Source organism: Malaclemys terrapin, chromosome 14, assembly GCF_027887155.1.
Source record: "Malaclemys terrapin pileata isolate rMalTer1 chromosome 14, rMalTer1.hap1, whole genome shotgun sequence".
In the NCBI taxonomy this organism is placed as follows: domain Eukaryota; kingdom Metazoa; phylum Chordata; order Testudines; family Emydidae; genus Malaclemys; species Malaclemys terrapin.
In genome coordinates this window covers 27,296,141-27,525,363 of record NC_071518.1, presented here as the reverse complement: position 1 = coordinate 27,525,363, position 229,223 = coordinate 27,296,141, and the positions used below count along the sequence as shown (strand labels likewise).

Below are 229,223 nucleotides of genomic sequence, written 5' to 3'. Positions count from 1 at the left end.
TAATTTGGCAGCACAACACTACTCTCTTCTAGATGAAGTTTCCATGCAGAGACAGCTGCTTTGGTTTGGGATCCCAAACGTAGTGCACAGTCCATTGGGATGCTCTTAAGTAGCAGGACTTTATGGATGGTGCTTAGGCGTCATTGCACAACACAGCAGCCATAGAAGAGGACTGAGGGAACTTTCCCAATTGTCCTCAAATAATTAATTAATTTTGAAGGATTAAAGTGCCCACTGGCAATGGAACAATTTTTATATTGGAGTGCTGAAGGCAGAAACCATCTACCGTGTATTTGGGTTGTTATTACTATTTCAAGCCGTGGGTCCCACAGCACCCTAGTTCCAGCACCTTTGAAAGTGCCCAACCTAAAATTCTGATGTTGAGCTACTACAGGAAGCCATGTATATTTGTAACAGCCTCTGCTACAATAAAATACACTTACACAGCATCTTTCAGCAAGTGATTTACAAACATTGGTGAATTAAGGCTCACAATCCTGGCCCCTGTGATTATACCCATTTTACAGACTGGGTAAACAGAGGTACAAAAGAAATTTATAGGCTCAATCCTGCAGAGTGCTCAGCAGTCTGGTCCTGATCCAGCAAAGCACTCAAGTATGTGCTTAATTTTGGCATTATTCATGTGATTAAAATTAAGTATATTGTTAAGCACTTTAGCTGGACTGGGATCAGAATGCCCAGTACTTTGCCAGATTGTGCCTCAAGTGACTTTCCCATGATCACATACTAAGTCAGCACAGAGCAAGGAGTAGCACTCTCAAGACCTGGGATAAAATTTTCATAAGCACCTAGATAGACTTCTAAATTAAGTGCCACTAAATTTCAATGAGACTTAAGCTCCTAATTCATTTAAGCATTTTTGAAAATTGTACCCTCTGGCAGCTACTCCTCTTTCCCAATTACTAAACCTGTGCTTGTTTGTTTTTTTAAGCCAAGCAAACTTGAGTCAAGATGGGGGGAAAGTTTGGGGGATGGGGGAAAATCTCATTTCTCAAAGGAAAATATTAATTTAGGGAACAGTTCATTTTTTTTTTTTTTTTTTCAATCACTGGCATACAGAGATTTAGAAAGCACAAAGGCATTTCAGCATGCTCATACACTGGAAATTTGATATTTTCTCACTAATTATTTAATTCAAAATCCTTAAGCAATGCATGTTACTTTAAGCTGTAGTACAGACAGCACATAGCACAAACAAATGTAATTTAATCTCACATCTTTGTAGTGCTGCTTAGGGACTGTTCACACTGAATATGATTTTCTAATCACCCTTTCACTGAAAAGATTTAGGCACTGTTCTGACACAGTATAGGATACCACAATGTATCTTGATCCCCACTTACTGGATTTACTCAGCAATTTCTTGAGTAAGCAGTCATGACACAGAGACCTCAGTTCCCTTCTCCATTCAGAGAACTGTAGTGGGAAGTAATATTAGTGGGAGAGATTTAAGGAGCAGAGTGGAGTTAGGCACCCAACTCCCACTGAAAGTCAGGGCTAGTTGAGCACCTCCTAACTGCCCTTTGTGCCTTTGAAAATCCTCCCCTCATATATGTTATTATACAAATCAATGGTAGTCGGTCACCTGAGACCATGCTCAGTTCTGGTCTCAAAAAAGATATAGCAGAGGTAGAAGGGATGCAACGATGAAAGTGATGAGAGTCAAAGGCAGGCTTACTTAGGAGGATTAAGAAGATTGGGACTGATTAGTTTTGAGAGACAATAAATAGGGGGTAACAGGAGTGAGGTGTATAAAGTAGTGAATGATAAGGAAGAAGTAAATCAGGTATCCATTTACTTAATACAAGAACAACGGAACATTCAATGCATTGGAAAGGCATCATATTGAAACCTGTTAAAGGGTTATACTCTTTGTACATTTAGTGTTCCAAAATTCTGGATAATTTGTTAAAAAAAAAAAGAATGAAAGGATAGAATTTTAATTAATGCCATTCAACATGCTTTCATGGAAATTATAATAATGTGTATAACTGTAGCACCTAGGAATTTGAGGCATGCAACAGGACCCCCTTGAGCTAGGTACTGTACAAATACAGAACAAAGAGATGGTCCCTGCCTCAAAGAGCTTCCAATATACGTATCAGACAAGAGACAATAGATAGATACAGCTACACAGTGCAAGGAAACAATGAGTGATTATTGATCAGCATGATAGGGAGTTATCAGCTTACCAGCAGCCAAAGAGTGTTAAAGTTTTTGTAGACATGACAGCAAAAGGAAAGTTTCAAGTAGGGATTTGAAGGAAGATAATGAGGTAGCTTTTCATATGTTTAAGGGGAGCTCCTCCCAAGCATGAGGGACAGCATGGGAGAAAGCATTAAAGTCCTGCCAAATTAACTTGATACTGTTCTTTGGTGAAATTACGAGTTTGGTTGATTGACTGTTGATACAATACTCTCAGATTTCTTTAAGGTGTTTGATTCAGTACCGCAGAACATTGTGATTTTTAAAAGTAGCACTATACCAAAAAAAAAAAAAAAAAAAAAAAATCAGGATGCACATATTAAATGGATTAAAAACTAGATGACTGATAGAAAAAGAGATCAGTTCTCAGCCCAGTGCTATTCAATATTTTTATAAATGACAGAAAAAAAATATAAAACAATTGAAGGTAAATGTACATAACAGAGATTGGAGAAGAAATAAATCACGATCAGGTTAGGTCACTTGTACACAGCATTCTATACTAGTTTTGCTGGACACAATCAAACAATACACATTAAAACAGACAAATGCACAGTCTTAGGTCTAGGAACAGAGAATGTAGGTCAAACTTACAGGATGAAGACTGTATCCTGGAAAGCCGAGACTTTGGAAAGGGCTCAGAGGTCATGGTAAATAGCCAGTTGAACATGAGCTCCTAGTGTGAGGCTGTGGCTAAAAGGGCTAATGAGATCTTTAGAGGTACACACGGGACTATTGGGTAGGAACCGTAAGGTGATATTAACTCTTTTTATATTACTGGTGAGACCAATTTTGGTAACCACACTTTAAAAAGGATTCTGTAGTTGTGCTTGTTTTGTTTTTTAGCATCTTCAAAAGGCCAATTAATTTATAATTAGTCACCTGTGGTGAGTACAGGAAAATCTGCACAAGAATACCTAGAACAAAAGTAGTACAAGTAGCCATCCTCACCCCTCAAAAAGCCTGTAGTATTGCTATTAGCAGCTGTAGTATTTGAATAATTACTGTGGAATTCTGAAGGATTTTTAATAAATGGAAACATTATTTTGTTAGTGAAACTGACAAGGCAGAAATCAGGATTCACACCACAGCCTTGAAAACCTGCTATTTTTCATATCTACAATGCTTTTGCACGACAGAGAGGAAAGCAGTGCAAGCCAGCCAAAGTTTAACAATTTGTTGGCTGCTCCCTGAACAACTGATGCACATCTCTAAGGTACACATGTGTAATGATCTACTACCCTATGTGGCACTAGATCAGGGTATGCAGCGTGTTGTTGAGAACTTTGGAATGCATACAGAAGTTAATTAAAGGAGGCGGCACTGGGAGCATTTCAAGGCTATAAATTTCCCTTCGTACCTTATGGAACTCAGTGCTGAATCTTTCCATGTGTCAGCTTCTAACTGACAAACTCTTTTTGACCTTATCCAGCATTTTGGACTAACTGTCTGTGGTGGGAAAGAAGGGGTTCCTGCTATTAGTCACAGAGACTTGCTTTGAGACACGTCATAGGAAACTCAGGACTCTTCCTCTATCCATTGGTGTTTTAAAGGACTCAATGCAAAGACGACACATGGCGTTTTATAATCCAAGTGCTCTACAAGAACATAAATTAATATAATTTTGCAATCAAACCGGCAACCATTTAAATCAGATGTTTCGTTGTATCTATGGGTATCAGATATCAGAAAATATATGTATTAGTGAGTCTGTAGATTATTAAATGACAGTTGAGATGCCAACTTTCCTTTTTTATCTTGGAAGATATTCCCAGGATCTGTGACATCTGCGGTGGCTAATCCCCCATAAAGAAACTGACATTAAAAGGAATTCACACTGTGGTAAAGCCATACTCCCATTACAATGGCAGCTATAAGTTTCCAAAGCTCTCCTGGATTCTGGTCTGTAGAACATGAGTAAAGAATGATAAGGTCGGTTTCCAGATTAACAAAGCAGACAAATAGATTATAGATTGTGACTTTGGAACAGCTACTGACAGTGGATGAAATCTTTCCTGTAAAGTATTGATCGTTTCCACACACTATAGTCCTCACTGGTGACCCGTGTATATAATACAAGTAATAATTATTTTAAATTCCTGTCCATGACATTTTCAGCATGCAGCTTAAACACGTTATATTTGGAAAGCAAAATGTGTAGTGGCATTCCTTCCAAACATTCACTGTAATTTACACAAGAATGGGTAATTCATAATATTCTCAGTGAACAAAAACTAAATGAGAAAAGGGAATGTACACATTTTACTGTACTGCTTTACTGTGGGTGATTAATGATTTCAGTCTTGCCTCTGTCTTGTCCTCTCTTTATGTTCTTAGTACATTTTCTGAACTCTCACTCCAAAGTTCTAGATGAAAAGTCTGGGATCTTCTACTCTCTTTCTTCTGACCTTTATAACCACTCCTCCTCCATGGAAGGCCACAAGGCTTTATCTTTGATACAGTTTTCCTTTTTCTATCTTCTCCTTTTGACATGCAAGCTTTAATGTCAGACACCACCATTGTGCAGGTGAAACACTGGATTACATTGTTCACCTTTGTTTTGACTTTATCAGCTTCTTGCTGCACTGTAACTTCTTACTAAGGAATGGTTCAAAGACTGAAGTTCTCCTTCTGGATAGAAGGTCCATTTCACGCCACATCTCTGGTTCCACCATCATCCTACTGTCAGTATTGCCAGTGACTGATTTATTGAAATAGACATAAAATGCTGCTTTCCAGCATCACTGGATTGAGAGACTGGACCCAGAAATTGGAAGATCTCTAGATACAAGGCCATTGTGCTGGCCGGCAGTTTCTCTAGTGAGCTCATAGTTTCCCTAACACTGTGTGAAGATGTTCACTAGGAGGGTGGTGAAGCACTGGAATGGGTTACTTAGGGAGGTGGTGGAATCTCCTTCCTTAGAGGTTTTTAAGGTCAGGCAAAGCCCTGTCTGGGATGAATTAGTTGGGAATTGGTCCTGCTTTGAGCAGGGGGTTGGACTAGATGACCTCCTGAGGTCCCTTCCAACCCTGAGATTCTATGATTCTGTGTCAGATATTCTGATTGACTAATTCTCATATTAGATCATTTGATGTTACTATTCTAGCTGCTCATCTATAATTTACACTGTAAACAGCTGCAAATTTGTACATAGCTGTAAACAGAAGCTACGTATGGAGAAGAATACCTTAGAGAAAACTGCATCCGCAGCATGGAAACTAGCATGTGGAAGCCAACTACATTTGCTTTCAACATTTGGTCCTTCTGGAAAGATTTCAAACAGGGAGCAGCGTTGGATCCATTATTGTCAGAAATGGTCAGTTCCTCCCTTTGGGAGAGCAAGATTAAAATCTCTCAAATAAGGAACTGATAGGTCATTGTTCAAGCTCAATCACAACCAAAGATTGACTCTAGCTCTTTAGAGCTGTGCAGCATTTGGATCTAGCTTTACTTCTAGAACAATCATATTTTCCGCTAGGTTGAGACATATGACTTTTCTTACTCAAATTATCAAGTCATCTTCAGAGTACGTGCTGTATTTATTTGCATAGTTTCTATGTTGAAAACTGGGAATGGTTATTATTGTATATAGGTTCCATTTATTTTAATCAACACTACTAGATCTTTTAAAAATAAAGCCTTTTATGCATCCTTGCATGACAGTAATCAAGATATAAGTGAGTACTCTGCGTCAACATAACTATGTATCAATTTGCGCAGGGACATGTAACAAGATATGCTATTGCTATAATGCATTGATTTCATAGGTCAATTGCCTCTCTTTATTCTCTTCAGAACATTCTTCTACTAGTTACATATTCTTTGGGTTAGGGTCAGTGCTGCTTCTGCATTTAGAATACAGCAGATCAACCAACTAGTAGAGTGTGCTTTCCATGAGTTCTTAGCCAAAACATTACAATGACCATAATAGAATAAGTTAACAACTGCAGGTCAGCGTTAGTGAAAAGCCTGAAAGATGACGAGAACTGAATTACATCAGTGCAATGCCATTTAGAGAAGGGTTTGATCCACTGATGATTCAACACTCTAAAAGAATATGACCAGTGCATATATTTAAAAAAAATGTGTTTTCCCCCCAGAAAGTGGTTGTCCACATTTTCATTATTTATTGATTAATTATGTATGTGTCAAGAGCCATTTAAGTACAATAAGAAATTAAGAAAATGAAGCAATGAGAAATGTAGGCTGAACTGCAAGAAAATTCCTTAACCAAGGATTCTATTAGGATAAATCTCCCCAAGAGAAGATGTAAGTTGTTGTAGATCCAAACTGGCTTGTCTTAGAGGGTAAAGTCTTTGGAGCAGGAACCATCTGTTTATGTTTATACAGTAGCCAGCACAATGATATCATGACTTCTAGGCACTAAGCAACACAAACAAACAAGAAGGATATACACTAGATGAACACGCAGGTCTTTCTTGGTGACATTCTGCAATACCTATGAAAACAAACGGTGAGATATAATGAAAAAACAGCCATTCGCTGTAAGATTCTGGGAGTTGTGCAACTGCAGGTAAGCGTGGATCCCATGTGAATTAGATGTCTAAAAATAGATGTATTGGGATGTTAACATCATTGTGGAATCAGCATGTAAGTTTAGGAAACTCTTGTGTGATGGTTTCAGGGTTTGTTCCATAGGGCCAATGCATTCTGGCATGGTGCACAACTTGTAATATCTACACAGTAGTTTCTGCCGGGTGTCAAGCAAATACATAACAGATTGAAGGAACAAAAACAATGAAATGTTGGACTTAAACATGGAGTTTTTATATTATTGCGAAGTTGTGTCCAATATCTCTGCATTTATACCTAAATCTCAGACGTATTTAGTGTTTTTGGAAAAATGAATTTTATTTCAACGGTAACAGCTTTACATCATGAATGCAGAGGGATGTTGTATTCTACAAAAGTAAAAATGTTCAAATTGGCCCCAAGCAATGAAACTATAAACGATCTATCCTAAAGTTACTGTATACAAAAAACTCCCCTTGGTCTTTCAGTGGACATAATGTGCATGCAAGAGCTGTAGGTTTAGACCTTAACATGATTAATATTATGTGGAAGGCTGAGCAGTTCCTAAGGAGTAGGTCTTTGAGACTGGTGGGCATTATAGACATCTTTCTTTCAGGCTAAATGAGGAAGCAGTTAAATGCCCCTTTGTTTAGTAATGCCTGTAACAATAGAAGCCACCACCCAAATCACAGACCAGCATGACAAGGCTGTGCATGTTCCCCCACCCCTCAGAATACAGGCCCATGGGCAGGAGGAGTATGTTGGGGATGGATAGAGATTCTAGATAGCTCTGCCACCCACAGAAAAGGCTGGACTAGGAATTGAGTCATGCAGTCTGAGTTTTGTATGTAAATGCTCGAAGCTGGGGTTCATGGTGCAGCTGTATGTGTCTGGGAGCAAGAAGCAGGCAGCGGCACATAGGAGCAGAGAAGGCAGCAAGAAGCCAATGGAACATCAAGAAAAGTACTGGTAATGTGGTCCTCAGAGAAAGCCAAGAGAGCTTTTTGGGTAGTGTGGTGGCTGGAAAGAGGCTTGGAACTGCGAGCAAAGAAACTGCCTCCTGTAGTTGATTCATACTGCGTTCAGGGAAACAAGACTTTGTACTTTTTTTTTTGTAAGTGAACCAAATTGCACCAAAGAAATATCTGACTGCATCACCAATTTCTCCCCCTACCAGGAATAACCTACGAGACCCTGAATATTGGTAACCTGCCTGGACTATAGAGGGGTAACATGAACATCTTGCATTTACATAGTGCCTGTCATCCCAAAATACCACACCCCTCAGTGAAAGGCACCCAACTCTGAAGTGAAAAATTGCAGCAAGTGGCTAGCAGTTTGAAATGGAAAGTGAAGCAGAAAATTATATTTTATATTCAATTAAAAATAGAAAGGGAAATAAGCTAGAAAGACAGTAGTTAATAACACTGGAATTTGATAAGGACACCAGAACTAAAACTTCATGTTATCAAACTCTTCCTTTGGAGGATCCTTTTTCTACGTAGCCATGCAGAAGCTCAAGAGTCCATCTGATCATTTGGGTAGTTTACTAAACCACCTGGGATGAGATTTTTGTACTGTGCCTCCAAGTGGCACAGCATAGAACTCACAGCCAAAGGGGAAGCAATGGTAGTCACCTTTAAGTCACCTTTGCACACTGCTGATTCTGGGCTACTCTGGGGGCTGAAATGGCATTGTGTAATTTAGACATCCCCAGCAGCTTGTCTCTGGCTGCCTAAGGATGGCGCTACCCAGAATCCTATAGTACTGCACTATGTGTCCACCCCCAACACATCCCTCCTGCCCTGGGCCCCTTATTTGGAGGGATGGGGAACATGTGTCCCTAAGAGCACTTCTGTTTTTTGTCAGCTAACTTAATCTTGTTTTATTTCACAACTATCTCAAGGCAGCGTTTCAAATTCAGGAGTAAAATCCTCAGCCAAACTAACAAGCTGGTGCTGTGTACTGTCTCTTTAAAGGAGTAGCAAACTGGATAATGTTTTGCAAGTGCCACAGTGACAGGGTCTGAACACTGCAGAGGTGATAGTTTGCAGGAGACTTGGGCTTTTGGAGTCACCCCGCAATGAAGTGGTAGAAGCCAGGGTGAGGTCTTTGTGCTCTGAGCAGGCTGCTGGGGTCAGGGCTCTGAGCCACAGCTGCAAGCACAGGTGCTCCCAGGGTTACAGGGCAGGCAATGACACAACCCTTACTGGTCTAGGTGAACCTCCAAAGCATCACATATGTACACCAGTTTACAGTGGCTCTATGCTATCAGGTATGTGTCAGGTGAATTCTCCCCTGGCTGGCTGCAGGGCACTTGTAGCTCTTGTACTCCACCACCACAATATATAGGGGGCATAGCAGAGAATCGCTCTATGGTATCAGGATTTGTTTGTTTGGGTTTTTTAAGATTTATCATCATCAAGTGTATTTGGAATTTATTTAAATGTTGGGAATCTTTCTGAGAATAAAGGTACTTAGAGCTGGTGACATGAAATCAAAGTGGCAGATTCTTCCACCTTTAGTCCTGCTGTGCAGTACTTCACTTCTCAAGTAGTCCCAATGAAGTCAATTTGCTTCCCTCCCAAATTAATGGGACTTCTTGAGGAGGGAGTACTACCCACTGGAAGTTGGCACAATCTATCCCAAAATAAAAAATTCCAGAGGTCCAGGGCTGTTACCAATCTTCTTCCTTGCCAAAACCCCCAAACCCACGTGTTCAAGAAACCATGACATGAACTAAGGAGTCCTATTTGTCTAAAGTGATTCAAAATGCTGTCCTGAAAAGAACCCTCTATTCACCTCTGTTCCAGCCTGCTGCTAAATTTCTCAGTTTAAAATCCATGCAAATCTAATGCAATGAAGAAGTTTGATGAAAATGAAATTAATGTAATTTGGTACATTTGAGGATTTGGAAGAATCGCCCTTTCTTTTGAACATATAAAATGAAAAGATCCACCATCCCCAGAAGGCTGTGAATAATTATTTTTACTAACAGGACGGCCAGAAATTTTTAAACACTTACTTAGCACAGGATTTCAAGATCAAAAAAATTAACTTTTAAGTTTTTCCCCAGATTCCTTCCCCCAGCAGATTTCACAAAGAACTTTTTTTTAAATTTTTCCCCCCATTAAAAATAAATGAAATTAATAAAACCAGAGAGGCAGCATTTTTATTAATTTAAATTTTGTATGGGTACATGTTTATGAACACAGATGTGGGAGTTCAAAATACAAGTCATTAGGAAAACTGATTGCAGTTCTTTCACTTTGTTAACTTGTAGAGAATGGCACCAGGCTTGACTCTGCCAGGTTTACTCATTGACTCTTATTTCACCAGCTGAGCTGTAGCCATTTGAGAAACATCGTTGCAGTCAATCTCCTAACATCATATCCGTTTACACCAGGTGCAGAGCTGGCCTAATGCGACTAAGGTGTTGGAATGATAAAAGCCAAAATAGAGGCCAGATTTTCAGTGACACTGCTGTACGTCCAGAGCAACGCCATTGCAATCAATAGAGCTTCTCAGTGCTATTTCCATGAGGTTATTCAAGAATTACACTTATATAACTAAGAACAAATTTTGGCCCAGACTCACCAGGATTTATGCAAACAAATTGTAATAAACCTTTTTTCCTCTACAAGCTATTTAAAGAGAACATGAAGTAGTAGAACGTTTATATTGCCGCAAATTCACAAATCTCTTCTAAACATCTCTCTCTCTCTTCTGGGTTATATTCTACCTACTTGAATCCCACTGCAGTTGGATGAATGATTCTTCTTCACTTCCTGACCTACTGTGCCATGTGCTATCCTGTTCAACAGTTGGCATGTTTTACCCTAGAAGTGGCTACACTCCAGCAACGACTGAAGTGATTCTGGCCTAGATGGAGCCTTCAGGCTCAACCCACAACACGTAACTGCTCTGCCTCAGGAGCAAGAAGAAATGGTGACTCTGGGCAAAAAGTAAGTAACTGTAGCCCTTGAAAATGTTCAACTTAGTTCCCCTCTCATGCCTGATCAATTAATCTGGACAGAAACTGGGGAGAGCAGGGATGAGGCCAAGGTTCAAAGTCCAAAGGGCAGGAGCTGCACTACTTCAGCAGATCCAAAGACAAGGCCCAGGTAGGCTCCCCAATGGTGCTGGGGCTTATATGACCCCACTGGTCGGAGGTTTTACACACCCACTCAGCACCTGATCCACAGGGGATGAGAGTCCGTTACAGATTCTGATGTGTTGTGCATGCTTCAGCAATTCATGTTTTCAAGCTCTGGAGGTCTCCACTTCGAAGTTCAAACCTCAGTGCATTAGCCAAGATGGCAGCCATCACAAAAGCTTGGGGGCTGGTTCAGGATTCAAACTGCTTTGAGTTTCACACTTGAGGGCGAGCCTCCTTTGTCTAAAGGAAGTACATAACCCACTGTCCAATGTGTGTTACAAAAGCTTCGTCTCTGTGCCGGATCCTCAGGGGATGTGAGTCTGTCATAGTTGTCAGCTCCAAAGCCTGGCTCTTGAGCTCAAGCTGTAGAGAGCTTTTGGCTTTAGAGGTTTCTGGGCCAACACGCTGCCCATTGAACAAGATGATTGTTCTCACACTTAGACCCCCTTATTGTTCTGATCAGCAGAATATGATGAGCACATTCTACCCTTGTGTGCACTTGTTTCTCTTACTGATTATATATAAAGTGGGCCAGATTCCCAGCTGGTGCAAATCAGCAAAGCCAGTGGAGTGATGCCATTTTACATCAGCTGAGGATCCACAGTAAAATATTTTAAAGCACCTATGTGTTTTAGGAGTTTGTCCCATTGGCTTTCTATGAAATATAGGTGCCTCAGTCACTTAGGCACTTTTGAAAATCTTACCCCTAGACTAGCATGTTTATAAGTACTTTGGGATTCTTCAGGATAAAATTATATACCATTTGCATAGATTCTCTCAGTCTCCCTCCATTACCATCACTGCCACCTACTTTATATGTTATGCAAAGTCAAAACAGGAAATCCCACATTCAATTAAAGTTTCATGCTGCACTCAGTGGGCAGAAACAGACTGAACCAATCTGCAAAGAGCCACTGTGTGAAAATGCAACAGCATAGGACAACCCTCAGATCACATTACTGCAGCTAAGACTTACTCTTGAATCATCATGGACCATAGGAAAGAGCAGCCCCACCCCGTGCTACTCTCATTGTAGTATTAATGTCTGTTGGATACGGCTCAGGCCATCAGCTCGTCTGTGCAAATCAGCCATTACCAGGAAATGCCTGCACCGTGGCCATCTGGATTGTTTTTCTAAAATGACTAAAAAAACAATAAATGTGTTTTCTATACATTTGTGACTGAAGGCATGTAAATAAAGCAATTCTAGAGCCTGCCTCCCTTCTGTTCCCAGGGCCGGATTAACATTCCTGTGGGCCCGGGGCTATTAGATTTTGTGGGGGACCAGTATACAAGTCTCTTTCCTAATTTAAAACAAAATGATCACAATTATGGCATCAAGGCTATTAACGCTATAATAAACCTCCCTTTTAATTAATATAAAGCAGTTCTGTGGTTACAATTCAGTCTTCAAACATGCAAGCACCGCCCCTGCAGCTCCCACTGGCCAGTTCCTGGCCAACAGGAGCTACAGGGACGGTGCTGGGGATGGGGGCAGCGCGCAGAGCTGGAATACGTATTGTGCTAAAGGATCACTTTTTGATTGTGAGGCACTCAGATACTAGAGAGATGGTGGCACATAATAATTTAAGCTATAGGCTCCCTTTGGAGAGGGCTAACTCTGTTCACTTCCAGTGTTTTCTTTGTCCTTGGCAAGGAACTCTGATCCACTGCAAGTGTGGGAAGTCTGTCTCATTCAAAAATAAGGCTTATTCCATTCACTTTGGCAGAAGCGGTGTAGTGCCCACTGAAACCTCACAGACTTCTCCACACCTGCTGAGTCCTGCATCCCGGTTAGGTCAGGATCAGACATCAACAAGCAGCCTTGAGAACACTTCTGGTTGCGCTGGGACTACCACACCTATCTGGGGCTATCACAGTGAGAGAACATGTACAAATGAGGGCTGAGCAAAACTGCAGTTTTAAAGACCTGAGTCCAGATATGTACACTGTGCAGAGCTTTTAAAATGCTTTATTTCAAAGAATAGGAAAATCAAGCATTTGTGACCTGAGTATATCAATGTATTTTGCTAGTGATATTTCTGTATCACTCCCTGCCATAGTATCGTATCAAGCGTGACACAATAGTAATGAAAAAAAATGAATAAAGTAATTTAAAAAACATTGCTGATGTCTTCTAGTACTTAGTGAGAGTACACACTATTATCTCATTGAGCAGATTTTAATTGTTGTGTTGTATTATTGTTATAGGCATGTATGACTCCTTACAGACTAGGAGAGGACTCTGCCCCAAGGAGCTTGCCATCTAAATTAGACTTCTCAGGAAGGGATGAAAATTTAAAAAGGTAGTAGGTAGATGTTCTGGGGTGCGCTAGTCACTGTCGGATGGCGCCTTCTTCTGGTGATTTTGGGGATTAGCTCCACCCAGCTCAGCACCCCCTTTCTTACAGGGGAGAAAGTGAGCTCTACAAGCAACAGCCAGCGCTGCCTTCCTTCAGGCTTTCCATCCCCTAGGAGGCCATCCTTTCTTTCCATTTATCTATACCCAAATGATAGGGTTGCCTCTCCCTCTAATTAGCTCTTCAGCTGTGGCCCTACTTAACTAATCCTCTATTTAGGTCCCAGTGAAACTATATTGGTGGGGACTTGAGTGACAGAGTACGGAGTCAACTCCTGGCTCAGAACCCCTGTCACAGGAGGGGATTTGGGGCAATATCAGTTACAAAAGTGAAAGATTATGAGATCACAGGAATATCAATGAGAGACCACCAGTAAAGAAGGCTTGATGTGGATCAAGGATGCTGAGATTGTGGGGAAAAAGCCACCCTAATTTGAAACCTACGGCTGGAATACCATCTGTCCAGGCAGTCTGGGCCATTCAATCTATGTCATAGCAGATGCTGGCCCAGCGTTAATACTAGTCTATGCTGGGCCAGCACAGAGATTCCCTTACACCTCCACTTTGTCCACAGCTCCCCTCTTTAACCCCACTGTGGAACTTATTGGATATGGAGGATACTAATGGAACCTCTTCCCAAGGGCAAATTTCACCATTATTGTATATTCATATTAATCTAAAAATTAGAAACTGTGGAATAGATATTTTTGTGTAAGACAGCATTGAAGTTTCTACCATATAGAAGATATTTGAATCAGAATGAAATACTTCATGCAAAAAGCTCTTTTAGTATTGCACAATGAAGCACTGAAAAGTCAGAGAACACCATAGTTAAAACTACATGTGCAACTCTGCACCCTTGTACATATGCAATCTTTAGTTACATGATCACATACTGTTCCTCAAATAATAAAATAGATCATTTTGTCCCACAACTTTAGATTGCTTAAGCCTGTGCTTAAGACTCATTGAAGTTGGTGCATAAGTGTTCCTGAATTGGGGCCTAATTTAGATATTATGTGTCAGCACCTCTACAATTTTTTCTCCCCACCCAGCAGCAGATCAGTCTTTAGGTGCAGGTCCGGGGATAAGGCAGTTAACTATGTTAAGACAAAACTGTTACCTTAACTAGAACAGTCACTGCTGCTCCCACCAGGATATTGAAAAATAGACATAACTTGCTACGAACCAGATTAAAAAAAAAATATGTAACTTCTGCTTGCCTCTTTTCTGTGTTTGAGTAAGGAATTTACTGTGGAGAGTTTACTGCTAGCCATCCCTCTTCAGATATACTAGATTAGTAGGTCTGTTTCTTGGAAAATGTCATAATCTTTCATTTTTCTTCCAAGATTGTGCATTGCTGTATTACAATTATTTTCTTCTTTTGTGTTACATTCTTATCCTGACATCATTTGTTATATATCAAATCGAAACACAGTGATAGTCTGTTTACCAGATATCAAAATACTTCTTATGAGATTCTGTTTGGGCTTTTTTGCAAGTATGATTTCATGCATAATACATCATTCATTTATATGTGTGGTAGCCTTTCATGTATTATACTTGAAAAAGTGCAAGTACACATTATAATGCAGAGTATTTCAACACAGAATGAAACAATGTGGTACATGCTAGAAATTCAGATGATCAGACAAAAGTTTCCCCAAACCATTGATGTCTTATGCCATTAGTTAGAACTATAATGATTTCCCCTCCCCCTGCCAACATTGCCTGCTGATTCTCTCACACCTAACATAGATATTCATAATCCCTGATGTTTCCTCTTCTCTTCCCTACTTTTCAATCAGTTCCTTCCTGCCTAAAATAAAAATTTGCAGCCCCTCCTTATCCACGTACCTCCTCCCTAAGCAGTTCCTGTTTGATTCTCTCCTGTTTACTTCTGTTCCTCCCTAGCTAAAATAAATTACTAAAGACATTCTAAACACATGAAACTACTAGTTAAAAGAGCATGTTCAAGTTCTTACAACCGTTCAGATAAATTCTATTTGTGGCCTTAAGCAAGCCTGAAACATTTTCCAAAAAACAATGCAGATTGATAAGAATTGGATATAATCTTTCAGGTTACTGAGCAGTTCAAATTATGTGGCTAAATTCATGTTAATTATGATCTCATTGATTTGTTATTTTTTTTCACTGAAAAAATCAAGTATATTTGGTTGGGGGGAGAAAAAACAAGCCTCAAGCGTATAACCAAGAGGGTATAATAAATATTGTTTCCCCAATGTATATGCCTGCATTTTTAGTTGACTGTTTTCCCCCTTTGTGAATAACAATATATAATCATTTATTGTCTTGTTCAGCTTCACCTGTTGATGTGTAAAATCAAAATGTTAATCCTTTGTCTTCTTATACTTTTGTGTGTGGTCATAGAATAGACATAAGCAAATGAGCAGTACTCATTTAAAATAAGTATTGACAGACTTCGTTAATCATTACTTTTGCTTATCCTTCTGGCTTTCTGAAGGATTTAAGTGGTACTGTAATCAACACATTAAACAGAGTAATGAAGAACACAGCAAAAATCTCATCTCACTTTTTCCTCTGGTTCTTGAATATAATGTTTGTTTACAATAGAACTAGCTATCACCATGTGTCAAATAAACAGCAATTTTTGAGATTTACAAAATATCTTCAATTTTCTCTAAAGTGATCACGCTTATGGAAAAGATATTTGCTAATAATTTGAAAGCCATATTATACTACACTTACGAGTAGTACGGTAACAATTTACATTTATATATTACCTTGCATCACAAAGCAATTTACAGCTCACGCACAGATCATCATTACATCCCTAGTGAAACGCAGATACCTTTCAGATAAAATTTGGCAACTGAGAGTCTATGCTGCTCTGTGCTATTAAACAAGAATTCTGGGCAGGTAATAATAAAAGAAAATCTCCTTATGGCAGGGGTAGGCAACCTCTGGCATGCATGCCGAAGGCAGCACACGACCTGATTTTCAGTGGCACTCTCACTGCCTGGGTCCTGGCCACCAGTCCGGGGGGCTCTACATTTTAATTTAATTTTAAATTAAGCTTCTTAAACATTTTAAAAACCTTATTTACTTTACATACAACAATGGTTTAGTTATATATTATAGACTTATAGAAAGAGACCTTCTAAAAACATTAAAAATGTATTACGGGCACACGACACCCTAAATCAGAGTGAATAAATAAAGACTCGGCACACCACTTCTGAAAGGTTGCCGACCCCTGCCTTATGGTTTCATTTGAGTAAATATAATGAATGGCCCAATCCTGCTGCCAGTGAAATCAAGGGAGTTTAATCAATGTCTTCATTAGAAACAAGATTGTGCTCTTTAAGACTGTAACTACCTATTGGGCTAGGACCCATTCTTTTGGGAAATTACATATGGGTTTCAAATGAGCAAAAAAGTGTTTGAGATAGTGATTTACAATTAACCTGAAATACATACCTCTGACAATCATAGGACTCCAAGAGCTGGAGATTTGAGGAAAAAAGCACCAAATACTGCAGTATTCACTATAAAGTCATAAGCATTGGAAACACTGATTAAACTCCATTCTTTTAGAGTGAAAAGAGGTAGCTCACTGTTATACTAATGCTACATAAGTCTGACTGAAATTCACTTTCTTTCATAACACAAGACCAAGGAAACGTTCAATGAAACTGAAAGGGGGGTAAATTCAAAACAGATAAAAAGGAAATACATTATCACACATTACACAAACAGCCTATGGAACTCATCACTACAAGATAGCATCAAGGCCAAGAGCTTAGCAGGATTCAAATAAATATTGGCTGTTTATATAGATAATAAGTATGCCTTAGGTAATAATGGTAAATATTAAGACAGACAAAAAAAATTTAAGGAATGTAAATCTTCATGCATCTGGGCATAAACTAACCTCCAACTACTGGGGATTAGCAGGAAACTGTCCCTAGGAGCATGTTACCCCATAACTGTCTACTGCATGGTTTCTCGCACCTGCCTCTGATCTTTCACTGTCAGATACACTATGATCAACTAGATGAACTCCTGGATTGATCCAGTGGCAATTCCCATATTCATGAAATATAAACGTTAAATGCTGGAGAAGTTTGTACGCTTTAGTTTTCATGTTTTAGGGAAAGAAAGAAAGGAGGAAAGCCCTAATTGACCAACATTGAAAAATACTGAGTAATAGGAAGCAATGTGAGTATCCTGTCGGAGTCAATCAGAAAGCATGTACTTCCACACATATTTTAGACTGTATTCCTCATGCAGTCTGACAAGGCCCTTTTGAGTTGTTCAAATCTAGATCTTCTCAGACATTCAAGCATTAAATACTTTGGCACAACAACATTAACCAGCAATGACATAAGGAATTTAGGTCTAACCAAACAGATTTCATAAACCCATCTCAACAATGTTGTGTCTCCTAAAGAGACTCAATCTTTTTTGCGGGAGGAGGGGTGACTTTTCCCCCAAAATATTGCCGAATAAATCAATTATATGCTTGTTATTTAGTACAGTTCTTTTGACAGCCCTCATCACAACCAAGCGTGAGCAGAGCAAAAGTAGCTTTGCTTTCCTGGTCAGAACAAGGGTACCACGATGCCAAAGATCATGGACTGCACTGAACCTATCAATAGAAAAACCACAAAGCAGCACTGTAAGATCAATATAGCCCTATTACTCCCCTCATAGACTAAAAGTATCTCCCTACCAGCCCATACCAGATAAGTTATCCTTGGATAACTTGGGGAGCAGAAATCAAAGGGGTGTTCTGGAAGGCAAGTCTGCCAGATCATCTCTCATCGTTTCTTCTTATTTAGTGCCTGCAGCTACCTGCCAATTCCCAGTCCCACCCAATCTGTTTTGAAGTATTCACGATAATAAATGGGGTTGGTTCCAAATGATAAACATAGATCCAAGCCCAGACAAATTTGGAGAGTGTTCAGAATAGTATTTTACATTTCTGCTGCACCTCCCAGACAAGGATTTTGAAGTGCTGTACTATTATATATAAACACAAACAGCAAAGGCTTGAATATCGATAAGTCAAAATCATCCTTGATTTACAGATAAGGAAACTGAGGCACGGAGAAGCGATATGCCCAGGCTAACACTGAAATGTTGGCAAACATAGGCCAGAACCCATATATCTTGTATTTTAAACTAAAAGGCCATCCTGGCTCCCTTCCCTTAATCCTATTAGTTATATTCAGCATTACAAAAAGAGAGACATAGGTCCCAATTTCCAAATGTCGGTGCCTTAAAAGGACATCCTACTCCCATATTTGCAAGCTCACATCGGGTCTTGGACATATGAAATAGCTATTTGGGGCACAAATCCAGCCCTCCTCAACCCTCGCAACATCTCTGAGCTTGATGCAGGGGAACTCCATTGTCAAAGCTGCTTGACTACGGGACATGCCTTTATTTGTAATGAGAGTCTCAGGGGACAATATAAACCCTTTATGGAGAGGTGCTAAATAGATTAGTTCATGGCATCAGAACCCCAAGATATGATCAAAAAGCTTGAATAAATCTGTAATGTATATAGGGTTACAGAGAGCAAGCACGGGAGATAGAAAATTCCAAGGCACTCTATGGAGCCACAGCATTCCAATACATTTGGGTACAACACTAAATGAAAACCATATCTGTTCCAAGACTCATCTTCAGTCAAAATCCTGCAACAACACAGGACCCACAGTAAACGATGAAAGCCCCATCTACGCTACAATTACAAGTGGGGCACGGGACCCAATTACAATACCACTCCATTTTGTAGAATAGAAAGCAGCTTAACTCAAGCAACTAAAACACATAGGTAGAGGAGAACAAACACTTACTTCTCCAAACTAGGCCAAAGTCTCCCCTCAGATACATATGCACAATTCCTATTTTAGTCAAAGGATATATACACACACAGCTGTGTGAGGGCAGAATTTACCCCATTACAGTGAGTATTGCAAACAATATTATTCCTAGCCAGGCATACTCAGCAGCCCAAGTGAGCTTGGCACCCCTACAAAACATTGTATTACATGTTTCCTGTCTCAACTTGTTTACAAACACTCACAGTTTAGGGCTGTAGGGGTTTTTTCCTGGAATCTAGGGAAATGGGCTGCAAAATTGCTGCTCCTCCCTTCCACACACCCTTCTGGCTTCAACTCTACTTTGTTCTTCTCTGTAATCATTGCATGACACAGATGAGTGAGAGGATGGTCTTTATTTCCTGACCTTAATCACCTGACCTGAGCCAGCATTCCAAATGGGTAGTACTTACTATCATATGATAGTGGTCACTATCTAGTAATTTCAGTGACTATTGGTAGACCTGTTACTTCCATTGGTAAAGGGAAACAGAGAGACCAAAGTGGGTAAACTTTACTGTTTGTCATAAGGACTCAAGAACTAGCCACCAGTTGAAGATTCCAAGAACTCACAATGTACTAAATGACAGATCTTAATTGGATCTTTAATCTTACCTCAACTGTATGTTGCTTTTGAATAAACTCAAAGCTAATGATTTCTCCTGCCCAAATAATTATTTGTACAAGCACCATATCCTTTGTAAAATAAGGTAAAAATATTATTGTATGAGTTAAATGAAATAAAAAGCCAAGTTTCTCATCTACATTTCATTAACTTGGTTTATGCTGCACATGACAAATCCATTTTCCTTTGCATATTACACCACCAAGTGGCCTAATAGCTCTTCATGTTTCCTTCTGTTTACCATGTGTTTTCTTTGGCTACATGAGTACACTTTCCTCCTTTAATGACAGAATGAAAATAGAAATAAAGAAAAGAGCTGAACAGTTATCTTTCTAAGATAATAACATACATCCAAATGGTCCATGAGCCTGGAGGTCCATCTAGAGGTTCTTATCACAGCATAAAACGATAAGCTCACTGGAGAGGGGCATGATTTTTTAAAAAAATAATTAATCCTCTTTTCATATGGTTTTTCCTGGAAAATTTGAGTAACATACCTTGGACAATTTTAGAATTATTTGAGCATGAGGAAAAATATAATGAGCCCATTTCTCAGCTGGTATAAACTGACCCTGAGCAATGGAACTATGGCAATTTGCACTCTCTGAGGCTCTAGCTTGGTATTTCCATATGTCTGGATCAGAATTTTTGTCTTCTAAAAACAGCTAAAATGTCATGTTTGAAGATCTCACTGAAAGTTAAATATCAAGCCAAGTTTGAGGAATTTGTTATCATGATTATTACAGTAGTGACTAGGGGCCAACTGAGATTGGGAACCCATTGTGCTAGGCACTGCACAAACATAAAATAAGAGTTTTCAATCCAAGTCAAGATAGACAATGGTTAGGGGGAAAGGCTATCATAAAGCAGAGTGAACAATGCAATGGAGTTCCAATTTCCCCCCCTTTGTTATTCAAATCCTTTCACTGGGGCTATGTTAGAAGAGGATTAGCAAGATGGAGAGACAAAGGCAGGGATGGGTCAGAGGACAGACAGAGTGAGGGAGGGGTTGGAGCAAAGAGCCAATCAGCACAGGGGATAGAACATTCAGAGTACAAACTGCAGAAAGCAGTCTGATGACTGCATCGGGATCCCTTGGTCCCTATTTGAACTGCTGTCTGCAACTGCTCTACCAGCTTCAGTCTCTGGCTTACTCCTCACTGCAGTTTCTTTCCCAAGGCCACGTGGCTGGAGGGAGCTGGGATGCCACCAGAATCCTAGTACCCCAGAAAGAGATTCCCCTGAATACTTTTGGGTCTGGGGGAATGCTAAAAGAGAGGTGGGAACTCCATGGAATTCCCTTTCCTACCCAGTGCAGCAGTATCTGGTAGAGCTGGGCAAACAACTGATTTTTTGGTTTGAGGCCAATTCCAAAAAAGAAAAAAAAAGTCATTTACGGTTAAATTAAATCTGATGGAATTTTTCAGTGAATCAAATAAACCCATTTCAGGTCTGTTCCAGAGTAGGGATTCAACTTGCATCTCCCACATCACAGCTGAATGGCCTAATCACTCAGCTAAAGGTTATCAGGGGATGGGGCAGAGAACAGCCATCCCTAGTGTCCACATTTTGTTCCCCTGTGTAGTCCAAGGGGATTTTATTGGGTCTATTTGTGTAAGTAAGGCAAACTCATAAAATTACATCAGCTACCTTCCATACGCTGGCCAGTGACTCAAACTGCTGGACCACTGGGTTTGTTTCCTTCTTGATTGACCAATTTAAAGCATGTTTAATGATTAATTAACCCCATATAATATGCATTATCTGATGTCTAGCTAAATAAAATATATACTGAAATATATTAAACAGTTAAGGTCATCCATAGTTTTTAATACAAAATAATCTCACTTAATCCAAGGGGCAGAAGAGGCTGCCCAAGGATATACCTGGATTTTATTTAATATTTTCAAACATCAGTTCTATTTATAGAAGGATAATGACTCATTTATTATCTAGCACTCTTATACTAGTTGCTATGACACCGACTAAACTAAAGAACATAAAGCTCTATAAAATATGCAGCAGATTGAAATTATTGCCACATCATACTAAAACTAACAAGAATGAGAGCTCACATTAGTTACTAAGCTTATTAGTAGTAACCAGGTTAATATATATATATTCTCCGTTGGGCAGGTGGAAAAGACAAACTATATATTTCAAGGGCAGGAGGATGCAAAGGCTCACCTATACTCATGTAAAACGCAGTAGTTTGACCCCTTAGATCATTTCACTTTATTGGGTATTGTCTAAATAGAAAGTTGTATCACTTTGACTATACTGCTATAGTTTGGTACTAGTATGTTAACATGGTACAACTGCCCTAGTATACCAGTATAATAACATTTACACACTTATAACTGCTTCCACGCTAAGAGTTATACCATTATAACTATATTGGTTAACAAAAAACCCACTCTCAATTTACATAGTTAGACTGTGTGTAAATCAAGCCTTGAAGTAACAAAGAACAATGCTTAGGAGCCCTACTAAACCCCCTACCCCCAGACCCCTCAACCACCCTCTGAGGCATCAAGACCCTCAAAGATCTCTCTTTTTCCCTCTTAGTTGAATTTCACGTCCCCTGAAGAAGGCCAAAAACCTACATTTGTTAAATGCACTTTTACTTTTCCATAAAATCTGTCTCAGAAATCTGCAATCAAGTTCTTATACCCAGGTTATAGAAAATGCATAGTCATTCTTTCACCTGCTAGTTAACAGATGTCTGGCTTGTTATAAACAATTTAGTCAATAGTCTGTGTAAAGGTTCTTCTATAATCAAGGTTGTGACAGGTTACACCCCACTGAGCCTGTCCATTCCACCAGCCTGGGCTCCCTCACCCTGTCCTGCTGTGCCAGGCCCTCAAGCCTCCTCCAGCACACACACAGGTAGGGGGACACACAGCTGAAGAAAAACACAGACACTGAGATCAGCTCTGTGTGGGAAGACTCAGCTCAGGGATTGCCCAACACTCAAGTGCACACCCCCTCTGGAGTGTAAACCCAAATTTGTATTGTCTTGTGCGGCACAGAAATCTGTACAGCAAAAACTCATGAAAATTGCCCCCTCCCTCAATGTGGAGGAAGATATGCGCAGCTTTTTGCTTCCCCCCCCCCATTAAGAATTGCACAAACTGGGTTTTAGAAAACAAAACAAGTTTATTAACTACAAAGGATAGATTTTATGTGATTATAAGTAAGGCTGCGTGTCTGTCATGGAGGATCATGGAAGTCACTGATTCTGTGACTTTCCATGACCTCTATGACGTCTGGAGCGGCCGATGCTGGCTCAGGGGCTGGGGCTGCCTGAGCCAGGCAGCCCCTGGGCCAACAGCAGCAGTTTTTGTGGGGGAGGGGGCTCAGGGCTGGGGCAGGGGTTAGGGTGCGTGGTGGCGCTTACCTGGGAGCGGGGACTTCCCGGCTCCCACCGGCATGTCCCTGCAGCTCCTAGGCGGAGCAGCCAGGGTGGCTCCATGCGCTGCCTGCACCCGCAGGTGCCACCCCCGCAGTTTCCACTGGCTGTGGTTCCCGGCCAATAGGAGCTGCGGGGCTGGTGCTTGTGGCAGGAGCAGCCCACGGAGCCCCCCCTGGCCACCCCTTGATGCTTCAACCACCATTCCAGGGGACATGCATCCATGCTGATGACAGGTTCTGCTTGATAACAATCCAAAGCAGTGCGGACTGAAACACATTCATTTTCATTATCTGAGTCAGATGCCACAGAAGAAGGATAATTTTCTTTTCTGGTGGTTTGGGCTCTGTAGTTTCCGCATCAGAGTGTTGCTCTTTTAAAACTCCTGAAAGCATGCTCCACACCTCGTCACTCTCAGATTTTGGAAGGCACTTCAGATTCCTCTGGAATGGTGACCAAGGGGCATATGAATATTTAGCATATCTGGCACATAAATACCTTGCAATGCCAGCTACAAAAGTGCCATGCAAATGCCTATTCTCATTTTCTGGTGACATTGTAAATGAGAAGAGGGCAGCATTATCTCCTGCAAATGTAAACAAACGTGTTTGTCTTAACGATTGGCTGAACAAGAAGTAGGACTGAGTGGACTTGTAGGCGCTGAAGTTTTACATTGTTTTATTTTTGAGTGCAGTTATGAAATTAAAAAATCTACACTTCCAAGTTGCACTTCCATGACACAGAAATTGCACTACAGTATTTGTATGAGATTAATTGAAAAATACTATTTCTTTTGTTTATCATTTTTACAGTGCAAATATTTGTAATAAAAAATAATATACACTTTCATTTCAATGACAACACAGAATACAAGATACATGAAAATGTAGAAAAACATCCAAAATATTTAATAAATTTCAATTGGTATTCTATTGTTTAACACTGCAATTAAAACTGCGATTAATCACGATTAATTTTTTTGAGTTAATCGAGTGAGCTAACTGTGATTAATCGACAACCATACTTCTTAGTTATGCCATAGTCGTATCGTAACAATATCTCTATGAAGAGTATGGGGAATAGGGTCACAAGGGTCTTTGGAATAAGTTCCAATATGGCTCTTGGAGGATCTTGTATCTGGTTGTTTTGATGACTTTTGATACAAATTTGAAAATCTTTCCTAATAGTGTCTTCAATTTATGCAATTCAACATTACATACATCAGCACTCTGATCCCAAATATTATGTTTATTACACATCAGAAGAAAATATAGACATATGATTAATTTTTGGAGCATAAATATATTTGGCATAAAATTGTTCTAATTATACTGGAATAATATACCTGTCTTAGGCTAGGTCTATACTACCCGCCTGAATCGGCGGGTAGAAATCGACCTCTCGGGGATCGATTTATCGCGTCCCATCGGGACGCGACAATCGATCCCCGAATCGGCGCTCTTACTCCACCAGCGGAGGTGGTAGTAAGAGCCGCCAACGGGAAGCCGCAGAAGTCGATTTTGCCGCCGTCCTCACAACGGGGTAAGTCGGCTGCGATACGCCGAATTCAGCTACGCTATTCACGTAGCTGAATTTGCGTATCTTAAATCGACTCCCCCCTGTAGTGTAGATGTACCCTTAATTCTTTGTTTTTACTTCCCATTGTTCATCACTGGTTTTCAGCCAGATCTCACATTTGTTCACTCATTGTTGACAGCCATGTGCTCTTTTTACAGAACCTTTGAATGTTCAAGGAAACACTAGACTGTACATAATTTAGGGTAAAAGACACCATGGCTTATCTGGCGAGCCTTCTGTTTAAAATTAATGGGAGGTTTTCCTAAGAAAGAACTACACGGCCTAAGCCACACATTTTGTTCTTGGGAGTCCTTTGAAAAAAATAAATAACATATTGTAACAGGGTGGCACATACCTCTTGCAAGCGCCCTCTGGCCAGGTGAGTGTGCCTGCACTCTCAGTCTGCAGTGATCGCTGTTGGTGGTTTCTCAGGCAACTTTTCAATGACTTAGCTCTCCGACCAAGCCATGCACACAGTCTGTAAGTGAAACAAAACAGACCCCTTCTGGGATATATAATCCAACAGTGACCTATACGAGTATTCCTCCGCTGGTACCTCTGTAGCCCTCCTTGGGCTCAGTTTTTAAGTAGTCCTGCTCCTGGTATGGGGCCATACCATACCAGGCTTCATCCCTGGAAACACTGTCTTCACCTGCTCTGGGCCTTTCTGGTCCCAGCTCTCCAGCTGGGCCCTGAACTATCCGATCCCCTTCCAGGTTTGTTTCACAGTTCAATATTCAGCCCCTTGTCTGGGCCTTCTCAACTCCCTTCCTCAGAGCTTAAGCCACTTCCCTGGTGGCTGGTAGGGGGGACCCAGACCCGCCCACTACTCCAGGTCCCAGCAGAAAGGACCCTCTGAATAGCAGCCACATATTGCTTCCCCTTTAACTAGTCACTACCCTCCTACAATTGCCTGGGCCACTTCCCCATGGCCCCAGCACCTTCACAGACACTTCCCCCTTCCTGTAGGGCTGAAGGCTTGTCCTCAGTCTCAGCAGCCAGACAAGAGCTATCTCTTGCTCCCACAGTCCCTGCCAGCAACTGATCTGTCCATCATCCTGCCACTGCTTCAGCCAGGAACACAGTCCTTACTCCTCCAGTTCCTATGATACTGCCGCTCCTTTTAGATAGCCCTGATGGGCCCTGATTGGCTGCTCCCTACAGCCTCCCTCCAATTGGGTGCTTCCATCGCAGCCAGTATAGGCAGCCTGGAGGACTTCTCTACTGCTCCTTTCTGGGCGGGGGAGTGGTAGGACCCTGAGGCCTCCAGAAGGTGGCCTCTGGGCCTAGTACACCTGTCACACATATGTTGAAAATAGACACAATTGCTGTATAAATCACATCAGGGGGAGCCAGGACTTCTATAACTTGAACCAAAGGAAAGTTTCTGTAGCTGGTAGGAACAGCAGTAGGTCCCCTAGCCTCTTTATGAGGTAGTCACTAGAAGGCAATATTGTACAATAACTCATGCATACCAAACAAGTACACCCAAACATCCTTTACAGCCATTGAACCCGTTTTTAAAGTATTAATTATCCTGTATGTGGTTGCATGCCTTGGAACACAGCATTTCAGTAATTTCCTTTTGTAATGACCATTCTCAGACACGTTTGCATAAAAGTTCCACAGGACAAACGTGTCATAACTACTTGCCAAAATGGGAGTAGGGCAAGTTTGGTGTTTGCAAGTATACTGCACCAATAATATAAAAAAATCATAAAGTAATTAATAACTTATTGGTAAAAGGAGATTACTAGAAGAATCCATGACATCTGGCTAAGCAGAAAATAATGACGAAGCAAGTGGCAGAATGGCATTTCTATTAGTAGTAGAGAAGTGGCATGATAAAATATTACTATCCAGATTGCATTCAAGATTGATTAACGACAGTAGACTCAAAAACTTCTCAGCACTAGGTCTTAGTGAATTTGGAGTCAAAGCATGCTTCTCAAGAAACAAAGCTGTTTTTCACTGTTAAAAAACTGTACACTACAAATGCCCTCAACCTCTCTCAGGTTTGCCAGTTTCAGTGCAAGTATAGATCAATAAATGTTTCTTTTTGAAAAAAAAAATCAATGTGTGAACTCAAACACCTTGCCTGTAAAGCAAAGTTTGCTAGGAAAAATGAAAGTCCTTCAGCACTTGAACGTGGATCTGCATCTGATCAAAACCAAGATTTTGACTCAAACCTTTGCATGTTGACACAACTTAAATTGCAAAGCTAGGAGAACAAAGACTTGCGTTATATTTATCAGCAGAGATGTGCTGCAGAGATTAATACATTTTCCCTTTTGTGATTTTTTTTTTAACAAAAAAGATTCAGAGCAGTGTGCAGGAGAGGGAATATTTTTTTAAACTCAAAGTTCAGTTTGGACCAATACCCCAATATTCAAACATTTTCTAAAACTTTTAAACCTGCAAGGTTAGGATTCACTTCCTTTAGGGCACAGCCAGGTGAAAAAGGGAGTCCAGAGGAAGACCACCACAGAAGATGATGTCAGAGGTTTTGTGCCTATATATATTCTTAACCCATATATTCTTGGCATGTGGGGATCTACTCAGAGCCATCAAGCAAAGAATAAAAATGGCGTGCCCCATATTCTGAACTAATACAAACTTTAATTGATTTTACTAGCTATGAAGTATCAGGGGGTAGCCGTGTTAGTCTGTATCTACAAAAACAACAAGGAGTCTGGTGGACCTTAAAGACTAACAGATTTATTTGGGCATAAGCTTTCGTGGGTAGCTATGCATCTGAAGAAGTGAGGTTTTTACCCACGAAAGCTTATGCCCAAATAAATCTGTTAGTCTTTAAGGTGCCACCAGACTCCTTGTTGTTTTTACTAGCTATGGGAATTTGAAGAAGCAGGATCGCAGGACACTTCAAGGACTATTGCTACATAAAGGAACTTTTAACATATATTGTTTGTACAGGTGGCCCAAGTCAGATTTGAACAGTATTACCAACCCAAGTATTGAAAACTCTTGAGGCAGCCCCCTCCTCCCCCCACCAAATCATTAGATTTGCTTAAAAAGCATGAGATTTAATAAAATAAAAATTGGATTATTTTTATTTGGCATCTGAGCCTCTAGAGTGAAGTTGGCTCATGTTTTTAAGCTTTTACCCACAACTATAAGGACTATAAGCAATTTTTGTTTGTTTGTTTGTTTTTTAAATGAAACTGAAATTCCTATGCAATCACATGAATGCAGCTGGGGCTTTAAGAAAAAATACCAGATAATGTGTTGGCATCCTTTCGTCTGCGAGAGATGGTGGGAATTGCAGCCTATGATGTACATGGTTTGCAATGTCTCATGTGACTGAATAGGCCAATCCGAGATTTATATGATCTTTGGCAGTTATTGCAAATGTCTGTATCTTGTTTGGGAGCTGCTTGCTTCCAACAGGCTCTTTTCTCCTCAAGCTGTAAGAGCCAGTTCCTGTCATGGACTTTGATACCTGATGGAGATGATAGCGCCACTTGTTATGATCACTTGCCAAGATTTCTCATTGGTCAGGATCAATTCTAAATTCCTTCATATCTTGCTTGCACGTGTCTTTATAGTGACGCTTGGGACGTCCTGTTGTTCTTGTTCCCTCTGATAGCTCCCCGTATAGCATGCATCCATCTTCCAACCTACTCAGATGGCCAAGCCAGCACAGTCATCTTTGCTTGAGCAGGGTTGTCATGGTTGATAAATTTGCCCTCTGAAGAACCTCTGCGTTGGTGACTTTGTCTTGCCATTTGGTGTTGAGTATGCAGCATAAACAATGTAGGTGAAAACTGTTCAACCTTTTCTCCTGATGAGCATAAGTTGTCCACCATATATGAGAGTGCTGAGGACACAAGCATGGTACCCTAGCATTTTGGTCTTGATGATAAGCTTTGAGTTGTTCCATGCTCTTTTAGCTAGTCTGCTAAAGGTGGTGGCAGCCTTTCCAATGTGAACATTTAGCTCTTCATCCAATGAGAGGTTGGTGGTCACTGTAGAACCTAAATAGCTGAACATTTGGTCTACTTCTAGCTTATTTGCATTTAAGGTAATTGAAGGATCCTGTGGAATCCCCTGTCCTAATACAACCATTTTCTTGATGCTGATGGTGAGAGCAAATGGCTGACAGGTACTTGACAGGCAGTCCATGAGTTCTTGTAATAGATCTTCATTGTGGACTATGAGGGCAGCAGCATCAGAAAATAGAAGTTTCCTGATTAGTACTTTTTGACTTTGATCTTTGACTTAAATCGGGACAGGTTGAAGAGTTTCCCATCTGTTCTTGTGTGGAGATACACTTCATCTTTCATGTCCTTAAACGCACAGTTCAAGAGTACCGAGAAGAAGATTCCAAAGAGTGCAGGGGCAAGAAGACATCCTTGCTTCACTCCGCTTTTCATTTCAAAGCTATCTGAAGTGGACCTGTCAAACTGGACAGTTGCTCTCATGTTGTTGTGAATGAACAAATAAGACTTAACAGGGCTGGTGGACATCCTATCTTTTCTAGTTTTGCAAATAGACCTGCTCTGCTGACTGTGTTGAAAGGCGACGTACAATGGTCAATTTTGCTCTCTGCACTTTTTTTGGAGTTGACGCAGAGAAAATATCATCTCTATAGTTGATCTTCTAGCCCTGAATCCGCACTGTGATTCAGGGTAGACATAATTCATCAGCTGGTACCTCACCCTCTTTCCAGCATTTAAGTAGCAGCTGATGAAGATATGGTAATAGGCTCTTTCCTGCACTTGAGGATTTCCACTGGGATGCCATCTTTCCAAGGAGCCTTGCCACTTGATAGCAAATCAATGGCCTTGCTTAGCTCTTCTACAGTGGGCTCCACATCTAGCTCTGGCATGACCTGTAGAGCTGGTATTTGGTCTAGTGATTCGCTGCTGATATAGCTTGTGCGTATAGCTCTGAATAGTGTTCAACCCAACAAGACAACAGCTTGCTTTTATCTGTAATGATTTCACTGCTGTGTGATTTGAGAGGGGCAACCTTGTTGACAGTGGGACCTAGAGCTTTCTTCAGGCCATCAGACATGACTTTGAGGTTTCCTGTGTCTGAGGCTGTCTGTATCTCTTCACAGAGCTTGATCCAGTAATGATTTGCACCGCTTCTGCTTGCTCGCTGTATCTCGGTTTTTGAATCTCAAAGTCTCACTTTGGTGCTCTCTGTTGGCTTCTTGTTGTGTTCCAGATAGGCTGTGTTTTTAAGGTTGATGAGAGGTAATAGTTCTGCTTCATTTTCTTCAAACCAGTCCTTTTTTGATGGTCTCTTTCCCCCAAATGTAGCTAAAGATGTTTCACTGATTGTTGTTCTTAAATCTTCCCAAAATTCCTCTACCTTCTCTGGTAATGACTTCCAATTTCTTGCTAAGTTCAAAAGCCTCCACGAACTCCTGGCATTTCCTCTGGGTTTTGGTGTTAATAGCACTGATTTTGGACTTGCCCCTAGATTTTGCACTATGTAGTTTCTTGGCTGGAATCTTCACTTTGCTAATAATCCAGGAGTGGTCAATGTCACAATCAGTGCTCTGGAACGTGCTAGTGTTCTGCACTAAGGGTAGGTCTTTCCTCCTGATGATAACAAGGTCTAATTGTTGCCAGTGGCCTGATCGTGGATGTCATCATGACACTTTGTGGTGATCTTTTCCTGTAAAGTATGAACTGGTAATGCACATTTGATTTTGGGCGCATGTAACCCTTCTGCCCGTCAGAGCTGGCAGCAACAAGGGCCAAGTTCAGTATCTAGGGGTTCCGTTTTAATAACACAATGCAAAACCGGCTCGAGCCCCCATCCAGTGACCTGGGACAATTACATACCACCCCGCTGGGTGCCTCTAAGAGGCAATACTTCCCCTCTTGCAAGCACGGAGTTTGAGTGTCGCAAAGGCCTTTTAATAAAGGAGGGAAACAATGCGGCATTATGTTGGGGAAACACCACAAACAGGATTCATAACACAAGCCATGAGCAAAAGACCCACCAAAAGGTCACACCCAAGTTAGTTGGGCAGTGTCCTTTTCCCCTCAAGGTCTTAAGTCTAGCAACCCAACAGTCAACCCACCCACAGTTTCTGACCTTGGTCAGTGCAGTCCCCAGAGTCCAGAAGATCATCTGCAGAGTTTATTTCCCAGCCTGGGTGGAAGTGGGAGGAGGTAGGGGGGGGCATCTCCACTGCTTGGGTTGACAGCCGAGTGCCACACCTCTCCATCGGGTTCTGCTGCAATCTTCACCACCAGCTGCGCCACTCCACCAGCCGTCCTGCTGGCCGCTTCTCTCTGCTCCGCTCCGCTCCCCGCCAGCCGCCTGGCTATCCGCTCTGCTCTGCTCTCCCCCAGCCACCCTGCTATCCGCTCCACTCCACTCACCATCCTGTTTGCCAAGTACAGTTCTACTGTCCTTGATTCACATAACCAGGATAACAACCCTTTATTACTCCTGCCCCAATAACAAAGAGACTGGGGATCCCACAGCAGCCAAAGTGACCATTTGGGCAAGCAGTCCATTGTGCTAGGCAGGGTGGGTGTGCCCATGCAAACGAGATCAACCCCTGAAGTCCTTTTCCACAGCTCACCACCAGATGTCAGGATAGCGCTCATTCTGACTCTGCTTACACGCAGAATTCAAGAAGTTGTTGGCCATTTTCATTCAACTTGCCAATGCCAAAATGTCCTAGGCAATCTGGCCATGAGTGTTGTCTGCACCAACTCTTGCATTAAAGTCACCAAGGAGGAAAAGTTGCTCAGTTGATGGTATTCTTTTGACGACTTGTTGCAAAGAGTTGTAAAATGTATCCTTTTCCTCAGGGCTAGAGTTGAGTGTTGGTGCATAGGCACTAATGATGTTTACAGAGCCAATAGTCGTCTGAAGTTTAAGTGAGATGATATGCTCTGACTTCCCAATGGGTGTTTCTAGGAGCTTTACTCACTTGCTTCTCACAGCAAAACCGACACCATGCAGACAATTTTCTTCACTGCTTTTACCTTGCCAAAAGAAGGTGTAATTGGCCTCTTGGACAGAACCAAAATCTGCAAATCTTGTTTCCTGTAGTGCTACAATGTCAATATTGAGTTTGTACACCTCACAATCTATCAAAGCTGACTTCAGTATGCTGCTTGTGGACTGTAGGTCGTCATCATCTGTCAATCCCGGACACATGATCTTGACATTCCAGCTGCCAAGCCGGAAAGTTCTTGATTTCTTATTTTTGCCAGGTGCAAAATTCAAAATTCAATCTGCCATTCAACTTTTGGTCTAGCCCCACGCACCCTATGAGGCGGGCAAACTGTGGTGAGTCAGCACCTACCTGTCCGGGGGCTGCCCGGCTTTGTGGCGGGTGGTAGCTGACCAATGGAACACAGTGATTCCTCCCACCGTTGAAGGTGACCCATGGTTCCCTCCTCTATGCCAATCAAGTGAGATCTTATAACCCATAACTTCGCATTTTGTACCCATTTTGCACTTGTGTGGTGGATAATAAGGAGCAGGTCAACAGAAAATCAGACTCCCAGAGTTTTGGATCTGTCTAGTATAAAGATAGAAATCCAGATCTGAATTTCCTATATGGACTCTTAACACATCCAAAGTTTGGGAGATTCAGATCCAGAGTTTTTATTTGGGGACCATTTCTAATCACCCTAGTTCAGTATGTTGTGCTGGGCTATTAAACCTTACAGTCAATTTCAAAAGATCCTTTCAGATTTGTAGAAATCATTCCTCAAGTTGCTGCTCCATTTGTCCTGCAAAACCACCACAAAGAGTATTTTAAGAAGCTATATCAGAACGCAGGCAGCTTTCCTGTAATGCCATGGCTTTTTGAAGGACGAGATGTTGAGGATGGAGTGGAAGAAAACATGTCTCTTGAGGCCCATTGACATAACAATGTGCTACTCTGAGGGACTTTCCAATGAAACCCAAGGCTACATTAACCCTTTCCTGTCCCCAAAACAAGAGGTAATATAGATCCCTTCATTCTTTTAAGTGTAAGAGATCTTTAGTCAGTCTCCTAACCATCTCCAATTGTCCAGCTGACCACCTGGCCTTCATTTCTCATTAGGGAACCCAAATGTACTTTTACAAATTATGTGATGGAATGGGAGGTGATCAGCAGCTCACAGCTTTGGACCTTTAATCTGACATGCCTTCAGTTGGTCAGATTCTATATTCAGTAGGATAGACGCCGATTCAATGAGAAAGGGCACATAACATGAATCTCTTGTGTGGAAGCTGGATTTGAAGTGTTCAGGTAGGGCCCTACTTCTCAAATACTATAACGCCACCCTGTTAGCATTTTGTTAAATGCTTTATTCCAGATTGTGCCCAGGCTCTGTGTTGGCATGCAGGGGTCATGGAGCCTCTCCCCTTTCTCTCTGCAACACAACACACCAGCCAAGCACAAGCATTTTCAGCAGAAGGCAAAGACTGCAAGGACTACTCCCTAGCTAGCAGTGCTAGCATTACTAGCCACCTGAAAAGGCATAGTGTATGGGAAGTATGCTGGACCATAACTCCTTTCTCTCGCTCCCCACTGCCTCCACACAACTAACAGGTAGTGAGTTATGAAGGAGAGCACATTCTGCTTCCTTTAAATAGTTGGCACAAGGGATCTCTGAGACACATGCTCCATCCTGGAGCTCTTCCACATCCCCCCCAAGCAGGACAGTGCTTTAAAGGTACCACTGAGTCCTCAGTGTTTTGGAAAGGAAAGGAATTGTTACGCTGAGAATGCAAAGGAGACCTGGAGATAAAGAGAAACAAAGTTGTATTCGGGCTGTGAGTGTCTGTGTCAACGGATAAAATTTCTACTTGTAAGATGCAGGATGTGTCAATAAAACTGAGAACTAAAAGGGCATATTGCACTCTCAAAGGCTGGCAACAAGTCAGACTTACTTGGCTATCCTATAATTCTCTCAAATTTCAGTAGATTCAGGACAGAGTTAGTCAGTGAAATTCAGAAGAACAATTGTACAAATGTTCTTGCCATGTAACATGAAAGAAACCTTAGAAAGTTTACCAGTCCCCTAGGGGGAATGGAGGATACAAACACATTTTTGTTTGCATTTTATGAAACATGTCCTTTAAACATTTACTAGACTTGTATTTTTACATATGGCCTTATACACAGACAAAAACTCTCTGCCTCCCACTGAAATATACTTAGGAACATATTGTTGTGTTTGTAATAAGAGTATTAAAAAGTCCAGATGTGAATTAGAAAAACAACTGCTTTTATTAGAGCTAAATTTCAAACTACTGGAATAAGATCAAGCAGGGAAGTTGTGGTTTATTCCAGGCCCCCACCCACACAATTCTCCTGGTAGAATATTGAATAACAACAAATCTAGCCAGTGAAACACAAAAGTATCACATCATCCAACCAAATTCTCATTGGCTCTGGCCAGGATTGTTACCTTATAACTCCTCAGAGCTGCAGGCTTTAAAAATTAACTATTTGCTGGCGCTTTGTCACGCACCCACAGATGTCTAATTAAAATCAAAATAAATCATCCTTTTGTCTATAAAAAGTTGCACATGCGCTAACAAATCTGACAAGAATTAATAGGACCAGTTTGTGATGTTCAGAATGAAAGTTTTTTTCCTGGTGGAACAGAATCCATTTCTTAGCAACACCTTTATGATCACCTCCCTGTATCTTGCATAACTCAAATTCCAGGTGGCACTGGAGAGTAGATCCAGCAACACAGATATGGTGGCAGCATGTGCGGGATCTATGACAGGGTGAAATGCCAACAGCAATAAAAGAAAGTACTGTAGAAGGGAAAAGCTCAGAGAAGAACCTTATAATCTTTTGGGGAGAGGAACAGCAAAAAGAGAGACAGGAGTAGGAATTAGGAATCACTGAAGAAACGGACACTGTAGAACTCGTATGAGCAGCTAGACCTGTCTGCTGATGGTCTGGAGTTCACTGGGAATACTCACCTGTGTAATTTCAGCACATAGATAAATGTTGACAGGAGCCAAGTCACACTTCGGGCTTGTTTACTACAGCGGCACAGCTGCAGTGTAGACGGTACCAGTGGCAACAGCAGGGGTTCTCTCCGCTTGGCATAGTTAATCCACCTCCCCGAGACAAGGGCTGTCCCTAGGGGGGGTGCACTGCCTGAGACATTAGAAATTCGTCACTAGGGTGGCCAGATGTCCTGATTTTATAGGGACAGTCCTGAGTTTTGGGTCTTTTTCTTATATAGCATCCTATTACTCACCACCCCCTGTCCCGATTTTTCACATTTGCTGTCTGGTCACCCTAATCGTCACCCATCTGCCTGAGACTGCTCCCCCTGCCTCTGCCCAGGCCCCACCCCCACTCCATCCCTTCCCACAGGGCTCCACCTCCAACCTGCTTCTTCCTGCCCCTTCCCCGCCCAGTTCCGTCCCCTCCCCAGAGCACGTTGTGCCCTCGCTCCTCCCCGTCCCCCGGCCCAGTGCCTCCTGGCGCTGCAAAACATCTGATCCGTGGCAGGCAGTAGGCGCTGGGAGGGAGGCAAAGGTGCTGCAGACAGGAGGCACTGAGGGGAGAGGGAGGTTCTGGTAGGGGACTCCTCCTTGCCTCCCCCCTGCCTGCTGCTTGCCCGCCTCTCCCCCCACCTCCAAAGCCCAGAGGCAGGGGAAGTCCCCCCGATTCCCTGTACCCCTGATTCGCCATACCCAAGGGACGGCTCTGCCCGAGGCGCAGCAGCTATGTTGACAGAAGAATTCTTCCATCGCCCTAGTGCTGTCTACATGGGGACTGAGGTCGGCTTAACTCGGTGGATTTTTCACACGTGGGAGCCACAGGGGTCGCTCTACTTTACTGGTGCACAGACCAGCCCTTTGTAAAGCAGCCAGCCAAAAGGCACTGGATGGGCGCTGATCGCTCACCCTGTCTGTGCCCTGGCAGAGACGTGCCCTACCCCTCCTACGCCAGGGCCCGCCTACTACCTCCCCCTTCAAACGGGAGTGCACCCCAGAGCCGGCGGGATCCGCTGCCTCCCACCCACCGCAGCAGCTGGGCCGAGCGCGCCGGGGCGGGCGGAGCGTACAGAGCACGGGGAGGGCGCTGCGCCCTGCGGCCGCCAGGGGGCGCCGCTCACGGTCGCTGGCAGGCTCTCCGCTGACGGCTACCCTCTTGCCGCGCGTGCGCGCGGGCGGGCTCGGCCGCGTCCCCGGGGTGACGGAAGGAGCTGGCTGGGGAGCGGGCGCTGGGTCGGCCGCGGGGCGCCATGGGCAAGAAGCACAAGAAGCACAAGTCCGACAAGCACCCGTATGAAGGTGACGCGCCGCCTGGCTCCGGGGGCCGGAGAGCGAGAGAGGCTGGGGGCGTCTAAGGGGTTCGTAGGGGGAGGGGAGATGGGGAGTGGGTTTGTGGGGAGTAGCTGGGGGAGGGGAGATGGGGGGGAGTAGCTGGGGGAGGGGAGATGGGGAGTGGGTTTGTGGGGAGTAGCTGGGGGAGGGGAGATGGGGGGGAGTAACTGGGGGAGGGGAGATGGGGAGTGGGTTTGTGGGGAGTAGCTGGGGGAGGGGAGATGGGGAGTGGGTTTGTGGGGAGTAGCTGGGGGAGGGGAGATGGGGGGGAGTAACTGGGGGAGGGGAGATGGGGAGTGGGTTTGTGGGGAGTAGCTGGGGGAGGGGAGATGGGGAGTGGGTTTGTGGGGAGTAGCTGGGGGAGGGGAGATGGTTTGTAGTGGGGAGATGGGGAGTGTGTGTCGGAGGGATAGTAAGTTGGGAAAGGAAATGGGGAGTTTGTTTGGGGGGGGGAGATGGAGGGGAGTAACTGGGGGAGGGGAGATGGGGAGTGGGTTTGTGGGGGGGATGGGGAGTGTGTGGCGGAGGGATAGTAAGTTGGGAAGGGAAATGGGGAGTTTGTTTGGGGGGGGGAGATGGGGGGGAGTAACTGGGGGAGGGGAGATGGGGAGTGGGTTTGTGGGGGGGATGGGGAGTGTGTGGCGGAGGGATAGTAAGTTGGGAAGGGAAATGGGGAGTTTGTTTGAGGGAGAAATGGGGAAATTGGTGGGGTAGTAAAAGGGGAGGTGGGGGAGTGTTTTTGAGAGGGGGGAGAGACTGCGGTGGCGGTTCTGTTCTTTATGGTCAGTGGATTCATTGAGGCTCCACATTGCAGATACATTTCATGTCCTGAGTTCAGTGCCTCTTCGCTCTGGGTGGCTGGGCTGGGCTGGGCTCAAAAGGTCTGGATTTGTGTTAAAGGGCTTTGAAGAAATATCGGGAAAAGACTATTCATGTGTTGTGTATTAGGTTAGACAGCTGAAAAGCGTAGATGGCCTGGTTTTGTTACGGAGCAGATTGTTTATGCCACCAAGTTGTTCTGCGACATAGGAAGTTAGTTACCTGCCCAGGTTGATAGCATGTACATCATAACCTTTTTGGAAGGTCATACAGTGGGCATTGAATTGGGACAATACAAAAACTTTCTTCCATTGACCTAGTTAGTGCTGCTTGGGGAGGTGGATTACCTACACCAGCGAGAGAACCCTCTTCCTCCCCCCCCTTTCCCCATTGGTGTAGGTTGTGTCTGTGCCTAAGCACTACAGTGGTAGGTAATGTCTCTGCTGAAGCAGCTGCATCACTGTAGCATTTTAAGGCTACGCCTACACCATACTTTCATCAGTAAAACTTCTGTCAGAGGTGTGAAAAAACACACCCCGACCAACAAAAGTTTTACCAAGGAAAAGACGCTCTCCCTCCAACAAAGCTACTAACCCTCCTTGCAGTTGGTTTTATTTTGTTGTCAGGAGAGCTCTCTCCTGCTGACAAAGAGCGGCTACGGTGCGTACCTTACAGTGGCACTGCTGTAGCCGCACTGTGCCACTGTAGGGTGCGCAGTGGAGACATAACCTAAATTAGACATACCCTTAGTTGTAGAGACTCACACTGAAGAGATAGGAAAGAAAACCACTTGGAAATAAGGTCTGAGAGGTGCCTGACTACTTTTGATCTGGGCCTAAGTGCCTTCACTCTAATTGAAATTGATGGGAGGTCTGCCCTTGGACTTCAGTGGACTTAGATTTAGACTCAGGACAATGATTCTATTTTAAAACACTGTAGTAAGTTTTATCTGGAACTATTTTTGATTTGGCCTAATTTGTATGAAATGTAATAATTTTAATAAAGACTGGTAGGAGTGCCAGATTTACCAAACCGATCTGACCATCTGTTCCCCGGGATCTAGTTTGCCTTTGTCAGTAACCACACCTAGTGAGTATGGGAAAGGGGAAAACATCCACAATGACTTAGACAGCTGTGCAATACTGGGTGGAGGGGAGGTCATTCCTGGTGTAAACTGATTCTCATAGAAGCCATTGGACATGAGCTTTGATTAGCCTTGGTCCATATACTGAATTTGACAGATTCTAATTGTAATTTCATGTTGATTAATTATAGACTTGTTCAGGAGTAGTTTTGTAATGTCAGAAATAAATATTGGAACACTATGCAAATTGACTAAGTATGTTCTCTGTTTTCTATGCTTTAATCATATTTCTCATTTCATTGATGCTTTAAGAATATGTAGAAAAACCCTTAAAGCTGGTACTAAAAGTCGGAGGAAATGAAGTCACTGAACTCTCTACTGGAAGCTCAGGACATGATTCAAGCCTCTACGAAGACAAAACTGAACATGAAAAACACAAAGACAGGAAAAGGAAAAAGAGAAAGAAAGGAGAAAAACAGATTCCTGGAGAGGAAAAAGAAAAAAGAAAGAGAAAAGTAAAGGTAGCTACTGTTACATTATGTACTTTAGTGCTAAAATCTTCACCTTGCCCAAATAACTAAGTCAGTAAGGTGTAAGAGAACAGTTAAATCATGAAATGACTTGCCAGTTTTGGGAGATTTTAGGATCAGGCCCTCTAGATTACTAGTAATTTGGACAAAAGTGAATGTATGCTTCAATCTGAGTAATTTATATTTCAAAACATTAATGTTTTGCTGATTTGCCCTCCCACCCCCAAACTAGTTAGATCAGAAAAATGTGAGTCTTGGATATAGTAAATTATTTTTCTCATAATCATTAAAATATTGTCTAGCATAATAACAATGAAACACAGAATGATTTTTTGTTCACTTCCATTTAATGAGTAAATCCAAAGCAATATAAAGACCTTATTAAACTATACATTTCGTAAACGAGGGAAAATACCATCTCTTCTAGGGGTACTCAGCCTGAAAGGTCAAGTCTTTATGCCTTTAAAAGTTTTTTAGCCCCTATAGTTGTAGACAATATAGAAAATATGAACAGTGTGTAAACTGATAAATGTATGCCTGTCTGAATCTGCCGACAGCCTGAAACAATCACTCTAAGGCCTGGTCTACAGGGTTAGGTCCAATTTAGCCGTGTTAGGTCAATTTAAAAATGACTGCGTCCACACAACCAACCCCGTTCCGTCGACCTAAAGAGCTCTTAAAATTGACTTCTGTACTCCTCCCTGACGAGGGGAGTAGCGCTAAAATCGACCTTGCTGGGTCAAATTTGGGCTAGTGCAGACGCAAATTGATGGTATTGGCCTCCAGGAGCTATCCCAGAGTGCTCCATTGTGACCACTCTGGACAGCACTTTGAACTTCGATGCACTAGCTAGAGACACAGGAAAAGCCCTGGGAACTTTTGAATTTAATTTCCTGTTTGGTCAGCATGGCGAACTCAGCAGCACAGGTGACCATGCAATCCCCCCAGGATCGTAGAGCATAGAATGTTTCTACACTTCCCCTATCATCTTCGTCCCTGAGATTATCACAGATTAGAAGGCGAAAAAAATACACTCGCAATGACATGTTTTTCAAGCTCATGCAGTCCTCCCGCACTGATAGGGCACAGCTTAATGCATGGAGGCATTCAGTGGCAGAGGCCAGGAAAGAATTAAGTGAGCGCGAAGAGCGGAGGCAGGACATGATGCTGAGGCTAATGGGGGAACAAATGGACACGATGAAGCGTCTGTTGGAGCTGCAGGAAAGCCAACGAGCACAGACCCCCGCTGCATCCACTGTATAACTGCCTACCCTCCTCCCCGTGTTCCATAGCCACCTCACCCAGACACCCAAGAACATGGGGAGGGGAGACTCTGGGCATGCAGCCACTCCACTCCAGAGGATGGCCCAAGCACCAGAAAGCTCTCATTCAAACAGTTTGATTGCTTATTGTAGCCACACTAAAAATGTGGCCTTGTCCTTCCCTCCTCCCCCACCCCACCTGGGCTACCTTGTCCATTATCTCATTTTTTTTTTTTAATTAATAAAGAAAGAATGCATGGTTTCAAAACAATAGTTACTTTATTTGGGAGGGTGGTTGGCTTACAGTGAATTAAAATCAACAAAGGGGGCGGGTTTGCATCAAGAAGAAACACACACAGCTGTCACACCGAAGCCTGGCCAGTCATGAAACTGGTTTTCAAAACCTCTCTGATGTACAGCATGCCTTACTGTGCTCTTCTAATTGCCCTGGTGTCTGGCTGCTCAAAATCGGATGCCAGGCAATTTGCCTCAACCTCCCACCCCGCCATAAACGTCTCCCCCTTACTCTCACAAATATTATGGAGCACACAGCAAGCAGCAATAACAATGGGAATGTTGGTTGCGCTGAGGTCTGATCAACAGCACCAGCGAGCTTTTAAAGTCCAAAGGCACAATCTACCACCATTCTGCACTTGCTCAGCCTATAGTTGAACTGCTCCTTACTAGTCCAGGCTTCATGAGCCATAGGAGCAAGGGGTAGACTGGCATAGGTGCGACTGCATGGTGCTGCCAGCTGGGAGAGCAGCCTGAGGCAGAAGCCTCCAGCTCGCATGATATTCCAGGTAGGACTGAATCTCCATGAGATGAAACTTAAAGAAGAGAAGAGAGCAGAGTTGCAGGGGAAGCGGTGGAGCCGTACACCATGCCCTGGTGGTTGCTAGGAGCCGGGCAGGGAAGACGTTTCCAGAACCCCCGGCCAAGCTACATGTCTGAGAAGGACGGGTACCAGTCCTACTGCACCGTCTGCTGCGAAGGCAAGGAGCTGCTGCTGTGTAGCAATGCCAGCTGCTGCAGGTGCTTCTGTGTGAAATGCTTGGAGGTCCTGGTAGGGCAAGGTACCTCAGCCCTGGAGCTGTTACATGTGTCAACCACAGAAATGCTATGGGGTGCTACAGCACCGACCGGACTGGAATGTACGGCTGAGAGACTTCTTCACCAACGACAAAGGACAGGAATATGATGCACCTAAAATCTAAAAAGGCCCGCACATTTCCCAGAGTCTCTACTCTTGATAACAGAATGTCAATGATTGCATTGGCTACTTGGATCACAGCAGCCCCCACAGTAGACTTGCCCACAACAGCAAAGGTGACGGTGAGCTGAGTGGGCTCCATGCTTGCCATGGTATAGCATCTTCACGGGGAAAAAAGGTGCGAAATGATTACCTGCCGTTGCTTTCACAGCGGGAGGGGCGACTGACGACATGTACCCAAAACCACCAGCGACAATGTTTTTGTCCCATCAGGCATTGGGAGCTTAACCCAGAATTCCAATGGGCGGCAGAGACTGTGGGATAGCTACCCACAGTGCACCGCTCCGTAAGTCGACACTAGCCACGGTAGTGAGGATGCACTCCGCCGACTTAATGCGCTTAGTGGGGGCATACGCAATCGACATTATAAAATCGATTTCTAAAAATCAACCTAATTTCATAGTGTAGATAGAGAAGTGAACTGCATCATTCATCTTAATCAAGACCCTGTCAACTGCAGTTCTGTAGCCACAGAATTTGCCATTTTGTTGCAGCCAGGGAACCAATATTTTGTTTTGTCTCTTTGCTCTGCTGGAATCTGCTTATACTTTCCTCTTGCTCTCTAGCTTTCCACTACAGGGGTCAGCTGCCCTATCTGTCATGGTATAGGGCAAGCTGCAATGCTATCCCCTCTCTAGGTCAGTGCTCCATCACCGGTGACAAGCCTCAAGTTTCCATCTCTCTTGGGGTGAAATCATGAGATTTCCCCCATTCTTAGATCAGGATTTGAATTCTAGACCCCTGCATATTAACCATGATTACCTCAGCAGGCCCCGCTTAGGTTCAGGACTGCAGTTCAGCCCTCCGGGGCCTGTGGTCAGTGGTTTATAGAGAGTGACCGTACGGTCTTTTCAAAACGCAGTATTGTTTAATCTTCCCAGTAAGATCATTTCACAGTATAAGAGAACGAGGATTTTAAAACAACAAAATGGTCTATCTACAAGTCTCTGTACCTAGAGTTTACCGTCCCCCGATGTTAGCCACATAGATCCAACTTCTTCATACTCCCTCTACATATTCTCTTTCTGTGTCCCTGTTGACATCCCCGGACAACTTACCCCCTCCCTGTCTAGAAAATGTTTTAACTGTTTGGTGTCCTTTTGATCTTAGTCACCCACCCCTGGCAAAATAAGCCTTTTAATCTTGTGGGAGCCAGCTAGGCAATTAATAGCCAATTTATAGTCCAGCCTTTGTTGCCTTGAGGACATTTAGGTAGTTTTCCTCTTAGGTTTCTTTTCTTTAGTCATTGTTTCATTTCCTGCTTGTTTTTCCTACTAACCTTTTTACTTAACTCCTTAGACAAAAAAAACAACTCCCTTACAGCAATCTGGCAGTCATGTAGCATAGCATATTTAGTGTTCATAAATTAATACAAAGCCCCGCATCCTCTTTGTTGTCAAGCATCCTGCCGTGCCGTTTTTGTTAAGTTGGTGGGAGGGATCCTGGCTATAAGGGCAAGGGGCAGTTCACATCTTAGCCCTATTCTTTTGGGTACCAGTAGAGAAACACTTGAGACCAACTGATCTACCTAAATTCTTGAATTATAGAATTTAAGATCAAAATAAAGTAATTTCAACAGAATGAGCTGCAGGTGCTGATGAACTAAATTGAAGATACTTTGCCGCATTGAAGTCCATTTCTTTGACATGATGCTTCTGTCCTACCCTGCAGTACCCACTCCCACATTGTTTCTTGCATTTTTATCCTGCTCCCAACCACAAAAATCTTAGATCTCACAAAAGAGAGCCATTTCCCCCATGCTGCTAAAAAAAACCAAAAAAACCAAAACCAAAACCCAAAAACCCTACAGTTTAATATAAACAGAATTCAGACACAATTTTTATGTGGTAAACCGATGAGAGATTTAGTGTTTTCTCGCAAATTACTGCAGTCGGTGGGGTTTTGTTTTGTGGGGGGTTTTTTTGTTTGTTTGTTTTTTTCCCCCACCCAATCCCGCCCGCAACAAATTACATTTTACCCACTCATGCTATTATGGCAGGAAGTCTTATGGAACCCACAGAATCCCAGTCCCGCTGAAGGGCTCTACCCCATATCCAAAAGTTACTCCAGTTTCACTTTACCCTTACCTTGCACAGGTGATCAGAGGACTGGATTCATAGTATTAGAAAATGTTAGTTGCCAAACTGTGGAATTCAAATAGACAAGTAACCAGATATGCGTGATTGCACAGGTGATACTGAAATGGAAGCAGATTTAAGGTTGCTGGGGGGTTGAGTGTAACTAATACTCAATTTTCTGGCTTTCTAATGGCTTTTAATGAACTAGTGTGTTGTTTTCCCAAAAGTTTACATGTATTCTTAACATTAATCTTAGCTTTAAAGGTTTGGTTGTTTTTTGTGGGGTTACCCTGGGGAGAATTCTCTGTGTATGAAGTTGCTCCTGTCACTCTAAAAATCTCAGTTCTATCACAAATACCATGTAAAAAGACTCTTTAAATGATAGAGTAATTCTGCTATCTGAATTACTGTCTTCCAGTAGGTGGAGACAGTGCCTTTAGAAATGTGAAATCTTGGCATTCCTGTGCTTTGTTTCCTGTCTAAAGTAATCTGAACCAAGCATTAGTTAGCCAACAATAATGCAGTTTCTACAGCATCACTGAAATTGCTTATCTTTCTCTTTCTAGGAAGATAAAAAGAAGCGAGATCGGGAACATGCTGAAAGCGAGGGAGAAAGAGAACTGAAATGTCAGACTCCTGTGAGACTGGAATTGCCACCAGAGAAACCACTGGCGAGTAGTTTAGCAAAACAAGAAGGTAGAAATCATTAAGAATTAATTGGTTTTGTTGAGATGCTCTAAAAGCTGAAATTGGTTCCTTAAAAATAATGTCCTGTAAAAGGTGGCCAGTATTTAGCATTAGTGAAGTCCAATTTTCTTGAATTGAGAATGTTTTACCTGCTCTTATCTTCATATCAAATGACTTGACCTTTGATACTATCCAAAAAATAGCTGAACTTTGAAATACTGTTACTATGGTGGCGTTTTCAAAATGAGGCTCGTTGCTTGTATACAGGCATCGCTATGATGTTTAATAAGGCAAATTAGAAGGGTTACCCCCTACTCTGTTTGCAGTGCATTTAGGGCAGTAAAATTAATATTTGACAGAATGCTCTAATGTACAGCAGTTTTGTAAAATCATGTGATAATCTTGGGATGGGGGGTTTCAATTTTTTTGTAGTTTCCTTTTTCCCCATTTTACTTTTTCTCCCCCAGAAGTGGAACAAACACCACTTCAAGAAGCTTTGAATCAACTCGTTAGACAGCTGCAGAGGTGAGTACTTGCTCTATCAGGACTATGAAATGGAAATTCAAAACATTAGTTGCTAAAGGGTATAGTAGCTTTGAAAATTTTTAAGCTATGTGGCCTATTAACAAGCTTGGTCAATTTTAAAGTGCTTGATAAATATTTTGCCTGGCAGCAGCAGCAGAACTACAAATTGTCAAGCATTCAAATGTCAGCATTTTATTTGCTTTCATTGGCAATTTGTAGGATATTCTATAAAGAAGACATAAATTGACAGTGCACCTCTTTTTGTTGGTAATATTACCTATGCAATCTAGGGTTACAGCTGCATACAAATCAGAAGTGAGGGGAACTTACAGGGCTATTTTATAAACTTAACTACCAATAGCACAATGTCATAGTGCTTAGTAATTTCTCCTCAGACTTGCATTTTCTTTTAATACCTCCAATTATTAAGTTTTAAAGACTATTAAAAGGAAACAGCATGGCAAATATGCTGAACTCAACACAAATGTGTCTCTTGTATGTCATAAAATATTTTATTTGCTTTCAGAGAACTGCAAGAATTTTTAATTAGCATTCTGTCAAAATTGCAACCTCATTTAACTGAATATGAATTTGTGTAGTCTCTTAATCTTTAAAGTAAAAAGGTAAATGCACATACAAATTAATAACTTTCTAAAGCATACAGTGAGCATCTTTTGAATAAAAGATTCAGATTCCCAGGTGGTGGGTTTTGTTTTTTGGGGGGGTTACAATTTTGCAGGAAGGACCAAATCAAGCATAAATCCTCTTAATTTAAGCCTTCTCCATCTAACTCTGAATTTGGGAGAGAGGTTCACTGTCTGTGCCTGGCATACAAATATGAAGATGACGGGGTATCAGGTTAAAGAACTAGCTTTGTTAATCACCCTACATTCTCAGGTTCTCTCCCACTCTTCCAAACTCAGAGTTAGATATACAGTATATCTAACTTAGTCTTCTCTTCTATTTAATTCCAGGCTCAATATGTTTTGTTTTAAAAATAAAATATAAAGAACACATCTTTTCATATCTTAACAGAAAGGATCCAAATGCTTTCTTTTCATTTCCTGTGACTGACTTTATTGCTCCGGGCTATTCCATGATCATTAAACACCCAATGGATTTTAGTACCATGAAAGAGAAGATCAAGAACAATGGCTACCAATCCATAGAAGAATTAAAGGTGCTTATAAGTTATATTTTTGCTACAGAGAGGGATTAAATGATGACACATGGAGATACGAGCAATTGCATTGTACGGATTATTCCGTTTTATTCACATTTCCTTAAATGTTCATATTCTATGAATATATGAAATTGGCAGAAATCAGCACGTGGCTTTAGCAATATTTTCTGTTGACCTCGTAAGCAAACAAGTTCTGAAAATAAAAAAGAAATTACACTTCCTGTTTTCAAAAAATAAACTGGATGGCAAAAACAAATATGTATAGTATTGGTTAGAATACGATGGATAAACAAGTTATATGTATTTTAATATGGTATAACTGGAATCCAATTTCATGAATGATTGCCTGTTGGTCTGAGTGGACTTTTTTTCCCTTCTGTGTCTACTGCTTGCTTGTAGGATGTAACCCAGTGAATTTTCAGAATTGTGCTAATTGGGTTAAATATTTATAGTTCCTCTAGAACCCAAAATATGTAATGTAGTTATAGCCATGTTGGTCCCAGGATATTAGAGAGAGGACGTGAGGTAATATCTTTTATTGGGGAAAGGTAATTAGAGTACCAAAACTGAAGAACTCGTGTGGCTCGAAAGTTTCTCTCTCTCTCCAACAGAAGTTGCTCCAATAAAAGATATTAAATCACCCACCTTGTCTCAGCCCAAAATATAGTCTTATACCAGGGCTTTGGAGCTGTGCTCCGGCTCCGCTCCAGCTCCAGGCAAAAACCTGCAGCTCCACTCTAAAGCCCTGTTATACTCTTAAACAACACAACATGCAAGTCAGTAGAAAACCATTCTATTTGATGTAAATTTTGCAGTTTTATTCTGAAATAAAGACAATGGACTGCATATAACCAGAAAATGTAAGGATTGAGATGAATGAACTTGTCATCCTTGCCTACCTGTTACCACTCCATCAGATTTCCCACTCTCCTCCCCACCCCACCCCCGAAATGGCAAGTCTTTAAAAGAAAAACATAATACACATATGGCCTTTTTACTGCAGTTTTCTGTCTGACAAGTACAACCGTATGATCTCCAGGGAAAGCTGTCTATGCCTGGCATTGCCTTTACCTTCCCATTAATAATAAAGAGGTAGTCAAATGTCTGTCAAATTGCTTTGGCCTCAAGAACAAACCTGTCATCTCAAGAAGAGATGAGCTCCAATCTGCAGGCCTTGGTGCCTTTGAAGATGTCTAGTGAGTTAGGGAAGAACCTGCCCTTTTGCTGCTATATATGGGGAGCTCGTGCTAAGTGGAATTCACTATTATCAAGAAATTGGTTAAATGCTATTTCTGACAGTTCATGTTAAACTCGGGGGTCACATTGACATACTGATATTTCATGGATTCTCAGAGTAAATTGGGCATTTGTAAATGTCCCAGAATAATCGCTTGTGGGACATAGGATCACCCCCAAAGAATATCAATGATCCAAAACACCTGGGACAGATAACAGCCATAACTCTGACATAATTGGGGTGAATAAAGTTGAACCCATCTCTAGGGAAGGGGTTGCAGTGCTATGATGTCTCTTCAGGGCTCTCGTTCATGCCAAAGAGGATTTCCTCTGAAGAAGCATAATTATTTTTCAGGAGCCAAAAGTCATAGAAGCTAAATTTGACAAAATTGAGCCCTCAGGGCATGATTGTGTATTCCATGCACACCAAAACTCCCAGCAGTTTAGGGTGAATGAGGAATGCGAGCTTGGGTTCCAAAACTCTGAGCTACGTGTCACCTTTAAGATCTGCTAACTTTCTAGTTTGTGGCCCTTTCCTGGAAAACTTTGAGGCTATAAAACATTTTTTATTCATCAGGATGTGGAAACAATATAGGCAGAATCAGTATCACTTTCAATGTAGCATAATGTGTTTTACTTTTGTAATGGCGTAGAATACCAAAGCAATCTCTTTAATAAACAAACAATTTGCTCGCTGGTAAGAAGAAATACTCTGTAGCCCTTCACCTGCCTGTCTGGGTTTAAATGGGGCCCTCAATTGCAATTTCTAACTATAACATGTTTGCAATTTGTGCAGCTAATATCTGGATTACTGTTAACTTTTAATTTTTTTTCCAAATATATGTTCTCACTCGGAGCTTTGAAGCTGAAGAAAACATTCCTTTGTTGTTTCAGCTGCTTCAGATTAGTCTGGCACACAGATCTACAGAATCTATTTCTCCCTGCCTTTCTGGGTTCTTCGCCTTTCACACATAACTGCACTGATTCATAGTGGAAGATATTTTGTGCCAAAACTTCAGTTTTCTTTTCAACTTTGACATTCTGTGTAGATGGTTGAATGGGAGGTCTAGCGCATCTATGTAGAGAAAGTCTAATATAGTTCATCCTTTCTGTTAGTCTTTTGGATATCCTTTGCTAAGCTTAGGATTCTGTATTTCTTTTTCGTATTAAAATACCAATGAGACACAACTGACACCTTAATGACTAAGTGCAGTTCAGTCAAGTATATTTATATATTTTAAAACTTTGTTTTAAGGATTTGAGCCAAGATTTTTTAAAATGGAGACCTACATCGATAAGTACTTAAATAAATGGCCTGATTTTTTTCGGAAGTCCCGAGCACCCAACAAATCTCATATCAGACTGCTTATGTAGGTGTCAACATATGGATCTAGACAATTTATCCATATGTTCTGAAAAGTTTGACCTTTACCCCGATGTAACGCGACCCAATATAACACGAATTCGAATATAACGCAGTAAAGCAGTGCTCGGGGGGGAAGGGGGGCGGCCAGGGCTGCACACTCCGGCAGATCAAAGTAAGTTCGATATAACGTGGTTTCACCTATAACACGATAAGATTTTTTTGGCTCCCGAGGGCAGCGTTATATCGCGGTAGAGGTATTTTTAATATTTAATTACTTAAACATCTTTGAAATTGCAACAGGCTTTTTTTGAAGCTGTTTGTTTGTTACCTTCAGCTCAAGACACCACTTGTATTGCAGCCAATTATTTTAGTATAGCATCCTGTATGATCTAACTTAACTCTCGTTCAAAATTCATTCATTTTTTTTGAACAGGACAACTTCAGATTGATGTGCACTAATGCCATGATCTACAACAAACCAGAGACTATTTATTATAAAGCTGCAAAGAAACTACTGCACTCAGGGATGAAAATACTTAGCCAGGTAATGAAAAATTTAAATAAAATTTTGTTTAGTTTGGGTTTTTTATTTATTTAATTGAGAAACAACAGGCTGCACTCAATCTGATTTATTTGGTTTTTCGTATAATAAATTAGTAACATTAAGGAGTAGTGGATAGGGCTCTGGACTCGTAGTTAAGACCTGGGTTCTATTTCTGGTTTATTACTGACCTATCTTCACATGTGTAAAGTGGTGAAACTATACTTACTATCTTTTATAAAGCACATTGAGATATATGGATGTTAAGTGTATTGAAAGAGTGAAGGTTTTTTTGTACTTTAACAGTTGCATGAACATCCTCACACTTTCTTTTCAAGATGGACTAGAATAATATTGTAAAGGGATGTAAGGTTTGTCATTTGGGGCCTGATACAGTGCGGAAGGAACCATAGTATTTCTTTGACATATTTTCTTCATTATAACTTTTTAGTGAAAACGGTTTACTATTCTCTTATAAGCCACTCCAATTGTAGGGAATTTGTCTATGGAACACAAAAACTAAATACTGGAAAAATGTTGATTTCATTGGTCAGAACTTAGTGAGAAGGCTTGCTTTTGCTGTGAAATATATGGGATCCATTTTCTTAGAGTTTAAGGCCAGAAAGGACTATAACATCATTTAATCTGATCTCCTGTGTATCACAGGCCATTAAGTTTCACCGGGTTATTCCTGTATTAAGCCCAATAACTTATGTTTGACTAAAGCATAACTTCCAGAAAGGCATCCAGTCTTGATTTGAAGACTCCAAGAAATGGAAAATCCAACATTCTCCTGGGTAGTTTGTTCCAGTAGTCAATCACCCCCACTGTTAAAAATTTGTGCCTTATTTCCAATTTAAATTTGTCTGGCTTCAGCTTCCTGCCACTAGTTTTTGTAGTGCTTTCTCCACGAGCCCTTAGTAATCAGTGTTTTCTCCCTGGGAAAGTACTTATACACTATAACCAAGTCACTTTTTTTTTTTTTTTTTAAGGTAAACAGATTTAGCTTTTCAAGTCTCACTATTAGGCATTTTCTCCAGCTCTCTAATCATTTTTGTGGCTCTCTTCTTTACCTTCTTTTTTTTCAACATCCTTTTTTTAAAACGGGGAAACCAGAAGTGTATAGTATTCTAGTATCAATCTCAGCAGTACCAATACAGAGGTAAAGTTATCTCCCTACTCCCCTGTTTATACTTCTGTATTACATATAATAAAGGACAAAGTGCATTGCATATCAAATAGTTAGGAAAAGCTATTTTGCTTTGTATCTAATTCACTTTTATATTTAGAAGAATACAGAGTTCCCAAAGCCACTGAAAGCTACTTACCACTGTAAAAGAGGAATGAAAAATTTTAAACACTCTGAAACCATTTGTGCTGAGATACTGATTGTCCCTTCTAATTTACAATGGGCATTAATTTGACAAGTGCACTATCTTTTTCATAAAAAAATAAATATCAACCCATTAACTTGAACTTGATACATATTAAAGGAGAGAATTCTTTATTTACAGCAGAGGGCGCTCTACATGTATTTGATTTTTAACTATTGATAATATTTCATACTTTGTTTTCTACAGTACATGGGATCTTGCAGTTACTCTAGCTACAGTGTTGCCCTTCCTCCCTCAGATCTCATGTCAGCAACCAAAATAGCACTTTGGTACATTTGCTGTTTACATATAAAGGTGACCACAAAAGGAAATCAGTTAGAATCACGCAGGTTCTCCTCTGTAGCCTTTCAATGTAAAATGCTATTTGCTTCTTTCAAAAAAAGGGGGAATAAAGAATAAAAGTGAGATAAGACAGGGAGACAACAAGCAGCATGACAGGAGAGAAATTCAGACACTACTGGTTAGGATATGGAAGGGGAGAAAGGCTGTCAAACAGCATCATTAGTGATGGTAACATATCCCTTTTAACCAATAATTTTGTGGGAGACAAGATGAGAGAGCTAGAAATAATGTTTTTCACAGGATCCAGTGAAACAATTTGAAATTTCTGCAGATTGCTCTAAACCAGGTCCTCAAACTTCATTGCACTGCGACCCCCTTCTGACAACAAAAATTACTACACGACCCCAGGAGAGGGGACCGAAGCCTGACCCTGCCTGAGCCCCACTGACCTGGGTGAGGAGGCCAAAGCCCAAGGGCTTCAGCCCCAGGCAGGGGGCCTATAACCTGAGCCTCGCTTCCCAGGGCTGAAGCACTCAGGCTTCGGCTCTGGTCCCGAGCCCCAGCAAGTCTAAGCCAGCCCTGGCGACCCTATTAAAATGGGATCACGACCCACTTTGGAGTTCCAACCCACAACTTGAGAACCACTGCTCTAAACAAAATTTTGAGATGTAAGAAGCAAAATAAACTTTAAAAAAAACTTTCCATTGTTCCTTCCCCAAAATGTGCCAACACCTCTACAATTGCTTTCCCTCTATCCCTACCCTGGTATTTCCTTGTACCATTTGCACTCAGACCACCTACCCTTTGCTAAAATCTTGGGGAGGGGAAGGGTTGACATTACAATATAAACACACCCTTTAACTTATAAATAGGAAGGAGGAGTTGCTTTTTTTGCACCCTTGTCACTAGGAGCTATGAAAAATTAAGACATTAAATCCAGTATCAGATACATTAGAGATGGATCAGATGGTATGTTCCTTAAATATAGGAGTACAGAAATCTGTACTGATATAAATTAAAATAGTCTACAAAGAACATTAATAATAGTATAACCTTTGTGCTTTCAGTTTAGTATTAGATCATTTTAGTGCTTTACAAATTGTAGGTATCTAAAGTAAGTTTTGTTTTACAGTGGTGCCTATCGGTTCCACACTAGACCAGAGAACCATTCTGCTGGATTCTTTACAAACACAAAATAACAGTCCTTGTCCTAAAGAGTCTACAGTCTAATAGACAAAATAAACCAAGGGTAGGATAGGAGACAGTGGCACAAAGCGGTGATGTTATTTGCCTGAGGTCACACCAGGTCAGTGGTAGGTTTCCTGAGTCTTAGTCTAGTGCCCTATCCACTGGATAACATTGCTTCTTAAAGGAATAGTGATAGAAAAATTCTACTTTGAGATTTTCTTAAATATAAACTGATTAAAACCTGTTTTATGGTACATCTGTTAAGTCACTACATTTGTTTTGCTCTGAACAAACTATGATTTTGGGGGGAGGGAAAGCTCTGTGGTTTGAGCATTGGCCTGCTAAACTCAGGGTTGTGAGTTCAATCCTTTGGCGGGGGGGGGGGGGGGGGCATTTAGGGATCTGGGGCAAAAATCTGTCTGGTGATTAGTCCTGCTTTGAGCAGGGGGTTGGACTAGAGGACCTCCTGAGGTCCCTTCCAACCTAGATAATCTATGATTTCCAGTATACAGCAACAAAAAGTTTAAAGATGAGAAACAAACAAAAGCCAGGAAATTCAACACCTTTATGCAATCTTTTTCTTTCTGTGGCTGATTCTACTCTCTTCGTTGTTTTCAATTTTTTAATTTAATAATGCTGTCAATTACTTTCTTGCTCAAGAGCCTGGCCCTTCCTGCATTACTTTGTTTTCTCCTTCTTGACCCTGCTCGGGAAGGATTCATCAGCTTACTTAAAATTTAAAAAGAAAAATTGCTCTGTTCTTGTTGCAGCTCTTAGCAATGAGAGGGAAATAGAAACATCAAAATGTGTCACTGCTAAAAATCCCCTTTCCCTTTGTCTACAAAACCCAGCTGTTACACTCAAGCTATAGTGACATAACTGCACAACATGTACATTTTATTGCTTTAATGTTCACCTTGGAGATTGGGAGAATGTTCCACATTCCCATAAATAGTTGGGTGGGGAGAGTGGAATCATTTTATTTTTCTGAAGGCTGTAACAATTCTTGGTTGGTTTCTTGGATGGAACTAATAAAAATATGCTACTTTATAACAAAACATAACATTACATATAAGAACATCCTCTACATGTTCAGGAGTTCATTAAACAGCAGCTTCTTCACTGTGTTTTCTTTCATAAATTCCTGCAAAATTAACTTGTTTAAAAAAAAATAAACACATCCTGCTTTTGATTCATATGCAAAAGGTTAAGCTATGTTTAAGATGGTTTCTCCATGCTGAACTAAGCTGACAGTTTATTTTAATGATGCACGGAATGTTTAATGTCTTAGGCCTTGTCTACACTTAAAAGGGTTTGTGAGTATAGATATATTAGAAGAGCTGTATAGTCATGCCTATCGTCCCAAAATGGAGACACAGAACTCTTACTTCAATAGCTTAAACCAGTTCCCCACTCAGAATAAGCTATATCAGCAAAATAACTTCTTTATAACTGCATTTACACTAGGGCTTTTGCCAGCATAGCACAGCTATGTTTGTTAGGGATGGTGGTGGTTTTTCCCCCCCCATATTCCTAACCAACACAACTATGCCAGTAAAACTTTCTAGTGTAGACCTGCTCTTGGCTAGTTGCTAACACTACATAATGATAATAGTCAATGTTAAGAGTGCTATTTTATTTATTTTAAAGAAACACCTTGACATAAAATGTAACTGGCCACAGGCGTTACTTTGTTATAGCTGATAACTTTTTGTGGCTACTAGAATTGCAGCCATCTGTAAACAGCGATATCACTTAAGTATACATTTCCTCTTGACCCCTTTTTCCATGTTTTTCATTATATGGATCCCATGTAAATTAGTGAAAATGTAATATTTCTCTACTGAATGCTATACTGGAATTGAGTCTCACTCCATTATTTTAAGTATCATGCTTCAGTACTGTTGCCAGATCACCTATTAAACATAGTGTCCATATTAATCTATTGACCATCTAATGACCCAAGTTGTCTTTTCTAGTTGATAGTGTTGAAAGAAAAGTATTTAACTTAAATCTTTGTGAACAAGTTATGAAAGAGTTAATTGTAGATGTGAAATGAAAACATCTCCTTATTTTTAGGAGAGAATACAGAGCCTAAAACAGAGTATAGATTTCATGGCAGACCTGCAGCAAAGCAGAAAGCAAAAAGATAAGATGGAATTACAGCCAAATGGTGAGGATGACAATCTTCTTGGGAAAGACAAAGAAGAATCTATGGAAGCTGACATCAAAGCATTCAAAACGCCCAACAAGGAGCATAAAAAGTAAAGTATTGTTTAAGTAATAATTTAAAGTTATCCTCTCTAATTCCATTGAAAGAAAGTGCTTTTAGACATCAGTGGACATGGACTGTTGCATTTCTGGCACTGTTTATGCACCAAGAAACTCTGATTCCTAGACTCCTGGAAATTGCTTTTGTTTTTTTCCTCCATTTCTTTTTCTTCTAGCCCTTTCCTTTGGCCAAAATAATAATGAATGTATTTTTTTCATTTTATAAAAGGTCTTCATTTTGCATTATCAGGGTAATTCTGCACCAAGACTAACTAATTTCAAGATTTTTTTGCAGGTTTTTTTGTGTGTCTGTGTAATTGTTCTCACTTAAGTAATGCCAGTTTGGTGCAAGCTGGCAAATATGACTTTTCAATGTTTTGATGAACTTTACAAAATGTAGTCTATTGAGAATTTCAGCTGGCAACTACTAGCTATTTTTGCTGTCAGATATGTCTTAAACGCTGAAGAGAGTGCGTGTAACAACAGCAGTTCTGCTATATTGAAATATCCTCAAATACTTCAAAATATTTGCCAAGCAGTGGCTTCGTTCTTCTGAATGTTGGTACTCAAGATATGACAACATAGCTCCAGCAAATCAGAGTTTAAACTGTTGTAATAAATGTACCAAAACTATTCTTTTTAGTTTATGGGAATGCAAGTGTAAAACACGGCAATGGCCCAAACTGACAAATCTCTAACTGGAGAAACCCATGTGTGAAGACAGCTGTAGAGAGACTAGCACACAGAGAACCAAATTATTTGTATAAGTTCACTCTCCGGCTTATAGATAGAGCTGGGCAGGAAAAAGTATTCCCATCCAGCAAGAATTTGAGATTTCGAAAATTTTCCATCCTGAATCACAACAAAGTCAATCTCAACATTTTTTACAGTCCAACAACCTGAAAAAAAAAAATCCATTTTGGATCAATCAAAACATTTTGTTTCAATTCTGACTCTTCTTAACTTTTTTAATATAAATTCAATTTCAGAACAAAGTAATTCAATCCAAACCAAACTCCTAACATTTCTCATTTTGAAAATGTCAAAATGGGCCACTTAGACAATTTTGAACCTTTTCAATTTTTTCAAGATGGAAAATGTGTCAAAACGGACCCTTTCCTGCAAACAGTTTCAGTTTTGATGTACTGGCGTTTTTAAGTGAAAAAAACATTTTGGCAAAAAATTACCAGCCATCTTTACTTATAGACACAGCTTTCCAATGCATATTTTCTCCTTCTTAAACCTGCTCATACTGAATTCGTTTGTACGTACCAGATACTTGACATTCTAAACCGATGGTGTAATAGTCTGACACATGAGACTCACTCCACTGAACCTTTGCCAATACTTGTGATTCAGTGACTTTGCTAGTTTAAGGCAGATAATGTGAGAAACTGTCTTTATTTGCAGGAAAGACAAAGATCTACTTGAAGAAAAATTAAGGAATAACAACTTAGAAAGGGAACAGGAGCAGATTGATCGTATCATTAGAGAATCTGGAGGAAAGTTAACAAGAAGACTTGTGAACAGTCAGGTGAACAGTTGGGTGGATTTGGAAACCAGTTTGTTTACTCTTTGGGAAATACCCATTTAACATCGTGTAGCATTTGAAATTCTGGGTGTAACAATGTTATAATTTGCATTGAGTTTTACTCGTGTTTAATCTTGATTCAGATCTAACATTTTAAACACAGGAAGTTGAAAAAAGTACTTTTTAGCTGAATATTTACTGAACTTGAACTAAATAAGATCTCTACTGTAGGCCTTTACACTTCTTGACTTCAGTTGAAATAAAATTTTGAATGAATTTTAGAGCTCAGTCATGCAATACTGGTAGAAACAGTTTTAATCAAAGTTTAAACTTTGAGTCACTTGAAGTTTATAGTAAATGGTACAGTGCAGAACCTCAAAACATTTTAACCATAGCATGCAAAAACTATTGTTTCAGAATAGTCCATTCTAAAGAAAGACTACTAACTGTATCCAATGATACAGGGATCTTGTGCTGCAGACAGGTGTTAAAAACACTAGACTAACACAAACAGGCCCATTTCATTTGAGACCAAATATTTGAATGCAGCCTCCTAGATATATTATTCCCTTGTACCTTGTTGATGAAGGAGAAAAACTTTTGAGCTCTACAGAGCTCTTTTTCAGGTGAATATTAAATCATATCTAACACAATAAATCTGTTCAATCTTTCACAATAATTTCTATTTGCCCTATTAATAATGAAATTAGAAATGTTCACAATTTGTTAACTGGAGGAATTACAAATTGTAGACTTTTTTTTTTTTAAAAAAAGCCTGATGAATTTTGACATTTACCATTTAAATGATTGAATATCCTGGGTTTAGGCCAGCTGTGAAGGTATCAACTGAAGAAAAAGCATAAGAATAGCAAAGCTACTGTAACATTTACATTTGTGGGTCAAATCTGATTTCTTAATACTCCTCCCTGCATCACTGAAATTTTTCCCTATAATATCATATAAAACTTTTAAAAACTAAGTTCCTACCAGTTCAGATATTATGAATCCAAAGTTGTTTGTAAAAATCAAATGTTTTTAAATAAATTAATTTGATTTCAGTGTGAGTTTGAAAGAAGAAAACCAGATGGTACAACAACACTGGGACTTCTTAATCCATTTGACCCTAATGCAGGAGGTATGTTTGTCTGTTGAGCATGTTAATTATCAATTGCTAGACCCACTCTTGGTGTGTGCTTCAGCTGCCACCAATTAATTATATATGCGTATATATATGTATGTATGTCTCCATTGGTGTAGAGGAGCTGCAAAGCTGCTGAAACAAGCCATTAGGGAATCCTTGGATGTCTACACTACCACAGTAAGTCTACCTATGCTACGCAACTCTAGCTACATGAATAATGTAGCTGGAGTCGACGTACCTTAGGTCAAGTTACCGCAGGGTCTACACCGCGGGGCGTCAACGGGAGAAAATCTCCCGTCTACTTACCTTACTCTTCTCGTCGGGGGTAGGTTACAGGGACTGACTGGAGAGCGATCTGCAGTTGATTTGGCGGGTGGATTGATCTCAGAGCGTCGATCCTCGCTATAGCGAAGACCTGCCGTTAGATGTGCCGTGCCATTCCCCTCCCTGCCAAGTGGTTTAGGGAGCATTTCCAGCTGAAAGGGGGCATGGATCGAGTTGTTGGCTATTCCCAACTTGTGCCAGTGCTGCACTAGTCCCTGACTAGCCCCAGAGCGGGAGGAAGTATAAAGATGACATAAAGCTGTCCCTTCCCCTCCCCTGGTTTCTGCACCAAGCAGAACTTGTCAAGAATGAAGAATTGGGGTCCAAGTTCTGTTACATTCCATGTGAATTCTTCTTTTACATGATCTCAGATAGTGTAGCATGGGGAGGAGGGAAAGAACTTTATATTAGCAATGAATTTTCCATGGAAGGTGGTGGTAATTGTTTACCCAGTAACTCTTTCTAGTATTACTGGTAAATATATTCATGTTTGTTTAAACATATTTGACATTAAATACATAATCCGAGACTGGTCATATTTGGGTCTGTCTTACTTAAATTTTTGCAGTGGTGTATCAAACAGGGAGCTAATGCAATTTTGAGACCCCCCCCCCAAAAAAAAAAACAAAAAAAAAAACTATCAGGTGATCTATATAGTTTGAACTTAAATCTTTGGAAATTGCAGACTGACAGAATTTGTGCACTGAACTCCCATATTAAGTTGGACATTTTGCATCTGTTTAATGTTGTTAACTATTCCTTGGTGACTTCTGTCTTGTGATGTGCTGTATTGTAGAACCAGGTTACAGCCCTGTGAAGTTAGGTATGACAGCTGGAAGACTACAGTCAGGAGTTAATACATTACAGGGGTTCAAGGAAGACAAAAGGAACAAAGTTACTCCAGGTGAATGCTACGTATTTTCTTTAAACCTTTATTCTCTTAAAAACAGCAGTAGCTCATCTAAGCTAGGTATTTAAACCTCATGACCGCCAACCAAACAGCTTGGAACTGGGTTTTATGCAGCTGTTAGAGCTAAATCATAGTATTCTCAATTATTCTTTGAAGCAGAATATTACATATCCCCTTCACATATTATCTATCAAATAACTACTTAAGCAGATCTAAAATATTTTCTAAACTGCACATGCAAAAATGTACATACTTACATGCACAGATGCAAATGGTCAGGTCGGCACAGTTGTTCATTTTCATGTGTACTGGGTGTATTGGTTGATCACGGGACTATGAGCCGCCAATGTGATGTGGCTGTGAAAAAGGCTAATGCAGTCCTAGCAGGCATCAGGCAAGGTATTTCCATTAGCGATAGGAAAGTGTTAGTACCATTATACAAGGCACCGGTGAGACCTCGTGTGGAATACTGTGTGCAGTTCTGGTCTCCCATTTTTAAGAAAGATGAATTTAAACTGGAACAGGTGCAGAGAAGGGCTACTAGAATGATCCAAGGAATGGAAAACCTACCTTACGAGGCGACTCAAAGAGCTTGGCTTGTTTAGCTTAACCAAACAGAGGCTGAGGTGAGATTTTTTTTTTTTTTTTTTATAGAGAACAATCATATCAGATGGATAAATGCCAGAGAGGGAGAGAAGTTATTTAAGTTAAGCACCAGTGTGGACACAAGAACAAATGGATATAAACTAGCCATCAACAAGTTTAGACTTGAAATTAGGCGAAGGTTTCTAACCATCAGAGGAGTGAAGTTCTGGAACAGCCTTCCAAGGGGAGCAAGGGGGCAAAAACCTAACTTGTTTCAAGACTGAGCTTGATAAGTTTATGGAGGGGATGGTATGATGGGACTGCCTACAGTGGCATGTAGCCGATCTGCAACTAATAGCAGCAAATATCTCCAGCGGTCAGTAATGGGACACTAGATGGGGAGGGCTCTGAGTTACTACAACAAATTCTTTCCCAGGTGTCTGGCTGGTGGGTTTTGCCCACGTGCTCAGAGTTTAACTGATCACCATATTTGAGGTTGGGAAGGAATTTTCCTCTGGATCAGATTGGAAGACACTGGGGGTTTTTCACCTTCCTCTACAGCATGGGCATGGGTCACTTGCAAGTGTCAGTGGTGGATTCTCTCTAACTTGAAGTCTTTAAACCATGATGTGAGGACTTCAGTAAGTCAGCCAGAGGTTATGGGTCTATTACAGGAGTGGGTGAGTAAGGTTCTGTGGCCTCCAGTGTATACAAGTTCAGACTAGATGATCATGATGGTCCCTTCTGGCCTTAAAATCTACGTGGAAATACAGATTTGTGCACACTCAGTGATGGCATGCATATTTACATCATGCTTTTTAGAAAATCATGCCCTTAATGTTTGGGGAATTCAGCTTTATGTAGGGACTATATCACATAGAAGCCAAATAACTTCTACAAAGCGAAGAAATGGGATGGAAAATCCCTTTTAAGTCATCTAGTCTGTATCCCTGCCAGTGCAGGACTGTACTTCTGTATATTTTCTAGTGCTTTAACCAGATATAGTTGATACAATGTTTGTATGTAAGAAACTCTTGGAATTAAATTGATACAACAAATTAGTAAAAACTTGTAAGAAATGCATTGCTTAAAGGTTCCCTGTTTGGGACAACTTTACAACACTGAATGTTACTCCTCATGTTAGAATCTGATATTGTGCACATGTAAGATAAGACTAATTAGTGATTTTGTATTATTCAACAGTGGTATACTTGAATTATGGTCCCTACAGTTCCTATGCTCCAGCCTATGACTCCACATTTGCAAACATCAGCAAGGATGATTCTGACTTAATCTATTCAACGTACGGGGAAGATTCTAATCCAGAGTGTTTCAGGTAAGTAACAAAGAGCTGTATTCCAGTTTGACAATTACTGAAGTTATCTTGAGAGTAAATAGAGTTTGTATAGACTTTGTTAAAGATTGTTTATCGTAATCTATGCATATCTAGGATAAAATAAATACACCTGTTTCCAGGAGCGAAAGTAATAATAAATTCTTACCAGTTCCAGGGGCTGGGCCTCAGGCGGAAGGGGTGAGCCTGGGGGGGTCAGCCTCCCCCAGCCAGCCCATCCACGCTGCTACCTTGCCCCCGGTGGCGATTTAAAAGGTCCGCTGACGGGAGGCGAAAAGCAGTGCTTTGACATGGGCTGCGTACAGGCTCGTACCGGCTTCTTACCAGTATGCCGTCCCGCCTCACTTTCACCCCTGCCTATTTCCCTACCAGTAGCAGTTGCAGCATCTAATCCTATTTGTCTTGTACTCATTAGATAATGTTCAGTTTTTCCTCAAAGCAGAATTTTTCTTTGTGATGAAGAAATCCCATTTCATCTAGTATGCTTACCTTTAGAAGTAAGGCAAACTAATCTTAAATTAAAGTTTCTGAAATAGTTTGAATAAAACAGCTGTGGTAGTCAAATCTTTATGGTTAAGGCTGTGTCTTGCATATTGAATACAACCAAACAAGATTCTGGTACTTCCTCATAGTCCACCTACTCTACCTTTTAAAATTGGTGCTATTTTAAGACATAGCTCCTTTAATAACAATGCATCTGTGCCATTAGCAAGAGAAGAGCAATCTTAAGGAGTTTGATACTCTTTATGCATGAAGTGCATGAAATCAAAAACTCCATTGCAAAGGTAACACTGACTGATGCTGGAAGACTGTATTTTTCAGGCTCTTCAGACTGCCATAAATTATGATAGTTTTTCACTTGTTTTAACCAGTTCGATTGCTCTGTGCAAATAAATGAGTCATCTTTGTACTGACTTGCTTAGTTGCCATAATCCAACAATGTGTAATTCCATAACTACTTTAAAATAAGACAAAACCTTTTCTAACAGCTAATCTTTAAAGCTATCTATCCAAAGTATATAAATATGCAGAAGGTCTGAGGGACATCTGCATGTTTAATTTTAAAATACTACTAAATTCTCCCTCTCTTCCCCCTCCCCCCCATTGTATAAATAAGATAGTTAATGAGTGACTTCAAAAATAATCTGGCTTTCACTTTCATACCTACCCTAGTAGCATCCGAACTTAACTTTCTTTCAGTTAACTATATTTCTGTATGCTTATATTGTTAAATACTTACTAAAGGTATTTTTGCACTTGGATGCAATGGTGATATGCTTGGTAGAAGTCCCTAGATAGTTGCTTAGTGTACAAAGATGTTCATAAAAAATGAAAATCCACTCACCCGCAGTTATTTCACTGGTAAAACCATTGTGTTTTTGAAATCTTAGAAAATGTGCCATCCTGCTTTAATACCGTTCAGAAACTGAAGAATAATGTTGATGGCTACATATGTTTAGACAGAATACTTTTTATTACTTCTAAGGAATCTGATTTTATTGTGTTAGACATGAGGCACCTTTACTACTGGTGTCAAATGTCAGTTCATGAACCATGGTGGTAACTATGGGACATCTCAGTGCTACACAAACTTCAGTTTCAAATATAATGTATATAGTGCTTGAAATGATAATGATCAGATTTGTTGTACTGAGCAAAATGGCTGTAACTGAATTGCATCTTTTATAGCCACCCTTGATTCTAATGGCTCAAATAAATGCTCATGGAGTAGTGATACAGTTATGAATACACCTTTGTCTTGATGTGCTTTAGAAGTATTTCCTGAAAGAAAATTAGAAAACTTTCTAATCTTGTTAATACTCCATGATATAGCTTACTTCAAATATCTGAATTGTTTAAAGAAGTGCAATAGCAATAATGATTATCAAAACTGATTGCAGTTTGAGATCTTTCTCCTTAAAGCACTATTCAGTTGCATTTTAGGCTAGTTGGGAATCTAAGTTAGTCCACAGGCTACAAAAGCCTTGGCTATTTTAACAAAAAGTAAACCGGTTAGACTGAATCCCTTGCCAGTCTTCTATCATCAGCATTTTCAAAGTTCAGTATGGTGGTTTGACATACTAACCATTTACAGGTTTTTTTTCTGTCCTCTATGCTTGATGTGAAATTGATTTCTTTGTAATTACCTTTCAGTATTCATGATTTTTTGGCAAAGTCTCAAGACTACCCATGTGTAATGGCTGATGGTTTGCTGGATGTTTTAACTAAAGGGGGACATTCTAGATCTCTGAGAGAACTAGAAACGGTAAGAATTGTAATTTGGAAACTTTCTGATGCTTGTTTTATCTCGAGAAAAGAACAAAAATCAAAAGTTCTGAAGCCAGTTGGGCTGATGTGGTTTAGAAACTGGCATTTCTCACTCTTAGCTAATGTGTTTTTGAACATGATCCATTTTCCTAGTCTAGACATGTCCTATCACGTTTTAATTAACATGCATCCACCCTCAAGTCGATGATTGACAAATTAATGGGTTTTGAAATGTGTTAAACCCTGTGTATCCTAACTGTTAAATTATTTCATATGCCCCTAGTTATGCCTATGCATTTTTAAACTCTTTGTTTTAGAGAATGCTGGGAGGGGGAAAACAGTCAACATGTAATAGTTGGAGGTATTTTCCAGCAAAGTAACTTAAGTAGGTTGAAGCAGGAAATTGACTGTGCAATTAGACTCACGTTCTGAAGCAAATCTCATCATAACAGTTTGACAACTGGTATGGTTTTCCAGAAGATGGTTGCAGCAAAAAAAAGCTGGAAAGAGAGAGAGTAGCAAACACTGACTGCTTTCCAAAGGCAAAAATGCAGTTATGCCATCTTGATTTGCAAAAATTGATTCAGCTTTATGTATTGTTGTACACAGTAACTTTTATAACCTTATAGCACGTAACTATTACACAACTTTATATAAAACCACAGGATGGACAGAGTGCACACTGATAAAACATGAGTATAAATTTACACAAGACTTGTCAATTACTTTTTTTTAACAAATAATTCCACAGCGAACAGTTGAAACTCTTCAGGTGAGCATTTTCAAACTTAATTTTTGTAAGTAGTAGTAACTTACCATAAGCAGAATAGTTCCTGAGTTTAGAAGATGGACAGCAAACACAGGTATAGTCTGTTCTGTATGCATAACAACTTTTGAAGAGCTGAGCCTGCTAGCTGATGATTAAATATACAATATGGTTCTTGTCTCTTCCCAGGATGTTTAGAACTTTAAAATTTGATCATTATGACACATAGAAAAGGCATTAGAGGAGTTCTAGATGCTTTCACAACTTACTGGTTCTAGTTTTACTCGTCCCTCTGTCTGTGTGGTTTGATTCATGATACTAAGGTGAACCTGGCTTTATAAAAAGGAAGTACAAAAAGCCAATGACAAACTAAAATTGCTCTTCTGTGAACTATAGCACAAGTAAAACACACTGTGTATTTTGCCACTTGTATGCAGTCATTCCAAGCACAGTTTTTATACTACAACATCCAATGCAGCATTACAGAAAGACAGTTATAATAAAAGCCGGGAAATGCAGAAGTGAAGGCTCCTGTAACAATGCTAACTTAGTACAGATGTGCAACTGTTGCTTTGCAAATGGGCAGTTGAATGTATTTAATGTATGTCATAAAACGTACAGGAAGTGCATTCTCTTTTTGTAATGTTGAGCCCTAATGTTGCATTGATGTAACTATTAATTAATTTAAATTCTACTTTTCTAAAGAAAAAAAGATTGTCCTTTCCTTATAATATTTAAATAGTCACAGTTAAGCACAAGCCTCTGAGATGAATGGGAGGGGAGGATTCTTGCCTCTGCTGTTGGTGAATGGCTGGAAACAGTTTTCTGCAGGGTTTAGCCAGCCATCATCACAGCTTTATATTATGATGACTGTGTCTTTACAATAGGAAAATATAGGACTAGATCACTGTCACTTCCATTTCCATAAGCAGGATAATGGATCTGATTGTGGTGCATCCCCAGATCTAATGAAGCTCTTCTGGGGATATTCAGTTCTGCAGTCAGGAAAGACTCAGATTGCTGTTCATTCTGGCATTGTGCCCTAGAACCAATGGTATTAGCAGAGTCAGGAATTGACCCCAGTGATGGGTTCACCTTCTCTTGATAAAAAGTTGAGGTGGAAATTGAGTGGCATGTCTTTTGTCCCTTATGCTTTTTTTTTCCTTTCCAGCATAGGAAACAATTTGGCTCTGTAACAAAGTGAAAACTTGCAAAATGAACCGAGTCCTTGCCCCTCCCTATTATAATGGTCTCTGTAGAATCTGCACACAATCTTCTTTTGTCTTTACTGGTAAGGGAGTATAGTATGTATCATTTGTTTTACATTTTTGGGAGCAGGAGGTTTTTGCTCTGTTTCCATTGAAAGTTTAGTGTACCCTTAGCAGCAGCCCATCTCGCTAGCCTACGAGAATGAGTCATTCTCCTACCCTTACTTGATCTGAATAAAGGGGCAGGGAATTAATATTCTGCTAATTAAATACTTAGTTATTTAGTACATGATAAGCATTAACCATCTGATCCTCCTTGATCCCTGTGAAGTTTTAGCAAGTGCTCATGCTGAATGTTATCACCAACCAGAAGGGCTGATTTGGCAGGAAGGAAGTGTGGAAACAAAATGCTCCCCACAGTCCCAGAGTTAGCTGAAACTCTTTCAAAAAAATCGGTGTAGTTAACTGTATTCCCCTTTTTAAAGTATTATTTTAGAGTTTCACACCATTGAAAGGAATGGGGAGTTCATAGCTCTGAGGTATTAACAAATTATATGATTAACATTTGAAAAATTGTTGGCTGCCCTTATGACTGAAGATAATTTTTGGCTGCAAATGAGTCAGTTTCATACCCGTGGACACTGGACAGTGAACCTCTGTCCAGAATTACTATTTATTTAGTTTTAATTTTTTCTTTAAGCCCAGAGACATTATCTCAGGACCACTTACAGGATTCAGTCACTTTTGCTTTAGACGAAAGAAAAATATGATTAGAATTTTTGGAATAGAACATGTGTTTCAGTCTCTAACTTAGAAAGGAATTTTCCTCAAATTTTCCACACAAAAAAACCCCCAAAACAAAAAAAACGTTTTGGTCTGAGATCATGCATGGAAAATTTTGGTCCAAAAAGGAATTTGCACAGTGGATAATAGAAGACATTTTGCAATATTTACTGAAGTGATTGTCATTGTGGTAATTACACTAGCCTGTTCCAAGGAACTTAATCGAAGGAAAACCCCTTACTGCTAATTTCTTGTACACGACAAATATAAGGAATGCTTTCTCCGAAAAGACTACTGTGTAGTTTTTGTTCCAATGAAAACCCATAACACTTGTTTCGTCTCCCTCCATTTATGAACATCCCATTGTAAGGTTCTGATTTTGCTTTTTACTTTAAAATAGGAACTCATTTTAAATGTCATACTAAATACTCTTTCTCCCAATTTCAGCCAATGATGGATGCAGAAGGTCAGCATGGAAGAAGTGATACAATAAAAGATGTGGAGGTGATATTTTCTATCTTTTTCCAAGCAGCTACTCCAAAAGGCATTTTTAACCCCTAACTGCAAAATAGCTTAAAGCTGGAGAAATATGTGCAGCTATATAAACAGATGTTATTTACCACCATGCAAAACTGCATGCTTTTTATTGTAACTCTTTTGGATTCCAGGTTGTGAGGATAAAGTCCAAAAGGTGTAAATCACATCAGAATGTAGGTCTGATTGGTTTTGATATCCATCTGTGTGACAGAAAAACCTGAAGCATTTATTCTTAAGTAAAATCTTCCACGTTTACAATGCACAGAATGAGACATGCACAAGTTTATATTTGTTATTGTGTGTCATTTAGAACTTCGATTACAGGAGTCAGTATTTTCCTGCAACATTCTACAGTAATTCGTAAACTTGTGCCATTTAAGATATGGATTTTAAACCTCCAGTGCCCCAAATTGCTTAGGGCCTGGTTACCTCAAACTGCCTGTCTCCTTGCATTACTGAACCAATTAGAATCAGCTGAGGAACTTAACTAAGCACTGGTTGTTCAATTGGGAGGGGGCTGGAGCCAGGATTTTCAGCAAATGGACCGTACTTTGGAATTTCTTCTTCTTCTGGTGCTCCAGAGCCCAAATTATTTGATCTTCAGCTTATTATGGTAAATGGCTTTTGGGGGTGGGTGGTGGAATGGGGGTTGTGGGATGGGTTCAAGAGGAGTTTATATTTGAAGGCTGGTCATAATTTGTATAAAGAACAGGAGTACTTGTGGCACCTTAGAGACTAACAAATTTATTAGAGCATAAGCTTTCGTGGACTACAGCCCATGAAAGCTTATGCTCTAATAAATTTGTTAGTCTCTAAAGTGCCACAAGTACTCCTGTTCTTTTTGCGGATACAGACTAACACGGCTGCTACTCTGAAACCTGTCATAATTTGTATGTTTGTTTCATACATTATGGTTTCATATGTGTGCCCAGCGCTCTGGATACTTGCAACTCTTAAAATACATAAATGGGATGGAATAGTTAACTATAGAACAGTAAAAGATTGTTGTTGCTTTGAAGTGAAGAATAAATGAGGTAAATCTAAATTAGTCAGTCCCCCAATCTGTGACAGTTTTCTAATTTACATACTGCAAAAGCGGTGGCATGCATCAACGTTTGCGTCGCACTCCCCGTCAGTTCCCAGCCCAAGCCAGGGAAGCTACTGATACAACCAGCACACCAAATTTGGTGATGAATCCTGGTCACATGCCAACTGAGGCACGTTGCGCATACACTAAGAAGACTGCAAAAGCATTCTGGATGGATTGTTTAAAAATTTCATTTAAACACGTATTTGCTGCTTTTTTGCAGATTATAGAAACAGATGCGGCCAACAAGTTGGACTCTAATAACGATAGGCTTACAGCACTGAAAGCAGTAACAAATTTTGGAATTCATGTAGAGGAATTTGACTCTGAAGGTAAGTACTCTACTGCAATTAGGAATGCAAGTGCTATTTTTGTGAAAGACATTTATCACAATCTCAATTCCATGGTATATTCAGGCATATTTTGTATTATCCTGTAATTGGTTTGTGAATGAATGAATGTGTGTGTGTGTGTGTGTGTGTGTGTATATCTCCTTCTCCTTTCACTGACACGGGCTTTTCTATCAATCAGAGGCTGAAATCTTCCAGAAGAAACTTGATGAAACCACGAAGTTACTCAGAGAGCTCCAAGATGCTCAAAATGAACGACTGAGTACAAAACCACCTCCCAATATGATTTGTCTTTTGGGTCCATCTTACAAAGAAATGCATCTGGGTGAGTATAACTTTTAATTGGTGTTTAGAAAACAATTAGGTCAGTTGGAATTTGTATAAAATTATTACAGGTAAAGAACTTCCTAGTAAATTTGTACATTAGGTGAAAGTCCTGAAGAGTGACTTTTTGGTTAAACTGTTATCTTTACAAACCTGTAATCTTTAGTGTGAAACTAGAGGTGAATTTGTTGAGTGTTGTTAAAATAGGACAGTCAGAACAACTGGGGCCCTACTTGTCAATTCTTGCCAAGGAGCACTTAATCAGGTGGTTCCTGTTTGATTTTCCTTCTGAATATTATTGTCTCAGATAGTGGCATTCCAGCTCCTTCAGTTGAGATTGCAATTGATATGCAGTGCACCACCTTGGATTGTTAGAGTTCAATCATAACTTTTTAACATCTAACATTTAGTTGCTTATGCTATTAAAACCTTGTACATATGAGGATTGTGTTATTTTAGTGTCAAATTCTCAGAAGTGTGGTATAAGCACAATACAGAGGGCCTGGGTACTAATCCAAACTCTGATATTGCCTTGAAGCAAGTCTCCTTTCTGCTTTATTTCCCTATTTAGAAATTACTAATCTGTAAAAGTAACTGCCTTCTTGGGTTATTGTGTGCGATGCATCTAAACAGTTGTACAAGTGTGAAGTGTTCTGTCGTTAGCTAAGGTCAAGTAACTATATGAGAATTATAGCTTAATTCTAAAATGTCATGTCAGTTTGAGAGGCTTTTAGCTCTTGTGCATTCTTGTAGTGCATTTCTTTTTCCATTAGCCACATATATCTTACCAATTCCATGCAAGTCTAAAGTAGACCAAATCTTCCCTTTCTTGAGGGAAAAAAATAGCTTATATGAAGTACTTTACATCTGTGGGATCTGAGAACTACAGCTTTGAAAGTGAAAAGGGGCAGTATACATGGCCTCTAGTTCACATGGAGGCTTGAGAGCCAAAGGCAAAATACCCAAACCCAAAGATCAGTGCCCTGAGCGCCCCAGGGTCATTTGTCATTGGTTTTCCCCCAGCAGCTTGCACTGTGACTCTTTTGATATGGGGCACACAGTTAATGATGCTTGAAGCAGCATTGCCTTGTGCTTTAAATCTGCCTAGCTTCTGTTGCTTCTCAAAGGAGGCTTAGTAAGGAGCTGTTTCATCTCCTCTTCCTTTCTCCCCCACCCCAAAAGAGAGTCTGCTGGTAAGTAACAGTTTTGGAATGTTCAAGGAAAATGCTACATTTTCTCTCCCTCTGGTTCCTAGTGCCTTTATATATGATTAATGCCCCTCTGCTCCCCTGTAACACCAAGAGCAACAAAGGAGGAGCAAAGAGCCACTAGATTTAACTGTCTGAGTGACATTAAGATGTCTCTGCTATATGCTGTTATAGGAGTTTATTTAGTTTTTATATAAATACAAATTCACCAAAGCTAAATACTATTTACAGCTGTGCGGTTGTAGCTGAAAGGCAGACTTCAACTCTTCTGGGCACTTTGTAAAAACACAAAATGAATTTACATTATTGTCACTTTCTAGCGGAGAGAGTGACCAATAATTTAAAAGAACTCGCGCAACAAGTGACTCCAGGCGACATTGTAAGCACGTATGGAATCCGAAAAGCAATGGGAATTTCAGTTCCTGTACCGGACACTGAAGCCAGCTTTGTGGATTTAACAGATGGTGAGTATAGAGTGAATTTAGACATGTGTTGCAGTAGAGCAAAACTACATCTGCAAGTCATTGTAGTATTGTTGGTAGCAACTGCAGAAGTTAAGGTGGAGTCCCAACTTCTGGTCTCTCTCTCTCTTTCTTCTTTAAATAATTTTTGGGTGGAAATTTGCCATGATAGTTCTCAGCCCAAAGGTAACTTTTTTGTTGAGAGAAAAGTGTACAATTGGTGCAACCACTTAAATTAGTAGAGTGAAAAAAAGTTTTCCTGTCCGTGCATGTTGCGATTTTTGCATTTGCACAGCTGACTGAAGATGAAAACAGCACCTGTAGAAAAAATTGGGTTGACTGCTCTTAACCATTTTTAATATTAATTAGGCATGTATGCATGAGAATTTTTCCTTTTTTAAGCTTTCCATTTAAGGGTGCTCAGTTATAAAGCTGCCACATACTGAAAAATAGTGAAAAGAACAGGAATTAAAGATTTAAGCTTCAGTAATGTCATGTTGTGGTTGGCAAGTCAGTCATGAAATCACTAAAGTTTTCTATTGCAACTTACTATATTTATACTATATTGCATTTGTTTGCCTCAAATACATACCTCCCTTTTTATGGCCTAGGCTATACAAGGTAACATGGATCTTGACACTGCAACAGAAACTCTGACTTTTTTTGAATGAGCAGATTTCTCAACCTGGACACCGCATTAAATGCTAGTTTTTCAATTTCATTTAGTATTTTTAGATCAGTCTTGTTTAAAAAATATTTAGTACACAAATAGCAGGAAAAAACAATGAATAGTGTAACGTGTTATAGCGTACAATGCTGTACACACCATCCCTCGTTTGTAATAGCTGTTAATTCAGCTATGCTACTGAGTGACAAAGTAAAACCATTTCTTGATAGTTTTTACTCTGAGGCAAACTTTTCTAGCAGTTTTGCATATTTCTTAAATGAAAAACAGACATCAATTACTCACACTTCTGAGATCAATACATTTATAATATATTTATGGTGATGTACACTGCAAGAGTAATGCCCCATCTATTAACAGGAATAGAGCTAGAAATAGGTCTTAATATCCTAGTATAATTATTAACTCTTTAATACTAGTGGATTCACTGCATAAATTGATTGATTCATGCTTGACACAGGAAATTGACTTCAGGAGTAGTAAGGGAATTAGTATACACATCTTTAAGGGATGTTGAATGGGATAATTGACCAGTCTGTGTGGAATAACTTTTTTTTTCAGATTGTCAAGAATCTAAAAAGGCTGCCACCTTCAGTGGAAATGAATCTGGTCCAATTGGAATTTGAAACGTCAGTTGTTTTATGTTATATATTTCTATTGGGTCCTATTAAACTACTAGATTTAAATTTTGTTCAGGATGTATTCACTGAACATTTGTACATTGTGAGTTAGAGGAAATATTTTGTCTATTAAATTTTGGAACTCAAACTAAATCAAAGGTCATGATGGTTTCATGTTAGACATCAGTTACTTCTAATGCATACACATCTGATCGTGAATTTGGATGGACTAACTCATCATTTTTAAGGAATACATCAGACTATCTACAGCCTCAGGTGTCTCTTGCTGCATGAATGTTAGTTTTATATTTTGAAAAAGTTCTCTTTGCAATAATAAAAGGGCTAGAGCCTGAAATGCTTGTAGAGGCTAGAGCCCAACGTAATTGTGGCTACATAATGATCTGCCTATACCACTACTTATCCAGCAATATTCCAGAGCCATTTACAAACTTTCAGATTGGGCCCACTTGAAAATTTCAGCACTTGAATGCATGCAAACTTCCTTTTGAATAAGTATACAGCCTTCATGGGCGCAAAGGAGATACAGCTTTCTAAATAGAAGCTGATGTAATTTAAATGATAATTAGCGGAAGATGCTATATTGAGGCTGTATAAATGTAGCCTAGGCTTCTTTCATGACCTTGCTCGGTTTATAAAAACTCTAGTTGGTTAAAAGTGATGATGTTTCTGCTACTTATTGCAGCTATCAGGATTATAGGTTAAGAATGACTAGCCAAGATGCGATTTATAGGGCAAGTGTCAGATAGGCAAAATGGATTACTCTTCTGAGTAAGGTCATTAAACAGTGACATTAACAAATCTCTTGCCAAAAGGTTCCATAAACTTTAAGAGGGCTTGACCACTTTAAGTTTCAAACTCCCAGACTGTGGACTCCGCTAAAATAGTCACCTGGGAAGTACCTGCTAATGAAGCTGGACATCCTTAAATCAGTTGGAATCGCTGAGCTGGTGTGGGAGAGAGACAAGAAAAGTATATACTGTACCAGTTAAATTTTAATGGCTGCCATTCTCCACTGATCCTTAGTCAGCAAAGTAGACTAAGTTGAGGATGAGTGAGACCTGCCAGCCCCCAGCATCACTCTGATTAATTATGTCCCGCTTCTTTTCCCAAGGTAGGTTTGCACTGTCATTGCATATCATGGGCCCACTCCTTCTCACAGCCACCAGATTTTCCCAAGTCCTGCAATAATACATTGTTTATTCCTCTTTACTTTGGGAATACAATTTCCCCTCTCACCTTTTGTCTCATACCTGTCTCAGGTTCCCAGCAGCCCTCAACCATCTTGACAAGGAAATACTTGAAGGGCACCTAATCAGCAATTACACAGTTAGTGGAGATGGGCTGCACATGATCTAAGTGAATTGGTAGATGGTTGAAGTTAAGTGGTTGTGTGAATTTACTTTGGAGTGTTCAAGTGCTCTACTCTGACAGCTCTACCAGAAATGCTGTATGGCTAGACATGCAGTTACTCCATACTCTAAATTAGAGTATTTGCTTAGATACATAGTGCAGTAGGAGATTAGAGGCCTCAGCCCACTCTGGATAAATTAGAGAAACTACTCTCCAGTTCTCAAAAGATCAACCATGAGTTCATGACTACATATTTTCAAGTGAAGATTTCTCTTACATGCACTGAGTTGTTCAAGATGCATTACAGGTTAATGAAATATGGAAGGAAAAAATATGAAGGCTCATGTAGGAATCTGCTTTAGATGTTACATTCCAACAAATAATTACAAAGCAAGCAAAGTTTCAGAAAGGTCTTTATTTTAAAGTAAAAAAAAGTTTGTTCTTTCTGTGCAGTAGATAACTTACTCCATCATTAAAAGTTACAGTATACCATCAGCTTTAAATTAGATAAAATGGCATTTTGTGTTTAAAGACTTTTCAGTTTTTAAATACAATAATTCCTCAATTTTCTAGACTTTTTTTTTTAAAGTCCTAATAGGCAAGTTTCACAGTTCTGGTAAAAGCATTCTATATTGTTAAGGCTCCATTTAAGACTTTAGCCAAAGAAATGACCCTTCTCACACCCAATCTAATCATTTTAAAAAATATTAAGTCACTCCAGGTGTCGTCCCCCCTACCATATTCATGGCCTTACACTCACTTTCCAATGTTTCTGTGGGTGAGTCTTTCATCTAACAAGGTGAATTGAGGATACAAAGTGCTGTTAAATACTCTACAAAATTTCAAAGAGCAGTATGACTTAAGTTGATAATGTCCCTTTCAGATCATACAGCAATACAACCGGCAACAGAAGGACAATCCTACTTCATCTAGTCCAAGAGCTACAAGCTACTGAAAAATACTTTACACCACTTCCGTAATTGAGACCAAGCTACACCCAAGCAGCATGTTATTAGCTTGAATAGCAATACAAAGCAGTTCAGAATGTTGTTAGATAGGGTTTAGTTCCACAATCCTAATTACATCTAAATCTCTAGCACTGTTGTGGACAGTGCCATCATTTCAGAACCGGCTCTATCCATAAGCGAACTTCATGATTCAAAATCTTGAGGCAGTATGGTCTGTCAAACTGAAGTACTGTATCAAAGGCTGCTGAATGAAGCCTTCTATTCAGAAGCATTCAAGCCTCTTATAAAAACAAAATAAATTAACATCTCAAAACACATGCTTGTTAAATGTCTACCATCACAAATACACAATGTAAAAGCAATAGGGAACTGAAAGCTATTTGACAGAAATATACAAAAGGATACTAAATTATACTGACCTTTTTTATTAGCACAAAGTTTAAGTATTAAACTAGTTAATATATTATGAATCTGCTGACAGAAAGGAAACAGCCAACCTCAAACTACAGTTGTCTAATATACTACTTCCTGTAGGAGACTGCAGCAAAAGTAGTTTTGACCCCCCCCCCCCCCACTAAGGCTTTAAAAACTAAGTTTTTACGCCACAGTAGGACATTACTCAGATTTGTTCCTGTCATGGAACATAGGCACTTTCCAAGAAATTACACAGTAATTAGAAAACAGCAGTGGTGCAGGCAACAACGCTTGTTAAAGAGACCATTTGGAGTCATATGCCCTCATACTAAAATTGAAATATTAGCAAATGCTGCTTTGGGTGGTGTAATAAATCATCATCTGAACATAGCACTTTATACTGAACAAAATAACACTTGGATTTATTTTAACCACTTTACTTTCTAGTCACAATATATACAGGGAATGGAGGGGGAAAAATCCTTTCCTGATAAATGTTTATAATTAAACACCGGCTGTTAGTGTCTCAGAAAGAAAGATCTCTTCCTCACAACCCAAGTTTTGTAGGAGTATGTCTTGACATGATTATGTATAGTAGAAAGTTGTTAGTTGAAAATTTAAAGCCATAGCTAAAACTAATTACACTCACCTGAATAAACTTTAAAGGAAAAATGTGAACATTAAACAAATAGAAGTGGACTTACTATAAATAACTAACACCCACCCTGGAATAAACTAAGTGGAGTAGCTCTCAGGAGTATGATTCTATTATGCAGGCCATGATGAAACATTTCCACTATAAAAGTGATTTTTTTCACACATCCTTCTGTAATATTAAATAATAAAATCCTTTAGTTTTATAACCTGTGTTGTCTTTTAAAAGGAGCAAGGCTTTAAACAAACCCAGCCAGCGACATGTGAATCGCATAGGACAATCAGATAAAATTCAGGGTTGTGCTATATATAAAACAGTTACCTAAATTGAGCATACAAAACGTATGCACAGATACAGAGTAATTAGAGGCACAAAATACAAGTTGAATGAACACCATATTGGCTATCCTGTTTTGAAAGTTTGTCCCTTGGCTCATTGCACTAACTCAGATTAAAGAAAAAACATTTTTATTTGACCTATCGTAAAATAGCTATAATAAAGTATATCAGATTGTACCTAGTTCAAAAAAAAATTTTTGCCAAGAATTTCAATAAAGATGTACTCCTTATTCATGTTGGTCCTACTACTAAAATGTTGTGTGCTCCGGTTCTAAAGCCTAAAGCTGAATACTTGTATTTTTCTTAAAAATTAATGTACATCTATATCTTTACTTTCCTTGTGAGATACACACCTCACGAGCGGTAAAATGCTGAAGATCAGCTGTATCCTTACTCTACAGAGAAATAGTGGCCCCAAGTCACATTTGCCTCAAGTTTTTTTGAACCTATGCAATATGGAGCTCAGTTTGATTAGCTATTATTTCCAGAGCTGTCCCAACCCTTTAAAGAATGCTAGTGCAAAATGGTCAAAAGAAAAACATGTTGAGGGCATTAATTCCACAGAGAACATAACAGGAAAAAATATGTATTGAGAACACTGACAAACTTCTGAAGATATCAGACATGTCAAATGTTTAGAAACATGCACAGCTCTGAGAACAGAGGCGTAGGTAATTAGTTTGGAAAGGTTGTCAAAGGGGTAAGTGCCACCTAGGTTCAAGTTTGCCTCAGGTCACAAATTGGAAAAATAAATAAATTTGGTCTTGTATTTGCCTTTATCACAAAAACACTACACATTGGGCCATCCTGATTATCACTACAAAAGTTTTTTTTTCCTCCTGCTGATAATAGCCCACCTTCATTGATTAGTCTCGTTAGAGTTGGTATAGTAATACCATTTTTTCATGTTCTCTGTGTATATATATCTTCCTACTGTATTTTCCATTGCATGCATCCGATGAAGTGGGTCTTAGCCCATGAAAGCTTATGCCCAAATAAATTTGTTAGTCTTTAAGGTGCCACAAGTACTCCTCGTTCTTTTTGCTGATATAGACTAACATTGCTACCACTCTGAAACCGACACAATTTGAGTGGCTGTTTTTTGTCAAGAGAAAGTCCGAGCAGGAGATAGCTGGCAGGTCAGAATTAAGGTGCATTGAAAGATCTGGTAAGGGAAGTTTGCACATCAGCTGCTGGTATCCTGCCTGACTGGCTAATGCAGTTTATACTTCACCTTCATAAGCACCAATCCTGACTAACATGTTAAATGCAAATTTTGTTAATGATGAGAAAAAAGTTGGGATAGCAATTCTGTATACCTCAGAAACAAGTCAGCAGTTTGAGGGACTGGCTGGTCTCATCCAGGCAATGGAAACTAAACAAGAGAACCTCACAAAACACAGTATAAATACATACAGTCAAAGGGCATGATTGCAGTGAATGCAATACTCACATTTCTGTGGTGCTAACATTTACTGTCTCACTACAACATGCACATCCCTAAATGGGCTTTCACTCTCTGGAAATAGTCTGGATTTCTTCAAAGTCAAAAGACTAATTCTGAAGGTCAAAGTGGCTTACTTCCAATACGTACTAAAACAGTTATTTTCATCTCATCTAAGAAATGAAATATGGTTTGTCCCTTGGTATAGGGTAAAGAGAGCAAGATGGGTTATATCCATAATAGAGGTATTTTGAACCAACTTCAGACAAAAATCATTTCCTGTACAACTGCTGATCAAGAAAGGCTTTACATAATGTAAGTTATAGGTATGGGGGAGGCATGAGTTTGTAGAAAAGTCATCAAGGGACAGGGGAACGTGAATTATTGCGCAATTACTCTTTCCAAAAGGAGCTAGAGTATAATCACCATATAATAAACTGTAGTTCGCCTGTGTATTCCCCGCCTCTCCGCATACAGCAGTCTTTTGTCTTGAAAACAGCTTGGCACTAAAGATCATGCATATATGCAGGGTCCAAATGTACTGTCACTTTTTCTTAAGGTCTCTGACAAGTGCCACACTGCTAGCAGATCTAACAAAGAATGAGGCAGTGGAATCATAAGTACAGGATTGGAAGGGATCTCAAGAGGTCATCAAGTCTAATCCCCTGCACTCAAGGCAGGACTAAGTAATAACTAGACCATTCCTGACAGGTGTTTGTCTAACCTGTTCTTAAAAACCTCCAATGACAGAGATTCCACAACCTCCCTAGGCAATTTATTCCAGTGCTTAGCCACCCGACAGTCAGGAAGTTTTTCCTAATATCTGTTTTAACTGGGAAATTAGTTCAATAGTGCATCTGCACGTGCTATTAAGGCCTTTAATCTCCCAGATTGCATGTAGGAAAGGAAATATTAGGAAATGCTGCAAGACAATTCCCAGAAAAATCCTCAAATTATTCCAGAAACAGGCAGTCCAACAATTGCTTCTAGGCACTTTCAGACTTCTTTTAAAGTCACTCTCCTACTTTGAGATGCAGAGGAACCATTAGTACACATACATTTGGAATAATCTCCTTCACATAAGGAGGGAAATTCTAAGACTTCACAGAAGGGAAGTGGTGGCTCAAAATACATTTTGACAAACTTCATTACAGACTCAGTTCAGTCCAATACCTTGGGATTTGGCTGTATCTGTGCACACAAAGTAAGTCCTTAGTTCTCCCTTTCCTTTGACATTAATGAGTCCCCTACATTCACATGAATATCCCAGTTCCTGTAATATTTTGCTTGTCTCTTCAGTAACCTGAGTGAAACAGAAATAGTGAAATTCTTGTAAAACACCATGGAAATTAACTTTGAGGATTAAGCAATAAAAATGCTAAAAGTAGTTTTCTAGAAACATCTGAATGCCCATCTTTGTACCTGGATTTTTCCAAGTTCACCAGTACTCTCCATCCTGCTGGCGACATTGACAGTGTTTCCCCAGATATCATACTGGGGTTTACGAGCACCAATCACACCTGCTATTACAGGCCCATGGTTTATCCCTACAGAAATAAAAGTACATGCCATTAGAGTTAATATAATTTTGCACTTCAGTAACTCCTTCCAGCAGAGGACCACTTTAGTGATTTATAACCAGCAATGAATAAAGCCTCACTGCACCCTTTGGGGATAAGGAAGTGACTTGCCCAGGGTAACGGGAAGTTTGTGGCAGAGCTGAGCATGTCATCCAGATCTCCTATCTCACCGACCTGTGCTTTAAGCAGAAGTCCACCCTTCCTGCACTTCATGTAGAACATTAACAGTCTAACAACAATCCTAGAATTGCCATGTAACGAGCCAACAGCAGCACACTACCCAGCGCTCTCATCACCCCCATATCCAACCAGCAAACACACCATGCTCTCCTTCTCCTCCCCGTTTGCAGCTGCAGCATTATTTTCCCTTTTCCCACACCCAGCACCAGAAACGTCCCTGAATATTGCAGGAATATCAGGATGATGAGACTACAGCCACACTCCAAGGTTAGAGATGGAAGCTTGGCGCATTTAAAAGCTAGACTAGACAATGTTCTCTCTCAGTATTTATATTATGCTTATTACCATAATATCAGTGTTCAGTGTCAAGAATAATTCAGCATTGACCAGTGGCTTGACCATCTAATAATCCTTTTCCAGCTCTAGTTTTTGCAAAGCTTGTAGCATTCACATCCTGTATGAAACTGAACTTACCAACACGTAGGCGGAAATTGTTAAAGGAGTGTCTGTTGATGCCATCCAGTTTACTCATCAAGGCAATTCCATACTCCACCATGATCCCAATTTGAGCATGCTGTCTCTCCTGGTCCTAGGTAATTTATAATGGATATTAATGCCTTAATATGCAAGATCATGTCAAGCTCTCAGTGTAATGAATGGCAACTGTCCATCTCAAAGAACAATGATGTAAACACCAAAGCAGTTCAGTTACTGTGTGTCATGCTACTGCATTGCGAGTGGTCACTGTAATGCTGGTTTCTGATGAAGTCCAGTACTATCAATTAATTATATATCAATTTATCCATGGCAAGCTCCAGATGAAATAACATACCATTACACAATCACAGCTCAGTTCAGATGAACATGCACAATAATTAAAATGAATATTAAAGTAAATTGGGTCTGGCTGGCAAACAGAGAGCCTGCTCTGCTTAGTATTCATAAACCTGGCTCTTTACATCTCCTTCCAGATGTTAGTGCAGATTTAAAATTAAGTGTCCTGTACGTACAGCACCTGTATTCTCACTCCTCACACGAAAACCACCTCCTGGTGATGGGCCTGAACCAAAAGCCTGGTTTTAATCACCTCTTAGCCACAGGGTGTTTGAAATTTAGATCTGATTTTTGCTACCTGAGTTTATTGTTCTACCATGTTCTCTGCATAGATAACAATTATATTAATCAATTTGCCATCAAATCCTGAATCCAAATCAGAGGTGGCTGAGGTTGTTCATTCTTTGGTATCAATAGCCACCTGGTACTCCCACCATTCAAGCTATTCTGTTGTGTATCCAGGAGCATTCAAGCTCCTGGAGTCAAAGATTTTTGAGAATTTAAAGAAAAACGTTGGTTTTGGATTTAATATCTGCTCTTGAGGAACAGAACTACAGATAAATGAAAGTTAGTCAAAATCACAGTTTCCCAGTGCTTTGACTCACAGAATAATGTAGGAACAGTTGTAAACAAGAAAACAGCAAGTTGATTTTAAAGGAAATAAGCTGACACCAGCTTCACTGGTCTGGTATTAAGGAGTGATGAATTCTCTGCTGTATGTAGGGCTGTAATTCCATTACATGCGACATCTTGGTGACAGTTTAAACCACAGTATTTGTTCTTGACACAAGAACCCAAATATTGCAATTATAGCCTTAATTTTGGAACATTTCAGAAATATATTATTTATAATGTGAAAATACAAAATACAGCCCCAGAATATATTTCCTATCCTCCTCTTCCATACCTGAGACACTGACTGCTGATAATTTCCATCTTCCTTTCCATCCCTCTACACTCTGTCACCTACACAGATCCGAACAAGTAGAATTCTAAATGTGTTTATACTTCCAAAGGGTATCATACCTGGTTGTTCTCTTGGCCTGGTGCGACACTAAGGCCTGCTGCTGCCATGTAAGTGCTTCCAATGGTTTTGATTTTTTCAACACCACTAAATTTAGGTTTTAACAACAGCTAATTGGAAGAAAGAAACTGAATTATAATTTGAGACCTTAATGGCTTATATCCCCATGTGTTCTCACCAATGATCTTGTAGTCCCTACCACATACATAAGATTTATCTCTAGATACATTATGTCACTTTATCGCAGAAAACATACATTTTAACAAAGTGTGGAAGATTTCTTTTGTTGCTGTTTCCCTCCACCCACCCCCTTTTTTGGACACACATTATAGAAATGTAGTAAATCCTGCAACCCAGTAATAAAATCTGTGACAGATGGGTATTTGCATCATGAGGAAAAACACTAGGTCTTGTTTATACTGTACTATTAAAGGGTTAGATGGTCTAACCGCATGAGCACATCAGATGGAAATGATTAGAATTTCACTTTTCAAGGCTGTAAGGCTGAACTAAGAATCCTGGTTCATCTTACTAAATTTTTTTCACTTTTCATGGTTCCTACATTGAAACACTGCTCTAGAAAGACATTTTATATTGTAATCATGTAAATCCAAGCTAGGTTTGCCTGAAACTTGAAATACCTCATCAAAATCAGCAATGATTTCATTCAGCAGCCGCAAGCACTCCAGTCCCTCTTTATTGACATCACATTCGGTATAAAACACCTTAAAATCAGGTACTGATGCAAACATGACACAGACACAGTCATAAGACTGATGGTACCAATCCTGTTGGAAAGCAATAGAAATTTCACAGTTACCCTGTAACCCCACAGTGTATAATCAAAATTGCGTTCAGCTTTTAGTACCTTTAAAAAATAACTACGACTAGAAATGAACCAAGCTAAGCCACTGGAATTCAGCAAAATTATCAGGACCACCATATTTTCGTATTTTTATTGAATCAGAATTCTAAGTGCTGAGAATGAAATCCGATCAGATACCTCCAACTGCATTCTACACAGTGACTGCTCGCTCTGCTCCAATAGCCCCCATCCTCCCAGCTCAGTCAATCCAGTGATTCACTATGGAGGTGTTGGCAGAGTGAGGTGCAGGGTCTAAGAAGCGCCGCTATCAGTGCCCTTTTATCATCTGCCATCAGGGTGCTGCCAAGTGGATGCTGTCTGCCCCTCAACTAGCTCCTTATAGGAATTAAGTGAATCAGCTCTGACAAAAGGGGTCTTCGGAGAGGTGAATACTAACGTCACTAAACCAATTATTAGTGCCAAAACCAATGATCATCTCTGATGTGGATTTCCATGCCCCACTCCTGCCATGGCTCTTAATGCCATGGGGGTAGCAGCTCCTTGGGCTTGGGAAGGCCATGGGATTCTCATATCATGGTCTAAGAAGAGGGAGGAACAGAGGAAGCAAGCAGTAGCTTGTAACCCATTCATGGGCGGTGACGTGGCATTCTCACAGGAGTCTGATTTACCATCCTTCCTATCAGTAGAGTAGATTAAATATACCTCATTTAATTTGTCACCGATGAAATGAGCAGCAACATGTGCCGGAAGGACATTTTCCAGCAAGAGCCTGTTTACGTTCTCCATGGTTTCAAATTGTTCATGTTCTTTTTTAAATTTATTCTTCCACAAGCAATCTAGTCGACAGTAATACTCAATCTGAAAACAAGAATTCATACAGCAAAATAAATCCCCATAGCTCTGAGATAAGAGTTTACAGGTTTCAAATCAAGTGAAAAGGGGGACAGTGACAGCCAAGTTTTGTCAGGACACTTCAGACCCAAATGGCCACTGAAATTGTGACTGAAAACCTGCACAAGCATCTGTTTTTGAAAACAGAAGTCACATCTACACAAGTCAACAGCCATTTGTGCATGCGACTGAACTGGCATCAGATGTACACTAGTCCAATTTGCACACAGAATCATAAGACTGGTAGGGACCTTGAGAGATCATCTAGTCCAGTCCCCTGCACTCATGGCAGCACTAAGTATTATCTAGACCAGTGGTTCTCATACTTGGGCTGCCGCTTGTTCAGGGAAAGCCCCTGGCAGGGCGGGCCGGTTTGTTTACCTGCCGCGTCCGCAGGTTCGACCATCGCGGCTCCCACTTGCCGCGGTTCGCCTCTCCAGGCCGATGGGGGCTGCAGAAAGTGGCACGGGCCCAGGGATGTGCTGGCTGCCCTTCCTGCAGCCCCCATTGGCCTGGAGCGGCAAACCGCGGCCAGTGGGGGCCGCAATCGGCCGAACCTGCAGAAGCAGCAGGTAAACAAACCAGCCCGCACTGCCAGGGGCTTTCCCTGCACAAGCGGCAGCCCAAGTATGAGAACCACTGATCTAGACCATCCCTGACAGGTGTTTGTCCAACCTGCTCTTAAAAATCCCCAACGATGGAGATTCCACAACCTCCCTAGGCAATTTATTCCGGTGCTTAACCACCCTGACATTTAGAAAGTTTTTCCCAGTGTCCAACCTAACCCTCCCTTGCTGCAATTTAACCCCATTGCTTCTTGTCCTTGTGACATTACACTCTATAGCCTTTATGGAAATATCCTTATGATATGGATATGACATAACAGATGTATTTTATGCAAGATGGCTCATGTAAGATATCATTGGAAAAGTTATGATTTACAGAATGTGATTATCCAATTTGTATGCACGTATCATTTCTGTATCTAAAGTTAGGAATATGGACTAGGTAACAATTACAACTGGGTGTATATTGGGAAGCCACCAGATGACAAGCCACCAGATTTGATGGGCCATTGGGAAAGGAACAACAAGACTGTGAAGATACTAATCTCTCTTCCTCCTAATAGGCATTCTGGGACGTAACTGTGACACTACTAGGTCAGGTGGTCTTGTCACCTGATACTAAACATTATTTTGGACTTCTTGTAACTTTCCATTAAAAAGGGGGTCAAGTTTGGGAAACAAAGGATTCCCGCCTTATGTAAACCTTATTTAAGGGTGGGGAGCAAGGCAAACGGGACTTCTCTCCATGACCTGTCTGCCCAAGAAGAAAGACTGCAAAAGACACCTGAAGGGAAGGCAAGGGTGGAGTCCAGTCTGGAAAGAAATATAACTAGAACATTAAGCTATGGAAACTTTGCAACCTGCCTAAAATAACATTTAGGGTAAGAAGTTACATTTTGTAACCTGTTCCTTAAGTATACTGAGCTTAGCTTGCATATTTTGTTTTGTTTGCTCAGTCATCTGCTTTGTTCTGTTATCTCTTATATTCACTTAACATTCACCTTTTGTAGTTAATAAAGTTATTTCTTGTTTATAATATAACCCAATTTGTGCAATTCATAATTGGGGGGGGGCGGGGGTGGAAGAGGCTGTGCCTACCTTCCTCCACATTGAGGGAGGAGGCGGATTTCATAATATACCTTTGGGTTTGCATTCCAAGGGAGGTGGAGTGCTGGGGCAAGTCCCTTAAACTGATCTCAGTGTCTGTGTTGTTCTGCAGTTAGGTGTGGCCCTGCCTGTGTGTGTGCTGGAGGCGGCTTAATAGCCTGCCTCAGCAAGACAGGTTAAAGGGGGCCCAGGCTGGCAGAGCAGGCAGACTCAGTGGTATCTCAGCACATCAGGTGGCAGCTTTACAGGGGGCAACCCGTTACAGTCCTATCCTCAGAGGTTAAGAAAAACAATGTTTCTCCCGCCTCCTTGTAACAACCTTTTACATACTTGAAAACTGTTATCATGTCCTCTCTCAGTCTGCTCTGTTCCAGACTGAACAAACCCAATTTGTTCAGTCTTCCCTCATAGGTCATGTTTTCTAGACCTTTAATCATTTTTGTTACTCCTCTCTGGACTCTCTCCAATTTGTTCACATCCTTCCTGAAACGTGGTGCCCAAAACTGGATACAATACTCCAGTTGAGGCCTAATCAGTGCAGAGTAGAGCGGAAGCATTACTTCTCGTGTCTTACAATGCTCCTGCTAATACATCCCAGAATGATGTTCGCTTTTTTTCCCAACAGCATTACACTGTTGACTCATATTTAGCTTGTGGTCCACTATGACCCCCAGATCCCTTTCTGCAGTACTCCTTCCTAAGCAGTCATTTCCCATTTTGTATGTGTGCAACTGATTGTTCCTTCCTAAGGGGAGTACTTTGCATTTGTCCTTATTGAATTTCATCCTAGTTACTTCAGAGCATTTCTCCAGTTTGTCCAGATCATTTTGAATTTTAATCCTATCCTCCAAAGCACTTGCAAACCCCCCGCCTCCCCAGCTTGGTATCGGCTGCAAACTTTATAAGCGTACTCTTTATGCCATTATCTAAATCATTGTAAAGCCATCTGTATTTTTATTTAATCATTATAATTCAATTTAATAATTATACTTTAATTAGTTTAATAAGTATATTTATTTTGAATATTGCACTGTCCCAAACCACCCTGCCAGAAGGGTGGAAGATGATTTATAAATACAATTGAAAGTGATTAGACAGTGTAGATTCTGGGTGCCCAATTTTGTGAGTGCAATATCGGAAGCCACTTTTAAAAGTTTGTGTCTTCAGAGTTAGAATCCAAAATACTATTGAAAAATGTGTAAAAATCTTTCCCTTCTTTCCCAAACACTATAAAAATGATTTTTCGGTGTCTAGGACAAACTACAGGGATAGAAAACAGGTGTCTTATATTTAACTCAACTATCACTGAATGAAAAGGACTGTGGGGTTTTTGTTTTGTTTTTTATCCATACCTCTCTTGAAAATAGGATCAGAGTTACATAAAACAGAGCCAGGTATAAGTTAGTCATCGATATTGGATCTTTCATGAAAAACCTGGAATACAGAAAAGCAACATACAATCGTCATTTTGAATCTTTTGGAATCTCTGGATGTTTATAAACAGAACCCCCTGGCGTTCCGAAGAACTCTAACAGAAACAACACAAGTGACAGTCCCGCAATTTTAACGTAGTCCCTCTGCTTATGGGTCCTGTCTTCATAGCTGTTCGCCTGCATCTTAATGGGGCTTTTCAGTCATACTGAGCTAACACATTTGAAAATCACACCCCTTTTTGCCCAGCAAGACATAACCACAGAGGCTTAAAGTAGGAAACAGTTTCCTTGCTTGTGATGGGCAAAGAGACTAAGCGCTTGTCTACAAGACAACTGGAGCTGAAATAAATAAATCTGCTGTAGTTCACACCTTTAGATATTTCGGTATAAGTCTGAGTGGATGCACTTATTCTGGAAGAAGAGTATTCCATGTCACACTTCCAATCCACTCACTGAAATAACTAAAAGTGGGAATTACAACCGATTTAGTTATTTTGGTTCAGTTCCTGTGTTAGACCAGCCTGAAGTCTCAGCACACTCTCGTTATCTTTTGGCTTGATCCCACAGCTCAGACAACTGCCACGCTATGAAACAACTGTGAGATTGTACCCAGAAGATTTGCAAATGAGCACATCAAGCTTCTCACATGGTACACGCGATTTATTTTATGGCTTCTTTGCCCCGTTCAATTAGACTGGAGGAGTTAAATGTTTGGTTTTTAAAAGTATTTGGAATCAGGAAAGTAATTTCACAGTTAACTGTTGTGCTGATAAAAGTGGTATGATTAGTGTTGCTTTGGCAAACACATGTTCTCCACAAATACTCATTCCTCATCAGCTCTGGACAAATATTGGATATACCATGAATATAAATGTCCTACCATTTTCTAAAGATTTAATGTACAATGTAGACAAAGTGCCCTAGACTTTGCCATGCCATTCTTCCCCTATGGAAAGTGGAGTACAAAATACCACACATCTTAGGGTTATTACATTGTGAAGTTTATTTTAAAAGACTATTTTAAAATGTGTGAAATGAGCAGCTAAAGTAAGCTCGCTTAAGAACCAGCTAAAGCACATCTATTGACCGAATTACTCAATATTATGGAGAATACTGGAATTTTATGGAGGAGAACAGCCTCCTTCATAGTTTATAGGTTGAGGCCAGCTTCACATTATAGGCTCAGTTTTCAAATTCCCCTCACTAAAATCCCCAAAATGAAACCAGTCTCCCTGAAATTTCACATCCCAAATCTCAACCCATGAATGGTACCATTTTTATGGGAAGTCTGGAAAAATATTTTTTTTTTCCTAAGATTATGATATATAAAAAAATGTCCTAATGGTTTCTGGCTCAAAGTGTTGCAGTACTTCAAAATTCCAATGAAAGTGAAGGACTCTACCAATCCTTTTCATGGAGAATTATTGTCCATTACTGGGGACTTCATAGCATACCTTAGAGTGGTATTGGTGGTGTTGTTGTAGCCTGCACTCAAGTTCTTTGAGGGATTAAAGATGAAGATGTATACAGTAAAAGCGATGGACAGAAGGAGAACTTTGAGTTCGAAGCTCATCCGAAGGAATACAGAGCAAGCAATAAACCCTAATATGCAGCAATAAGTATAATACTGTAACAGAAGAAGTTAATGAGATGCTGAATAATTCACACTCTTAGGACAAAGTATATTTTACTGCTTGTAAGGCTAGGAATTTCATGGCTATCATAATTTAGATCAAGTAAAGAATTAAAGCAGTTGTCAGATATAATCTGTTTTTTGGAAAATCTACTAACAGACAAAACTTAGGCTTTCATCAATTTATCCTTGGATTTATCCAACATAAAACATCATTATATAAAAAACAATTAAGCAACACCTTGTACAAATGAAAGTGAAGAGCTTTTGACAAGAGGCTTTTTTTTCTATAACTTATTAGTTTTAAAAATGGATTTCTATTAATGTTTTGAAGATCGAGACTAATTTAGAGAGACAACATAGTCTAGTGCAGGGGTAGGCAACCTGCGGCATGCAAGCTGATTTTCAGTGGCACTCACACTGCCCGGGTCCTGGCCACCGGTCCGGGGGGCTCTGCATTTTAATTTAATTTAAGTGAAGCTTCTTAAACATTTTTAAAACCTTATTTACTTTACATACAACAATAGTTTAGTTATATATTATAGACTTAGAGAAAGAGACCGTCTAAAAACGTTAAAATGTATTACTGGCACGCGAAACCTTAAATCAGAGTGACTAAATGAAGACTCAGCACACCACTTCTGAAAGGTTGCTGACCCCTGGTCTAGTGACTTAAGCAGAAGGCTGGGACCCAGGAACTTCAGGATACAACTACACTATAAAAAATACACCACACAGCAGTGACTTTCAGAGCCTGGGTCAACTGACTGTCTTGTGCTTTGGAGCTAAAAGTACCATTGTAGACATTGCCATTCGGGCAGGAGCCTGGGTCCGAAACTGAGCAAGGCGTTGGGCCTCAGAGCACAGGCTCCAGCCTGAGCAGGTACCTCTCCACTGCTATTTCTAGCCCCATAGCAGGAGCCTCACAAACCCGAGTCAGCTGACCCAGGTTCTGAGACTCATTGCGGTGGGGGTTTTTTACTCTGATTTTTGACCATGACTCCCTTTGCAATCTTGAGCAAGTCACAGCCTCTTTGTGTCTCAGTTTCCTCATCTGTGAAATAAAGATACTACCACTACTTATTTACCTACTAGTGGGGAAGGGGGGGGGGGATTCATTAATGTGGTAAAGAATTTTGATGACTTGATCCAAAACCCAGTGAAGTCAATGGAAGAACTCCCATTCACTTCAGTGGGCTTTAGATCAGACTTTAGGCAAATCCTAAGTATTGTTTCAAAATATTTACCAGTTTTACAATCACATTCTTTGTTTCTTTTGAGTATAAAAGAGAAAAATATATACAAGGCACTGAACAAATTACTAAGCTCTTTGTACCATAATAGTGATAACAGATATAGGGCAGATCAATAGAGCTAGCACAATTTACACCAACTGAGGATCTGCTCAATAGCACGTGATATACTGTATTGGGCCAAACTTGTCCTCTTAAAAGACCTTGGGCCTGATTTTCATAGATTCAAAGGCCAGAAGGGACCATTGTGATCATCTTTTCTGACCTTCTGTATACCACAGACCACCGAACTAACTCAAAATAATTCCTAAAGCAGATCCTTTAGATCAACATCCAATCCTGATTTAAAAACGGTCAGTGATGGAGAATCCACCACAATGCTTGATAAATTGTTACAATGGATAATTACCCTCACTGACAAAAATGTACACCTTATTTTCAGTCTGGATTTGTCCAGCTTCAATTTCCAGCCATTGGATTGTGTTACACCTCTCTCTCCTGGATTGAAGACCATTATTACATTATTTGTTCCCCGGGTAGATACTTACAGACTGTAATCAAATCACCATTCTTTTTGTTAAGCTAAATAGATTGAGCTCTTTGAGAACACAGTATTCCAACAGCAGTGTCAAATACAGAGGTAAAATAATCTTTCTACTCCTCCTTGAGATTCCCCTGTTTACCCATCCCAGGATCACATTTTCAAAGGTGCTGAGCACTCAAAGTGTCCATCAGGACTTTAAGAGTGAAATTCACTATAGGTAGGTCAACAATGCAGCAGGGAAGGTACTTCTCAGTGCAGGAAAACAGACCCATGCTAGCTCTGCTTGAGCCAGCATGCTAAGAGTAGCAGCGTAGCTGGGGGTAACATGGGTGGCAGCTTGAGCTAACTGCCCAGTACCAACTGGGGCTCTTGATGGGTTTGTACTCAGGCAGCACCTTTCCAGCTGCAGTGTAGACACACCATATATGCAAGAGGTCAGTGCATATCCATGTACCATTTAAAACCTTTCCCCCCATGCTACCAGTATACCCAAATACACTTTACAGTACAATAAATCATCAATATTTCAGTCATATCCACCATTTGTTTTCTTACTACTTTTCTCAAATTCCAGCTTTGCTTTTTTAAATCCAAAAATTCCAAAAAGAGAAGCTATAAAAGCATCTTCTTTAGAGTCCACCTAATGCAGAAAAATAGTATGAATGACCATAGACAGGACAGCTGGAATTGCAGAGGTGAAGCTTTGTGCGCTCAATAATTAAAAAGCTATATTTTTAAAGAGCAAGGGGAAGATACCAAGCGCCTGCCAGCTGTCAATATTAAACCCAGCATTTGAGAAGTGTGTGTTTTAATCTTGGAAGAAAACTGGTGTTCTACTCACAGGCAAGAAGACATCCTTAATACAGGATTCAGTATAGACCACAGCTGTACTTTTTTCAGTACCCTGATTCACAGGCTGGAAAGAATGGAAAAGTTGATTAGCAGCAGAATGGGATGTGCCTCATACGCAAACAGCACATCTTTACAGCGATGAGGGCGTGCACAAAAAGGTCATGTCAGAACTTGCAGCATATGTTTCAAAAACCGACCTAGCTCAGAGCTGGGCAATCAAGTGAGAAAACTTGTTCATGACCATTCTGGTGACTCTTCAACAGAATTTCATTTCTGAACATTAAGTGCCAAAATCTGAGTGCAATTCCCCTGAAATCAATGAACAGACTCCCTTTGGATGTCAATGGGAATTGGGTCAGTCCTTAAGTAAGTGCTAATTATTCTTTAATTTTAAAATATTTCCCACCTTTAAAGCACATTCTTGTCTGTCTGGGCTATAAATTGAAAAATCTACAAGACTGAACAAAAGACTAAATTGCCCAATAGGATTCTATATAAAGTTTAACAGATAGATAATAGTATACACTCTATTGTACTGTACCAAACTGGTCCCCTAAGTACACCTGAATTTCAAAAGGTGGTGAATGCCCACAACTAACGACTTCATCTGGCATCAGGAGTGCTTAACACTTCTGGAAAATCCAGAAAGATGAACTACAAAACCATCTCTTGGAGAACCCACATAATGCAGGGAATTACAGCTGGAAATGCTTACTGACAGGAGTTTTGGGTTATCAATTATTTAAAAGCTCTATTTTCATAAAGAGAAGGGAAGTTACAGAGAACCTGCCAGCTGTCAATATTACACAGAGCATTCCAGGTCTCTGTTTTCATCTAGGAAATGGAAGTGATGCTCTACTCACCACGCAGGTGACAGCCTCATCACTTGATCCAGTAGCGTTTGTGGATCTACTTTTTTCACCAGGCTGATTCATTGCCAAGAAAGAATATAAAAGCTGATTAGCAGGTGGGGAGAGGGGAGCGAGTGGGGAGACAGTCATTGGTTACATAAATAATAGCACCAGCACCCTGGGGCCCTGCTCTGATTGCCCTCTGGGCCCTACTGTACCATAAACGTTAAATATCAATGATGATGCCCTGTACGCATGCGGCACATCGGCAAAGTGATCTGGGGTTGCAAGAAAAGGTCATGTCAAAACCTGACACAAGTTTTTCAAAAGTGAACCTGTTTTCAGAGCTGGGTGACCAAGCGAGAAGAGTTATTAATGAATATTTTGGTGACTTCTAAACAGATTTTTGTTTTTCAGTTTTATGGGCCAAAAGTCCAATACAATATGTACATTGAAGTCAATAAAAAGACTCGCTTTGGATTTCAATGAGAATTGAATCAGACCCTAAATCCTGCAGTCCTTATTCAAGTGAACTCCCATAATGGGACTAACAACTGAGTAAACACTCCTGAATAGGACCATAAATATACCATCATGGCTCTGTTTTAAAACAGGGGTCCAATTCATACTTTCCTTGGTTTTCCCCCTCAGTGACCTTAGCTAGTGCAATGATGAAGTGCTGTTTTGCCTATACATCATAAAACCACTACCCACTCACGCCCCAAATAATTTCATGTTATAAAAAAGCTGCAGTTCTCTTATAGCAATAGTAATTATAACCAGCGGATACTATAAACGGACAGCCTGAAACAAAGAGAATGTGATATTATATATGGATTTCTGGTTCTACAAATTGGGTGTCTTTCCTCTGCATTCTACTTTGCCCAACATACATCATTATCTTTCCGTACATCAGCTCAATGTTAAAAGCAAGTAGTGAAGAGTTAAACATCAGAAAATAGGGCCAAGAACATGGTACTTGAGATAGGAGAGGAGTGGGGTGGTCAAGTCTGCAAAGGTTATAAAATGAAAGAAATGCACAGAATAAAGATAAATGCAAATACTTACCAAATTAAAAGTGGCAATAATCAGCAACGCACCTATAGTGATGACTGCTAAAGGGAGTCTCACTAGAGGCATGGTTTCTACCTTATCCGAAATAGCACAAAGGTGGCGCATAGAAGGCCATTGTTCTGAGCAGCATTTCTGTAAAGGAAACAAGTTTGTCTTAACAAGATGTATTACATGGAGGCTTTAGTGTGCCAAGAGTCATAATTCTAGATACAAGAAAAAACATTTTGTCCATTGCACACACAAAAGTCTCAATACAGTATTAAACAATCACCAGGGCACAAGAAAATGTTATCTCTGTTTTAAACAGAGAAGTGTTGTTCTCTAATGGTCAGAGCAAGAGACTGAGAGCCAAGACACTCGGGTTGTATTCCCACCTCCAGAACTGACTCACTGAAAGACACTGGACAAATCACAACTATGCCTCAGTTTCCCCATTAATAAAATGGAGATAAATGCTTCCTTATTCCACAGGGGATGTTTTCTGAGACTCAGTTAATTTATTTTTTCAAAATAGCTTCATGTCACCTAATGAAACATGCTAGAGAAATTATTATTAAATTGTTTACACTAAAATTTGCTATTTTTTCTTTTATGCTTCAAACAAACAACTTAAAGGAAGCCAAATAAAATAAACCAATCATACACCAAAAAACCCCCCAAACCGGCACTTCCTATAATGGAAAAAAAAAATCTCTTTGCTAACACATACATCTATGCAGAATGCAAACATTATGCCAATGGAACAAAAGCTTCTTATTCTGGGATACTGAATCCAAACTGTCCTTTTGTAGTACCCGGTTGGCAAAATCAAGCCTAATGCAATGTTGGTTATGGATTTCTTCCTTTTTCTTCTCTCCTGTGGCTCAGCAGAATATATAATACAACATGTGCAATTCAAGAAGGGTCTGCTACTTAATCCTGTAACAAAATTACCATTCTTATATCAGGGTGCAGTGAATGCAGTCTTTTGGCCTAAGGGTATGTCTACACTGCAATAAGACACTTGTGGCTGGCCTGTGCTAGCTGACTGGGCCTCCCAGGGCTCAGCTAAGGGGCTGATTAATTGTCATGTAGACGTTCAGGCTCGGGTAGCAGCCCAAGCTCGGGGACTCTCCCACCTCGCACGGTCCTAGATCTCGGACTCCAGCCCAAGTCCAAACGTCTATACACCATAACTAACGGCCTTGTAGCCCGAGACCTGCAAACCTGAGTCAGCTGGCACTGGCCAGCCAGAGGTTTTTAATTGCAGTGTAGACATACCCTAAATGGCTTAGGCCCTGGCTACCTAAAAGAACCATCTCTTTCCACATCTTTTTTCATGGTAGCTGAGATCTGCAATGCTGGGAGTGGCTGATGGCAGGAAATTTTCAACAAAGCTTTAAAATTCACTTCCCTCCTTGGTCCACCAGAGCCAAGTTTAGTGACCTTAAGAACACACAGTAACGCTCCCCTGTTCTCCCAGGCATTTTCAAAACAGAGGGCTGATTTGGGAGTGGGCAATGGGGAGGCTGGACAGGAGGATGTTGTCTCTTTTTGTAGAATTGCACTCTGTTTTTGTGCAGCCTGTTTTAATTTTATTTGCATACATTTGGTAACGTACCTGTGCACCACAGCATAGTCAATTCAAATGCAAGTCATTTTACTTTCTAGAATTCTAGGTTTACTTAGGTCCACCTTTAAGAGCGTTACCCTTCTGCCAGCTATGGAATCGCCACCATTACAACATTCATGGATTTGCATTTTTCTTATTGCTTATGAATTCTAATAGTCAGTCTAGTCCTAAAATCAATATGCACTCAAAACTCCCTTTCACTTGAATGCCAGTTTCAACATAGAAAACTACAGGATCCATAACCAGGATTACCACTATATAGGGTAAAAAAACCCAGAAAATACAACTGCAAGAACTAAAGGACTTTTTAAAAATCCAGTTAAAAGTGTGTTTACAGCTGTATAACAACATGTAAGAATTATGATCAGAATTTTCAAATGCGGGTGCTGGACAGTCAGTCCCATAATCTATATTTGAGGCACCTAAATACAAATGTCCTGACTGTGGGAAGTGCTGAGCATTAACAACTCTTATGAAAGCTCAGCACCTCTGAAAAGCAGGTCATTTCTATCTAGATGCCAAACTGTAGCCATCCACTTCTGAAAATATTGGCCTATGTTTTTACTTACCAGGCATTTATCAGCAAAACACACACACAAAATAAGCACAATTATGACTGCTACAATTCCAAATGAAAGTCCTAGTTTTGCGGTTCTAAAACAGAGAGAGGAGAACAAAGTTAAACAGGAGTATTATGCATATTGTCATAGTCAAATTGCAACTGACCAAGCAACACTCACTAATGCAGTTTCCCATAACTAAAATAAGTATCATTGCTGTTCTTTTGGCATTAGACGATCATGAGAAAGGGCCTTCCATGGATGTTTATTGCCCTCTTAGCAAAGATTCACTTTCAGGTATTCCACTCTCTCATTCAAATCATGTGTTATTACCCCATGTATAAACCACACAGCCATCATTAGTGTCACAGCAGAGAAAAACAGTTAAGGCAGAAAATTTAAAAGACCAGGGAAAGTCAGCTGTCTCCGAGCTGTGACAAAGAGCCATTTAACAAACCTTTTTTCAAGTTCCTCTATCATGTCTCCTTTTCCTCTCAAAGAAAAGGGAGCATGAGGCATATACGCCATGTGCTCTCAGTGAAGATATCATTATTTTATTAGTAATTGTCCACTTAGCAGTTTCTCATCTTTGTATTTTAGGCTCAAATATTCTTCAGTGATGCTTTTTTGTACTTGAGTACCAGCCTAGTCTCTGGCATTAGAGTCATATTAAGCAACTATATTAATAATGGTATCCATGATCGGATAGCAATACTAGAGCTAATATTACTAACCTAATTCATAATCCTGACATCATTACAAGAGATGTTTGTGGTAAGAGTTTCCTTAGTGCTCCACAGCCAATTACAGGTGTCTTGCCCTTCTCCCCCATCATCCAGACTCTCACCAAATCTGGTCTTCCTCCTCCAAGCATCTCTGAAGGTGTCTCCATCCTGACTGCTTAAATCTTTGTCAAAATTTGGGCCATCTCTACTGATCTACTGTGTCTTCTCTCGCCTCTGCAAATCTTATCACCAGTCTATACAAGATGCCACTGCTGCAACTAATTTCCTCTAATGAATACAACACTAAGAACTTCTAGTAGTTTCCCAATATGAATTTATAGTAGTCCCCTAAGATTACACTGTATCGTTGAGCTAGTCACTCACATATTCAAACCCCTTCATTGATTTTCTCTTTCCTTCCCCATCAAATTCAGGCTTCAAACCCTCCTGAACTGCCTAACCCTACTCTCCTTTGTTCATTTTGGTCATTAAGGTGATTGTTTTTCTGACCATCTAAAATGCACTTCCTTACTTAATAGATCTTCTCCCTGTGTGTAGTGAGCACAGCTAAAACACACTACTAAGGAAACACTGTCCACTTAGATTAATGAGCTGTCCTGGCTCAGGTGCAAAACTACCTATGAATGCACCATACTAACAAAAAGTATGTCACAATTAAGAATGAATATGTATGTGTGTATGTAACTTGTTAGGTCAACCCAGCCATGTCATGCAGGGATATGAGAAATCCACATCCTGAGCGACGTAGGTAAACCTATCAAACCCGTGGTGTAGACAGTTCTAGGTTTATGGTAGAACCCCTTCTGTCACAGTAGTGCATGTCTACATTGAAGCACTACTATAGCGGTTTAATTGTAGACAGCCTTAGCTACAGCCCTTCAGGATGATCTGGAAGACCTAAAGGTGTCGCTCACATGCAAGCAATGTTTTATCCAGAGAATCCATTTAAAATGTAAAGAACTGCAAAACACAACACACTTACTTTGGCATGACAAACATCTGTATCACAAATATACAGAGCAACACAATACTGGCACAGGCAAAGTAACTCCTCAGTCTGGGGATGGGGATGGTGCGATACTGAAACAAAGATTGTAATAATTTAATAAGGATAATTCTAGAGTTAGTTTTTGTAATCTACCACTTGTATTTTTAATTCTACCACAAAGTATCTTTGCACTATACTATTAAGCCAAGAATGTGAAGAGAAAGCCCACCAACCAGAGAAAATGTACATTTAGGCATCGTTGAAGAAAAATATTCCAGTCCAAAAGAATCAGTTTCTAACCAGCTGGGACACCTAACGAGGTGCAGTAACTGCACAACAGATTTAAAAATTTTATTAAGATGATGTTAAAGAAAAAATAGTGAACAGAGTTTGAGCATAGAAGTTTCTGGTTATCAGGGAATAACATACAGATTATCGAGGGTGCAAAGTTTGGTTTAAGATAAAGTGGCATGAGGAATACATAATCTGCAATATCCCCGATTGGGGGTAAAAGGTTGATGGGTCAAAGTACAGACATTGAGATATGAGGGTATGAAGTTCCTAAAGTAGCTATGTTTGGGTGTGGATAATAAGGAGTGGATATGATGATGAGGATGGATTGACCCTCATTTGGTGAGATTTAATGTTCAGGGAATTTATGGTTCCAGTTCATATGATCCAACGGAGAACGTCACTTGGTCTCTTTCTCGTAGTGGGAGAACGATGTCACTCTGGCTCACGCCTCCTGGTACTGTCGGTGGCCGGTGATGTGCTCGATGTAGATGTCCCTGGACCATCGGATGGCATCCATGAGGCGCCGCATGAGACGTGCGTAGCGTCGACCGATCCCGCAGGTCCGCAGCACACGCTCGTTGCAGGGGTCCCAGGCGCCCAGGGCTCCGACAATCAGAGCGTCCATCTGCACCTCATAGCCCTTCGCTCTCAGGGTGTCAGCCAGGGGGGGCGTACTTTTCCAGCTTACAAGCTCGGGCTTCGTGAAATGCCGGGATCCTGTTCTCAAAGGAGACCGTGACGTCGACGAGAATGATCTTTTTCTGGGCCTCGTCGGTGATGACCACGGCAGGTCGTAGCTGGCTGTCAGTACCGGCGATGGTGCCGTTCACGGAGATCTCCCCTAGGCGTGGCGCGATGGCTTTCACCAGGCGGTTCTGGATGGCATTGTGGCACAGCTGCCAGGCTCTGGAGTGGGGTTTGCAGCTGCACAGGACGTGGGGCAGGGTCTCGTTGGGGTAGCCGCACTTCCTGCAACGCTTGTCTCTGTTCCCGTGGCGGACGGCTCCGTTGAGCGGGACACAGTTGAACCAGGCACGGTGAATGAACCGACAGTCGGCGAAACGGGTGAAGCCACCCCCGGCGAGGAAGTGGTTGCTAGCATCCCACTTGCTGGTCAACTCAAAGGCTTTACCCTGGTCTGGTTTACGCTTCAGGGTTTCCACGTACAGCGAGCGGACGGCAGCCTTCAGAGTCCTCTCCAGCAAGCCCCTGGCCGTCGGGGTGACGGTGTTGTTGTCCGACCTGATCTGAGGCACCCGGACTCCCAGCTCCTGGCGCTCCTTGCACCACTGCCAGCGGCAGCCGATCCGCTTCCCCAGGCGACGCGTGGCATTGCAAGTGCGGGACCACAGTGAAGCGATGTCGCGCCCCTCCCGTCCAAATTCCCCATCCAGGGAGCCGCTCAGGAAGGTGGCGATGTCTTGGTTCGAGGGGGCTCTGCCGATCCGCTTCTCTGTCGCATCACGCAGGGCGTTCACCGCAATGTTCCTCACCGTGGCATCAGGACATGTCAGCAGGCGGAAGGCGTGGGTGATCACCGTGATGTCACACAGGTCACCCACGCAGGGGACGTTGGCGCCACCGTGCCTGTGGGCGATGTAGAACAGCTCGTTGCTGGCTCTCTGGGGAAGGAACAGCCACTTCTTCACCAGCTTCCGGATGATCTTGTCTGCCTTGTTGAGGGGCACCTTCACCATGGCGGATCCCCTTAGGGTGAACGAGATGCGTGGAATCAGGAAGGTGTTCAGGGCGTTTATCTTCTGCCATGGTGCCAGCAGGGAGGCATCAATCTTGGCGGCATCCTGCAAGATCTCCTGGATGGTGTCCTCGGGTGTCTGCCGGACACGGAACCCTGTTGGCGTGCCCAGGTGCTGGTATGCCTGCCCCTCTGCCAGGGGGATGACGGGCTCACCCTGGATCTGGAACCCCGTTGTCTGCACCGAGTCCCTTTTGCTGCCATCAGTGTGCAGAGTTGCGCACTTCTTCACATTGAAGTGGAGCCCCATCCAGTCAGTAGCTTGGCTGGTGGCATCTAGCATACCTTGGAGGCTCTCTGGGTCGTCCGCGGTCAGGACCAGATCGTCCGCGTAGGCCAGAATGCTGAGTTTCTTGCCGTGCAGGTAGAAGCCGGTCGGGCCGCTGGAGATGGCTCGGATGAGCGGTTCCATGGCCAGGTTGAAGATGATGGGGCTAAGGGGGCATCCTTGTTTCATGCCGCGGCGGATGGGGATGGCATCCGTCTCTCCGTCCGTGGCGCGGATGGTGGTGGTGCAGTCCTTGTAGAGGTCCCGGAGGATCTGGATGAAGGTTTCTGGCATCCCGAACTCTCCCAGGGTGGCAAAGATGTGATTGTGGGGTATGGACCCAAAGGCGTTGGTCAGGTCAAGCCATGCTACTGCGCACTGCCTCTTACACAACATGTAAGTCAGCACAGCTTCCAAACTAACTCTTACTATAAGGGTTTATTATACGACTATTTATATTATCATAGTGATTGGGGGCCCCATCCTGTGTGAGTAGATTAATACACACACAGTGAAATCTGTTTTAAACTACCACACGAGACACCAGAAGAAAAAGTTTTAGCAGAAGTTCATTTAACTGAACGCTACCCAAAACTGAACTGAAACCTTGACGACACTGATGCAGCCTCAAACTCTTTATGAAAGTTTTACTATATATACACACACATGTAATATATACATATTCCTCATTAATGTGTCCATATGCATAAATCACTCTGGGTTTAACGAGGGATCTCCTCAGACTGGAATGGTTCAGTGAAGGCTCTTCTTTTTGGGGAGTATGGGGATGGGTTGTGGGTCCTACTGAGTTTGGGAAAGGGCGAGCAATAGAATGGTGAAACACTGTATACATAAGGAGATTTGAAATTCAATCCTGCCTCCATTTAAGCCATGACTCAGGATGTTTTAGTATCAAGGATAACGTTACCATTCATATAGGGTATGTACTGTACCTACCAAATATCATACGGCTATATAAAGAAATGATCATGGAAAGCAGAGTCCTATTTGCTACAATGTATGTAAAGACACATTTTAAATACCTCTTACTGCTTTTTTATAATAAAGATGTTCAGAATAATGCTGGACCCACTGCCAAAACATCCATTGACTTTAAAGGGCCAAGGTTTGACCCTAGATTATTAACTGGTCCATATTATTAACATTACCAAGAAGCAGGGAATAAGCCAAGTGAACCAAGAGATCTGCATTACATCACATCACCTAAGGCGCATTTGGAGCTGCAGTCACCACAGGAATCCCAACATAGGAACAAACAAACTTTCAGTTTCAATTGTCCTTTCGTGTTTCTATGAAGGTACGTCTACACTGCAGCTGGGGGCGAGCCTCCCAGTCCCAGCAGCCAGAGACGAGTGTGATAAAAATAGCTATGTGGACATGGCAGCTCAGGCTAGCTACTCAAGTTCAGACCCAGAGCTTGGGCTTGGACATGGGCAGCTAGCCCAAGCCATCACCTGTGCTACAATGTCCATCCTGCTATTTTTAGCACGCTCAAGCAGAGCTAATGCATGTCTGTCTACCCCAACTGGAAAGCATGCTCCCAGCTCCCATGTAGACCTAGTCCTTTAACTGTAACTTAGGATAACAAAAAAGATTAATCTCTTACTAACCTCTTTTTCCAATCCTGATTCTACAAAAAACAGTGAGCATCCACAGAAGTCATCTGAGTTACTACACCCTGGTCTGCATTAAAATAGAAATCGGTTTTACAAAATGTATGCAATAAACTAATATAACAGAATGCAAAAATCATATGTTTCAGGTTGGATTCCATGGTTCACATAGCCAGTGGCTTGTTTATCACGGCATAATGTTTTTCTGAACAGCTGGCAAAGCACTCTAAGAGCCTTTACATTTCAGCTATTGGCGGTTTTGCACCAGTTTATTCATCCCTTTGGTAGTATAGTCATCAATACAAAAGGAATCCAGTCTGAAACCTTCTTGGCTGGGTTAGAGATGTTAGAGATGGATTAGAGATACTAGGTCACCCATGCCTTCACCCTGCAAATACCTGCCATCTACTGGGGATGGTTTGAGTACAATTATATCAGCCTTGCCATAACCCAGTAGAAGGGATGGATGGCTCCCTCCCAATTGAAATGATTCTATGTTTGTATAGATCATAGGAATTTCTATGCTAGAATTCATTTTAAAAGATATAAAATACAGCCTTCATCTGACAGATATACTGTGCCAACTGCTGTGCCTGCTATTAGCACTGATACTCCATGTACCCTCTGTGAACCAGCCATGGGAGTCATATCTGTAGTGCTCCCAGCAGTTACCCATGTGCTCCTGACCTCTGCCGAGATGTATGCCCCAGCTGCTTCACCCTTTGACCTTCCCACATTTCCTGTGACCTGGATTCAGCCCACTACTGTGTAATGTGCTGGGAGATGCCTAGAATATTGAATGTGCTGGGACAGTTGAACTGTAGCATTGAACATCTGTATTGGACATTATCTGTTTTCAGTTACAATTTCTTGTTTTCTCACAAATGAACATTTTTCTATAACCTGACTGAGAATTTCACAGTGGAACTACACCTCTACCCCGATATAACGCTGTCCTCGGGAGCCAAAAAAATCTTACGTGTTATAGGTGAAACCGCATTATATCGAACTTGCTTTGATCCGCCAGACCGCACAGCCCCGGCCCCCCAGAGCACTGCTTTACCGCGTTATATCCGAATTTGTGTTATATCGGGTCACATTATATCGCGGTAGAGGTGTATATTATTAAGCTGTACTTTAACGCAAAAGAATTCCCACTGTACTCAAGTTAAAAACAAGCAAAATGGCACACAAGCAAGCAAACAAATTTTTCAAAGGTGATGTTTACTTTAAAATTGAGAATGCAGGTTTGCTCTGGAGAAAAGCAGAGCTGCTTTTAAAATCTAGAAAAACAATTTAAAAAATTACATACTTAGTCGAACTGAGACCCTCAATGGTCGACATCATTTCATCATAAGTATCTTCTTCCATCCTTCCCTTCTGGGATGTATTTCTAAATATATAGAGAAAGACACAGAAGCTATTAAGCATCAAATCAATTTCTGGCTTATGAATGTGATGCATCTCTACTCAGACTTCCAAAATGTGCTGTAGAATATATGCACAGTGTAGATGTCACATACTGCTATGGTTATTCATCATTGTCACTTAATTACAAATATCCTCAAAAATATATCAAACCAACAACATGATCTCCAAAATAAATCCAAGAAACTATTGAAACAAATATAAATCATTCCAATACTTTATTACACACTGAAGCCAAACTCAGGTCTTATCAAAGCAAAAATACAATTACCTTATGTCCATTGTCTGAAAAATTTCAAACAAAACTTTAAAAAAAAAAAAACTATTGGGAACATTCTCAATTACTGCTAATATGAAAATCAAAAAAGGAATGGCACACAAAAGTATAAATTTCTCTAAAGTTACCCTCCCTCCATACACAAACAGCATCTCACTTACTTTCCTATAAAAAGAAGGATATGGAGTTAGTGAGGAAATATGGGGCGTCCAGAGTGACAGAACAAGTACAGAAGTATAAGGAGAAAGGAGGAACTCACTTATAGTTTACAAGTGAAGAGGGACATAACTGTTCTTGTCTAGATCCATGCAGACTAACACAGAGAGAGACACATTTAATGTAATACAACAGCTCCAGCAGATTAATTAACAACAATCAAATTAATCATTCAAGACAAATTATTTTGAAGGCAGTCTTTTGTCAAGATGAAAAATCTCTTCCTAGAGAAGTTTTCATGAGAAGTCTGAAAGACCAAATTTGGTGAGGCTGGTTATTCGTGAGAGACATTAGCTGCAATATCCATCATTCAGAAAGAGTCGGCTCTAACTTAATAAAGCATAAGTGCAGCTAAGAAGCATCTTGTGATTAAATGCAATATTTAAAAACTGGACTTTACAAATTGTTCTACTGAAGATGAATATGAGACCTTTATACGCAACCATGAGATATTTTAAATGTCTCAGACACCAGTTCATCTTGGAATGATGTACCCTGCAGGCTGGAGAACAATACAATAACCAAGGCCGGCTGGCTCCAGGCACCAGCTAAGGAAGCAGGTGCTTGGGGCGGCCAACGCATAGGGACGGCACTCCGTCCGGTATTGGAGTGGTCCGTCCGGGTCTTTGGCGGGAATTCGGCGACGGGTCCCTCATTCCCTCTCTTCCTCCTTGAGCTGCCACCGAAGTGCCGCCGAAGAGGAGGAGAAGGAGTTGCCGCCGAAGTGTCGCCGCTCATCTTTTTTTTGGCCGCTTTGGGGCGGCAGAAAGTTGGAACCGGCCCTTACAATAACTTAATCGAACAGAGTATGTATAAAGAAATGGCCAAAGCTTGCTATTGTGAATGAGAATGAAAAGGGGGTGTAGAATAACTACCAGGAAAAATTCTGTCACTGACAATTTGTGGGATGGCTATGTCACACCAGAACACAAGTAGGGCAACCAGTAGGGAACAAGTAAACCTTGCAGAGCTCAAAACTAGTTTTAAGATTTGCAGGCTCATAGAACCACTGTATTTGACTTCATTAAAAACGTCTAATTTACTACCGAAGTTATTCTTCAACCAAGATCCAATATTCTTCTTGCTAAACAGAAACAGGTGCAGTGTATCTGAAATTGATCTAGAGTGAAAGCTCTCTGGGGCAGGTACTGTTTTATTACTTCTTTGTACAGCGCCTACCACAATAGGTCTTCCTGCCAATCTAGGTTTTTTTGTTTTAATAAAGTTACATCATTACAGTATGTCAAATTGTAATGGGACCACACGGAAAAAAACAACGGTGCTGGACTTACCTATCTGAAGTCTTTTGACGACCTGTAGAATTCAAAGGTATCTCCTAAACAAAAGGATTTGTGAGTGAGTTATACATTTTATAAACTAGAAAAAATATTTTACATGGCTGGTAAGAGAAAGCTACTTAAGACACAGTGATACAGCACAAGTGGGAGGAACTCAACTGACAACTCATACTGCAGCTCTTTGTTCCCCAGTAGGCAAGCAGACACAGAGGAGCTGCAGAGGTGTTGTGTAGAGCATTACATGGTATTTGATTAGCATATAAGTTTGGGTTAGCTGAGAGAAAGATGCATCTCTTTCGTTTACTTTTCAGCACCATAAGATCTAAGATTCAAACACCATATCATAACTTGGTGTTATGTAAGCAGTGAGGGGAAACGGAAGATGCTGCAGGGTTAGAGATGCTATCCGTCAGAGGAGACATTACAGTGAGATCTCTTTTGGATCTAGTGGGTCCTGGGGTGAAAGTTAAGATCCAAAAAGGACAGAGAATAACTGTGATGCACTGGAGACAACATCACCTCTCTCAGTAAGATGAGCGTAATGGCTGATTTATTTACTTACAGTCACAGCACTACCCTGGCCCAGATTCAGCAAAGCACTTAACTAAACTAAAGCTGAATATCAATAGAATTTACATTTGTGCTAAAGTTAGGCATGGGCTTAATTACTTTGCAGAATCAGAGCCTAAACTGCTACCTTTAAAATCCTCTCTGGAATTCCAGGACTATGAAACGGAGAAGAATAAATCCTGTTTTGTTCTTCACGGTAGCACTGTCAAGCTAATTAAGGTTCCCATTGAGAAAAGCAGTTGTGGCCCCCTGCAGACTGGGGCTACGTTTTAAATTGATCCAGAAACTGAAGCTGGTGCAGGATGCAGCAATCCTCTTGTTATGTGATTAACCTTTCCATTCATCCTATGCTCTGTTATCTGCACTGGCCTGTTCATGTCTGGACTGATTCTATGGTCTGGTTATATGATCACTGGTGTGTGTGTGTTGCCTTCCTGCTTCCTACTCCCTATCCCTGTTTTGTTTTCTGGTGCTCTCTCCTTAAACTCGGTGTTTCTGTTCCTGCTTAAAGCTGTGTGTGTGTGCACAGCACTGGGTGTCACACTCTCTCTCTCTCTTTCACACACACACACACACACACACACACACACACACACACACACACACACACACACACACACACACACACACACACACACACACACACAGGAATAAAAAAAAAGTGCCAATCCAACCATCACCTTTCTTTGTCTCCCACTTGGAGCTGAAGATTCACTGCTGACACTTTCTCTGTGGTTCAGGTGGGCAAAGGGCCTGGCTGCTCCCCAGGACTCCAAATAACGTGTCATACGGACAGAGGCTCGCATCTTCAGCCCATCGTTCACTCGTGTTTTAGGGAGATGATTATTCAACGTACGCTGTTTAGACTAAAAGTAAGAGAGACGCATTTAAATATAAAAAAAAGTACACTGCACTCTGAAGCTCTGTTGGATTTGTACCTCAGAGCCACACAACTATCTGGCTCCAGGGATATGGTACTACATATATCAGCCAGAGTGCCATCCTTGATTCCCCATCCCCTGTCTTGTTCGACTCTAGTTTAAGCAAATCATAAACTGAATTGCCTGAGGTTCCCTGCTTGGAAAACTGCTCTGATTCAACCTTCTGGCTTTCTGGACCACGTGTAGCATCATCAGAGATCGCAGAGTCTTGCAGACAGATGAAGGGATTTCCTCACTCTCAGAGGAAAGTCAAGGCAGGACGAGAGCATAAGCATGAGGTCTTGAGTACATGACGCAGAGGGATCCACAGAATGGTTGGGAGGAAGCTTGACAGAGTTCAACAAAGCTCAGCTCTGGATTGCAACGGAGATTATGTCCTTCTGCCATGGATGAGTAGCAAAGGAACATATAAGCCTCGTAATGCCCCTTCATGTGACCAAAAGCAGCTGACACATTAGGGATAACTGGGGTAATAAAAGCATCAGATCTTAGATAGTGCATTGATGAATAATCATATCCTCACATTTTAGGCATCTCCAGGAGCGCCAGAGCCATTTTAATGGAGATATATCAAATCACGCTGATGAGTATACACACAGAATAGTGTAAAGCACTCAATCACCTGTATGTCTTCATAGTACCCAGTCTGTAATTTAAAACAGCTAAAGAAGATAATTTGATTTGTTTGCTGCGAATTCTTTTTCTTTCCAATCTTTGGATACTTGGATTTAAAGGGAATTACGTGGCCTCATAGTTCCTAATTACAGGGAGATAAAAATTTGCATACTGCTTCAAGCTATTATTAATCAATGAGATTGTACAGGAATCACTTGATGATTGCCCTGTTCTGTTCATTCGCTTTGAAGCATCTGGCATTGGCTGCTGTCAGAAGACAGAATACTAGACTAGATGGACCTTTGGTCTGACTCAATGTGGCCATTCTTATGTTCTTAGGGGTTCTTGTGATTATTTTGAAGTTGTAAAAATAAGTAACGCCCAAACAACTTCACCTCCCCATAAAACTGGGTGGGAGGGGAATATTACATTCCCTTAGAAATGTTATGTACCTTTTAAAAAAATAGCACATCCGACAACTGTGTTGTATTTGTATACAACGTGTGTAGGGAGGCGTATCTAGGTATGGTAAAAAGTACTAAACACCAAACATGCAAGAGAAAAAGTAGGTTGTTACTTAGAAATTCTATGAAATGTTGAATAACTCTCAGTTGTTCGCTGAACATACACTGATATTTTGTTCTCAGTAAAAAAGCATGATTGTGGTCAGAAACGTGATCCGTGAAAAAGGCACCTTTCTTACTCAATAGAGCAGTGATCCAGCTCTGTATAGTCACAGTCCTTCCTATCTGCTTGCCTTACTGACCAAGACAAAATTCTGCTCTCAGTTATACGTGTACCACCTTCATAGAAATCAAAGGCACTTACACAAGCAGAACTAAGGATATAATTTAGAGCTATGGAAGAGGGAATTCAATTCTATTCTGGCTGAGGTATTAACTGTAAATTAAATTTTAACTGCAGAATCTTTACTACTGATGACGCATAAGGGAGAAAGGACCCAGCTTGGTTTTAGATCTCAAGTGGAGTTTTCAGGACTAGCAGTTTAGGGAAAAAAACCCAAAAAATATACTTTCACTTGGGACTTGTCTACACTGCAAAGTGGTCAACAAAACTGTCACGGGTACTTAAAAAAGCCCCCCTGTGAAAGACAAAAGTTTTGCCAACGCAAGTGGCAGTGTGAACGCAGCTTTGTCGGCAGAAGCGCTCTCCTGCCGACAAAGCTAACGCCACTCACGGGGCTGGAAGTATTTTGTCGGCAAAAGTGCCGACAAAGTACCGAAAAAGAGCGTTTACACACTGCATGGTGTAGACAAGCCCTTGTGAACTGAGAAAATTTAACCTTGAACATTCTATGGTGCCATTTTTTTTTTCAAAACACTTTTCAGAATACCAGTTTAACTGCACCAGGGGTGGGAAAGATCATATTCTTTAAATTACAAACCGTTTGAATGGCGATATTGCTGAAGAGAAATTTGAAAAACTGCCTGTGACAGTCCATATCCCTATGTTCACCCTTTTTACAAAACTATTTTGTAAAACGATTTTGAACAAAGCATGCCTTATGAGGTATCATTTGAAAACTCAATCTGTTGATCATTCTTGTCCTGGTAAAATATGTGTGGCAACGTTGTATGTAAAGTTGCACGTCTACTGTATGACATTCCTGAGATGTGTTCCCATTTCAAAAGAGCAGGCACAAACCAGTTCCTCAGAGACAAAAGGCAAACTGAGGCCTCAGCCAGGTGTCAACAAAATCAAGTGGACTATCATCCAGCTAAGCGGCCATTCTTTGGCAGGAAAAAGGGTGTGAGCGAGAAATGTACAGCTTGGCAAAAGAACAGCTGGAAGTTCCCACGCAATCAGATTTTCTATCGCCTGAACCCCAGCAGGCGATGATTTTCAAAGAAGAGAACGGCTATAAGAAAGGGGCAGGGCCACGCAGAGGATTCAGGGGGCCTGGGGCAAAGCAATTTTTGGGGCCCCTTCCATAAAAAAAAGTTGCAATGTTATAGAATACTATATTCTTGTGGGGCTTGGAGCCTGAGGCAAATTGCCCCACTTGCCCCCCCGGGCAGCCCTGGAAAGGGGAGCAAACTTCCCAGATCTCTCCCTTCATCTCTACTCACAGCATCGACAACACTTGAAAGATAAAGGAAGCATCATCGGACTGGGGAGAGATCCTGGCTGAAAGATTCAGCCAGTAAGATTGCTAGAATATATGGTGAGAGAGCTCCACCAAATCCACCCTTCCCACACATTCTGCAAACACATTCTGCAGTGACAAGTAGCTCCTTGCAGCTGCCCACGTTCCCTCCCTGCTCCAGTAATAATGCCTAATGTAGCTAGCCACAGTAGTAGCTAATGGGACCTGGCTGGGGACTCGGGCAGCTGCTTCACTCAACAGCATAAATTTCTTGCTCCCAAGGTACTCAGTTCAACCATGAGATACACCATCTGGTAACTCCAGCCCAAGGTGCATATAGATTTCAGCTGAGTTGGAGGAATGATGGGAAGAAAAGAGGGGAAGTAACCAGAGCAGAGGAACCTAAAAACAAACAACAGCCGGGGGGGGGGGAGGGGGGAAGGTGGCTCCTAGCAGGTTTAGAAAGTTTCTGATGGATGCTCTAAGTGTCTGTCTGCTCTGGCTATTCATTTTTCTTACTTCTATCTGTTAAATGGGAATTTAATAGCAAACTGGAGCATCTCAGTATGATCAGTGTTTGAAGAATGGCTTCCAGGGCTATTGACCCAGAATACAGAAATGAGTGAGTTATAAATGGAGGTTACATAAAGCATCCTAGATAGGACTCCTAATCAAAACAACAAAGCAGATAACACAAGCTTTTTCAGAGTCTCTACTACCTGAGCCACAGAACTCCTATCGGGGAACATAAGAACAGCAAGAGTTGGGTTTCAACAGGAACAAACCTTTCATATTTCCGAGGGCATGACAAAGAAGGATCAGTGGTACCAGTCAACAAGGTCTGTGTACAAGAAAACACTACAGAAGCCGAGCTCTAGGCATATTCCTTCCATAAGCAAAATGGCAAATGTTCACTCACAGTCATCCAGTTAATTAACAGTTTTGCTATTAATTAACATTTTGCTACTCTAGATGGATGCCTGTTCTGTCTGCAGCACTGAGCCAGCCCTGACTGCACTAGCATACCCAGGGAAGCTCAGGAACATATAGGCACATAATCCATGCTCAGGGAAACCAATGAAATACAGGAACTGCTGGACTTCATTGCAATAAACTTCACAAGCCAAGCTCTGGATGTGACATAGCAGAGCCCAGCCTCAGATAGTATTTCAGGAGTGCCCCAGAGTCTCTCCTTTTGATTCTTTATTTGCTTTTCATTATAAAACTCTCAAAACTGTTAAACACCCAAGTGGCTTATTTTGCTTGTTTACAGGTAGCCTGAGAAGAGCGTGATCTATAGGGAGGAGAATTAGAGGCATCCCTTTGTCTCATTTGTAACGCTAGCACTTCATCCTGAAATAGAGTGTATTGGGGTAATAATGAAAGATAGTGAATAGCGTGAACAATTGAGGAAGGGCTGATGGTGATGAAGCCCCAGCTTGGCGCTAATTCAGAGACTAATCACACTAGAGAACCCTTATAGATGTGGATGTATTTTCCACTTCTGACACACAAGAGGAGGATTGAGGAAGGCTTTAAGGAATACAGAGGATCTCTGTTGGGCAGACAGTCTCAGTAGTTAACAAGTATTCATGTGCGACCGTCACCCTCGAACATCCATTTCTGGGGACAGCAGTAATAAATGAATGTTTAACATTTGGCTACTGAGGTATCAATGGTGAAGCTACTTGTATATCCTACACTGAACGCTATTTACAACAAGCTTTCCTTCAGAGAGAGTGGGCAGATCAATTTCATAATTATTGGCTTTAGGAGCTTTAGACATTTTTGAGATGGACTTTACCGCAGAGTTTTTCCTTTGAAATTCAGGATTATTATATAGTTCAGCTTTATGCAAAGCCTTTCTCCATAAACTGCTTTGCATGACACACACATCAAATAATAGATAAGTATGCATTTTTGTCCCTCTCTAGTGGCTGGACCATGTAAGACGTCTGTAAGTCTGCTATTGCCTTCAAGCTAATGGACCTTTAACTCAGATAGTACAGCCACATGCTTTCAGATCCAGAGATCCTGCATTCAAACCACACAGATAACCCATATACTCTCTCTCACACACACACAAATTATATTCCTGAACTAAAACACACACACACACACACATATATATATTTTAAATGTAGACACATACCCTTGGGTCAATCACCAAGTAGGTTTTGATGTTCATTGCTTCAAGGTATGGGTCTCTCAGGTGTCCATTCCCTTCTTCCACTTCGTAAGCTTTGCCTAGGTGATTTAGCGTTGCTTCTGTGATGTGTACACGACTAGAGTGGGGAAAAGGAACAAAAGGCCTAAACATTTACGGAAAGGTCAGTTTAAGCAACTCATTTACATTTCAATGGCCCCCGTTGACATTTCTGTGCTTTTCAACAGCTTTGGCAGACGACTCCAGGATCCTGCCAGCAGTTCAAACAGCATTGCTTATTTGTGATCCTTCATGGTACATTATACAATACAACTTTATTTGTGTTGCGTCTTTCATACCATGCGTATCCCAAAACACTTCCTAGTACTAAGTAATACATGAAAGTAAATAGCAGAGGGATAGAGAAATTAAGAGGTGCAGGCAAGGGTAGAAGAAATATCGTCAATGAAGATTTGGTGACTGACAAGGCAAAGAGACAGAGGAAGGTTGTTCCAGATGACAGGAGCTTCAGAGAATGCTCTCTCTCCCCTCCCCCCCCGCCCCTCCCCACACACAAGTTAAATTGTGTGGAGGGATGAGTCCTGTGCTAGACAGGCAGAGGGAATATCAGCAAAGTGGGCTGGAGCAAATCCATGGAAGGTTTAACAACAAGGAGGGCAAGTCTGAGCATGTATATTTTTCTGGAGAGAGCAATCAGAAGCCCAGCAGCAACAGTGCAGGTCTCTGAACAGGATCTGCTAATACTCCCATGCATTCATTCTGATCACATGAGCCTTGTCTTGAATATTTTGTTGCACTAGGTAATCACAAGGAATCAGGTGTTTGTGCAACCCCTTTCTATAGAATTGCTCAATAAAAGACATTCTGAATAATTAAATGTGTTAATATAATAAAATAACAATAATGATCCTTTCACTTACATGCGTCTCTGTAGCTATAGATTTACCTTATTTTATAGATGGAGTAATTTAGGCAGAGAGAGGTTAAATAATCTGCCCAAGGTCACACACTCAATCAACTACAGAGCTGGGAAGAGAACCCAGTCACTGACTTTAAAATGGAATTTGTGAGAGGGTTCGGATGGCTCACCTGATTACAGCAAGAAATAGGTTAATGGCAGGTCCCCACTCCCTTTCCCTGCACATGTGCTCAATGGAAGGGTCGGAGACTGCTGACCAATCAGATTTCCCAGGAGGAAAGGTAGCTCTTTGGGAGTCAATAGGTGAGGATGCCTTGGAGCAGGGAGGGCTGAGCCCCCGTCCTGGCTGCACTTAGCCCCACAGCAACTGGAGATGTTTCTGTTTTGTTTACTGGCAACTGGCCTATGAGTCTATTTTGTTGCAATTCTGACCTCAGCTTTAACCAGCCTAAGAGGACTTTCTAGAATGAAATTTTATAAGATGCCCTAAATCATTATTATTTGTGTCCAGTCGCAACTGTAAAATGCTAAGTGACACCCCAAAATTAACCAGGGCTTATTTAGAGACAGTCTCCCATTCAGCTAATTCTTTAGGGATTTCCAATATACTAGAACCATTCAAATGCAACCTCTGTTAGACAGTATCTTGATTCAAGAGTTTACTCAGCTGTATATTATGATTAACAGCAAAAGATGCTTTTTTTAAGCCTACACAATAAATGCAGCACACTTCGGACCTTGATGCAAGCATGTCTTCTCTCCTTCACTTAAACTCCCATTGTAGAGTAAAGGTCAGTACCATAAAGGATATATTGTTTATAAGATTACAATCAGCAGGTCACAACAAGAGCTGGTCATAAAAAAAGTTTTTCTAAATATTTAGAAACAAGAAAGGAAATATTTTGACAATTTCTGAAATGATTAAAGGAGCTTTATTTGCTCATGGACATTACTTGCACCTCACTGAAAAAAGGGACAGGTATAGAATGCCAACTGCTGCTTCAATGCCATTTTTGGTCATTTCTAGAAGAGGGTAAATATACTGTCCCCTCCTCACTCAGCCTTGAAGGCAGAGGCAACTCGCAGTAAGGTTTGCAGAGCTGGGCATAAACTAGTAAATGTTGCTTAAGTCAGCCTGTTCTTCAGATGAACAAAACAAGCTATTAGGTGAAATTACAAGAAGAGGGACATTTCAAAGGTCACATGCAGAAATGGCCATCAATAACCAGCTCAGCGACACCAAATGCTTTTAAAAAATTATTCAGCAGCACAGAAAAGAAGTGAGGTCACATTACTATGGTACAAATAACTCTGCTCTAGGTCAGAGGCTCAGCCATTTTTCTATGGAAAGATATTTGGGTGCACATAAATAAAATTTCACCAGTATACTAAAAACCAGTAAACTAAAAACTGAATACACCTGCAGATTATTTGCAATGTCTATTACACTGTAGTGAGAAAAAAATCAGATGGCAAAACAAAAAAGAAACACCACACCTTATAGTAAAATGAGCAAACATGGTCAGTTTTGCATATAATTCTGTTATAGTGTGGGGTTTTCCACCGTGCTCAGTGTCTGCCTAACTGCTCCCAATGAAATAAAACTTCCATTGACTGCAGTGACAGCAACCTTAGCCAACACTGTGTGCTTATGGGAATCTCACCCACGCTGTATTTTCTTCACAGGAGCTGTGTAACAAGCAGCCTCCCTGTGAGGCCAGACCATAACCCCTGTGACACAAAATGTCCCCTTCAGCCAAGCAGTGTAAATTTTGAACCCGATGACGACCCAGTGCTAGGCAGTGTAGAAAGTGCAGTATTACACGGTGCTATTTCAGCACAAGCAGGCCAACCTAAACCAGTCATAATATTAAACAGAGAGTTAAGCATAAGCATGTAGAAGGGAACAGAGCCATCAAAGCTTTATAATGTGGTTATGGTCCTAAAACTGACTGTAAAAATGCACCTTCTGATTCCCTCACTGTATTCAGAGTCATGCTAGCTTGCGTCACAGGCAAAAAAACAAAAACAAAAAAAACACTTTACAATTCTGTACTCCTGTTAGCATTGCAGAGTCAACCCAGCACACGAGCAGTGTGCTCAATTCTTCTGTGGCTGGCAAGTCACCACCACAACTGGTAACCGATCTGTAGTCACTCAGGCAGGTGGTAGCAAGGAACCACCCCTCAAGACCGAGCTGAGCTTTAAGGGTTTAAATGGCAATCGTAGATTTATATAATTGCCACTCCACAAAACATTGTTAGATTTGCACAGGCTATGAAAGCCCCCAGAAAATTACAGAATCATTTGGGGTGGAAGAGGGAACAGATAGAATCAACTTCCTTGGTCCTGTACAGGCTGGGGAAAAAAAACAAGTTTCTTCGCTAAATCCTGTCCACAGAGCTCTCTCTTCCTCTCTCTCTGAAAGCAGCATCTATAAAATATCATGGTGTGAGATAGCGCTGTAAATTACAAAACTAAAATCCCATGAGTGTATCTCTAGATTACACACAAGCATCTGACTCAAGGTAATAAAACTGCTGTTCTAATCCATTTTAGACAAAGTTCGCATCATTCATTGGCTAGGACACTGGCTGAGAGCCAGGAGACCAGGCTTTCATTTCTAGCCCTGCCACTCACCTGCTGTGTAGTTTGGACAGGTCACTGCACTTCCTCATGCCTTTGTTCCCTCCTCAGTATTGGTTTATCTGTTTAGACTTTAAACTCTTTTGCGCAGAGCATGTCTCTTACTACACGTACGTACAGAGCCCAGCACAAACGGGTCCCGCCCTCAGTTGGGGCATTTAGGTACTACTGTAATTCAAATAGTTAATAACACGAGTGTGTGCAAGCCCAGGACATCTTTATTCTTTTTTTTTTTTTTTTTTTTTTTTTTTTTAAAAACAGAATTTCGGGTATTTTATATTCACAATTTCAAATATTACATATACTGCAACACAGAAAAACACTAAGTTGCTATTCTTTCTCAGTTTTCCCACTATAAAAATATATAAACATGCTTACTACCTTCCTTTGTAAAGTGCTATTATTATTATTAATATAGACAAATTACACACAAACATATTGTTTATACATCATAAGGCTGCATTTTTATCTTGGTTTTCTGGATCTCTCTCTAAATAAATGTATCACTCACACTTGATTTAAATCATCAGTAGAAACACTAAGTAAGTATACAGCCTTGTATTGCCTACGGAAGCTGTGTATGTGTTTTCATCTAAATTTACAAATACAGATACAATATATCTTTATGTACAACTTGAATCAAGTCAGTCAGCATATAATAAAACAGTTTCAGAGATGCAAGGAAGGTCAAGAGCTATATAAGAAGCATTCACTCACATAAGATCAGAGTTCTATGGATCGGGTGAGAAATTATCAAGAGAGAAACATTTTTCACAGTAGAAGTGGACAGACATTTTTACCCATTTCAAACCTTCATTGATTAAAATAAGTGCAGCAGCACAGTTTTGGATTCCAGGCCCAACACAATATAAAGAAATATTGAAATAATATAAAAACTATCATTGTGGAACTGAAGAAGGAGCCAAAACAAATGTTCTTACCCAGGTATTCCTGAGGATTCCATACGATTAGCTAAGGAAACATCATGAGACCACACATCATACTGCCATTTCCGGAGTCCAATCACGCCACAAAGCACATTCCCAGAATGGATACCAACTCTCATACTGATGTCCACTCCAGTGGCTTCTTTTACTTGTCTTAGGGGGGGAAGGGGAAGAGGGGAGAAAAATCAGAAGATAAGCTATTTGCCCCACATATATACATTACTCACTAAGGTTCGATTTCCTCTACTCACTAAAAAGCAGATGTGAAACTTAGAATTGCTGAAGACAGGAGGGGAAAAAAATGTAGTGATTTATTAAAAGTATCCAAAGATTTTATGGAGACTTCCTCTGATTTGTGCATCTGAAGCTTTTCTAATTTTATTGCATCGAATAATACCGTTACTATGGTCTCCCAAATGAAAAAGTAGACAAACGGATTGATTCTCAGCTCACGGCACAGCGATTCAGAGCAGCAATTAAGATTAGAATACACACAAGGCTCAGTTCATAATGAAAAGAAATATGAATTTAGGATGGGACTGTCAAAGCCATAGGAAGTGGTCTAACTCTGCTCCTACTGAAGTCAATGGGTACAAAGTTAGGCCAACTTTTGGCTCTCTCTTGGCACTGTCTGAGCTAAAATATACAAGAAAGGAGAATTAAATCCTAGGAACTTAAATGTAATTTACATACAAACAAACCATTTTTGTGTTATTTGGATGCTAGGCTGCTGCTAGAGTTTAAATGTTGTGAAGTGTTCTTAAATACATGTCCTTTCCATTCGTGCTGGGGTTAATAGAGGTTGTAGGTGGTCTCATGGCAGTATTTGAAAGAGTTGGCAATAACTTCAGTTGTCCTAGCCAACTTTGTTCTCTTTAATATAAGCAACAACATAGCTTAATTACCTTCACCACTGAAATTTAAGCTTGAACATGAGATGATGCTGGAACGTAATAAGCAGTCAATTTATTCACACTGTGTAACCTTAGAATGAAACATTACAGAATCCCACATTATTGTGGGGATGGAACAATACCTTTGCATTATCACCTTGACACCTGACCTTGCACTCCTTGTGCTTCCAAATCTGCATTCCTTCTGCACACAAGGAATGCAAGACCAGGCCTGGTACACTACCCTCTTCTCCTCCTCAATACATTTTGTGTTCTAAGCCATAGAAATAATAAAAGGCGGGGGTGACTGCCCCTAGATATGTGGAAACAACCTTTTTTAAACAAAAAAAAGGGGGGGCTTGTCTACACAGCACTGTCAAAGTGCATTAGACGGGTGTGATTTGTAGAGCACAACACATCAGAGTGCTTTAACTGCCCTGTGTAGATTCTGCTGGCATGCTCTAAATGGTGTCTAGTTCATGTTAACGTAGACCCTCCAGCAGGGTCTACATGGGACGTGTTTAAGCACAACACGTCAGAATGCTTTATAAATTACACCCCTCTGATGCACTATACTGCACCAGGCAGGCGAGCCCAAAGGAATACTAACACCATCAATTAGACTTCGTGATTTTTGATTTTATGGATTTATGATAAAACATGTATAACTAAAAATAATAAATTGGCCTCAAAGTATTTCATTCAGCATTTTATTCTCTTCTGATTTCATCTCCTTCCTACATAAGCCATGGAGACCCATGATGTTCTGCTCTCATAATACATAGTTTATTCATAGACAAGAGGCTGGAGCCATTCTGACATGACACATGCAAAATGAAACAGCATAAGTGATACAATAGTTAATAAATGCCTTCTAGACTTTCCACACAAAAGACTAAGAATGATCTTATCCAATGGCTTCATGACCTTTTCAAAAAAAATTTAAAAAAATCCCAGACCTACATTTTTAAGGTGCTTGTTTATTTTCTGAGTGTTTATAGGTTAAAGAGCCCTTTTTACTCATTACATACTTTATAGCTTCACACATGTCGAGTCCCATTTTCACACAGTTCTGGGCATGAACCGGTAAAGACACAGGTAGGCCTGAGACACAGTAATAACAGTCTCCCAAAATTTTTATTCTCATGCATTCATTTTCCTGCAAAATAAGGAGAAAGAAACATAACAGGAAAAAAAGCACTGCTTATATTCATCAGTACGTATCCAGAGCACACACACAGGAGACATCACTTGTTAATGTCATTTTGAGAAAAGTTAGGCCCCATTTAATCCTGGTTGAAGCAACAAAACAATTTCCCTCCTTTTACATTCAAAACTCAAAGGGATTTGTTAGTGACGCTTCTTGTTACCTGCTTAATTCCTGAGTGTTACCGAAACCAAAAATAAAATTAAAACCAGAAAGAAGTCAGTGAGATGGCTTTATTACTTATGGGGCTACTCCAATTACGTAGTCCTGCATAATTGTCATGGAATTTACCACCAGAGGGACAAAATCTGCTTGTCTGCCATTTTACAATAGTTTTTCATAAATTGGAAGCCAACAATAAATTACTTGCCCTGACTGAAGCATTTTGCAAGGCTGCTCTAGTGGATAAAGCACTGTGTGTTGTCACCGGACCTGCCAAGGCTTGGGGAAGGAACCAGGGGTCTGGATATTCAGCCCAACAGTTTACTGAGGATGTTTTCAGTTGCCTGAAGAGAGAGGCCAGCATGAACCACAATTTTGATACTTCTAGCAATAGAGCAGCAATGCAATTTCACAAGAGAATGCCCGCCTGCCAACTGCAGGATGGAAACTACTCCCTATTATTGGGCCTGGAAGGGCAAAGGTGATTAAATGTGATGTCTTGCTCTAAGACATTTATTTAGGCTAAATACTTTCAATCAATGTCTTGGGAAAGCGAAGGCAAAGGCTGTCCTGTAAGATTAGAACACCCATCGTACTCAAACATTTTCTCACTATAGCCATGACAGCTGCTAAGCACCTATGTACCACTCTATTTTATAGGGGAAGTGTGGTCTTACAGTTAAGGTGCTGGACTGACACACAAAAGGCTTCGGTTCAATTCCCAGTTATCCCATTTACTTGCTTACTATAGGACTTTGAGCAAGTCACCTAATCCCTCTCTCTCTGTTTCACTTCTGTAAAATGAGTGTGTTATTACTTCCTTATCTTTGCCTGGTTTGATTCAACTCCCAGAGTCTTTTCAAACCCCACTTTCAGAGTAATTTCTTTACTCTACCCTATGGGAGCTATGCCTCTCTCAAATAAAATAAAATAATCTAAGTGTAACCCAAATCTATCACCGTTTTCTTTTGCTCTATCATTTTTCTCAAAGCATAACCTTTGCATAGAAGGGGTGAAACAGTCACAACAAAATTAAGGCAGCTCAAATTTTGTGCATTTTTGCATTTCTTTGTGAAATTAAAATCACTCCTATTTTGCTGACATTTCTGCACCATTTTGTAAGAAAATTGGTTTTGCTTCAAAAATATCAAAACTTGATTTGGGAATGTTTGTGCAGCCATATTACTGGTCTCACAAAATATCACAAAAACATCAGGGTGATTTACTGTGTTAAATGCAAACAGGCAAAACAACATTGGGGAAAGTTTAATTAAAACATTTCCACAATTTTGTGAAGTCCAAAATATGTATGTATTCAGCTGAGCCTTCATATTGACAAAAAGAACAGGAGTGCTTGTGTCACCTTAGAGACTAACAAATTTATTTCAGCATAAGCTTTCGTGGGCTACAGCTCACTTCTTCAGATGCAACACTGTAGCCCACGAAAGCTTATGCTGAAATAAATTTGTTAGTCTCTAAGGTGCCACAAGTACTCCTGTTCTTTTTGCGGATACAGACTAACACGGCTGCTACTTTGAAAGCTTTCATATTGACAGATGCTAATCACAGGACATAAGGTAACCTATAAAATATATTAATAAATCAGATGTAGAGTATTTTGAGATTATTTTTATGAAATATTATACAAAAATAAATAATACTGTTTTATAAAGGCAATTCAGATGTTACTTTTTCTCAGCCTAAAGAACTGTTACAAACAATGCCCGTAGTTATCCTTTCAATTCATTTTCATTAAAAAAATCTATTTTTATTGTACTTATTTTTATCCTGTGGCATAAAAAACCCATGCAACGGAAGTAACCGTTATATCAAGCCATGTGTTCATAAGCCATGTGTCATACAAAAATATAGCTCTAATAAGGAGATTAGTATGACTCTCTTATTCTCCAGAGCTTGCAAAGCCGTAATTACAACTCAACTCCTAGAAATACTATACGAACAATTAGAAGTGTGGGAAAAGATAATTTATTATTTACAAGGCTTTAATGTATGCTATTTTAGCACAAGGGATACAGTACATTCAACAATCTAATTTGCCCACATCCATCAAGATTTAGTTTAATAACTTTGTTAAGGATTCGTCTCTTTCAATTATTTAGAGCATAATTACACAATACTTTAACAGCAGCATAATCCCCTATTCTAGAATTTACAACTTCTCCTGCTTACTTCCCGAAAAGCTTTAGAACTTTACAAACTAAATGAGATTTTTCCAACCCCATTAAATTCTTCTAACTATGCTTCAGTTAGTTACCTGTACCCAAATATGCTCAGTTTATAAATCAAACCACAATCTCTAAAAAAAATCAAGGATTGGGAGTTCTGAAAGCCAGGCTTTGTTCTTTCCTTATTCTTCAGCAACAATAAATTTCTAGAACCAGAACTTGGCTGGCATTTACTTCTTGTACATTACAGGACAAAATAAAATGCAGCTTTACTCTTTTGAAGCTCTATAACACTGACAATAGGAAAATCATTAGATAGGACTCAACAGCTTTCCACCCAGTCCAGGACAAGGAGGTACAAGTGGCACAGCTTCAAAGGAGTTGCCAGAGTTACCTGAATAGTAGACCAGGGAGATGCCAGAGCTAGCCAGGAACACAGCAGTTCCTAGGCACGTCAAGCTCATTCTATGCTACAGTTTTAAGTTCTGGTCATCAGGACGTTCGATAAACACCTCTTTATTTACAGACGTGATTATCAACTACGCAAGTTGGGCAAGAAGTCATTTGCATACATTCTCCAGATTTCTGAGCCTTCTGTTTTAATAGGTGTGTTCTTGATGGACACTGCAATCCACATATTATAATTGTTCCATATCTATCATAGGTACAGACAGAAAGTAATTTTGAGAACACTGGCAGACAGCCCATACCATCCCAAGCAGTATTTTTACCAACATAGTTTCCCCTTTAGCTATATTAATTTGACGTTTTTGGCACAATATTCAAAGATAGATTGTTCTGAAATTCTTTACCCATTTGCTTCATAAAAGTGTATCAAAAGCAGATGTTACAATGATTCATTCTGCCAGCCTAAGGTCAAATTATATATACGCAAATGACTAATTACAGAGAAAACAGGACAAAATATTCTATAATGTAACTCAATCACTACATTATACTGCAAATATAATTCCACTCTAAAAAAAATTAATCAAATAGCGTAACCCCCTTTTTCATGATACATGGTCTCTGGCATAGTTTTATATTGTACAGTTCCCAGTGTTTACATTTTATTGCTGTATTACATAACTAAAATATCCCAATAGTTTGCACTTCATACAGTGCTCTTTAGAGGGCTTCAAAGCATTTTAAAAATGTTAAGGAATTCAGCATCGCAACACCCTGTGAGGTATTGCAGATAAGTATTACTGCTCCCATTTTCCCGGTAGGTAAACCGAAACACAAAGAGTTAGGGAACTCACCCAGAGACCCACAGTGATTTAATAGAAGAGCTGAAAGTAAAATCCCAGAGAACCAGCCTGGTTTTATACCACAAACCCTCCTCCTGCACTCAAATAGATTTCCTGGTTCTTTTAGAGATTTTTAAATCAATTTTGCCTTTTGCTGGGATTTTTACTAGCAGGTCAGGCAGAATCTCCAGTGGATACTTCCTACCCTGTGTTTTGCATCAGCCAGACTTCCCAAATGCAGGAGAACTGACTCCCAGGAGCTTGGAGCTAGTTGTTTTCTAACAGTGGCATTTACCCACCTTCACATAATGAAGAGCAACACTTACCTTTGCAATTTGATCAAACTTCCCAAAGAGCTCATTCAGCATCACTACCAGCTCCTTCGGAGAGCAGTCGCTAGCCAGACGAGTGAATCCTACAATGTCTGCATACAGGATGCTGGACAAGGACACACTATTTAGTCACATTTTAATTATCTTTGTTTTCTAATACAAATATGGACATTTAATTGTATAGTGGTTCAATACTGAAGATCTCTAACAGAGCACCTCTCTCTCTCTTTGGAAATCAACTACAGAAGTGACCTAATGGCAATGTGTTTGGGTTTGTTTTTATTTAATATTAAAATACAACATGTTAGTCTAGGGCCGACAGTCTTCAAACAAGCTCATTTTTGCATGAAAACACATTAAAAAAACCTGACTTTAAACAGCCCAGTATGTGGATTTGGACAAGTAAAGAGGGTAATTAATTGGGGGGGTTTACCATTGCAATGAAAAAAAGAAATCCCAAATCTGGCAAAATAACTTCAAACCAGTTCTCTTCTCTCCTCTCACCTTGGCAGATGTGCTCAGAGCATCTGAACAAACTCTTCATTCAGCCTGTCTGATCCCAACCATGACACTTCTTACCATCAGTAAATAGACCAAGTATTAAAAGACAGAAGCATGTCTTAATGTAATCATTTGTCAAGTTTCTTTACTTACCTAACATTCTGATGCCTTTTCACATACAGACTATGGAAGTTGTTATCATGCATTTGCCTATCGTCATTGGTTTCCTTCAGTCGCTCTATGATGGCTAGTTTCATTCCCATTGAGATATGAGCTGGCAGTATAGATAAAAGCAAGTTTTCCTAAGAAGAAAAAAAGATTTAATAATGTAAAGTTATTTGAAATGCCATGTTAGGAATCTCAGTGTTTTAGAAAATGATTGGGGGAAGATTAAAAAGAAGTCTCCTTATTCAGCAGTTTCTGATTGTTGCAGCTCCAGCTTTCAATAAAGGATTCTTTTTTCTGCTCTCACAATGAGAGTTATGAGTGTATGCATTATTTTTTAAAATATTACATGCACCTCAGTTTACCAGTTTGATATTATCCTGTCCGAAGGTAACAAAGGAGGCTGTTCAGGGGAAGCAAACAGAAACTAAAACAATGACAAAGGTAAAGCCTTAAGGGAAAAATGTGGGCAGCTATTAATTGGAGAATGCCCCTGCTTGGCTCCCTTCAGGTTAGCAAAGTTTACTCTTCCATCAACGGTTATTCTAAAATCTTAAAGATGCTGGCCTACACCGGAAGGAGGGTTAAGTGAGCCATCAACATGCTGACAGAGACACATACTGACAGAAAGAGACACAAACAGCAGCAAGCTGTCTGTTTTTCCTAACTCAGAGATGGAGGTAACTGGGCTAAATGGAGCTTACCAAAGCTAGCAAGGAAAAATTCAGGGTAAGTAAGGGGATATGCATGTATAGGTCTTTTTTGTTTTATACGTTTGTTCTGGATGCTTCGTACCTTTGGGTGAACAAATGCTTTGTTTTGAGGAAGCTGTTTCTGTGTCACTGCAAACTTATTCTGTCACAGGCTGTAGCGGGGTGGTCACCCGCTCCTGCCCTGAGGGGTTTAAAACAGCCCTGGAGGAGGGCTGTGGAAGGGCAAGACGCCTGGGCTGATTGGGAGGAAACCGGCTCAGCTGGGGCTATGCCCCAATCAGGGTCCAGCTGGCCCTATAAAGGCTTGAGCCAGGAACTCAAACAGACAGAGTCTCTCTCTAACTGGAGAGGGAGACACGCCTGGCTGCTGGGGAACTCACCTGGGACCTAGAGTGAGGCAGGGCTGGAAAAAGGCCTTAGGAGCTGGGAAGCCCTAGGCCATCAACTCCACAAGCTGCAAGGCCTAGTCTTAGGCCCACCTAGGTATTGGGCTTGCAGAGGGGCAGCCTGAGGGTGGGTAAAGGCAGCCAGTCCAAACCCCTTTGCCTATGATGAGTGGCTGAAACTGCAGTCTGCCCCAGTGAACGGGGGCTAGATGGAGACTGGGCAGTAGCCAAAACTGAGGCGAAGTGGGGATAGTGGGTGGGGAAACCCACAGAAAGTGGGGTACTGCCAGGGAGGCAGCCCCAAGACAAGGGCACCGTGGTCCTGGGAGGGACACGGGGGCCAACGGCAAGCGGATCACTGGCCTGCAGAGGGTGCTCCTGGGTCAAAGAGCTAATTCCTGAGGATGACCAATAGGAGGTGCCACAGGGGTGAGTCTGCGCTGTGCTACACAGGCTTCTGGAGGAAGATGTCTTACAGGTACCGCTCACAGTTGGGCTTGTTTGGTGGCTGGCCCAGTAGCGTCCACTGGGCCAAAGTTGAAGGCAAGAGTCGAGACTAGTTACCAAGCTGAGTCAGGAAATGGGTACCGACTTTCAAAGCAGTATGGGGTCCAAAGCAGGAGTCCGACTAGTTACCAAGCTGAGTCAGGAAATGGGTACTGACTTTCAAAGCAGTATGGGGTTCAAAGCAGGAGTCCGACTAGTTACCAAGCTGAGTCAGGAGTCAGGTGCTAAGGTCAAGCTGGGCCAGGGTAAAAGGCAGGAGTTGGGAGCACAATGGGGCAAAAGGAGAGGTCTTTAGCAGTAGGAAGCCGGAGTCTGCATTGTTGCTCAGATGGTTCCCTAGGGCAGATTTCTTGTTTAAATAGTTGGTGTTGACCAATCAGGCAGCTGCAGGGTTCTGTTGCTCTTGTCTCTTCAGGCAGTACTTCCTGCTGTGCCTACCCTTGCAGTAATTTTTGGATGCTGCTCTGCCTGGCTCTCCAGTGGAGTCATCAGTTTCCCAGGACCCCACAACCCTGGAGTCTAGACCTGCAAATCCTTACACTGTTGAGTTAATACAGTTGGGAAGTGGAGCATAGGGGCTGCAGCCCAGAGATCCAGCCCCAGAGTGGTGGAACCACATGGCTCCGCCCAGAGTGAGATGCAGGAAGTCAGGCCTATCACCTGTGGCATACACTCGAGACAGACTAAACAGGGTCTAAAGCAGAGCTTGCCCAGTCAGTGTGAAACAAACATTCTTCTCTCCATTTTTTGCAGTCTCCCTCTTCTCGGCAGGCTTCCAGCATCTTTTGATAGAAGGTCAGACTCAAAAGCTCACTCTGTAGAGGTAATAGACTTTAAAATATTCAAACCACCTGAATTCTGAGCGCATGATGTGAAGAATTTAATTGCCTTCCTTGCTAGAGGAAGCATTTGATTAATTCAAATCCTGGAAAGGAGACTTTAAATAGAAAACTCTATTGCCAAAATGCTAATGCAACTTTAAAAGAACCGAGTTACTCAAGGCTATTGAGGTAGAGCCTTTTAATTTTGGCAAGAATGGAATCCTTTCCTCAGAAATTACTAATGTTGCTCGGCTAATGGGAGATCAATAAAGCTTTGTCCCATGTGCCTCAACAAACACATGGTAATGAAATTACACCTCTGACCAGGGAAGAAGTGTCCATGGACAAGAATAAAAGAAAAGCAGGAGTATCAGTGCTTTCGAATCATCTGCTGCTTCCCTCAGAGGAATAAAACCAACAATACTCTGAAGAGCTTACCTGGAATAAAAAGGATCATAAGATCCTTCAAAGAATGAGCACACTCAGAATTGATCCAACATTCTTCTCCACAGACTGCAGAAATCCCTTTGCTGAAGCAATTAAAGGAGGGATTTAAGTTAGCCTCCTTCGCCTGGTAGACCACGGTCGATAGCCAGGAATTCTTACCACACCCCATCACTTTGAAAATATAGTCGAATTTCAATAAAATATTGATTTCCTTTTAAAAATGAGAAAATACAGCAGACGATGGAAAGCCACAGCAGCGTGAGTTTAGGAGGCTGACAAATGGTTCTAGGTACCAATCTGTAGCCTGTGCAGGGAGAAGGATTTTCTCTCTCTCACATACAACATTGCATAATTAGTTATGTGTATGTCGTGAGTATGGGTGGGGGGAAAAGGTCGCCTTATTTCTGAAGCATCAAGAACTCCTCTTCCTCCTGCTGTGCAGGAGGATTAGACAGAAATATGGTTTGATCTTGTTATGGAGAAACCTACATTCCACTGCCTCCCCAAGGAAAAAGAAGTCAAAGTCTCCCTCCCCTTCCATGGTATTTTAAGAGCCTTGAGGTTAATGAACAATTAGGGTGACAACAGAGCCCTGCTGAACATGACAGAATAGTTCTTTAGTGTGAGATAATGTGACTTTACTGGTTGGTGTTATTTGTTCAGAAATTAAATTGCCCTTCTCACATCTTCCTGGTTGGTGGGGAAAGGAAAATGGAAAGCTGGTAATCTGACAAACAATATAGGTGGCAAGGAAAACCATATGTAGGCTGCAAGACAACTGGCTTTCAAGTAGGGCGCCAGGACAAAAAAAAAAAAAAAAAAAAAAAAGGAAAAATGCAAGTTACCATAGCAGGATCAGTCAAGGGGGTTACGGAAAGCTTAATACTAGTGCAAGCTGATTAGATGCTTCCCTAGCTGCTATCTGTGGAAAAAATTACCATTTTTTTTAAGGGTTTTGTCATCTCATCTGGTAAGACAGGCAATAGAGGGCAGACTGGACACTAGTAATGTGGTGTCATCTTCTTTCCAACCTTCTCCTTTTAGCTCACAATTTATGAGCTGAGATACACATGCAGCATTCTAGATCAGTAGTTCTCAATCTTTTCCATACTGGGATATTCCCTTCCACTTAGCAATATGGGAAAGGCAGGATAGTTGTGACCTCACGATAACTGTCTGCAACTCCCAGGAGGAAAACCCATGTTTCTAGATCATTTGTTCCCACAAGCATTTAAAGAAATACCCCTACAATTCAACCATTGCTATAAAATTTCAAAAGGTTTTCTTCTTCTTCCCTCATCTGCAATTTCCAAACCCTCGTTTTATCATGAAACACTGTTTGCAAAAATACCACTCAGGTGTGTTTTGTTAAAAATGAGTCACCAGTGAGCCCTCTTTGGATCAATGTTTTCAGGATTGGCCTCACTGTATATGCAACAAACACAAAAACATTGTTTAGCAGCCTACAAGAGGGGAAAAGAAAGTGCACTATGTGTAAGACTAACAGTCTAGCAGTAATGGTCTTTGCTTGGTGAAGCAACCAGAGGAGACTGCAACAGCTGAATCTGGGTAAGTAAAATGGGCATGCAGAGGTAGGAACAAAAGAGCCTTTATAGCAGCTGATCAAGGTAGAAAAACACCAAACCCAGGTAGAAAAATTTTTCTCTGCCTACCATGAGGGGTTGCCCCTGCTATTAGATCTTTACAGTAACTAGCCATCAATACTAGCTTACGACTGAATTATACAAAATTACATCTTACGTCAGTACGAATGTCAAGGTTTCAGAGTGTTTAACGTTATTCACTTCTAACTATCAATGCCAAAGCAAGTAATTATTTGACACTTACAAAATGTTGTCAGTGTATTTATTTTACATAATACTGCAAAAAATTTATTTACTTGGTTGGCTACTTTAAAAATATATTTCTGTCTGTCTCCGCATTAGCAGAAGATAAACATCTTGCAAGTGCTCTTCCAGGAAAGAATAAGATTACAGAATTTCAAACATCCAACATGTGCATAAAGAAGGCAGGATTGTTGCTGAATTTAATTAAAAAGATTTCTCATCAATACACATCTGAAGACTAAGAATTACTTTTTTCCTGAAATTCCTGAGATTATTTTACATTTTACAATTTTAGGAAAATAGGTAAATGATTGATAATCAACTTCTGGTTTCCAATACTATGTCTAGTACTGTACAGATCTGTCATTTTTTCTAAGTTTTTTACTAAAACAAACCACACATAAAGGAGCTTTCTCCCTTTAATTTCTCTTCTCTATTGTCAATGGCACAGTTGTTTTTGACATTAGGTGGTTTTCATAGGAATTGGATCAAGCCTTTCAGTGTGCATTAGTCACAGACTTAGAAAAAAAGACACACATTACCCAAAAGAAAACACATAACTCATGTAATAGAGGCTTTTACTCACTTGTTGCCTCTTTTCAATCTTCAGTTTCATTCGGACTTGAATGCACTTTAAAGTGTATCTGTACAAATCCCATGAAGCATCTTGCATCCGATGCTTGTGAAATGCACCCATCAGGTTACCACAAAGAAAAATTACAGCATTGGCAAGTAACTGCAAGAGAAGAAAAATATTCAAGTGCTGCAGAAGAGTTTGATTCATATTCTATATTGAAGTCACTTAAAATGTTTTTTTGTCTGGAACATAAGAAAAAGCTCAAGTTTTCTCCATCCTTTCACACAAGCAAACCACCACCAAACTTTGGGTTAGTCAACTTGTGTGTGTGTTAAACAGACGCTAACTCAATAACATGTGTGCTTCTATTTAACTCACTCATGTTAGTCCATTAAAACGCAAGAGGGATTCAGTCACATAAGTTAAGGCCCATGTTTGCAGACATGTGCCTGCCATTGAGGCACGTGTTCCCAATATGATGAAACTGTGAAAAAAGCATATCTGATCCTAGGATGTGTCAGGTAAGGCATTTCCAGTAGAGAGAGAGGTATTTAATGCTGTTGTACAAGGCACTGATAAGACTTCATTTAGAATACTAGAATGTGTACAATTCTGATCACCCATGTTAAAGGCTTGACAAATGCAGAGAAGAAATCCTAGGATGGTCAGGGGAATGGAGGGCCCATTTTATCAGAGGAGACTGGAAAACTATAGCTTCTTTAACTTCACAAAAAAGATGGCTACAGGTGGATATGATTACTCTCTCTAAGTACATCACAGGGGTAACCACCAGGGAGGGCGAAGAGCTATTTAAACCAAAGGGCAAAGTTAGCAGAGAAGCAAAAAAGTATAAATTGACCAGGAACAAATTCAGGCTGGAAATAGAAGGTTTCTAATCATCAGAGGTTCTGGAACAGCTTGGGAGCTAACTTCATTAGTTGTGAGAGAGCTGGACAAATTTTTGAGTGCAACTGTAGGGCAGGGTTGCTCGGAATAGTAGGGGTCAGGCAGCCCTAGGGATCACTTCTACGTTACATCTTATATTCCTAAAAGCTCATGCTTCAAGTTTTCAGCTAACCACTGGAAGGATCAGGCACGGATTTCCCTATACCCACAATGCACTCTGGGGGGGGGAGGGTTTGTCTCTTTCCTCTAAAGCATCAACAATGGCCCTGACTGGGGATGGGATATCAGTCAGAGCGAGCCTGGGCTCCAAGGTGGCACTGGGCATTCTCTCTCTCAGCTGCATGGCTGGCTGGTTCCTGCTCACATGCTCACTGTTCACCACATGTGGGATTAGGAAGGAATTTCCACGAGGTCGGACGGGCAGTAGTAACCTTGCAGCATCTTGGTCTTCCCCTGTATTGTGGGGGTGCAGGTCACTTGCCAGCATGATCTGGGTGTATCTCAATCATTTCCCTGGCACTGCAGGGCTCTCAGTGCACCTCAGTCACTCCTATTCTCTCCCTGTGGCACATACTAGTTTAGGTCTCCTAAGGGCTGTAATACTTTGGTCTCATTTCAGTTGCTGGGTTTAGTGTGCAAGTGTTGGGTAGTGCTTGTGACCTGTGATATACAAGAGGTCAGACTAGATCGGGGTGGGCAAACTGTGGCCTGCGAGCCATTTTAAGCCGGCCTGTGAGCTCCTGCTGGGTCGGGGGCCGCACCACACGGCTCGGCCCCACTCCGGTGCTCCAGCCGGGGCGCAGAGTCGAGGCCGCACCACACGGCTCCTGGAAGTCGCAGCATGGCCCACTCCAGCTCCTACGCACTCTAATGGGAGCTTCAGGGCGGTGCCTGCAGATGGGTCTGCGTGCAGAGCTGCCTGGCCACGTAGGAGCCAGAGAAGGGACATGACACTGCTTCCGGGAGCCGCTTGAGGTAAGCGCCGCTCAGAGCCTGCACCCTTGAGCCTCTCCCCACGCCCAACCCCCTGCCCCAGCCCTGATCCCCCTCCTGCTCTCCAAACCCTTCAATCCCAGCCCAGAGCACCTTCCTGCACCCCAAACACTTCTCATCTCCAGCCCCACCCCAGAGCCTGCACCTCCAACCAGAGACCTCACCCCCTCCCACATCGCAGCCCCCAATTTTGTGAGCATTCATGGCCCACCATAAAATTTCTATTCCCCGATGTGGCCATCAGACCAAAAAGTTTGCCCACCCCTGGACTAGATGATCTGATGGTCCCTTCTGGCTGTCAACTATGACTCTATGATTTAGGCATAGAACTCCATGGGCACATACCTATGCCAGAAGTACATGCATGTATGTACATGCAAGTTACCACCGTACACATGTATGTATTCATCAGACATGGACACACCTGAAACTGTTCAGAGTAGCTGGGTTCTTCTGTGAATGCACCTGATAAGTGTTCAAACAAGGAGTGACTAATGCTGCTGACTCATTGTGACAGCCGTGGCTCATTAACTCCACCTTCGATTGACGAGAAGTGGAAGTCGCCCTTTTGAGAGATGACTCTAGGGTCTGGGTCTGAAAGGAACCCTTGGAAAAACAGCCAAGTCTCAGGGAGGGATTGGGCTGGAGTTTGTTTTTATATTTTGAGTTACCCCAGGGGTGGCGCCAGCCACTTCCTGGTGCGGGGCCTCAGGTAGACCAGACTGAAAATGGAGTGGGCTGCTCCCCTCCTTGCCATGAGGTCCCTCCCTTCTCCATGACCCTGCCCCCTGGCCTGGCTGGTTGGAAGCCAGAGCCGGGCAGTGTGGGGCACTGGCTGCTCGCAGCCAGCAAGAGCCGCCCAGGCTGGGGACCAAAGCCCTCAGGGAGTAGCAACCTCTGGGGGCAGGGCCCAGGAGTCTGGGCTGGAGCAGGTCAGTCTGGGCCATTATGGGGAACTCTAGACCCTCCACCTGCCCAGGGCAGAGACACGGGCCAGGGGTGCTTTCAGGTACCCCAGCCCCCTGCCCAGGCTTTCTTCTCCTCTGCTGCTGGAGCTGGGCGCCAGGCCAGCAGCCACCTCTCGCCGCTCTGCCTTCAAAGCTGGGCAGCGGGAGAGCGGGAGCTGCTACAGGGGATCTAAGCACATTTTGAGGTGGCTATAGCCCTCGCAGCTCCCCCATCCCCCCAAGTTACCTGGTTAATAAAGCCAAACCTCAGGAAGTAGGCAAGTTTTGATCCAACACAGAATGTTTGTTCACAGTGTTTAGGAGGGAGAGATATGGGGGGGGGGAGGGCAAGAAAGTGTTACGGGCTCTCTGTCAGTCATACACTTAGGTGTACAAGTCTGAAAATGTGTGCCTTGATCTCAAATGAATCAGTCTCACAATACCAGGATATGCCTTCACCTAGGTCTACACTACAACTTATGTCAGCATTACTTATGTCGCTTAGGGAGGAAAATAAATCACCCCCGAGCTACATAAGTTACGCCGACATCACCGCCGATGTGGACAGCACTATGCCAGTGGGAGAGCATCTCCCACCAACATAGCTACTGGCGCTTGCGGGGGCTGGAGTAGTTAAGCCGACGGGAAAGCTCTCTCCTGTCAGTTTAGAGCAGCTACATCAGACAGCTTACAACTCTCTAGTGTAGCTGTGCCCTAAATAACCACAGCTCATGTGACAGGTTATAGTGGGTTTAATCCTTTCAGTATATGTACTCATCTAATTTTGTATCCTACTCCAAACGATAAACGAAGAGCACTTCACAGTCTCCCAGCATGAACTTTATTTGCATGTCAATGAGCCCTTTCTAGGACAGGTGTTACCTGAACTCATTTAGCAATACCAGAGTGGTACTAATTTAAAATTATGTGTTTACCTGAATGGAGCTACCAGGAAAAAAATAAAGGAAATCATAGGTAAGTTTATTTTGGCAAAACATCTGAAGGTCAAGAGACCCTGTTTGAAAGGGGCAGGATTTAATAACTGATAAAAGAAAATTAACCATGTCAAGTGGATGCATTTTGAAGAAGAATTAATAGGTACCATGACTCAAGAAAACGGCAATTACACCTTTCAATTGTAACATCTAAAGACCAAAGAGGAACTGGCCTATCTAGGAGGATATTGAACTAACAGGAGCTAATAGACGAATCCATTTGATGGCAAGCTATAAGGTTGAAACTGGACCACATTTGCCTCTTGGACAGGTGCAATCCAACTGATCGGGCTTGAAAAAAATCCATTAACCAAGGACAAGTGGGAAATGTTCCCCCCAAACTCCATGCTTGCAACAGAAAGATAGGGCTACCGCAATCATTTTTGCAGAATGCAAGCATCTTTGTTTTTTTTTTTAAATTGTCTAGCCTTTAAGGTTGTGAAATTAACCAAATTTCCACTGCTGCTATTCAGAAAAGCGTGGGCAGCAGCCACACTATCAATCATGTCTATTTTATTTTGCTACAACATGGGAAAGCTACAGGCTGCAGCCGATGCTGGCCATGGAATTATTCAAGGGTCACCCAAAAAACCCAGAGAGGCCTTGTAAGGGCAGTGAAGCAGCAGTAACTTTTTCCCTCATGTCTCCTTGTAGGGAAGAGGTAGAGCAGCAGAGGCCTCCACTTCATAGAAAACAGGGCGCTGGGATAAGTAGCAAAGATCCCAAACATGAGACTCCTCAGGTCTATCCAGTGTCATCCACGCCAGCTAATATTTCTGGAAGAGTACCTTCCAACTTCTGCTTCTTTCTAGCAGGTCTGTTTTTAATATTGATATATCAAGTAGGGCAATACCCAAGGGTTATTATGGCAATATTTTTTTCTTTGGAGCTAATTTTAAAATCTGAACATCCATCTATAAAGCCAAAACCTGAATTAGGTGTTTTTTTGTTTTGGCTTCGGCAGTTGTATCAGGACCATATATATATATATGGAAACAGAATATATATACATATATTCTCCCTCTTTGCCCCTCCCGCAAATGTTGCAGCTCTTTAGTATTCTCTCTCTCTCTTTCTCTCAAATCATTTTAAAATCACAAAAAGGCCAAGTTTTATATGCTTTCCAAATAGGATTATACTATGGGGCCTGATCCTGCAAATCTCTGGGAGCAGCCCTTACTCATACAAGCAATCCCATGGAAGTCACTTACTTCGGAAGCTCTTTGGGGCAGGGATCGTATTTTTGTTCTTTGTTCATTGCCTAGCACAATTGGGTTCTGGTCCGTGACTGGGGCTTCCTAGGTGCTACCACAGTGCATATAACAAATAATAACTGTGTAAGAACATGCAGGATCTGGCCCATAGATAGGAACAAAGGAAGAGTAACTTTCAGAGACTATAAGAGAATTGTATTAATAAGGATCCTGTGTACTATGATAACCCAGTATTTCCAATTTATAACAACAATTTTACAAACATTTCAATACTAAAATAGGCCAAAAGCTACAGCCCCAGCCGCCTCCCCCTCCCCCCCCCACACATAAAGGAACAATGTTAAGAGAATTAAAGCTCCGGTTGCTGTGAAGTCACTTTGTGGTTACTTGCACTGAAAATGAAAATATTGTATTTGGTGTTTGTTTGCTTTCATCTTAAAACGATTAGAAATGTTGGGTTCAAAATGTTTTGATATATCAAGTATGGGTAGGGCATAATGTTAGAAATGTTTTAAACAAGTGCTTGGGTTTTATTACATCAGTCTCAAAATCTGAAATCTAGCCCAAAGTAAAACACCAATTAAGCTACATTATTTCACTCCCCAGCCCATTATAAGTGGGATTTTCAAAAGCACGCAGCATGACTTAACACTGTCCCATTAGGCCAACACTGAGCCCACCCTCCATGTATACAACCCTCCTCCCCCAAAGATATTCTTCCTACTTAAAGAAAAAACAAAACATGAACATGTAATTACAGTTCCACTTCAGTGTAAACCTCCTGACCTGCCTGAGAGATCCTCTCTCTCCCTATGAACATTGCCACAGTTGCAGTCTGTAGGGCCACTAAACTCCCCTTGAAATAATAGAGAAGAGGCTGCTGGAAGGCTGTTCTCCATAAGAGTTCTGGGACTCTCAAATGCCTTTCGATCCCTGCTCTGAAACAGCCTGGATTTACAGAGTTCCAGGCAGCACTGCAGTGCCGCTGTAGCATTTCAAGTGTAGACAAGGCCTGAGACACCTGAAATCACTAGCCACTTCTGAAAACATATGCCAAGTACAGTTAGTGAAGTCATTTAGATAAGACTCTGATTCCATTACTATGGGAGCTTTTAATACACAGGAGCTGCCCTGGACTGTGATTAGTGTATTGAAAACAGATCTGCTGCTAACAATGGAATGAGTATCAAATGTTAGAAAGAGCAGTGACCTCACTCTACCACAAGCATTTGTCTGGGAAGGAAAAAAGGTTGTCATGAGTTACCTCATTTACTGAGACATGACATGCATGTATAAAATATGCAGAGAGCCTCAATCACAGCGCTTGCCCTCCTTACTCTAGCTATTTATCTTTTTTTCAAAGTGGAAGGATAGACTGGTGGCGGCGCCTGCAAATGATTGTGGAAACTCACTGACAAGGTGGGGCTGGTACATATCATATGCTGTTAGGAACTGTCAGATTGCTACCTCTCCCCTCCACCCCCACCCCCACACCAACCCAGCAGTTTAGGGAACACACATCTTTTCCCTCACCTTCCAAGACAGACACATGCACACCCTCTCTCTTTTATTCTGACACTTAATCAAAAATACACTATAAAAGATTTCTCTTCCTCCTGGTAAGTGAAAGGAGTAGTGCTAAGCGCTTGCTTTCTCCTGAGTAAGTTGAAACAAATTCAGGTTTGTGTTTTGCATTCTCTTTAATTACAGTAGAGTGATCATGTGCAGCTGCAGGGCTACATTTCAGTACCTTTGTTCCAAAACTGTGACAGGACAGTAGATTCATGGCTTTGGAATGGAAAGAAAGCGGTCGGGAAGGAGTGTACTAATAGGTGTTTTCACTGTTTGATAAGGGTGCCCCCAAATTAGTTATATTCACTTCAAGTCCTTGAATGAAGGCCACTAGCATTACTGACATAGTGATTTAACCATACAAAGTACAAATGGAAAGAAATATATTTTTATCATCAATTCAGTTTCATAATGCGTGATGCATGTTCTTGTAAACAAGCTTGATATCTAAAGCACACATCATTCACAAGGCAAATAAATTGAAGGAAACTATAGTAAGTGTTTTCCCATATTGTTCCCTAAGACATGTAAAATGACTGTTAGCTCTAAGAGAAAAGGGCTCATCAATTTCCAAAATGCCTTTACCTGACCTACACTCCCCATCACTCATGCAAAATCCCCACCAGGCTCGCGTGTTTCAGGAGGGGGGGGAAATACAGTAAATACCAATCAAAAAGCTTTTCCTTTAGAAGTAACAGACCATCCCTTCCCTTAGTAACTGAAAATATCCTAAATGGCAGCGCCATAAAGACTTAATTTATCTTTCAATAGAGGATGGCTGTGCTGAACTTAAATGGTGATGTCCCTTTGATAATAAAATAGTCAAAAGGCTATAGCATTAGGTCATTCCACCAATAATTAATGTTTCCCCCGCTGTGAGAGGCAATAGAAAATCTAATTATTTTTAAATGCAATAATGAAACAAGGATGATGTGCTTAGAATCCTAACAAAGCTGCTAGTATTGAACTGTGCTAATCAAGTTTAAATTAAATTAAATTAAAAGGGGCAAAAAGAAAATTTGCTTAAAGTAGCAATGGAGGGGGGGGAGAGACTATAATCTAACAATGTTTGTTTGTGAAAATTAAAACATAATCAAAACACATGATACATGAAAACATATTGCAGCTGTAAGAGACAAGATCACAGGGAAAAACTGATAAGCATAGCCAAGGCAGACTGCAAACAAAAAGATTGTTCTTAAAAGAAGATCTCCAAAAGAACAGCTGCAAATCACAGATGTCCATGGTATAACTACGTTAGATTACCTGAGGATAATTTGATATCTTGTTTATATTTACTACTACACACTTATTTCATCTAGTAATTTACTGCTTCTCATATTAATTTGTTATATGGGTTAGCTCTCTCATGGAAAATATGTCAGGAAATTCTAGAATTTCACGAGTTATCTTTATAAAAAACACAAAAATGTTATTTGCAGGATGAAACTTACCATAATATTATCAGTTTTTGAAATCACGGTTCTACCTTTTGGCTACAGGTCTATTTTTTGTCTTATAGTCAAATGGGGCCACTTACTATACTATAGTATTCTATACTATACAGCCAATCACATGTAGTCTTGAGTGCTAATATTCTAGTCTACTGTTCTTATACTGCATTCATCACCAGGGTATCAGAGTGACTTCCAGTTGTTTAAGTTTATTAAGTAATGTGACTAATATATGTCACACGTTTATTCAACAAATTGCAATTTCTTTTTGAAGAAGCATGCAACATGAGGACACGAATACAGTGATTCATGAACTCCACATTTTTGCAGAGTGATCTAGGGGTTCTCAAACTTCATTGCTCCGTGACCCCTTTCTGACAACAAAAATTACTACACGACCTCAGGAGGGGGGACTGAAGCCAGAGCCCGCCCATGCCCTACAACCCGGGGGGCGGCGTCAAAGCCCAAGCCCCACCACCTCGGGTGGGGGGACAAAGCCAACACCCAAGAGCTTCAGCCCCAGGCAGGAGGGCCTGTAACCTGAGCCCCATCACCCAGGGCTGAAGTCCTTGGGCTTCGGCCCTAAGCAGTGGGGCTCAGGCTTCAGCTTCCACCCCACCAAGTCTAAAGCCACCCCTGGCGACCCCACTAAAACAGGGTCGTGACCGACTTTAGGGTCTCGACCCACAGTTTGAGAACCACTGACCTAGATACAATTTTATCACAAAAAGGTATAGCGTTCAGTTTTAGGGGACGCCAGTGCATTTGTTCCAGTCACTAATAAAAACATTTCATTCATTCAAAAAGGGAATTTAATTTGATAGACTTATTCTGCTACTAAATACGCTCCAGTAACTAGGAGTTTTTTTAATGTAAAATCCTCCATGAAGGCTGCAGCATAGTTTCTAAAACCATGGATTGAATGCAACTAAACTGCACATAAAGTTACACTTTTCCTATCTCCGAGGGTCTATGATCAAAGACACCTTAAACATTAAGCTTTTTCTTAATAGTCTGGAAAGCATAATGCTAACAGAAATACCTTTCATTATTTTTTAAAATTCTATTCTTAATGTTGTCCCAAGATTTTTTTTTTTAATTTGTTGTCCCTTTCGTTTTCTGTCTCCTCATCTGTGTTGAAAACAGATATGTATCATACATAAAAAGTAAGTAGTTACCAATGGGTGTCATTTGCATGCAAAGGAAGCCATGTCTACATTTAAAATGATACAGCACCACTGCTGTAGCCCTACAGTATAGGCACTACCTGCCCCATGAGGCGGGCTTCTCCCAGTGCTGAAGTAATCCATTGCCCTGAGAGGCGACAGCTAGGTAATGGAAGAATTCTTCTGTCAACCTAGCGCTGTCTACACCAGGGGTTACATCAGTATAGCTCTGTCTCTGAGGGGTGTGGATTTTTTCACGTAGCTATACCGAAGTTAATTCCTTGTGTATGAGGTGGACCCAAACCCTTGAACTATGTGGAAGCTTGCAATCATATCTGAACTTTGCAGTTTGTTCCCATCTCGAATGGAAATGCTGCCTAAGACATTTGAATATTCTAACAAATAGCATTTCCTTACCTGAAACGTAGTGAGTTTAGTGAGTTCTTGGCCTGGTTCAGAATATAATGTCACTGCAATGCTTAGGGCTACAATATGGGACACTGCAGAAAGGATGCTGATGATAACAGCATCTCTCATCCCAAAGGGTAACATGGTATAAACTGTGAAGATTATGAACAGGAAGAATGGCACCTTCAAAAAGAAAAAGGGAAAAATCTGTTATTAGGTGCCAGCCAAAAATCACTGCAGAGCAAGGGGGAAAACAAGCATTCTGACTTTTCTTCAGGCTGCATCCTCTAACATTGACATTTCAATGGAACAATTAAAATCACAAGGAGTGTAGCGTTCATAAAAGCTTTGAGGAAACTGGATAAAATTATAATACGAATGTAGGCAAACCAGTAGCTTAATGAGGACATTTGACCCTTAATGTGTCTCATTCTCCTTTGGTAAAGTAGCAGATATACTGCAGACATTATAACCACAGACATGACATGACACAACTTGCATCTGAATTATGTACCAAGAACAGTCCAAAGCAAGGATGGAGCTATCTCCTTTAATTTCAAATTTTGCAAGTGCTTTAAGTTCTTATTATAATGTTAATATCAACAGTTTGCATGTGTTTATTTGCTTGATATTTTATTGACCCTAAAACCAAATAATCCTTCATGGAGTTGATACAACAGAGTAATCACTACTGCATATAAACATACATTTGAAGGCACAGTTAAAGAGTTTACAAATGTCCATTGGCCTGCTAAAGCATAATGGTTCAGAAAGCACTATTAAAGTCTACCATTAAATCCATATTTATGGTCTTCTGTTGTAGCCTATGGTACCTATATATGGGGCCTGATAATACTTGAGTCAAGTACTGTGACAGACACACTGCAAGACTGTCCACTCAGCTCTCCCGCTTCATTTCCTGCTCTTTCCAGACATCAGCCTCCTTTGGGGAGATTCTCACTCATGGCAAATTCTAAATACCATATGACGGTTTTGTAACATGCACAAACGGAGACCCGGTAAGGAAACACACAAGCTTCACTTGTGACCAAAGTCACATCGGAAGGTTAAAGGCAGAAAAATCCTGTTCCAGCTGACCTCCTATAATATGGTCTTCACATTTAAAAAAAAAAAAAGTCAAAGGTATCAGCCCACATAATGACTTGCAACATTTAAAGAAGCAAAGCCAGGGAAAAAACAACCACCCTGAACAACTAACATCATGTTCCCTATGTCTAAGGGGAGATTTCCCCCCCCCCCCCATAAATTTTGTATTAAGATTTCACTACTACGTAGAATGATTTTGAAGGCAAAGTCTCACCAGAGGAAATTGAAGCAATAAACCTGGGGATCTATGGCTTTATAGTATACATGCTGCTACCTTTAACTGTTGTATAGCTGCAATAGCTGAAGTCTGCAGTCAACATATCACTGTGCTGGACAGCATTCATAGTGGAAATCCATTCTGATTGCCTAGTAGATAATTTCTAATTTTCATTATTCAGAAAAGGATGGACAGAATGGGAAGGGTCAGTATAATTAGATTAAAAGTAATTTTTCTTTTCTTAAAAACTGTTCCGCTTATGTTATCAGAGCTTAGGAGGAGTTTCCTACAGGCTTCATAATGACTTTTTGGCTTCATAAAACTGTCAGTTTTCTGGTCAGAGATACCAAGTAATCAACTCCAGCCGTACCCAGCAATGCCAGGATGTGTCATTAGTTCTTATTGTTCACTTCACCCTCTCTACTTGATTTGAAAACACTTTCACTAGGCACACCCAGCTATAGAGTTCTTTAAAAAATTACTTGACCACCACTTTGTAATCAGGATCCTAATCAGCACCTATCAAAACACTGAGAATTATTAAAGAAATAATTTACTTTTAAGGTACATTCATGACAAGTAATACATTTTCATTTGTGTAATTTAAATTAAAAGCATAAGGCCAAGATCTTACAAAGACTTCGGCACATGTTTAATTTTACACACTGTGTGAAGTAGTCCCAGTGAAGTCAATGTGACTATGCTGAACTTTAAGCAGTGTATGCACATAAGTCTTTGCAGGATCAGGGACAGACAGAGTTAACAAAAAGTGTTATCCTATAATCCAATATAACTGGTTTGGGGAAGAAGTAACCTAAAACTAATGGAAAAAATTGTAATGATATAATATTTAAAGAACAAATATATACTGATTACCACTTCTAAATGTAAGTACATCAAACAGGAAATACATACCTGTTCCCATGCATAGAATGAAGGGGTATCTGCCATTCCAAAAACTGACACATATCCTATGGTCAGGAAGCAGATCCAAATCAAAATCCCAAATAATTTCAGCCATCTCCGAAATAAGGATTCAATGCACACAAGCAAGTACATGACTGCAAATATTACAAGAGCAGTACATACTGTAATAATGAAAGCAAGATGAGGACGTGTTTCCGTCTAAAAGCAGAACAAAAGTGTTACATAAGTACTGAACTTTCCTTTTAATAAGCGCAAAACCTAATGGTGTGTCTAATGTCACCCATGCAGCTATGATGTCACCATATTACATTAGAGATAAAAAGCTATTCCTACTGCAATGTCTATGCAGATGTACTTTCTGTCATGCTATATGTGGGACCATGCATGTTTTCAGAATCCCAGGTACAGGAAATTCCCTATTAAAACTAAAAGAAAAAACACCCCAACTTATTTCTGCAATTTCACCTACTAATATTGGGGAATGCCATCCATTACACTAACATTTTTTATTAATATCTAATACTTGCAGAGCATAGTTTTTCTATTAAATTATGTTAAAAGTAAAGAAAATAGTTAAGTCATTATTACTGTTCTTTGTAAGAACAACAAGGGAGGGAGAGTGTGATTAGCAAAATTCAGGATCAACTTCCTTCTAGAAGTACTACAAATCATGGGTACACGGTCTAGGTCCTCGGTTCTGAAAACCTGATTCAACCTGCACTTGAAGAGAGTAAAAAAGTGACAGGGAGGATTTACCAGCCCTTTCATCACCATCTTTACAACCAGCTCCTTTTCCCTTTTACCACCTGTGAATTTGACTCTTTGGTTCTATTTAAGAAAAGCAGACACTCCTTCCAAACCCTATGTCTATTTCCTTAATTAGCCAACAAATGATTCTGGTAGCCTGTTCACATATAGATTTTGGCACAATATATTTTTCCTAACCCCCACAAGCAGTAATTCCCTAAACCTGGATCTGTCACAGCAAAGTGATCCCATTCCCGGCTAACTTAACAATTTTACTGTTTCCATCCCAAAGGAGTTTCCATAATAGTTTTTTCCAAACTATTAAACTCTAAAAACTGCCGCCTACAAAATCAATCACAAGAATTCATAACCAAGGAACCCATATGTTATTTCACCTTTTAGTTTGCTGTACTTTTAAAAACATTCATATTCTTGAATCTGATGTTAGAATTTACACACACACAAAATGCTGGTAACTCCCATGGACACAACTACCACTAACCTGAAGTAAGGGTTACACTATTCTAGCCCAATGAAACTTTTGCCCAGTGAGTTTCGTGAGCTTTGATACAAGTTCTTTCTTTCCTCACACAATGTACAGTACAAACGGAGAACCCTGGTTATACTCACATGCATGACAAAGAATAGTATAATTAGCGTAATACAGAAAGTAATTGCAATGAAGAGCAGCAGGAGAAGAAGCGGGTGCTGCTGGCTCGTGTAGCGATACTTCTCATAAAGTGGATCTGTTATCTTGCAGTCTTCATTTTCATTAAAGAAGTATTTTCCCTTAGCTGGCATTTTATTCCAGTTTGGCTTTGACTTCTCTCTCAGTTCCCAGTGATGACAACAAAGCAAAGATAGATCTATCCTTCTTTGAAGAGCACTTCTGTCTTCTAAGGTAGCCCTTGGTTCTGACTTGCTTGACCACACTGAGTGACTCACATTCTGCACTTGCGCTTCTCCTCATGAGCATAAAGTTCAGATCTCAGTATAAATGAAAGGGAAGAGCCCTCCTCTGCAAAGCCACATCCTACTCTTCAACAGCTCCATGCAAGTTTTTTCTAGATTGATTGATACTTGTGCTGCTGCTGTCGAGGTTTTATTTTGCTACAATCACTTTAACTCCGTTCCACAAGCTGTCAGCAATTCCCTTCGAGTGCTGTTTCAAGGGATAAACTCTGTGGAGAGAAAGCATGATTAAAAACAAGGCTTCAGTTAAGTGGATGCATTTTTGTCTGAGAAAAGTATATTCTTTAACCTCACTGTAAATAACCTTTAACAAGGGGACAAAGAAATATTCCTTGGCCCTGAGAATTAGGCCTAACAGTACTTTCTGTTTAACATAACATATAAACTCTAAAGCAGTGGTTCTCAAACGGTGATCCATGGAGCACTTGCTAAAGCTGGACATATTATGCTGGCTCACCTTTTTCTAGCCATTGAAATACTTAAAAGAGCTAAAAAATATATTAAATACTTTTCTAATGTTACATTCCCACATGAGCAATTGCTGCAGTTGCCACAGGCACATTATGCAGTTGCGAATGGTAGGGGGAGATGGTCCAAGCAATCAAAAATGGCAAGAGGGGTGACCAACGCTATGTAAAAGTTTGCTACCACCCTCCCCCACCTCTAATAAAAGCTTAATTCCAGCCTAATCTTGAAACTGACTGTACATATAGACATGCAGAATCCTTCTGAGATTGAAACAGGCAGAATAAATTGAGCAGTGCAGTGGAATACTACTCATGCATATTTAATATTTTGATAGGCTAACGGATTTGACTTTGATATTCAGTTACAGAAGGATTTTAACTATATAACAGATTCATGTATTGGTCATACTAAAAATGAGAAACATCATATATTCATGTTTAAAAACTGGCTGTTTAAAGCCAAAACAATGTCTGAATACTCCTCTGTACCCCAAATTATTATTCCCCACCCAAAACTAACAAAACAGGTCCTTCCAAGGATCAGATTACTAATTTTCCAAAAACACTTTCATGATTTCTTTGCAGAGAGTTGCCCTATTTTACAAGTCTGCATAACATGTACTTAAAGATGTGGGCATAAATCACGGTACCGTCACTTAAATAGCAGAAAGAGCACAAATAAGTAAAACACACAATCTCTTTGGGCTGGATTTTGCCACCTTTACAATAAGTGATATCTTACTCCTCTAGCAGTCCCAGTGAAATAGATTTAACAGCTCATGGAGGAAGCAACTGTGGTGGTTATTTGAAATCAGTACTTTAAAATATTCCTAATCAGTGCTAAGAACTGATTTCAGTTCTTGCTAATTAAAGGATCCAATCCTGCATTCCTACTCAGGCAAAATTCCCTGGAACCTTAAATATGTAATAGTTTGCTCAGACTGAAGAAGCTTTGTTTCTTCTTGTTAAAAGCAACAGACCATACTAGATTATCAGTTTTTAAGAAGAACTCCCCTGAATCAATTGAAATTTCTGCCTAAAACTGACAGTACAATATGGCCCAACACATACAGACAATTTCATTTTTATTCACAATATCTTGTTGGCATTCCATTGATTTTGCAACATAATAAAAAAAAACCCTAATTTAAATTTTCTTTAAATTAAATTTACCTCCTTAAAAATATGAAACAAAAAATAAAATAGGAAAATAAAGTACAGACTGTCAAAACCAAAACCTACTACATTAATATTTAAAGCACTGATTTGTTTAAAAACAGAAACCAAAAAACTATAGCTCCTAGTTCTTTCAAATCTAATTTATACTATTTCTATAGCAACAGCCATGTTAAGGTAACAATGAACATTAAGGGATAAGTTACACTGTTAACTAGTAATGACTGATGATTTTCAAATAGCAGCTTGAATATAGTTCATTCAATGACAGGGGAGACTTTTTTTAAAAGAGCCAGTGAAGTGTGAAAAACAGGATTTCAAAAAATGTTTTATTAGGACTTAATAAAATAATTACAGCTTCCTTACTGTTAGATTACCATCACCATGGAGTTCTAATCTTGGCTTTTCTCCCAAAAGGTATAGCCTGATACAAGAAAACTTGCCGAAAAGCCAATTTAAATCAGTTACTCTCAAGTGACAAACTGTTTAACCACATGCAGACACAGTGGACACATGGCAACTGGAGATGGTGCTGGGGCTTTTTTTTTTTTTTTTTTTAAACCATACCAAATGATTTAGACGACACCAATATAAGCAAATTCTAGAACATTACCCATTGGAAAATTAACAAGTGAATTTTCCAGACATTAGCCTCGGGTGAAAGCAGAAGGCCCAATCCTGCAATTGTAGCAAGTATGAAACTCCCATTGACAAACACGTTGAGCGCTTGCCCACAAAGTTCTGTAAAACTGCATTACTTACAAAACAAGAGGACAAGGTAGAAGAACAGAATATATTGGATTGTGAATTGTTGCTGAATAATAAAATAAATGATTCCTATCAAACGCCATAAAACAACAACAACGTTTATACACACACTTTGCAAACGAAAGGAAGTCATTTTTAGGAAAAAACAAATTACATTTATTAACTGTAATTGTCAAAACCTGGTTTACCATAAGGGACAAGTTTTAAAAAGCCTCCTACACTTTACCTGTGAAATTAGTAACCTCACAGATATCCATTTGCATATACACGTTGGTCCTTTGCAAGTTCTGTGGATGTAGTTTAGAAGGCATCTTTCAAAATCAAACTGAAGGGGGGCAGGGAAGAGATATTTTATATATGCCCATGATGCCACATTTCAATTTCTCATAGTAGTAATATAAATCTGTAAATGCATGTCTACTTTTTGTTGAGCTACCAAATAAATGATAGCACAACTACTTTTGAGACTAAAACGATATGGGTAATTCAGCACTGAGTCTTGTGCCTTGCCCCTTCCCTCCTTTGGTATTGTCAAAGAATGACAATTTATCAGGCCAAATATTTGAAATATGGTAACAGATTTTTCTCAACACAAGAGAGTAGATACAAGTACATTTGTGATTCACACAATTGTTAGAAGAGATGCAATATACATTTACTCCAATATGCCTTCTCCAACAATAGCTTATACCAGGGGTCGGCAACATTCGGCACGCAGCTCGCCAGGGTAAGCACCCTAGTGGGCCGGGCCAGTTTATTTACCTGCTGACGTGGCAGGTTTGGCCGATCGCTGCCCCCACTCGCCACAGTTTGCCGTCCCGGGCCAATGGGGGCGGCGGGAAGCGGCGCGGGCCGAGAGATGTGCTGGCCGCGGCTTCCCGCCGCCATCATTGGCCCGGGACGGCGAACCGCGGCAAGTGGGGGCCGCGATCAGCCGAATCTGCCATGTCAGCAGGTAAATAAACTGGCCCTACCTGCTAGGGTGCTTACCCTGCCGAGCCGCGTGCCAAACGTTGCCGACCCCTGGTTATACTGTATTTCTCAGTGGAAAGTGACAATTCCTATAATGGAGCTGACAGAAATTTCCCACACAATGTGTTCTGAACTGCTAGTGATCAGTTTATGATCTGAAGCTTGAGTACAGATAGCCCTGGTTGTTTTTAATGCCTGCTAGCATACTGCAGATACTATTTAAATTCATGTGCATCTAAACCCCACCCCACCCCCCCTTTTTAAAAAAAAAATCTGCTAGGTTTCATGCTTTGATAAAATGCGCTCTGAACAGTGAATGTGACAGAGATTGTACACACTGTGAAAAAGTTCTATCACTTTTACATTTTTTTCTCTCTTCTAATGTTAAGCAGCTAATGTCAACTTTTCTACAAACAGAGATCTGTTAAAATTTCCAGTATAAGTCTGATAATTCAGGACACTACAGTTGGCGTGGAATGAACAATATTATTAATACACACTCAGTACAAGTACATGCGATAAATGAGTTTTACTGAACAGCCAAATTGTGGAATTGGGGCTGTAAAGTACTATCAAAATAAGCAGTTTTACCGTACAATAATTACAGTAATTACTGCAGTGTCTGAGGAAATACAACACAAACACTGCTGTAATGACCCATACATAATCCTTTATAGGTACCACTCTAGTCAGAGTGGTTTGTATTTCACACTAAATTATGAGGGAGGTTTCTCCCATTCACAGATGTGGAATTTGTGCAGATAATTACAGTGAACACTAAGATTCTACTCAACAAAAATAAAAGTCATGAGTTGTTGATCTAGCATTATTCATCCCAATTTCAGCCCTGACACTAGGAAATTACCTACATATCATGTCATGGCTACTTACAATAATCCCTCTTAAAGCCCATAAAAAAATCCACCTGGATGCTCTACATTTTCAAAGTTCTGGTTATGTTTCTTTGCTGTGCAATTCATCAGTCTTCCTATATTTTCAGTTTATGATTCTTTTCTCGAACTTACTGAGCCAGGAAATAACATGGACAACAGCTTTTCCCACTCAATGGGACTTCAGCATAAGCTTGAAGTTAAGCACATGCTTAAGTGCTTTGCTGATCAAAGGCCTAATTGCCACCTTTGCGCATCCTCCTGTCACATACGCGCACACACACACACAATTATCTAGTAAATTATACTTATAGATTCATAGACTTTAAAGGCCAGAAGGGACCATCAGATCATCTAGTCTGACCTCCTGTATATCACAGGGCTTTAAATTTCACCCCGTTACCACTCTATTGAGCCCAATAACTAGTGTTTGGCTAAAGTATAACTTCTAGAAAGGCATCCAGTCTTTATTTGAAGGCACCCAGGTCAACTATCCAACACTTCCCTGAGTAGTTTGTTCCAATGGTTCATCACCCTTCACTGGTAAAAATCTGCCTTATGAATTTCCCTGGCTTCAGCTTCCAGCTATGTTTCAGAGTAGCAGCCGTGTTAGTCTGTATCCGCAAAAAAGAACAGGAGTACTTGTGGCACCTTAGAGACTAACAGATTTATTAGAGCATAAGCTTTTGTGGACTACAGCCCACTTCTTCGGATGCATAGTCATTCTTGTTCTGTCTTTCTCCACTAGATTAAAGAGCCATTTAGTACCGGGAATTTTCTCCCTGTGAAAGTACTTATACACACTGTTATCGAGTCAACTAAACTGCTTGAACTCTTTAAACCCCTCACTGTAAGGCATTTTCTCCAGTTCTTGAATCATTTTGTGGCTCTTTTCTTTATCCTCTCCAATTTTTCAATCCCCTTTTTAAGAACACGCAGTATTCCTTTATTGGTCTCACCAATGGCACTACACCCTGGTTTATACATCCAAATGTTTGTGTATTAGCCCTTTTGCCACAGCATCAATTTGAGAGCTCGTGTTACAAACTTTCATTTTTCCAGCCGTGGTTCCTGCAGGACTTGAACCTAGGACCTGTGTCACAGTAAAATATTCACATATAACCAATCTCTCAACAGCACCCCTGGCTGTTTGACTGGTAATCAAACCCAAGCTCCACTGCAGTTGAAGTGCCAAATCCTGACCACCAGACCATCGAGGAGAAGCCATGTTGCAGTGGGTGTCCCATAACTCCATTACAAGAGCAGCAGCGGATAGAAAAGCTGTATTTAAATGGGTTAGACAGGAGCAGGAATAAATTTGTTACTAACCTCTAGGTTAATACATATCTATAAAAAGCAGAGTAGGGAGGGTTAGGAGAGTGCAAGAGAGTCTTTACAGTACCAGTGACAGCAACTTGGCCAAGACCTGTATGTGCTCTGTAGTCAACTGTACACACCAGTTAGTGTACTGACTATTTGGCCAAGTAAAGAAACTAGACCACTGAGATTATAGCACATAACGGTTGCCCAGATAGTGAAAGGAAAAGAAAGACTCCCTTTACAAAAAGACAAGATGCTTTCCAGTCCAGAAAAGAAGAGTAAAGCTTCTACATCCATAGAACCTGCTCCCATTTAAGTTAGTGGGGGAAGGATTGGGCCCAGAGTCTACAATGGGAACGAATACGAGTAGCATCAGACTAAATCTTTAATGGAAAACAGTTGGCTTCAACTAGCGCCATACTAGAGAGACAATGTAGATGAGGTTATATCTTTTATTGGACCAACTTCTGATGGTGCGAGAGACAAGTTTTCGAGTCACACAGAGCTCTTCCTCAAGTCTGGGAAAGGTACTCTGGGCATCACAGTTAACATGCAAAATAGCACAGATTGTTTAGCATAAGTAGGCAGCACATAGTTTAAGGGCTCTGTGCGGCTCAAAAGCTTCTCTCTCTCACCAACAGAAGTTTGTCCAATAAAAGATATCACCCACCTTGTCTCTCTAATATCCTGGGATTGACACAGCAACAAGTACACTGAATAGAGCCACAGTAAACATATACAGGAGGAACCTTGTGTGTGTAGTTCCCCTGATTTTTTTAAGGTTCCATTTGTAGGATGCTCACCTAAATTCTTAAAAGGAAACTCTCTTCCTCTCTTTTCATATTTTAAAACATCAGTCTTTATAATCTGTAAATCTCACTCAGTATGAAGGTTTGATTATTCCTGACCGGCATACATTTTCACTCACAGGGCAGGTCTACACTACCACTTACGTCAATGTAAATTATGTCGCTCAGGGTGTGAAAAGCCACCCCTTCTCTTCTTCTCCCGCCCCCCAAGCAAGGCAAGTTGCAGTGACCTAAGCACTGTTGACACCAGCGCTATGTCAGTGGGAGACGCTTTCCCGCCAACATCACTTCCACCTCTTGTGGAGGTGGAGTAATTATGCTGCTCTCCCATCAGCATAGAGGGTCTTCACCAGACACACAATAGCTGCGCCACTGTAACACTTCTAGCGTAGACTGCCCATACAGTCAGAATAACCAACACAAACTCTGTAGTGTTTCCATGTTACAAAGACAGAGGGGTGTGTTGCAACAAATGGAAAGGTAAAACTATAATCAGGCTGCTGGGTACAGATTGAATCCCACTTGTTCTCAGATTTATTAAAACCATCTATAGTGCTTCATGTCACCACACAATTTTTCTAAGACTGGGCCTGGACTCACCAATCACAGAATGGACTGCCTACACTGCAGAATGCCTCGTAGAGCATGAATAGAAAAAGTTATGGACAGAGCAACAGAAATGTGAAATTGAGGACAATACTCAGCAAGTCATTTTCTGAAATGAAGACAGGCCTCTTTACTCATCTTAAATGAGCTGCAAGAAATATATGAAAATGTGAGCCACTTCACAGGGAAAATTGACATGGGACACATACCACGCAGATCAATTCGTTTATCAATGCAAAAGCAGAAAGTTTGGCTGAGACAAGAGGAGAGTCAATTTATGGTGTGATAATATGATTCAGGAGCTTGACTGAGGTGCTTCCAAAGCAGCAAGAACTCTTACTCCTTGTCTCTCTTCAGCCTGGCGAAAATCAGAGGTGAACAAAATGCTCAGTATATAACCAATTAACAGCTAACAATTTATTACTGAACGATATTGTACTGCACGTAGCAGCCACCTCTCATAATACTGCTGAGCTACTGAACAAAGTGCTTTTTCCCTCCTGAAGCCTTATTTTCCAAGACAATCTAATATTTCATTAAGTGGATCAGTACAGTGTTTCAGATAGATTCAGATGTGTACTGAGCTGATCATCAATTTGTGCACCAAATTTCGCACACCAAACATTCTTCCCAGCTAGCGGTGACTAACCTCGAAAGGACTCATGTGGTTCTTGACCCTCTCTGCCCCCTTATTCATTCTAGCAAGAAAACATTTAGGGTGGGTTTCAGCCACCTCCAACAGTGAACTGCCCTGTTTTGCGTGTATATAATATGGTCGGCATAAATGAAGCAGACTATACAAAGTGGATGAAACCCTGGCCTTACTGAAATCAAAGAAATTAGGATTCCATTTGTAGGATGCTCACCTAAGTTCTTAAAAGGAAACTCTTTTCATATTTTAAAACATCAGTCTTTGTAATCTGTAATCCAGGGGTAGGCAACCTATGGCACGTGTGCCAAAGGCGGCATGTGAGCTGATTTTCAGTGGCACTCACACTGCCTGGGTCCTGGCCACCAGTCCAGGGGGGCTCTGCATTTTAATTTAATTTTCAATGAAGCTTCTTAAACATTTTAAAAACCTTATTTACTTTACATACAACAATAGTTTAGTTATATATTATAGACTTATAGAAAGAGACCTTCTAAAAACGTTAAAATGTATTACTGGCACGCGAAACCTTAAATCAGAGTGAATAAACGAAGACTCGGCACACCACTTCTGAAAGGTTGCCGACCCCTGCTGTAATCTTTGTATCTCACTCAGTATGGAGGTTGGATTATTCCTGACTGGCATACAGCCATCCTGAGCTCTCTCTAGTTTCCTCTGACCCCCGAATTATTTCTTCCCTCACACAACATCAAGGGTGAACTCCCTGGGATTTGAGGTTTTTCAAGGAGCCTCTCAAGCTATTGTTTTGAGACTAACAAAGATGAGTTCACATTTTGTGCAAGCCAATATTCTAAAACAATAACTGAATAGGCTCAATCCATGTCCATCCACCAATTTCCCCTTTGTCCTTTTCTACTCCCTAGATGCCTGCCTGACCTCAAAAGGGCTTGGGCTCCCCACCTTATCAGACATATCTGAGGTTAGGAGCAGTGGCTGGTGGTCTACTCTCACCATCCTCCCATTATCTTCTTGGGGCAGGCAAGCTACCCACTTCTCGTTTGGGAGTGAGTGGGAGGCCCACCAACCCCCCCCCCCCACACACACACACACACACAAATCCAGCAGCAGAAGGCCCATTGAAAACCTTCTTCCCAGTCTCCCTGCACTGTCACTTTAAGCACTATATACATACATACTCCACAGGGCACTGAGCTAAGGGAAAACTCCAGAATCTCTGCCTTCACATAGTGTCCAGAAAAGGGATAGCAGGAATGGAAGGAGTAGTTAAGGTGCTGTCACATCAGGAGATGGGCGGCTCCCTACCCCAGAAGAGCCTACCCTTGGATTGTGGCAGCAATAAGGATCCTCACAAACAACTCCCAAAACAAAACATGCAAGACAGACAACGCGGTTTGGTGGGGTGGAAAATCAGAGTAAGAAGAGGCAAGAGCAGAATGCTCTTAGGGACAGGGACCCTGACTTCCTTCCTTGTGTCTGTAGAGCACGTGGCATTTTCCAAGTGCTACCTCCAACTCCATAATAAACGATAGTGAAGAGACCTGGTGGTCAGGGGCACCATCATATTACCTCTCCTCTCTTGGCGATGAAGCACAGTGTGCAGGTGGGTCAAGAATCCCATCCACCCCTTCTCAGAGGAGCTGGGCATGAGGGAGTATTTCTTCTCTCCCTCCATGAGGCAGTTCTCTCCACAGACAAGGGGAGGGTTAAGAGCTCCCTACCTGAGCTATACACACAGGACAGGTACTGGCCAAACTAACTCCCTTCAGAGTGGCAGACTGAAAAAGCTTCCGTTTTGTTCTTTGTTTTGAAGTCATTGAACGGTTTGTGTGCATACTCACAGTAACTGCCTGGGTAATCACACATGTACTTCTGTGCACACATTGTTTCATCTTGGCCTGGGCCTTTACCTGCTGAGAATTTGTTCTCACTCACCCAAAGCCATTCTATTTGTGTTCTAAAAGCTAATCTGTGAAATCTCATCTTTGAAAGATGAAAACAAATCCAGATAACAAGAACCAAAGTAAAGCAGGATTCACTGCCCTATCTTTTTGAATAGCTACAAGACAAAAGAAAGCAGAACCAGTTTGTCCATTTTTAGCTGCCATAGTTTCAAAAGGGAGACAGTATGGTTTTAAATTTCCATTCCTCCTTTCTTTTGTTTTGTCCAAATGTAATGACTACAATGTTTCTGAAAAGTCTTTAGTAATTTCTATTTATTTCCTTAATAAAGGTTATCATCTACTATAATTACTCACAAGCAGATGTTAAAGCAAAAGAAATTCAGGAACCCATACAGGCAGTAATAAAACTACTTGAAAAGGAACAGCAATACACCTCTACCCCGATATAACGCGACCCGATAACACAAATTCTGATATAACGCGGTAAAGCAGTGCTCGGGGGGGGGGGGAGGGCTGCGCACTCCAGCGGATCAAAGCAAGTTTGATATAACGCGGTTTCACCTATAACGCGGTAAGATTTTTTGGCTCCCAAGGACAGCGTTATATCGAGGTAGAGGTGTACATGAACTGTGAACCTCAGGAAAAAGTAACCATCTACAAGCTATTAAAACCCACAACTGAATCAGTTTATGAAAATTTATTTTTGCAATACAGAATTTGTTTTAGTAGCAGCTCACCACAGAATGCGACAATTGTGTTAAAAAGACTTCACATCAGGATGTGCTCCTTCTTTTAGAGTTAGCATTTGCACCCCGTCCTGCAGTTACCTCAACCCTTAGTAATCCTATCCAAAATTGCATAGTGAGGAATACCTATTTTGTATTTAGTGGCTTACCTGCTATCAGGAGTGCAGACAAGAAGCTTTGTTAAAAAAAAGTTAACCTGCTTCATACACTGCTTCAGAATGGTTAGCTACATGACACTTCACGATCACATATGAAACAAACCTAATTACTCATTAGAGAAGGCAATCCTAGGGAACTCAGTATTTATTTCTATTTACCTTCCATTTTCCTACACATTAAGAGCATATTCATCTCCTCATACCACCTTTTAAAATAAATACCTTACAAAAGTCCAAGTACTAAAAAAATATTTGTGTGTCTTATAATTAAACTTAATATTTCACAAGTAGGCAGAAGTGTAGACAAAAACACGTGTAGTTGAGACCACCATTGCCTGTGAGCTAAAGGACAGGATGAAACATCATGTGACACTTTCCAGATTCTTAGGAAATGTGTTTAAATTTTAAGAACCATGACTGTGAGACTACTAAATGCTTTACAAGTAAACATTCAAACTTAATATAACTTGGTTTTGTAGATATTCACAGCTGTAATTCTAACAAATTGTTTAGCTCAAGACCCTTTTCACCATATACCTCTTAAAACTGGAAGTATTCAAATTATATATAGTGTTAATTGAAAATTGCTCCTTTAGCAACTAGCAGAAACAGATGACTACAAGCTGTAGAAATAAAATTAAAAATAGCTAAGAAAAAAAAATACTGTACTCTGTCCTATGAAGTTTTTGTAAGCATTTACACGGCAAATCTAAAGCATTCATGAGTTTGTAGTACTCAAATAGATAAAAGATATTGGTTTTTATTCACTTCCTTACCCTGTTAGGTGCTATTAACATCTACTGCTTTACATACCAGAGGTTCAATGAGGAGTGAAATGATTTTTTTGTATATATATATATATATATACACACAGCAGTTTATACAAAATGTTGTGATCATTCCAGATGACAGCAGCTATATAAATATATATTATGGTCATTAACCCAAAAATGGTCCGTTTCTCTATTGCATACAATCTTTACTTAAAAACCACTTCCTATTTTTTGTATTTACCATCATGGGCTTTAAATAAACTGATAATTATGAATAAGGGACAAAAATATAATATGGAGGTTCCTCGGTGGAAGTCGATATAAATTATTTTCAGACAGGCTAAAGGAAAGTGATTTCTAAAAAGCAACCACAATATGGGCTTTTCACCTCTGAGCAATGTAGTTATACCAACTTAAGTTGCTAGTGTAGACCAAGCTAATAAGGCCCACTGGTCTGACTCAATTTTTACACAGTGATCTTGGGAAATGTTACATCCAATGCCCCACAAGGATTTTCCAGGACATCACAAATCCAAGTTTGTGTGTTCTAGTGTTCCCCTCCCCACACCCACACAGGGGAAGGGGAGAAGGGACTATGCGTCTGTACTGGACCTAAACTTGATAGTCTTCTTAGGGTGAGCAGTGGGGGCGGTAAGGGGGCAAAAACAGAGCCTTTATGTGGCCAATATTTTCCAATGAGAGAAGAAAAATTGGGGGATTTGCAGCTCCCTTTAGGGACATTTTAGTTAAGGAAGGCAGAATTCAATTTCAACAGGAATCTGCCGCCAAGGGCCTCAGTGGCAATTCCCTTATTACTACCATGTTGGAAAGCTTCTTAAGTAATATAGAGGGGAACCATGGCATGGCTGCATTACAGACAAAGCTGGTGATGTGCTTGGGGTAGGAGGTGAGCCAAACAGTCATGGCAAAATTTCTAAAGTACAAGCAGGATAGAATAGTAGTTAGAGGGTGGGTCAGGAAACTGCCAAGAAAACCTGTAATCTACAACTAGTTCATAAACCGAACTGGAATGGATTACTGTAATAACCCATGTAATCCAAAGCAAACTGTTGGGCATAAACTTCACAATTCAAATGATAAGTCTGTTCAGCCTTATAATTAATTTCAGTTTTTATCCCAGCAGAAAAATACCCCTTTCATAATACTGATTTTGATAAGAAGCAAACTCTAGGGTGCCATGAAACTTCACACCAAAGGGGAAATTCAGCTATGCTTTTTGTCTTTCAAAGCCCATGGGTGAGATTATTTCATGATTATCAGACTTCCCATCACGCCTTATGGATAGATTTTTCTGTCCACAGCTAGTTTGAAACTGATCTTACCACTGTACAAATCAATATCCCATTTATTCTTTTAAGCTTTCAGTGACCTATTTAAAATTTTCTTCAAACACAGTGTCCTGAATAGTTAGCCAACTTTTCATTGTATAGATTTTTCCAAATCTAGTCATAATTTAATTTATCCAAAGCAGAATGCCTGAGAGAGAATTGCTGGATGTGTTTGATTAGCTGGGAGTAAAGAGAGCAACTAAGGAAGATAAGGATATGGCAGAGAAGGCAAATGAGTTGTTGCATCAGTTCATACAACAGAGGATGTTGGGTTCCATTCTTTTCAAGTAATGAAGATCAGATGCTGTCAGAAACTGCGATCAACTCACAAAGTTGAAATATACTGTTGCCCCTTCCTGCTTACTCTCCCATTGGTCCAATATTCCAGAACGCTTGGGCCCAAAGACGCAAGTCTTCCACGGCTGAACACTGTGCCCTCAATCATTGCCTATATAAGTCAATAGTTAGTGCTGTCAAAGAGACTCTCTTCACATGTTTGCTTGCTGGTTTTAATGCCACTTTGGTCAATTATAGTAAATCAGTCTTATATTGGTGACCAACCAATATAATAAAAGACATAATTACTCCCTTCATTAAACTCTGAAATACAGAACTCACTGAAGTGGAATGATATGAAAAAAGTCTCTTACTTCCACAGGGTGTGGGGGAGGGGAGAGAAACATGTGCTGTGGCACCAAGATTCAATTAGAAAATTCTTGGTTTAAAAAAAAAAAAAAAAAAAAAAAACCAACTGATAATCCCTGACTTTTTCCAGGAGGTTGACAGAGAAGTGTTTCATTTTCTCTAGGAAAAACTGGATTCGTTAGGAGAAAACTGCCAACATTTCCTCCTAAATTAGAAACGTTAAATTAGTAAAAATTACTTTGGGACAGGAATATTCAACAAGACAAAAAAATGGTGGTTTTGCAAATTGCACACTTAGGGTTTGTCTGTATTTAAAAGGCTGCAGCAGCACAGCTGCATTGGTGCAGCCCTGACACTAACGCTTCAGAGAAGATGCTACCTATACTGACAGAAGGGCTTCTGCCATCCGCACAGCCCTCCACCTCCCCGAGAGGCGGTAGCTAGGTTGGGGGAGAAGCCCTCCTGTCAACGTAGCACTGTCTACACCAGGAGTTAGGTCCAACTAACTGCATTGCTCAGGGTGATGTAGTTATACTGACATAAGTTGCTGGCATAGACCAAGCCTTAGGCTATGTCTACATTGCACTTTCGTCAGTAACACTTTTGGCACTCAAGGGTGTGAAAAAAACACCCCCCTGACCGACAAAAGTTTTACTAATGAAAAGCACTGATGTGGACAGTGCCTTGTCGGCGGGAGACCACACCCTCGTCGGGGGTGGTTTTATTTCGTCAGTGGGAGAACTCTCTCCTGCCGATAAAGAGCAGCTACACTGCATGCCTTACAGTGGCAAGGCTTTAGCAGCATAGCTGTGTACACATAGCCTTAGGGATAAAGCAAACCAGAAAATTATTAAGACTAACATAATACAATACCCCCAAATGCATCTGGAATAAATCTCTCTCTCTCGTGTGATACTGCTCCAGTAAATCCCAACCCCATTCTGATTTCTAAGCAGGCTTTAGGATTCCCTCTCTCAGCAATGAAAACAGGAAGCACAACCTTCTACCACAGAGGTCCCCAATCTGTGGGGCGCACCCCCCTAGGGGGTCACAGAGGAAGGTTTGGGGAGGGCAGGGAGGGAACGGCACCCAGCTCTGCTCCTGGCTGCCAGGTCCACACCTGGGCCCCAGCCCCACTCCCGCCCCCAGCTACGGCCCCAGCCTCAGCCCCCTTACTCCTGTCCGCTTCTCCCCCTCCTGGAGCCGTGGCCCCTGCTCCTGGCTAGGGTTGCCAATTTGGCTTGGATGTATTCCTGGAGGTTTCATCACATTACATAATCTTTAATGAAAGATTACTCTAATTCCTGGAGACTCCCAGACAATCCTGGAGGGTTGGCAACCCTACTCCTGGCCCTGCCTTCTGGGGGCGGGGAGGGGGCGCGGGCAGGAGTCGGGGAGGCATGAGATAAAAAGTTTGGGGAACACTGTTCTACCATAAGAGACCTGGACAAACTGGAAGTAACCTGACTCTTCCTCCTGTGGCCAGAGGATGAGAGCATGGCTGAGAAGTTAAAAGTCTCCATGAGCAAGAGTGCAGCACATCCCACACACCAATCTCTCATTACATTTCAGCTATTTTTGGAGAACCATTGCAGCTTCAGGTGGGACTGAATACTCATTTACTTAGTGAAGTGCGGTTGTGATGTGGGAGAGGAATAGGAGTACATATGAGGGATTGAGAAGATAAATCTTATCCTGAGGCAAATTAGAAATCATTTGGTGTTTGTTGTTGGTCTGGCTGAAAAGAGCAAGAGATCAGGGAAGTGCTCAAATGCAAAACCTCCTCTCACTATCTACAATACCTCCAGACTATCAAAATAAATAAATAGCAATATATTCCACAACTGAGCACCCACAACTCAATGACTTCAGAGGGCAGTTGCTTGGCACTTCTCAAGATCTGTCTCCAAATTTCCACAGGGTGGACTTTTATTATTATTAACAACCAAGTTTATTAGAGGAGTAATACTGTAGTATTGGCCTAAGGACCAACCAAAAATGGGGCCCCATTGTGCTAGACACGATAAAAACACAGAGTAGTTGATAGTCCCTGCCCTGACTAGCTTACGAGCGAAAACAGACAAGACAGACAGAGAGCAGGGGTAGAACACACAAGCCCAGCGAACAATGTGATGGAAACAAACGTCATGTTAGTGCCAAGATTCTTTTTTAAAAGGTGTCTTTAGTTAGGAGGGGAGAAGATAATTTGAAAGAAAAATGAAGGGAGAAGGCACATTGAAAGGAAAGGGACTCAGAGGAAGGGGAGGTGATATGGACATTGAAAAGCAGGCATTTTGACCACTGAAGCTGTAATACAAAGGGCATGTTTTCATGGGGATACTCAGGGAAGTTAAGGTGAATCAACTAAAGATGTGAAGTCAGTGCACCACTTCCCTGCCCACATGGACCCTCTCATTCAGGAGTAAAGTGGCCTAATCTGGCCACTGCTCCAGGGTGTAAACCAGCACCGGATCTTATCTCTGCAGCTGCACCAACTGCTAACGCAGAACCAAGCATTTTTACAAGTCATTTTTCAGGCACAATAAATTAATTTAAAGTAGCAAAACAAAAAGGAACAAAGCTGAACAATACGCCAAGTCTACTGCCAAAGGCAAAAAATTTTCTTTCCATTTAAATTTCTCTTTAGGCTACACTATCACAGTATCTGTAGTACAGCAAAGCATCCTCTTTCACCAGTGGCTGAGCTAGAGGAACCTGGTGAGACAAGTTATGCTGGGAGTTTCACGAATGGAAATCAGCCATAGCCAAGGGTCAATACGGTAGACAACAGAAAGGGGACAGTCCCACAGCTGCTGCAATGTCTACATTAGCTATTCTTTATCCAACAGAGCCAATTTCTGGGTTGTCCAGACCCTGGTCTCTTGTACTTAAAAACTGTTGCCAATTCTCACTTTTTAATCACAAGTATCAGGATATTTGGTGTTTTTCATAAAGCCTCAGCTCCCAGACTCGTGTGAATGCATGAAAATCTTTTTTCAAATGAAAAGTAAGGTGAATTTCATGGTTGCAAAGAAAATCATGACGATGCACACCCTAAAGTTTCAAAAACCAGTAGGTAAATAAAAAGAATCCAACATGTATTTATTTTTTAATAAAATTGACTGATTTTTTTTAGTCAATCTCATAATTTGTGGAGGCCTGACCCCACAATTTGATTTTTGAATGGTTGGTGTTGGCAATAATGTGTTTATGCAGCACAAAACATGAGTCAGCTGCAAGATGAATCAACAACTCCCATAAATCATAAAGGGTATGTCCTGCACTGATGCAGAGAGCAAGTCTCCCTGCGCATGTAGACAGATTCGCACTAGCAGGAGTCAAGTTAGTGCGCTAAAAATAACAATGTGGACATTCAGGCTCGGGTGGAAGATCAGGCTGTCAAGTCCATCCGACCCCGTAGCTTGAGCCCTCAAGTTCCAGCCCAAACTGGAACCGCTACATTGCTATTTTTAACATGCTAGCTCCAGCCCTGCTGGTGCTAGTCTGTCTACTTGGGCTGGGAGACTTGCTCCCTGCTGCGGTGAAGACATCCCCAAAAGAGACATCATGGTAAATCAATATAACATGATTTTATTGTGTCTGCAAGGAAGTGCCACTTTGCTGAGAAAGGAGACTGATGGGGATAACTTTTCGCCTTTAAAAGTAGTTTTGAATTATCTGAAGCCATCACATTGAGTGGTGAATACCCTATGAAGTCCCGTAAGCACATCATTGTTATCTGTGCCCTCCATTGCTTGTTCACTCCTACTGCCAGACACACTCACTTGTTGCATCTTATCTCAAATCAGATTGTAAGCTTTTTGGAGCAGGGACCAAAAAGCTTCCTAGCATAAGGAGGCCCTCAGATACATATTTTGTATCATCAAGATATTATATACCTTCCAATTCCAGATAGAAAAAAGCCTGATCGCTATTTATACGGTCCTAAAACAAGAAAGAAAAAGATACTCTAATATACGAAAAGAATCCCTCAATCACCATGGAACGCAATCACCTCTGAGGTAAACGGTTACAAACACCAAAAAATGAAGTAAATGTCTTTGAAGTGTGGTTTTAATATGCTTTGTAAAGGAGTAGCATTTATTTAGAGGGACATTTTAATTTTTTCCCCCCTCAAGCTCCTTTATCAAAGCACAACCATGTAATATATGTTACACCACAACATCTGTACTCTACAGTCAAAACTAAAAAGTGAAACTAAAACTATAACCTCCGCTTAAGTAAGTATGTCTCTTTTCTTAGGTGAAGAAAAAAAAAAAATCAAGTGGCCCAAGAGCACGCTTTCCTGAGTGAGCCATTCTGCTAAGGAGCAGAAGTTTTGCAGTTCGACATAATTTCACAGCATAACATAACAGCCAAACCAGCATGATCTATTTTAAAATTTTACATAACGTGTTTTTGGAAGGCTACTTTCCCCCCAGTAGGTGCAAACAAACCCAGTGGCCACATGACGCAAAGCTCTGTGCACTTCCCACTTTCTCAGTCAAACTTAATAGCTGTGAAGATTGACAGTAAAACATTAAATTTAGTGTTATTTCAAAATACTTCCTAATTTTACATACTAATATTAATTTGGGAACTGGAAGAACTTGGTATTGACAACACTTAGTCTTTCTGGCAACAAAAATATTCTTGCTGAAGGATTAGATTCCCAAACTTAGTTACTCGGAAGGTAGCATAAATATAGCATGTAAGTAAGTATTCAAAAGTATTTACCAACAGTTACCAGGAGGGGTATCTGAGACACTACATTTCCTATACTTAAAGAAAGAACAAACCGTGGTATCTCACTGTAGCCAAAGATTGGCTTTGTATATGACTTATTCACTGGTCATATCACAATTCTTACATGGCAGCACATCACTAGTGTTAGTTTAACACAGAGATGTACATAAGTGCCAGTTAAAGTGAGAAATGCTAGAATTAGCACCAAAGAAACGTTAAAAGTACATATAATTGCTAAGGGTGGGTATTCACACATCCACCACAATGTAACTCATGCGCCCACTCTCTTCTTCTCTAACTCTAGCTTTTCTTCATTTTAAATGACATTGTTTTATCTAGACACCGAGTGTTAAAAATTGCCCTGCGCCCATCCCGATTCCACAAAAACTGAATACACTCTCTCTTTGGCACCATTCTTTTAATGCACTGTTATTTTAGGCTCAGTGGCCATAACAAAACTACCTTCTGCCTCTCCTCGTTCCTTCTTCTTGTAACTGTATAGTAAACCCAGTATATGGCCGCTGTGACGTTGTGCAGTCTATATGGTTTTATAAAAATGTGATAAGTGAATATAATGTAACTGGGATATGCTTCATGCAAAAGGTCTCTTGTTAGGTATCATTACAAAGCTTATAATCTACTGAGTGTGGTCATGCTATTTGTATAAACGTACCACTCTTGTATCTAAAACTAGAAATATTAAATATAACTCTGAGGGCCTATTGTCATTATGTAAAGTGTGGGCCATAAGGATGGTTTGGAATCTTGATGACTCCCATTGTCTGCAGATGGCTGGGTTTACCTGTGAGTCTTCCTGTATATGTGTGTGCTGGCAAGTAAGTAATGAAGTCTTGCAGTGACATGTGATCATGTCACCTGAACTGGAATCCATCTTTAACCTGGTGCTTTTCCAGTGAGGGGGGGTGGAAACCCAGAGGGACAAAGGGTTCCCGCCTTATGCAAAAGATATATAAAGGGGTGGAAGAGAATAAAGGGGAGAGAGGAGCCATCATGAAGAATCCCCTAGCTATCACCTGAGCTGTAACAAGAGCTGTACCAGGGGAAAGAATTATGCCCAGGCCTGGAAGGTGTCCAGTCTGAGAAAAACTTAACTGAAGCATCTCTGAGGGTGAGATTATCTGTATTTAGTTTGATTAGACATAAATTTGTGCATTTTATTTTATTTTTCTAGGTGACTTACTTTGATCTATCTGTTACTACTTTGAACCACTTAAATCCTACTGTCTGTATTTAATAAAATCACTTTTTATTTAGTAATTTACTCAGAGTATGTATTAATACCTGAGGGAGCAAACATCTGTGCATATCTCTCTATCAGTGTTATAGAGGGCGAACAATTTATGAGTTTGCCCTGCATAAGCTTTATGCAGGGTAAAACAAATTTATCTGGGTTTAGACCCCATTGGGAGTTGGACATCTGAGTGCTAAAGACAAGCACACTACTGTGAGCTGTTTTCAGGTAAACTTGCAGCTTTGGGACAAGCGATTCAGACCCTGGGTCTGTGTTGGAGCCAGACAGGAGTGTCTGGCTCAACAAGACAGGGTGCTGGAGTCCTGAGCTGGCAGGGAAAACAGGAACAGAGGTAGTCTTTGCACATTAGGTGGCAGCTCCCAAGGGGGTTTCTGTGATCCAACCCGTCACAGCCGCCTCTCCTGCATAGATACTGTATGCAAGATGATGAGGTGACCTTACATCTTTGAGATTTATTTAAACACCCAGGCAGTTCAAGAATCTCTGGAGCTCTCACTGAATCCATTTGCTTGGGCCACCCACTACAAAACCCAGATATAATGTACAATTTGCTTTGCCCCACTGCCAGCTACAAACTCCTATGCCAGCTGGGGAAGCATGACTGAAGCCCACAAGAGGCAACAAAGAACGTGCCTAAAACCGGCAGGTATATTTACAAAGAGAGCTAGTGAAACAGAAGATGGAGCCCCGGTTTCTTCTTCAATAGGAGAGAACCAGCAACATGCTCAGGCAAGGCCAAGATTAAGGTGGAGAGAACCTCACCAAGAAGTTGTCAGTTCCCAGTTCCAGAGCAGCGTCTCACGCTAAACTCCGTGGAGCGCTGGAACACATGCAGTACGTAGCACACCAACATTTCCATTTCCCCTTTGGGGTTGTGGTCTCTGTGGCTCCTCCAGCTACAGTTTAGTAGGATCGGTCAAGGCAATGCTGCCAAATATTATCCTCCCTGCAATTTTACACTTAACACTGAACAAGTTAGACAGACCCTTCTACCAAAGACTAGCTCTCACCATTCCCCACGTTTGGCTTTTTCCCATAGGGATTTATTCTAAATCTCAAAATACTGCACTGCTAAGCTACTTGATAGTGTGTAAAAGCCAATTCCACCTATGCAGCCAAAGAACTCATATGCTAATTATACCCATAGACTAGATGCTTGGCTCTCAGACTTTGGTTAGCTATTCAGACACTTTGAATATGCATCTGAATGGTAACTATTGTTATATGCAGTGTTGTTGCAGCTGTTTGGTTTCCAAGATATTAGAGAGACAAGGCGGATGAGGTAAATCTTTTACTGGACCAACTTCTGTGGGTGGGAGAGAAGCTTTCAAATTTACACCTGTGTAAGCTCGAAAGCGTGTCTCTCCCACCCACAGAAGTTGGCCCAATAAAAGATATTACTTCAAACCTCCCCTTGTCTCTCTACTTAACTATTGTGGCATTCCCCCGTGTTTCCAGTAACTCATAATATCAAGTCCCATGATACCCAAGGTCTGCTTGAAATGTTTTATTCAGATTTACCTTCTCAGGTTGCTCTCCACAGCAGAGCCACTCTGCTTCGTGTGGTGGCAGCGAAGTTATATTTACTAAAACCCCATGTTCTACATTCCTAGGTTCTGCCTCTTCAGGCAGGAGGATTTCAGTAAAAGTAAATTCCCTGCCAGCACATATAGCATGGCTTACACACTGCAAAAGAGGGTGACTATCACATGAACAGGAGGAGTAGGGAAAACACAAAACAGTAGTGAGATGAGCATGGTAATGGATGAAGAAATCTAAAGCCTACCTAAGTGCATTGTCCTGTAGACTCAATGTAAAATCAGACAGAATGTCAGCAGTATACACAACAGACTAAATCTTGATCTCACTAAATTCAACAGGAAAACTCAGACTAACATCAATGGAACGAAGATTTGGTGAAAAGGCTGTAGATTCTCCACTGCTAAAATCTGCCAAGGTATAACAGACACTGTGGCATCCTAAGCAGAGTATACAAGATGTACCGACATTCAAGATATAAGAATCCGGATGAATAGAATAGGAGTTAACCCCTGTAGCAGCCAGGTATCTATAAGGAACCTGATTTTTTTTTTTTTTTAATGGGACTTCTGAAATTAGACTTTATGGGACTAACCTTTTTCCCTAGTGGAAAATTATTTCTGCGTTCTGTTAAACCAAAAGGATTCACAGAGCCGTGCTAAGAATGTTTATTTGGCTAACTGCTTGCAGTGTTGTTGTAGCCGAGTCGGTCCCAGGATATTAGAGAGACAAGGTTGGTGAGGTAATATCTTTTATTGGCCCAACTTCTGCTGGTGAGAGACACAAGCGTTTGAGCTTACACAGAGCTCTTCTTCAGGTCTGGGGAACTTACACAGAGTGTCACAGTGAAATACAAGATAGAACAGATTGTTTAGCATAAGTAGTTAACACATATTTCAACTGACCATTCAAGGTGAAGTGGCCCATTAGTTGGCTAACCACATTTCAGGCATTTTGTTAAAGCTTCAGTGATAGATTTCTCTGTCACTCCAGGAACAAGAAATCTTTCCAAATCAATGTAACACTTCAGTGTGGGCTCTCCAAAACATCCTAAAAGAGCTGGGTGTCCAAGGATTTGTCTATGCTTACAGCGCCCCAGCTTGGTGCTGCTGTACCACTTAGTGTGCAAGAAGTGGGCTGTAGTCCACGAAAGCTTATGCTCTAATAAATTTGTTAGTCTCTAAGGTGCCACAAGTACTCCTGTTCTTTTTGCGGATACAGACTAACACGGCTGCTACTCTGAAACCTGTCACTTAGTGAAGACACTATCTGCACCAACGGGAGAGCTTCTCCCATCAGCACTCCCGTTGACGTAGCACCGTCTACACCAGGGGTTAGGTCGGTACAATTAAGTCGATCGGGATGGGGATTTTCCACACCTCTGAGCTACGTAATTATACCAATGTAATGTACGTTGGTAGTGTATACCAAGCCCGAGGTTGAGAAATTCAAAGTTTCCTAAGGGAGCTAATGCAGCAACCTCTACTTGTAACATTAAATTACCTCTAGGAAAAGGATATTATTGGGTGAAATCCTGGCCCCATTAAAATAAATGGCAAAACTCTCAACGATATTAGTAGGGCCAAGATTCCATCCAGTTTCATTACAGTACATTGAATTTTTATGATGAACTGAAAATACAATATTCACTGGCTCCTCTGATCTAGCAAACACTTATGCATGTGAACAACTTTATGTTCAAATGGGGAAGTTGCTCACGTGCGTAAAAGCGTTTGCAGGATCAGACCCAACAAGTATTTAACAGCATATAAAGACACTGAAAAGAAAAAGGTAGCAAGTGTGAGCAGTATACACAAAGTATTTTAGTTTACAGGACAGAATAGAAAAAAAGGTTTTATGTATGTTTGTGAAGAACAGCTTCAAGACTCAAAGAAACGTTAGCATTTTGTCTCTTGCTGCTCATCAAGAGAGGTGAGTTTCAGGAAATAAAGTGACATGCAGCCTGTGTACTTTAAACCACTTTCTGATCTTCAAGTCACACAAACCCCTCTGCATTCAGCACTAACCACAGGCACCTATTTCCCTAGCAACAGTTTGCAGGCCAATTTCATTTTGACTGAAGAACATTTAACAAGTTACATAAGGAGCACTGCATGTTGGTGCTGTAACAGCAGCTGCTTTTCACACTTCCCCAAATGTTATTTACATAGTATTGAATAGGCCAATACAGAACCTAAGACAAAAAATTACAAATAAAAGTGACTAATCCATATTAAACAATAACACTAAAAGACAAACTTTGTTTAGCCAAGTTTTAATATAAAGCAGATTTCTCTTTATTCTTCAACAGCACATTTAGTCTGTTACTTATTAGAGCAACTTATTATTAGAGAAACTTATTACTTTCTTTTGTCCATCGAGATTTGAGACTTTGAGAATCAGACTGGATAGCAAAAGAACAAGACAACACAGCAATTATATGTTAACTTTAGGGATATTTTACTAGCTACAAAAATTAACAATTTTTACATAACTATTAATATTCAAAATCTGTAGAAATCCCAAACTGTGCAGTTGATCTGAAGAAGAGCTCTGTTTAAACTCAAAAGCTCATCTCTTTCACCAACAGCAGTTGGTCCAATAAAAGATATTACCTCACCTATCTTGTCTCTCTAATATCCTGGGACCAATACAGCTACAATACTGAATACAGGATTGATATTGTCTGTATTAAGAAACCCTAGGCTTATACTGGACCAATTATAACATCTGTCCGGTTCACAATACACATTTCCAAACTTATTTGATCCTTACCAGACCTAATCAAGACATCAGGTCATTGACTGAACTTTCACTGGCATGGTATTAACTAAATTTTGGAAACACAAATTTCATTATATGGTCTTTATGTCAATAGTATTAACAATACATTGGAGGGGAAGAAAAAGGGAATAGGAAATGGTAAAAAAGGAAAGAGTAAAGTTAAACAAAACCAGTTATGAGATGTATTTGCTATCCTGACCTGTAAGTTCATTTTTTATTCAAAATACGAATGATACTTTAAAGATACTTGCTGTAATAACTGTTTGAAAATATAAAAAAAATACAAATAGGATTACTCAAGCACTGCATGGTTACTAGCTGTGGAATCTTCCCATTAGTTCAAAGCATGCTCCTCACAAGCCTACTTCAGAACTGATCTCAGTTCTACAAGTGTTTTGGGTTTTTTTTAAAACCAGTATATACAAAAGTTGGGATGGACTCACGAAGAAAGTATGTATGGGAGGTTTACATAGCACTGGCATCAGGGCCGGCTTTAGGAAGTGCGGGGCCCGATTCGAACAGTTTCGACGGGGCCCCGGCAGGGATGACTCAAAAAAAACAACACGTAAAAAAACACCTGGGGCTTGTACTCACCGGGCGGCGCTCCTAGTCTTCGGGTCCTTCACTTGCTCCGGGTCTTCGGCGGCACTGAAGGACCTGCTGCCGAAGTGCCGCCGAAGACCCGGAGCGCCACCGGGTGAGTAAAAATTAAAAAGGAGCCTCTAGCCAGGGAAGGGATTCTCGGCCACTTCTTTCTCCTCTCCCCTCCCCTCCGGCGGCCCTGCCACTGGGCGCGGGGCCCTCTTAGGCGCGGGGCCCGATTCGGGGGAATTGGTGGAATTGGCCTAAAGCCGGCCCTGACTGGCATAATACAATAACAGGACTCCCATTCCAAACACTATCTTCAGTATTCCTGAGAGGCAGCTGCTCCTGTACAGTTGTGGTTTCAGCCAACTTCTGTGATAAATCCCTATTTTAGCACCCCCATAATTTTGGCTTGAGACTTGTTACGTTTACACTGAGTTCAAAGAAGGATGATTTTCTTTAGTCTTTGCAGAAACAGTCGCTTTTGAACTAGAGCTCATTAAAAAATTACTCTGAGTAGAAATGTTGATATTTACCTTATGTCTGTCTCTATCATAATAAAACATTGTTTTTCATTTGGTTTATCAGGAACAGCACTGGGCATATTGTTCTTATCAAGTGTAAATGTGTGTGCATGCACGTGTGTATATGTAGTATATTTTACCATAACAAGCTTAACGCTGAACAAAAATAAATGCTATTCTTTCAGCAGTATTTTCAAAATATATACATCACAAAACATTTTGGAAAACAAAAAAAAATTAAATATGCACATTAATGACACACATTGGTCAGCATCCAAAGCAGGCTCTCAAACACATACTTTTCCCATATCCTGATAAAGTTATACACTTTCCCATTCAACTATCTATACAAAATTATTCTCAGCAACAGTAATTGTAAATACTTTACAAAAGAATTCTCCATGAAACAAAATGAATCAATTTCAGATTGCCATGCTGAAGCATAGCTTCGCAGGAATATGATATGAAGATTAATCCTACTGAGGGTAGGAGAACAAGGTACCCGACACCCTGTCCAGAAAAGAGGGGACGGAGGTGAAGCTTACGCAACAAACTCACAAGAGGGGGTATGACAGTCAAGGTTCAGTCACCCCAATGGGAGAACAGGGTGGTCTGAATCCCAAAAATAAAAAATTGAATCAACCAATTGTAGACAATGTTATGGTGTATAAAAATATGCCAAATAAGATCTTTTATGAAAGCTTGTAATGCCCTGAACTTGATGGTCATTAAGAGAGATGTATATAGGTTATGGTTATGAATGAACGCATATATATAGGTGTAGAAAACTGTAACTGTAGTGCAACTGCAGCATCACCTCACAGCAGCATGATGAGTCAATTAGGCAGGGAAGGCACCTCCCAGGCCAGGTGTTTACACAAAACTAGCTCCAAGAACTTACCATTGTCCAGCCAGGTAGAGACAATGGTTGACCATTAAAGGTAATGAGAAAACATTGAAACAACTTGAAACTGAAAAGAAAAACCAGGGCTTGTCTACACTGGCATTTTACAGCAAGGCAACTTTCTCGCTCTGGAACAGAGGGCTCTAGGGTGGGGCCAGGGGTGAGGGGTTTGGGGTGTAGGCAGCTCCAGGACTGGGGCCTGGGGAGAGGTGCCTCTCCCCACCGCAGCCCTGCACACCCCAACTTGCGCCCCACCCACCCCACTACCTCTCTCCTCTCCAGGCCCGTGGTAGCATGTCTGCGCAGCCCTTGACAGCCTGCTGCGTGGCTGCGCAGCTTAGAGGGAACTTAGTGCGGTGCCCCATATATGGATTCAGAGCTGAAATGGACGATATCCACAACGTCACAGAGGTGGCCTTGAAATGGCTTTTGGACCTACAACTGCATCTATAGAATGTTGCTCTGTACACGCCACACGCACACAATAGAAAACAAGAGAAGTCAAATGACCATCACATTCTACAATTTAAGCGATTTTTAAAAGGATCAAAGCACAGTATTATGGAGCAACCCTATTCCCGCTTCTTGTAACTCATTGAGCCCTCAATATCTCCCTTTCTTCATTTGAATTTTTTGTTCCATTTGAACTCCTTGAGCTATTTATTTTCTTGCCCACAAATGTAATATATTATACGCTCATCTCCTAGATACATCTGCATCACCTGACTCCCTGAACAGAGTACAGGTAACTTGGGAGCAATATTTTGTTGATCCATTCCCTTAAACACAGGAAGTTTAAATTTGAATGTGTTTTTTTCCTTTACAGTCAACCTCAGAGTGACACCAGGAACAGTCTGTGATTTTCTCATATTATCTCCAGTGCACTGGTAGGTTTCAGTTTATCCAGCACTGCTGACATGCTTTTAAATCTCAATGATTACTGCTTTTCCACATGGCACAAGAACTGCAATCAGAGCTTTGTTTACACTCAACCTACTGTTTGCAATTTCATGTCTAAGGTTAGATACTGGAGAGTTCATTTTTAATCCTTAAGTGAGCAAAACGTAGCTCACATTCCAAAGGTTATGAACTGCTAGGCTTTTATTTAAGAAACACCAACAATTAACCACTCTAGGCTATTTTAAGAAATAAACACATGATTTACCCTCACAGATTTCATGGCAGCATTTTGTATAAACTTAGTGTGAGAATTACTGAAGCCCAACCCTTCCTCACCTAACCTAGTGTTGTTGTTAATTATTTGTATTACTGTAGGGCACAGAGACTGCACAAGTGAGATCTGGCACACATTGTGCGAGACGCTGTATAGATACATACCAAAAAACATTAAGTGGAGAGGACCACACAATTGAATCTGTACAGATTGTAACAGGGTGCTTGGAGGGCCTAGTGGTTGGTTCGCCTGACTTATGGCCCCTTGTTTTCCTGGTCAAGGTGCCTCAGTCTTTCAGGCAGTGGGGGTATATATTCAAGAATTCTGAAAGACTTCAGATATAAAGTATTTGAGCTGCTAACAATATAGCCTCATTAAAATCAGCTGCTGTTCTACAGGATTGGAAGGTTGCAAATGTTATCCCTGTATTTAAAAGAAGACACAAGGGGTGACCCGGGGAATTACAGACTAGCCAGTCTTACATCTGTACCTGACAAACTGGTTGAAATAATAATTAAAAATAGAATAATGAAGCACCTGGAAGATTATGATAAGATCTAACCAGCATGGCTTCTGCAAATAAAAAAAAAAAAAATCTCACTAATCTATTAGAGCTGTTTTGAATACATCAATAGAGTAATAGATAAAATAACTTGTTGACATAATTTATTTAGACTTTCAAAAGGCCTTTGATAAGGTCTCTCACATGATGCTAAGAAACTAAGCAGTCATGGGGTGAGAGGCAAAGAATTATCATGGATCAAAAATCAGCTCAGAGATAAAATAAAGAGTAGGATTAAATGGTCAATTTTTACCATGGCAAAAGGTTACCAGTAGGGTACCTCAAAGTTCCATACCAACTCTAATGTTGTTTAATACATTTATTAGTAATTTAGAAATGGGAGTGAGTAATGAGTTAGCAAAATTTGGAGATGATACAGACTTATTTATGTTGTCCAAAACCAGAGAGGACTGTGAAGAACTTCAGAGAGACCTAACCAAGATAGGTCACTGGGAATATGGTGGCAAATGAAGTTAAATGTTGATATATGAACATATATATATATATATGATATGGAAGGAAAAATTAAAGTAGTCATACTCCTTACAAAACTCTAGATTAACTGTATTATAATACCATAATATAAATCAATGCTCTGCCCTCATTTTGAATACTGTGTTATGTACTCCCCACCCCCACCATCTCAAAAAGGATACCGCAGAATCAGATGAAGAAGGGCAACAAGAATTATTAGAACTAAGGGGAAAAAATCTATCATCTGAAAATTAAAAAGATCAGGATTGTTTACCAAACAACAGTGATTAGGATGTGGCCTAATGATTATGGCAGATTATTCCACATCTGACTACTGCAAGATTCTTATTGCTTTTTCTGAAATATCTGTCAGAAACAGGATAATGAACTACATGGACCTCAGATCTGAACCAGTGTGGTAATTCCTATGTTCCTAAAAGACAAGCTATGACCCAAATATTTTACAATCTAAAACAGACAACACAAAGAGTGGGATAACAGAGGCACAAAGAGGTGAAGTGACTTGACAAAGGTCATACTTAAGATCAGTTGCAGAGCTAGGAACAGAACCCACTCTCATAACTCTTAATCCATTGCCTTATCCACTACACCATACACCCTCTCATGGAAGGGGACTCTGTTTAAGTACACAATTTAATGTCCAACTTGAAACTGTTCAGCACCATGTAGGACCAAACCCCAAACCACCACCCTTCCCAAAAACAAGCACACAAACACACACACCCCTCAAGAAATTATTAAAGCACTACATCCTGTGGTTAGAGTGTAACTGATTCCCAAATGAACTTCTTGGTAATCCAATCTTTCCATTCTGGGCACACATATGAGGTCTAACAACCTCAGAAGCCACCACACCAGATGGAGCAGGAATGGTCCATGTGGTTAAAGCAAAGGACTCAAGAGAGCTATGTTCTAATTCCTGCCAGTGCCACAGACTTCAAGTGTGGCCTTGGGCATGTCCCAGCTTCATTGTCCCTTTCCCCCAGCTGTAAAATGGAGATAACACCACTTTTTCCATAATGGTGTTGATAAGCGAGCTTAATATTCATAAGATACTTCTGAGGGGTATAGAAGTTCAAATAATTATCTGTTATGCACAGATAATTTAGATTGTTCTTAACACAACAGTAAACATCATTTTTGGCATTTCCATAATTCCATTGGACTGTATTTCAATTTCTCTTACCTTGGCTCATGCAAATTATCCCTTGGGAAAATTCATGAAAAAACAATTCTGGCCTTTAAAATACCATGTGAAATAACAATTAAAACATTCTACACATAGGCTGTTGACTGATATTCTGCTATCCCTACTGTGCATGCAGCTCTCCTGTTGACATCAAGAGCTGAGGAGTTTACGTATGGAACAGCAGTATGTCAGAGCCTACATCAAAAATGCTATTACAGGACATCCAAGTTCTTTCACTTGGGGTTTGTTACGTAGTGCTTCGGAAAATTAAGTTTGGTTTTGCAACAGCAAAGCAAATCAGTACAACTTAATAGGACATGTAGGTAGCTTGAGGTGAGGGATACAATTAGGACTTTCCTTCCAACCTTATGATAAGGGAGCCACAACTTCTCTAGATACCAGGCCCACCAATGGGGGCGGGCAGGCGGGAGCGTATAGGGGGCAATTGCCCAGAGGCCCAAGTGATTTAAAAGGGCGCAGGGGCATCCAGCCGCCACCAGCAGTGCAGCAGGACTAAGGCAGGCTTCCTTTCCGCCCTCGCTCCATACCGCTCCCAAAAGTGGCCGGCACGTCCCTGCGGCCCCAGGGAGGAGGTCTCCGCGCGCTGCCCCCAACCCAAGCGCCGACTTTACTGCTCTCATTGGTCGCTTTCAGGAGCCACCAGAGGTAAGCGCTGACCCCCTGGCTCCCTCCTGCACCCCAACCCCCTGCCCCAGCCTAGAGCCCACACCTTAACTCCCTCCCAGTGCCCACACGCCTCACCCCCTCTCGCACCCCTCACCCTCTCCCAGCGCCCACATCCCCTCCCACACCCGCAACCCGCATCCCTCCCACACCCCAACCCCTGCCCCAGCCTGATGAAAGTGTGTGAGGGTGCAGAAGAGCGAGTGATGGAGAGGGGGGTGGAGTGAGCAGGGGCGGGGCCTCAGAGAAGGGGCGGGACAGGGCATGGTCTCAGGGATAGGGCAGGAGGTGGGGCAAGGTTTTGTCTTTGGGTTTGTGCGATTAGACAGTTGGCAACCCCACTGGGCAGGCAAATGGAAGCCCTGGCCGTGGAGGAAGAGCGCACCCAGCAACGCAGCCAGTGCAGGCGCAGCACCGCCCAAATGTCAGGCAGACAACATCCGTGCGGGCATGGCTTGTGCGTGTGGGGGGGCCCATTGACTGTTCTGCCCTGGGGCCTGGAATTGCTGTCAGCGGGCCTGCTAGGTACAATTCTGGCCACCACATGAATCATCATCAATAATTCATCCCTTTATATTGCTCAAATTTACACTAAAAGCAGCCTTCTAATGAAGTGAGAGACAGTTTCATTTGTATGGACATTCAATTAAAGAAGTATTCAAACAGTGGTGAATGCATGTTGACTCAGTGATAAGGTGGGAAATGAAGCTTGTGTGATGTGAACTTTTTAATTTAACAGAAATATAAAGAGGAAACCCTTGTCACCTCCCCATCAGTTGCTTTTCTCCAGAGAATCTGTCTACCAGTTCCTCAGGCCTCGTTTGTCCTGTGAGACCAGATACTGTTCAAAAAGCTGCTGAACAAAGACCAGCAACAAGGACCAACCTCCCTCCCACCTCCCTGAGAAAACTCCAGTATTATGGATTTGCCAAGCATGCAGTCAGGGTAGTTCTGCAATTCCCTATTTTAATTCAGAACAAAAATAGTTACTCAATGGCTCAGACAGAGGCGACCGCTCTGCCAAAGAAAGGAAAAGAAAAAGTAATTTAAATGAGGAGAGATGATGGGAAAGGGATGGGGGGAAAAAAACAGTCAGAGATCAGCAGAGTCAAATGAATAGGCTCTGCATACAGCCTTGAAAACAAGCTAGAGTCTAATGGATATACGCAGCGCAGAAAGGGGAGTGAACAGAGGGAACTCCTGAATGGGGAATAACTTGTCCTCAGTTTGTGAAAGCTGGGGCAGTGAATGAGGATAATCCACAGTCTGGGATGCAGAATCAGAATTAGGTCACCTTTCTACACTGAGTGGTCTCCGTGATTCTGGGAGTAGCTCTCTTCCCTTTGAATGGGAACTAAATCAGTGCCTTAGAGCAGAGGCACTGTGCTGCTGTAGGTGGTGACTTTCACATGGCACAAAAAGCTGAGACTTCACCTGACCACTTGTGCTTATTAAAAAACCCACATTACTTTTCACAAAGAATAAGGACACGATGCCAGAATCCTGGACAAATTCCACCCCCAGAAAATTATAATATTTTCATTTCTATAACACCGGTCTCCATCCAGGGATCCCAAAGGTCAGTGAATAAAGACTCATAAGACTCCTTTGACACAAGGAGAATTACTGTCCCCGTTTTTTAGATAAGGAAACATGAGCACAAAGAGGCTGATTTGCCTTAAGTCACACCAGGAACCGAATTTAAATCTCCTGACTGCCAGGTTTACGCTTTAACCTCTACACAATGCTTCCTCTCTTTTGCCTACCAGAGGTGAAAGTAAGCCGGTACGATCCTTTACGGTGTACCAGCAAGAGCCAAAAAAAGAACAGGAGTACTTGTGGCACCTTAGAGACTAACAAATTTATTAGAGCATAAGCTTTCGTGGACTACAGCCCACTTCTTCGGATGCATACAGAGCCAGTATGCCATGCCGGACCGGCTTCCCCAGGCTGGCGATTTAAAGGGCCCGGAGCTCCCTGCAGCAGTCGGAGCCCCAGGCCTTTTAAATTGCCACCGAAGCCTGGCTGCCAAAGCCCCGGGGTAGCGGCGGCAGGGCTCCGGTAGTGATTTAAAGGGCCTGGGGCTCCGTTGTGATAGCAGCAGCTGGAGGCCTGGGCCCTTTAAATCGCCCCTGAGCCCCGGGGCTCCCAGACGCCTCTGCAGCTGGTAGCTCCTGGGGTGATTTAAAGGCCCCGGGGCTCCCACCCGCAGCCGGAGCCCCTGGGTCTTTAAATCTTGATTTAAAGGACCCGGGTATTTAAAGCCCCCCCTCCTCTTCCAGTTGAGCCCCCGCCTCTTCTGGTTGAGGCCCCGCCCCCTACTCAGGACTCCGGCGTACCTATAAATTCACCCCTGCTGCCTACCTGAAATTATACTTGCAATTCCAAGTAGATCGTGTTTTTCACTTCCAGCCCTAAACTGCAGTATGATGGTATGACCTGTTAAATTGTCCATGTGTTGCATCCTAGAAGTATCTGCATTTCAGTGGGGGGGGGGGGGGAGGGAGATAGAGATCCCTGTTTAGTTTGTAAAATTTCTTTGGGATCCTTTGAGCTAAACAGTGCGATTCATCTCAGGGATTCTCAGGACAAATCTTTTGGTGGCCTCAGAGTGTGGCCATCAACTCTTGTTGGTGGACGCTCTTACAGTACTTAATAAACTTTAGGAAAAACAAATAAATGTGCACATAAACACGTCCAAATCATCCTAATTTATTTATTGCTAGCTAGTAAGTCAGTTATTAAAAGTGATATTACCAAACATACAAGTATCACTTTTCACAGCAGACTTACTCACCCCTGGCAAGCCTGGAGACAAATTAAACCCTGGATTGGGGGAGGGGGGGGGAGAAGAGGGGGAAGGCAGCGGGGGCCGGGACGGAGGCAAAGGGAGGCAGCAGGGGGCCGGAGCCCGAAGCCCTGCAGCTGGGGAACAGGGCCTGGACCATGAAGCTGCATGGCCAGGGCCTGGAGCCTGCCACCGCTGAAGCTGGAGCCCAACCCCCAACCGCCCCAGGGCTGGAGCCCAAGCCTGGGTCTCAACACTCCTGGGAAGGTGGGGAACTCACCAACTGCCCGCTCCTCAAGCGTTGTGCCTCAGGTGTCTCCAGAGGGGGGGCAGGGCCCTCCCTGCTGGTGGCCCCAGCAACCAACACCAAGGCAGTGCATCCAGAAGCAACAGGGAAGGGGGGGGGGCACACTTTGCCCCTCACCCTCCACCACAGCCCATGAGGTTGTGGCTACAAGAAAAGCCCCTGGTGGTTGCATGCAGCCACGGTGGCCGCATTTGAGAAATGCTGGTCTACCTCATGCTCTCATTTAAGTTAATGGAAGTTTTCCCCACAAACAAAGTGGAAGTTATCAACAGTTTTTAACATGATTTCAAAACTTACAGCATTTATTTTGCATATAGCTTCCCTAGGTAAGCATCAAGTTACAAGAATTTTACATTTACTTCACAGCCTAGCATGAGATGTCATGGATAGTTCCATCAAATTGAAATTTCATTTGTTTTGAAGTCTGTCTCTTCTCTCTCTCTCTCTCTCACACACACACAAATGTAAAATAGGAAAATGCAATATTCAAATTGATGGTGTCTCTTCAATGTTTTCCTCGTCTTAAGTTAGACAATTTAACCATAACCTATGACAAAGTTAAATTAGGAAATTCAGCAGTACCCATAAGAAAAGTGATGACTCAAAGGCAAACATTTACAATTCAAGCAGAAACCACTGTATTCAATATGACAAATCCTATGCTCATAGGTGTATCAGACAATCCTGCTTCCACCAGAAGCCAAATACCCAGTGCTCTAGAGGAAGGACAAAAGTATCCATAAGCAATCCTCAATTACCTAACTCATTACACCAAACAGGTAAAAACTACCTTCTTAACTATACATACTAAAGAAAACTGAAAACACTTAAAAGAACTTAATGTCTCAGGAGTTTGGTAATGGGACACTCAGCCTTTTATTTCTTGAACACCATTTTAAAACCAGCCTAGCATAAAGTAGATCAGAAAATGGGGGGGGGGGGAGAACCCATAAACAACTAGGGACACTTTCATTTCCATTGTTTGTTTATTTTGTCACCAATTTCTGACCAGCTCTTCACTGACTGAAAGTGGGTTACCATTTGCTATACGTACATAGACACAAATGCTGCTATTACCTCATGAAGGTTTGTTTAAGAATCCACTTAAGCATATTGAGGCACAAGAACCATTTGAAAAAATAAATGGAAATTAAATCCAACTAGACTTTCAAAACCTGCTTTATTAGACATAAAAATTACAAAGAACTCAATGCTTTTAAAAGTAGGTGTTAATTTTAAAGCAAAACACTAAAATGTCTGAATGTGCTCAATGACAACCAAAGATTGATATTTTCTTTCACACAAGACTGTCAGATGGAGATGGAAGCCAAAAACAAGTTGCAGGAGATCTGAAAGAATTACTCTACTAAAAACAATGCAATATTACAGAAACCAGTAGAGTAAAATTGGTGTGTTGAAAAGAGAAAAACTCCCTGTATTACATCAGCACAAGATAGTAAATGCAAAGGAAGCTATTTGAAGTAAAAACTTAATTTTTATACAACCAATAATGGTACCATGTTATTTATTTATATATATATATATATATATTTTTTTTTTTTTAAAAACTAGAATCAAACTGGGATCTCCACTCTAAAAATAGATATATGCAACCCTACTTACTAGAGAGCATGATAGTAAAAGCTGTGTTGCAACCTTCTAATCTCCAAGCACAAAAGATAAAGATAGATTTCCACACAGATATTTGCATGTATTGTGGACACTAGATAGTGATGACACACTACAGTTGTCATGGTTAAAAGTTAATCATGATGTATCATGATGAATACAAATCAACATGTTTAATGATCCAGACCAAATACAGAATTACTAAAGATTTAGAGATATAACCTTTATAGTAGCAAATATTATAGTTAAGGGAGCAAATCAACTTTCATCTTAATTTTTGTTTGCTCATGTGTTTGGGGGTGGGGGGGTGTTGTGTTTTTTGTTTAAGAAAACCCCCTCTCCTTGTGTGTTGGTGTTTCCATGCTTAATCTCAGCCCAGATGGAAATATTTTTGAAAATATGAGAAATCTGTTCTCTTTCAGTGAGGTGAGCAGAAAACAATAATACAAATTATATATCATTTATTATTAAATAAAATATATACACAAACTTTTTTAAAAAAAGGCATTTTCGCTCACAGCTATAAACACCTGTAGATAACTTTATAACTCCAGTCTCTGCATGTGGTTTGTGCCATGAGGAATGGACATTTAGGCTCTGATCTAGCAACTGTTACTACTGAACCCCTCCAGAGTCCCACTGACTTCAACAGGGCTCCTCGTAGTATGGGTAACATCTAACCTCACACTATCCAATCCAAGTTCCAGGTCTTAGGTTCTGATCCTCCTAGCTTTATGCAGAACCTTGCTCCACGACCAGGAGCGGCGCCAGGGTTTTTGGCGCCCTAGGCGGGGGTCCTTCTGTGCTGCCAGTCATTGTCATCAATTCTGTGGCGGGGGGGGGTCCTTCTGCGATCCCGTTCTTTGGGGCAGTTCGGCAGCGGGTCCCGGAGTGAGTGAAGGACCCGCCACAGAATTGCCACCAAAGACCCGGAGCGCGGAAGGACCCCCTGCCGCCGAATTGCTGCCAAGGGCGGCAAAATGCTGTCCCCCCAAATCCTGGTGCCCTAGGCGACCGCTAGGTTGCCTAAATGCAAGCACCGGCCCTGTCTGTGACCAGCCCCACTGCAAACAATGGAACTATTTCCCATTTTACCTTTTCATTATCACTCTGTGTGGGCTTCTGGGTCTTGAAGTAGGCCTGATCTACCATAGTACAAACTGAAAGAACTTCTGCAATTATCTTTGATACAAGTACAATGAGGCTGGAGAGGATTCAGTAGAAGCCACATTAAAGAAAACAGAGTGCATGGAAATCTTTTTGAGTCCAGAATAACTTCACTGTTTCAGGCTGGTAAATCCAGAATAAAAGAACAGCACTACTCTGGGAGGAACTACTGCAAAATGCTAGGTATGAAATTCGCTGATACAAACGGATGTTTGTTTCTGCACCACAACCCATGACAAGCCACAGCCCCAGTTCCTGTTCAGAGCTCAGATACACTCATAAACGACTCCCACTATGAGCTACGTTACAAGTACAAAAGAGTAGCAGTATCAATACCACGACATCTCACATGCTACAGAAAATAGAGTAATGGCCCTTCCCAGATATTTCTATTTCATGCACCACTCAAGTTGTATACATTTGCATAGATATTTTCATATGCTAAAAGATGTAGCAGTGTTGTGTCACACCAACATGTCTTGCAAATCAGTTGACTTCTCTGTGATGAAAGGAAAGAGCCTACACAAATACATTAACATTGTTCACAAGGTCAGTGCTGGAGACTCAAATGATTTTTATAGTGCGTCTTGCAATATGTGGCAGTTTTCTTACAGGACAAGCTCCTGGAGTGATTATTTAAAGATGAAATTTTTACTTTAAAAAAAAGGTAAGTTTCTAGTTCTCAGAGCAGTGGAGAAAACCTTGAATGGGGTCAAGTGTTCCCTAAAGGCTCAAAAAATCAGAAGGTAAATAAGTACCAACATTATTTTTTTCTAAAATCTCATGGATTTTAAGACAATCTCATGATTTTGGGGTCTTGGCTCATGATTTTTTCAACACAGTAATTCAACTCTCTCTTCTCCCAGGTCACTGCTTTGTAAAAAGTTTCCCCCATTATAAAAAAAACATATACATAACCAATACTAAATTACTCTTGCCTAATTTTCTGCCCTGAAATCTGCAAGGCTATATTTTCACAGTGCAGGGACTCTGCAGTAGCTACTCATCTATACAAAACTATGGGAGCACAATGAAATACCCCTGGCACCTTGGAAAAACATGACCTCAAAAATGTAACCTGGTTCCAAAAATTTAGTTTTACATACAGGGGACTGGCATGATCTCAAGCTAGAAGGACATACAAGAGCAATATGTTAGATGCACAAAGAAACTGGTCCAAGATATCCAGATGTTAGAGTTATTTTTTAAGAATGTCACTGGAAAGAGAACATAGAAACTCATTCAGGCGTTAACCTATCCAATTATTGTGTCAATATTACTATTTCCGTAATTGTCTAATTGTTCTGCTGTTCTAAGCTCATTTGGTTGGGGTTAGATATTAGTTAATAACCAGTTTATAAAATGGTTTGGCCAGCCTGTGTGGATGGAGACCAAACTAGGTTAATCCCATACTCAAAAACAGTATTTAGGGCTAGTCTGAGAAACCAGTTTGGCTGCAACCACATTTGAACTCTGTCTGAACATAGTTTGTAAACGCTCCTCGCAAGTGAAAACAAGGCCAGTGTAAATCAATCCACAAATGTGTTTTAAATCTACCAAGAGCTTTGCAACACTAGCATGAAGAAACACAGGATTTCCCCAACCATCCTTTTTAGTACAGTAGAACCTCAGAGTTACTATCACCAGAGTTACAAATTGACCAGTCAACCACACACCTCATTTGGAAACGGAAGTACACAATCAAGCAGCAGCAGGGACACGCACACACACACACAAAAAAGGCAAATACAGTACAGTACTGTGTTAAATATAAACGACTAAAAAATAAAGGGAAAACAGCATTTTACTTCTACATACTAAAGTTTCAAATCTATATTAAGTCAATGTTCAGTTGTAAACTTTTGAAAGAACAACCATAATATTTTGTTCAGAGTTATGAACAATTCCCATTCCTGAGGTGTTCGTAACTCTGAGGTTCTACTGTACATTATCTGTGAATTCCAGTGTAAGTCAATTTACATACCACCACAGAAACTGTCTCACTGGTCATCGTCATACCAGAATCATCCAGCTAATCCCCTCAGTCAGTTCTGTTGGAGGTATCTACCCATACTACCATGGGGTGTTCTAAAAACCTGAGTGAGTTCTGAATACATAAATAATTTAACAGTGTGTAAGCTCTCTGGGGAATGGACCTTTTGTCTGTCCAGCACTATGCACATCTGTGGGACTATAAATAAAAATATTCCATTGAATCTCATTTTGATTTTTCAGATAATTGCATTGTTTTCCACTTCCCTTAGAAGTTTACTTTGGTGCAAACACCACTTCGAGTTAAATATATATATATATTAAATCACAATCTCAGAGTAACTCCTAAATTTAATTATTTTCCAAAATGTAGAAATCTCAACTGCATGCAGGCAAAGAACATTGAAAAAGTGAATGTTACATCCAAACAATGCATTTCATTAACCTGCATCACAATATGAATCAACACATTTGTCACTGCAGTGGGACAAAGATGGAGTTTTTTTTGTTTGTATTATCCTTAGGGGTTGGTTTGGGGTTTTTTTTTTGTTTGTTTTGTTTTGTTTTTTTGCAGCTGTTACTGTGAAAATGCTAAGCAGAGCGCAGTCTAAAAATAAAAAATAAAAATGACTAAATCTGAAACAGGATGCTCATCAGGAACTTGTAAAAAAAGTACAGATCATTTTAAAAAGGCTACACTGAAATATGTTTTACATTTAGTTTCCTGCTGCACAGGCAGAGTTAAACACACAAATCCTTTTATCTGTGAAAAGAACTGGAATTTTGCTGACAATTCTGTTGATGATACTTGAGCCAGAATACAATCCAATTCACTTTCACTTGCTCAGAGTAAACCAAACTTTGCACCCTCGATAATCTGTATGTTATTCCCTGATAACCAGAAACTTCTATGCTCAAACTCTGTTCACTATTTTTTTCTTTATCATCATCTTAATAAAATTTTTAAATCTGTTCTTATCAGTTTAATTTCTGCAGTGCCAGCAGACATAAAACCTTACTTTCGTCACTAAAACATGCAGGTGTGGCTCTGCATACAAAACCGGAGTAAAAAAGGTGTCATTTTACATAGTCACTTCTCACAACAAAGCCACATTTATGCTTCTAGGCTATTCCAAAGACAACCAGTTCTGCCCTTTCATACATCTGCACGACTCCTGTTGACTTCAGTGAGACTGAGGCCATGTCGACAACTAGCGAGCTTACAGCAGCACAGCTGTGCCGATGCGCCGCTGTAAGATAGAGGGGCTACACAAGCAATGTCAGAAGGAGAGAGCTCTCCCGTCGACATAATAAAGCCACTGCCATGAGCGGCAGTAGCTATTTCACAGTGGCGCTTCTATCTGTGTAACTTATGTCACTCAGGGGGGTGGTTTTTTCACACTCCTGAGAGACACAATTTATACGGACAAAAGTGGTAGTGTAGACATGGCCTGACATCAGATGTATAAAAGAGCAGACTTGGGCCCCAAGAGGCCAAACTTAAACAAGTTCGTGAACATCTGAAATTACTTTTAGATCTTGCTGATTTCTGGGGAAAAACTGAATTTCTTCACATCTAGGTTCCACTTTCAGAGAGGAAGAGACACTGTGCTCAGAAATAGCCTCAATTCAGCCATCAGTGGGGGTAGCTGTACCAGTGCTGATCCCAAGATATAGAGCTAAGCATTTACATAGATTCAAGTAAAAAGTACCTGAATCAATCCATGTGATTTTCCTCTTTTAAAGCTGTTTTAAAGAAGAGCTTTCACACTGGAACAAAATTTTCAAATCTATCAAAATTAAACAAATATATGCACCTGTCACATGTTTTTCAACATTTCTCTTTGCATATTTGCTAAATATTAAAGCTGTTGGTATAAACAAACCTTTATTGCTAAGAGATCATTGCTCCTATCTGACCATGCAGTGAAATTTCACTCACTTTCATGGCAATAGACTGAAGCCATTATAAAATAAGGCTAAAGTGCAAAACCAGGCAGGCATTTTATTAGGCTAGAAACAATCTTGTAAACCAAATCCCAGATCCAAACTCTCCCTCAACCTGAGGAAATTCAGGCTGGATCCGTGTTTTGCTGTTAGGACACATTTCTTATTAAACCCCATCTAACTTCAACTGCAGCAATGGATGGTGGGAGAGAGAGACAGAGACACACACACACACAACCCGCCAACTATTCTCTCTGTATAAATGTTTTTCTCTTCTCACTGCCTCTAACTCAAGTTTGCTTCAGCATGAAAGTCCTCCTTTAGGGCCTGATCCTGTGAGCTGTTAGCTCACTCTGTACAAGGTGCTTAGTGCCCTCCACTCCAATTGACTGCAGAAGGAGTTAACTATGTTTGGCGCCTTGCATGAAGCATTCAACATCTTGAAGAATCAGGACCATAAGGCCTCACCAGAGCCAACTGAAGTCAATGGAAAGGCTCTCATTGTCTTCAGTGGGCTTTGGATCCAGCCCTCCGACTTCTGCATACCTGTATCCACTATCCAGTCTTTTGTGGTTTACTTTGCCATTGTATTGGAATTATTTTTTTCTTCATCATGTAGGTTATATGGATGGAAAACTGTATGTCTGAGTTAAAATGAGTCATCAGTAGGTGGGGTCTGATCATTCACCAAAGTTCTTTGAAAATAAGCCTCCAGCATCACTAAAATGAATTCCATATAAAAGCAAAACTAACGATAATTTGGACATGATAAACTCCCAGCATCCAGCAAATACAGTGCAAAGGAAGACCATGAGTTGCTAAATACCATTACAATAAACCCTTGAACTGGTTTAAAAAAAAAAAAAACAGATTAAAATCACTACCAATATAGTCATCAGTCACACGTAGTCTCCTTCCAAGTTTATCTGCCTATCTTAGGCATTTATGATAAGGCTACTCCTGATACACGTCATATACTTTAAGACTTCCCAGCTTAATCAAAGTCGCTTTTACAAAACCCTCTTTACATTACTTCTATTGCTATTAGATGCAAAGCCCTTGGCTCTGAACACCAGCCTTTTATAAAGGGAGTATTATGAACAGGAATTTATTACTTTATTAATTAAGTGTCTCAGAGAAATAAAGAGTGTTTTATGGTGCATTGGATGATTCCTTCACTCTTGGTAAATTCTTGACTGTCCCGTGGTGACTCACACACCTGCAAAAGGCTGTTGATACATGTCTGTCTCATTAGCACTTTCTGCTATTCCAATGATGCCACAACATATTGCCAAGAGACATCTGGCAGGTTTCCTGACAATACAATGTCGCTGAGGAAACGCTAACAACATGCCTCGTTTAGTCAACCACGTTTCAGTTTATTTACACTTCCAATGAGTGGAAAAAAGTCTGACGTTTTGGTGTGCATGAAAGTGTTCTTGTTCTTATGTGGCTGCTGATTCAGTTTGCTATGCTGTTTGACCCTTTGTACTCTTTCACACACTTAAGCCCTGTTTCTGACCCCAACACACACACTTCTTTTGGCCTGTCATTTGTCCCGAGAGACTTTTTCTGTAAAGTCTTAAGAAACTTAGGCAAGCCAGTTTAGGGGATATTTTTTCAGTAAATTTGTAACAAGTACACTGTATGGTAGATATTTCAAGCCACATCCCAGAGGGACCAGGCTTTCCACTGGCCTTCTGCATAGTAGCATGAAAAAATCCTTCTTTCACCCACCACTTTGGCTGAGGAGCAGCAGTGGAGGTACTTTAAAGCCAATTCTTCAGTCCTAGGCATGCAACAGCCCCCTGCTGTTGGTATGCTCCCACTCCAAAGGAGTGAATCTCCAGTAGATTCATGACGGAATAGATCCATCAAGGCAGATGTCCCTACACACCACCACCAAATGCCCTTAATTTCCAGGCACACCCTCTGCCAGCTCCTGCCCACTCTTCCTGCAGTAGAACCACACGAGTTTGGCTGGGTTATACAGCAGGGTAACAAGACTTGATGCCTTGACGTGTTCAATGTATCTAGATGCATAGGAAAAGATTCAATGTTGTCCTATTCAATTATTGACAAAGCCATGATCTGATTCCCTAACAGAAAGTGTTATAATCTTGCAAATTAGAAAACTCTGGCTTGTACAATTCACATCCTAACCGGCAGTTAGCTACATTGCTCTTGTAACAGAAAATGATACAAGGCCCTGTATTACTTTTTAGCAAAAAGGAATACATAGATTAGTGAGAATGAATACATAGCAAGGTCAACTTCAGATGCAGCTTCAGCAACTCGTTAGTAGAAGGGTACAGAAAGCTGCTTAACTATGACCAGCAAATATACCCTATAAACCTCCAGCGTATGGAAACTTCAGTGCAATATTGATTCTTCATTGCCAGGAGTATGTTCAGTCAGGTTCACAGGAACAACTAGTTCCTATCTGTTATTTAACTGTTTCATTATAATTTTGGTGGCCTTTGTTATTTTTACCCAGAATCTGCCATTTACTCATGTAAGAAAAGAAAGTGGGCTAAATGCCACAAAGTGTGTTTGATCCTCATTTCTAGTTACAGAATAATAATTACATTTATCCTGAAATGCCTTACAGCTACTCATAGGTACACATAGTAGTAATGAAACAGTCATCTCTTGACTCGGGGGACAGCAACCAGTGCACGGTAGCATGAGAAGGGAAGAGTTTTTGCCATTGATCCTGAAGGAAACAGTATCTTGAATCAGGTTGCTTTTTGTTTGTTTGAAAGCACTGAAAAACCCACGCACAGAAAACTATTAGGATTCCAACATAATCCAGTGATACTGCAATCCAATTGTCATAGGCCAACTATTATGGAAGAGAATGTTTGGTTTATATTAAAACTATTGAAAACAAAGGAGGTTTCTGTTTGAAGGATACCCTGCAATATAAACACACATCTTAACTCCATTACCAAGCTATGAGACAGAGCAATCCCTGTGGACAGGGCACGAACTGAGGGTTGGGAGATCCAAGTTCTAATCCTGACTTTGCCATTCATCACTGCATGTGTGTGGGCAAGTTACTTAACTTTTTATGCCAGAAATGAGATGATACTTGCCTTGGTAATCATCTACACATGAAAAGTGTTAGAAATATTATTGAACAAAACAATTATACCAATCACACATCTGTGTGTTCATCAGGCATATTAGTATATATTCAATGTGCCTATATCATCGCCCAGAGGCCCCAATCGGTGCTCTTACAACCACATACTTAGAGCCCTACCAAATTCATGGACCATTTTGGACAATTTCATGATCATCGGATTTTGAAAATTGTAAATTTCATTATTTCAGCTATTTAAATCTGAAAATTCACAGTGTTTTAATTCTAGGGATCCTGACCCATAGAGGAATTGTGTGTGGGGGCAGGGGTTTGCAAAGTTATTGTGTGTGGGGGGGGGTTGCGGTACTGCTACCCTTACTTCTGCGCTGCTGCTGGTGGTGATGCAGCCTTCAGAGCTGGGCAGCCGGAGAGTGGTGGCTACTGACTGAGGGACCAACTCTGCAGACAGCAGCGCAGAAATAAGGGTGGCATGGTATGGTATTACCACCCTTACTTTTGCGCAGCTGCTGGCAGGGCACTGCCTTCAGAGTTGGGTGCCTGGACAACAGCTGCTGCTCTCCAGCCACCCAGATCTGAAGGTAGCACAGAAGTAAGGGTGGCAATACTGTGACCCCCCTAAATTAACCTTGTGACCCCCTGAAACTCCCTTTTGGGTCAGGACCCCCAATTTGAGAAACATTGGTCTCTCCTGTGAAATCTGTATAGTATAGGGTAAAATCTCACAGAAGACCAGATTTCATGGGGGAAGACCAGATTGCACGGTCTGTGACCTGTTTTTCATGGCCAAGAATTTGGTAGGGCCCTACACATAAGAGAGTCTATATTCTGAAGAGCTTTCTGTTCAATTTAAGGCAATGCAACAAGTGGGCTTAGTAAGGCCAGGTCTACACTACAAACATATCAGTATAACTACGTCGTTTAGGCACGTGAAAAATCCATGCCTCGGAGCGATGCAGTTATACCAACCTACCCCTGGTGCGGACACAAGCTCTCCCATTGGCATAGCAGAATCTTCACTAACGCACTACAGAGGTGCAGCTGCCGCTTTTTATGTGTAGACCTGCCCAAAAAGATAGGAGCTAGGAGAAAGGCCACAGCAATGTGTACATAGTCACAGGTTCCTAAGTTATCTACACGGTTTGTAGTTTTGAGTCCATTTTTTTAAAGGTGTAAACAAACAAAAATATTAATCATAACAGTAATGCCTACTTGCCACATGCATCCAACCAGTATCAGTTGGTTATTTTCTATAATTCTACTGTGATACATATGGTAACACTGCTATTATTTTCCATTTACGTTTCATATGTTCCAAAAACATAGGAAACATGCCCCTCTCCAAACGTTTTGGGAAGTACCTCTTTTGGAACTCTTCAATGACAGAAAAGTACAAGTTCCCACATGGAACTTTAACAATGAACTTCCAAACTGATCAAGAAATTAACCACAATGACCCAGTAAGCATGGGGGGGAAGCTCTTTTCTTTTAGCTAAAGCACCAAGAGACTGAAAATCAACTAAGAACTGCCACAAGCACCAAGCCTGATCACAAAGACTTTCACAGCATTTTATCAATCAGAAGAGAGTTTATTTTTGTACTTTATTTACCGATAAAGGCCCTGATCCTCCAATATACTCCCCAGTGATTTCAATGGGGCTCTGCATAGGCAGAGGTTTCTGTCTATACACAGGTCACTGCAGAATCAGGACTACAATTTCATATTTTCATTTATACCTCAGGTATGTTAAACCACGTACATTTTAAATTTCAATAAAGGAAATTTACTCCTCAAATTCAACAAAACAACTGATAACACTATAGTCAACCCTAATAAAATTTCAATCAAAAAGCCACTCACCTAAATTATACGGTTCAACAGCTCAACCTTTTATGTTACATAAGAGAAAATATGCACAATATTTAAAATATCAGTTTTAGTGTACACTGCACAGACAAGTTGAAGTTGTGCCACTTTAAAAAAAAATTGAATACTTAGGATAATACTAATAAATTGTGAAGCTCACCAAGAACTTTCACTGGATTGTGACTCAAAAATTGTTTTTTTAAACAATTTAACTTTGAAGTTAAATTCCATCTGAATACAGTCCATCAGCATAAGTCATAACTTGCACTGGCAGCTGCCTGGATCTGCAAAACATTGCATAAAGGATTCTGACATTCAATAGATGAGTGCTTGTAACGTCTTTACGTCAATTCCCCACATACTTCAGAGTCAGTGTACATCAAATTGTTCACCTGGCTACTTAAAGCTCCATTCTTCGCAAGCTGACAGTTGGAAAGAAGATAAACAATATATCTGAAGATGAAGTTCAAAATACAGATATATTCCTAATAAAGTCCCCAATCACACAGAGACTTGCATGCATGCTTAGTTTGGACACATCAAGTCAATGAGACTATTCACTGAGTGCAAAGTGAAGCAGTACATAAGTCTTCACAGTATTGGATCTAAAATCTACAAAAATATCCAAACTTAATACAGATTTTTAACGCTTTCCTGAAGAAGAAGAAAAAAAAGACTCCTACAATATGATTACTAAGCCATAAGATCAGTAACTTCAAGTATGATAAAGATTTAATATCTTCAGTATCACTTGTATGCACAGGAAAAGCTACAATGGTGCATTTTTAAAAGTATGTTGCTACATATCTTCCATTAAGATCCCTATTGAGTAGTTTTGAAATACTCAAAATGTTTCCTCTTTTTTCCTATTTCAAACAGTAAAATGTATGTATCAGTGAACACTAGATTTTGGGGTTTTGTGGAGGTATTACTTACAAATTACTCTGTTTCTGAAAATGTATTAAGCTGAGGATGAAAATGCACTTCCTGATTTTAATATTTTATGATCTGATTTGACTAACAGGCAAAAATATACAAGCTTATCAGCTGTAATATCCTGTCAACCTACCAAATAATCATCTTGAATCTTTGCAGCTTTTCTCTCTTTTAAAAAACAAAACCTTTGTTTCTTTTATTAATATTTACTGTCCACCACTTATAATCCCTGAAAGAAACACTCAGTTTTTTAAATGAAATATACTGTGGTTCAGACGTTTAAAGAGACTTTCCTGAAGAACTTTAGTAATGACTGGGCACCTTCTCCAGGAAGGATAGGAGGATAGTAAAGCTGGTTTAGATCAATGAGAGTCCAGTCCTCATGTGACTTCAAATGGGACTACTCATTAAGGGGCAGATTCTAATATCTTAACCCATGTTAAAAAGTGTACCACACTGAAGTCCATGGAACAATTCATGAAGTAAGGTGCAATGAGTGATAGTACAGGTATCAAAATCCTGTTCTAAATAATAGTAGCAGTATTAAGCATTATGTGTGGAAGTAAAGGTGTGCTGAATCAGAACCATAAACTGGGATTTTCAGAAGAAGCTTCAAGGAATTGTACCTCTGAAAATCCTACCCATTGCATCTCTACTCATGTTCTCTCCCTTGGATCCACATCCCCATGTGGATAGAAAAATAACCCACCTTTGGAAAACCTTGCTCCATGTCAACCCAGAATGAAGCATCAGGATTGTATCAAGTGTTATGTCTCCACAATAACCAAACTATTTTCAATGCTAGTTAAGGAGAGCCAGAAAATACCCATAGCTGGTATGCAGTGCTTCTCATATACACCTCTACCCCGATATAACGCGACCCGATATAGCACGAATTCGGATATAACGCGGTAAAGCAGTGCTCCGGGGGGGGGGACAGGGCTGCACACACTGGTGGATCAAAACAAGTTCGACATAACATGGTTTCATCTATAATGCGGTAAGATTTTTTGACTCCGGAGGACAGCATTTTATCAGGGTAGAGGTGTACAGGACCTTTCATTTTCAGTTTTAATTTTATTTATTTTTTCCCAGGGATTTATCAGTGTTTATTACCACCACAACAAACACAGGTAAAAATCAGTGCAAAAAACTATTAATAATTTTTCTGGATCAATATTAGGATTTATTTTGGTGGACGGAAAGATGGGGGGGGGGGGGAAGTATTCAGTAGATTAATGCGCTGAATTCTGTTAATCAATGTGGTTTGCAGCAGAACTAAAACAGAACTCAAAACACAATGCCACCTCTGAGTTTAAGAAAACGATATCTCTCTAATCCCCAAATAAAACTTTTCATTTGAATAAACAGTTTAGACACAGAACTATTAGCCTATAAATATTTACATGTAATAATTGGGTCACACCATTTGTAGTGCATACACTCAAATTCATCCTTCTCTCCTGTTTTTGTTTTTTTTAAACTTTTGAATACTTCCTTGAGTTCTGAAACATATTCTGATATATATTTTCATTTTCTTCCCATTTTAGTGTGTCAAATCTTTAAATCTTTATCTGCTAACAGCTTGAAATGTGCACGTGGTGGGTGTGAGATTCATCGGTACATTCAGATGCACACGCACTTCAGAGTTTGCGTGCCTGTTTGATCATTATGTGTATCTTCTAGACTAATACATAGCCTTACTTCAACAGGCAGCTTTGCATATACACACACAGCCTAATGTATTATCATAATACATAAATCTAGGGCCTTACCAAACGCAAAGTCCATTTGGGTCAATTTCACAGTCCTAGAATTTTAAAAATAGTAAATTTTAGCTCTTTAAATCTGAGGTTTCACGGTGTTGTAATTGTAGGGGTCCTGACCCATAAAGGAGTTGGGTGGGGGTGTTGCAAGGTTATTATAGGGGAGGTTGCGGTACTGATACCCTTACTTCTGAGCTGCTGCTGGTGGCGCTGCCTTCAGAGCTGGGCAACTGGAGAGTGGCAGCTGCTGGCCAGGATCCCAGCTCTGAAGGCATAGCCGCCACCAGCAGCAGCGCAGAAGTAAGGGTGGCATGGTATGGTATTGCCACCCATACTTTTGCGCTGCTGCCTGCAGAGCTGGGCCTTCAATCAGCAGCCACCGCTCTTTGGCCACCCAGCTCTGAAGGCAGTGCAGAAGTAAGGGCGGCAATACTGTAATCCCCCTAAAATAACCTTGTGACCCTCTGCAACTCCCTTTTGGGTCAGGACCCCCCAATTTGAGAAACTGGTATCCCCAGTGAAATCTATATAGCATAGGGTAAAAGCACACAAGAGACCAGATTTCACTGGGGCCGGGGGGAGGGAGGGTTAACAGGTTTCACGGTCTGTGACGCGTTTTCATGGTCATGAATTTGGTAGGGCCCTACATTATCTCATGCAATGTACTGTAATTTCCTAATAAAACAAGTTTTTTGTATATATTTGAATGATACAAAAGTGAAGTGAAAAACTAATAATACTTTTTGTAAAACCCAGGATTTTTTTTTTAAATTGTTTAATCTGCAAACGCAAAGGCTTACTTCTATACCCCCGTCACTCTTTAATCAGTCTACATGCTTGTGCAGCACAGACAGCCCTTGATATTCTGAAAAGCAAATGACAACAAAAGAAACCTGTGTCTCCATTATTGATTTATTTATAATTTCATATCCCTGCCCAGTGGCAGGTACCTGAGCACCTATAATCAATAAAACAATCTTTTTAAAAATAAAATCAGAGTAAAAATACAAGCATTTACATCTAAAAGCTCCACAATAGACTTTCAACATAAAAGTTCCCTAGGTGCTTAGTGAAGTCTGACATGCATTATATAGATATACATGTTATATACATATATGTTATATTATATAAATCCAAAACACCAAGCGAGCAAACAAACAAAAACACATTCCCAACTACAAAAGGGACTGACTGGCTTTCTAAAAGAAATGTTGCAGCTCAGCCAGAAGTATGCAACTGACAAAGGAATAACGGAGTGAAATGCCATGGCCTGTGTTATATAGGTCAGACCAGATGATCATAATAGTCCTATCTATTATATTATTCCTCAATCAAAGATGTAACTCAAGAAATAAATCTGTAGCCAGGCAGAGTGGGAGGCCCCAGGATTTTCTGTAATTCCCAAAGATATAGTATCTTTTTTGATGAACGTACGACTCCCAGTCACACAAACATATGTATTAAGTGGAGACACTGCTGTCTGTTTTCTATTTAGGCTAGTATTTAAACTAATTATCTCCAAATTATCACCTGCTCTTTCACTTAGCACAAGCCATGTGGGTGTCGATATGCCCATAATTCAGTCCCTAAGTATCTTTCTTGTTTTCTTTTAATCCCATTGTCGTTAGCTTCACTAGAAACTAGGGCTCTCAAGCGATTAAACAAATTAATCATGTGATTAATCTGCTATTAAACAATAATAGAATACCATTTATTTAAATATTTTTGGATGTTTTCCACATTTTTAAATATAATTGATTTCAATTATAACACAGAATACAAAGTGTATAATGCTCACTATTTTTTTTATTACAAATATTTGCATTGTAAAAAAGAAACAGTATTTCAATTCACTTAATACAAGTATTGTAGTGCAACTTCTTTATCATGAAAGTTGAACTTACAAATGTAGAATTATGTACAAATAACTGCGTTCAAAAATAAAACAATGTAAAACGTTAGAGCCTGCAAGTCCACTCAGTCCTACTTTCTGTGCAGCCAATCGCTCAGACAAACAAGTTTGTTTACATTTGCAGTAGACAATGCTGCCTGCCTCTTATTTACAATGTCACCTGAAAGTGAGAACAGGCGTTCACATGGCACTGTTTTAACTGGCGTTGGAAGATATTTATGTGCCATATGCGCTAAAGATTCACATGTCTCGTCATGCTTCAACCGCCATTCCAGAGGACATGCTGGTGATCGGTTTTGCTCGATGACGATCCAAAGCAGTGCAGACCAAGGCATGTTCATTTTCATCATCTGAGTCAGATGCCATCAGCAAAAGGTTGATTTTCTTTTTTGGTGGTTAGTTTTCATAGTTTCCACATTGGAGTGTTGCTCTTTTAAGACTTCTGAAAGGATGCTCGACAGGGAGAGTAGCAACATACGGACCCTGGACTTCAGAAAAGCAGACTTAGACTCCCTTATGGAGCTGATGGGCAGGATCCCCTGGGAGGCTAATATGAGGGGGCAAGGAGTCCAGGAGAGCTGGCTGTATTTTAAAGAAGCCTTATTGAGAGCGCAGGAACAAACCATCCTGATGTGCAGAAAGAATAGCAGATATGGGAGGCGACGAGCTTGGCTTAACAGTGAAATCTTCGGTGAGCTTAAACTCAAAAAGGAAGTTGACAAGAAGTGGAAATTTGGACAGATGACTAGGAAGGAGTATAAAAATATGGCTAGAGCAGACAGGGGTATAATCAGGAAGGCCAAAGCACAATTGGAGCTAGCAAGGGATGTAAAGGGTAACAAGAATGGTTTCTACAGGTATGTTAGCAATAAGGAGGAGGACAGGGAAAGTGTGGGCCCCTTACTGAATGCGGGAGGCAACATAGTGACAGAAGATGTGGAAAAAGCTGAAGTACTCAATGCTTTTTTTTGCCTCAGTCTTCACAGACTAGGTCAGCTCCCAGACTGCTGCATTGGGCAACACAGTCCATGAGTCCAGATCTAATGCATCCAAGGGTGCTGAGGGAGTTGGCTGGTGTGATTGCAGAGCCATTGGCCATTATCTCTGAAAATTCGTGGTGATCGGGGGGGAGGTCCAGGACAATTGGAAAAAGGCAAATATAGTCCCCATATTTTAAAAAGGGAAGAAAGAGAACCCAAGGAACTACAGACCAGTCAGCCTCACTTCGATCCCTGGCAAAATCATGGAGCAGGTGCTCAAGGAATCCATTTTGAAGCACTTGGAGAAGAGGAAGGTGATCAGGAACTGTCAACATGGATTCACCAAGGGCAAATCATGCCTGACCAACCTGATTGCCTTCTATGATGAGATAACGGGCTCTGTGGATATGGGGAAAGCAGTGGATAGGATATATCTTGACTTTAGCAAAGCTTTTGATACCGTCTTCCAAAGTATTCTTGCCAGCAAGTTAAAAAAGTATGGATTGGATGAATGGACTGTAAGGTGGATAAAAAGCTGGCTAGATTGTCGGGCTTAACAGATAGTGATCAATGGCTCGATGTCTAATTGGCAGCCGGTATCAAGCGGAGTGCCCCAGGGGTCAGTCCTGGGGCCGGTTTTGTTCAACATCTTTATTAATGATCTGGATGATGGGATTAATTGCACCCTCAGCAAGTTCGCAGATGACACTAAACTGGGGGGGAGAGGTAGATACGCTGAAAAGTAGGGATAGGATTCAGAGTGACCAAGACAAATTGGAGGATTGGGCCAAAAGAAATCTAACAAGGTTCAACAAGGACAAGTGCAGAGTCCTGCACTTAGGAAGGAAGAATCCCATGCACCGCTTCAGGCTGGGGACCGACTGGATAAGCAGCAATTGTGCAGAAAAGGACCTGGGGATTACAATGGATGAGAAGCTGGATATGAGTCAGCAGTATACCAAGAAGGCCAACGGCATATTGGTCTGCATTAGTAGCAGCATTGCCAGCAGATTGAGGGAAGTGATTATTCCCCTCTATTCGGCACTGGTGAGGTCACAACTGGAGTATTGCATCGTTTTGGTACCCCCATTACAGAAGGGATGTGGGGAAATGGGAGAGAGTCCAGCAGAGGGCAATGAAAATGATTAGGGTGCTAGGGCACATGACTTATGAGGAGAGGCTGAGGGAACTGGGGTTATTTAGTCTGAAGAAGAGAAGAGTGAGGGAGGAATTGATAGCAGCCTTTAACTACCTGAAAGGGGGTTCCAAAGAGGATGGAGCTAGGCTGTTCTCAGTGGTACCTGATGACAGAACAAGGAGCAATGGTCTCAAGTTGCAGTGTGGGAGGTCTAGGTTGGGTATTAGGAAACACTACTTCACTAGGAGGGTGGTGAAGCACTGGAATGGGTTACCTAGGGAGGTGGTGGAATCTCCATCCTTAGAGGTTTTTAAGGCCCAGCTTAACAAAGCCCTGGCTGGGATGATTTAGTTGGTGTTGGTCCTGCTTTGAGCAGGGGATTGGATAGATGACCTCCTGAGGTCTCTTCCAACCCTAATATTCTATGATTCTATGACACCTCATCCCTCTCAGATTTTGGAAGGCACTTCAGATTCTTAAACCTTGGGTCGAGTGCTGTAGCTATCTTTAGAAATCTCACATTGGTACCTTTTTCTGCATTTTGTCAAATCTGCAGTGAAAGTGTTCTTAAATCTCATCTGAGATTGCTATAACATGAAATATATGGCAGAATTGGGGTAAAACAGAGCAGGAGGCATACAATTCTCCCCCAAGGATTTCAAGCACAAATTTAATTAACTTTTTTTTTTTAAATGAGCGTCTCAGCATGGAAGCATGTCCTCTGGAATGGTGGCCGAAACCTGAAGGGGCATACGAATGTTTAGCATATCTGGCACATAAATACCTTGCAATGCTGGCTACAAAAGTGCCATGTGAATGTCTGTTCTCACTTTCAAGTGACATTGTAAATAAGATGAAGGCAGCATTATCTCCTGCAAATGTAAACAAACTTGTTTGTCTTAGCAATTGGCTGCACAGGAAGTAGGACTGAGTGGACTGGTAGTCTCTAAAGTTTTACATTGTTTTGTTTTTGAGTGCAGTTATGTAACAAAAAAATCCTACATTTGTAAACTGCACTTTCACGACAAAGAAATTGCACTACAGTACTTGTATGAGATGAATTGAAAAATACCATTTCTTTTATCATTTTTACAGTGCAAATATTTGTAATAAGAATAATATAAAGTGAGCACTGTGCACTTTGTATTTTGTATTGTAATTGAAATCAATATATTTGAAAATGTAGAAAAACATCCAAAATATTTAATAAATGTCAATTGGTATTCTATTGTTTAACAGTGCGATTAAAACTGCTAATAATCGCAATTATTTTTTTAAGTTAATCGAGTTGAGTTAACAGTGATTAATCAACGGCCCTACTAGGAACAATTTTAAAAATGCAATGACTGTTTTACAAGAATGCCCACGGGATCCTGATTTCTGTTATCAGTAGCCTCTGGCATCCTACATGACATACAGTGGTAACCATTAAAAGTCAACTTTAACTTACTATAACCAGACAGTCACATTCTGGACATCACTATTATTTGCTATACAATGAAATATTGCAGTATCACACATGGCGATTGTTGGCCCCTGTTGACTTGAATGGCAACCATTGCAAAGTAAATAACTTCAAAACCTAAGCACTTGTGTCACCACACACACAAAGTGTAATCCATCATGGGTTTTAACAGCAGACATAATACCAATCTAATCTTTTGATTAAAGGAGATGGAAAGTGCAAATAAAAAGTTCATAAGCCAATACTCTTAAATTAGGATGCCTTAATTAAAAGGCATTTTGATTTTGGACATAATTAAAACCTTTTAGAAAGTCTCTTTTCTCTTTCTCAGTACTTGCGTTATTAAAACATAAATAAGAATATTACAATATTGTCAGTGTCTACCTATCTTCAAAAGATATTTTATTAAATAGCTGTAGGTCTTTTAAATTTGTATTTTGGTGCTGGCCTCAAGTGCATGTACCCTCTTTAGAGTTGACTTCAGTATTTTGAAATACAGAACAGGGTATTAAGACTGCTAGTCTGTGTGTGTATACACAATAAGACTTTGGTTATTTCTCTTTCTAATCAATGATCTTCAAAATGCTTGCTTGTCTTCCAGCGTCCCTGTTACAAGACAGGACACTTTTTTCCTGTAACGAATCATAATCACAAAACACTGTCTAAATGTTTTTACTATTTACGTCTGACTTGAAAACAGCAGATTCTTCCTTACTGAGCCAAATTCAAATACTGTAGTTAGTATTTACTTTAAAACAGTTCAAAACTGCTTTCAAGTGTATTTTCCAATGGTCAGCACTCCTGTTGACCAAGTCCTGGTTTCTTCAGTAGATTCTAAATTACTTCCAAAGACCATAGAGTTGTAGAGAGACTTACTTATGAAATAAGCATTAGGCTTGATAGATTCTGGAGAGATCCCTGTCTTCAGTGTTAACGATATGACATTACAAAATGTAGTACTTGATTTATTTCAAACAAATAAAAAGTACCAATAATAGAGTTTGATTGCCATGGTAACCTTTTGGAATGTTTTTATCCTGTTATTAAGCTGAAGTTGTCATATAAGTCTCCATAGTGTAAAACTTTCCCACTGAAATTAGAAGTGAATCACAGATATATGATTCTTTTGGCCTACCAATCATTGACCAATCTCTTTAGAAATGTTTGCAAGTTTTCTCTGATTTCCTAATACCCCTTTCAGTGATGTGTCAAGCCACATTATGAAGAAATATTAGAAAAAGGCATCCAAAACACTCCAGTACTGTTAAGACAACTTCCTGACTTTATGTTGTTCTGCGGTGCAAAAGACAAGGCCAGTAAGTTATGTTTTCAATCATCTGGCCTGTGTAAACAAGGAACAATCATCAACCCCTGAGTTTACCAGATCTCCTCACATCTACAAAAGCAAGGCATTTTTATTATCAGAAGCATGTAGGCTTTTTGATTGCTATAGCTTGTAAAATGTAATTACATCCTTTCAAGAAGACTACTTTTAATGGAAAGTCATTTATGCCTTAAATGAGTCATCATTAACTAAGGCCCTGATCCTGCAAAGATTTACAAAGCTGTTTAGCTTCACACACTGCAAGCAGTTTCAATAGGACTACTCACAATACAATCAAGTTAAGCACATGTGTAAATCTTTGTAGAAAGTAGTTTGTAGAACTACCTGCCATAGATTTCAGTATCTCCATTCAGTTAACAAACACACATTGAGCAGGACCAAAAGGTTCTATATCTTCAGTGTTTTATTAGAACTTCCTGACCCAAGTAAGATTTACCAGCTAGGCCATAACTTCCACTCTCAGCTGCTAATATTGTTTGTCTGCTGCTGTCCTCTTCTACAGAGAAAGGCCCATCAATCACTTATTATGGATTGAGAATTTCTACCCTTAAGAAAATACTTAAACACACAGGACAACTTCTGCTCTCCAGTATACACATAAAACTCCCACTGACTTCAATGAAAGTTTTGCACGCATATTGGAACATATGATCTGGCTCACTCAATTTTTCTGTTCTCAATCATACTTTGCCACATATTTTTGTCACAATTGGTTTTACTATAATTTGCTACCATCAAGTGCATCAACTTCAGAAACAGGTTCTGGCAAGTCTTACATCATCTCTATTCAGCTTCCTTGGGTGCAGTTTGTCTGCTATTTGTCATACAGTGAGACATCTTGACTCACTAACTTCCATGTATGCCTGGGTTACTGTAAAGCTATAAGTTGTTTTAAAATATTTTACATGTTGGTCATTACCACTTTTAGATCTTTAAACTGTATGAAATTCAAAGGGATTCTGACATAGGTCAGCTAAAAATCTTATTTCTAGGGCCTTGATACTACAAACACTTACACACTTGCTTAACTTTACTCCCATTGAGGGAATACTCAGCATAGTAAAATTAGGCCTGGGTGTGTTTGAAGAACCAGGGCCTAGAACTGGAAGACTTGTATTTAACATTTGGGGAACAGGATAATGGAAGAAACTAGACAAATACACACACAGCTGTCTCAAATTGAACTTGCTTTAGAGAGAAGCTGACTTTCAGTCCAACTAGCAACTGGCCCTATGACCCAAAATTAACTTCTATTCCCCAGGATGAATAAATAGAAAATATGACAGGGGGAGGGGGCCGGTAAAGAGAGGAAACACACAGCTCCACACTGAACAGATCAGAGCACCGGTTAGCTCTGGGGGATATTAAAAAAAACCCTTTCGCCTTCCCTTTCAGCGGCTCCAGCCCGACGGTGCGACAACCCCCTTTCCATGAGCTGGCCCAACCTAGGGATCAGTGGCCAGGAGCCGGCTTGCCGGACCAGCAGCGGGGCGCTGTGAAAGGACGGGGTCCAGCCCGGTCCCGTCCCCTCCCCGGTGCAGCTCACGCCCCAAGGCGCGCCAGGGGAGCGGAGCAGGGGCCGGCTTGCGGGACCAGCAGCGGGGCGCTGTGAAAGGGCAGAGTCCCCCGGGGGAGTTCACGCGCCAGGGGAGCGGGGCAGGGGCCGGCTTGCGGGACCAGCAGCGGGGCGCTGTGAAAGGGCAGGGTCCCCCGGGGGTGCGGACCAGGGGCCGGCTTGCGGGACCAGCAGCGGGGCGCTGTGAAAGGGCAGGGTCCCCCGGGGGTGCGGACCAGGGGCCGGCTTGCGGGACCAGCAGCGGGGCGCTGTGAAAGGGCAGGGTCCCCCGGGGGAGCTCACTTGCCAGGGGAGCAGGGTAGGGGGCAGCTGCCCCGGGCTGAGCGGAGCCAGGCGCTTGAGGGAGGAAGCGAGTGTGGCGGGTTGCTCCGGAGCCTGCCCTTCGCTCTCCTGCCCACGAAAGCGGCAGGGCGCTGCCGCCCGGCGAGCCCGCGTCCGCCCAGCCGGCCCGCGCGGAGCGGAGCGGAGCCCCTGGGCCGGGCAGCAGCGCGGCTGGGGACCCGGGAGCCCCTTCCCGCCGGCCACTCACCTGCTGCGGCGGGTCGCGCCTCCCGTCTCGCTCCGGGGAGTCTCCTGGGTGAGCCGCGGCTCCCCGGGGCGGAAAAGCGCCGCGAGCTCCCTGCCCCCTAGCGGCGCCGCCTCCAGACAGGTGAGCGCGGCGCGGGGCGGCCCTGGGCCGGGCTGGGCAAGGGGGCTCGTTGCTCCCGGGGGCGGGCCGGAGCGGGGCACGGGGGAGGCGGGCGCCCGGTGCCGTGCGAAGAGCAGCAGGAGTCCCTGGGTGGGCGAGGGGGGCGCAGGACCCCGGGAACCTGCCCGGGGGGCTGGAGGAGAGAGAGGAGGTGGCGCCAGCAGGGGTGCGGGGAATGGCAAAAGCCCCAGGAGCTGGCTGGGAGCTGCTGAGGGGAGACTGAAGACCCTGGAGCGGCCTCTTTCGAGGCATTGCTCCTGGCAACCTGGACTCGGCAGTACCCTGGGTCAGATCCCAGAGCCAGCCTGTCCAGTGCCCCGGGCCAGCACCAGATGTTTCAGCAAGTGCAAGTCACAAGCGCGCCAGAAGCCCGACATTCACAAATGGCCTGCCCGCAAGGGACGTGCCGTCCCAACAGTCTGGGTTAGAAGTTGGTTTATGGGTAGAGATTTCTCTCTCTTCCAAAACAGGCACTCGCTCTGGCTGTGCCCTGCCTGTCTCTCCCCCGCCCCCCGGATTGCCTTGTTATCCCTGGCAGTGGCCTAGTGTTGAAGCCTGCTACATTCTTGGTCTCAGTGATGCCATGTTGCTAGGCATTCCGCGGGCTAGCTGTGCATTGTGTAAAAGAACTATTTCTTCTTCGGCTCCCTTTTAAATGTGCTGCTTTGCAGTTATACCAAATGACCTTATTCATGGGGTATGGAGCGAACAGGACACCCAATTCATCACCTCCCTCCCATTCCCTTTTCTGTATACCTTTATCCTAGCTTCCTTTTATTAGCTGCCTTCTAATGGCATTTGTGTAAGCTAGAAAACTGAACAGCAGTTCTACACTGATGCTTGTCTCCCTATCAGAGGGGTCGTTGTCTCTTTTTCTGTTTCCATGTTGGGAAAAATAAATATTTCCTGTCTTTAAAAGAGAAAAATAGCTGCCTTCGGAACTAAACAATCCAAGGCCTTTTCATATGTTGTTTTTCCAGGCTTCTAATCGCTTGTTGCTCCTATTTGAATCCCCCCTGGTTCTGCTAGGTCCTTTTTGACATAGGGTTACCAGAACTGAGCACAGTGTTCCCTGGATTTATATGGGGTATTATATTTCAGCATTATTTACTATCCCATTCCTTATGCATCCAAACGCTTTGTTTTCTGTTTTAATTTGCTGCACTTCTACAAACACACAAAACGAAGTGCCTGGATGCTGTTTTGTGCTGCCTCCCCTCCACTCTGTTCCCCTGCTGCCCCCCAGGGCTGGACTGTATTAAACACAGGCTCCTTTATCTACTGACCTTTGCAACCTGCTCTCCCTCTCCTGTTTCTGCAGACTCTTCTACTGGGGCTGATAAGATATATAATTTCATCAACTTGGGCTTCTCAAAAACTGCTTTGTTATTACCCAAGTCAGCTGGCTCAGGAAACATGCCCAGAGTCACAGAAATTAGAGATGGAAACAGTAAAACACAGCCCCTTTCTAGTGATATCCAGCTAAGGGTCTCAAGGCATTTTACCAATAAATTAGATGACACCCTTGTGAAAACATTGAATATTTTGTTCCCCCCTTTTACAGCTGTGAAAAAAAGGACTAATCCTGTCCAGGGCTGGGTCCATTCACTCCCACTGAATACAGGATCACACCCTGAAAGCACAGAGACTTTACAGACAATGTTTTCATAACTGGACACTGATTGTGCGTGCCCAGACTCCGTGGCTCTTACTTTTTCAGCAGTGCTAAACACCCACGGCTCCCATTGATTTCAGCTGGAGGAAGATACACAGCATCTCTGAAATAGGCTCAAGTAGAATAATTAACTTTAGAGAGGAGTGAAAATGCCGCCCTAAGAGATTTGCTCAAGTCCCGCACAGTGAGTCTGTGTGGGAGGAGGGAGCAGAACCCCCAAAAAGGACATATTAATTTGATCCCATACCAATTTAGTGTTGCTCCACTAACTGTAAATGTTTCTGGATTTCTTTTAAATTAACAAACGCCCTGCACCTAAACATCATAGCAGTCCAGGGAAGATTTTTTCAAAGGAAAGGTATGTATTTTACAGTGAAAATAAAAAAGGGGACTGGGCACCATGAAGTGCCATGAGGTCACAAAATAACAAATGTGACTCTTTATGTACCACTTTCCTCTGTATAGTCTGGGGGTATTGGGCTTGCAAAAGTGACAGGTAGATTACTGCTCATGTTAGCCTCTGGGGCCCTTGTGCAGGGTGACCAGATATCCAGATATTAGGGGCTTTGTCTTAGAGAGGCAACTATAACCCACCAAAAAAAAAAAAAAAAAAAAAAGTCCAGATTTTTCATACTTGCTATCTGGTCACCCTACCCTTGTACAATGCAATGCTTCCTTACTTTTGAAGGATCATAGAAATAAACCTTTCTAACTTGGGCTTTTTATTTCTTGTAATGAATTTTTTTTCCCATTTTTTTTTTTGAAACAATATTGATTTACAGGGATTCTTTTCATTTTGTCTTGCATAGGGCCAATCGTGTTGCCTGTGCTTTACTAATAATAAAATAATAGTTACACTGAGTTGTTAATCTCCAGTATAGGGCCTGATCCAAAGCCCGTTGAAATCAATGGGCCACCTCCCTGGAAACCGACAGGCAGCCAGTGCAGACAATTGATGTGCTGACATCATGTGCTCTGTAATATATACCTCCTATCAGTGACTGCCGCATTCTGCAACAGCTTTCAATTGATTTAAGGAGTAGCCCTCTGGACTACATTGTAGCAAGTTTAACTTGAAGTGACGGAGCATGAATGGCTGTAAGTGAGGTCAGCAGTGGAGAGAAAGGGTTGCAACTCCCTGACTAGATGCAGAAGGAAAAAAGCAGCTTTAGTAACTACGGCTGTGCTATAGCCTCCAATCCGCTGTTAGACAAACGAGGTGCCTAAACTGCAAACTCAACTGAGTAATTGTGGACAGACATTCTTGCTAAGAGGGAGTGATAATCTTTGCCATGTCCCCTATTTGCTTCTCTTAATCTACCATCACCTCAGTCTTTGGACTGAGCCTCAGCCAGTGTGCTCTTGCCCGTCCTCAGTTTCCTCCAGACACTTGAGAAAGGTGTTCAAATGCACTCTCTGAATCAGACAAAATGAAGAAATAGAGCAGAGTATCATCAGTCTACTGAAAGCACTTTAAACCAGGCCTCCTCCCACACCATTCTAGTAGCTCCATATATAAACTTGGAAAAGCACGGGTGAAAGGTAGAACCCTTTGTGAGACTCTCATGATGAGAGCCATCCATGTGGAACAGCAATTTACCTAAACCTATCCTCTGGGATCTCTCTGAGAGATAAGAATGATGTCATCGGGATAGGTTGTGATGTAATCAGAGCCTGCTTTTCTATTCTAGTAGCCAAAGGAGTACTTGTTCATTCACAAGGCTCTTTTGCAAGTGTCCAGTCAGTGGGCATTAGTTTGGTGCTCCAGTAGATTTTGCAGCTCTGGTAACTGACTCAGACCAAGGCTGGCTCTGCCATAAGGGGAGTCTTTCCACTGATTTCACTGGGCATTGGATCAGACCCTTGGGGGGCATACAGAGTAGCAAAATATTAGCTATCGCAAAATGTTTACTAGTCAGGAATGATTGCTCTCAGACTGTGAAAAGTGGATATTTGCGAGTTTGCCTACGGCAGCAGAAATGCTACAGACAACCCCCTCGGCCCTCCCACCAGGGAGAAGAAAACCACAAAAGACAGTGGGACTTGTTAAACCATGTTAGTAAGGTAAAATTGTACTTTTAGTGCATAATAAGGTATCTTTGCTGTTTATGCCTCCCAAGCTGCAGAAATTGGGCTACTCAATAGTGCATTCTTGAAGAGTACACTTGATGTTAGCCAGCAGATAAAAGTACTGTGGCCAGTATCATGTATCTGAGTTTATCATCAAAAGAATGAATCTGTTAATACAGAACTCACATACCACACACACAACATTTTGGCTGAATTCTCTGAGTCTCATTGAAGAGTTGGTGGGCAAATAAAGTCATGGATTTTCTGAGGCTGCCCAATGATTAAAATATTTCTGGAATTAAATTAGTCTTGGAAAGAAATTATGATCCACTTTTACCTATGTAGGGGAATATTAAAAAAGATAGAGAGGGAAAAGAGTGATCTTGTGGTATCAATAAGCTTGGTTATATTCCCAGCTCTGCTACAGTTTTCATTTGCAAGCTGGGGTAAGTCGCTTAACCTTGCTGTATCTTGCTTCCCCATTGTTAAAATGAGATTAATTATAATTTCCATACATCACATCTAAAAAGCATTAGAAAAAAGATTAAAACCATCAGACAGAAGGAGCTATATAAGTGCACAGTATTATTCAATAACAATGAAGAATATCCATTTTATAGTCTCCTGGTCACTGCAAGGGAAAAATAAAATCTCTCAGTGAAGAAGTTGTTAAAAAGAACTCCTTTCTTTTACTGAAACTTGGATTAGATTACAAGATTAAAGAAATGCAGGAAATGGAAAGTATACTGCTGTGCTGAGATCATAAGTGGCCTCATTTCAGAACAGATGGACTTCATTTACCACTTTAACAAAATTCTGAGGCACTTGAGAGTGGACAGACTATTCAGTGCCATATATACATATATATAAATACTGTCTTTATATGCCATCGTAAACTAAGATCTAAATGCCCTGTACTTGCCAATGCAATCAATATAGTGTTGTCTTTGGGTAGTTCTATCATTGGTACTAAACCATTCTATAAACAGAAACTATATATACATAACTGTTGAGTGTGGCTGCTACTAGTTTCCATAACAAAGTGTGCTAGCCAGACAGATCTGACAAATATAAAAGGGGAAATGCTAGACAGAGTCATGTTAATTAATATGCAAAAGCCATTTCATTGTAGATGTTACTCTGAGATTGTCCCCTCGTGCTTTTTTTCCTGCTTGTTTACTGTTGCCAACTTATCTTCCAGGCAAAGGTCACTATACTTGACGTACCTTTAGGGCTTGATTTTCAAACGGCAACATTCTGCCAATTTTAATGGTTGGCACCTCATAGAAGATTAGGGTTGGAAGAGACCTCAGGCGATCTTCTAGTCCAATCCCCTGCTCAAAGCAGGACCAACACCAACTAAATCACCCAGCCAGGGCTTTGTCAAGCCTGGCCTTAAAAGCCTTGAAGGATGGAGATTCCACCATCTCCCTAAATAACCCATTCCAGTGCTTCACCACCCTCCTAGTGAAATAGTGTTTCCTAATACCTAACCTAAACCTCCCCAACTGCAACTTGAGACCATTGCTTCTTGTTCTGTCATCTGCCATCGAGAACAGCCTAGCGCCATCCTCTTTGGAACCCCCCTTCAGGTAGTTGAAGGCTGCTATCAAATGCCCCCTCACTCTTCTCTTCTTCAGACTAAATAACCCCAGTTCCCTCAGCCTCTCCTTGTAAATCATGTGCCCTAGCCCCCTAATAATTTTCATTGCCCTCCACTGGACTCTCTCCCATTTCCCCACATTCCTTCTGTAATGGGGGGACCAAAACGATGCAATACTCCAGTTGTGGCCTCACCAGTGCCGAATAGAGGGGAATAATCACTTCCCTCAATCTGCTGGCAATGCTGCTACTAATGCAGACCAATATGCCGTTGGCCTTCTTGGTATACTGCTGACTCATATCCAGCTTCTCATCCATTGTAATCCCCAGGTCCTTTTCTGCACAATTGCTGCTTATCCAGTCGGTCCCCAGCCTGAAGCGGTGCATGGGATTCTTCCTTCCTAAGTGCAGGACTCTGCACTTGTCCTTGTTGAACCTTGTCAGATTTCTTTTGGCCCAATCCTCCAATTTGTCTAGGTCACTATGGACCCTATCCCTACCCTCCAGTGTAGCTACTTCTCCCCTCAGCTTAGTGTCATCTATGAACTTGCTGAGGGTGCAATTAATCCCATCATCCAGATCATTAATAAAGATGTTGAACAAAACTGGCCCCAGGATCAACCCCTGCGGCACTCCGCTTGATACCGGCTGCCAACTAGACATCGGTCATTGATCACTACCCGTTGAGCCCAACAATCTAGCCAGCTTTCTATCCCCCTTATAGTTAATTCATCCAATCCATACTACTTTAACTTGCTGGCAAGAGTGTTGTGGTAGACTGTATCAAAAGCTTTGCTAAAGTCAAGATATATCCTATCCACTGCTTTCTCCATATTCACAGAGCCAGTTATCTCATCATGCGATGGGTAGTATTACCAGATTTGCCCATTACTTTGGGGTACACTCATTTATTAGGGTTACTCTTCTGGGGGGGGGGGGAGGTCTGTAATTTTATCAATATACTGCTTTTGTCACTTGTGTTTTCATACAGAGCTCTACTTCTCTCTTGTGCAAGTTCCCTCCCAATGGAGCTATCTTGCAGGATTTAGGTTCCCCAGCGCTGGGTTCCTCCAAACCCAAAATCAGCTGAACACACACACACACACACACACACACATACACACACCTTGAAAGTAACTCCAAAGACTTACCGGTACAGGAGCCAGCTCTGGCCCCCAGAAGGGGGGGGGGGTCCTTGGGCAGAAGGGGTGGGGCTGGGGGTGAGCAATCCCCAGCCAGCCCTTCCACGCCCCCTGCTCTGCCCAGGGCTCCAGCAGCAATTTAAAGGGCCCAGGGCTCCAGCTGCTGCCTCGGTAGCAGCAGCCAGAGCTCCAGCCCCTTTTAAATCACTGGACCCCAGGGCATCTGCTCCTTTTGCCCCCCTCCCGTCGGTGGCCAGGGGGGCAAAAGTGGCAACAACGTTGAAGGACCCTACTTAAAGCGCTGCCGTGGCAGCATTTTAACTTCCCTGCCCCCTTTGCACCCCCTCATTACCCTCCGCTGGTCTCTCTGATGGGGAAGGGGAAGCGCTTTAACATTGCTGCCCCCCGCCCCTCCACTACCATCGGCAGCCCTGCCGGTATGTGAGTCAGACTTGCTGGATACTGTGGCCTGGTTCCCCAAGAACACAGAGCTGACAGGTAACAGTAGTCCCATTGAATTCAGCATAAGGGACTATCCCACATGAATCTGGGTGGCAGAATCTAGCCTTTAGTTTGCGTAGGAAAAGCATTCCACCCCCAAACAGTCATATAGATGCGTAACTGTGCATGTGAGTGTGCAAAGTGCAGTTGTTGGCCCTAGGTGTTTATTTTAAAAACCAGGCCCTTAGTCACCAGAACTCATCTGAAATTACATGGGCCATATTTTGGATATAATTTGCATCTGTGTTTTTAATTTGCATCTGTGAACAAAGTTATTATTGGCAAGGTTTGTTTCTCTAACCAAGTATCTTAAAAATTAAGAAAGTCCCACAACTTTACAATAATTAAATCAGGGTGCATATGGAAGAGATAAAGAAATTTAAAGTTCATGTTTCCAGAGTTCATTAAAAGCAACTGTAACTAATGATTTTTAAAATCAGAATTCCTTTAAAAATGCTTGTTGAAATTGATTAATATAATACACTAATAAAATAAATTTAAATATAGCAAACACCAGCAAGTTTTACTTTTTAAAATTCAGACTAGGTTTCTTGTGATGCTGTTTTATTCCAAATACAAATTATGTCATTCATAAAAAAACAGAATGGAAAAAAAAATACAAAAAGTCTCTCATTTTTACAGTCATTTCTGTTCAAATTTAAACTGGTGGAATGCCGAACACTGAAGATTAAAACATGAAAGAGACAAAGGTCCATAATTTAGAAAGCTGAAATGGCAAAATATATTAATCATCAAAACTGTGTGAGACAGATAAAAGGAAACCTCTCCTACTGCTAAATCACTGTGGGTTTAATTTGCCTTCAGAACAGGCACAGCTCAGGTACTGACTTCAGTAAAAGTAATCAGTGCTTATCTGAGAGGAGAACTTGGTCCCAGCAAGTCCACTTCCACATTATTTTATTTGCAGACTTTTTTGTATGCAGATTTTATTTAAAGCACTTCCCTAGATTATTCTGATTACTCTACAAACAGATCGATACCAGGATTTTGAAAAAAGTGCTGCTGTGCAAATAAACACGGGCAATGTTCCTAGATTGCAAACTGCTCTGCTGCAGCACTTTGTTGGCACAGCAGGAACGGGGGCTGCAACTTCTCAGAATATTTTTTCAAAGCCAAAGAGGTGATTTGAAAATGCATTGTGCCTTGAAATATTTTGCATGTGGGGTGGTTATTATTTAATAAGTACAATAATGTGCTCTTAAATGCACAATGCATTTTCAAGACATCCTGTTCATCTGAAGTCATGCAGCCTCACAGCAGAGCATGCTAGGAAAGATGTGCCCTACCCGACTCTTTGTTTGTAGTGCACCTAATATCATGAAGAGTGGCAGACGGGACACGTGCCCCTGCTGTCCCTTATTGGCATGATGGATCCATTCGAGGCTGCAAAGGTGCATTAATGATTATTACAGCAAGACAAAATGACACATTTATAGTGTTGATTAGAAATAATCAGTTTTCACACCATAAAGTGGATGAGACAGTGTTGAGCATGTGGGTCACCTTTGGATCTTAAAATTTTGTTCTCTAACCGTGGCCTTGACTGGGATGCTTTGTTTGACTTTCTTGGATTTAAGAACCAGAAACTCTCCCTATCTTCCCTCCTACTCATGCTTAACATTCTTTGTCATGGGCAGGCTAAAAGGTAAAACAAGAACTGGTTCTTTGCACTTTCCTGGGCTGTACCTTGAGAGAGGCTGCCTGTCTAATTGCATAATCCCTTCTATTTTTAAACATACATGTGATTTTTGCCTCAGTAAGGACTATATAATTTGATCCAAAGTGATCACGAATTAGTATTCTTCTGTAGAGAGAGTTTTAAATAGTAGGTCATCCCTTTCTTACAGTAATTGACTACGCTAAAGCTGTTTTGACCGTATTAAAATGTAACATTTTCTTCTGAAATCTGAACATTTGTCAGCAATTCTAAATGCTGAAGAACTAGTCCTTCCCTGTCTAAAAACTCTTATGAGGGCCTATGAAAGGATATTTTTTAGTTTCCTTAAAGCAAGCCCATGTTAAACAAGAGAATAATTGACAGAGACAGGAGGAAGAAATTAAAAGAGAAAAATTAACCTTCCATTTGGCTCCCTAACACTGAGGCTAAATTTATAATAAAATGAAAGAAGTTGTGGATTTAAGCAAGAGAGAGAACAAAACAGATTTCTTTATTTTCACACAGAATGACAAAATTATACTGCAAACAGTTTTTGATTTACACTTCTAAAATCTTTGTTGAGGTAGCAGCCGGAAACACATCATAGAAACTAAAACAAAACACTGGCTTTTTTGCAGCTATGTAGAATAATCAGAAAGAAACAAAGTGGTTGTCTACATTTTTTCCAGTGGAAAATACCTTTATTTAATCATGAGTCAGATGAGCTGCAGAAACCTAGATCTAATTAACATATTGCAGAAAACTCTTGGTGAAATCTCTCCTTACTAGATAATGTGAACTGACCAAGCTTTGATTAGTTTATTTTAAATCATTTTTTAAAAAGTGGACCAGATCTTCAGCTGTATGCCTCAACAAAGCTCCATTACAAAAATCAAATGAACAGAATGACACTGGTTTTATATCAGCTAGGAGTCCGGCCTTGAGCGTGAATTTATAGTGCTCATGAAAGGTTCTGGCTTCTTAGAGATTCATTTAGACTTTTTGGTTTTAAAAAAAAATCCCAAAAGATAATAGATACAACAAGATGTAGGCTTGCACCTATCCTCCAACCTCTGTTGAGGCAGGGACTCTATGCCATGTCCATCGTCAAACACACTGAAGTACCCCAAACCTGATATGAAAAGACCACTTCCAAAGATAAGAGGATTGTTCAGTCTCCATTCAGTCCTTGGTCTCTTTTTGATGCTGCCTGAAAGAGGCCAAATTAGGTGATTTTGTGATGTGGGCAAAAAGAGATGCTGGAGGCCCAAGTATATTTTAATTTTAAAGCCAGGGAAGAGATTCAGCTGTACATGGAAGAGGTGTGGCAAAATCTCCTGCACTGTTTTAAAAATCTCAACAACCAAGAATAAGAGGGAATGGGGTAGAGATATACAAAAAGATTAATACTATGAATGAGGTAGATCAGCCTCTTCTATTTACCCTCCTCTATAATAAAAGAGCAAGGGCACATTAAATTAAGGGCACAGAATTTAATGCTGATAAAAAATAATGTATACAATACATAATTAACCTGTGGAACGTAATATCACTAGATATTACTGAAGCACAATCTTTACCTCCTCTCTTCACATGGACATCTTTCTATGCTTCTGATTATTTCATTTCCTGACTCTGGTATTGCTTCTGACATTTTATTTGCTTTTAAACTGCTGCTGCTTACTGAATTTTCACTGAACAGTCCATAGGACACCTCAGTCTTCTTTCCTGAATGGTTATGGTTCATGTAGAACCCACCAATGTGTATGAGTACTTCAGATTATTCCTCCTACTGTCCATTAAGTTGTATTTATCAACAAATTACAAGTGTTCCAAGCACTGAAAAACAGAGATTGAAAAATTATAACGCCAGAGCCAGAGGAAAACAAAAACAAAAACCCAGATGAAATCATGGCTGCATAGACATCAATGGCAAAACTCCTATTGACTTCAACAGAGCCAGAATTTCACCCATAGTTCTCAGAGAAATAAAAAGGGCTAGGTGTCTCTGAAATTACAGTGACAGGCACTGAGCTGATAAGAAAGGTGTTGTTGGCTCCTCCGTGTATCTTGTGTGTGCAAAGCAGTTCCAGAGGAGGTGATTCACAGGCCCTATCTAGATAGGTTATATATAAACGCCTTTGCTAAGGTGTGAATTTAAAGTGATATAGTTTTACCAATATGATCACCACCCTTACCTATAGACACTCTTCTTCCAATATAAAAGTGTCTTTATTTGGTTTTATCTTATGTTGTGCAAGAAAGGGGCTGAGCAAAGCTGAAAAAAGTGATTCTTATATTGGAATAAGAGTATCTGTGAGGGGTTATGCTGATGTAACTATGCTGGTGTAACTGGTAGAACTTTCCTATTTAGACAAGGCATAAGGAGGAGAAACTGGGGGTGAAACGGTCTTGCTGGAAGTAAGACCAAGGCATAGATACTTCCAGTTTATTAATAGCTATTTAAAGATGTAGAGCTAGTCATGCACTTTGGCAAAATGATTTTGTTGGAAAATACCTATTAATTGAAACGAAAACTTCTCAGAAGCATTGATTTCAACTAAACTTTCTGAGGTGCAGAATGGAAATGTGTGTGGGCAGGTGTGTGTGTGGGGGGGTGTTTTCAAGTCCCTGCACTCTGCCTGATTTGGAGCAGGTACTGGAACAGCCCAGGTGAGTGCCCTAACTACTGAGCTATTGTTTATTCGGGGCTGGTAGTCTCTTTCAAGTCTAGGATGGAATTTCTGGTCAAAACCAGTGAGAACTTCCAGATGAAAGTTTAAACTGATGGAGAAGTTTTAGTCTAAAGGGGGGCCCTGCCTGATTCGGAGCAGGGATTTCAACCTGTCTCCCCCCAGCCCAGGTGAGTGCCCTCACCAATGTGCTACTGGTTATTGTGCGGTGGGGGTTTCTCTCCTCCATCTCACGCTCCCAAAATTGAAAAGGTCTTAGGTTTGTTCCACTTTGGATTGGAAACAATTATCAAAACCCCAAGATTTTTTGCAAAACTGAATTATTGTTTTCCAGCCAGCCCGTGATGAGGTCTAAACTGCATATTCTCTGGGAGTTGAAGCACAGCCCAATGGCCAGCTAGAACATGGGTGTGAACAATGTTATTTTCCATGAAGACTTGAAGTGGGGGGAGAGGGGAAGCAATCAATGAAAAAAATCAATCAATGGACAAAAAATGAAAGCTGACTCGCTTTCTAATAATGGGACCATACAATTAAACTGGAACACTATATCCTAATTAATAATCTTTCTAGTGACCACGACTGCTCTCCAAAATAGATGGTGATAATTTTTCTTCATTAAGTAACATTGCATAGAGTCTTTAAAGATACAAATATTCTAATTAGTGTGGAGAACATGGGTAACATTGTTTTTGCACAGAGAAATTTTACTTCTAAGTGCTGATAACAAGAGAAATTAATGATGCAGGAAAAGCTATGAGACTGGTGTTATTTCAAGAATCAATTATTTTCTATTGTTTTGTACTTCAAAAATAACCCTCAAATTGCCATTGTAATGTAAAACATTACGTCTTTTACTCAATACAATGATAGCATTTAAAAATTATTTCTGTTAAGTTTTTTTTTAAACAAACTATCAGTGCATAAGATAAGCAGATCATCACTTTTTCATTAGTAACTGGAAAAAAGACGGTTACTCACCGTTGTAACTGTTGTTCTTCGAGATGTGTTGCTCATATCCATTCCATTAGGTGTGTGCGCGCCGCGTGCACGATCGTCGGAAGATTTTCTACCCTAGCAACACCGGCGGGTCGGCTGTGGAGCCCCCTAGAGTGGCGCCTTCATGGCGCTGAATATATACCCCAGCCGACCCGGCGCCCCCTCAGTTCCTTCTTGCCGGCTACTCCGACAGTGGGGACGGGGGGCGGGTTTGGAATGGATATGAGCAACACATCTCGAAGAACAACAGTTACAACGGTGAGTAACCGTCTTTTCTTCTTCGAGTGCTTGCTCATATCCATTCCATTAGGTGACTCCCAAGCCCAACTTAGGTGGTGGGGTCGGAGTGAGACATTGCTGTGTGCAAAACCGCTGATCCGAAAGCAGCATCGTCTCTGGACTGCTGCACTAGTGCATAGTGAGCTGTAAATGTGTGGACTGATGACCAAACCGCTGCTCTACAAATGTCCTGGATCGGAACTTGTGCCAGGAAAGCCGTCGAGGAAGCCTGGGCCCTCGTGGAGTGAGCGGTGAGGTGCGGTGCTGAGACACCTGCCAGGTCATAGCAAGTCCGGATGCAAGACGTAATCCAGGAGGATAGGCGTTGTGAGGAGACCGGTGAGCCTTTCATTCGGTCGGCTACTGCAACGAAGAGTTGCGTCGTCTTTCTAAAGTGCTTTGTGCGGTCAGTATAGAAGGCCAGGGCCCTTCGTACGTCCAGGGAATGCAAACGTTGATCCTGGCGAGTGGCATGTGGTTTGGGATGAAAGACCGGGAGAAAGATGTCCTGGTTGATATGAAAAGGAGAAACCACCTTAGGGAGAAAGGCAGGATGTGGACGAAGCTGCACTTTATCCTTATGGAAAACTGTATAAGGGGGCTCGGATGTAAGCGCCCTGAGTTCAGAAACGCGCCTTGCTGAGGTGATGGCTACAAGGAAGGCTGTCTTCCAGGATAGGTACAAAAGTGAACAGGTGGCCAGTGGCTCGAATGGAGGACCTGTGAGCTTGGAGAGAACCAGGTTGAGGTCCCACGTCTGAACGGGCTGACATTGTTGTGGGTACATCCGGTCTAAGCCCTTGAGGAATCTAACGACCATCGGGTTAGAGAATACCGAGGACGCGAGTTCCCCTGGGTGAAAGGCCGATATAGCGGCCAGGTGAACTCTAATTGAAGATATCGCCAACCCCTGCTGTTTTAGGGAGAGGAGATATTCCAAAATGAGAGGAATGGGTGCCTGCAACGGGGACATGGCTCGTTGTTCGCACCAACAGGAGAACCGCTTCCACTTGGCCAGGTACGTGGTGCGTGTTGAGGGCTTCCTACTGCTCAGCAGAATCTGTTGGACAGAGTGCGAGCATTGCTGCTCTGCCTGGGTGAACCATGGAGCAGCCACGCCGTGAGGTGGAGTGATTGCAGGTCGGGGTGACGCAGACGGCCGTGGTCCTGAGAGATGAGATCCGGACACAACGGAAGCGGGATCGGTGTCTGAACCGAGAGTTCCAACAGTGTGGTGTACCAATGTTGTCTCGGCCACGCTGGAGCGACCAGAATTACCTGTGCCTGGTCTCTGCGCAATTTGAGCAGTACCTTGTGGACCAGAGGAAACGGAGGGAAGGCATAAAACAGGTGGTCTTTCCAAGGAAGGAGAAACGCATCCGAGAGGGAGCCCGGAGCTCGACCTTGTAGGGAGCAGAACACGTGGCACTTCCTGTTGTCTTGAGATGCAAACAGGTCTATCTGGGGAAACCCCAACTTTTGGAAGATGGAATGTATGATGTCCGGACGGATAGACCACTCGTGCGTCTGGAAGGACCTGCTGAGTCGGTCCGCTAGAGTGTTCTGGACTCCAGGGAGGAACGATGCCGTGAGATGGATTGAGTGGGCGATGCAGAAGTCCCACAGGCGAATGGCCTCTTGGCATAGAATTGACGAACGTGCTCCTCCTTGCTTGTTGATGTAAAACATGGCCGTGGTGTTGTCGATGAGAACTAACACACATCGGCCACGTAGGAGGTTGAGAAATGCCTGGCACGCCAGGCGCACCGCCATCAGTTCCCGAACATTGATGTGCAGGGCTAGCTGGGGTGCAGTCCACAGGCCCTGGGTATGGTGTTCGTTGAGATGGGCGCCCCAACCCAGAGATGAAGCGTCTGTGACCAGGTGCAGAGAGGGTTGTGGGGCGTGAAATGGCATCCCCTCGCAGACCACATTGTGATCTAGCCACCAGGTGAGGGAGGTCAGGACCGAGATCGGGACCGTGACCACCATGTTCAGGCTGTCCCGATGTGGTCGATATATTGACGACACCCAGGTCTGGAGTGGGCGAAGCCGAAGTCTGGCATGCCTTGTTACGTACGTGCAGGAAGCCATGTGACCCAGCAGGATAAGGCACGACCTCACCGTGGTAGTTGGGAACGCCTGGAGCCCTTGAATGAGGCTCGTGATGGTGCCAAATCGGTTGTCTGGCAGGATGGCTTGTGCACGTCTGGAGTCTAGAACTGCGCCTATGAATTCTATTCTCTGGGTAGGTTCTAGAGTGGATTTGTCCTTGTTGAGTAGGATGCCCAACTCGTTGAACGTGTGCACTACTATGTGGACGTGAGCTTGAACTTGCTCCTTGGTGCGACCGCGTACCAGCCAGTCGTCTAGGTACGGGAACACCTGTATCCCTTGCCGACGAAGGTACGCTGCCACGACAGCCATACATTTCGTGAACACTCTTGGGGCCGAGGATAGGCCGAAGGGAAGGACTGCAAATTGGTAGTGCACCGCGTTTACCACGAATCGCAGGAAGCGTCTGTGAGGTGGGTAAATTGAGATGTGAAAGTATGCGTCTTTCATGTCGAGGGCGGCGAAACAGTCTCCAGGATCGAGGGAAGGGATAATGGCGCCCAAAGAGACCATGCGGAACTTCAACTTTACTACGAATTTGTTGAGTCCGCGCAAGTCCAAGATGGGCCGCAGACCTCCTTTGGACTTGGGGATCAGGAAGTAACGGGAATAAAATCCCCTGCCCCTTAACTCTATCGGAACCTCCTCTATGGCCCCCATGGCCAGGAGCGTAGAAACCTCCTGTATAAGAAGTTGCTCGTGAGAAGGGTCCCTGAAGAGGGACGGGGAAGGGGGGTGGGAGGGGGGGATAGAAGAAAACTGGATAGCGTATCCCCTCTCCACCGTGCGGAGGACCCAACAGTCCGAAGTTATAAGGGACCAAGCGCGGTGGAAGTGGGAGAGACGATCCTGAAAGGAGGGGGCTGGATCCTGGGGGATGACTGGGGCGCCGTCCTCGACCGCACCTTCAAAAGTTCTGTCTAGGACCTGAAGGTGGTCTTGGTGGCCCCTGGTTCTGACCGGGTTGAGGGCCAGCCCATCTTCTCCTACCACCTCGCCCTCGCCTCCGGGCCGAGTCTTGTCTCTGACGAGGCGGGGGGGGGGGTAGAAGCGCTGAGGCTGCGGCCTAAATGGTCTGCGCTGAGGGCCCACAACATGCATCCCCAGGGAGCGCATGATTGTTCTCGAGTCCTTGAGGCTCTGCAGGCGAGAGTCCGTCTTGTCTGAGAACAATCCATGTCCCTCAAAGGGCAGATCCTGTAGGGTTTGCTGCAGCTCCGGAGGCAAACCCGAAACCTGAAGCCAGGAGATCCTGCGCATAGCGATACCCGAAGCCAGGGTCCTCGCAGCTGAGTCTGCTATGTCCAAGGAGGCCTGCAAGGAGGTCCGAGCCACCTTCTTGCCCTCCTCTACCATGGCTCCAAACTCTTCCCTGGACTCCTGGGGAATCAACTCCTTAAACTTCCCCATAGAGTTCCAGGAGTTAAAATTGTAGCGGCTCAGTAGCGCCTGTTGGTTCGCCGCTCTAAGTTGCAGCCCTCCGGCTGAGTAAACCTTACGGCCAAACAAATCGAGCCGCTTAGCCTCTTTTGATTTAGGCGCTGCAGCCTGCTGGCCGTGGCGCTCTCGTGCGTTCACTGATTCCACCACCAGTGAACACGGTTGGGGGTGGGTATACAAGTACCCGTAGTCCTTAGACGGGACAAAGTATTTCCTTTCCACCCCTCTCGCTGTGGGTGGGATAGAGGCAGGAGTTTGCCATATCGTATCCGCATTCGTTTGAATCGTGCGGATCAGGGGTAACGCCACCCTCGATGGGGCATCCGCTCCAAGGATATTCACGATCGGGTCGTGCACCTCTGCTATCTCCTCCGCCTGCAGGTCCATGTTACGGGCCATCCTGCGCAGAAGATCCTGGTGAGCCCGAAGATCTATTGGAGGTGGGCCTGTGCACGATGTGCCCGCCACTGCCTCATCCGGAGAAGAAGAGGAAGATGCCTCCGGTGGAACAGGATCCAAGGGCTGGTCCTGGTCTCCCTGTTCCTGGGCTGGAGCATCACCTGTGCCTGGGTCCAGGGCGTCAGGTGGTCCGGACCCAGAAGCCTCCATGCCCCCTGGCGGAGGCCGAGAAATGGTGGACTCCGGGGCCCCTCTGATGGAGTGACCGGAGCGAGAGGTCGAAGCAATTGGAGCCCCTTGCGCCTGATGGTACGCCCACGGGGTCCAAAACGACCAGTGAGATGGGCCATGAGAATGGTCCTCTGCCATCTCCTGCCAATGGCCCAAGTCCTGTTCCTCGGCTTGCCCCTGAGGGGGGTATGCCGATTTCGAGAGGTCCTCCGAGGAGTGGGACACCGATCTCGATGGCCACGGCGGTGCCGAGAGCGTCGAGACGATTCCCATTGGCTGCGGTGCCGCACGGTGCCGGTCCGGAGATGATCTATCTCTACGCGGTGCCGGCGATCGGTGCCGGGACCGCGACCGGTGCCGATGACCTCGTCGGTGCCGGGAGTCGGATCTGGACCTCGACGAGGACCTGGAGTATGCCCGGTGCCGGGAGCGGCCTCTCGACGTCGAGCGTCGACCGTAGCGGTGCCGAGAACTACGTCTCGACGTTGATCGGTGCCGACGATCATAGCGGTGCCGAGACGTAGAGCGGTGCCGCGAAGAAGATCTTGGCCGCGAGTACGACCGGTGCCGAGGCGATATTCGGTGCCGGGACTGCGAGCGGCGTGGGGACCTGCTTCGGGACCTGGATCGGTGCCGAGGTTCCAGCCCTTGCGATGGAGGGCGCATCAAGGCAGGTTTCCCCCTCGACTGGACCGGGCGAGTCAACGGTGCAGTCGGTGCCGGTGGTTGAGGCGGTGCCGGCTCCGTGAGAGCTATTAAGTCTCTCGCCGCCGCGAAGGTCTCTGGAGTCGATGGGAGGCACTGTATCACCGCCGGTCTCGGTGGAGACGCTATCTGCACCGGACTCAACGGCCTCGGCGCCGGAGTCGACGGTGCTGGAGGCACCTGTTTCCGGTGCTCCACCGGCGGACGCGGCTCTACCCCCGGCACTGGGGGAGCCGGCGTCTTCGGCACGGATGTCCCCGTCTTATGGGCTTTTTTATGCCCCGGGGATAATGACCGGCGCCGAGGCACTGCTTGCGGTGCCGACGAGGTCCGGTGCCGGGGAGGCTTGTCTGACGCCACTCGCGTGGTCGTCATAGCCGGTGCCGCCGGGGCACTGCGCACCGAGGTGCTAGGTGCCGGGGCCTGACTTGTAGATGGAGCGTCCGGACTAAGTGCCGCCTCCATCAGGAGTTGCCGGAGCCGAAAGTCCCGCTCCTTCTTGGTCCTTGGTCTGAAGGCCTTACAGATCTTGCACTTGTCTGTTTGATGGGACTCTCCCAGGCACTTCAGACAGGAGTCGTGCGGGTCGCTCGTGGGCATAGGCTTAGCGCAGGAGGCGCACTGCTTGAAGCCGGGAGCGTTGGGCATGAGCCCGGCCCCGCGGCCGGGGGAGAAAGGGGGAGACGACCCCCTTAATCCCCTGAACTACTTAGAACAACTAGAACAACTTTTAAACTATTTAACTATAAACACTAGAACTATAACTATAACTATAACTGTGATACAACAAACTAAGCTAGGGAGAGTGGAGAACAGCTAAGCAGCGCTCCACAGTTCCAACGACCGTCAGGGGCGGTAAGAAGGAACTGAGGGGGCGCCGGGTCGGCTGGGGTATATATTCAGCGCCATGAAGGCGCCACTCTAGGGGGCTCCACAGCCGACCCGCCGGTGTTGCTAGGGTAGAAAATCTTCCGACGATCGTGCACGCGGCGCGCACACACCTAATGGAATGGATATGAGCAAGCACTCGAAGAAGAAAACTTAGTTCCTTCCCTTTTCTCCTAACTCTTCAGCTTCCATGTTCTCAACCTCTATATTTCAATATACTGTCCAAGAAGTTTGCTCTGTGGTTGATGGATGATTCATCAGCATGGCTCAAAACTGAAGAGTTTCAGAGATTATTTATTATTTTTAAAAGAAGAACAGGAGTACTTGTGGCACCTTAGAGACTAACCAATTTATTAGAGCATAAGCTTTCGTGGACTACAGCCCACTTCTTCGGATGCATCCGAAGAAGTGGGCTGTAGTCCACGAAAGCTTATGCTCTAATAAATTTGTTAGTCTCTAAGGTGCCACAAGTACTCCTGTTCTTCTTTTTGCGGATACAGACTAACACGGCTGTTACTCTGAAACTTGTTATTATTTTTAAACAGGGGTATTTATCTCTCACTTACAGATAAACCTCAAAAGCTTTTTCTGCAAATTTAGAGACCAATCTGAACCAGTAACAGATATACAGCCCAGCTACAATTTCTTTGTCATCACTTAAGCCATCTTTTAGTTCAGAAGTTGCAGTTTTTTCAGGTACAGTCTACGGTAACAGTAAGGGGTGTTTGTCTTGACATTGTGTGTCAAGTTTAGAAGTATTTCAGGATTTTTATTGTCTGGTGGTTCTATGCCTTTTGCTTTCCACACTATTATTATACCTTCTCTATGGGCTTTTCATCATCCATGAAGCATGCATGTGTACAATTAACATACACGGTAGTGCCAAGCATCTGTGGGATTATCATGGGGTCTGCTCACCTCTAGTGTGCCTCTTCCTGGTTGCTCTGTGGATTAGCTGATCCAGGGCTGACACCACCTTTCCGCCTCTTGCTGCAGTTTACTTTTCTTCCTGGCTCTCAGCAAGGCAAGATGCTCTGTGTTCATGGTTTAGCCCTCCAGCTAAGTCACATATATACTCCCCTTCTGAGGTATCAAAGTCCCTTCTTACAAACAGGCTCAGGCAGTCTTCCCATTCACTGCCCAGCCGGGTACCAGTTCCCCAGTGGCTGGTAAGGGAACCCAGGCCTAACCTCTTCTCCAAGTTCCAGTTCAAGGACCCTCTTAGCAGCAGCCAATGTCTGTTCCATTCTGAACCTTACTGCCTTTTTCCTGAACCTTTCCTAGCCTTCTAGCTCCCCCCAACCCTCCTGGGTTTGCCAGCCCCAAAACTCCCTCCTCCCAGGGAGTAACTGTAGGCTACTTTGGCTCTGCCGCCCCCCAAACCCGCCTCCCTTCTCCCAGGGAATGACTGCAGACTAATTCACTGCAGTCTCTTCTCTGCTTCCAATTTCCTGTCTTCATAAACCCAGCCCAGCTCATTCCTCCTCAGCTAGGCTCCCTTCATTGTTCAGTCAGGGGATTACTTAAACCACCAGATTCCCCTCAGCTGTGGCCTGTCTCATTAATTGTCCCCTTTCTTAGCTTAATTAACCCCTTCAGGACAAATGTGGGGTGAACACATCACAGGGATGTTTGAACGTGCAAGGAATACAGGAGCAGGCTCCAATGCACACGGGTTCTCAAACTGGGGGTTGTGAGGTTAGTATGTGGGGTTTGCGAGCTGTCAGCCCAGGCGTGACAGGTCTTGAGCTGTCAGTTTGGGCAGTTGGGACTTGGGCTGTCAGCCCCGCAATGTACCCTACATGTCCCATGAAAAAAGACGGTTACTCACCGTTGTAACTGTTGTTCTTCGAGATGTGTTGCTCATATCCATTCCATTAGGGTGTGCGCGCGCCGCGTGCACGATCGTCGGAAGATTTTTACCCTAGCAACACCGGCGGGTCGGCTGTGGAGCCCCCTAGAGTGGCGCCTTCATGGCGCTGAATATATACCCCAGCCGACCCGGCGCCCCCTCAGTTCCTTCTTGCCGGCTACTCCGACAGTGGGGACGGGGGGCGGGTTTGGAATGGATATGAGCAACACATCTCGAAGAACAACAGTTACAACGGTGAGTAACCGTCTTTTCTTCTTCGAGTGCTTGCTCATATCCATTCCATTAGGTGACTCCCAAGCCCAACTTAGGTGGTGGGGTCGGAGTGAGACATTGCTGTGTGCAAAACCGCTGATCCGAAAGCAGCATCGTCTCTGGACTGCTGCACTAGTGCATAGTGAGCTGTAAATGTGTGGACTGATGACCAAACCGCTGCTCTACAAATGTCCTGAATCGGAACTTGTGCCAGGAAAGCCGTCGAGGAAGCCTGGGCCCTCGTGGAGTGCGCGGTGAGGTGCGGTGCTGAGACACCTGCCAGGTCATAGCAAGTCCGGATGCAAGACGTAATCCAGGAGGATAGGCGTTGTGAGGAGACCGGTGAGCCTTTCATTCGGTCGGCCACTGCAACGAAGAGTTGCGTCGTCTTTCTAAAGTGCTTTGTGCGGTCAATATAGAAGGCCAGGGCCCTTCGTACGTCCAGGGAATGCAAACGTTGATCCTGGCGAGTGGCATGTGGTTTGGGATGAAAGACCGGGAGAAAGATGTCCTGGTTGATATGAAAAGGAGAAACCACCTTAGGGAGAAAGGCAGGATGTGGACGAAGCTGCACTTTATCCTTATGGAAAACTGTATAAGGGGGCTCGGATGTAAGCGCCCTGAGTTCAGAAACGCGCCTTGCTGAGGTGATGGCTACAAGGAAGGCTGTCTTCCAGGATAGGTACAAAAGAGAACAGGTGGCCAGTGGCTCGAATGGAGGACCTGTGAGCTTGGAGAGAACCAGGTTGAGGTCCCACGTCTGAACGGGCTGACATTGTTGTGGGTACATCCGGTCTAAGCCCTTGAGGAATCTAACGACCATCGGGTTAGAGAATACCGAGGACGCGAGTTCCCCTGGGTGAAAGGCCGATATAGCGGCCAGGTGAACTCTAATTGAAGATATCGCCAACCCCTGCTGTTTTAGGGAGAGGAGATATTCCAAAGTAAGGGGAATGGGTGCCTGCAACGGGGATGTGGCTCGTTGTTCGCACCAACAGGAGAACCGCTTCCATTTGGCCAGGTACGTGGTCCGTGTTGAGGGCTTCCTACTGCTCAGTAGAATCTGTTGTACAGAGTGCGAGCATTGCTGCTCTGCCTGGGTGAACCATGGAGCAGCCACGCCGTGAGGTGGAGTGATTGGAGGTCGGGGTGACGCAACCGGCCGTGGTCCTGAGAGATGAGATCCGGATCCAACGGAAGCGGGATCGGTGTCTGAACCGAGAGCTCCAACAGTGTGGTGTACCAATGTTGTCTTGGCCACGCAGGAGCGATCAGAATTACCTGTGCCTGGTCTCTGCGCAGTTTGAGCAGTACCTTGTGGACCAGAGGAAACGGAGGGAAGGCATAAAACAGGTGGTCTTTCCAGGGAAGCAGAAAGGCGTCCGAGAGGGAGCCCGGAGCTCGACCTTGTAGGGAGCAGAACACGTGGCACTTCCTGTTGTCTCGAGATGCAAACAGGTCTATCTGGGGAAACCCCCACCTCTGGAAGATGGAATGTATAATGTCCGGACGGATGGACCACTCGTGCGTTTGGAAGGACCTGCTGAGTCGGTCCGCTAGAGTGTTCTGGACTCCAGGGAGGAACGATGCCGTGAGATGGATTGAGTGGGCGATGCAGAAGTCCCACAGGCGAATGGCCTCTTGGCATAGAATTGACGAACGTGCTCCTCCTTGCTTGTTGATGTAGAACATGGCCGTGGTGTTGTCGATGAGAACTAACACACAGCGGCCACGTAGGAGATTGAGGAATGCCTGGCACGCCAGGCGTACCGCCATCAGTTCCCGAACATTGATGTGTAGGGCTAACTGGGATGCAGTCCACAGGCCCTGGGTATGGTGTTCGTTGAGATGGGCGCCCCACCCCAGAGATGACGCGTCTGTGACCAGGTGCAGGGAGGGTTGTGGGGCGTGAAATGGCATCCCCTCGCAGACTACAGTGTGATCTAGCCACCAGGTGAGGGAGGCCAGGACCGAGTCCGGGACCGTGACCACCATGTTCAGGCTGTCCCGATGTGGACGGTATATTGATGACACCCAGGTTTGAAGCGGGCGAAGTCGAAGTCTGGCATGCCTGGTTACGTACGTGCAGGAAGCCATGTGACCCAGCAGGGTAAGGCACGACCTCACCGTGGTAGTTGGGAAGGCCTTGAGCCCTTGAATGAGGTTCGTGATGGTGCCAAATCAGTTGTCTGGCAGGATGGCTTGTGCACGTCTGGAGTCTAGAACTGCGCCGATGAATTCTATTCTCTGGGTAGGTTCTAGAGTGGATTTGTCCTTGTTGAGTAGGATGCCCAACTTGTTGAATGTGTGCACTATTCTGTGGACGTGAGCGTGAACTTGCTCCTTGGTGCGACCGCGCACCAGCCAGTCGTCTAGGTACGGGAACACCTGTATCCCTTGCCGACGAAGGTACGCTGCCACGACAGCCATACATTTCGTGAACACCCTTGGGGCCGAGGATAGGCCGAAGGGAAGGACTGTAAATTGGTAGTGCACCGTGTTTACCACGAATCGCAGGAAGCGTCTGTGAGGTGGGTAAATTGAGATGTGAAAGTATGCGTCTTTCATGTCGAGGGCGGCGAACCAGTCTCCAGGATCGAGGGAAGGGATAATGGCCCCCAAAGAGACCATGCGGAACTTCAACTTTACTACGAATTTGTTGAGTCCGCGCAAGTCCAAGATGGGCCGCAGACCTCCTTTGGACTTGGGGATCAGGAAGTAACGGGAATAAAATCCCCTGCCCCTTAAGTCTATCGGAACCTCCTCTATGGCCCCCATGGCCAGGAGCGTAGAAACCTCCTGTATAAGAAGTTGCTCGTGAGAAGGGTCCCTGAAGAGGGACGGGGAAAGGGGGTGGGAGGGGGGGATAGAAGAAAACTGGATAGCGTATCCCCTCTCCACCGTGCGGAGGACCCAACGGTCCGAAGTTATAAGGGACCAAGCACGGTGGAAGTGGGAGAGGCAATCCCGAAAGGAGGGAGCTGGATCCTGGGGGATGACTGGGGCGCCGTCCTCGACCGCACCTTCAAAAGTTCTGTCTAGGACCTGAAGGTGGTCTTGGTGGCCCTTGGTTCTGACCGGGTTGAGGGCCAGCCCATCTTCTCCTACCACCTCGCCCTCGCCTTCTGGCAGGGTCCTGTCTCTGACGAGGTGGAGGGGGGTAAAAACGTTGAGGCTGCGGCCTAAATGGTCTGCGCTGGGGACCCGCAACATGCATCCCCAAGGAGCGCATGATTGTCCTGGAGTCTTTGAGGCTCTGCAATCGAGAGTCCGTCTTCTCCGAGAACAGCCCCTGTCCTTCAAAGGGCAAATCCTGTAGGGTCTGCTGTAATTCAGGGGGCAAACCCGAAACTTGGAGCCAGGAGGTCCTGCGCATAGCGATACCTGCGGCCAGGGTCCTTGCGGCCGAGTCCGCTATGTCCAGGGAGGCCTGTAAGGAGGTCCGAGCCACCTTCTTACCCTCCTCAACCATGGCTCCAAACTCTTCCCTGGACTCTTGGGGAATCAACTCCTTAAACTTCCCCATAGAGTTCCAGGAGTTGAAATTGTAGCGGCTCAGTAGCGCCTGTTGATTCGCCGCTCTAAGTTGTAGCCCTCCGGCTGAGTAAACCTTACGGCCAAACAGATCAAGCCGCTTAGCCTCTTTTGATTTTGGCGCTGCAGCCTGCTGGCCGTGGCGCTCTCGTGCATTCACTGATTCCACCACCAGTGAACACGGTTGGGGGTGTGTGTACAAGTACCCATAGTCCTTAGATGGGACAAAGTATTTCCTTTCCACCCCTCTCGCTGTAGGTGGAATGGAGGCAGGAGTCTGCCATATCGTATCCGCGTTCGTTTGGATCGTGCGGATCAAGGGTAACGCCACCCTCGATGGGGCATCCGATCCAAGGATATTCACGATCGGGTCGTGCACCTCCACTATCTCCTCCGTCTGCAGGTCCATATTACGGGCCATCCTGCGCAGGAGATCCTGGTGAGCCCGAAGATCTATCGGAGGGGGACCCGTGCATGAAGTGCCCGCCACTGCCTCATCCGGAGAGGAGGAGGAGGACGCCTCCAGTGGTAGTGGATCCAAGGGGGGGTCCCGGTCCCCCTGGTCTTGGGTCGGAGCGTCACCTGCACTTGGGTCCACGGTGTCGGGTGGTGTGGACACAGAAGCCTCCATGCCTCCAGGCGGAGGCCGAGAGATGGTGGATTCTGGGGCCCTTCTGACCGAGTGACCCGAGCGAGAGGTCGATGGTAATGAAGCCCCTTGCTCCTGGTGATACGCCCACGGGGTCCAAAACGACCAGTGAGATGGTCCATGAGAGTGGTCCTCTGCCCTCTCCTGCCAATGGCCCAAGTCTCGTTCCTCGGCCTGCCCCTGAGGGGGGTATGCCGATCTCGACAGGTCCTCCGAGGAGCGAGACGCCGATCTTGACGGCCATGGCGGTGCCGCGAAAGATGAAACGATCCCCGTGGTCTGCGGTGCCGCACGGTGCCGGTCCGGAGATGATCTATCTCTGTGCGGTGCCGGCGATCGGTGCCGGGACCGCGACCGGTGCCGATGACCTCGTCGGTGCCGGGAGTCAGATCTGGACCTCGACGAGGACCTAGAGTATGCCCGGTGCCGGGAGCGGCCTCTCGACGTCGAGCGTCGAGCGTGGCGGTGCCGAGAACTACGTCTCGACGTTGATCGGTGCCGACGATCATAGCGGTGCCGAGACGTAGACCGGTGCCGCGACGAAGATCTTGGCCGCGAGTACGACCGGTGCCGAGACGATATTCGGTGCCGGGACTGCGAGCGGCGTGGGGACCTGCTTCGGGACCTGGATCGGCGCCGAGGTTCCAGCCCTTGTGATGGAGGGCGCATCAAGGCAGGTTTCCCTCTTGACTGTACCGGGCGAGTCAACGGTACAGTCGGTGCCGGTGGTTGAGGCGGTGCCGGCTCCGTGAGAGCTATCAAGTCTCTCGCCGCCGCGAAGGTCTCTGGAGTCGACGGGAGACACTGTATCACCGCCGGCCTCGGTGGAGACGCTATTTGTACCGGACTCGACGGCCTCGGCGCCGGAGTCGATGGTGCTGGAGGCGCCTGTTTCCGTTGCTCCACCGGCGGACGCGGCTCTACCCCCGGCACTGGGGGAGCCGGCGTCTTCGGCACGGACGTCCCCGTCTTATGGGCTTTTTTATGCCCTGGGGATAATGACCGGCGCCGCGGCACTTGCTGTGTTTGCGGTGCCGACGAGGTCCGGTGCCGGGGAGGCTTGTCTGACGCCACTCGCGTGGTCGTCATAGCCGGTGCCGCCGGGGCACTGCGCACCGAAGTGCTAGGCGTCGGAGTCTGGCCCGTGGAAGGAGTGTCCGGGCTAAGTGCCGCCTCCATTAGGAGTTGCCTGAGCCGAAAGTCCCGCTCCTTCTTGGTTCTTGGTTTGAAGGCCTTACAGATCTTGCATTTGTCTGTTTGGTGGGACTCTCCCAGGCACTTCAAACAGGAGTCGTGCGGGTCGCTCGTTGGCATAGGCTTAGCGCAGGAGGCGCACTGCTTGAAGCCGGGAGCGTTGGGCATGAGCCCGGGCCCGCGGCCGGGGGAGAAAGGGGGAGACGACCCCCTTAACCCCCTGAACTACAATAACAACTATAACAACTTTAAAACTATTTAACTATAAACACTAGAACTACAACTATAACTATAACTTTGAATGACTAAGTAAGCTAGGGAGAGTGGAGGACAGCTATGCCGCGCTCCACAGTTCCAACGACCGTCAGGGGCGGTAAGAAGGAACTGAGGGGGCGCCGGGTCGGCTGGGGTATATATTCAGCGCCATGAAGGCGCCACTCTAGGGGGCTCCACAGCCGACCCGCCGGTGTTGCTAGGGTAAAAATCTTCCGACGATCGTGCACGCGGCGCGCGCACACCCTAATGGAATGGATATGAGCAAGCACTCGAAGAAGAATCCCAGTTCCTCATGGTTAAGATTGGCCGAGTGTGACAGTATATATTCACACCCTACACACCATTGTAATAACGTTTTTACAAAGTATGCCTTGTAAGGTATCATGTGAACTGAGGGCAGTGGTAGTTGATGAGGGCTGGGCAACTGAACTGAGGGGGATCTGGGTGGGGACAGAACTGAGGGTTGGGGTACAGGATTAATTGCTTGGCAGGAGACGGGCGGGGGGGGGGGGAGGAGATGATTTTGGCTCCTGCTGCGGGAGCATTCATGTTATCCAGTAGATGTGGAAAAGTGGAAAACACTAATTGTTCAAAAATCAAGAGACTGGCCTAAAAAACCCACAATATACATATTTTTAATGTCATGATTTTTTGGGCCAATCTCAGGATTTTTGGGGGTCTGACTCACAATTTTTGATCCCTTAAAGCTGGCAATACTGATGTGTCCATGCTGTCACCAACTCCTGTGATTTTTATTAAGAGAGTCTCATAATATTTGAGATCAGAGGGGTAGCCATGTTAGTCTGGATCTGTAAGAAGCAACAGAGAGTCCTGTGGCACCTTTAAGACTAACAGATGTATTGCCTGTGTCTGATGAAGTGGGTATTCACCCACAAAAGCTTATGCTCCAATACATCTGTTAGTCTTAAAGGTGCCAAAGGACATAATATTTGATATTCTCCTCAAGGCTGTAACTCCTGGAAGCATTTGGTTTGAGGAGAGACTCTCCTTTCATTAAAAAAGTTCTAGCCATGATGGTTACACAGGATAGCTTGAGAACATGAATGAACATGCATCATAAAGCCTCAGAAACAAGCAGGAATGAAAAAAAATCCCTAAATCTTTCTTTTCTGGTTTGGTTTAAAAATCGTGAGATTTAAAAATCTCATGATTCTTTGGGGGCCTGACTCATTATGTTTGAATGCTTGCGGTTGGTAATACTGTATCTAAGATTACGCAGTAGGTTTTTTTCCTGTCTGTGTACATAGGTAGCTTTTTATTGATCTAGTTATAAATTCATTTAGAGGTGTCAGGATGCTCCAATGATGTGTATTTAGACTGATAAATAAGATTTCCAGGACTTTATTATGCAAAACAAGGTAACATAATAAAATGATCTTAGCATGAGTTGATAACATGTAACATAGGAAGAAAGGTCTAATGTCAATGGAAAAGTTATTTTATTATAACAGAACTAATGCTAATTTCTGATAATGTATTACCAAAGGGTTTGAAAAGAAAACACATATACAGTTCCTGGTGGAGGAAGGAAATATAGTAGAGTTTTCCAGCTGCTGCTGGAGTAGCCATCTATACATTTTCTGACATGCTGTGGTCTTTTCACAGTTACTGATTGCCAGGCAACCACAGTTGATTTTGATTCAAGGTCCATTCCAGTGAAGAGAAAAAAATCCTAACAGGCTCCTAGATATTGTGGGATTGAACAAATACTTTGTTTGAGAATAGGCTGTTAAAGGAGAATTGCGAAGAAATGGCAGATTTGGGAAGTTATAAATGGGGGAAAGGAAATATAAACAGCAATTATTAATTCAGATCTTTTACTTCACAATATACAATATCAAATGCAGCCATGTTCTAATCAAAAGCAGGAGAAAGTATTTGCACCAGAAATCTTACACAGCAATCTCCCTTATGCAGATATCAAAAGAAATTAAAGAAAGAGAGAAGGAGCTTTTGAGTCAGAGGTAATTCTGGTGCTAGATTACAAGTCTGCATAAACAATCAATCAATTTAGCAAGAATGTTTTGGTGATAGCGAGAGCTGAAAATAATCTGCTACAGTGAATAAACTCTGAACCAGAGAAGAAGAGTATTGCAGTAGAATGTTGATTACCTTAATGTAAGAATATATCAGAATGGTTGGTTAGTTAAGCACCCATAGGGTGAAGAGTCAAACCCTGCCCCATCCATACATTTGAACAAAAAGGACATTTTCCTATCTGTACATTCGTTTTTAACCAGTCTAGATCAATGGGTCTCCCTCTGCTGTTTGTACTTGCCACCCAGCTGTTCCCCCACCCCCACCCCCCACCCTGGTTTCTGCACATTCTTCAGTTGATTTCTTCTTCTGAGAAACCTCAATTAGATATAGAAACAGATCTATAGAATATAGACTGAGTTTTTCAATATTCCTCTAAATAATAAGTCTAACAGCTAATGAACTAACAGCATCCAGATATAAAGGCCTGTGGGGGTTCTAGATTAAATCTAGTTTCTGTAACAAATCATTCAATATAGATTGTAAAAATAAATAAATAAAATTTAAAAAAAGTCTTCCCTTTCCAATTCCTACTCCTTTAACACCCGCTACTTAGGTCCCAGGGAGGGACAGGTCTTACACTTGGAAGTATAATCTTTCTAGGCCCTTAAGGAAATGGATAGACAGTGAAAAAAAACAAACAAAAAAAACTTACTGCTTGTCCAGCTGAGGGTGGAAAGCCGATATTGCTGCAAGGCGAACCCTGATCGAGGAGACAGCTAAACCTTGCTGTTTCAATGTAGTAAGTACTCGAGGATGTCCTGCAGTGAGAAGACTCCGCATTGGGAAGCAGAGAGAGAGAACTGCTTCCACTTTGAGAGGGGTAAGTAGCCCTGATGAAGAGCTTCCTGCTACCTAACAGGACCTGATGAACCTGCTCTGAGCAAACCAGCTCTCTGGGATTTAGCCATAGAGCTTCCAGCTTGTCAGGTGAAGGGATCTGAGGTTCCGGTGGAGTAGCTGACCATGGTCCTGAGAGATATTACCTAAAGAGCAGAAGTTTGTCCCTTGAGCATGCCAGTTTACAACCCAAAATTCAAAATCTGCCTGAAAAATTCTAAGATGGAGGTGATTGGAGTTGTAGTGAGGGGAGATTTTCTATCAGAGCACAATCAAACTCTCCCTCACCCCATCCCAGGCTTTTGGGAAGTGACTAGATGCCTAGTAGATATGATGGTCCTGAAGTGTGGATTCTCAGTCTCCCAACCACTAGGGAATCTGGCCTAGGGCGAAGGCCTGGACCCTAAGTTAGAAGGGAGGGAGTAAGCCGGACAACCTGAGGCCTTGATGCACAGTGCTGGAGGCTGTAGTACCAAAGACCACAGAAGTCATGCTGGGGCAATGAGTACTTTGACTGCCTGAGTTTTAAAAGATTTTTCTTTATAAAGGACTCATGATTTCAGCTCTTTGCCAATCCTATAGAGAAGGTATTTATGACAGGAGCTTCCAGCTCCTTGAATCTGTTGCAGAATTTGGGAAACGAACAGATTCATTGCTCAGAGTCCCCCGGTATGTGGTTCTTTGGCAAGCCAATTTGCCTGGGTATAGAGTGCCTCTGCTTTGAACAGCTTTGATGGCAGTTGATAAAGAAAAGTTGCCAATGGTGAAGATGACTCGCTTCTAGGCTGAGGGTCTTTCTGCTGATCGTGCTCTACTAGTTAATGTACGCTACCACAGACATCAGTTCAAATTAAAACTGATTGGGTTTAAATCTAATGCTGGAATGCCAACCAGCACAGCTAGCAGCTCAAAGACTCTTTTTGCTGACGTCCCAGTTTTGAGCCTCTTGGATCCACAAACATTGGGCTGAACTGCTTAGGTACAATGGGATACAGAGTAAAGAAGGCTATTTGGATTTTAAATCCTAGCCAATTCACTCTCAATGTTTGCCTCGGTTCATATTTAAAAACCATCAAAGCACCAGAACTTTAAACTTATAGACTAAACTATGAATCAGAACCCTGGCAAAATGACTCACATAGAAAAAACAGTAAAAACCTCCAATGTTTATGCCATTGATAACTGGAAAATATTCTTGAGATCCACAGAATTGTAAATAGCGTAAGTACTATTTGGCTACAAAATGAAGCTTACAGACCAAACAAAAGGTCTGTGCACTATTAGGGCCCAGTGATGTGGCTTCAAGAAATTGTGTCTCCAATCTTTCAGAAATTATGTTGCTTTCTTAATTAAGAAGTCTGCTTTCCCTATTGCTCAATGCCTCTGTAATTACAACGAAATAGGAGTTTTTCAGGGTATTTCAGACCTTTCATATTTCAAAGGATTCTGCACTTGATAGACGCAGAGATTAAACACTAATAAAATAAAGGTAAGTACATGAAGATATGATAATCCTCAATTGGATCTAACAGATGAGGAAAGGGAGCTGCAGTATAACACTCACACCAGTATTAAAAAAATTGACATGCATTATATCCTTAAAGCAAAGATGAAGAGGGAAAATTTGGACAGCATACCATGGGCTTAGGAAAGGGGCTTCTATAAGAGCTCTTCATGTGCCATTCACCATTGTTTGAAGATCTCGGATCACTTGCCATGATCCTAAATAGCCTTGTAAAAGGAATTCACTCACTGCGGGAGCATCTCCTCATAGCCAGGTGTGGCATAGAAGCAGTCTTCCACTCAGATGCCCCCGGTGACAGTCACTCCTTCACTGCGATGGTCTCTCTTCAGTAATTTGGGCCACCAGCCAGGTCACAATTTAATCCACTTCTTCTGTGGTAACAAAACACCCACACAAAAACAGTCCAATGTCCTCACCAGAGGATCTTTGGCCCCAACTCTCGGCCTCTGTTCCTCAGACCCTTGCCTTGGGGCTTTCTAGTGTCCTTGTCCCTTTTTCCAGACTCATGCCACCTTGCCAGTGGCAAGTAGGAGAAGCCAGGCCTTCCAACTGCCGTGGGTTCCACCCCAAGGACCTTGTAACCAGCAACCAAGGTTGGTGCAGTCCCACTCCCCACTGCAGTCTCCCTGGGCTCCTTCCTACCCAGACTTTCTCAAGCTCTCTTCCCTGCAGATTCCCTAGGTTGACACTTCTTTCAGGGCTAGAATCCCTGAACTTATTTGTCCTCTCCTTCCCCTGGGCTTTCTCCTCCCCACCTCTCTGTTGGCAAAGAGGGACTGCAGACACTCTCCCTGCAGCTCCTTCTTGCTACAAACTTACTCTCTTTACAATAACTAGCCTGCTCCTACCCAGATGGGCTTCATGCCCCAGGTAAGCATAGCTCTCCCCTCAGGTGCAGCTAGGTAACACAACTGGCCCCTCAGGTCCACATTAACCCATTCAGGGCCTGAGTGGCGTGCATACCTCATCATTTGCCTGTATTCTAAATTTATGCTGGAAGTTGCCCAGAGTAATCTTTAATGAGCCAGTGCTACATAACGTACACATTCTCAGGCATCCTGTAATGTAAACCACATATGTAGCACTGGGAATAGCATTCATAACCTTTGGCTCCCAAAGCACAGGCCTATGCCCTGTAACGTAGCTTCTTTAGGTTGTGACACACAAGACTTCCCTTCCAATAAGCAGTGTTTAAAAGCTTTGACAGCAGGATTGAAAAACAAAACTTGTGTCTTACCTGATAATTGTCTCTAAGTCTCCAACTCTGCCCGAGATGCAATAGATGTATCCATTCTCCCCTCCACGTAGATTGGGAAGCACAACCAGACAAATTTGGGGCTCAGACATGCTTCTTTAGATCCTTTCTTGAATTCATCCAGAGCTATAACAACACTAAATAAATAAATGATGGTGTTTATGATTTCACAGAGCAGAGCATTTGAAGATCTATCCAGCTATTCCATCAGCAATGCAAGTTGAACAGAAAATATGCACGTGGGCCAAACCTGCACATTAGAAAAAAAAAATAATTAAATAATGCAAATCTCTCTCCAGCGTATGCCTGGCTGACATTCCTACTTTGTGATTTAAAGCAGTAGCTACACAGATGGAGGGGATTCTGCAGGCTGAACTCTTCCCGAGGTGCTGCTTAGGTCTCTTCACCTACTCATGTGTTTTAGCAGCCATTTGGGAGCCTGCCTAACATATCCATGGAGGTTTCTCAGAAATGTAACACCCACACCCCATACCAAAAGATCATTTAGAAACTTAATGCCATCCGCCCCTCTTAAGAATAAATTACAATAATTGGACTTTGAAATACAGAAGATTTAGATCTGAGGGAAATGGAGGATCTGTCAATGGTTTAAGGCCACCCAAGATTAAATGGTTGGTATGGTTCTGCCTCTCAATCCGACTAGATACAGAGTAACCACAGTGGGGCTGGTAGACATGAGTAAGCTGTAGGAGTGGCAAGTGATGCACTAATAAGAGATGATGTGACTAAAATGGAAAAGCAGAAAATATAGCAGTCTATGGAAAAACAAAGTATAGCACAGAATGTCAACCAAAGATTTCACATAATAGTGTACAGATAGCACAGAGCAGAGTGGAAGGGCAATGCAGAATTATCAGTTAAAGACCTTTGGCTCTAGAGTTAGTTATCCACTTTTATGCAGAAGAGTCAATCTATTGAGACTAAAGCTGGAGTCAAAACACTATTTATGTTATGTCAATCCTCATCTTAAATTACTGGGTGTTTTTTATTTTCAGTTTATCACTGGGATGGGCGGAGTAACTTCTGATCACATAGTTGTGTGATCTGTTTCAGGATCATAAGGAATGCCCCACATACACATGGGAAGAGTCCATTTTTAAAATATCAGATGTAGCAAAGAACTTGAAACATGGATATTTTCTAAAGTCATTTGTTTTTCTACAAATTACCTCCCACAAGGTTTAGCACAGGGGTAGGCAACTTATGGCACATGTGCCAAAGGCAGCACACAAACTGATTTTCAGTGGCACTCACTGCATGGGTCCTGGCCACTGGTCTGGGGGGGGGGGGGGGGCTCTGCATTTTAATTTAATTTTAAATCATAGAATATCAGGATTGGAAGGGACCTCAGGAGGTCATCTAGTCCATCCCCTTGCTCAAAGCAGGACCAATCCCCAGGCAGATTTTTGACCTTGGCCCCCTCTAGGATTGAACTCACAACCCTGGGTTTAGCAAGCCAATGCTCAAACCACTGAGCTATCCCTGCTCCACCCCTTCTTGAACTGCTTCTTAAACATTTAAAAACCTTATTTACTTTACATACAACAATAGTTTAGTTATATATTATAGACTTATAGAAAGACCTTCTAAAAACGTTAACATTATTACTGGCAAGCAAAACCTTAAAATTAGAGTGAATAAATGAAGACTCGGCACACCACTTCTGAAAGGTTGCCGACCCCTGGTTTAGCAAGAAGAGGTGTTAGAAAAAATATCATTAAAATAAGAAACAAGCCTTGTAAATCCTCAGGAGCCTGCATAGAATGTGAAGTTCAGGAAGACACAGATCTTGCACCACAGTTCCAGAGATGGAGAGCCTGGCCTTCTTGGGTACAGCTGGGGAATGACTGGCAGATACTGCACCTGGATGCAATGTGGGCTTCTCCCAAGCAGTACAGGCAGCTTTGATGTTCATCGCTGACAGAGAAGGAACATGAGCAAGAGGCACAGATTTTAAAGCCTGGGGTCTTCGGCATAGTCCGCATGGGTGTGGGGGGTAACACGGAAAACAAAAACAACCAACACAAACCACCTAAACTATTTACCTTACTCAGTAAAACAACTATAAAACAGCTAAAAACACTATAAATTGCAAAATTCTAAAACTAGGTACAATAATTTTTTTTTAAAAGGCGAGTCACAGATTAGGACACTGAAAGTTCTGATCCGAACCATGCGGTGGTGAGACGGAACTGGAGATGCAATCAGTCCACCCGATCCTTTATCGCCTCAGACGAAATCATGAGGCGATCCAGGGTGCATGCATAGACCAATGGATGCTACATTCAAATTCCCCAGCTGAGGATGTATTGTGCACATTCGTAAAACCCTCAGTGGAACACAACAGGGACCATCACTCAAAGAAATTTTGTTTACTGGCTGGTTAACTTGTTTCATTATAAAATAAGAACTCTGTATGGAAAAGAATCAGGCTTTTTTCTACACTACAAGAATGGTATGAGTACGAGAACAAACAGCTTACATAAGTTCTACCCTTCTAAAAAATATTCAAACTTTTTTTAAAACAATCAGTAAGGAAGGTAAACAAAGGAACAATAGTCTTCCTCTGAAGTAATATATTAAAAATATTTCTTATTTTTGCTTCTAAATACTTCAGATGTTTCTTGGTAACTGAAGCAGCAAGAAAACAGAAAGCTTTGTTATTCTGGATTTTGAAAGGTTCATAAAAGAACAGGCATTGAAGTATCTTCAAAAAGTATGTATCTACCTAGTGGCTGGCTTTCCCCTCTTTTTGCATTTAAAACTGTAGGATCATGCATTGGTACAGTACATTGATTTGTTTCAGGAAAAAAGTCTGAAGTTCTCAGTTGTCCTGGTCCCAATCAAAATTAAACTCTGATACAAGGACCATCTCTGGATTTGTACAACACAACACAGACAGCCCCAATCCTGAATAGGGCCTCTTGCTGCTACTGAAATACATGGCTAATGTGATGCAGCTGTGGCACAAGTGCCAACTTCCAACTCTGATGATGAACCAGATTCATCTGAGCAAGGAAGTGCAGCTCCTGTTGGTGCCGGGGTCCGGAGAGGATGGCATTGGGGAAATCACTGCTGGCTTGCCTTTCAGCAACACTGTACAAGGGTACTAGAGTGCCCAACTCCAGTAGTCTGCAAATCCTCGTGAATGACCATCCAAAGCAGGTTAAACGATTCTTGATTCGCCAGCAATGCTGGTACTGAAACTTGGCAGATTGCGTGACATGGCATATGGCCTCAGGTGTTGAATGCATTGGGATAGTCTCTTGCTGTTGCTGAGCTAATGATGACGGCACGGCTGAGCCAAATGGTTTCACCTTAGCGGTTGATCTCAACAAGGCAGATACAAGGGCCAGAGTCAGCTACCCTGTCTGAGGTGCTATTTATCAGCGTCGAATGCACTCTACCCTCCTTTCCAGTATGTTTGCTGGACTTCAGTGCTGGGGACCCCAATGTTCAGGATGCTGTGTTCTTTGATGCCGTCTTCCGGTGCCACCTCTTCTGTACTGGAAAAGATTGATGTCGAGCCTCTACCAAGACTGGAGGAGTGCTCCTACTCAAAGCAAACATGCTCAGTGCATGCCCAGAACAAGGAGGCTCTGAGGATGGCATAGGGTTGCTTCCATCAGAAAGTGCTTCAGCACGATCTCCCTGTCCTTTTTAGTTCTCAGTTTAAAGT

The 229,223-nt window shown here is 42.0% G+C and overlaps 2 protein-coding genes across 3 annotated transcripts; one reads left to right on the top strand and one right to left on the bottom strand.

Moving 5' to 3' along the window:
* Positions 1 to 35,914: 35,914 nt before the first annotated feature.
* BRD7 (bromodomain containing 7) lies at positions 35,915 to 74,690 on the top strand. 2 transcript variants are annotated; one of them, XM_054048821.1, is made up of 18 exons: positions 35,915 to 36,031; positions 38,280 to 38,488; positions 43,677 to 43,806; positions 44,265 to 44,322; positions 45,358 to 45,502; positions 48,541 to 48,651; positions 53,592 to 53,776; positions 55,194 to 55,317; positions 56,374 to 56,449; positions 57,576 to 57,683; positions 59,478 to 59,610; positions 61,783 to 61,894; positions 65,101 to 65,157; positions 66,501 to 66,609; positions 66,809 to 66,952; positions 68,480 to 68,623; positions 69,867 to 69,934; positions 72,180 to 74,690. In XM_054048821.1, the coding sequence occupies exons 1-17, from the start codon at positions 35,983 to 35,985 to the stop codon at positions 69,929 to 69,931; spliced, it is 1,959 nt and encodes a 652-aa protein (XP_053904796.1). In that variant the 5' UTR covers positions 35,915 to 35,982; the 3' UTR covers positions 69,932 to 69,934; positions 72,180 to 74,690. The 2 variants fall into 2 exon arrangements, with proteins under 2 accessions (XP_053904796.1, XP_053904795.1); XM_054048820.1 differs by having other exon boundaries at positions 69,867 to 74,690.
* Positions 71,692 to 193,605, bottom strand: ADCY7 (adenylate cyclase 7). Its single transcript, XM_054048816.1, has 27 exons — positions 193,492 to 193,605; positions 137,030 to 137,580; positions 135,641 to 135,850; positions 133,411 to 133,584; positions 123,756 to 123,905; positions 118,437 to 118,585; positions 117,777 to 117,888; positions 113,677 to 113,804; positions 111,747 to 111,905; positions 107,226 to 107,358; positions 102,091 to 102,276; positions 100,835 to 100,878; positions 98,934 to 99,014; positions 97,619 to 97,691; positions 93,664 to 93,761; positions 91,945 to 92,029; positions 89,758 to 89,895; positions 88,702 to 88,764; positions 87,828 to 87,902; positions 85,011 to 85,183; positions 83,476 to 83,557; positions 80,262 to 80,417; positions 79,375 to 79,521; positions 78,736 to 78,843; positions 77,350 to 77,464; positions 76,538 to 76,662; positions 71,692 to 76,418 (listed from the first exon to the last, which is right to left on the bottom strand). The coding sequence occupies exons 2-27, from the start codon at positions 137,198 to 137,200 to the stop codon at positions 76,272 to 76,274; spliced, it is 3,282 nt and encodes a 1,093-aa protein (XP_053904791.1). The 5' UTR covers positions 137,201 to 137,580; positions 193,492 to 193,605; the 3' UTR covers positions 71,692 to 76,271.
* Between the last annotated feature and the right edge of the window lie 35,618 nt (positions 193,606 to 229,223).

Bases quoted from the DNA above. Each gene is read 5' to 3' on its own strand.
- ADCY7 (XM_054048816.1), bottom strand. From the start codon at position 137,200: ATGCCAGCTAAGGGAAAATACTTCTTTAATGAAAATGAAGACTGCAAG. The intron at 123,906-133,410 runs GTAAGGAAATGC...CTTCTCTTGCAG, and splicing joins CTAAACTCACTACGTTTCAG to TTACTTGCCAATGCTGTAAT. The intron at 76,419-76,537 runs GTACAAAGATGG...TGTTTCACTCAG, and splicing joins GTGAACTTGGAAAAATCCAG to GTTACTGAAGAGACAAGCAA.
- BRD7 (XM_054048821.1), top strand. From the start codon at position 35,983: ATGGGCAAGAAGCACAAGAAGCACAAGTCCGACAAGCACCCGTATGAA. The intron at 61,895-65,100 runs GTAAGAATTGTA...TCCCAATTTCAG, and splicing joins CTCTGAGAGAACTAGAAACG to CCAATGATGGATGCAGAAGG. The intron at 68,624-69,866 runs GTGAGTATAGAG...TTTTTTTTTCAG, and splicing joins CTTTGTGGATTTAACAGATG to ATTGTCAAGAATCTAAAAAG.